We start from the raw sequence: 288,358 nt of genomic DNA, 5'->3' as shown, positions 1-288,358 counted from the left end.
AAGAAAAGCAACTGGGAGCATTGCACAAGGAAGGAGAGAGTGAGATAGAGATAGAGCTAGAAATGGAGATGGAGAGAGAGAGAGAGAGAGAGAGAGAGAGACTGACTCCCCTTGCCAGATACAAAATATATGCCTCAATGGCATGCCCCCAGTGACCTACCTCCTCCAGCCATAACCTACCTGCCTTCAGTTACCACTCAATTAATCCCGATCAGGGGATTAATTCATTGATTAGATTAAACCTCTTATAACCCAATCATTTCACCTGTAAACTTTCTTGCATTGTCTTACACATGAACTTTTGGAAATACAAACTATAACACACCTCTAAGGAGATTCGTTACATAATTATCTGTAATTTTATATCAATTTGAAACTTTTATGGTAAAATATTTTAAGAAAATGAGAAATCTATTTAAATACAAATGCCATTTTGAGATATTTGCAATGAATATGAAAATGCTGACGTTTCTTAATATATAAAGAGCTCTTACAAATTAATAAAAAAGGAATAAATGGTGGACAAAGGACTTAATAATGTGATTTACAAAAGAAATTTTAAAAACCTAAGTTGAGAAGGGATTACAAGCTGCAAATTAAAATGAATATGACTACTTATCAAACCTCAAAGATTGTTGTCAAGGGTATGGAGATTGAAGTCTAGTGATGGGAGGATTTTTGCCAGTTTTTAGCATTATATATCAGGATAAATCAGAATATAGGAACTGTGAGACTTTTTACTAGTAGTTTTAAGGAATGCATGCAAAGAAATAGCAGGCAACATAAGGAAATCTCTATGTATATATTTAATATTGTTCTTTAGAATGATGTTTCTAGAAAAAAAATGAAAAAAAAAATACAAGCCTAAATGTTCACCACAGATAGTATTTGTCATATTCATACAAATGTGTATTTTGAAGCTGCCAAGGTACATGATTAACGTGTATTTACCTAGATGAAAGGATATTCACTATATGCATAGTTGAGTGAAAATGCAAGTTGTTGGATAGTTTTAAATATTTCCCACATATTTTGTACATATATCTGAAGGTACATATGTCTGAAGGCCATTTACTGAAATGTTAATATCTTTGGTAAATTTTTCTTGAACAATTTGTACTTTCTTCTTGATTGTCTTCTATATTCCTTGACTGTACTACATTATCATTTATTAGTAATTTTATCTGAGCTCTCTAAAGAAACAGATCCAATAAGATGTATATATAGATACATAGAAAGAGACTTATAATGAGGCAGTTGACTCATGAGATTATAGAAGATGTAAAGTCCCACAATCCGTTGTGGGCAAACTGGAGACCCAGGAAAGTTGGTGGCATAGTTCCAGTCCAAGGCCAAAGGCCTCAAAAAACAGGAGCTGCAGTGTCAAATGGCAGGATAAAATGAATGCCCCAGCCCAAGGAGAGAAAGTACTCAAGTAAATTGTTCTCCTTGTTGATCTTTCAGTCCCTCAAAGGATTGGGCTGGATGATGCCTACCCACATTGGTGAGGGTGATCTTTATGTACTCTACTGATCCATATGCTAATCCCTTCCAGAAACATCTTTGCAGAAAAATCATGAATAATGATTTACCAAGATATCCTTTAACCCAGTTAAATAGACATAAAATTATTCATCACAGTAACACTATAATATTAACATTTTCAAAAAGCTAATTTTTAAAAAGGTAGTTGAGATAACTCACTTGATTTGGTTCAAAATCATATTGAAAACTATCCTATGATAATTGATTCATTTTTGAAAGAGAAAGAAAAGATATAATAAGCAAAGACTGTTTTGAAAAATATTTTAAGAGATAAATGAGTGCAAGATGGTTGGGTACAGTATTTTGAGAGTCTATTTGATAATTTTACCATTAAAGTGAAATATGAAGTTTATTGAAAAATGGTAGATACCACCCAGTCATCTACAAAGTTCAGGGGGTCATCCGCAATATTGTACAACTGTCATTACTACTTTCAGGAAAGTTTTTGTCGCCCAAATGAAAACCTAATACCTATGCAGCAGTCACTTCTATTTATCCCTGTACCTACCCCTGGAAATTACGAACCAATTTTCTTTATCCCTATTAATTTGCCTATCCTGCATATTTCAAACAAATGAAATGATACACTGTGTGGTCTTTTGTGTCTGACTTCCTTCACTTAGCATGTTTTTGAGGTTCATCCCTGTTGTAGCACGTATCGATATTCCTTTCCTTCTCATAGTTAAATAATTTCTACTCAAAGCATACATCACATTTTCTTTATCCATTCATCTAATGATGAACATTTGGATTGTTTCTGCCTTTTGACTACTGTGGATACAACTGTTATAAACATTTCTGTGCCAGTTTTTGTTGGAACACCCATTTAGGATTCTTTAAGGTATATCCCTAGGGGTAGAATTGTTCAGTCATAAGGTAGTTCCATGTTTAATTTTTAAGGAACTGTCAAACTTTTTCACAGTAGCCGTACCATTTTAAATTGTTACAGAATTTTTCCTTTTTTCTTTTCCTTCTCCATTCTCTTCCCCTTTCTTCTTTTTCCCCTCCTCTTTCTTTCCTCCTTCCTTCCATTCCTTTCGGTTGTAGTTTGGATATGAGGTGTTCCTCGGAGCTCCTGTTAACACAGGAATACTCAGGGGTGAAATGATTGGATTCTGAGCGCTGTAACCTGGTCACTCCATCCTAGTTTGAATGGAATAACTAGATGGTTACTCTAGGCAGATGGGGCATGATTGTAGAGGTGGGTCACTGGGGGCATACCCTGGAAGGGTACATTTTCCCTGCAGCCCAGCCCCTTCCCCGCGTCCCCACTCTACTTCCCAATTCTGCCATGAACTGAGCAGCTTTCCTCTTTGGGCTCTTTCTCCATGATGTTCTGCTTCACCTTGGGCCCAGAATAATGAAATCAGCTGCCTATGAACTGGACCTCTGACTCCATGAGCCACAAATTATCTTTTTCCTCCTCTAAGGAGTTCTTGTTGGGTATTTTGGTCACAGTGAAATAAAGGCTAACTAAAACACCTTTCTTCATAAATCCTCAGAAAAGGTCCAGATCACTGATACCAGAGAAGTGAAAGCCTGGTTAGTGAAATATTGAAATCAGATGTACACATAGATGACCAACTATCTCAGACATTCAACTACCCCATGCTTCCAAGTCTAAACAACAGTTAGAAAATTATACTTTCAAGAGCAGTCCTCCAGTACTGCTGTAACTTTAGAGAGTGTTTCTCCAATTTGAGCATGTATTCTGGTCAACTGCAGAACAAATTGCTAGTCCCTACACCATTTCAAATATAGGAAGTCTGTGGTGAGGGCTAACACTGCATGCCTAACTAGTTCCCAGGTACTGCTAATGCAGATGTTTAGGGGCTCCACCTTTGAGAACTGCTCTGAAGGGATTAAAGGAAAATCTTAAGCAAAGCATCTTCTGGTGTTGTATAAATAGGATTTTGGTGATTAGGAGAATCTGCCTTTCTAAACACATGGTAGAATAGCTGATATGCATAGCATCATTGGATTAATCCACTGATGGGTTCATAATTAAATGGACTATTTGGTAGTGGTAGAAACAGTAGCAGATGGGGCCAACTTGGAGGGAGTAGGTGACTATGAGTATGTCTTGGAAGATTATATCTTGTCCCCAGACCCCTTCTTCTTTCCCCTGCTCTGATTTCTGACCACAATGAAATGAACAGCTTTTTTTTTTGGCCACACCTTTACTGCCATGATGTTCTGCCTTATCACAATCCCATAGCAATGGAGACAGGTGACTATGGACTGAAATCTGTGAATCTATGAGTCAACATAAACCTTTCCTCTGTTAAGTTGTTTTTATCAGGTTTGTTGTAATAATAATGAAAAGTTGATTAATACAGCATGTGAAGACTACAACTACTTCAAATAATAGCCAAATAATTACAAACTATATAGTAACTACCATCTGAAAATTTCAATTAAATGCTGATGAAAATATATGAAGTTAGCAAACACACCAACTACATACCTTCTTTCCTAGCAGAGTCACATCACCAGATACACTGCAGGTGATCTCTTGACATCCTCTTTTTTCCTGGAAAATTCTAGGTATAGGTAGCTCCTGACTGTTTCCTGCTCATCTTTCTCAGGAGCCGGACACTGAATATAATTATTAAAACCCACCTCTACTGGTCATTGTATAAATCTCCTTTATATAAATCATCTGTTACTCAAAGTTCTGAGTGTCATCTGTCTTCGTCTTCATTTCCACAAAGTCAGATCCTTAAACAAGAATTTGATAGCAGGTAGTTTCTCTGGAGAGGATTCCAGGAAGCACTGGTGTGGAGGTGGATGGGGACATAGGGAAGGGAAGGAAGCTGATGCTGGGGTATAAATTTGCAGATAACCATTGTGGGCAACTCAGGTCCCAAGGACTGCTGGGAGACTGCATAACCCACATCTTTGTAGTGTGGACACCAAGAATCAAGGAAGCTAGGCAGCTCACCATTGACTCATGTCGACATTGATAGAGGGCAGCTTTTCCAGAGTGTTAATATTTCTGGACTTGCAAGTCTCGTTGTGTGTGAGTGGGTATGTATGCCCAAGATCAATGAGAGCTCAAGGGATGGTCCAGGAGCATCCAGTGGGGCATAATCCAAAAAAGGTAAGGAATGCAATGGAAGAATTCAGATGCTCCAATAATCTTTCATTTAAGGTCATACACATCAGGTAGACAAAGCTTATTAGTTAATGCACGAGTTTATGAAAGGATCAGCTATTCTCTGTCATTGTAGGTTTTGGGAATCTATACAAGTCCTACTAAAAAATGGGTGTGTATCTTTTGTTCAGTCTTCATCCCCTCCCCTTCTGGGCACTTCTTAATTGGACTAGGGGCTGTACCTAACTCAAAATGAGTCAGTTATATTTTTACTCCCCAGAATTTAAAATTGATACTTAACATGATGGGCAATATCCAAGAAGGTTGTGAAAACTATATTACAGAAATATTATATTTGGTCACATATATGGCACCACATAGAAATGACTTTTGCAGATTTATAAGAATGAGAAAGCCACTCAGCAAGGAAGAGATAAGGCACAGAAAAGTGGGGAGGAAAGAGTAGCTAAAGTGCCTGGTTGAGAAAACTTGAACTTTCTTGATATTAAGTCTAACATTTGTCTGCTCTTTGGTATCAAGGGGCATATCTTATTCCCTCTTAGTAAAGAAACAAATAAAGAAAACAAAACAAAACTCAGAATGTGATGTAAGTAGCTTGACTGGATCTCCCTCACTTACAACCTAAAAGAACTTGGCTTATTATTCAAAGATTGAATTTTTATCTATTTATCATCTATCTATCTATCTATTTTTGCAATATGGGAATTCAGTTCAGGAGCTGAGTTACATTCTTGTGATCCACAGTGCACACTGGACATGCATGTAGTATTGAAGGCAAACCTGAGAAGGGACCATGTGATGATTAGTGGGTCTACTAGTGGTCTAATTCATGATCTCTGAACAGACAGATCAGCTCACTGACAGGAAGTGCTTGCCACTGACAATACCAGGAAAGGGTCCAGGAGCATCCAGTGGGGCATATGGTTTTTTTTTTTTTTTTGGGGGGGGGGAGACAGGGTATTGCCAAGTCACCAAGACAGGCCTGAAACTTATGATCCTCATGCCTCAGCCTTGCAAGTAGCCAAGATTATAGTCATGCACTACCGTGCTTAGCACAAAGATAGAATTTTGAAAGTGTGGTTTATTCTCACTACGCTGACCTTCATGGCTGAATTTCTTTAGGCCATTCTTTAAAGGAAAATTATTATGACCCTGATGGCAGACAAATGTAATCTTCAAGTCTATCTATTTGGCTTTCTGACCCTAGAATATAATAGGACCATCTGGAGAAAATGAGGAGCTGGATGAAAACAGGGCAGTGTTACCCCCAAGAAAATCAAAGCAAGTGTTCAAAACAACTGCCCAATTCCTGTCAGAGGACTATCCCCATTGTGAACATTTTCAGTAATAAGATACTCATTCGCCTGTCTGGGATAGCTGGAAGCATTCTGAAAACGAGGTGAACTTTGGTTGCTCCTCTTCATTGGGGCTCCTCATGTGGACTTCACAGCCATATTTTGAGTGGAGGGGGTGGGTTCCTGCATCACAAGAATTCGTCTGGCCAGCTTTGTGGGCCTATTGACCATCTGGGGTCTATTTTTATGACACATTTTTATAATCAGACCTTTAAAAAGTCCCCAGGCCATAATCTCTTGGTTTCTGGTACTCCATGAGCTCATATGAAGTGTTATGGGAGAAACAAATGATTCAGAGTAAAAGAGTGAAACCAAATAGGAAGTCAAAAAAAGTGAAATTTTACAATGCATTTTCCTGTCCTTTGCTTGTCTCTATTTTCCTGGCCAGGATTCATCCTGAGAGACTATTTTTACCCTGTTCCTGACCCAGCGAAACCTTGAGGTTCTGCAAATTTTACCAGATTTAGATTCCATTTGTGTTTTCTCTATAAGCACTTATTTCTGGGAAAGAGAGGCCATCAGGAAGAACTGTGGCTTGTACTTATTTCTCTTTTATCATAAAGAGTGGGTCTTAGTCTCATTTAGGGGGACCATGTTTAGAGCAGCCCCACTGGGGAGAAATTTCACAAACTGAAGAAATTAAAGGAAGATAAATCTCCTCACTTAAGGGCTCTGGGCACAGAGAATTCCATGCTTTCTCTGTTCTCTGAGGCCCTAACCTTGGGGATTTCGGGGCTGAGTGAGAACTGAGTTCAAAGTCAATTATACCTCCTCACTGCAGTTTCCAGAATTGATTTTGAAACTGTCTGACTTGTCCCCCATGCAGATGTCTATAGGGCTGTCCTAGGGGGAAGAGGCTCATCAAGACAAACTCCCAAAGTACTGAAGAACAGACATCTCCCACAGAGAATTTTCCCACACTCAGCACTCAGGGCAAGGAGAAACCAAGAGCCAGAACCAAGTATAGCGGAAATCACAAGACGGGGGCTGCAGCTGTGGGGAGGGCAGCTGCAGCTCTTGCCAGTCTGGGTTGCTTCTACGTGGAATATTCCAAGTCTTTGAACAGATAGCAGAGGAATCTGAGTGAAAGAGAAGGAGAAAGAACTGTTCTTAGGGAAATAATTTTCCTGAATCCATCATAAAAATATGGTGTCTGTTGAATCTCATATTCATATTCTTTCTCTCTCTCTCTCTCTCTCTCTCTCTCTCTCTCTCTCCATCAAAGCAGAACATGCTGCCTTGTCTGAACTGAGAGTGAGACCTGGGGTCTATTTCTGGTTCTGCCAACTGACTCCTGGGTGACCTCAGTCACTTCCTCTCTCAGATACTCAGAGTTCCCCTCTCTGAAAAGAACTTCAGAATATTCTTACAATCAGAAATTAAATCTAAGAACCTAGAATCTATTAGGCACGGTTCTTGATTATTACACCCCGAGCCTTCATAGAATCAAATTGGTCAGGGGTAGATAGGTTACAAAGATAATGTTTCCTGGTCAATTTTATCCTGGTAAAGATGTGCCCAAGTGAAATAGCTCCCCAATGTCAGTTTCTCTGATTTCACAAGTCTATGGATGAACTTCTGGTTCTATCCACAGTTGATGATAGAAGCTCCTAAGAGAACAGAATTTGGACTGTACTGATTCTGGAAATAAATTTCGGCATCAGGAAAAATACTATCCATACAAATCTAAGGCTGTTTATTAACTTTATGAATGTTAAAACTCTTATGGTGACCCATAAAACTGCAAGACTAAGACATATACTTCCAAATTGTGAATAATAAACACTGAATCTAAAAGGAAGCAAGAACAGTGTAAGAGTAGAAGGCAGGAAAAATAGAAAATACAAAAAAAGGTGATACAAATAAATTGAAAAATATCATTACTTCAAATAAATTTCAATAGACTAAATTCTCTCAATAGTTAAGATTGAACCAAATTTTAAGCATGGATTTTAAAGATCATTTAAGCTATGTGCTATATAAAATAGATGTAAAACATATAAGTTTTCTGAAGTATAAAAGGCAAAACTGAGGGAAAAGATAAAATAGTCAAATAGAGATTAAAGCAAGCAAACAAATGAAAAAACAGGTGCATTTAAATTCCTATCAAATAAATGAGTTTTAAGGTAAAGGGGATTATGAGAGAATATGAAGTTTATTATTTTCTGAAACTAAACCTTTAAACTAAGAAATAGCTTTATAATAAAGAAACATAAAAGTATAGGTCTAGAAGGAAAATACATATACCATCATAAATCTAAATAAAGAGAAATATACCATATTCATGGATAGATACCTTGATGTTTGAAAGATGTTAATTTTCCAAATTGATTTAGGAATGCAATTCAATCTTAATTGAAATTTCACCTTCTTACAGATATTGACAAGATGATTTTATTACTATGTTAAACAGCTTTGAGAGTTAAGATTAGCTAAGCAAAGCCATAGAAAAGATGTAGAACCACTTGCCTTACCAGATAATGAGAAATATAAAAACATAGTGATTAAAATGGTTTGGTCTTGGTTTATGAATAGACAAATTGATGAGTGAAACAGAAGAGACCAAACCAAAACAGATGTGTGTGTGTGTGTGTGTGTGTGTGTGTGTGTGAGAAAGCTTAATTCATAATATAGCTAGGATTGTGAGTGAACAGAAAGAACAGATTTTTCATCAAGTCATAGGTGAAGACTAATTTGCTATCCACATAAGGAAAAAATGAAAATTAAATCTTTCCTTAATCCTTTCCTCTAAAATCCTTAAAGGTGAAATTGTGAACTACTAAATTATTTTTTAAATATGCCTTATAAGCCAGATTTTTAAAATTGATAATAAAGTCATAACAAAATAGGCAAAAGATTTGAATACATATGAAAGAGAAACATAAATGACTTATAAACATGAAATAATGCTCAATCTCATTCATAATTAGGGAAATGCAAAATGCAAATTAAAACCATATTATTTATTATTTTATTAAAACCATATTTTACCTATCACCAGATTGGTAAAAATTAAAATATTCAAAAATTTTGTAGAAGTAATCTTTGTAATAATCAAAGTTTTAAGAAACCAGAAGATCCAGTGGGTGGTGAATATTTAAAATAGTGTGATGTATGTTACAATGGGTTGCCATATAGCAGGTGGAATGAGCTAACTATTTACTGTATACAGTGTGAATGAATGCCATGAATTTATTCTTGAGTGGAAGAACCAAATTACAAAAGAATAAAAAAGTTACAATTCAGTCAGGTGGAATTCAAATATAGAAAAGCTCTCAAAATTTAATGGGTGTTGGAAAAAGGAAAAATAGCAATATTTTTCTAAAGAACATAGGGAAATAAGCCCTAAATTCAAGGTAGCAATTTACTCTTTGCAGGGACAGGAGAGAGTGAAATGAGAAATACCCAGAAGGTTTCAAAGTGATGATTAAAGTGCTAAACAAGTTCATGGCTGGGGGATGACTAATCAATACATTTTATGCATTTTTTAATATTGTATATTCTAGTTTTTAAGAAAAAAATTATAATGTCTTGGACAGGTTTTTAATTTAAATATATAATTCAACATCATTTTTTAAATGCATAATAATATTTCATGGCATGGCTACATCATTTTGAAACCTTAATCATTTTTCTATTGATGTAAATTAAGAGTTTTGTTTCCCAACTTGTGGCTATTCTCATGTCACAAAAATTTAAAAGACATCTTATTAAGTTCATTATTATTACGAATATTAAGTCATTAACTGAACTTTTTATAAAAGATTATTTTAAAATAAAGGGATTCTGCTTAGCAAAATAAACAAACCCATGCTTTGTACCTGTTTCATGTAGAGATTTGATGCCAAGGACTTTGTTGGGTCAAAGGCAGGCCCAGAGAATGGTCATATAACCTAAGATTTGCAAGAATAGGAGAGGGATTTCTTTTCCTTTGGAGAGGGTGGAAGGTGAAACAAAAAGAAACAGATGAGACAGGAGTGAGTCACTCTGTGAGGCTGACCCGTATTCTGGAAGACTGTCATATTCCAAGACACCAAAAGACTTTCTGTCTGCCTTTAACTGCATGGTAGTGGAAACTTCAATTTTGCTCAGACTTCTCTTACTACCTATTTACTACCCACATGCAAATTTCTCTTGCATGGAATTCTCCTCTATACAAACTTTGTGTGCTTTGTTTTTCTCTGTAAATTTAAGGAATTGCATTTTCAGAATGATGAGTGAGAATAAGCAGAAAATGCAGGAATGAGGGATTGATATACAAGGGGATGAGAAGGAAAAGAAAGAGAAGGAATAAGGTTCCTTTTCAATCCATCTTTGCCAGGACGCCCAGTGTGAGGCACTGGTGAGCCTCAGTCATATAGTTCCTCCCACCCTTGTGAGGCTTAATGAATGTTTATTGATTATTTAATTTACAGACTATCTAATAACAAAAGAAATTTTTTTTCAATTTAGAATTGTTAATAAATGAGTTATTTTAATAAGGATAACTGTATTTTTAAAATATGTTGTTGAAAAGATAATCCAAGCTGCCATTTAAATAAAGATGTTGTAGTAATGGGTCACAGAAACCAAGAGCACAATATCCAAGTATTTTAATAACAGTTTAAGAATACGATTTCCATTAGACATGCCTGGAATTGGAGTGTAGTACTTTACTGCTTTCCATCAAGAAGAACTCTAAATTCCCAATTTAAAACTGATACATTTCAAGTGCATGAATTAGTTAGAGTGGGTATCTAAGTAAGAGAATAAATTGGGCCAGAGACTTAGCCATTGTAGTAGTGGTGTGCAAACCTGATTGCTCCTGCAAGGTTATTAAAAATTCTGGGCTAATGTTCTGGAAAGAATGAATTTGCTACTATAGAAATCTTCCTGCATCATGGTACCTGTGCAGTTGAAGCACCACCTCTAAATTTAGCATATGCTCTAAGAACGAGACTAATTGAATTAAGAAGTATTTATTATAGAAGAAATAAATAGCTTTTACCAATTAATGAGATCAATCAGCTCGACCACTAAAGAGGATGAGGGAGCTCTGCCAGAGGTGTGGGGTTTTAAGATATGAAGCCTGATAGGCATTATTCCAGGGCATGTGGGACTCATTCACGAGCTGTATAAATTTAGAGGCACAGAGTAAATGAAGTGTAAAAGAGAGTAATTGAGCCATTGTACAATCAGATTAGAAAAACGTATCACCTTTAGGCTTACCTTTCCTTTCTCTCCCTCATTTCCCAGTCGTTTCACTTATGTAATCTTCTATATTGACTATTAAAACAGTTTATATATATATATATATATATATATATATATATATATATATCATTCCTCTATATATGGGATGATATATATCTGATGCGTATTAACATTTGCCACCATTTGTCACTCTCTGGACAGCAGCAATGTATGGACAATTACTTTCTGACTTTCTGTCTAAAATAATTGTGTCCCATTTAGACATTCTGAAAATGTGCCAAATCCTTCATTTTATGAAAATTTCAAACTGACAAAATGATGTTCAACAAATAGGATCTTCTTTATCTCCAATATCACTATTACTCTGTTCAAGCATTGTTATTTCTAGAACTTACTGGAATGGGGGAATAACTCATTAGCACTTGTATTTAAACAAGTATGGTACATTCAATTTATTAGTTTACGGCTAATCTGTTCCATAGAAAGCAAAGAGAGTTTAATTCTCCAATGCAAATGTATTTCCATTCAACCAATATTGATTGACTTGTTTGCCAATGACGATGATTAAGGTAAATCCATTGCTGGAACATAGACTGGAAGGAGCCTCAGGTGTAACCTCATCACATCACTGGGGTGTGGAGGCTTCTGTGTCTGTGTCTTCATCAGAACTGGAGTCAGCATCTTTCCAGGTGCCATGGAGGTGGTGGGAGGGCTTGAGGAGCATTGCTTGATCCTGCCCCACAGTAAATTCTCCATCTGGTGAGAGCTGAGCCATACAATTGGTCAGGATTTTCTGGTTCCCAACCTGTGTGCTAGTCACTATGTGAGAAATTATGCATGCCTCATTGAAAGTTCAAAACACCCCTCCCTACAAAACTGACAGTATCATTCCCACTTTGTACACAGGTTAAAACTGAGGCCCAGCAAACGGCTCATTTGTAAAGCTCAGACTTTAAGCTTAACTTTCCTTTCTTCCATGACCTGCTTGCCCCTTGTCTTCACAGCAGAAGGCAAGGAAACTCTCTCCCCCTGGTTGAATATCTGGTGGTGGGGATGCTTTAATCAGACCCTTCCTACTTTTGCTTTAGTGACTGACACTTGCTGCCTCTCCACTTAGGATAAAGCACCAGGGTTAGGAGTATGGAGTTTGCTATGAAAAATGCCTGAAATTCTGACTCTTCCTCTTACTTACTGTTTGTTTATGGAGAGGTTATTTAGCCTCTCTGTGTCATAGTTTTCTCGTCCGTAAAATGGGAACAATGGGTAGTATCTCCCCACAGGGTGGCTTAATGGACTTAACGAATTAGTATTTGTAGAACACTCAAAGGCATGCTTGGCCCACAGTCAGGCCTAGGTCTGGGTAATTGTGATGGTTAAATAGAAATGTAAAGTGCTTAGAAGGGTACCTGGCTACCTGGCGTGTGTCAAACACTTAATTGAATGTGTTATTCTGGAAGAACAGCATAGGTGTTCTTTGTTTTTCTCCATCTTCAGTGATAAGTATCTGCACTTTGCTCAGCATGACAAGAAGTTTCCGAAAGTCCCTTAGTGTTGACAGGGTCCTTCCAGGATGGAGCTGTTTGGATTGCCATGCCCACTATGCCCTAGCTTTAGGATCCCAAGATTTTGGTCTCTTTGATGTTATGAGTTCTCAAGGACAGGATTCTAAACTTTTTTTTTCTTTCTTTTTCTGTATTTATATTTCATGACAGGTGTTCAATAAATGTTTATGGGATGAATAAGTAAAGACTGGGTTTTTACTCCAAAATGGTGGCTAATCCTGACCAGGAGACTCAGAGGCTGCCAACAGAGCTCCTCTGTGGGCAGGAGGGACCCACAGGACCCTGTCTTCATGGCTCAATACCATTGGAAGGCTGCCATTCGTCAATGTCCAGTAGGGTTTGTAGCTGGACAAGAACTCCCGCTCAGTGGTTGAGGGGATGGCTGGAGGGTGATTGACTAATCTTCCCATCCACTTACTCCTGAGCATATCCCAGAGCATGGCATGAAATGAAATGCTTCATTCCTACTTTACTGGACAGAAAAGAGGGCTGGGTGTAATGACCCTTTCATTCCTACCTAAGGGGAAGGGGCTATAGGGAACACAATGAAATCACAGATGTATGTTGAAGTAGCAGCAAATTTAAACCCAGTCATTTCTATTCCTTCACCCACTTAAAGATCTGGAAATCCTGTCATTATACAGTAGTATCAACAGACAGTGACCTTCAGGTAAAGATTTTTAAAGAATGCTGCTTTCCTTGTCTCCTGTTAAAATAATAGAGAAAACCTTGATCCAAAGGTATGAATCTAAAGAGATGTCATTATGTATTACAATGTGCAGTTCACACAGCCTGAATTTCTGGTTGTGGGCTGCCCAATTTGGATTGCTCTGTATGACAAGAAAGAGAAGAGTTCCTCTGATTATATGTATGAAAATGACTAGTGGATTTGTCCAGGGTGTCTTGACACTACCCATCACACTGTCATGGTTGGAACGTTGGTAAAGCTCTCAGTTGTGTGCAATTGAAGGCATGATTTGGGTCCCATTGTTTGCCAACATCTTCAATCATTAGATTCTTGTTATTCATGAGTTGCTTTGGCGAGTACCTCCTCCTGTCACATTCTCCTGCTTTATAAGGGGCTCTTCCTTTTGAGGAGATTTCTGTCCCAACTGAAAAGGATTCTCTGTCCCTCTGTTTGCAACTGATCCATAATCACATTTAAAAGATAGTCACTCACTCCTGTATTTAAATAGATTTGGTTGCTGCTGATTCTAAGACAGCTGTCTTTCCTCCAGGGTTGTCTTTCTAGAATGTTCCAATGATTTTTTTTTGTGTGTGTGTGTGTGACTTGAGCATGAGCTTTCTCTCTTCTGTCTGAAAATATATAGACCCCACTGGGTTTAGTCCAAGGGGAAACAGGTTTCTCACGACAGCAAATTCTCCCCCATTGTGAATGTGGTTCTCTCTCCCACATTGACTGTGTCCACCCCCACCCCAACAGCTGCAGACCTTTGAGGTTTTACTGTTTAACCATTTCACACTCTTGAGCTGTGCTAGAACAGTTTAGACCATGCACACCTTTGCTAAATGAATGAAATGAGATTTTGAGTAACATCAGAAGACCTGTTAGATTGCACAGGATTTGGATCTAAGGGTCTCTCCTAATTAAAGTAATTTATTTCAGAAACTTTAAAAATAAATCAGGGTTTACAGGTGAGGAGATGGGTTGTTCATACACACTGCACCCACTCTAAGGAGTAGATTCTATAGCTTCTGTCTGTTCTCAGATAGGGCTTCCTAATAGCAGAGGCAGCACAATGGAAATGGTCCTCTTACTTAATTCAGAGTTTATTTTTAGCATGCCCACAGACAGCCCAGCTCGTTATACATTTATTACTCTGTAATGCACTTGGCAACATATGCAAGATGCCCATAGCGTCCACAACAGGGAGCTCACACCGCTTGAACCAGACCTGTCTCATCCCCTCTACAGCCCCATTAAGTTGAAGAGTAAATTATTAATAGTGCTGACTAAAATCAAAACTCCGATAATGCAAATAAAATTAACCAACGTGCACCAGAGAAAACAGAAGTATTTAAGATAGCAAAGAAAAAAGTTTGTTCCCCCAAATAACATGTCTTGAAAGTTATCATAACATATTGCAATGGGACATGGCTATGAGGAGTGTTACTACCAAGTTGACTTATTGAGGAAAGAAACCTAGAGGCATCTCTAAATTTGCTATGTAGTAAGTTGTGTAAGCAAACAGTGATATTTGGGCGAAGTCCTACAAGAACACTCCTTTCTTAGTCTCCCTATTCGAAGATTTTGGATTTGGTCTCCTAGAACAAAGGGGTCCAGATTCAGTGAACAAAATACCTTTCCAAAGAAAAGAAGCAGATATGAGGTTCTTTGGAAGACTGAGGCCCTCTCAGAGACCTATAGCAGTCTGGGAAATACAAGTTCTCTAGCTGCAACAGGTGACCATGGTCATTCCTGGGAGGAGAAACAGCATGGCAGGGGTTCACCATAATGCATCCCAGCAGAGCTCAGTTAGGAAACCTCTGTATGAGGTTTGTAGGTGGGTCTGTAACCTGGTTCAGACTGAAGGGGGTTTCTGATCTCTAAGCCAGAGTTAAAAGGCTAATAATGTTCAACCAGATATTATCTCCCTGGTTTAACTTAAATTCAACTGATTATTAACCTTGCTTCCATTTGCAAAACTCCATTTGTGATAAAACAAGGCATAAGTACAGGCATGGATATCTCAACTTATCTAGCAGGTTCTGCATACACCTAAGGGGAAGAAATGATATAAGAGTATGGGTCATTGGGATTATCTCAGTATTCAGACTACCACACTCCCCACTTCCCACTAAGCTTCCCTGTTCAGATCAACTGTGTAGGATGTGTAGGATGCAAGCCCCAGGTTAACATTCTCTCAGGTGGACAACCACATCAAGGGGCTCTTCTCTTCCTCGAGGACCATGGGATAAGAGGTATGTCAATCACCCTGTCCTCAGCATTATCTCACTAAGGCTTTGAAATGTTTTCATGGGTCGTATGGTCAAAAAAGTTGAAATTAATAGTTAATTTCATTACTTTATGAAAATGCAAACTGAACATCTAGATCTAATTTTAAATCTATCGAATAGGCACTATTTTAAAACAAACAAAAAATAACAACAGATACTTATTTAAACAATATAAAAATGTATCATCTCAAATGTAAAGGTCACCACCCCAGCTGCAGGAGGAGCTGGATCCAGCAGATGGTCAGTGAAATGATAACTCCATTTCCATGGTCTGCCTTCTGCAATGTCAGTTTTATCCTTGGACTCCATATGACAACTCTCAGATAAACCTGACTGCCAACACCAGACCTGAGGTTTTCCTGCCTTACCATTCAGAGAAAGGGAGAATGTTTGCTTGACATTGTCACCTAAGACAAAGCCTGTCTTTCCTAGAGGCCCCAGGAAATATCCTTGTTTCTGACAATGTACTTTAACCTATTGGGGTATTCAGGGTGGTATGACCATGATGGGTGTCAGCCCTCAGACCATTCCTACGACTGGCTGTGGAGGCAGTAACAATTTCACCTCTCAGCTCAGAGGAGTTTTAGGGAAAAAATTCCAACAGAGTTGGAGGCTGAACAATAAATAAGGAATGCCTAGAATAGGAAACTGAGTACATCAAGGACAGACAGGAGCTATACTCAGTTTACTTAGAACCTAACAAAGCTCTGAGATACATAGAAATGATTCCCTAAGGGGAGGACTGCAAGCATCCTAGCAAGGCAGTGAGAATCCTGGGATGGGACAAAGCAATGCTACTGTCACCACACGGGCACTCATCTCACAGAGCAAGTCCTGTTCTGGGAATTTCTCCTTCAAACTTTGCCACCACCCTGTGAAGTTTGCTCTCCTATTCTTTCATGCATGTTAGATGAGGAATGAAGGCTGATCCCTATCTTGACCTGAGCAGCCGTGCTTAGCCAGCTGCCTGCTCAAGGCCCCTGAGTCTCCCCCTGCACGTGCAATGCAGTTTGCACAGTGCTAAGCCACACTTGCCTTGCAGAACAGCCCTGGTAACTGTCTTTCCAGTAGGTGGGAATTTCACTTCCTTATTTCCAGGCATAAATAATTGCAGATGCAAAGTTGGGGCCTTATTTTAGACACAAGCGTTGAGAATGTAGCTCTTAAATACGATATCTCTTATCCTGTTTTTTTGAGTAGGAGGTGGCCTGAACCACCTTGTTGATCAACAAGGCTCTTGATTTCAGCAATCACAAGTTTTCGAGAGAGGTGACAAGGGAATTGGTCTTCTCACCACCTCATGTGTCTAGCATTTTACTACTTCTTCTCATATTCTGCTCCTTACAAAAAGGTATAACCTAACATACCAAGCCATGCAGGTGACTCTAAGAGCCAATGCTCCATCAATAATTTGTGCCATGGGGTCATTGGGTTATGTGGTTCACATCTTCTAGGCAGAGCTGGCTACATAACTTGCAGGACCTCATGCAAACTGAAATATGTGGCCTATCCTTCAAAAAGCAAAAAGCAGGAAACACATTTCTCCCTTTCTTCTTTCGTCATGGTGTTTTTTATTGGATGGGGGATCCTCACAGGAGATTGCAGACACTCACAGTCACCCAGACTCTGCCTAACCATCCTCACGCCCAAGCCAGGTCCCCTTAGTGAAACCATTGCTGGGTGGAGTGCTAAGAAACTGGCTGAGAACCCAACCCAGGGAGGGGAAGGCAGCTGGTAAATGAGAGCCAAGGCTCCAAGTCCCTGTGCATGCTTCATCAGATTTCACTGACAAAACACAAATTCAAGATGAAACTAACAATTTCAGATCATAACCACAGATTTTACTAATTGTGTGTCCCTGAGGGGCTATGCTGGTGCAGGCCCAGGAAGCCAGCCCTGTTGCCAGGAGAGAAGAAAATAATGCAGTGGATTTACCAAAATGGATAGCTTTATAAATATGATCTTTATGAGTTATAGGATTTGGAGCTTCCGTTTCCTCATCTGTAGTCCCCACAGGGTGCTGTGTGATGGAAAAATCATGGAGTGCACAGGCCTTGTAAAATGCAGGATGCTGCCTTAGGGGATTGCTCCCTGGATAACTGCTTGACTTTGGAGTTGCAGCTGCCAAGGTGGCTGGCCTCTGGGGGTCTGTGGTTGGGCTGGATGGGTGTGGACAGGGGAGGTGCATTTGGGGCTGGTCTCAAGCAGGCTGGAAGTGGTGGCTACACAGCCCACCTCTGGGTCCAGCTGTCTGCTTCTGAGCTGGGACATTCCTGCTACAACTGTTCTGCAACTAGGTGACTGAGGTAGACCAGGGCTCAGTCCATAGGCTATAGCAGCAGTGGCAGTGCCAGGGGCCTTGGAGACCAGAGGAGAGGTAGGAGGTGACTCTGCTGGGTCTTAAATGAAATGTAGCAGGTAGGCAGGTGAAACGGGGAAAGGAGCACTCTAGGCAGAAGAAAAACAGGCACAGAGAGGGGGAGAAACAGTTCTCAGCTCTGGGCTCAAAACCTGGGATCTTTTCTTCTTTATTCTGTGGGGGTGGCATCCTGGCTCCTGGCAGGACAAAGGGCACCCTTTTCTGCTCAGAGCCCACTGCTGGGTAGTGGAGACTTCTCCATGAGAAGAAAATGGACTACTGCTTTATGCACACCAGATGGGGTCGAATTCTATCACATAGCCATGGTATATTTCAACACAAATGATTACTAGTAGCGGAATCAGAACAGTGAAGACCAAACCACACGTGGTTCAGGGGTAAGTAGTGCTCTTTCCAAGTTCCAGTTAAGTCACGTAGAAGGTGCTAACAAGACATTAAATGGTGTGCATATTTTAAGGACACATGCAACAGGGACTCTCAGAACCCACAGGAGTCTGTGGTTTCTGAAATAGGGGTGGGTGGCTTCCTGCAGCTGCAAGGCCTGCCGGGAGATGAGATAGCCAGCCCCACCTCGATCCTTCCCTGCCCCCTCTCCTCAGCTTGGCTCCTGCAGCCCAGCCTGCTGCTTGGCGCCCACAACCCACAGTTAGAGCAAGGGACAGACCCGTTACCAGGAAAACAAATAATGGACAGATCAAGTTAGTCCGCATGGCTAAAGGAGTAAAAGCGTGGCAGAAACCTATCTCAGGCCATCCCTGCAGGAGAACTGGGAAGCGATTCACTTTTTTTTTTTTTTTTTTTGCACAGGTAGACAGTGATTTTAATGTCATGTAAATGCAGGCCAGAACTCCTAATCCTCCTGAAATGCACTGTCAGGGCTCTCTGGCAGCACAAGTTGCAAATAATCGAATGATAGAAACAAGCTGCTTTTCGTTTAACAAGGAAGGCTTGTGATTACCAGTTTTTGATTTTTTTTTCCCCATTAGAATTTTGAAATAGGACAAGCAAAGGCAATAAGAACAAGGGCGCAACAGTGAGTGTCTGAAAGAAGCAACCTGAGGGCCCACAGTATAGAGAGGATGGAAGCAGGTGGCCTCCACCCTGGGCTGCTGGAGAGGCCTTGGGAAGGAACTGACATTCCTGGTTTCAAGGTATAAAGTGACATACACTCACTCTGAAGCATTATGCAAACAGACATGCTAGGAGATCAGGATGAGAAGTAAATGTCTGTTTTTCTCTAGAAAGATTGGTGCAATGAACTTTCCCAGTGGTAACAGGACTCTCAACCCAGAGGGAACCATGCTTAGGAAGCAAAGGATCACCAGAAATTCATAAGCGTGAGTTGTTCCGTGTAGATCACAGCAACAGGGGCCAGTGGGATCCTCACACCAGGTGGTCTTGATAGGAGCCACAAAGCAGTGTGGCCTTCAGTTATCTGCCATACTGGTCTGGGCAAAGCCCCATGCTGCAGCAGGAATTCAGCTCTGAGGTTGTGAAAGCTAAACATCCTCTCTGGCCCCCTTGAATTTGGTAGCCTGAACATCAGTCTGTCTGTCCTGTATTCTGTTCTGCCATGGATGGGGAACCCGTGGGGGAGGCGGTGGTGAGACTGCCACCCTCAGAGGTGCCCTTCATCCAGGAAGGGAGGCTGGAGTGTCTAGCTGCCTCTTCTTCTCGATTACCCAGTTGTTATCCCAGAACTAAGCCAGACAGCCAGAAATGCACGTGTATGTATCCACCTCTTTGCCCCTCTGGGATCCTGTAATGCTTTTAAAAAGTTTTATTTTATTTTTGATTGACACATAATAATGACATATATTTATGGGGCATGATGTGACGTTTTGATATGTGTGTGTTGTGTAATGATCAAGTCAGATTAGTTAGAATATCCATCATCACAAACACATATCATTTCTTTCCCACAAAACTACTGAGACTCCGATTGGGCTGGTTGATCTCTTTTTCTCCCAAGGAGTGATGAAAGAAATAGCCACATGGAGCAATTGTCTTTTTGTCTCCATTTTTTAAATCGGGTACTTTACTAATAATGATGTTCTTTATACAGATATATCTTTTTAAAACCCAGGGCCAGGGAGGGCTATTTTATCCAGTATCCTGCAAGATCCAGTGTGACCAGATCTTGCAAATGGGGAAGCCAGGAGCTTTCCTGTTTGTACTGACTTAAACAATTAAGAAAACTTACAGCCTTAATCAATTTCTATGTTCCTGTCATGTCGTCTTCCATCCAACTATTTTCAACAAGGATTTTTCCCCACATCCTCTACCATCCTTATTGCTTTGTTTCAACGTTCACTGATTTCATTCTTAATATACCTGGGTGTTTTTGTTTTGTTGTGATCCAACTTGAGAACAATTTTTGGAATAAGGAGAGCTATTCATAACTAAATATAAAAGCTGGAGAAGTTGTGTTTTGATGGGATGATGCTTAGAGTTGTGTCACGTAGGCAGTTTTGCCAATTTCCCATTTACACATTGTAGGTGGAGGTGAATATGACTATCTTTTCCAAGACACACAGAGATTCATTCTTAGCTCCGCCAAGAATGTGGTATAGTCAGCCATTCCAACTATGGAAATTCCACAAGGGTATAAAAGAAAATAGTTTTGCTCTTAAAATAAATAGGTTTCAAGCCACCAATGAGTCATGAGTTACCTCTATGTCCTCGTATTCATCTTAATTAAACCTAAATGTTCCCTCCCCCTACACCAAGGCACCTGCCTCTCCTTGATAAAGGCAAATCTGAATCAATTTGGACCTCTTCTTTACCACCCACCCCCATATTCTACAACAGAACCCATTTTTAGAGTGTCTTTCTCATTCATGTTTTCCTTCCCACACTCATTTTGAATCCTGTATGACCCTCTTTCTAGCCTCTCACTGAGCCATGCCCCCTGCCCCTGCTCAGCAGCTGGGCCCTTCTGGTCCTGGGGCCATTGCTCTGCCTCCATCCATAGGCACCCATAACCACTGCTTATCATCCACCCAGGAAGAATGTCTCCAAAGAGACATCTTCCCTGTCTACCCAACCCACATTTGTCACTAACCCATTCACCTAACTCTTGATACCCCATTAGTCTGAGGATTCTTTAGGATGCTTATCACTCTCTGATATTATTTCTTTCCGTCCATTTCCTCCACTGGACTGCACATGCCATTAGAAAAATCACCATCGTCGTCTTTTTTTTTTTTTTTTGTATTTCATAAGCATTATTTGAGAATACTTAAGGAGGGAGTAAGTGAATGAGTGAGTGAGTGATTGGCTCACTTTAGCCAAGGCTCCTGGCATCAATGGCTCTCTTTCCCTGCCCTGGGCTCTCCTTCCCACTGAACTTATCTGAGATGAGAGTCTGCTTACTATTCTTAGAACACCAATTCCCTCTTGACATCTCTTTAAAGTTCCCCTTATGAAGCACAGAATAAAGTCCCAACTGCAGAACTTCATTGGAAGATAACCTTCATCTGGCATTTATCTGTATTTCCAGCATTGCCTTCTGAAAAACAAACTACTCTGTCTTAGAATTTCAAATTTTTTTTTTTCAATCAGCCATGCATGATAATTCTCGACCCTTCTTCATGAGAGTCTCACTTAACTCTTTTTATTTCTGTCGGAGGCATTCCTAGGCAGAATTAAAAAAAAAAAAATCGGATTTGGATTCAAATCCTGACTTCACTATTTACAATGTATGGTATCCTCCCCTATTTTTCCTCTTTAAATACTACTGGAAAAGATAAAATAAGAACACATGCAACAGGCACAGGACAACATGTTAGTTTCCTTGCATACATCTTCCATTTTCTAAAACCCTTCCTGTGAGGACTAACTCATCTTTAAACTCCCCCAAAAGACTTCCCTTCTCCTCTGTGATCATTTGATTAGTGACTTTTCATCAGCATTTGGTATATGCACAGTTCATATACACCTTAACACTCTTATCTAGTGCTCTGTATCTACATCATCTCTACTCACCTAAATGCTATCCTCAAAAAAACTATCTTTTTTTGAGGGAACTTGATTCTTCTTTTCCGCTTGATCTCCATGAGCTACTCAATAAATGTTTAATGCTCTCATCAATTCATTCACTCAGTTTTGTTTTTTTTTTTTTTGTTTTTTTTTTTTTTTTTTTTGCTATGAGGAAGGTAAGATGGTAAACTCTATAGAGAGGGTACATATGAAGAAAATGATAGAGATTTGTTCTTGGGACACTTATAACCCATGGGACTTTAATCAGCAGTAAGATCACATTTTATAATGATTTTATTCCTTTAGTACTAAGAGATGAACAGGAATATATACAATCTGTGTCTCAACTTTCTATCTTCTTTCCACATTGCTGGAACCCGGAGCCTTGTGAATGCAACTAAGAAAGCAAGAAATCACCCTATTGCTGAACTAAATTCCCAGGCCAATCTGTGTTTTATATCCTCATAGACTCAATTTTAAGAGAGAAAGTGTATCCAAAGGAAGATTTTATATGCTAATTTTATAGACATTTAGAATAAGGAGAGATGAGAAGGGTGAAGATGTGATAGAATAAAAACAAGTTCCTTATTAGCTTTTCAGAATGAAAAAGATCAGGTGTGCTATTCTGAAATTTCCTGGATTGGCAATTATCTGGTAAACTTCACAGTTTAACCTCCAGTTCATCTGGGTGGAGAGCACCCTGCCATGTCATTTTGGCCTCTGTAGGCCTTCTTGCTCAGTTCATTTCCTGTTTGTCCAAAATTGGGTGGGTTTGAAGCTATTAAATGAGAACTGAATCTAAAGATGACTCATTGGTTCACTCACTTAATCTAGGGAAAGCAAGAGACAGAAGGACCCCATTTCCCCCTCCTCCCAGTCTGCTTTTGAATCATTGCATTGCAGCCAGGGAAGATCAAAATGATTCTTAGAAATGCCTAGAAGAAAAAAGTCAATTGACTGAAAAGCATAGTTGATCCAGCAGGATCTACTACTCTTTTGAGACCCTGGAGATCTATTTCACAGTGAAGCATATCCTCTCTTCTGCATGCTCATCCCTTACCCCTCAATATCATCCTGGGCTGCTTTTGAACCATGGCCCTGAACAGAAACTCACTGAACAGACACTTAGTTCTTCACCACATGGTGCACTACTGCACAGGTGGATTCCATGACCAATCTTATTTCAGGGAATCCCATCACCAGATAGGTCCTCCTAGAGGAAAGTAGAAGAGAAAGGGTAGGAGATGAATATTTCCACTTCCTACGGTGCCAGGGGCCTTGCACTGGTTTATGTATCTTCTTGAAAACATCAGGAAAGGCAATCCCTATTCATGCTTTCCAATGAGAAATTTGAGACTCTGAGAGCAGAAGATCTGAGCCATCTGCTGAACTATGCTGCCTCCAAAGAAGGATAAAGCCATCAAGTATCATGAGGACTAGAGTCTCACACAGCCCTCCTCGGGCTGCTGGGGATCTGAGGGATATCTAGAAGGCAGGTTCTAGGAGGGGGTAGAAATACACGTTTTTTCCCTGAGCACTTCTGTCTGGCTGTTGTCTTCATTCACCATTAGAAACAACCCAGGCACTATGACTTTTCTTTTTTTCTGTTTTTAAAGAATTTCTGACCCCTTTAAAATAGGACATTTTGAAAATCAGGCAACAAAATTTAATCATGATGTTTCCTACCCAAATAGGCACCAAAAGTTCAATGTTTCCAGATAAGCCTTCGGCTTGTTGATACTTATCTAACCTAAAAGTTGAAGCATCTGAGGTTCATTAGATTTCAAATCAGAGAAAGTCAGATACCTCTTTTTACTATCATTATTTATTTATTACTACCAATGCTGCTATGATTTAGGAGGAGCATGCTTACTAATCTAACTTCATATTTACTTGTTCCAAGAACAAATAATTTCCACAAAAAGCTCCTGGGAGTGGGAGTGCAAAATCCAATCAGTAAAAGATTGACTTATACATAGAACAGAGTGTCCTAGTTATCTGAATACCCACAGATACAGATCTCTCCCACACTTAGGCTACACATCAATAAGGGCTTCAACCAGGCACGCATCACATGTCAATAAAACTTATGCACGTTTATAAAGCAAAGCAATGGGCTCAAAGAGATGTGTTCATTTCTGGAAGAGAAAAACAATAAGACCAGAGGCGATTAAGAATGCATAAAATTTCAGCATCAGGGCTGTGGATATTGTCAGTTATAGAGTATCTTCCTAGCATGCCCAAGACCCTGGGTTCAATTTCCAGCAAAACACACACACACAAACACACACACACACACACACACACACACACACACACACACAAATCCACCACCAATTTTTAGAATGGTTTATACTCTTCAAAATAACCTAATGCTCATTATCTTACTTGATTTTACTAATCATCAAATGTAATAGATGGAGGTGTCATCATCACCACTACCTAGAGATCTTTGAGGCTCAATCATGTTGAGTGACAGCTATAAGGTTCTGCAGGAAGTGAATCAAGGCTCAGAATCAAGGCTCAGACCTCCCTAAGGGGAGGGTATGATCTGTATGGCTAATACTGAAAGAAAGTTCTAAGAGGAGCAGCAGTGGGAACAGCAAAAAAAAAAAAAAAAAAAAAAAAAAAAAAAGAGAGATCAAGACCTTGAAGACAGTAAGCTTGGCTTTGTAAAAAATATTTGAGCTTTAAGCTGCAAACTTCACCCCTTCCTATTTTGGCCATTTAGTATTATGGAGTCTTGGGAAGGTTACTTAACTTCTCCAAACTTCAGCTTAAATATTGATAAAATGTAGGGCTTTGTGAGAATTCAACAAAATAAAGTATATTAGATACTTTATTATGGTGAGATTCTATCTTTAGTTCTCTCCCTCCAGAATTTACCCAAAATCAAGTATTCACATTTCTACAAATTGCTACTCTTGATAAGCCAGATGCTTGTCATCTCATATCCTAAGATTCTACAGGATGTTTGCACTCTTCTTAAATTCTGTTATCTCACAAATAAAGAACTGTGGGGATATAGAACTAAAAAGATAACGTTCTTCCTCAGTGGAGCTCAACCCTGGCAATTTTTTTCCCTGTTGGATGCTATGTATCATCTACACAGAGATGAACAAAATATAGACCATGGACAAAACTTAGTCCACTGCTTTATATTTAATGGGTAAGCTAAGAATTTTTTTTTTGTTTTTAAATAGTGGAAAAAAACTCAAAAGAAGAATAATATTTTTGTGATACATAGAGGTTAAAGGAAATTCAGTTATCAGGGCCCACCAATAAAGTATGCAAAAAAACTTTATTTATTTTCTGTCCGTGCTTTTCTTTTTTAATGCTACTACTACAGAGTTGAGTAGTAAAGTCTAAATGATTTAATTACCTGATCCTTTTGAAAAGAATGTTTCCTGATCTCTTATCCCCAATTTATATTTCATTCTAAATTGTGCTACAAGAGTGCCTGGTGCCTAGTACAATCTTTGCACATAGTATACTTCCTTTAGGTGACGTTAGGTTTAGCTTGCTTGTCGTTGTCTAATTTCTGATAAAGATGATCACATGTAAACTTCCCTGCAAGCTCTGTTTGAACTGCATCCCATTAATTTTGATATGTTGTATTTTCATTTTAATTCAATTTAAAACATTTTTAAAATTTCCCTTATGATTTTTTTTCCTCTCTGACCCAGTGTAATTTAGAAGTGTGTTATTTGATTTCCAAATATTTGGGCCTTTACCAGATTTCTTAGTATTGTCGATCTCTCATTTTAATTCCATTGTGGTCAGACAATATATTTTTATGTGAATTCAATCTTCTAAATTTATTGAGACTACCTTGTGGTCTCCAAATATTTTTTTTTATGAAGAATATTCCATGAGCAATTGAAAAGAATATATTTTTTAGTCAGTGGGTGGAGTGTTCTACAAAAGTCAGTCAGTGGAGAATGTTCATTTTGTAGGTTTTTCCTAAATTTTCCTAATTTATACTAGTTGTTCTACAAATTATTGAGAAAAGAGTATCAAAATTTCCAACTATTATTGATGAATTATATACTTCTCTTTTCAATTCAGCCAATATTTTTTTTTCAGTCTTAAGTGCATACACATTTGGCTCTATTTTAAAGTGTTTATCTTCCTGATGTGTTGACTTTTTTTTTTATCATTAGAAAGTATCTCTTCTAGTCTTAACACAATCTCTTTTTTTTTTGTTTTGTTTTCAAGTATATTTTATCTGTTATAGCCATTCCAGTTCTTTTGTGGTTATTATTTTGCATTATATATATTTATCATCATTTTTATTTCAAGTATTGTGTCTTTAAGGTATATTTCCTGGAGACTACATGTTGTTTTTTTTATTCAGTCAGATACTCAATATCTTCTGAATGAGGTATTTAATCCATTTATATTTAATGTAATTATTGAAATGGATGGATTATGGCTATCAAATATGTTTTCTATTTGTCCCATGTCTTTTATTTTTTTGTGCACATGTGTGTGTGTGTGTGTGTGTGTGTGTGTGTGTGTGTGGTGCTGGGGATTGAAAACAGGGCCTTGTGCATATGAGGCAAGCACTCTACCAAATGAGCTATATCTCCAGCCCTTCATGTCTTTTTTGATCTTCCATTCCTCCTTTACCACATTCTTTAGTGTGAGATAAATGCTATATGTTTACTATTTTAAATCTTCTTAGTTTTAAAACTATATAATTTTTTTCTTAATAGTTGTGCCAGAGGTTTCAATATAGATCTCATTACCATCTACTTTAGAGAGAAACCTAGCTTCAAGATGTCCCCTTTACCTCACCTCTTATTGAAGCTGAAATTGTCATATATATTATGCCTATATTGGTTATTAATCTAAACATATAGTATTTTAATTATTGTTTATACAATCTTATGTTTTTTAAAAGTTAATAAAAGAAACGAGAAAATACATTTATTTAGTGTATTATATTTAGCTACACATTGACTATTTCCATTGCTCATTATTTTATCTTGTGGATTTCAATTATTGTTGATGCTATTTCCTTTCATTCTGAAGGAGTTCATGTAAGTAGATATCTAGATATCTAGATATTCTCTAGATATCTAGATATCTACATATTCTCTCAGTCTTGTTTATTTAGAAATGTTTTTATTTTTTTTTCCACTTGTGAAAGATAGTTTTGTTGGATGCATACTTCTTTTTTGACAGTTTTTTTTTAATGTGTTGTTCTTTTTTTGTTTGTGTGGTACTAGGGATTGAACCCAGGATTGTTCTACCACTGAGCTCTATCTCCAACCACTTTTAATTTTTATTTTGAGGCAGGGCCTTGCTAAATTGCCCAGATTGAACATGAAATGCCATCCTCCTGCCTCAATGTTCCAACTACTGGGATTACCAACATGGACCACAACACCCAGCTCTTTTAGCACTTGATTATGTCATCCCATTGATTGGGGGCCTCCTTTGTTTCTCATTAGAAGTCAGGCTTTGTTGTATTAATTTCATAATAAATAATTTTCTTTTGATGTTTTTATGATGTTATCTTTGTTAAAAATGTAATAAAGATGTTTTAGGTGTGACTCTCTTAGTGTTTGTTGAACTTAGAGTTATTAAACTTCTTGCATTTATAAATTATTACTTTTGTTTCAAATTTGGGAACTTTTATTTTCTATGTCTTCAAATAATTTTTATTCCCTCTCTCTCTCTCTCTTATTCTTGTGGAGCTCTCTTTACTCATATACTGATATGCCTGATGAGTTATCATAGGTATTTGAGGTTTTGTTTCATGCTCATTCAATATTTTCTCTTTGTTTTTCATGATACATATTTTCTATTAAAACATTTTCAATGTTACTGAATCTTCCTTTTGTCATCTCAGATATTCTGGTGAAACCTTTAGGGGATTTTCCATTTCAATTATTATTTTCAATTCCAGATTTAGTTATTTTAAAAATAATTTAAATCTCGTTATTGAGCTTCTCAATTTGTTAAATCTTTTGATTGAGATGTGTATGTATTTTTTAACAACATCTCAAAAGCAGCTTTTAGGTCTAGTTGAATTTTGTATCGTATTAAATTCACATAAATTGTTTATATCAGTAAACAAAGGTCTCATGTGGTTGAAAATTAGATCAGTGATTTGGAGTGAGTGTTATGCTTGAATTCGGGACCCCCAAAAGACCACCAGAGACCAAGATCGATGAAAACAGCAAAGAGGTGTTTATTGCGCGCACACACAGCAACTGGTGACACTGAGAGGCCTTGAGCCCAGGGTTTGCAGCAATTTTATACATTCTTTGGAGAAGGCAGGGACCCCCACATACATCTTAGCATCTTTTAGCAAATCATCACACACCGTGGGAAAATCAAATAACAATTCTAAAACATGATTAGCACATTCACTGGCGGGAACAAGTTGGGCAAGGGTGATTGGTCAGTACAAAAGGGGTATTCATTTGAACTGATTGGTTTAAGCCAAGAGGGGTGTTCATGCTGAACTACATGGTTTCCCAACACGTTATCAACCACCATAAACTACTGGGAGGGTCATCTGGCATCCCAGGTACTTCCCTGTCTCATGCTGATTGGTGGCTGCTAGGGGGTTGCTATGGATCCCCACCTAGCCTGACTGAGTCAGGGACACCTGGCGCAGCAGATCTCTCCTGTTATTTGTAGATAAACAACTATCTACTGTTTTTTCAGTGAGAAACTACTATCTTTCTAATGACAGAGAAATAAGGGTGAAAAAGATGAAAGACAATATGGTAATTACAGAGGACAAAGAATATAGACTAACCAAGTGTTAGTGTTCCAAAAGAAGTAAACCAATTGATTAGAATAGAAACAATAAATAAAATCAAAATTGATTAAAACATTCGTGAGGTTTGCTACATTTTAGATACAATTTGAGTGTGCCTCCAAGTGTTCATGAGTTGGAGGCTTGATCCTTGTTGTGGCAATGCTAAAGGATAGTAGAACCTTTAAGAGGTAGGACCTAGTGAGAGGTCCTTAGGTCACTGGGAATGAAAAACCAGCCTCTATCTCAGAGCAAAGCCTGTCCAAGGAAGGGACATGACCTTTGTCCTTGGAAAGACCCACAGAGCACTCCTAGGCACATTCCCACCCTGCTAGGTTGTTTATCTACAAATAACAGGAGAGATCTGCTGCACCAGGTGTCTCTGACTCAGGCTAGGTGGGGATCCATAGCAACCCCCTAGCAGCCACCAATCAGCATGAGGCAGGGAAGTACCTGGGATGCCAGATGACCCTCCCAGTAGTTTATGGTGGTTGATAACGTGTTGGGAAACCATGTAGTTCAGCACGAACACCCCTTTTGGCTTAAACCAATCAGTTCAAACAAATCCCCCTCTTGTAGTAACCAATCACCGCTACCCAACTTGTTCCCGCCAGTGAATGTGCTAATCATGTTTTAGAGTTGTTATTTGATTTTCCCGCGATGTGTGATGATTTGCTAAAAGAGGCTATGATGTATGTGAAGTCCCTGCCTTCTCCAAAGAATGTATAAACAGCTGCAAACCCTGGGCTCGGGGCTGCTCAGCATCACCAGTTGCTCTGTGTGAGCGCAGAGGACCAAGCTAGCTCTCAATAAACACCTCTTTGCTGTTTTCATCGATCTTGGTCTCTGGTGGTCTTTTGGGGGTCCCGAATTCGAGCTTAACAGGAACATGATTTTGGAAGGGATTAATATAGTTCTTAGAGGACCCCAGTTATTCCCTAGTCTCTATGGTTTACTGTCTTCTCATCATGTTATCTCTCCATCTCACATGCTCTTGCCATTATGATGACATCATCCATGAGATTTTCAGAACTGAATTGAAGCTTGCACCATGTCCTTGAGCCCTCAGAACTGCAAGTTAAATAAACTTGTTTTGTTTGTATAGCATCAAGCTTCAGGCATTTTGTTATGATAATAGAAGACAGACCAGTACAGCTAGTAAAGGTGTGCACTTGATCCGGGCAAAATTGAGCTGAAGGGTTCCACCAGAACTATTTTGGCAATATTTTTAAAAATTTTGTTTATAACGACAACAACAAAAACCCTTGTAAGTCTCAAAGAAATACAGAGAAGATGAAGAAATTGGTTACCCCTAAATGTTTATTAACTATCATTGCCTCATAGCTTTTCTCTGTAATAGCATTTTCATGAACAAAAACCAGAAGCAGCATCGATAGAAATTTCAGTGCAAAAGATATGTCTGCAGAATGTGATATACCACAAATTTTTATTCTAGCAAGAAGGCTACAAAAAGACATTTCCAGATATTTATAGAAGATGTACCATTTTTTATGACCTTTTAAAAGTGATACACGAATTTTGCTGAGAGCCATAGCCAAGTAGGAATGACACATGGCATTTTTGGTTGAAAGGTGAAGCCAGCAAGCCATTGAGATGAAAATGATTATGTTAAGATGTGCATTCAATTGGAGATTAGACCCCTGCTGTCTGCCTTGGCCTGCTACTTTGGAGCTCTCACGGGACTCCAGGAGAGTTCCCATTGGTTGGGTAAGTGCGGTAGGAGGGAATTCCAGAGGAGGGATTTCCTGTTGGTGTAGTGTGTCCCGGGAGAAGGCCGCGTGCGTGGCATTCACGGGAGTTTTGGAAATAAAGTTTGTTCCTGCTTGAGTGACTTGTGATTTTGTGCCCAGCCAGACTGCGGCATTTGGTGGCCTGTATCAGGGAGCCCTGGGACACTCGGGGGTAAGTGGAAAAAAAAAAAAAAAAGCTGCCCGTCCCTAGAAAGATAGGACGGGAGCAAATCTGCTCGTCTCTAAGCAGATAGGGTGAGAGAAAGAATGACCATTTTAAGAAGATGGAGAAGATTGATGCAGTATGTTTGTGTCTTGTTTTGTCTCAGTGTATTGTATTGTCTTTGTGACGAAAATATGGAAGGGGTGTTAAGTAAATTACTAAGGGAAGAAGGCACCCCAGTGGAACCAAAAATAGTTAGGGCATGTGTTGATGGAAGCCCAGGAACTCTAGTCAGAAAGAAAAAGAAAGTTCAGAAGAAGAAGGATTATCAGGAAAACAGTTGCAGCAAAAGGCTATTACTGAATACTTTTCGTTACTGGAGGGTGCATGAATCAGCGTGGCGGCTGCCACGTGTGCAAGCCAGTCATGGCGCATGAAGGATTTTCCAAGCAGCGGCAGCCGGCTCTTCCCTGCCCCCGGGCCTGGGGAGCAGGACGCCACTGCGAGAGCCCAAATCCAAACCTGACCCAGAGGCACAGTCTCGCAGGCTCTTGCTCCCTGTGCCCAGTAGCAGTTTGAGTCCAGAACACTCCCTGGACTCTCCCCGGGGCCATCTGGGGCTGTCCAGGACGCTGCAGGCAGAAGATGGCTGTGTCCCTGAAGTTTGATCATTTCCAAAGCCAGTAACTACAATGGTTCTCCCACACCTGGAAGTTAATGAGTAATGAGCACTATTAAGGCTTATTTCAAATGTAAAAAAACCTTGAGATAATGAACTAAATTGTTCAGAAAGTTGTTTTCTTAGCGCCTGCTGGAATACTATAGGATTTTCTTTAGCATCATTGCCGCCGGAGTTCCTACCTTCATCCCAGTGCAGGTAAAGACGAAGGTGGAAGAATTTCCAGTGTTGCTGAGAACCGGAAGAGACTTGGGATCAAGCTAGCTGCCTGCAGAAGTTACCTGGACTGCTTTACCTGGACTGAGACAACAAACTGTAATCTACAACAAATTGTAACTCGGTATCTTTGCTAATGGTGTCATTGCTGGTATAATTTTTCCAAGGGCTTCTTGCATGGAGCCATTAATTGGCTTGGTATTGTGGCATTTTGTGTCCTCCCCTTCTGCTTGTAGCAGATTATTTATGGTGTTTGTGTAAAAACCACTATGGTCATTTTTTAAATTAAACAAAAGGGGGAAATGTTAGGGTCTGTAAACAAGTCAAGATGGTGCCTGGCATTTTGCCAGAGGGAGTGGTTTGTGAAGTAACGCCAGCGAGCCATTAATTGTGGAGATTCCTTATTGGTTGACTGCTGTATCTAGTTTATGTTGATTAAGATAAGCTGTGTGGAATGTATATATACCCCTCCTGTCCTACAATAAACGGCTCCCATTCCTGCTGTATCAATGTACACCAAGTTGTTTGTCACTCCCTGGTTATTTTGCTACAGCCGGACTGCGGCAGAATTTCTTTCAGTTGGCCAAGAAATGCATCAAAAGTAATGAATTAAAAATAGAAAAGTTGGGGGTGGAGTTGTGGCTTAGTGGTAGAGCACTTGTCTGCCATGTGTAAGGTGCTGGGTTCGATCCTCAGTACCATGTAACAATAAATAAATAATTAGAACAAAGGTATTGTGTCCATCTAAAACTTAAAAATATTTTTTCAAAAAGAATAGAGAAGGTATCAAAGGAATAGAAGTGAAAATAAATGTATTTAAGATTGATTTAGAATCAAATAAAAATATTATTTTACATCTGAAATAGGAAAGTAATTTAATAACAGTCATTAAAGTGATAAGTATTGCAAAGAAAGTGCAATTTTTATCTTCCATTTGAATTTTGATCTGTTTGTATGTCTGCTTAAAGACAGTTTTGTGAAGGAATCTGAGACTACATGTGACTCAAAGGGAAAGAATGCTGTGATTGATAAGTGGTATTTCCTGTGATTGATCTGTGATGCCTGTCTAGAGTGCACAAGTAGGTGTGAAGATTCATGTGTCTCTTTCATGACACACTTACATTTCCATAGCTAAGAAATAGTAAACATAAAGATAGTTCATAATCTAGTCAAAAACTAATATAAAACTTTATAGGGTTATAATATGAAGGAGCAGGGTGAATAAATAAAAGCATATATATATATATATATTTGCTGTTAGAAACAAGGATATATATCTTTTTCAATAAAAAGATATGTTAGAACATTTTCTGAATAGTGTTCACAGAATACAAGTTCCATGAGACATTAATTATTATGTTACAAATAAAAAATTTCCCAAACAAATAACCTTGGGAAATGCTGCCTATTAAGTCACCATCATGGGTATTGACAGAAAATATTACAATATCAATATCTGTAGGAAAATTCATGCTGAAGACAATTCATAACAGGTTACTGTAACCCTTAGCCTGGATTACCAAATATAAAACTGATAATAGGTTTGAATGCCAATATACTATGATATTACCGAATGGATTGTAATACCCAGAGTCATCACTAAGAAAATGATATATAGAAATACACTATAAACCCTTCAAATAAATGACAAAATTAAATAATGGGAGATTAGTGTTGCCACTGATTAAGAATGGGTTGTTGGTGGGTAACAGGACAGGGGAGAAGGTATTAAGAAAGTATAAATGAAGGGTCCTCCTCGTGGATCTGGTCCGTGTGGTGGATGCTTAATCGTATGCATATCATAAGATTAATAGACCTAAATGCACATACACACTGTATAAGTAAAACTGGGAACTATGATTAAGATAAATGGAATATATCAATGTCAATACCATGATTATGATACTAGTATTATAGTTTTGCAAGATGTTATCAGAAGAGGAAACTAGGTATAGGAACATGAGGTATTTATTATTTTTCATAACTACATGTGAATATACAGTTATCTCAAAATTTTAGAATTTTAGTTGTAAAACAAACATGCAAACAAATTCCATGTAATCAATAGACAAAAAGGCAGGATAGAAACTCTAACATGCTCAGAAATGACAGGGTACTAATTAATAAATAAAGGAAGAATGCTATCATAGATAAGGTGACTTAGTCAAAGAACCATGAAAGATTTTATAACTATCAAGTAGATAGTGAAGCTGGATTTAAAATTAGGCAGTCAGTGCAGTTAGGTAAATCGGGTCTAATATTGAGTGAAATCTAAAATGGAGGCCATGTTGAGAATGAATTTCCAGAAAAGTTGAGCAACTCTTGAAATGTTAATGAAGTCCCCAGAAAAGCCCTAGGCCCAAAGTCCATCCCAAAGAAATGTTAATGAACAGCCCCAGCAGATTTAAAAATAGCCCATCCCAAAGAAGTGTTAATGAAGTCCTTGCTGCCCAGATTACTTCTTTGGCCTACCTGTGTTCCAACCCTTTGGGCCTTCCCACCTACATTCCATCACCATAAACTATAAAATGGAGAGACAACCACACTTCCACAGATGCCATCTCTTGGGTCCCCTTCTTCCTCTGGGAGAAGTCTTTTCTGCTGTCCTTTAATAAACTTTTATTTTCCACTCTAAACTTGCCTCGGCGTGCTTCTCTGGTGTTATACTTCAACATTGGGGAAGCAAGGGCTTGTCACCAGTCAACAGTGGTAACAATAGGATGGAATGGGAAAGCAAGAGTCTTTACTCATGACATAAATAATAAATTAACAAATAAATTATAACTTTAACCAGGCATCAGGATATTTACATTGTTTCACAGTAGCTACTCATAAAAATGCTAAAAATGTGAAAAATAATTTAACAGTGAAGAAATCCAACACAAGTCAAATCAAATTCAATATCAGCAGTAATAGGACAATTCAAAATTCTATTCCACCTGATAGAATTTACTAGGGACACAGCAAAGAACAAATTGCTCTGAAAAGATGTGAGGCAAATCCAAATTGTGAGGAATTCCTAAAACAACTCATCTGTACTCTTCAAACATGTCTAGAACATGAAAGTCAAGGAAATACCGAGTGACTTTTTGAGATCAAAAACACTGAAGATAAATTATAAATAAAGTCAATGTGTGATTCTAAACTTGATCCTTTTGCTATAAAAGATATTTTGGACCCACCAGCAATATTTGAATAGGGTTTATGGATTGAATGATAGTAATATAACAATGCTAATTTTCCTTTTTTTTTTTTTGGACTTGGGAAGTTTTTTAGGATAATTTCTTTGTAAAACATATACTTTAATTTGGGGTTGATGAGTCATCATGTTAACAACATCCTATCAAATGATTTGAGCAGAGGACTTCGTAGTAGTGTTCTTGAGAATATTCTCTAAATTTAAGTCATCTTGGAAAACACTATAAAGAAACAATATTGTTGCATTCAAACAGTTTTGCATTACAGTAACAAAAGACTTGAGGCAGACTCCTTTTGAATAAAAGGGGTATATTTAGCTCACAGCTGGAGATTAGAGGACAAGATACCAGCTTTGGCTTGGCTCTGGTGAGAACCTCATGGCAAATGGCATCACAATGACAGGAGTATATATGGGAAGAAAAGATCACATCTTAAAACCGGAAGTCAAAGAGAGGAAGGGAGGGAGGGAGGGAGAGAGAGAGAGAAAGAGAGAGAGAGAGAGAGAGAGAGAGAGAGACAGGGAGAGAAGAACAGAGGCGGAGTGGGAGTGAGGGGAGAGAGAGAGAGATTGAGTTTTAACAATCCTTTCCAAAGGCACATCTTTGATCCACTGAAGGACCTCCCAGAAGACCTTACTTCATAAAAGTCTTGCCATTTTCCACTTCCTCATGCTAGGGACAAAATGCCAGTACATAAACTGCTAGAGGAGAAACTTAAGCCATAATCCAAATCATAGCCAATTTCTAAAATTGCTTGTGGGTTAGTATGTTCGGAGTATGAAGTAATGAAGAAAGAAAGATAGCGTACTTATAAATATTTGAAGAAATAGGGCTGGGGATGTGGCTCAAGCGGTAGCGCGCTCACCTGGCATGCGTGCGGCCCGGGTTCGATCCTCAGCACCACATACAAACAAAGATGTTGTGTCTGCCGATAAGTAAATAATAAAATTCTCTCTCTCTCTCTTTCTCTCTCTCTCTCTCTTTAAAAAAAAAAAAAAAAAGAAATAGTGGGAAGTGAAGTTAGAGCTAATTATGAAGAACCATATGATCCATAGGTTTGATGTTTTAGGATCTTATGGAAAGGGGCATCATTATCCATATTATATTATAGAAAATGTGATTTATGTAGTTTAGTAGAATCTATAATGAAGATGATGAACACACATAAAGGAAACAGTGTTTATAAAGCAAATTAGATACTATTGGATGAGAACTCAGGAAGTTCCCTATCGTGCATCCATTGGCTGGGGCAATTCAAACAGCAAGAGAAGTTAGGGGGAAATGGTTACCTGGAAACTGAATTGCAATGGAATAAGGAACAAATGGGAAACAAAGAAGTGGAAGCTTTGGCAATCAGATATAATGGAAAGCATTTTGGATTTTTTCATATGTTCATATTCCTGGATCATGACTAAATCAACCACAGAAGCAAAGCTCAGTTGCACAAACACAAATTCATTCTAATGCCTCAGGCCAGCATAACCACTGTGCAGACAGAAGGGAAGCTGAGAGCCTGTGTTTGGGACCTTCTGAATGGAAGAAAGTTGGGGAAAGGATGTTTTCAGTGTCTGGCTGTGCTCATGGCATTGGTGAGAGGTTTTGGGGCCACGCCAGCAAGTGCCAGGATGACAAATGCCTAATAGCATTCCATGCAGGCAGGTGCCTGAGGACAAGAGATAAGCATCAGAGTCCCGGGAACATAGCTAAGGTTGGATGAAAATAGCAAACCAGCTGCAGGGCCTGAGCAGGAAAAACAAAGGAGAGTAAGCAAAGGCCAATTGCAAAGTGGCCAGAGGTGGGATGATGTGCGAATGGGTCCAATGGCAGACTCCTTGAACCTGTTCTGCGGATGCCTCTCTGGTTCTCTGTGGTCTCCTGAGCTTATCAGGCAGGAATGGAGACAGGCTGAGCAGGAACTTACTGAGAGCTTTTCTGTTCCAAGAACAGCCTGGGCATTTTAGAGACATTATCTATCAAGCTTGATACTTACAACTGGACTACCAGATCAATATTATTGAAACTTAGTTTGTAGATAGTAAACCTAGGGCTAAGAGAAATGCAGAAACTTACTTCATTTAAAGAGCAATTGCTGTCTGGCTCTAAAACCTAAGAACTTGTGTTACTTGTAGCCCTAGTGCTCCACTCAAATCTACTGCAAAGCGAGAAAGCTTGCAGAATGATGCTGGGAGAAAAATGGCAGGGCAACTTCCTTTTAGTATGTAGTCAGATACGTAAGATTCAGTAGGTGACCATAAGACCTTGCAATCTCACAACTAAGCAATGGTGTAGCCTAGAATTTTTAAATTTCAGGGCTGGTTTAACTTAGTTGCCAGTTTATCAGTTTTCTCTTTTAAAATTTCAAAAATTGGGGCAACTTTTAAAATACCTACAGAATTGAGGTAACTTTGCAAAAAGCTATTAGAGCTCACTGAGGGCCCATTGAAATGCATTGAACAAACAACAAAGTTTCAATTACCTCTTCAATGCAGTTGTCTCTCCTTTATAATATCACTGCTTCACAGAAAATGTAAAAAAAAAAAAAAAAAAAGACACAAATTGAAACAAAACCCCTTTTGGAATCTGCTTTAAATTAGTCACCATAATAATGATATTTGTTGGAAAACTTATGATTTGCCAATCACAATAAAGCATTTTCCAGGTCTTGGTGAGATTGATAATCTTTAGCTTAATGACTTCAAAAAAACATACTAGTGACTATATTTATTTCATGATTATCTAAAGTATCTCTTTCCCACTGCAAAAACAGGTGGCAGCTGATTTGTGCATTACTATGATTTTGTGACATTTGGCTTAATTTGGTCATTATGATTTCAGATATTGCATGAATTTCAGGTCCACTGAGTGAATAAATTGAAATATATAGTATGACTAGTTTTTGCCTTGTCTTCTGGGACTTCGACTAGAGCTTGGAACCACTTGGTTTTTCATGTCATTGCTGAACTTATCTCTAATGGTCCAAGTATGCTCCATTAAGCCCCAGGTAGTTACACAAAAACCCACCTGTGCTACACAAAACCCACCATGACCTTGACACTTGATATTGTCAGTCTTCAAACTTGTTGCAACTCTAGTGGTAAAACTATAATGTTATTGTGGTTTTGATTAGAATTCATCTGATTATTATTTTTTCATATTTTTTTTCTTGTTTTCATACTTTTTTGCTTGTAGCAGGGGCCAACTGAAATAATCTTGTCACTTTTCTCTTGGGGTTTACATGGGAGCATTTTACATCTTTTAGGAAAGATACTTAGTGATGGGTATTTCACTGATCTTATCTTAATGTGTATTGTCTTTTCACATCTTCATGGCACTTCAATTTGAAGATCAATTGGTCAGGGGCTGGGCTTGTAGCTCAGTGGCAGAGCACTCACCTTGCATGTGTGAGGCACTGGGTTCAATCCTAAGTACCACATAATAAATAAGTAAATAAAATAAAGGCATTAAGAAAAAAGATCAATTGGTCAATCACTTTCTTGATGGAATGTGTTTCTTGCATCTTTACAAAAGTATTCCTCATCCTTGTTTATCATCCCCTGCATTAAGTTTTATATTTTTTCTTTTAACATTTATATGATAAATTTATCTTGAAATGATTTTGTTATTTTATGTATGTGTTTGCTTTTTGTCACTGTGACCAAATGATGTTCCTATGCTTATTTTGTATCTAGCTTTCTTTGAAAGTTTATTAATTCTAATAATTCATTAGTAGATTATTTTGTGTTTGCTATGGACCATTATATTATCTGTTAATAGTAATCTTTTCATTCCATTAACATTTTCTACATTTATTTCCTTTTCTTGTTTTCTTTTCTTTCTTTTTTTTTTTTTTAATAGTTGGCTACAGGTTCAAGTAAGTGTTAAAGGGAATTGTGATAATAGAAGTCATTATCTTGTAACTCATTTTAAGGGGAAAACTTTTAATAGTCCACTGTTAAACATGAAGTTTTCTCTACATTTTGTAATAGTCAACCCTTATCAGTTTATGTAAGTTTTCTTAATTTTTTTACTATACTAAGCAACATTTTTCCCATGTACCTATGAATGTTTTTTTTATCTATCAGACGGTTTTCCAATGCTAAGCCATATATTCGTAAGATTAAACCTTACTTATCCATAACACAACATTTTATACACATTATATTTGCTATTTTCTTCCTTTTTCCTCTTTCCTCTCACTTTCTATGAATCGAATGAGGTTGTCTTAGACTTTTCTTTAGCCTTTTTATTCTTGTCTGTTTTGGTTTCTCTAGGGGAAATTTGCTTTATAAACTGAGTTGATGAGTATTAACTTTTCTATACTCTAAAAAGTGTAAGGTTAGGCTTAATAAATTGTTCTTGGATTCACTTGAAGAATTATCTGGCATAATATTTTCTTTTGAAAAAATATTTAAGCAATTAACTTGGTTAATATAAGGCATGTTGGTTTCATTTTTTAAAAACTCTTTTTGAGTCACTTTGTTATGTTTTTCTAGAAAGTTTGTTTTTCTATAATTTAATATGTAAACATTTTGGTTTACATATTAAATTATAACCACATTGTACTTGGTATCCTCATATTTTTAGTGATCAAAGCATCTATATCTTAGATTTTTCTTCCGTTTCAAAAGTGACTTCTGTGTAATCCTCCTTTTAAAATGAAGAATTTCAGTAGATATTTCCTAATTTTATGAGATTCTGATTTAGAATAAATCTCATAAATCTGTTGTTTTCTCTCCAACTGTAATAGAATGATTCTCTTTTTATTTCTTGTGTTTTTCTCTTTTTCTTTACATAGAGTTTCATTAATTTGCCAGGCTGGCCTTAAACTCGCAACCCTCCTGCCTCAGCCTCTTGAGTAACTTAAACTACAAAGTATAGGCATGTGCCACCAGTCCCAGCTTTTATTTCTTTCAATTTTTAAGTCTATAACTATCCTAGTAACTACTAGTTCATGATGCAGGGTCCATCCACCCCAGTTTAAAAAAAAAAAAAAACAGGGTAAAATCCACATAACATCAAATTTACTATTGTAACCATTTAGGGCATCAAAGACATTAATATTGCTATGAAACCATAACCCCTCTCCACCTTCAGCACTCTTTTCATCTTGGAAAAGTGAATTTACCCATTAAACAATAAATCCCCATTTCCCCTTCCCCCTAGCCCACGATAACCACAATTCTTCTTTCTGTCTGTATGATTTTGACTACTCTTAGTATCTTACATATCATATAGTGTACATGTATATAGGGATGTCTTTTAGGGATTGGCTTATTTCACTTAGCATAATGTCCACAATGTTCATTTATGTTTTAGTATGTGTCAAAATCTTCTTCCTTTCTAAGGTTGAATGATATCCCATTGCATGTAAAGATCACATTTTGGTTATCTATTCAATTAATGATAGACACTCAGGTTACTTCCATGTTTTAGCTATTAATATGGGTATGCATATATCCAATCACTCTGCTTTCAGTTATTTCAAAAGCATATCTAGAAGTAAGATTGCTACATAACATGGAAATTCAATTTTTTTTTTTTTTTGAAGAATAACTCTGTTGTTTTCATAGTGGCCACCATTTTGCATTCCCACCAACTGTACAGAAGGGTAACACTTTCCAATTTCTTCACACCATTATCAACATGTTATTTTCTTAATGATAGTAGACTTTTTTTGGGGGGGGGATATAATGGAGGGTGAACCCATGCTAGGATAGGCAAGTGCTCTTCCACTGAGCTACACTCTTAACCATTTATTTAAAATTTTATTTTGAGACAGTCTTATTAATTTGCCCAGGTTGACCTCAAACTCACAATTACCCTACCTCAGACTTCAGAGTAGCAAGAATTATAGGTATGAACCATCAGCTGACAGTAGCCATCTTCATGGGTGTGAAGTGCCCATTTGTCTTGATATGTAGTATTTTCAATAGTGTTTAGTTAAAAACTATAATAGTGTTCCAAAAATTATGTATTCTTAAAAAGAACAGTTATTTGGAAGTGTGATTTAAATATCACAATATTTATTCTTTTGCTATACATTGCATTCATGTTAGCATTTATTAAGATTTGTTTAATGTCCTTTGTATTTAGGTACTTTTTATGAAGTTTTCCTGTGGTGGAAAAGAATATGTATTGTCTACTTTGTAGGCACACTATTTCACATATGTAGACCAAGTCATTATGTCATTAAAATATTCTAAACTTTCATGAATATCTTGAAATTTTCTAAATTTTCATGAATATAATCTAATTTTTCAAGAATATCTTGGTCTAAATAACTTATTATTGTTTTATAGAGTTATATTTAAAAGCTCCCACTATCATGGTGATTAATTTTTTATTTTTTCCTTGCATTTCTGGCAGGTTTAATTTTATATATTTTATATCTAGAAAATTATATTATATAGGTTTAGAGCTGTAATATCTTTTGCGTAAATTGACACTTTTATCATTATATATTGATCTTCTCTCCTTTACTAATACTTTTATTTATTTATTTATTTATTTTTGCATTACAGTTCTTAATATACCATTATACAATAATTTATCATATCTCTGATTATACACAAGGTATGCTGACACCAAATTCACATCTTTGTACATGTATTTTGTATAATGATGATGGTCTCCTTTACTGATACTTTTTAACTTAATTTCTATTTTTGTCTATTATTAATATGATTAGATCAATTTTCTTTTTTAAAAACATGGCTACCACCCTTTTTATACTTATATTCATCAGCTTTACATTGCTATAGCAAAATACCTGAGATAATTAACTTATAAACAAAAGGATTAATTCTGGATGTCAGGTTTTGGAGTTTCCAGCCCAGTGAGTTAGGTAGAACATTGCTTTGGCTGTCTGGTACATGTTCCAAATGGCAATTGTGGGGGAACATGTGACAGAGCATGAGCTTCATGAGCCAGGAAGCAAAGAGACTGAGCTAGGAGTTGGGATCTCACAGTTCCCTTCAAAGTTAGGCCCCAATGACTTTAAAGTTTCCACATAGTAGGTTACACCTCCTAAATGTTTCATTACCCCCCAATAGAACCACCTGGAGACTGAGCTTGTAACACATGGACTTCTAAGGACATATATCCAAATTATACCAGTGTTGTTCTGTATTCTTGCATTTTTTAAACTTTTGACGTTGTTATATTTTAGGTAAATCCCTTAAACAACATGTTTATATATGAAATATATATGAATCAATAACCAGTGTAACTCTGTATAATGTTCAACCATAGAATGGGATCCTAATTAGAATAAGTTATACTCCACGAATGTATAATATGTCAAAATACATTCTGCTGTCATGTGTATCTAAAAAGAACAAATTAAAAAAAAGAAAAAAACTTAGCAACAAAAAAATGGGAAAATGATCTGAATAGACACTTCTCAAAGGAAGAAGTACAAAAGGCCAATAAATATATGAAAAATGCTCAATATCTTTACTCATCAGGGAAACATAAATCAAAACTACATTGTGATCATGTCTTACCCCAGTCAGAATAGCTATTATCAAAACAAAACAAAATGCTGGTGAAGATGTAAAGAAAAAAGAACACTTGTGCACTATTGGTGGGAATGCAAATTAGTGCAGCCAGTATTGAAAACAGTATGGAGCTTCCCCCAAAAAATCTCAAAATAGAACTACTATCAATGACCCAGCTATACCACTTTGGGGTATATATACAAAAGAAATGAAGCCAGTGTACAAGAGAGACACCTCCAAACCTGTATTCATTGCAGCAGTATTTACAATTATCAAAATATGGAATCAAGCTGGGTGCCCACTAACAATGAATGAATAAAGATATGGTACGTGTATACACACGCATGCACACACACACACACACACACACACACACACAGAAATATTATACAGATACAAAGAGAAATGAAATCTGTCATTTAGTGGAAAATGGATGGAACTAGAGGATATGTTAATTGAAATAAGCATAAAGATAAATATTAAATGTTTTTTTTTTTTTTCTGATATGTGTAAACTAAAAATGATGACCTGCAAGAAGAAGAGGGATGATCAGGGAATGAGAAACAGGCCAGGGGAAGGAAGAAAAGAAAAAGGTAGAATGAACATGATAAATGTGTGACGTATGCGTGAAAGGAGAGGTCACACTGAAACCCATTAATTTGTACAACTAACATTAATATGTGTTAATAATAAAAATAATAACTAAGAAATTGAAAAGCCCAAAACAAAACAAAACGCTGTCAGGATCACAAGATCCAACACTATTGTCAGCTGGTGGTGAATTACTGTAATCACAGGTTCCATTCTTTTCTTGAGATGGCTATCTTCAGGGTAAATTTGGTTCCTAAATTTTTTGTTTCAATCACATGTCATGGTCAGTGGCACATGTCACCCCCATGGGTATGTTATCTCTTTAGTAGAGGAGTACTGTGTTTGGGTTCTAATGATTACCCTGGTCTCTACAACATTTGAGCATCCAGTTTTAGTAGGATAAGATGAAGAGGGTTTGGAAAAAGGAAAGCATATTAGAAAATTATCAAAGTAGCCCTGATAACTACCAAGGGCCTGAACTAAGACTTCCTACCAGGGGATTGCAATACAGAGACAGTGATATGTCTGTAGGTTGGTGCTAGATTAGCAGTGTTTACTAACTGACTATACATGGCAGCAGTCATGCAGAGGAGACAATGAGCATGTTTCTGATAGGAGCAGGCGAAGGAAATGCACAATGGCTAAGGGCTGAAAGGATGCGGTTAATGAAATATTCCGCCAGCAGTATTACATATAACATAGTCTCAGTGGATTATTTGACATGCACAAATAATTAATTGAGTAGAGCCTTGCTCAAATTAGTTCAATGATTTTCAGTTGCTTCTGGATATCCCTGCATAAGAAGTTGATTTCTTTCTCCTCTGGGTCCTTTATTGGACAAGGTAAACACAGATACTGAGTTTCCTCAAAGCTACGATGCATATTTTATCATGTTTTCAGTATTAACACTGTCTAGATTGCATTATCTATGTATGATTAATATATATGTTTTGATCATACAATGCATCCCAATAACAGAAAAATTATCAATGTAGGAATTTGTTATTATTTCCCCAGCATGGATGCTTACAAACATTATTAAAGCTATGGTGGTTCGATAATCAGTGGCATCCATGGTGGTTCAATAATCAATGAAGACAATAGAATACATTTCCCTTTTGAGAACCCTGTCTTGATTCTGAACAGGAATGATTGAATTTTAACATAGTAGTTTAAGAACTTGAGTAAAGCAGAATGGCCTTCCCATTCTTGATCATCTGTGGAAATTCAGCCACAAAGCCAAGACACATCTGGAGCCAATGGGGGAGCTGCATTTACATTTAAGGATGAGACTTGCTTCCTTTAAACCCTGAAATACAATGCATATCTATGGAAAAGGGGAACACATCTAACTAGAAGACCTTTGTTTTGCTTTTCTCATTTAGTCAGAACAACAAATTTTAGTGGAAATTTTAAATGAATGATTTAATGAAACCAATAAAAATGAAATTCCCTATACCTATAAACAGATTAAAACAAAGTTCTAGATCCTTCCTTGGAAGGACATTGGATGAGGAAGAGACGAGACATTCAAAGAGGCTGGTGTGTGTGTGTGTGTGTAATGTAGTGTAACATTATTTTCTTCTTTGAAATAAAGTTATCAACAATCTGCCTGTGGCAAAGAGAATTGCTGTGTTGGCTCTTGAACAGGCTGATGTGCTTCTCAGGCACTGAAGTGGGTACATCATGGAGAACTCTGAACCCTCCATAAAAGTTAAAGTGTTTGCAGAGAGACTCCAGAACACCAACAGCATTCAGGACCCTCACATTTATTAGCAGAACAAAGAAGCAAGGTGCTGTGCTCCAAGATAGATATTCTTCTGGATTTGAATGGTAATGAGATTATTTCTGACAAGCAGCAAGACAGGAAATAGATGTTGATTTCAATGCTAACTGTGGCAGTTAAACCACATTTATCCCTGCACAATAGTGCTCAGTGCTGCTTACCTACTTAAATATGTGGATTTCCCCCCACCCCACTCCATTTGTAAAAGGAGCAAGACAAGAAGTGTTACCATCTATGATAGAAAGCACAAAATGGGGAAGGTGACCTTTGGTTGAAAATAGGAAATTAATTCTGAGAATCTCCAGCTTGAAACCCAAATCCTGATTCCCTCCCCTAGATAATGACGCAAGGAGTTCCTCTCTATTAATAGCAGCTCAGATAAGTTAGCTGTTTTGTAAGATTCCCCAGGAATTGGAAACCTTGTTCCAAACAGAAAATGTTTGGTACTTACCACCCACTCAAGCAAAGAATGAGAATCCCTGCCCCTCCCCTCCAGCTTCCAAGGAACCCAGCATTCGCTCTACCAGGATTCAAGGAACATGAAACCTAGTGGCCTGTGCTTATTTTGCTTTAGATCTGATGACTTATTTCTGGGAATTTTTACTTTCAGTTGTAGGAGGTAGCAGTGTGCAGTGGAAAGAGTTCTGATTTTGGAATCGCAAGCCTTTGCTAAGAATCTCATCTGTGCCATTTATTTACCATTCTTGGGTTAAGCCACCCCTGGTTTTCTGAAAGAATGGTATGGTGACCAATGATAGCTATATAGCTCAGAAGATTATTCTATTATTACAAGTATCCCGGGAGTTATAATATGAAGGGTATTATTATTATTATTAGACCATTTTAATGACTTATTTAGATTGCTCCAATTTTTAAAATATCTTATTAGTTGGCTTTCTGTCACTGTAACAAAATATTTGAGAAAATCAACTTAAAGGAAAAATGGTTTATTTTGGCTCACAGTTTCAGAGATTTTTTTGTCCATGGTCACTCATCCCAGTTGCTTTGGGCCTGCAGTGTCACAGTCTATGATGGCCATGGGAGCATGTGGAGGTGACTGGGAGGTAAAAAGAGAAGACAAGAGACAGAAGTCCCCACTTCCCCTTCAAGGGCACAGCCCCAATGATCTAACCCCAGAAATCTACCTGCTGAAGATTCCATCACTTCCCAACAGCACCATGGCTTGATGATCAAGTATTTTGTATATAGGTCCAAACCATAGCAAATATTAAAATCCTATTTGTATAAAATCAGGACTCGTTTTTTTTTTTTTTTTAAATACTTTCTCATTTACAGTTGTCTGCAAATCTAATCAGATAAATAAAAGCCAGCAAATATTTCAAGCTGTGGTAAGTCTATATTTTATCTAATATCACTACTGTGATCATGTGGACAAATTAGGTTTAGGTTAAACCACATTAAATTGCTAATTTTGGAGGTTAAAAAAAAAGGCCCAGGATTGGCTATTATGTACATTTGAACTTAATAGTATCATTCTTATCATCTGTATAAACAGGTCGGGGCTTGGAGAGATGAAAAGATTAGCCCACTGTGACACAGAGCATGGTGGAACAGGAGGTGGGTCTCAGGGTCCCTCTGTATCAAAAGCCACCGTATCACTATTGACAAAAAGTGGGGACAGTCTATTTGCAAGTCTTCTCTATTGCCTGGGATGTAATTTTATTGGACCTGAGATAGTTCAGCATAGCCTGGTGATCTCTTCTCCTGGCTCATGCTGGGCTTCATTTTTCTTTTCTTAGGGATCCCCCACACTTTCTGCCACCAGCTCTGTGCCTCGGTAACCTGTTCTTTTCTTCTTTTGAGGAGTGCTTGAGGGAGCTTCTTGGCTGTGTTCAGTTTCCAAGTAAAGATGATGACAAGCCTCATCTTTACTTCAATGGACAAGCAATGGATCATTTTTTCTCTCCTTGATTACGTGTTCTTTTCATCTGTGCCTATACTTGGAAAATTCAAGTCCAAGTTGGATTTTGATCACATCAAATGTTTTGGGGCACTTTTTTTTTTTTAGAATCTTGGGTTATACAGAACCCTCTCTTTTTTTGTTTTGATACTGATAAGACTGTGCCTAGAAACCTGTGTTTTATAGAGAAATTCTTTGTAAATTGGTGCACCCCAACTTTGTTTCTTTCACTATTTTCTTTTTTTTTAATGGTTCTTCTTTTTTTTTTTTTAATATTTATTTATTTATTTTTTTAGTTTTCGGCGGACACAACATCTTTGTTTGTATGTGGTGCTGAGGATCGAACCTGGGCCGCACGCATGCGCTACTGCTTGAGCCACATCCCCAGCCCCAATGGTTCTTATTTTTTGTGCATTATAATGATACATAATAGTAGGATTCATTGTAACATATTTGTACATGCACATGATATAGTTTGATCAATCTCATTTCCCAGAATCTTCCCTTTCCCTTTCCTCCTCCCTCCTTTGGATCCCCTTCTTCTCCTCTACTAGTGTCCCTTCTATTGTGTTTTTTTTTTTAATTAGTGCATTACAATTATACATAAAATGGGATTCATTGTGGTATATTCCTCAGTGTCTCTCCTTGCCCTCCCTCCTCCCTCCCTCTCGTTCCCCTTCTTCTACAAGGAAGATACTATAGTGATACATGAAAATAAAGTTTATAACAGTGTGATTTATAGTAGTTAAGTTATAGAATCAGCCTAGGTGTTCTTCAACAGATGGATGGATAAGGAAAATGGGGCATATGTGCCGCAGTCTGGCTCCCAACACATATGTACCCAATGAAGTTTTACTCATCCAAAAAACAATGAATGAAATTGTGTCATTTGCTGGTAAACAGATGGGATTGGAGAACATAATGATAAATGAATTACAAAACATTCAGAAAGTCAAGGGTCGAATGTTTTATATGTGGAAGTTAGGGGAAAAACAGGAATAAAAAAGGGATTTTGACTATTTTCTTAATGTGACTTGATTCTAATGTACACCAACCCATGTGCTATTTTTTTTTTTAGTTTAGTTTTGTTTTGTTTTGTTTCAATAACGGCTTCTATGTTTGAGTGACTGCTATCTGAAGGCACTACGCCAAGTGTATTTTAATCATTGCCCTGGTGTCTGAGATAGGTATTATCATTAACCCATTTGGCAGATAAAATGAAGCACAGGTAGGTGAAGCATCTGCCTCAAGATTATGTAGCTAGGAAAAGCTGATGCTGGGATTCATAGACCTTAGATTTCAGATCTTGAACTCTGACTGCAGCACTCTACTGCTTTCTTAGTGTTGAATCCTGAATTATTCCTTTCCTTATCTAAATATTTAATGACAAGTCTTGGGATGTAAATATGCACACCTGTGATTCAATATCCAGATTAAACAAGTTTTTAAATCCAAGTCGTCATAAATATATTCATATTTTGTGTCAAGCAAACACAAATCTTTTGACAATTAGATAACATCTTTATTTTTTTAAGCAGATGTTTGAGTCCTTGTGCAAATGGTCCTTAGCTCACATTAAATATTATAAGGCATGAGCCAGTGGCAAGCAACTAAGCCTCTTATTTTAGCTATTTCTGCTGAATTGTGTGGGATTACAGAAAGACAAGAGAGGGCACTTCATGCCCAGGAGCATTATCAATGAGTCCAAGGATGTCACAGAACTTGACAATAATAGGCAGATGGTATGGAATTGTGCACAAGGTGAGGTTCTAAGGACCTTCCCTTCTGAGAGTTTATCAGAACTCCATTTAGGAATACCTTGTCTTTTAACTTTGTGAAAACCCTGATGTTTTTTCTTGATTTTGTTTGGTTTGGTTTTATGTTGTCTGAACTAATGGAGAATGATGGATGTGCACCACTTATTTTTCTAAATTATTAACCAATCCTTGAAGTATAGAAAAAACTGCAGGGAATATATATTTCTGGCAGACGGCATAATAAAGTGACATAGATGTGAGAGTCAGAGACTATAGATAATAGCTTGAATTTTGGCTCAACTACCTACCAATTATGGAAATGTGAGAATCAATTAAGCCTTCTGAATAGCAGTTTATTTGTTTATTCATTCATTCATTCATATTTTAAGTTTCTACTAAGTTTCAGGAACAGACTTATGCCATAAATGAGACACCACACTTGTGTCTTCTTTTTCTTCCATAAATTGACAATGACAATACTTCCTTGACTTCTGAAATATTTGTTGTGAAATGCAATTTTCAGACATGTGTGAACATCTTGTTACCTTTATCTAAAGTATGGCACAAGTGTTTTAAAAACGTAATAAAATAGACTCAACAAAAGTTTACCATTTTAATAATTCCCAAGTATACTATTCAGTGACATTCAGTATATTTACAACACTTTTCTTTCATCACCACCATCTAGTTTTAGAACTATTATTTCTTCAAGTATAAATCTGTACCCATTAAACAATCTCTCCTCATTAACCCCATTATCACCATGGCAACACAAAACTGCTTTCTATATCTATGGATTTTCCCATTCTGGATATTTAATATAAAAGGAATCAAAGAATTATGCAATATGTAACCTTATGTGTCTGCTTCATTCACTTAGCATAATGGTTTTGTAGCATGAAATGTCATTTATTTTGTAACTGAGTTTGTAACTTGAATGGATATACCACAGTCTGCTTATCCATTCCTTCATCGATGGACATTTGGGTTGTGGCAACTATGAATATTTTTGTATGTTTCTGTTGGCTACTTACTGAGAATTCTTATGTGTAAAATACATGTGTGTCATAACGCAATTATCTGCTTAAATTGTTGAAGAACAGCCAAACCATTTTACCCAGCTGCTACATCAGTTTACAGTTTCACCAACAGTGTATGGGGATTACAATTTCTTCACATCCTCACCAATGATTGTTTTTATTTTTTATTTTTTTACTTTTTTTTTGCTCTAGTGGGAATGAAGTGGTACCTCACTGCAGTTTTCATTTGAATTTACCTAATAATTAACCATGCTGAGCATCTTTTCATGTGCTTGTTGGCCATTCATATGTCATCTTTTGAAAAATGTCTACTCAACTGCTTTGTATATTTTTAAATTGGGTTGTTTTATTTATTGTTGCTATAGAGGGTTAGTAGTTCCTTATACATTCTAGATACTAAACCTGTTTTATATATACACTTTGCAAACATTCTTCCTAGTCTGTGATTTGTTGCACACCCTTATAAATGTATTCTTGATGAACAAAGTTTATAATTTATTGAAGTCCAATTTTTTTTCTGCTTTTGATATCACAGCTAAGAAAACTTTGCCAAAAAGAGTTTTCTTCTAGGAGTTTTATTGTTTTAGATCTTATATTTAGGTTGTTGATCCATTTTGAGTTAACATTTGTGCATATTTTGAGGGTAGGGCCCAATATCATTCTTCTGCATGTGAATATCTAGTTGTCCCAGCACCACTCTTTGAAGAGACTATTCTCTACTCACTGATAGTCTTGATACCTCATAAAAAATCATTGACCATATATGCATGAGTTTACTTTTGGGGAGTCTCAGTTCTGTTACTTGGATCTGTATACCTCTCTTTATGCCAGAACCATAATGTAGCTTTGCAGTAAGATATGAACATGTTTTGTAAGTGTAGTGTTATAACATTATTTTTCCTTTTCCAGATTGTTTTGACTACTCAAGGTCTTTTTCATTCCATATTGATTTCATTCCATATAGATTGATTGTATATATTTTATCAAATCAAACTATTGTTATATTGATAAATATTACATTAAGTATATAGCTAGATCATCTTGGGGGACATATTCCCAGCTTAGTAATATTAAATTTTGTAATCCAAGAATATGATCTACTTTTCCATTTGTAACTTTTAAATTGATTTCAACAACATCCCTTTAGATATCAGTGTAAAAATCTTGTACCTCTTTACTTAGATTTATTTTTTAGTCTTCTTTTGGATGTTATTTTAATTTCATTTTCAGACTGTTCATTTTTTGTTTATAGATTTGCAGCTAAATTTTGCATATTGATGCTCTTTCTTAGAGTCTTATTGAACTTAGTAATTCTGTTTTTTGTTTTTATTGTTGTTGCTTTTTGGTACTGAGGATTGGCCATGGAGCTACTTTACCACCAAGTCAAATTCCCAACTCTTATTTGAGTTTAGACTTTAATTTTTATTCGAGAAAGGGTTTCACTAAATTTCCCAGGCTAGCCTTGAATGTGCAATCTTTCTGCCTCATCCTCTCAATTACAGGTGTGCCCCACCACAAATCCTGTTGTTTTTTGTGTTATTCTTTAAGATATTTCATATACAAGATTATAACATCTACAAGTAGACATAGTTCATCCTTCCAATTGGAAAGCCATTTATTTATTTATTTGCCTAATTGCTCTAGCTAGAACTGCCAGTATGATGTGAAATAGAAATGATAAGAGTGAATATTATTGTTTTATTGTTGATCACAGGGGAAAGCATTTAACCCTTTCTATTAAGTTAGCTGTAGGATTTTTATAGCGATCTTTTTTAGGGTCAAGAAGTTTCAATTTATTCATAATTTTTAAAATGTTTTTAACATGAAGTGGTTTGAATTTTTGTTAGATGATTTTTCTATACTAATTTATGTTTTATGTTCTTTATTTTGTTAATGTGTACTGTATTAATTGATTTTCAGAAAACAAGCCAACCTTGAATTCCTGGTGTAAGTCTCACTCTTTGACACATGTTGTGGCCTTCCTTAGTCAATTTTATCTCATTTATGATCTTATTTTTTTAATTGGCTGAAGAGGTAAGGACTAAGTTAGTAATGGCAATACCTGCATAATCCTGGCATCAATTGTGGAACGCACTTTTGAATGGACTTGACTTTTCCCTCCCTCTTTCTTCCTTTTTATTTAAGGAATAATCTCTGAAAGTCCTATTAAAAAAGCAAGATCTGTCTCACTAGATTTGAATTGAAGTTTGATTCTGGTAAAAGTAGGATTCCTTTTCTAATTACTACATTAACTGGAATTAATGACTAAAAAGCAAAATGTTAGTACTCTCAACATTTTTTGAGGATGTGACTACATGGCATTATTTATTTAATTTTCCTCAAGCAAATACTATGTTCGTTCTCTCTCTCTCTCTCTCTCTCTCTCTCACACACACACACACACACACACACACACACGTATGTGTGTACATGTGATTAAACATGTCATTTTCAAAACATGTCATATATAGTTGTATATATTATTAAACATAATTCTACATTTGATTCTTTAGTGAGAATTATGAGATGATTCATATAGGTGATCTGAGAGGGCTTTAACCTACAGTTGAAATTGTTGCCCTGGGTTAAAAAGTGGTATAATCACATGCAAATTAATTTCTCATCTAGATTGTTTATTTCCAATTTTCTTAGTAGCTTTGGTAGATTTGAGGTCTGACATCTCAACCTTAGCTGTTCAATTCTCTTCTGAAAAACTACACATGAATGTCCATGGCTGAATCTCCAGAGCAAGTGGAGGAATGGTGCCTCAGACTTACCCTTCCCCACTTCCCATCTGGTTTCTCCCCACATGCTAATCTCTTTTCCATTTCCTGCTGGGCTTGGTGATTGCCTAGCCCCTGCCAGTGTTACCTCACTTCCTCTATCGAGAGGTCTTCTTCCAACACTTGCCTAACTCATCCTCATGACGTGTGTCAAGCCTCCTTGCATGAAGTTACCACTAATTCCCTTTATATACTCTGGTTGCTCCTTTGAGCTCCCCTCTCTTGAAAGAGTGTAGAAGTCATTTACAGAAGGAACACCATTTCCAGTCATGGAACAAGAAGAAGAGGTAGATCTAAATGGTACTTGATCTGTTCTTCAGGGTAAAAAAAGAGTCCACAGAATTGAGGAAAAGTCCACAGAATTGAGGATGCTGTCAGGGGCAGGGGAGGTTGCTAGAGTATCCAAGGACACAGAAACTTTAGTTGGCATTCACAAAAGCTGTCAGCTCTGGAAATAGGAGTAAGAGAAGAGGAGGCAGAAGGTGAAGGGACCCTGGTGGTAGATGAAGCATAGATCATGAGTATATCAGGTAAATGATGCCCTGTGGGACGGAACCATCTAGAAGACAGATTCTTGGCAACTAGGTCCTGGCCACTTGGTGTAACTCTCAAAGTCTGGCTTTCAAAGTTCAGAGGCCCAATCCCTTATCTAAGTAAGGAGCTTGGATGACTGGCTGGAAACTGAGAAGAAAACTGAAAGTCATTATCCACAGAGAGGTATGTGCACAGCACAGGGATAGTGGGTGCCTGGGGATAAGAACAGGTGCTCACACTAAGCCCGTGGGAAAGTGATGGTATTAAATTCTACCTGTTGGGCAGGAAGAGGAAATGGGCATAGAAGTTTAAGTACTTTTTACCTCAGTCAAAACTGATTCAAGGAGCTCAGCATGCATCTGGTTACAGGGCATTATTTAAGTAACTTGCAAGAAAGTAGTGGAAAAGATAAAAAAAAAAAAAAAAGCTGTGAGATTACAGTGACATGTCTGGTGAGGAGACCAGCTGATAACCCCTTGGAGAAGTTTCTAGATTGAGGCCTCAGAATTTTCGGGGTGGAGAGGATCGATTTTGTTAAGCCTTCATGAAGTGAACCTACCTCAGACTCATAATATTCAAACTCACAAATGACCAAACTATAATCTCAAAATAGTCCTGTTGTTAATGTGCAACAAGAAGTCTTCCTTTTTAGTGATATCTGTGTGTTACCTAGGGTGCCTCTTTCAAATCCATAGCCATACAGCTATGGTTAGGGCATAGGATGGTGGATACTACTTGAGGACCCTGCAAAATCTCCCAGAACAATTCCTGGCATAGTCAAGTCTCTTAAATGCTGTAATCTGTCCATTCCAGCATCCTACTTTGGGTCACTAACAAGCACCTGCTCATGTATCATACTCCCTCCTTTCCTTTTTCTGAACCATCTCCCTTTGACTGGTGCTTCATCTCCAGGTATGAGATTTCTACCATTGATAGTACTACTGACCCTACATTTGATGTCTGCATGACATCATGCTCTCTCTTGTTGTGAGAAACTCCATCACTTTAATATTACCAGATTGTCCATCTTTTCCATTCCTGGGGACTTCAAGCTGATTTTAGAAGGTCTTGTTAGGTCTAAGGACATGCTATTTTAACCCCTCTATGTTGACCAAACAGGCAACGGGAGACAACAGTCTGATATAATCTGTATCTTTCTAAGAATTTATATATATATGATAATTTTGATGAAGGATTGGATAGAGAAGTAGGCCAAGAGTCCATAAACTCCCAAACAATTAGACATTCAATTTATATAGTCTTTTTGTCTTTAAGAAATATCACTTATCATCATTTTACTTTTGTGTTTTATCATTGCAGTAGAGCACTGTTGCTTATTATATCACTTAGAGTTTCCACTCTAGCCTCTTCCTGGCCTGAGGAAATACCACCATGTGCTCAGGTACTGAGTATTGAACCCATAGTGCCCAAGGACCTTTCACAAGGAGGTAGGATGTGCACCTAGAATCTGGAAATCTTGATAAACACAGATTCTGAATCTGCAGAGCTTACACGGGACTCAAGGGTTTGCATTACTAGCAAGTTTCCAGGTGGATCTAAAGTGACAAAGCTCTGTCTGTAAGTGATAGGCTTAGAGTCTAACTCTCCTAACCTGGAATTTTAGTTTCCATTACTTTCAACTTTATGACCTCTTTGAGCCTCAGTTTTGTGTCTGTAGAGATGATTAGAGTAGATTACTTCTTTGCTGCTGGTGAGGATGGAGCTTGTGTATGCTTAGACTTGGGCAGTGTCTGCCACCTGCAGTTCTTAGCAAACCTTTCCCTCAAGTTCCATCTGAGTCCTTACTCAGTCAGTCTCTGGCCTCTGTCTTGAGAATCCCCACACAGGACCTGGCACAGTTTATCTCAGAGCCTTTTCTAGAGCTCTCAGTCCTGTGGTTTGGCTACAGCTCATCCTCTGTAGGAGTCAGCCTTTCTCAGATATCTTGGTCACAGATCCCAACCCCTGTGTTCTTTGTGAACCTTGGAGGTCTGACACCTGGTCTGGACTCTCACCACCTACTGGCACTGTAGAAAGGTGCCTTAACTTTGTGACCTCATTTAGGGAGGGTAAATAGTCAGCACCTTTGTTCCCCCTTGACAAGGCTACTATCTGGAGAGGGTAAACAGTTCTGTATATGAAAGGGGGTTCGTGTTTATCTTGTGAACACATCTCTTTCTCATGGTGATCTGTCCCTCTTAGGGATTAACTACTGACCTTATTTCCCCAAAGACCTGGCAGCCTGATGGTATCCTGGGAAGAGGCTCCTCCCTGACATCTTAAAATAACTGCAGTTTCTGTTGTCATGTGAGATGTGCAATCCTGGATTGCTGAGCAGGACTTTGACCACAGGCTTCCTGCCTGCAAAAGAGAGGACAGACAGCCTGGCATTTCTACTCAAAAAAGAGCAGGACATTCTCACATAGAGAACAAGGGGAATTCATTAAGTTGTTCATGATTACCAAAGGATATGTAAGAAATATGTTCTCTAAAGTGGAAATTGCTGCCCTTGGGTAACAGGAAAGGTTGACCATTACATTATAAGTAGGAAATGGGAGATCGTGAAATAGATGCCAAGCACACAATGCAACCTCGATAAGGGAGTTTGCATCAGAGCCTTCTCAATTCGTTTTCACAGATCATTCTCCTCTTGGGCATTTAAACTCTGTCTCTAGCATCAATAGTTGAAGTGAAAGAAAAAAAAAAAGATTTGTCCAGTTGTGGTTATTGATATTGGAGACTAATACCAATTAAGTGGTAGTTAAATATCTCCATGATGTCATCAAAGATTGGAAAGAAACTTAAGGGATCAAAGCAGTCTTGTGGATTCCCCAAATCTGAAAACTTGCTGGTTCTGACATCTTATGGAAGTCAGAGAGATGTCATTTCATTTGAGTTTTCATAGACAGCTTTCATGACCTCAATGTATAAGGACACGCAATTGTAAAACTCTTTGTGTAAAAAAAAAAAAAATTGGCACACTGATTTTCCTAGCATTATCAGGTAACTTTAGTATAACACCCCTTAGAATATTCTGCTACATTCACACCCGATCTTGATTTTCAGCACAGTGTTACAGATTCACAGTGCTAGCAAGTGTCACAGAGACCACCACTTCATATCACAGCATTAGAGTATGTGGCTCAGCCAGGGTAAGTCCATGACTGAAAAAATTAGGAGCCGAACTGGGACAAAGACTTGATTCTTAGGACAGTGGGCATGCTGCACAGACCCAGATCTCACCTCTACTGACCCATCCTCTCCCTTCCTGGTTGTTATATTCTGAGACACAGAGTGGGGACAGGGAAGTGAGGCCTCAGGGTGTGCAGTCCTGGGGACGCCTTTCACCATTCACAGAGTGATCTACAGAATTGGTGACTTCTAGAATTTTGCAATATGCAGCCCTTGGGGCAGCTACACTGCCTGTGCTTGGAAACAATTATAAACAGCCCCATTGTACACACACAGAACTCAAAGGGTCCCCCAAACATGATAAAAGAATGGATGGAGTGAGGCCCCAAGTCAGCAACATAACCTAAGGCAATGTTCATCCCTGCACTTAAAACAGACAGACGTAACAGCCTAAGTCCTAGGTCAAGCTGAGGTATAAATTGAACCAGCCCTCATGTCAGGAAAGAAGTTGGGCCCAAGTGGTAAGTGGTCCACTATCTCTGAGGCAAGGTGAAATTCCAGTTAGGGCTGCACATTGTCTCTGTGGTGATGAAGGGGTAGTGAGAGCACTGCTCTGGACTGGGAAGGTATTGCTGCTTCTGGTGATTTGTGTCCTTCACCACACCCAGGGAAGACTCACCAGATCTCAACTTAACAATCCTTCATTTTTGTCCTAGCCAGTCAATGACAGGAACAGGATCCTGGAAGCAGGGTCCTCAGGCAACATTGCTCTCTCATTCTCTTTCCTCACTCTGGGGTCAGGTCCAGCCTTTGAGGAAAGATTCTAGGATGTCTGCTTGTTCAGGTCCAGCCTTTGAGGAAAGATTCTAGGCTGTCTGCTTCCTATGCACCAATAACCATAAAGTTCCCTTCTTTCTATCAGGGACACTTGAGTAGACCAACGTAGGGCATGTGGGTATTGCAGATAAGGAAAGAGGTATTGTTTTTTTCCAGAAGCTTTTTTGTGTCAAGAGCTTGTTTTGTGTCAAAACAACCTCAACATCCTCTGAACATAGGGTTGGAAGCTCTTGATCTCTGAAGCAGATGGGAACAACCCCAGTGAACTGGGAACCTGGGTAACATCTTTTCTGAGTATTGGAAAACAACTCCACCCCCAACTCTCCTCCCTGCCACATGCACTGAGCTGTCTCTTCCACTAGAATTGCCCCTAACTGGTTGGTATAGTTTGGATCTTGAATGTCCCACAAAGGTGTGTGTTAGAGGATTGGTCCTTAGGATGGCACTACTGGGAGGTGATGGATCTTTAAGATGTGGGACTAGTGGGAGATTCTTATGTAGCTGAGGGAATGCACCTAAAGAGAGTTGTGGGACCTCAGCTATTTCTTCTCTTTTTATGCTTCCTGGCCATAAAGTGGTTTTTCTCTGCCACATGCTCCTACCATGTAATGGTGCATCGCCACAGGCCCAAAACAATGTGGTCAATCAATTATAAATAGAAACCTCCAAAATTTTGACACCAAATAAATCTTTTCTGTTTAATATCTCAGGTATTTGGAAGCAAATCTGACTGAAACACTGGTCCACTGGTCCAACTTACTGATACCCTCTTCTCCAATCTATTCTCCACAATCGAGTCAAATGAACTTTCTAAAGTATAAAGCAAACTCTGTTCTCCCTTGCTTTAACCCTGCTATGACTCCTGAGAGCCTGCAAGCTTGAGTCTAAATCCTGAAGCAGAGATATACAGCCCTGCAAAACCTGTAGCATTTCTCCTCTAGTCCTCTGCAACCACTCTCCAGCCTGAACTACCAGAAGTGCTTCACCCAGTAGCAAGGAGCAAACTGTACATGTAGACTACACATGCATGGTATAGCACCGCATACCTGCTATTCCAGAAGTCAATGTAATTCCCTAATGAGTCTCCAGTGCCTTTGCTATGATAGTTCCAGCATCTAGATTAAAACAGAAATTTCAGTCCTCTATCTATTTTGATATCTGAGTCCATCAATTAATGTGATGCTCTGGAGTGATGTGGAACATTAACTTATCAATCCTCTCCTGCACTTGTAAAAAAATCTGATGAGTAAATTTTTCACTTTTAGTCCCACAGAACTTAATTGTAATTTTAGAAAATTTAGTGGTGTCCATTGGTGACTTTTCCTAAGAACTGATGTTTCTCAGACTCCAGGAAGTCTGCATCAGGGTCTAAACTTGTAAGTCACGGTGTCTGAGGATTGCAGGCTTGTGGCAGGACCCTAGGACTCATAGAATTGGTGGCAATTGAAATCCTATTGATTCCAGGCTTTGTGCTAGGTCACTTAACATGTTATCTCAGAGGAACAGATGGGAAAACTGGGTCCCACAGGGAAAGATAAGGGGAATTTTATGACTCCGACTATACAATGAAGAGCTGCTCTGATAGGAAAAGACCTGGAGGAAGAGAGGCCCATTCAGAGGAGCCCAGGAAAACTTTAGTAGATGCTGCTCTTGTCTCTACCTCAGTCTTGCTGACAGATGCCTCTTCTGTGGAAACCATGCTAGCCAAAGCCAAGACAGATGACATGTGGCAGTTTTCTGTGAGATGGAGCCCCTGTGTTCTCAGGGAAACTAGAGATTCACGTGTTCCCCCAGCTTCTTGCCTAGGGCACTACAAAAATCATTATCTCCAAGCCAGGAGTGGAGAAGCAATGTGAGATAATTCTTAGCTGCACAGTCCCATCTCCTGAGTTCATTTATGTGCTAAGAAAGACTTGAGGACCTCAGAGAACACAGCTGTGGCTACGACTCTCAGACATCTCAGGCAGTTGGTTGACCAGACTTCTTTCAGGGAGACATGACCCTGAAGCTACAGGGTTCTCTGGAAAAACATTCAACCAGATCACCAGCTTTTTGTTATAGAGCTCTTTCCATAAATCAAAGTTTTCCTTTTCCAACTCAATTTCAGTAGCAGAGTATCTGCCAACCTATGCTTCACGTCTGTCACACTCATTTCTACACACTGTCCGATGCAATTTTGCTTTCCAGATGCTCATCAGGCTTCACTGGGTTTGAACATAAAGGCTGGACCTGCCCTGGGTTTTCTGTAGAGGTCAGATACTGCTCATATGTCCAGTCATTGTGGCCCAGCACTAAGTGAAGTAACTAATGTGTACAGTTGGGTGGTCATGAGCCAGGCAACACCATCACTTAATTGTTTCATCTGCTAAGCCTGGTGCTGCCCCCTGTTTTACAGAAAGGGAAACTGAGGCCACATAGAGGAATTGGTCTGCTAGGCTTCTCTCCCTGTCCACTGGGAGGGAGGCTGTGTTATCTCCTCTAAGGCCCTTTCTGGGCATGATGCTGGGAAAACTGAAGGTAGCTTATATAAGGAGATCCACGGAGGTAGTGCTGGAGGGAAGGAAGAAAGCATAGTACAGATAGACTAGACATGTCAACTATGTATCCAGAATGGGTCAGGCCTCTCCCCACCTGGTTCAGGGCTAAGGCCTGTTTTGTGTGCTGCCCATGGTGCACACAGGAAGCACTGGGTGATGCAGTTGCAGCTATGTCCATGGCACTGTGGGTGGGGCTGAATTTGTGTAGACTCTGAAATGCAGAGAAGGGAGGATGAAGTGGGATGAACCATGCACATGTGGAAAAGCCAAGAATAGTAGATGGGCCTGTGCTCTCCAGCCAGAGAGGAGAAAAGCAGATCCCACAGTGTGAAGCAGAGGCTGTTGGGAGGAAGTGGAGGCAGCTGGTAGAGACCAGGCGCTCTCCATCTCCGGGCAGTTCCTCTCATGTGGAAGCCAAGGTGCGGATGTGGTTTCCAACTCTCTGGAGGCCCCAAAAGATATGTATCCTGGCCTCATGCATGCTTGATTTAGAGATAAGCACTTGCCTGGAACTGAGAGGAGCCAGGGGTAGGGGTGCTTGATACAAATCCTTATCTTTCCCCATTGCCCAGGCTGGTCCCTTCTTTTGGGCTCCCCTGGCCTTCCCTGCCCCCTACTTCACCAGTCCCAGCTCTGGTGACCTCTGTCTGACCAATGGCCATAGACAATGTCCAGTTGCTCTCATTTCTATTATGAACACACTTGTTCTGCATGTATAGAAAAGAGTTACTGTGTTAGTAATAAAATAATTTAGCAAAGTCCATACCCATAGTGTAGGCTTGCCCTTCCTTCTTACCCCATCCCTTGCCCTGATTTGTCTTTACCATTGTCCCCAGTATTTTTCATCACTTGTCCTCAGTGCTCATTCCTGCTTTGCAGGACACAGGGCTTCTACTTGCTCTATCATCTGAACTGTGCTCTACCCTAAGCCTCACTCTGACCTCTTTTCATGGGCTGCTCCATCCAACCCCAGAGTCCAAGAGCACTTGTAAGGTAGAACCAATAGCACACTCCAAGGCCCCTGGACTGGGTGCACACTCAGGAGCTGGAGGCCCTTCCTTCCAGTGGGTTCTGGAATGTGGTCCACTGTGAGTGAATCTCTGGTGGTCTTTGGGTAGTTCATCGCCATCATGGATATATCCTAACCAGGACTGGACACATGAACTGCAGCCCACAGGGTTTTGCTGTGAAGGCATGATGACATGTGACAGAAACCTGAGCAGGGCTATGTCAGAGAAGAAAAGGAAAGGGAAAGAGACATGGGAAGAGAAGGGCAGAATCTGCTCAGGCCGCTGAAGCCAAAGGAACCTAAACTGATGCCATCCAGTTGCCCTCACTGGCCCTGATCTCAACTCCTTTCAGCCTGGGAAGCAAACCCCATCCATGGAGGGTGGTCAAAGCAGGTGCAGTCACTGAATTCCAGAGACTGTCTGTTGAGGTGGATACCACCTGATGCTGGCCATCTTGTACATGAGCCTGCAGGTGGCGCCAGGTGGTACCTCCTTCTCTCTGTAGAAGGGATTTTTGGCAGATGAACATCCTAAAAAATCTTTGATGATCTCACAGACTTCCTGAAGTTGGCTGAATTCAGCTGAGTCCTTCCCAGTAGAGGATCGGAAAGGAATTCAGACACGGAACAACCGTGGGAAGGCTATTCTGGCCACTTTTGGATTCCATGGCATTTGTCACCCACAATCCCAGCCACTGTCATGTGCATTAATATTGTTTTTATAGTAGTCTTCTGATCTTATCTGTCCATATCATATAGGCTTTTAGTGCAATAAATTTATCTTAATCATTATTAAAGAAATCTTTAGCATCAAACATTGAGTTTGTCACATGGTGGGCATTTAAAGATGCTTATTATAAGAAAGAAGGCAAGGAAAACAGAGATTGGAAGGAAGGAAGAAAGGAAGGAGTTTTAGGTTGACTATCACAGTGTTCTTGATATGTGAACTAGGAATACATATAATCAAATAAAGGAGCTGGGGAAACGTGCAATGTGGTGGGAATGAGCAGAGTGTATTGCATTTTTATCCAAAATATCTGTTTTGGCCTTTCAGATGTTATTTATGATCACAAACAGAAACTTCATAATATTAATTTTACTGATTCTATTTACCCTTAATCAGATTTCATATTTTTAAATTTTCTTTTATAAATATTAGTACAAGTCACATTTTTAATGTTGTAAAATAGAGATATTTAACACTATAAAGTACTAAAGCATTTTAACAACAAAAGTCATTAAAGACATAAAAATCAGGTGGGTCAATTTTTGAAAACTGCCTTTTGTGATTAAATACAATTCATTATATTCATGTAATACCTTATAGGGTGATGTTTTCAAATCTACAGTCTCACCTGATCTTCATAACAGCTCTGTGATGTGGGCCTTGTTCATCTCACTTTACAAAAGGAACACTGCAAATAATAAGTCAAGGACTGGGTAACAATTAGATGTTTATTATGATGAAAACAAACTCTAAGTATACAAAATGTGAGATTACAAGCAATCTCCAGGGGCGGAGGTGTGTGTGAAGAGAATAGGTACAAAATCTAAACTTGGAAGATGTCAGTATGTAACAATGACCACCTGTGGGAAGCAAACATTTCACACTCATTAGAGGACTGTGTTGTCCCAAGATGTTGTAGTTGTCACCAAGAAAGGAGATAAACCAATGATATGAAGATGAATAAAATTCCTACACATTGCCTTTCTTGAATAACTTCAGATACTAATGTATGCAGAAGGATTGTGAGGTACTTTATTGTGGTTAGAGCCCCTGCCACCTTAGGCTGGACATTCTTTCTTCCAGTATTCAAGAATAGCAAGGCTGAAAGAGATCTTGAGTAAGAGATTTCTGGATATGGCAGGCCATTGCACAAGTTCGCTTGGTCAAGCCATTGAGTGTTCTCTCTGGCTTGTGCTGGGGACACAGCTATTGCAAAGGTGACACCCGCACAGATAAGGAGAAATTTGCGTAGTTCCTTGGTCAGTTTGCACCCATTCCCATTTGACCCAACGCTCAGGTCATGAAACCGTTCCCTGGTGGGAGAATACAGTAGAAAGCGACCATTCCTTCCACCTCCCTTAAATCCCATGACTGCACTTCACTTCAAGTACAGAAACTAGAAAGCAGATCAATGTTTCACCTGGATCAGCAGAATAGACAGTGGTTCAGAATATAAGTTGGGGGCGGGGGCGGCACAAAGACCTCAATGCCAACTCCGCCATGTTCTGTGTGACTTCAAGCAAATAACTTCACCTCTCTTGAGTGCTGGCTTCCACCATCTGGAAAATTATGGCCTGGCAATAGTTATTTTAAAAGGCTTCTGTAAAAATGAAATAAGGTCACACTTGCCCAAATGAAAGACCTCTTACACATGAGGTGTGGACACCTGTGTCTCAGCCATTTCAACTTAGGGTGTTATGTGGGAGAACCCCTTGGGGCTTCCACGTTGCTATGAACCGAGGTCTGTTCCATTTTCTTGAGAACCATTTTATTGGCCACTCCCATGTGATGTGTGACTATCACAGTTATTTTGGTCTGAATCGTCATTAGTGAAAAGATGGCATGAATCAAGCCAGGCAGCCTTTCATTTCAGTTCTCTGGCCTCATTTCTCTATCTGAGAAAGGATAGAGTTGGGCTGGGAGTGTTCTCCATTTCTTCCACCTCCAGCTTTTCAAAAGGGTCGGCCTACAGCTGGTATGAGTAGGAGAAGAAAGTGTGGAAACATGTGAGATATGCTCAAAGGAACCACAGAAGGAAAATGTCTAACCAACAGAGTCTCAGCAGGGAGACAGAGCAATGAGTCAACGGAAGTGACAAGGGGACGCTGTGGAGGGGCAGCAGGTTCCGTAAGCTGTGAACACCTGCCGTGGTGCTGGAGCACTGGGCATGTGATGCTAACCCGGCTGGCAGAGAGCGCCTGAAAGTTGAGAGGAGGGACCTCCTCACCTCTGCTGTGTGAGTCATAAGGTCCCTGGGCCCCCATGACCTGCCATTCTCACTGAAAAATATGCTGAATTAAAACTGTTATCTCTTTGTCAATAATATTTTCAAAACTTGAAGTGCAATCAAAAATCAATGTCCCAGAAGTGGAGGGGATGAGAGATCTTTCTAGAAGGTTTTTATGTATGTGATTACTCCACTGGATCCTCCTTGAAGGTCTGAGGTCCCATGCTGGTTGCTAAACCTCTCAGGTTGGCAAATGACCCCAGCACAAGCCGAGCTTGCCTTTTGTAAGCTATGAATTCTCAAACACTCAATTGTCCTTCTTTATAAAACACCTGCTAGTAGTTTATAATAATGAAATAAAGTGTGATTATCTAAAATACAACAATCTACAAAGCATTTTTTTTTAAAAAAAAGACATGATTGTGACCAAAATAAAGGTCTTCTTTATTTGCGTCTCCCTTGGTGGGAAACCACCTTGAATTTCTGTCCAAAAGCCTTTCTAAGATTCTGCTAAAATGTTTTAAAATATTTAGTTCCTGAAAATTAGATACTAGTACTCTTAGAGGACAATATCGCCACAGAAATGTAAAGTAAGTCAAGTTACGATAATATGTATCAATAAGAAACACTCAGCTATGGTTAGACTACTATGAGTAAAGCGTGGAATCCCTTAACAGAATAAGAGGATGACTGTTGTAGTTCATACTGTAGTTTTTTTTTTTTCTTTGCAAGGAGAAAAGAAGACATTTCTGATCAAAAAAGAAAGTTCTGTTTTTTCAGTGTTGGTCCCAGTTCATCTGCTGTTGTTAGGGCTCAAAAATAAGTTGATACCTTTCTTATTAATAAAACAGGTAGACAGCTCCACCTTCATTAGAAAGGGCTAGTAACATAAAAAGAGAAAAGAACTATATCACCGAGGTGGAGAAATGCCAGTGACAACCTGGAAAGGAGAAGGTCAACTGACTAGACTGAGAGACATAGAAGTATGAGAAGTTCAAGTCTGCGAGAAGAATCCTGGGCAAGTTAGAAACACCCAGGCAATGAGGGATTGTTACATGAGTCGGTAAGAGAGGTCCCATTTTGTACCCAAGTGCACATCCACATTTTCCATTCATTCTCTACTGGAATCTACCTTTTGCTAGAAACCTCAGCTTCAGCTGCCCAAAGTCTCTGATGACATCATTCCCATCTTCAATGTCATGTGATTGATCGCTCAGTGACATTTCCTTCCAGTTGCCATTTCACTCCCCTCCTTTCCCTGATGCCATCACATCTGATTCACCAGTTTGTTCTGCAGGTATTACCTTCACTTTAAACATTATCAAACTTTACCATAAGCCTTTACCTTGTCCCACCTGCTAGTTCAAACTCCAGTCATCTCTCTGGACCATGACTGTGGCTTTTCTCCATATTCCCTGGCTTTATCATTTTTACCCCGACGGTGTCATTCTCACATAGAGGGTTAGCTTTACAATCCCTCTTGATGAGGTCAGGCCTCGCTGAAAAAGTGTTCCGGGCCTCCCTCATTCTTAGAGTGAGATCTCAGTTTTTCTGGGGTCTGGAGACTCACTCAGCATGGACTCTCCTGGTTTCCACAACCTGCCCTTCCATCCTTTTCCACTGCAGACCCTGCCTCTTGACCTCCCCACTAGCTGTTCCCTCTGCCTGGGATGGCTGCTTTTTGTGTTTAGGTCTTGCTTAAGTATAACTACCTCAAAAACGGGTACACACCCCATGGGCTTCACTCAACTCTTTGCTGCTATTCTGTTCTTGGTCAACCTTTTCTCCTTGGGACCCAAGTTCCCTGTGAGAGATTTGGTAAGGGCTCCAAACCATGGTGGCCCAAGAGAGGCAGGTGAATAGGGAGTGAACAACCTTACCCCTCCCGTTTCTGATTCTTTCCTCTTTGAGCTGCTGAGTGGATCTCCTTGCTGACTGACTCTCTTCCCTGATCATTCATCTCAGTCCACCTCAGCATCTCCCTCTTCTTCCACACAACTTGTCTGGCTGGAGCATCAGCTTTCACCCAACACTGAACTCCCTGGGCTTTTGCCTGGGCTGGCTTCCAGCTCCAACCCCAGAGAGGCACAGCAAAGCTTTGCATGGGGTCAGGAGAATCTGGGTCCTTGCTCAGGAGCCCTCATCATCCCTCTTTCCTCCATAAATGTGTCTTTCACTCAGTGGTTCACCAAGTCCCCTGAATAGAGTAGGCACGGGGGTAGATCCAGATGACACAGACAAATAAAAACAACAACGCATCTCCAGTCCTGTCCCAGGGCCCATTGCATAATACAGGAGACAGACAAGTTAACAGAGGTGCTGGAGTGGGTGAAACTGTGACAGAGGGTGTTGTGCGGAAGTCACAGGGGACCCCTGACTCAGCCTTGGGGAAAGGGCTGGCAACCATCTAGGACCATCTAGGTCCAGTTGCCATCCACAGGAAGCGAGCCCTGGGTTTCTGTCTCTTAATCCACCATCCTCCCTGCCTAGCCCAGAATGATCCCTGTATAAATCAGGTGGATTTGTGCTCAGGACTACAGTCCTGGCACGCCTTACAAGCTGCCCCACGTTGGCTTCTAACTTCTCTTCCCAACCCCCACTTCAACACTCCACGACTCTGCGACCTTAGCCGACTTCCGTGACAGGCCATGCCGGCGCTGGTTGGCCAGGCAGCTCCACTGCCTGGAATAACCTCACCTTCCTCCCTGGCAGGCAAATGTGAGTCACACAGGGCTTCAAAACACGACTCAAATGTCACCTCCTCTTTGAACTCACCTGCCCCTCTTCCTGACTTGCCCTCCCCCATCCATAGCAGACACAGTCTCCCTTTGAGCTCCTGTCAACTGGGTGAGAACTTAGGGTTGGCAGTGTTGAGTACATGGTAATAAGCAGGTATGCCCTGAGCTCCCAGGGAGCAGCGTGTGACATTGTTCCACAAAGATCCCCAAGCCTGGTTCAGTGGGTGTCCACATGCCTTGAATGCTCAAAACCTAGAGGCCCAACTGGACAACGGAATTTGCTTCCATCATGGAGGAACTGTGAATTCCTTTAAGTCAGCCATGTAATAATGGCCTTGACTGGTGGGAGATGCTGAATAGTTATCTGAGAATGGTGACTATCTATCTGAGCTAATTGTATAATATCTGGAGAGTCCTCAAGATCAGTCCAGTTTCCTACAGCAGGATTTAGCTTCTGTTGATGGGTGCAAACACCCTGTCGCTACTGCCACCTGGTGGCCATTTACCCCATTTGTGAGTTGAGTTCTTAGTTACTTTCACTGTAATCTGCTAATTTATTATTAAAAAATTTCTAGTGCAATCTTCAGTTTCTCTCCACGCACAGAGAAAAACAGTTCGGTGTGAGAGGAAAGGGATTTCCGCGTCATGATTTTCTCTCCCAAGTTCGCATCTCAATCCAGACATGCACAGTCCACGCTGGTAGCTTGTGGCTGAGGAGAAGCCTGGTTTTGTGACCACTTACAGGAGCTATCTGGTTGTCTGCACGTAGGGTTCTCTGAGTAAAGCAGATAAGCAGATTCTCAGGCCACCCACAGCTCCACAAGTCTCACCTCCAAGTTCAGAAGCAGCTCAGAATGGCCTAGCAGGACCCACCCTATTCTCAGCTCCAGGACTATAATACAGCACTTGATTTCACCTCTGCCAAAATAAAAACAGGTTAAAGTGTAAATTAGAAACAAGCCCAACCAACCAGGGATACTTCTTTTGTTTTAGCTTTCCATAACAGGGAATGAGATAATGAGATCATACCCATTTTTAGGACTCTGGTCAGCATCTTCTCATTCTTATTATTACTCTAGAAAATAATGACTGCTAACACTTGCTTTTTCATCATTATGACAATGATCTAGACCCTTCCATGCAGGGATTAAGTTCCCCTCCAAAGCCAGGGGCCTGTCAGCAGCCTGGTCAGACTGTCTGGAAGATCAGCCAACAGGAAGTTGTATGTCGTCTGTGCTTCTGGGCTTCATGTGTCTTTACCAGAAAACTATCCCGCCTATGATGCCCGTTATTCTCTCTCTTGTCCTTCTCAGCAGACCACAACCAGGTGGCATTTGAGGATGTCTGATAAGCCCAACATGAATTGCTGCATTTATGCAAAGTCCTTTAAATTTTCTCTGTTCCTGAATTATAACAAGGCATGAGTGGGAACTGAGGCTGGGACTTGGCTGAATCTATTTACACCCGTATTTCCTCATCTACTTGGGAGGAACAGCAAGAAACTGTTGGGACAAAGGGCAAGGTCACTGGGGCTCTCCGTTGAAGATTTGTAAGAAGGGAGACAAAGGAGTATCAGCACCTTCTCAGGAAGTGCCTTACTGTGAGGTAAAGTTGTCCAGGGACCCTACTATCCTATCTGCAGACTCAAGGGATACACACAGAGATCCTTCCTTCCTTCCTTCTTTTCCTTCCTTTCTTCCTACCTTCTTTCCCTTAAGCTCCAGACAGTCATGACAAGTCTACTGCCAAGGAATATGTTGGGCTAGGAATAGGTTGTTCAGAGAAACCACTATGACTCCAGTTCTCAGAAAACAGAGCCTTGGGGGAGATGGACATTAATCAAAATATCACAGAAATGATAGCATAATTACCACCAAGAATCCTACAAAGGAGAACGACATGTTTCATAAGAGCATACTGCAGAGGAGCTTTACCTAGCCCAAGGGTCAGTGAAGCTTCTCCCATGAAGAAACTTGGTATAGAGAAATGAGGGGTGAATAGGAATTTATCTCACAAAAGGAACAGAGCTCCAAAGTGGGGAGAAAGGGACCTGAGAGACTGTGTGCTAGAAACCCCAGGCTCCTGCAGGAGAAGGCACAGTTTGCTCTTGGTGGTGGCTGTCCAGGGGGCAGTGGCTTGCAGATGGCATCATGCACTGCAAGGCCAGTGTGCAAACTGGGAGAATATGCTAGTAGAGAAATGTCGTACCAACACACAGGGTTTCTGCACGCACTCCAGCCATGCCCGTATAGGATTGGTGCTAAATATGTGGTTGTTGGATGAGTGAATGAAATGTTCCTCAGCAAGAGAGGAGACCTCTAGTATAAGGAACCTCTGAGCTCCTGACTAATCTCCCTTCCCCTTGGCTTATCTTCAAGAGACAGGACTGCCTTTGGATCCATCACATACAGGGATATTTACTGGGCTTAGTTTTCTGGTAAGCGCTAGAAAGAGGGACACAACATTAGGAGGCATGGGGCAAACACTCTCCCATTCTTTTGCTCTGGATTTTATGTTTTACACTTGCTTCTCCTTGCTGAATACTACCCTCTTACAATCAAAGGGGCAAGAATAATGATTTAGCACTAAGTTGAGGAAAATAAAAAATTCTACCTGTTCTCTTTGGGATAGGTTGATGTCCAGGTGCAAATGTGGCTCCAAGGCCAGTGGTGACTCTCAGAAGCTTTTCATGGAGGCTTAGCTTCCTGGAGGGAGCTTACAGAGGTAGGTTGCTGACTCACGCTGGGTTCAAAACTCAGACATCCTTGGATGTCAGTCACCAATCTCCATCACGTCTATCTTCATGTTTAAAGACTACATGTGACAGTAGATAGCATCATAGGAGAGAAAAAGTGCTAAAGACAGTAGCCTTGTACCACATAGATGCATTTCTAAGGTAAAATTTGTAAAGGTGAAATAAGTCTCTTGGGATCACTGTATAACATTTCAAAGCTGAGAATCACACTCATTATTTGGGTTTCATTGTTTTATTCTAAAAGGCTACTTTAGTAACGAAAAGGGAAAATAGTTACAAAGAAATTGTTTCTTGCATGTTTGTGGTAGGTTGTAAAATATGGGCACAGATTCCTTCTAGAGGGGTATATGCATCCCCCAGCAATGTGACTCTGTGGCCTTCTATGAGGAAGTGGGGTCTCTTTTCCCATCCTCAGAATCTAAAATGGCCTGAGACTTGCTTGGTAGTAATTAACAATGAAATGGATGGAAGTGGAGTTGTGCACATCCTAGAATCCAAGCCACAGGACAGGGGGAGAAGGGGTGTGGGGGCTTGCAAATTTTGCTTTTGACCTCTTTAAATTCTGCCCTGAGCCCACTGAGAAGGAACACCTGTACAGTCTTCTGGTCAAAAAGGATCATGTGGAGAACCCAGATAGGCGCTAACTGCCAGCCTGGTGACCTTCCAGCTCTGCTGACTCTGCAGCTGAATGGAGCTGTTGGCTGAGCTCAGGCTATAGGGAGGACACTTCCTTTGACATTGCACACAATCATGAGGAATAGTAGTTCACTGCCATTCTTTGTCCACTAGATTTTGGGGTGCTCCATTGCCTCTTTCACATCATGCATTGTGTTCAATCTCCAGCAACTCTACAAGACTCTCATTAATTTACTATTTTACAGATTAGGAAATTGAGCCTCACAGACATGGTAAATAACCATGAAATGGCAGGGCTAGAATTTGCACTCACATTGATGTGGCTCCACAGTCTATTTCACTAGTCCATTGCAAGCAGTAAAAGAGGATGTCATAGAGCTTTGCAGCAGAGGTTGGAGCCCCCAAACTACAACATGTTCTGGTTTCAGAGCAAGGGCCATCAGGTGACCAGAGAAGACAAAAGAGTCTCAAAGATACCAAAGAAAAAGTATGGGCTTGAGCTTGTTTCTGTTGGCTTTGCTGAGTGGAAACCTGGAATTACTCTGATTGGGATCCACATCCCTGGCTATTCGGCAAAATTCTTCAGAAAACCACAAGTGGTGTGAGTTTCAGTTGTGAGTTGTCCCCAAATATGACAGCTGAGAGGACTCTGAGGCAGGCTGTTGAGGATGCTAAGCTGTTGGTGGGGCTGAAGGCACGGGAAGAGGTTGCAGCCTTCACTTCCAAGTGTGTTATGATTGGCAGAGGATTTGGTCTGTGGGAAACTCACAGAATAGCAGTTTGTTCCCCTGGGAGGGAGGGAGACAGAGACAGAGGTAGAGAGAAAAGAAGGAGGAGGAGGAGGAGAGGAAAGAAGTGAAAAGGGGAAGATGGAGGGCAGCAGGGAAAAACAGGAGTGAGGGAGATAAGGTAGAATAGAGAGAGGAGGAGGAATAGAGGGAGGGAAAAGCAGACACACACACATAGCAGGGAGAGGAGAGGAAGGGAAGGGAAAGGAAGAGAAGAGAGGAGAGAGGAGAGGAAAGAAGAGGAGAAAGGGTCGGAAAAAGAGAAAAGAGGGAGAAAGAATAAGAAAGACACACACAAAAAAAAAAAAAGAAAAAAAAAAACTAAGGAAAGTACAATTGCTATAACTTAATCTTGTAATCACCATACCATCACCTTTTGCTACTGATTACATATGTCACCCCTCAGAGAGGCAGACATGAAGGTCGGGGTCCTTTGCAGATGCCTGGCCCAGGGGTTCCATAGCCCACCATGCACCAGCAACCTTGCCATCCTTGTCCCTTCACAAGAGGAAGATGCCTGTGATCCTAACTCAGCAAGGATGGTCATCTGTGCCCCCAGTAATTGGCATAAGAGTACCATAAATTACACATGACCTGTTTAGTGGTGATTCAAAAACTTCTTAGAATACACCCCTCTGGGTAGAAAATGAACACAAGTAAGGGAATCATCTGATAATTCAAAGAAAAAAAATAGTCACTTGATTTTATCCCTCTATTCCTCCAAACGACATAACAGAAAAATTCCACTTTTTCAGAGATCTACGACTGTGGTAGCCTCAGGAGATTACACATTTTCTAAAGGAAGGGGAGACAGACATTGATTTAATAGCAGTGATATGGCACTTCAATAATCTCAAATCTTTATTCAAAAAGGCATTCCCTCCACCTGGACTGCTCTGTCCCTTCCCGCACACCAGCCACCAACCTCCCCTCAAGGAGCTGGATCCCCCATCTTCTGCCGATCACACACACTAGATCACACACACTGTTGCCCCTACTTTAGTGACACTGCAAGTAAATCTACTTGATAAGGGTGGAAATGCTGTCCAATTTACTCATTGATCTTTGGTCAAAGCAACAGAGGAGGATAATCATTCAAATAAAGCCAAGAAAAGCAGGGAAAGAAATAACAACAGTAAAAGAAACCAGAGGAAGAAAACCAGTGCAGCAAACCTACACCTGGCATCCTGGTCTGTCAGATGGATGCTCAAAACAAGGCTGTGGGTTCACTCTTAGAGGAGGGGCTGGTTCTGAGCTTGAGTATCAGTTACAAAGAAGCTGGGGAACTCCAATGCACCCAGATGTTCAGAGTTAGTTAGGAGCAAACATCTGGGGACTGGATCCCTGTAGCGGAACACCTTCCACAGAAGGTTTGCTACCCTAGAGCCAAGGTCAGACCAGCAAGGTGAGAGGTCCAGCGGCCACTGAGTTTGGCTTTCTTCTTGCTTTGAATTATAATAGAATTTCAAGTATAGAAGAATTGCAATGATTAAACACTACTTTTGAAAATTAAAAACTGTTTTGAGTAAAAAAATTTGATTGTGGTAAAATATATACAGCCTAAAATATACTCTTATCTAATTTTTAAATGTAGTTCTGTGGCATTAAGTACATTCACATCATTGTGCAATAATCTCCATCAACCATCTCCACAACTTAAACTGAAACTATTTACTCATTAAACATGAACTCCTTATTTCCCTCCCCCAGCCTCTGGCAACCCCCATTCTGCTTTCTGCCTCTATGAATTTGACTACTATATGGACATAACATAAAGGAATTCATATAGTATTTGTCCTTTGGTGACTGACTAATTTCACTTGGCATATGCTTTCAAGGTTTACCCATGTTATAACATGTGTCAGAATTTCTTTCCTTTTGAAAGGCTGAATAATAATATTCCATCATATGAATATGCCACATGTTGTCTATCCATTCACCTGGTGGCGGACACTTGAGAAGCTTCTACCTTTTGGCTATCATGAAGAGTATTGCTATGAACACGGGTGTAGACATATTGCTTCCTGAATGTTTTTAGTTCTTTTGGGCATATATCCAGATGTGGAGTTGCTGGATTATATAATAATCCTTTGTTTAATACATTTGATGAGCCACCATACTACTTTTACAGAAGCTGCATTTTTTTTTACATTTCCGTCAACATAAAAGTTCCAATTCCTCCAAATCCTCACCAACACTTGCTATTTTCTGGTGTTTTTTTTTTATTTTATAGTGGGTTTGGAGCTTCTTCATTTTATGGGAGTATCAACAGCTTGCTAATAAATGGTAGAGCTGGGAATTGCATTCAGGTGATCTGAATCCAAGGAGCAGGACTTGGAAATTTTTATTCCAGAATAATGGCGCATGTCCTCAGGCTCCTGGGGTTTTCTGCTAATTGCACAAAACTGTTCATCATGGGGAGGCATACTCAGCCTAAGGCGTGATAAGGTAGAAGGTATAAAATATTTCCATTAGCAAATGGTTTGGTCAAAAAACAAGTCAATAACCTGAATAAATGTATAAAATCAGAATAAGTCCTGACCTTTGGTGCAAATGCCAAGGGACCTGAATGTGGATAATTTTGGAAGCCAACTGAAGAGTTGAATTATTACTTGTCTCAATGCTTCCTGCTTTCGGTTGGGACTGGAAATGGAAGTGCCAAGCTCTGCCAGGAAGTCTTCTCTCGTGGTTTTACTGGTCAAGGCTAATTTAGGAAGTGCTGGAAATCTTGTAGAAACCCCTCGGGAAATTTTTACCTTGTTTTCCTACATGAAAAGTTCCACTCAGTTACAAACCTCAGAAATGACATCTGTACTCCCTACTGGCTTATCTGGGCTCAACCTTGCATCTGTTCCCAGTGCAACTCTCTATCAGTCAGTCCAGCTGGGGGAGCCTGGGCCACTCAGAGAATGGTGAGAGATGAATTGCCAGGGATTCTGCTGGTTCTTTCATGTGCCCACTGACTTCACGCACTTACTGCCCTAAGAAGTGGGTGTTAATATTTTCATCCCCATTCAGAAGACCTTGCCGTTCAAAGAAGATGGGTTCATTTACCCAACATCACCCATCTGGTAAGTGGGAAAGTTAGCACACAAATCCAAGTGCATCTACTTCCCCAAACTCCACTTTTCTCATTACCCTCCTGTTTTAGAAATATCAGAAATAATTCCTATCTTGGTTTGGAATGCAGCTCAGTGGTAGAGGGCTTGTCTAGACGGTGAGAGCTCCTGGATTTGATCCCAGCACCACACACACAAATGGGGAAGGATAATTCCTTTATCAAAGAATATTTGAGCTCTTACTGTAAGTCATAAGAACTGAAGGACTTCCACTAAGCTGAAAGCCTATGTGCAGCTTGATGTCCCCACTGAGGCCACCATGTATAGCCTATGCCCTTTTTTGACTCCCTCCTCTCCTCACATCTCCATCTGCAGATAGCTGCTCCTCTCAGCTCCAGAACAGACCTTCACATCCTTCCCTCCCTACCTGTCTTATGCTGGACCCTCTCTAGATTGCGTGTGCCACTCTTCCTTCCTCACATGACCAGGTCCTGCTAACCTTCCAAATCCTGCTAACCATCCAAGTCCCTCTCCAAAGGATCCTCTAAGAAACTTCTCTCTGTCCTTCTTAGGTTCCTTTTTTCTTATGCATCATATCTCCCTGCCACCTCCAGGAAGTCATGTACATGAAATGCCTAGCAAGATAAGGATACACATGGGAGTTGAGCAGAGGGTGATAGGAACCAGGAAACACACAATGGAAAGAACATGTCTGTGCAAATCAAAGTGGAAAGCACTTTGCAAGTGAACTTGCATTAGAAAATGAGTCAGATCTAGAAATTAAGATTTGGATGGTGGAGATTTGAGGCTGGTGAACAGGTATGATAAACATGATGGTATAGAGGAGAGGTGGGCAGTTCAGAGAGAAGAGCGGGCCTGGCAGAGGGGAAGTTTCTAAGTAAGGGTGATGCAAAGGTACCAATGGATATGCACTTTGGATCAAACCAGAGAGCTTCACTGTCCTCAAAAGACACGATTTTAAGTTTCTTGATGGAGCAAGAACAACAAAAGTGTATGCCATATTGTGCAAGTTTAAAACCAACTATTATTTATTCACTTATCTGACAATGATTTCTAGGTATTTACCAGGTTAGTGAATCAGATTGTGCCCCTTGTTCTTATATAACAGAGTTAGAAGAAAAAAATCAGAATCATGTTCATTGTTTTTCTCTTTTATTTTGCAAAGATGCCTAGTAATTAGCAGACTTCAAAAAGTGGATTAATCCTTTTACCCTGAAATATTAAGTTCTACAGATATAGTTTTTACTGGTGGCAATATTCCATTCACATTTGCTCAAGGATATACTTTAAGGCTACAAGATGAAGAAAGGAAAATTCTAGTTCACTTTTTCTTCCTTAAAATAAATTTTAATGATGAATTGCTATCATGAAAGGTTCATCTGATTCAATTCCTTTGAAAAATCAGAAAAGGAAACTCTTTTAATTACTCATGATATTATTTGTCCTGGCACACACCATGTAGGTGGGAGCAAAGCATAGCATCTTTTTAAAAAATTCTGTACTTCAAATATGTTTTCAGCAGTTTGGAAATTATATGTAATGTTTTCAAACTCAATTTACATATCCAGCAGCATTTGTGGCTAAGAAAAGATGGTTTAGAATCAAAACATCACTTTTCTCTGGAAAACTAGGTTTTAGGCTTGTCGATGGCTTTGAAGGCCATTTCCATACTCCCACCTAACATCATGTAATGTGCCAGGTGCTGGAGGGGAGCAGGTCGCTGAGTCAGAGTGTGGCCCTGATCCTATCACCCATCTGTGCTCTGGCGGGTGACATGACTCACCCCCGAGGCCCAGCCCCCGTCAGCCTCCCAGATCTTCCCCCATCGGATGGGAGCTTCCTATCATCCAGTTCCCAGGCTGCCAGCACAACCCCACTGGTCAGGATGTTTTTGACTAGAAATCATTTTCTGGAGTTCTAAATCATTTGTAGAGGTAGGTTCTTCCTCTTTTCTTGGAGACAAAACAGTTCAATGTGCTTTTAGTTGTTGCATCAGACTGAGATTAACCTGTGCTTGTTAATAGCAAGAGAACTCTAGTTTCTTTGAAGCAGCATTTATTTCTGCCCAAGCGACAGAACGGTGTCAAGAAGTCATTTGTTTCCCATTTTATAGCTATGAAGGGCAAATACAGGGATGGGCTTGGGGTAGGTCCTGAAGAGGAAAGAGTGGGCCTTCTGCAACCTGGTAGCCATGTTGGAACCAAGGTGGGAGCGAATGCTAAGCAGTAAAGCAGAGGATGCCAGTTTCAGGCATAGGTGACATCAGCTCTAAGTTTTTCCCTCCTCACAGTAATCCTCTTATGCTAGCCTCCCACCCGAGGTGAGTCTGTAAGTGTCAGTCTAGGGTTGAGCTTTGTTTTGAGGCTAAGAGGGATAAGCTCTGACAGTGATCCCACTGAGAAATAGCTTGACGATTTCCAGAAAGCTGGAGGGGTGACAAGAGCTGATGTCCCTTGTCAGGGTGGATCTGAGGAAAGCAGAGGTCTCCAGGGAGCTGCTTCCATCAGGAGGATGGGCCTTGCCTAGTGCTTGTTCAGAAGACAGTGGAAAAGGTGGGGGGAGTTGGGGATGGTTGTATTGCACACACTCTTGTCATTTCAGTACATTTCTAGAGGAAACTGGGATCATCATAGATAAAATGTCAAGGTGTCCTAATCCTAAGGTTGATTCGTATATAATGCTGGTGAAGGAATATGTCCTGTGAGGATCATTGTGAACTGTAGAAACAGAGACTCTGAGAGCAGAGGGGCAGGGAGTGTGATAACACCAGGGAATGAAAGGGGACCAGTTTGGAAAGCTGGAGACAGTCAAGGTGAGAATTTCTCACATGTTTGAATATTAACTATATGGTTTGTGCAAACTGACATTTCCACCCAAATTAGTCACTCAGGCCTGCTTCAGAATTGGGTGTCCACATCTTTACTCAGTGTAATGACAAATTTTAAGTGTCAACTTGGCTCAGCTGTCATGGCCAAGTTTTGGTCAAATACCCATCTGTGAAGGTAGTTTTTAGATGAGATTAACATTTTTGCTCTGTAGATTTTGAGTAAAGCTGGTGGGTGTCCCTAGTGAGGTGGCCTCATCCAATCAGTCAAAGGCCTTAAGAGAAAATAGTGAGGTTCCCAGGAGAGGAAAGAGTTAGTCCATCAAGCCAACTTTAGACTCAAGTTGTAACATCACCTTGTTCCAGGGTCTCAAGCTTGCCAGCCTGGCCTACAGATTTCTAACTTGCCAACCTCCACATACTCATGAGCTGATTCCTTAAAATCAATCTCTGTCTATACTCATCCATTCTGTTCCTTGAAGAACCCTGAATAACACTTTGGTCTATTGTTGGTGCACTTGGCTGCACATTCCTTTCCTTTTGTCTCCTGCTCCTCCTCTACTTTTGCCATGCAAAGCTTCCACGTCCCCTCTCATCTGATGTGTGTTAGGAAGAGAGATCTATGTGGTATAAGCAAGGCCCCAGGTCAAAAGTTGGGGCATCATGGCTCTAACTCTAAGCCGGCCACAGGTTATCATGAGGCCTCAAGCACATGAGCATTCCAATTTTACTTGCACGGGAAATAAGACTATATCAGAGGTGGTCAACCTCAGATCATCAGTATTAGACATATTAGACATTGTGGAGATAATTTTGTAATTTCTGTTCTGTTCTGGAAAGAATACTCAATGTTTTCATCATATTGGAAAATTAGTCTGAGGACATAGGAATCATCATTTACCATAATTGTTGGATCCACTCATAATCATCAAACCTGTGTGTGTGTGTGTGTGTGTGTGTGTGTGTGTGTGTGGAGTTGATTTAGCTAGTTTGAAAATTTCATATTGAAAATGATGATTGAATAAAAATTTAAATTGATGACAAGTACTGTTAGGAGTCAATAGTTTAAAAGCCATGATTATAATTCTATCATTCTAAGAATGAGAAGCAACACACACACACACACACACACACACACACACAGACATTCTCTCTCTCTCTCTCTCTCTCTCTCTCTCTCTCTCTCTCTCTCATAGGTAGAAGAGTCCCTGCAAATGTTATGTTCTAATATCTTGGAAACCTGTCATTTACTACATAATAAAAGGAGCATCCGAGATATAATTGTGGGTACCACCCAGTGACCTTAAGTGTGAGATTGGTCTTGGATTTTCTAGATGGGTCTGATTAATCAAGTAAACCCTCAAAACAGAGAACTTTCTCTGGCTGGCGACAGGACGCAGGAGACAGAAGGGGTCATTGGAGGGATGTGAAGTGTGAGGGAATTGGCTCACGATTGATAGGGAGGAATCAGGGATCTCTGGGGGCTAAGATGAGCCCTGACTGACAGCCAGGAAATCAGGATCCCAATCCTACAGCCCCAGGGACTGAGCTCTGCCAACCAACTCAATGAGTTCAAAACACATTCATCGTTCTTCTCAGATCCTCCAGAGGGGAGCCTGGCCCCATCGTCACCTTGCTCTTAACTTTGTGAGCACCACCTGAGCCTGTTTGGAATTCTGATCTAGAGACCTGTGAGACAGTATTGCCTTAAGCTACTAAATCTGTTATGGCAGAGGTACAGTCCGAATTGTGTTACCTCCCCCAAATTCATTTGTTGAAGTCTTACTCCCCAGCACCTCAGAATATGGCAGGTAAGGTCTGTCAAGGAGTGATGGAGGTAAAATGAGTACTTTAGTGTGGACCCCAACCCAATAGGACTGGGGTTCTCATGAAGAGATCAAGACGCAGATATACAGAGAAGATGACCACATGAAGACACAGAGAGATGATGCCACCACGTGCCAAGGAGTGAGACCTCTGAGGGGACCTATCCTGCCAGCACCCTGGTCTTGGATTTCCAGGCTCTGGGACTATGAGAAAGTAAATATCTTTTGTTTAAATACCCCTGTCCATGGCACCCTGTTCCTGTAGGCCCAGTAAATGAATGCTGATAGCAACAGAAAACTAGCACATCCCCCTCACACAACTGTTTTTCCAGTTTCTGCTTTTTTATGAGGACGTGGACATCAGCATACAATCATGTTTTAGTATTTCACATCTTAAAAGAAAAATCCCTCCCAGAGTCCCATGTTTTTCTTCACTTGTGACCCATTTTACTTGTGGTGGGCAGCTCCTGATCATGCCTCAGTGCTGGCTCTTGTCTTTGCTCAAGCTGTTCCAGTGGCTGATTGGCCCCTTTACAAGTTGGTCCTTGTCAGGACGATGAGGATTCCCTAACCACAGTTCAAAAGTGGCCCTTTGTTCTGCTCTTATTCTGTATCTTACCAGCATTCTGCACGATTTTGTTTTCAAAACTGCTCTTCTCCAGGCTTCTGTGAACTCCTCCACTGTGGTTTCCCTCCTACCTCAGTTTCTTTCCCCTTTGTCTTCACTGTGATGTCAATTTTGCATGACTCTGAGGCTCTCATCTGACTCTCTCTCTTTCTTACCTCCAATTTCCTGAACCTCATCTAGCTCCATGGATCCAAACACCATATTTGAGCTAATGACCTCAATTTTGTCCTGGCCTTTTCCTGAAAATCCAGACTCACTGCCAACCACACACCTGGCAACTCTGCATGGATGTCTCGTGGGCTTTTCCATCACATGATGGTAAAACAGAGCTCACCTCTCTCAACATCAGTGACTATAAATTCTAGTCTTAGGACATAGATCTACCATGTGGCTCAAGCCACTAATAGGCATGATTCTCCCTTGAAACCCCCATATTTTAGCTTTTTAATGTTTTCATCAGTGCATTATAGCTATGCATGATATGGGGGTTCACTTTGATTTACATTCATGGTTCATTCTCAACAGAGCTTATTGTTCTGCTTTATATAACAGGGTGATAGGAATTAAACAATGTCTGGCCATTTTACTTACTTATTTTTACCATGGCTTGTAGACTAAAATTCACCTTGGAAAAGGCCTTCTATATTAAATCATTTAGTCATTTTAGCAAAACTTTTTATAATGCAGAGGATGTGCAGTATTTCCCCTTATCCATGGTTTCACTTTCCAAAGTCTCAGTTACACTCAGTTAACTGCAGTCCAAAAATATTAAGGGAAAATTTAAAAAATAAATTATTCATAAGTTTTAAATTGCCTACTGTTCCAAGCAGCATGATGAAATCTCATACTGTCCCACTTTGTACAGGATGTTAGTCATCTCTTTCTCCAGTGCATCCACAGTGTATTTGCTACCTGCCTATTAGTCCGATGTTAAATGATCACATCAGTGGTTGTGGGATCACAGTGCTTGTATTCATGTAGCTCTTATTTTACTTAATAGCCCCAAAGAACAGGAGTAATGATGCCAAAGAGAAGACATAAAGTGTTTCCTTTAATAAAAAGGTGAAAATTCTTGGCTTATAAAGAAAGAAATTTGTATGCTAAGGTCACTAAGATCTAGAGTTAGAAAAAAAAATCTACTTATCAAATTGTGAAGTAGGTCAGAACCTGTCATATGAAGACCAGCCCCATGGCTAGTGCCTCGAGGCTGAAGCTTTGGGTGTGAGCCCCTGAAAGTGACAGGCAGATTACAGTAGATGAGCCATGGAGGTTAGAGACCACTCTTGTGGCCCCTGTGGTACTGGGAACCAGCCCACAATTTCAGCAGAATGAATGGGCATTCCTATGGCAGGATAGAACCCAAGTTCAACAGCAGCAACTGCAGCAGAATGAGTGAAAATCATGGTGGACTACACGTATACACTTCCCTGCCCCTCTCCCTGAAACAGGGAGGCAAGACAGACTGAGTGAACCAGGTAAACTCAGCACATAAATGCAGACCTTTTTTCTTTAAGGAAAAGATGGGTGCTCAAGCAATTAAAAAAGGAAAAATGTACTTGGTACTCCAGGTTATTTTGTCAGCTAAGTACTCCAGGTTAATTTATCAGCTAAGCTGATAAATCAAAAAAATTAAAAGATGCAGATAGTAAATAAAAACATGAAGATATTTTTAAAATGTTTTATAATCCAATAAGTAAAAACAACCTTGCTTCTTGACACATGGTTAATGGGCTATAGTCACTCACAATCCACAGAAAGACAATGGATAGTCAGAATTCTTAAGTTTTCTGTGACAGGTTAATGAATTATTTGTGTGTATTCTAAAAATGTTAAGCCACGGTTAAATAGATAAATAATGGGCTTGCTCCAGCCTTGTGTCCCTTTTCTAAAATTCAATGAGATGGGGTGGTACCCAGAAACCAAGTCCCTCCTCTTCTATAAGTCTCCTTAGCTCTGTGGTCTGAGACAACCCAGCACATGGCTATAGGAATCAGGCGTGGGATCCGGGAGGCTTTGTCCTGTGCCTGCATTATCCTTCTTGTCATGGCTGTGACCTTTTTCTCTACCAGCAAAGAGAAGGGGCAAGTCTGAAATTCAGTCCCCAGGATGACGATCACAGTTTTTATTGTCTGAAATCTAAGCAAAATAATATGGCTGTTTTGCTCAGCTTGGCCATTCACGTTGAAAAGATGTGTGAGGTTCAATGAGACGCGAAGCAAGACTCACCTCCCTTCTCACATTACTGACTGCTTGGAAATAGTTTGTCAAATTGTATTTATGGTGAGACAGGTTCAAACAGCAGCTTAGAGTTACCCGCGTGGAACCATATTGGAAATGGGAAATGACAGGAGCAAGAGAATAATAAAGGGTCAATTAAGGCTCCAGGGAAGATAGGAGAAAAGACAAAATCGGAAAGAATGTATGAAGGACCAGAATTTTTTTTATTACTACTTTAAAATATCAAGGGAAAAATAATGCATAGAAAGAAAGTGACTCTCTCAGTGTAAGGAGAATTTAAACTCAGAAGGCATAAAGTAACACATTAATAATACCCATCATCATCTTCATCATTGCAGCCACCATTTGTTGAGTAATAAAAAGTTAGTCATATTAAGCATCATCATCTTTTTGCTAAGTGGCTCCTCTGTGTCAATGATGGAGCTGTTTTTTGTATCTGCTGTTTCTAACTCCTAAGCTCTGCTGTTTCTACTATACCACTGCTTCTGAATGCAGAAACAAGGATGGAGATTCTTTGGCCAAATTCAGGTGCTTTCTGAGCCTCATTAGGGAGCATTTGGGAACTCTAGCAAGTCATGCTTCCGTCGAAACCAGGGAAGCTAGGAGTGCCATGGAGAGGAGGTGCCACATCATCTCTGGAGACAGCCTACTGCTTCAAGGAGCCAAACTGGGTTCTTGGCAGCAAGCAGAAAGAGACCAGGCTTGACCAGTGCAGCAAGTAAATCCCCTCAATTGGCAACTCCAGATGGAGAGGAGGCAAACAGGGAAGAGGAAAAGTCACTGCTGGGGCACTGGGCTTCATCCACTGGGGTCCTCTGAGAGTGATGGACTGCCTCAGAAGACCCCACTGTAGCTACAGATGGGGGGGAGATTTGCACCCTGGCTTGCATCCTCTGTTGCTCACTGGACTTCCTCATATTCACTAGTTGACTCAGATAGGTTCCATCTGCATCTGAGAAAGGATAGGGCTTGAAAATAGGGACTCCCCATGCAGTGGAGTCTGATCCTGTTGGCAACATCTACAGGAAGCTGGATGCCAGGCAGTGTTTGGAGCCAGAGGCAGCAGAGGGTGGGAGCTGGGACACAACAGGTGTTAGACATGCCTGCTACTGGGCAAGGGGAGTCAGTGCCTATACATCATTTATCAATAGGACCCATACACAGTCAGTGTAGGGGAGAAGAGTCTTTCCTTCTGCTCTGAGGGCCCCATAATACCTGAGTCTCTGAAATATACTAACAGAGGTAAACTAACAGGAGAAATATTATACACATTGATTATGAGCATGAGGGCATCTTAGGAAAGAAAAATACAACCCCTCAAATACAGTGAGATTTAAGAATTTATACACTCTCTTGCAGAGAAACGGGGAGAGAGATGTAGGCAACTTAGAGGAGAGTAAATGATTTTCTGGGCAGGCGTGGGGAGCAGGAATGAATGGGCCCTGGAGGAATAGATGATAGTCTGTGACATTTTGTCTGGGTATGGAGTTCTCTTCTGACTTCTAGCGTCCTCTCTTGTTGACAAAGCTCTCAGAGTAGGAGCTGATAAGAGCAATCTTCCTTATGGAGGTTCTGTTTTGGGGCAGATAAGGGAAGTTCAGAGAAAGTCTCTGTTTGCAGTTGTTGGTTTCAAGTGCCTTCAGCTCAAAGTGATCAACATATCGCACCAGCAAATTTTGAGGTGGCATTTCCTAAGCTCCATCATTAGGAATTCTCTTTTCCAAGATGGCGATTTCCTCCAGGCTCTAGGTACACCAAATGCAAATGACATCACTGGAGAAAACCCCAGGAGTCTTTCTCAGGTCAGGCCAGACCACATCAGGTTTGTTTAGGACATCCCAGCTTCTAACACTTTATCACGTTTGTATAGGGCTTCTCAGCTTACAACACTTATCAGGTTTCTATAGGGCTTCACAGTTTACAAAGTGCTTTCATACATATCATTCCATTTCATCTTCACAGAATTCCCTGGCTGAATCATTACCACAAGCCCCAGGATACCAAGGAGACAACGGAGGCACCAAAGATTATGCAACTTTTAAGTGAAGGAGTATGAATCTGCAGCTCTTCTTTACTAATTTCTTCTTTCACTTTTTATGTTAACAGTAAAATGTGAATGCTTATACATGTGTATTTCAAGACTTTAGTGAGAATACTTTGCAGATAAAATCTACTCAAATTCCCTGGCACATGGTCTATTTAGTTAATATCTTGCTATAAAATAGGGGATGAGGGGTTGTGGGGGAAGGACAGCAAGTGGTGTAGGTCTTCCCCATAAAAAGGCACTTATAGGTTTTTTTGGTTTTTATTCTGCTTCTTGACCAGATGATTCTATATTTGTGCCATCACAAAATGAAGAGAACTGTAAAGATGTTTTGTAGATGTCATGGATGATTTTAGATTTGACCATGTTTTATGTCTCAGGTATTGGTCTCTACCTGAGTGCTGCTACATGTCAGACACACATATAGCTTTCAATCAGCCCTTCTAAACTTAAGAACAATTATCCCTACTTTATAAATAAGCCTGACCTCTGAAAGGCTTGACATCTTATCCAGCAGCATACAGCAAAAGGCCAATCAGCCCAGCATCAGAACAAGAATCAATTCCATACTACCTTTGGATAGAGAGGGTAATGGAAAACACTTGGAGGAAATTAACCCTCATTTCCCTTTTTTATTTTTTTTGGTACCAGGAATTGAACCCAGGGGTGCTCAACCACTGAGCCACATACCCAGCCCTTTTTTATTTTTATGAGACAGTGTCTTGTTAAGTTGTTCAGAGCCTCGCTAAGTTGCTAAGGCTGGCTTTGAACTTGCAATCCTCCTGCCTCAGCTTTCTGAGTTGCTGGAACCCTCATTTTCAAGGGGAAATTATTTGCTCAAGTGCACCCCTGTGCTGGGACAGAGTTCTCTGGTTCTAAATCCCTGGTGAGGGCCCTATACCCAATTGCCGAGTACCCACTTTTGGCTGTGTACTCATGTGGCAGAATGTGGAGTAGAGAGACAAAGCAAGCTATCTCATGTCTCTTTAGAAGGGCAGTAATCCTGCCTAATGACTCGCAAAGGCTCCACCTCCTAATTCCATCACACTAGGATACGTTTCAACCCTGAGTTTCAGGAGGACACGGACATACATCCATTGCACTGAATGTGTGTCCATTTGGAAACTTCAATGAGCTGGAACGTTATCTAACAGTATCAAATATTTATTTATATATAGTCAGTATAAACCAGTTTTCTAGATAATGGGAGATCGAGGAAATTGGAGAGATTAATAAATCTAGTTTGCAGCCTTCATTTGTGCTTACAATTAAGTCAAGGACATGGGCACAAATAGCAGGGGAAGTGAAGCTGGGTAGAAATGGGCCAAATAGGAACTGAGAACAGGAATCCCACCTAGTTTCCAGACTGATGGCTGAGGGTACAGGGCCCTCTAAAGACAATAGCTAAGGAGGTAAGGAGTCCTTTTTTTCTTTCGTTTGTTTATGTTTTTTCAGTGCTGGGGATTGAACCAGGGCCTCCCACATTATAGGCAGCCCATGAGGTTTTGCAAGTCTTTGATTATTATAGACCCATTAAACAGCTATATGCCATTCTTCCCAGGATCATAAAATTTGTCTTCCTTCACAGCAACCTGAAGGGGCCTCATTCCTCTGTGTTTATTTCCCCCTCTGGGAAATAATCATTCTGAAAATTGCTGTAAACTCATAATCAGGTGGTGATGATTTAGCAACTGACGGTCCCTGTTACACTTCTCTCTTAAGATGAGAGATTATAAAAGCAGATATGATTATTATTATGAATCGTTAGAAGAGAATATAATTTTTTTAAAAAAACCTCTTATTCAAAATCATGGCATCTGAATAATTTTAAAGCTAGCACTTGGAATTTATTTAGGCTAGTTTAAAGGCTAATTGATACAATTTCAATTTCAAATTGAAACACTACTTATAATGCATTGTCATTCATCTTAATGGGTGTTAATGTTGAAACATAATTGCGACTCTTTGAATAAGAGCATCATTAACCCTGTTATTGCTGATCAAAGTGCAAAGATATTCTAATAAAAACGCTTGTCCGGTAGGATTGGGTGCACAATTTGGTATCTCCAATCACAAGGGTTTCCGGAAGGAAAAGGGGCTGTCCTAATACTTTGGTGTTTACCCTTTGGATATTGAGGAAATAAACAAGATAACATATGAGGTACTTGCACTGTGTAGGGGAAACAGTAAGTACTCAATAAACACTTCAATAGATAGTAGTTGTGATTTTTTTTTTTTTTTTTTTTTTTTTGCAGCTGCTCCCAATAGCGATTATCTTTATTTTCTTTTCCTAAGCTTCTTGGAGGTTCTCACTGGACCTAGGATATGCACCAAGTTACAGGAATTGTCTAAGAAAACATTGATTTTGATAGTCACAAGCTGCTGCATTTTCTGTAGATGGCAGTCACTCTACACAATCTTTGTTACACAGTGAATACCTGAAAAGTAGTTTTAGATATGAGGACACTAAGGTTCAGAGATGTTAAGCCAAAAGTCCCCAGATTTATTCTTAACATGTCCATTGAGTGACAGAGTTGAAATTTCATGCAACAGTGTGGTCCATGCTCTTAACAATAGTGCTAATAGCCAGGGACGGTCATTTCTGACACTGGAGCATAGTTCATGGAACACCTTGGGTTTCCAGAAAAGAAAATAAATTGAGCCAGTTTGCTGTGTCATACAACCACTGCCCTTTTCAGTTCCCTTTGCCTCAGGCACCCATCACCCAAGGAGCCCAAAGCCCACCACTGTGACCATTTCCCTGAACAGATTCTCCCCAGAGCTTCCTCATCACTGTCAGACAACTTGATTAATTCTGCTGCTGCCAACTCTCATGGGCAAAAGTTCTACAGCAGTGCAGAAAGCTAACATTTTGGCCATTATTTTTCCTAGGTAGAGTTTTTTGAAGATGTCTAATGGAGCCAAAGATCTACAATGACTGAAGACCTAACGCTCTCCCCTTGGGGTAGCCCCATTTCAGTTCACCCATTTGTGAAGCGCATTCAAAGTCGACAAGTTTCAGGGAGTTAACTACATTGGTCATTTTTTTTTTTTTTTTAGTGTACAGATTGGTGATTTTTATTTTTAAAATTATTATTTTTTTATTTTTTTATTGGTTATTCAAAACATTACAAAGATTGCAGAATCACATCGGTTACACATCCACATTTTTACATAATGCCATAATAGTAACTGTTGTATTCTGCTACCTTTCCTATTTCACCAACACTCATGGAGAGAGTGTTTAGAGCCATGCCTCTGAGCTCTGGGCAGACACCTATGGAATAGTCCAACCTGTGTTTATCTAGAAACTACCTGAGGTTATTACAGATTCGGGCATAACCAATACTACGAATTAATTGCTGCAAGTGTTTTTATTATTTGTATTAGACATTGCGCTAAATATTTGACATACACAATCTTAATAAATCTTCATAGAAAATCCTAAAAAAATTGGTACTAATATTATCCCATTTTACATGTGGGGAAACAGACATTGAGAGAGGTAAAAAATCACTCCCTCAATATAACTTGGCTGTCTGGAGATAGGGTCAGGATGCATATCTTATCAAACCATCTACATTACACAGACTTTCACAGGGCTCCATGCTGGATGGATGACAGATTTAAAAGTGTCGCATCTGATTGGCAAAGCCAGAAAGAGCCAAAACAGCAGGCAGTATTTGACTGGAATCTTGGAAGCCTGAGTAAAAAATTGCCAAGAGAAGAAGAAATGAAAATTGTAGCTGAAGAAATACTAGGCACCCACGCCTGGAGGAGGTCAAGGTCATCTCATGCTGTGGGAACCACCTGTGGTTTTTACTCAAGTGAAGTTCCTGGTGAGGGTGGGGGCAGTGAGGCATCAGAGAAGGGAAGTGGCAAAGCTGAGGCTGGTGTATGTCAGAGAGGGCCTTGGGAGCTAAGCAAAAGCTGGAGATCTGTTGATGACAGGGAGCCCCTGAGGAAGGTGGAGACCCCAGGTTAGGAAGCTATGCATGCTTCAGAGGATGGGGTAGGCTGTGGAGAAGAGACCTGGGTAGGAGACCAACCACATAACTATTGCAATAGTTCAGCTACCATGAGGACTTGAAGGTAGTGGCAACAGGAAAGAGAAGGTTTATATGTTTAATGAGTAAAATTATCAGGACTTGATGAATAAGTGGACTTGTATGTGTAGTAGCAGGCATGGGTAGTTAAGGTGCTCTGCGTGACAAGCAGCAGGAACTGAGGAATTTAAGTTAAAAAGGGTCTATATCTGAAGTAGGCTAGTTAGCCCAGCTCACAGATGTGAAGAGTTGATATTCCTGCCTCAGGAAGAACATAGTCCAGAGCAGCCACCCCCACCCCCAGAATTTTGAGGCTCAGTATCAACTTTACAGTCTCACTAATAATGAGACTTGGGTGTCAGATATCATTTTGACTTGAAATATGGCCAAATGCTTGCAATGCCATCTGCTGATAGAACCCACATACATCTACATCTTTAGAAAGCCAGGAGGGGCAGGCACCAAGTCTGACTTTGTGGAGGGTGAGGTGGACCCAGACAAAGTTTCCTTCAAGGATGCTCTCTAGCCCACCACTCTAGAAAAGACTGAGCTGAGCTTTGTGCTTTTAAAGGAAGTTTATTTTTCCTAAGTGAAAAATTATAAGATTTATGAGGCACATAAAAATTATCTGTGATTGTAAAACTAACTGAATTCAAGAATTAACCCTCCTTGATTTAAAAGGAAGTTCATCTACAGCGGGTAGTTCTCCCTGAGGGCACTGGGGTGGAGTCAGCTTTCTGTGGACTGTGGTCCCAGGTGTCCCATCCAGCATATACCAACTGTCAGGGTTTAAAGACTGAGAGATTGAGGAGTGAATGATACTGGAGCACCAGGGATAGGGGATCTGGTAGAATAAGTATATGTTTAGGAAGTCAAAAAAACTGGGACTTGAGCCCTGGCAATTACTAGCTGTGTAATTTGGAGCAAAACTACTTAATTCTGTGAATCTCCATTTCCTTAGAAGTTTTTGGAAATACATCTGTTTCGGGCCCTACGTCCTCAGATTCTGATTCAGTAAATCTGAGCTCTGAAAAAGCTCTACAGGCCATAGGGTGAGCAACCACGGTTGAAAACTGATCTGCAGTCATTCATTGAAGAGGCATGTATTCATCCAGCCACTCATTTATTCACCTGGTTTCCGAGCACCCGGTCTGTGCCAGGGTCTCTGCCTGGCACTAGGACCTGTGCAGTCGGCCAGATAGATGGGATGTGGACTTTATGACTGATACTTTGTGGACCTTATGCTCTTATCAATAAATGAGTTTTATTAGAGGAAGAAATGTCACATGGATTGCAGGGATGGCCCCTGCTTGTCACCTGCTAGGAGATTCTTGGAATCACCTTAGCTCCTGAATTCTAAAATAAAATAAAATAAAGTAATTGGCCATTCTGGACTTGTCAAAGGGGATTTCTACTCCACACATCCCAGGACACTCCTGTTGCAAATGAATACTCAACAAGCTCACTTTATATTTCCAGGGATAGTGTGGGGAGAGGGAGGCAAGCTTGGACCTTAACTCATAATCCTTTCTCCAGCCCACCATTTCTTCTGGTGAGTTATTAAGTCACAGTGATAACTTTGGCACTCCTTTGGGGTGCCTTCTGTGTTTAAATGTCTTCAGTGTCAAGTGATTGCCACGTAAAGTGTCTAATTCCTCCTCTCTCCACTCCATCAGAGTGGATCCCAACCAGAGAAGAAGCATCTCCACCATCATGCCTCTCTCCAGTCAGCTGTGGGAATGAGATTTGTAGAGATGAATGGATGCAGGTCAGAAACTGCAGTCTCCCTCTCTCTGAAAACTATGCAGATTTAGAATGAGTAATTGGGCTTTTCAGGCAAATAGGCAATTTCATTATTACAAATTTGACTTAGGAGTAAATCCAGCAATGTGATGGTTAACTTGAACTGCATGAGCCATATGCATTTCCTTGGGAGCAGAAGTGAGGAGCCCACACTGGGAAGAGCCTGGCGGGTGGAAAGAGGAAGCACAGGTTTGTGCTTTGTGCGGTCTGGGGTGGGGGAGGCCTGCAACATGGAGGCTGGGAAAGAAACATCCAGGACGTGAAGGATTCCACAATATTGTGTTTACAATAAAGATTAAAGTGATTTGAGAGTCTGGATGTTTTCATGTATGTTTACAGATATCTACATTTTTTATAGATATGGATGAGGGCACATTATCATAGATGATGATTTTTATCTAGTATCCCTAATGCTTCTAGCATCTTTAGTGCTTAGTGCAGCATGAGGCAGGTATCATGTTTGTGTATAAGTGACTGGATGACAGATGGAATGATTAACTCCATTGTGGAATTTTGATTATAATAGTAACTAAACGGAACAATATCAATGGCTAAAAGTGAACTTTGGTAAAGTGGAGATCTAACCTTGGAAAAGGGCATGATTTCCATAAACACAGATCAGCAAACAATAATAATGATGTTGGTGTCAATTGTCTTGGGTTCAAATCCTAGCTCAACCCATTGTTAACTGTAAGACTCTGAGTATGTTACTTAATTTCACCAAATGATAAATGAAATGGAACTAGAACTCTATGTATTTGTGTGTGTGTTGAGTCCATATACGTGAGATGCTTAGAACTGCACCTAGCCCACAATGAGGTCCCTGAAATTATAACTCATATCTCATAATGGTAGCTGTATCTGTTTGGACACTTAAATAAAGTAAGTCTCAATTTCCTCATCAGTAAAGTCTGAACAGGAATCTTCTATTTCACAGAATGGCTGTAAAAGATAAATAGAATCATGTGGGCAACCGTATCTGATACAACATCTCTGTTCAATACATATCACTTGGCTTTTTCATATCTACACCATGTAGTTACACTTTTATATTGCCTGCATCCTCACTTCCTTTTTCTTCTTTGCAGCTTAAAAATAAAGACCCTAACTGTGAGTATGTTCCCAGATTGAATCATATTTAAGATTTCAAACAATTGAGCCAAGTAACAGAGAGAGGGGGTATTTCAGGAAGGGCGAGAATGCTTTATTTTGTTTTTTATGTTGGTACTTATTCTCCCTGTGTGTGGAATGGACTTCTGTCCAGGGACTTAAACAGTCCTGATCAAACACCCTCATTTTGCCAGGATTAGATGCATCTGAATCAGAAATGGCCACCCTCACAGACACTTTGAAGGTGAAGCTGACAAGCAAGCCCATGGCGTGGTATTCCAGAAGCCAAAGCAGACCAGGACCACCACAGCCCCCAGCTTCCGCACAGAGGGGACAGGGGAATTTTAAATGGGGACCCTTGGGCAATCCCCCAGCTCTTACCCAAACGGTCACAGGGTCTTCAGAGGGCACAGGACAGTGATAGCTTCTCCTGAGAGGAAATGTGACTGGGGAGAGGCACTGGATAAAGGGAACTTCTGGGCTGGCTGTGTCCAGAAATTTCCTGTTGAGTGTTTCACTTCACGTTTAGGAAAGGATTGAGGAACTCTTGGGAATCCAGTTAACAAAGGTCTAGAACACAGTGAAAAGTAAATGCTGCATCCGTGACTGGCTCTCAGGGCTTCCAGGACCCGCTGCTGACTTCGAAGGTCAAGGAGACCCAGGCTTTCTGCTAAGTTCCACGTTTTCTTCATCTTGTCTTTGTTTCCCAACTTTGTCTTTTTTGTCTTTGTTTCTACTTTCTAGTAGTCCCAAGTATATACTTGGCAATTTTTGCTTTTCCTTTCAAGTTAAATAAAGCAAAACAGGAAACACGGGAAGTGGTTCATCTTTGCACACCCTTACAGCCATGCTTTTGCAAAGTGCAACAGAACAAGTGCTCCCCAGACTCCTTCCCAAAATGCTTTCTGTTTTTTTTTTTTTTCTAACCCTTTATAATAAGAACCTTGCCCCAGGCCCAACCATTTGAAATTAAAAAATAAAACAGGCCAGACCAGTTAATAGGATACTTATATTAAAGTATGCATTAAAACATCATGCAGAAGAGAATATATAGCTTTCAAAGAGGGCATCATCTGAGCACTGCTCTGTAGGTTTTAAAGAGCAGTTTTTGGAAGACTGGAGAAGAAAAAAAAAGAGTGCAGTTCTTTCTTTTCATTTCATGGATCCTTAACCCATATTTAATGCAGAGTCTGGATTTTAGACACAGCAAGTATGCTTGTAATTATTTCAAACAGTTAAAAAAGCTAGTTAATGATGTTCAACATAAGTAATCATGTTAAATAGTAAAATTTAATTTCTTAAAAACTTAAATCCTCATATCTTCTGGAATGCATTGTACTGGAGGATGTCTGAGTAAATTAAATTCTCTCCCGCACACTAAAGCATCAATTTCCTTATGGTAATTATCTGCTAGATTGGATCTGTCAGAGGCCGGGAAGCAAGCCTGACATTATACCCTCTTTACAAAAAATGATTACAAAAAATTAAGACGAATGAGTAAAATTAAGGCTGTGGCTGCTAAGCCTCTATAAAGCTCTCATGGATCCTTCTACATAAGATACCATTGTACCGGGGACTAAGCTTTTAATGACTAGCGTATAATCAGGTGAAGTCCATTAAAGAGCCGCAGAAGTAACCGATCGCAGAGATAACAGCGAGAAATGATTTTCCGCCAAGCAGAAGCAATTTATTATACACAAAAACGCATTTCTAACGGAAGTGTTAGGATGGATGAGGAACTTGGTGAAGGTGACAGGATTTCTTTCCTGGAAAGTTTATACAAAAAAAAAAAAAAAAAAAAGATAACACAAGAGAGCAGATATGGGTTTTTCTTTGCCATTTGGGGTCCATGGAGAGGAGTCAGGACAGACTAGTTGTGGCTCTACCAAGGACAGGGGTGCCTCCTGGGTCACACTGCCATCCGTAGTCCATCCCTTTAGTTTGGATTCCTGAGGCGCAAATTTGGACAGATATATCCTTCAATTCTGTGCTGGACTTTGGCTGATGGCAGTGTGGATAGTGGGATTGTTAATCTGCTGCTGTTCGACTCAGCTGTGTGTGAAAGCACTTAGGGAATATAATTGCACGGCTATCAGGGCCAGCACATTAGTTTAATTAACTCTAAGGCAAAGAAAAAGCAAAATCCCCAAGGAATTGCGAGAAAAGCTGCCACAACCCTGGATATAAATTAGTAATGAAAAACGCATGACTTGGCATTCAAGGCCCTGAGCAGCTAAACAGGGTCATCTCCTACACTCCGCTCTCTGCTGCCCCAGAAGTTCTTACTTTGCTAAACCCAATCATGCTTTTTGCCTGGAGTATTCATTTCCAAGGACTCTTTCTCCTCTTCATAGTGACTCAGACTGCTGGGTCAATTCCTGCCCTGCCATAGTATTTTGTTTCTCTGGGTCTCTGTTTCCTGATCTGTAGAATGGGATAAATAATGACATGGGTTTACTGTGAGCATGATTTTGGTTATGCCACCACATACACAGCAACCTCCATCGCAAGGTGGCAGCTTCACCTGGCTTCACCATCATGTCTGTGCCTCTCTTTCCCCTACTGTATGAGCTGTGTTTCTGAAAGCAAGGAATGTTTTTGGATTTCCACTGAATCCTCAGCATCTCATATAAATGCTGGTAGATAATAGGTCCTTTCAAATTATCACTGAGTAAAAAGCATGAAGAAAGGACTAGCATATTTCTAGTGTGGAGTAAAAACTAGAAGCAATGAGTTCTCATTTTTTAAACCTCAGTTTACCTCCATACAAATGAGGCAGGTAATCTGATTCATGCCCTTCTTGATTCTCTGGCACTAAGCAAACAGGGTATGGATGAGCATGAGTTGTACACACTTAGACCACTAGCTTGGGGACATAAAAGTTGTCATCTTAGCTCATGCCTTGTAATGAAATATATTTGCTCCGGAACAAGAAAAATTGGGATTTTTAAGAGTTAACTGGGAATGACTTTGGGAATGCAAAGGTGTTTCATTATTTAGTAATAAGCATTGTGACCCCTGCAGCAAAAGCTTCCTTCCCCAGATGGTCATAGTAGGTAATGATACAGAGGCAAGTGTAGATGGATATTGAAGCTGACTTAGACTCCTCTTCATGTTATTCAAAGCTCTTCACTGGCTGGTCTGCATGTCCTGTTTGAGTTTCAGCTGTCATGGTCTGATCTGTTCATGTGGAGCTGTGTGCCCTTATCTCCATAGAACACCCAGTTCAACACATATGTGCTATTGCTAAAACACACATGTGGTCTCTGACATGGCACTCTTATCCTTCATCTTTACCTGAAAGTTCCTTCCTCACTTTTTTTTTAAGTTTCACTTTATTTTTTAATTGATGAATAATAATTGTATGTATATATGCAATCATCCCTTTATGTCTGTGAGTTCTGCATCCCTGGATTCAACCAACTGCAGATTGAAAATATTTTTAAAAAATATTTTTAAAATATGGCAACTGTATTGAATATGTTGATTTTTTTTCTTATCATTAGTCCCTAAACAATACAGTACAATAATTTACATAGTATTTACACTGTAATATTTATCATAAGCAATGTAGATATGACTTAAAGCGTATGGGAGAATGTGCATAGGTTATATGCAAATGTTATGTCATTTTATTTAAGAGACTTGAGCATCCATGAATTTTGGTGTCTGCTGGGTGTCCTGAAATAATCCCTCGTGGACACTGAGTGATAACCATATTTATGGTACAAGATGATGTTATGAAGCATGTATAGGTTGCAGAATGATTAAATCAGACTAATTAACACATCCATCTCATTCTTAAGGTAAAGCTCTCTGGCAATTCTCTGATGTGCAGAGGGAAAATGAGCTTCTTTCATTAAACTTTGTTTATATTTCCATAAAAATACGGATGAAATTATGCTGTCAGCTAATTGGATGCATGTCTGTTGCCCCATGGAGTTAGCTATTTGAAGGCACAAAGCATATTTTCTTTGATCTATTTATGCCTTCCATGGTTTGAGAAGCTGACCTGGTATGACTGGTACCCAAGAGAAAATATCTTTCTTTAGGTAACTATAAATATAAAACATGTCCAAAAGATGATGCAAAATATCTATTTACCTATTTGATAGAACAAATTTTCTTTTCCCTAAATCTTGGAACCTTAAATAGGCTGCTAATTCCTTCCAAGCTTCTCTCTTCTTTCTTCCCACTGCCAATATTGATCACTGCTCACAGAATAACTTTGGTTTTTCATTCTGGTAAAATACATATAACGTAAAATTTATCATCTTCACCATTTCAAAGTGTTAAGTACAATCACATTTTTTGTGCAACCATTACCACCATCCATCTCCAGAACTTTTTCATCTTATTAAACTGGGACTCTGTACTTATTAAACACTAACTTCCCATCCCTCTCTGCCACCAAAGAGTTAACATTCTACTTTCATTCTCTATGAATTTGATTGCTCTAGATTCCTCATGTAAGGGGAATCATTCAGCAATTCTCCTTTCAAAAATGGATCATCTCACTTGGCACAATGTCCACAAGTTTCTTCCATGTTGAAATATGTGTCAGAACTTCCATTTTTAGCACTGAAAAACATTGCCCTATATGTATATACCACACCTACTTACTCATTCCCCCATCAATATACACCTGGCTTGCTTTTACCAATTAGCAATTATGCAAAAGGCTGCTACGAATATGGCTGTAAAATATCTCTTCAAGGCTCTGCTTTTATAATTTTTTTGGATACATACCCAGAAATGGGATTACTGGTTTCTGCATTTCATTTTTTTTTTTGAAGAACCACCTCACTTTTTCCACAGTCACTAAAACCATTTTACACTCTCACCATCTCTGTATGAGGGTGCTGATTGTTCTACATCCTCAACAACACTTGCTATTTTTTGCTTTTTATTATTGTAGGCATCCCGATGGGTATGTGGTGATATCACATTGTGTTTTTGACTTATTTTCCCCTAATTATTAGTGAAGCTTGTTTTCACGTACTTGTTGGACTCTCCTGTATCTTCTTTGGAGTAATATCTAAGTAAATTATTTGTCTGATTTTTAATTGAGTTTTGGTGTTGTTGATGTTAAGGAAGTATCTATATATGTAGGATATTAACTCTTTATCAGACACGATTTGTAAATATTCTCTTCTATTCCATAGGTTAACTCTTCACTCTGTTGATCATGTCCTTTGATATACAAAGAAGTTTATAATGTCAACATATTGCAACGTAACTATTTTTACCTTTGTTTTACATGCTTGCAGGTTATACCCAAGAAATTAATGCAAAATCCAATATATAGTTTTCCCTGAAGATTTTTCTAGTTTTAGGTTTCAGACTTAAGTTTTGGTCCATTTCAGTGTAATTTTTTTCTATATGGTATAAGGTAAGGGTCCACATTCCTTTTTTGTATAAATGTTATGCTCTCAAGTTTTAGTCTGTATTTTGTTGTTGCTGTTGCTGTTTATGAAACACATCTTCCCCATAAAGAATCAAGGAAGGGTAAAGATGTGCTTCTCAGGGACAAAGACAATCTCTTTCTACCATATTTATATCTAACAACTAAAAATAGTTTTGCAAATTGCACACACATCTATACAGAGTCAAGAGAAATGCAAACACTGGGTTTTCCCCACGGCCAACTCCACTTGAATACTTCACATTTAGCTCAAAATCTTGCTCCTTCAATGGCATTTCTGCAGTGACAGAGACAGTGATGATAGTGGGAGATATCTTTGTGTGAGATTGTTGCTTCAGTGAGCATTCTGGTGAAGCCACTTGTTTTCTGGGTTGAATATTCCCATCACCAGTGTGGAGTTGGCACCTGAGAGAAGAAAGCATCTCCCAAGATATCTGAAACAATCCAATAAATCTACACCAACATCTTCAAAATTATCACTAAGCAAATTGCTAGTCCAAAGCATAGGAGTGGGACCACAGACAGGAAGAAGGCAGAGAGGACTGGAGGGACAAAGGAAGGCATTAGAAAAGAGGACTTGTGAAGTGGTCATGTAACCCCTGCACTAATTGTGGCAGGCCTCCAGCAGGCCAATGTGCATGAAGGCTTACAGTTCCTGAGAAATATGCTAAAGGCAGCACTAAAGACACAGTTTGAGCCTTGCTTTACAGGAAGGTTGACCTGGAGTAAGGCAATGGGTCCACCAGACCTCCGAACTCTGGCTGGGCTATCCCAGCCATCATGGGCTCCAGGTCTGGACCATGATTGCTGAGAATGACTTGAGTGAAACATAGGCTCAAAGTTACCGAATGCCCTTGGTTGACACCTCTATTTCCCTCCTAGTGAAGCCATGGGTGCAGGAATGAGGCATCTAAGATCCTGACTGTGATCTATAACCTGAGAACGTGTGAGCAGAAGTCCAAGGTGAACAAAGTCTCATGGTCCCACTTTGTACCCTGTGCATGCACTGGTGTGAGCTCCTCCTCCATGGCTCTGTAAATGGGTAGCCAGAAGGACATATGAAGATACTCCTCAGCTTACAACAGGTTATGTCCTGATAAACCCAAGGTAGTTTGAAAATATGGTAAGTTGAAATGCATGTAATACACCTAACCTACCAAGCCTCATGCTTAGCAACACAGTGCACGTCTCTTCATGATTCCCCAGCTGACCGGAAGCTTTGACTGCCACTGCTACCCAGCATCACATCAGAGGATCCTTGTGCATATTGCTAGCCTTAGGAAAAAATAAAATTGAAAATTCAATGTGTGTTTCTCACTGACTGTATATGACTTTTGTACCATCTTAAAGTCAAACCATCATTGAATTAGGGAACATCTGTACTTTGAAGTAATTGTGATCATTTATATCTATTGCTATACACTGAATGCTATGTTACATTCCCAAATTCATATTTTAATATCTTAACACCCAATATGATGATATTAAGAGATGGTGGCTTTGGGAGGTGAATGGGATTAGCATTCTTCACAAGAAATTCCTAGAGAATGCATTTGCTTCTCCTACCAGAAGGGGCCATCCATGGACCAGGCAGCGGGGTCTCACCAACACCTGTTCTGTTGACAACTTGACTTTGGACTTCCCTGCCTCTAGAAATATGGGGGATAAATTTCTGTCATTTATGAATATCCAGCTTGTGGTATTTTGTTATAGCAGTATAAATAATCTCAGACATCTAAAACCCAACAAACACTTGAAGGAGTTTGTAAAATTCTTCTAGATTCTGCGCATTTGGCTGATGTGGTCAGGAATGTTCTCATTACCAACAGTTACCTAAAGGTGGAGATGGAAAATAAAAATCCTTGAAGTCAACAATTTTAAAATACAAAGACCCAGAGGTCCAGAGATGCCACGTGACTTGCTGCAGATCCTGAGGCTGGCTGAAGGCAGAACTTGCTGTCCCAGGTCAGCTTTTTATGTCATCTCTACTCCTACAATTCCTGATAGGCTCTTGGCAAGATTTATTAATTTCTGAGACCACCATGAAAGATAAATGTATGCTATCATATCGAACTTTTTTGCCTAAAAAATTAGACTATTTACCTAAGTTTTAATTGTTTAATTGGCTGAAAAATGTTTTTTTCATTATTCCATAAGAAAAGCTAATATCACAAAAGCATTAAATATGTCCAGGAATAACATGGGCAGTTTTAAAAAGGCCTTGCCTGTGAAATCAAATCCAAGGAGCAGGTTTTCAGCTAATGAACAGATGGAAACACTTCTTTTAAGGTAAAGTTCCAGAAAACCAGCTTTATACTGAAGGGATGTGAAATGTCATAGTACATTCTCCTTTCTGAACCAATAGATGATATGAATGTCAGAAAGAAAAGCTTGATGATAGAAGATGGTCTCTAGGACTGGAGCTGAAATCAAATTGGACTTCACTATCTGTGGATGGCATCAGCAGCCACATTGCTTCTTTCTCAGTTTACCCTCTGACCTGACCAGACTCAGAAAAGGAAATTCCTCTATTTTGTTTGAAAATAAGGCTCAACAGCAGTGCCTGCCTAAGGGCTTACTCATCTTCCCTCCCTGGGACTCTGTCCTGGAAGCACATCTCCTACTTCTTCTACCCGCATAAGTTCCATCAATGTGCACACTTGTCTATAAATCAACATGCAATTGTTTCCCATCCCACAAAAAAATCTCCTCCAAATGTCTACACATGTGATCATTGTGCAGAATCCTTTTTAACCATGCTTTGTCCTCAGGGCTCACGTTTCTCTGGATGCAGAATATAGTGTACATTTTCCTGGCACATAGGAGTAATTCAAAAAAGGTTTGCTAAAGTAGTGAAAGATTAAAGTGAATGAGTTTACAATTTTCCCCTCATCCCTGCCATCTTAGGAATCATATTAGATAAGGTATAAGTGGATATCACTTTCTATTTCTCATATATGTGAACGTCAGTTTCTTTCTTCAAACATTGGTTGAGTCCCCAATATATTCTGGACCATTTTTCTCCCCTCTGGGACACAATTTCCAGCTTTATAGGACAAACAGGGCATACAGATGGAAATTACAAAACAATGTATAAAGTACAAAGAAAACGATGAAGAAAGAATCATCACTTTCCCCGTTAGGAGCTCTTCACAAGGCGCAGGGTATTACCATGGGGATTTGAGGGTGTGGAAGTTAGTGGGGAAAGACAAATGCTCCAGACAAAGGCAAGAGAACCTGTAGAAAGGTATGAATCAAATACTGGCAGTCTGTGTGGCACCCGGGATAGATGGTGGCATTCAGAAGTTATGCCTAAAAGGAACAGAGGTCGGGTCCATGAGATTGTGTTCTGAAAGACCTGGTGTGTCCTGCTAAGGGCTGGGAATTTGTTGTCAAGGAAAATGGGAGCTAAAGTATTGTTAGCAAATAGATGCTGCATAGTTGGCTGATATTATCAGGAATACTCTCATAATTGACAATTCCGAAAGGGGGAGATGGAAAATAAATCCACCTAAATGAACATATTTGGGTTTTAGGGCCATCATATAACAACATTGAAAAAGACAGCTTTCACAAAATAAAACATGAGGAGAGATACTCAGCAGAATGAGGGGTTTTCTGTCCTTAAGAGGGTACAGATGCTCAGTGGAATAGAGGGAAGAATTAAGAATTTAGGATTGATCTGAGACCAGAATAGTGATTTCTAGAGGCTGGGAAGAGTGTATGAGAGGGTAGAAAAAGGAGATTGGATTTCATCTGTGCACTCTGAAGGCATGTATGTAAATATCATACTGAATCCCATTAATATATATATGATTGATACATATAAGCAGGAAAATGTTAACACACACACACACACACACACACACACACACACACACACACACAATGTATGGAGCTGAGCCATGTGGGTGAGGGCCAAGTGGAGTGGTCTAGTTAAGTTCAGGAGAGAGACACAGAGTCCCAAATAGCAGGCTTGAAACTTGAACTAAGTTGGTTTCAAGATCCATCCATTTGTGAGTCCCTAATCATTAGAAGGCAGCTGAGAGCTCTATAGAGGGCAAGTTTTACCCAAATGTTATATGTTTTGTCTCTTTTCTATTCAAACTTCCTGTGCTCAATTCAAAGTCATCTTAAAGCACTCATAAAGCTTTATAAATCTTCATTCCATCCTATTTATAGGGAGAATTCCGAAGTTCCTCTATTAGCATCCAAGGACCCTTTAAAATGTGTCCCTAGGCTGCTTCCTATTATTCCTTACAGGTACCCAGAACCAGCAATTCTCAAAGAGCAGTCTGAAAATGCTTGGGGATTTTTGTCTCTCTTTCATTTGTCTATGAGGGAAAATAATGGTGGGGGCGAAACATCAATTTGAGGTTTCTATTTGGTTAGAGGGTTCAACAATACACTCAAAACCAGTAACATGTGTATACGTGTGTGTATTTGCATGTACACACATACATACATATAATTTTTTAAGATAAATTTAGTACAGGGTGGCCTCACTAACCTGCCCACACTGGTTTGTAACCTTCTGCTGCTGGAACACAATGCCCATCAGCAAAGGCAGCTGCATGAGTCATAATCCCAGTAATTTCTCATGAGCACTGGGAGCAGAGAAGAGTGGAAGGTCAGGAGGAGAGGGCTAGTGGTGATAGAACACAGGGGCTGGGCAGAGTGGGGGAAGGGCTGTTTTTTTTTTTGACATGAACAATATGTACGGACCATGAGAGGAGCTATAGTGTTTTAGGGGAGTACTCTTTTAAATAATAATTGTTATTTTTACTGAACATTTCCACTGTACCAGGGACTTATGCATGTTCTCTTATTCAACATCCCCACAGCCTTATGTTTTCCCAGGGAAAACTTGTGGCTTTGAGAACACAAACCCCTTCAGTGTGTTGAAATATGTTCTCACCCCAGGTGTGGTCTGCTGGACTAGCCACCTTGCTGCAAGTCAGGGGAATTTACTTCCAGGACAGGGTCCAGGCAACTCATAGCCACACTCCCAGGGAATAGATTTTGATGATGCATATCCATGTGAATTTTCAAATTCTTAGAATGTTAGAAATTTAGGAAAATAGCAATAAGGGATTAGCAGGAAACTTTGACCAAAGATTAAGCAAAAGCTTTTGTCCCAAGTGCAGGGGCTACAGGAGTGTTCCAGGGTCTATCGACATACTGAATGGTTCTCCCCTGTGAAGGCCCCTCCCCTGCCTCTCCCTGTCACCTTCACCTCAGAACTATCTGCTCCCCACAGGCAGGAAGTGAACTTGAGCTCTTTGCTCAGGAGAGGTCCTTCTGGTGGAAAGGGTTACCTCTCTGCAGGGCCTACAAGAAAGGAAGGGGTGTTACCAACCTGATGTAAGAGGGCTGAAGCTATCTGAACAAAAACACCCTTCTCTCAGGAGAATTGAGACTCCAGACACCGTGAAAGACAAGCCATAACGAATTCAAAGGAACTATGATCAAACCACAACCAACACAAACAGTATCCCCACCCTCGCTAACCCAGCCCTGGAAGCAGAAGAAGAGTTTGTAAAGGTCTCAGTGCTTTGGAGAAATACAATGTGAGTTTCCACTTCCACATGTTACGAAGTCCACACCTGAGCTCTGGAGCAGCACGGCATCCAGCATGAGAGTTTGGTTGTCAGGCCACTGTGGGAGGATGAGCTATGCCACTCACAGGCATGGCAGAACCTCTAAGTCCCCAGCCTTCACAGATCCCATGATTTCAATTCAGAAGGGGAACACCTTCCTTGGCACTGTGGTTCTTTGGGGCCAAGAACTGACTTCACCACACAAAAATAGTCAGAATAACTCCAAAAGAGCAATCTGACTTTCTTGGGCTGGGAAGAACCATTTGTGTGTGAATGAAAGGAAAGGGTATGTGTTCAATGTGTACCTCACATGGGATATTTTACTCAAGATGGTCCCCTCAGCAATGTAAAGAGAAGGACACTGACTTCCTGGGTCTGAAAACCTCTACTCAAGGCTCCCTTCCCAACACTCACCATCCTGCTATGCATTTGCTGTGCTGGCTCCTCTTCTGCACATTCCCTAGGCTTCTTCTTCACAGAAGCTAACATCATTTCAGATGGGTCCGTATCATAGGAAGGCCATGTTTGGAGCTTCAGGGGCATGAAAACACTACATGGCTGTCCCTCGCCATTCTCAGAGGCTGTCTTTGAGAATCTGAGTGGCCCTGACTCTCCCTGTGCGTATTTCAGTTGTTTGTATGTACAGCTTATTCAAGAGAAGTCCTTGTATTTTTTCTCCTGGTAAATTCATTATTAAATAATTCTTGGAGAGATACAGGCCACTGATTTTCTGCAATTTGCATCACCACACTTTAACTTGTGTTGAAAGCTGAGCCTTTGGGTCCTCTTGTTTTAGAAGCATATTAATATTTCTGTGACCTTTACTAGAAGGCAGTTGAGATATATTCTTTTAAATAGCAAAAGTAAGAAAACCAATAACCTAAAATGCATATTTATGACCCTAGTTTGATGAGCAAGTTAGGGAAGATAAGTCTTTTCCCAAAGAACAAATGCAATCAAGGGAACCTGTAAAGTTCAAGTACAATAGAGAATTGTACTTGAATACTCCCGCCCCCGTTCATATGGTATCTCACATAATTCCTATGGATTTTTACAGGACTATATATTCAGTCAGTATTTGGAAGTCAAAGTGCAAGGAGAGAGAAAAAAGCTGCCTGTCCAAAGTATACAACCCCTGAACCACACAGAGCTACAGCAAGTGTTCAGCATCTTTCCTCATCTTTATGCTCAGTTTCCCTGGTGTTGAGCCAGAATTTATAGGAACCAACTGCCCAGGAGACCTGGATTTGATTTTGCTGCCGTGAACCTCCTCATTGAGTATCCCGATGACTGAAGGGCATAGAGATGCAGTGCTTTCTCTCTATGTACCTACTTTGCTAAGCAGAGCTCCAAATCAAGCAGACTTAATGCTTGAAAGCTGACCACCTTAGTTGGGGCCGAAGCTGGGATGGAGACCATGGCACCATAGGAGCTAAGAATCAACTTGAAGGCCAAGGTTTTCCTTAGTTTTGGTCCTCCCAATAACATCTGAAATTCTGTTGTTATTGGAATTTTCTTGGACTAGCTTTTCTGCAATAATTCGTATTAGTTATGGAACTAACAATAATGAAGGACCCTCAATAGACCTTGATGAAATAAGCCAGTTCCCCAAAACCAAAGGCATATGTTCTGTCTGATGTGTGGATGATAACTGATAACAATAAAAAGGAAGATTAGTTTATTAATTCATTGAACTAGACAAGGGGAATGAAGGGAAGAGGGGATGGGAATAGAAAAGACAGAATGAATCAGATGTATCTTTCCTATTCTTTCATATGTATCTTTCATATGAATACACGACCAACGTAACTCCACATCATATACAACTACAATAATGGGATCCTAATTGGAACAAGTTATACTTATGTATGTATAATACGTCAAAATATACTCTACTGTCATGTCTGTCTAGAAAGAACAAATTAAAAAAACTTAAAAATAAAATTTAAAATTTAAAAAAAGTAAAGACCTTGAAACACTATCACTTTCTAGTGAACACCTCAGGGAGGGCTTTGGTTATATTTGCCCTCTTAGGTAACTGAGTATAGGAGCATAGTACTATAACACCGAATGTTGGGTGACACAGTTGGCCATCTGTTTTCACTTGTTCCTCATCTATGGACTCAATTAACTGAGAATGGAAGATATTCAGGAAAAACAAACGTGTCTGTACTGAGTATATACACACTTTTTTCTTGTCCTTATTTTCTAAATGTATAGTATAGCAACTATGTTTATAGCTTTTACATTTTATTCAGTATTATAAGTAATCTAGAGATAATTTAAAGTATAGGGAGAATGTACATAGGTTATATGTAAATACTATACTATGTTGTGTGTGAAATACTATACTATGTTGTGTGTGTGTGGTGGTGCTGGGGATTGAACTCATGGCTTTGTGCAATCAAGCTTATATAATAGACTTAAGCATCTGCAGATTTTTATCATCCACAGGGGATACCTATAACAAATCCCTCATGGATACCAAGACACAACAGGATCTACCTAATATACTTACTTGGGTTTGGAATTGCTGCCCTGCAGTCATTCTTTCTAGCAAGAAATGGATAACACAGAAGTCTGATACTCCACTCATCTCCTTCTCTACTCTCAACTATTTGTCAGGACATTTCTCTTCGATATCTGCTTTGCCTAGTACATTTTTCACCTCCCCCAGAACTTCCCTGAAGTTTAGCAATCCTCCAGGGAAACCTGAGGCTGCACTTGGCCTTGGGTAAGTGCCACCTGTGTTCCTCTAGAGCAGTCAGCCTTCATCTAGAACAATCTGTGGTGTTGACCTTACAGGCAGACCCTTCCCCCACACCCTACAGCCCCAGGCACCACACCCTGGAGGGCCTCTTCCCTCCTCTCCTCTGCTCTGATGCCTCTTCCTGCCAGTCCCCACAGGCTGCACACCAAGTCTCTCTTTATCTTCTATCTTGTGGCTCTACCCACAGAAGACACAATAAAAACGGTCTCCCGGCACTAGAAAAATAGATTTACACCCTACGCGTTTTAGGGCTTTATTTTCAAAGTGTGAATGTAAGGAAGTAAAGCTATTTCCATTTACAGTTTGCAAACTAGAAGTAGTGGAGTTTGCCCTGGAAACCCACCCAGGGTAAATAAACAACAATGTCGGATTCTCCCTTGCCAGCCCTCTTCCTGTATACCTGTGATCAGCAGGGAGGATGAAGCCACTCTTTACTGTCAGTTTTCACCAATACCCAAGGAACACACATTTATGAGGGGCAAAATGGGAATTGCTTTGACAACAGTAATCGGGAGCATATTTAAAACCAACCATAAAGAAAAGGAATACAAGTTCATTAAATAAAATCATACTACTGTTTCTGAATACAATTTGAGTAGAATCATAAGAATTTATTATGACACAATGTCACAGAAAAAAAAATAATGAAAACTATTGCACCTGGACTAGAATATTTGCATTTGCATTGTTTCTGGCAGTTTATAAAGATCTTACTGGTGTCTAGTATAGATGCCTGTGTCCTATGGATTAATAATTACTCTCCCAAACCCAATGCAGTTTGTGAATTCTCATCTTCAGAAAAAGTATTAATTTAGATAAACTAAAATCTTTTATGGTAAAGATATATAACTCGTTTCTATTGAATTACCTCTTGAGTATATTTGTGTATAAGTGTATGGAGAAGCATACCTACATTATGAAAAATATAATAATACTTTTTAAACATGCAGTCTAGTTTTTTGAGAAAAATTGCTCAATTTGCTCCACTCAAGATTTAATTTTGTACTTGTCGAGTTGAGAAATTATGGCATATTGATGTTCTTTGAGGCCTCCTGAGCACACACATTGTTTAATGACTCTTTGCCACTCCTATTTGCTTGCTGACTTGACTATTGTGTGTGGACTCCATAGGTCACATCTTCATCATTGTGTTCCAGAGGGTCTGTTGAAAGAATGAACATGCATGTGAAAAGAGTAAGCCACCCTTCCTGTGTTATCTCAGGGAATAAGATTCCCTGTCTACCATTATAAACCATGTTTATATGTGAAATCATATCACTGTGTATGTTTTATTAGGTGACTGTTATTTCACTTTCAAGAAGTTGTAGGTCCAAGTAAGTCAGGTCCATTAAGATTTCCAGGAAAGACTGGGCACAAGGCACACACCTGAAATCCCAGCAGCTAGGGAGGCTTAGGAGGAAGGATCATAAGTTCAAAGCCAGCCTCAACAAAAGGCACTGAGCAACTCAGTGAGACCCTGTTTCTAAATAAAATACAAAATAGGGCTGGGAATGTGGCTCAGTGGTCAAATACCCCTGAGTTCAATATACTGTACCAAAAAAAAAGAAAAAGAAAAAAAAAAGGAAGAAAAAGAAAAAAAAAAAAAGATTTTCAGGAAAGGCAGATCAACTGGAGAACTTGGAGGTAGGCCTCTGACCTGGTTTAGCCTGATTCTGAAACCCAAGCTGGTGACATGAATGCCTCAGGGTGGATGATAAAGACTAGTGATGATCAAGTAACCACTTTTGAAGGAGGTATTTTAAAATATCAATTCTGAAAATATTTCTTTCAGAGAAACATCTAGTCATTATTTAATTACAACTCTTTAAATTTGCACTTTCCTCCTTTGTCTTTTACATTTAGCAGTTTATGTCTCCAGATGTCTACCCTGGGCTAAATGGAGAAAATAAATTTATTTTAGAATATTCTCACTAATAATAAAATAACTCTGAATTGTAAGGTTGTTCCTACCACCGGGTAATTGCCATTTCTAACTGCAAAGGAAATTTGAACAGTTTTTAAGGGAGGAATCCGATTTTCTTTTTTCTTCTCCAGCCTCTACTCCATAGAGGGCGTGAAACACTAATTTTAATATAATCTGTGTATTATTGATTTTCTTAAGCATCTAAGTATCTCCTGATACTGTAAGAATCTTTAAGCAGACACTGACAAATGTAAAACTATGTAGGAAGCAGGGATGGGGTGGGGGAGCATATCCACAAACCACCAGAATCTGCGGTATACACCAAAATGACTCAAAAGTCTTCTTAAAATAGCAGTTTTGAATGTGAAACTCTGGCTTACTTATATTTGTAAGCCTCTTAGTTAATTAATATACTATTTAATCAGCTTTGAGCTTCCTGGCAGGCAGGGGAAAATAGAAGCACTTTACCCTTTATAATTTTTAGTCATCTATATACTATAAACCTCAAACTTTAGAAATGATTGAGTTGGGTAATAAGATTCTCAGACTCAGAACTATTTCTTCAGGAAGAACATATGTTTTCTTAAAAGGGATTTGTAATAGTTTGTTATATTAGGGGCTTTGAAGAGTTTTAGGGATGTTGTTTTTTTTATCACTTTTATATGTTCCAATTTTAAAGAAATACATGTTTACTGAGTACCAGCATAAAAATGCCATCACCTATTATTGTGGAATGAATTATTAGTCCCTTTTTAAACATCTCCCTGTATTATTCTGTATATACATGCAAACTAAATTTAAATAGGATAATTACATACATGCTATTGTAAAATGTACATGTACCCCTTTTCTATGATAATAAATATTGAGCTTTATTATGTTTCTAATGCATTTCAATATATAGTCATTTCTCTGTATCCATGGGTTACTGAGTCCCAAACTACCCTCTTCCCATACCAAAATCTATGGGTGCTTGAATGTCTTATATGAAATATTGTAGTATTTGCATATAACCTATGCAATCCTCTCCTATACTTTAAATCATCTCTAGATTATCTATAATATCCAGTACAAAGTAAATACTATGTGAATAGCTATTATACTTTATTGTTTAAGCAACAACAGGAGTCTGTACTTATTCAGAAAAGATACAATTAACAAAAAGATTTTCAATCTGCAGTTGTTTGAATTTAGGAATGTGGGACCAATGGATATGGAGGAAAACCTATGTAATCTTGTGCAAAAATTTATCAAATTTCTTCTTTATGGGCATTAAGTTGCCTCTGTTTTCTCTTTTTTAAAAAAATATTTTATTTTATTTTTTTACAATGCCTTTATTTTTATGTGGTGCTGAGGATCAGATAGAACCCGGGTCCCGCCCATGCTAGGGGAGCGCTCTACCAGCTGAGCCACAATTCCAGCCCTGTTTTCTTTTAATTAAATAAATGGCTGCATGTTTTTATGCAGATGCATTTGCTCAATTGTATAATTACTTGCTTGACAAAATCCTTAAAGTGAAATTACTAAGTTGAAATATATGCCACTTGAAAAGGTGTTTGAAACATTTTGCAAATGTCCTAGAAGGGTGTTACCAATGTAAACTCTTAACAGCAGTACTGAATAATGTCTCTTCTCTCCAGCATCAATTCATGGGTGAAACATGACATATATAGTCACTTCTCCAATACTACTGAGGTATATTCTATTTATTGACTACTCATATTTCTTAGTTTTTGAATTTTTAAAAATATTTTTGCCTTGATTCTTAGTCTAACATTTTTTAAAATCATAGACTGCTTTTATAAATAAAATATGAATCCTTTAATATATTTTACCAACAGATTCATCTTAAAAATTTCGGTGGCATTTTCTATATTAAAAATCTTCTTTTCCCTTTCATGATTTTTTGCTTCAGTGTCCTCTTCAGACAAAATTTTCCACACATGTATCCCCACCTCGCAGTTTAAATGAATTCCCCTGAACTTCCAGGTAATCTAAGACTCCACAGTGTCTATTTAAATCTTTATTCTGTGAATAGTTTAATGGATCTACTCGACTTTTTTTTTTTTATTTCCAAGTAGTTGCCTCAATAGCTTCTATTGAAAAAAATCTATCCTCTACTCATGGGTTCAGAATGATTTCATCTGTTCATTTCTAATTTTCTATTCTGCTCTATCATATGGATCATGTTTTTTCATATTACTGTACTTTTGTAGTATTTCTACATCACATTGACTAGAATTATTATTAGTGTGAATTTTTTTCCTTGTATTTATGTAATCCCTGGGGATAAATAAAAGCTGAGAGGTGACATTGTAGGGGAGACTGGGCTTTGAGGACAGTGAGTAAGGGACAAGTTGCTGACCTAATAAGAAGTCCATGTGCTAACTCCCAATTCTCAGAAATAACCCTTCAGAATTAGAAAAGCAGATGCTATCCCTGTGACTATCTTCCTTAATTTTATAACTTTCAGATTCTGGCCACAGAAGCCCAAATACACCACTCACACTCACAGGTTAAGGACCTAGCGTACTGGCATTTCTGTATTGTCTTTTGTTGTGTCTGGTCTCAATTAGAGGTCTGTGGTGAGCATGATTTGCATTTTATCTTCACAGGTGAGAAATATGAATGAGTTATGGAGCAAAAGGAGAGTCACCTTCTCTCATCTCCTGGTTGAGGTCCAAGGAGAATACCGCTAAAGCCAACATCCTTCTAGAAGCAGCTTTTGGAGGCACACAAGATTGCACAAGGACCCTGATGGTTGTGCAGACACTTGCACTGTGGAAAATAGATAAATGCTCTTAGGTCTTCAAAATGTTTAGGTAGGTGTCCGTGCTGCCCTGCCATGGAAAGACCCAGAATGATGAATAGGTACCTCAGATGTTGAACAGCAACACCTCTGATGAAGCGGCTTGCCAAGGATGTTTACCAAAAAATGTAATCTCAGATATCCACATCAATCTACAGATGGGACAGGGCTAATGCTGCTCCATTTATGTTTTGCTGAGAATCTTCCAGAGTTGAAGATTTTTTTTTATCTGATTATTATTTTTTTCAGAGACTTGCTCTTTCTGAAAATAATTAAGGCTACAAAATTGGGTTCAGATGAAGTCATTCCTTTTCGAAGGCGAGTCAAGTCCTCAGGATGGATGGCTGCTCATCTTCCTGTTTGTCCTGGTTAAAGAGTCAACTTCAAAGTCTGTTTAGTTGTTTACTGAGGAAATAAATGACTCCACAAGAAAAATAGTTGATTTTCCCTTTCAGTTGGAAAAGAAAGGCCAAGCTGCACCTTAAAGAATTTGCAGATTGGGCTGGGGATGTGGCTCAAGCGGTAGCACACTCGCCTGGCATGCATGCAGCCCGGGTTCGATCCTAAGCACCACATACAAACAAAGATGTTGTGTCTGCTGAAAACTAAAAAATAAATATTAAAAATCTCCCTATCTCTCTCACTCTCTCTTAAAAAAAAAAGAATTTGCAGTTACTTAGACTTCTGTGGGACAACTATTTGTTCTGAATTTTAGGGGAAGAAGGGGATCGTCAGGTAGAAGCCCTGAGATACACTTCAGAAAACCCGAGAAATGCAGTGAGCTTTTTGTTTCTCTTTGTTTTGTCTTGTTTGTTTGTTTTAATATTTCAATGGAGGTTATCAAATTTGCAGAGAAATGGAGGGGGGTTGGGTGGTAAGATATCTGAACTCAGGAAACCTGAGTTCCAGATAAATACTTCTCCTAGGCTCAGTACATTTTATTCAAGTGAGATTGATAAAATTGTTTTGTGCATGTACAAATACAGCCTAATAAATCTCTCTATTATGTACAACTATAATGCACCAATAAAAACATTTTAAATAGCAACATACATGTAAAATGCCTGCTATAAGAATTTATGATAGGGTTGCAAGGTCAATGAGCTAAGGTTTATGAAAGTATTTTGTGAACTTTAATGGATTCTACAGATATGTACACACACATATAAATATGCTGAAGGGCCAAAAGGACCCCCACAGCCTGCACACAAAATTGGACTGATTGTGCACTTACGTTCTCTTTGGTCGAGGCCATTCCAACCTGAATCTCAGCACGAGTGATCCTTTCTGCCTAAGGACCCTCATGGAACCCAGGATGTGTCTATTTGAGAAACACCAGAGTAAATCAAGAGTGTATTTTTCCCCTCTACATATAGTTGTTGTCCCCATGTGGTGATGTCCCCCATGTGAAAAGGAAGAATGTGACTAGTTCTCTCCATGGTCCAACTTTCCCATTGATAATGTGTCGGTTTTTGACAAGTTCATCTCTGATCCTCAAATTTATGATCTAGGCTGTGCAGTTATAACCCTGCTGGTTGTGTCACATTACCAGGATGGGAAACCTCTAGAGAGACCCAGTATTCCAAGCCTGAAGAGGAGTCTCCTGCAGCAAGACCTGGTGGGGTGGTTTTCAGGGTCTCAGCTGCTGTTGTGGATTGGTTCATGCCAGGCTGAGGCAGGGCAAGATTGCACTGCCTTTTACACCACAACTCATTCACACACACTCAGACCGTGGCTGGCTCTTGTATTTTCCCATCATGTAATACACAATGCCTTTCCAGGATGAGTGGCTTAGAAATCTCTCTCGGGGTGTGGCTTCTTTCAGAAGTCTATCGGTTTTTTTTCTATTCTGTTGAAGGGGTTGTAAGGTTTCACAGTTGTGACCATTCGTGAAAGCGGTGCCTGATGACAGAATTGGTCAACTTTCATTTCTTTCCGTAAGACGCTAGGATAGAATAAAGGAAGAAAAAGAAAAAAAATTAACATACAAAGTCAACATAAAGACAGATAACTTCAGGGTCTAGGATTGTGGCTCAGTGGTAGAGCACTTGCCTAGCACACATGAGGCATTGGGTTCAATCCTCAGCACTACATACAAAAATAAATAAAATGAAGTTATTATGTCCATTTACAACTAAGAATATTAAAAAAAACCCTTCATATCTTTCCCAACTCATGGTACACATAAATGGGATGGTGGTGTGGGGGATAGGGGAGGACTGAAGAAAAGGAGACTGTGTATGATTAATTCTATCTGCCTTCAGTTTCATTTCATGAAAATCTATGTGCTGAGAATTACTGTAGTCCTTCCAAAGGGGGTGATTCTGCCAAGAGGCAGCCAAGTGACACAACAGTTACTGCAGAAAGCTTCTATGGGGTGATCCAGAGCACTGAGGGGACAAAAGAGATATGTTCATCTTGGTGAATGGGCATTCTTATGGAGTCCACATCAAGAAGCATGAGGGAGCTCATGAAGATGGCAAAGTGAGGCGGGCAAGAGGGCTGGGCCTGGGGGAGGGCTGGTGGTGACAATGAGAGACTGGGGTGGAACACCCCAGTAGCCACCAAGGTGAGGAGCAAGGTGAAGAGTTTGCATTTTCCTTCTTCTGCCGGTGGGTTGAGGTTGTGAGCTCACAAAACCATCTGCTCACCCCTCTTTGTGTCTTAGTTTGCTAGTCAACACAGTAGGAACAAATTTGTTCTACCACATTTCTTGTGAGAATGAAAGAAAGCAAATAGAGGAGTGACAGTGTCAAGTACCATGCACATGATGCTTTATCCTTTGGTCACAGCATTCCTGAACTCCCTTTTGTACCAGAGGTGAAAGTCCCAGCACTAACATGCATTCTGCCAAATATTGTGAACAAGCCCAAGCCCATGGCCTGTAGTGATTCTTCTGCAAATGTGTTGCTCTTTCAATCACATGTGACACTCATGTGCAGCAGCAAGTGACAGCTCTGGTGTGGGAAACTGACTCCCCCCATGTGCCATTCAATCCAAAGTGGCTTTGTTTTTATGCTGTGATTACCAAAATGTTTTTTTTTGTGTGTGTGTATGTGTGTGTGTGTGTGGACATGTGTGTGTATATATATATACACACACACATAATATATAAAGGTGTGTGTATATATATGCAAACATGTGTATAGGTGTGTATATATTTGTATATATAACACATATATGTTATATATACAAATATAAGCAACTGTGTACTGGGGAGAAGCCAGCTATCAAGGGGAAAGGTGGGAGGAGGCAGGGATGAACAGTATCAAGAACTCAAAGGGAAGGTTGAGCCTTTAGAAAAGTCAGATTGTTAGAAAAGTTAGTCTTTAGAAAAGTCGGAGCTCTATATTTGTATATATACACACATATATACATGTATACACACATTTATATGTGTGTGTGTATGTTTATCTATGGCTGTTTTTATTATCATTATGGCTGCTGAAGTGAGAACACCAGCATCGGGGCAAGGTTCACTCTGGTATGAGGGAACACATTAAAAAAAAAAAAAGAGTTGGGAGAAGCTCTTAGGTCCCTATTCCCTTACTCATGAATATGAAGATCTACAACATGCCTTCTTACCCACCTTTAGTACATCCTCATCTCATTTCCTCACTTCAAATCTCTTTCAGGCATCTCTTGTGTCTATTCTGTGTCTCCTCCCAGTATAAATCCTAAGGCACTTGAGTGAATGTACACCTCACGCAATGTTTGGCATGGAGACCCCTCTGTATTGACATTCAAAAAAGCCTAAGCGACTTCAAAACTCCAAGCCACCACTGTAGTCTTATCATCCACAGAGATCCATGATATAGGCACTGTCCATGTCCTCTGCATGAAGAGGTGTCCACAGTCCCTCTCCTCCCCTATCAGTCCATGATGTGGCAGGCAGGGCAGTTGGCCTCATTGGTGATGTCTGCATCCAGATGACTAGAAGTGAAGGAGAGGAGACTGGGAGGAAGTAGAAGCAGGCAGCAGGGGAGTGACTATTGGCTTCTTAAAGAAGTTTAGAAGTAAAAGGAAAAAGAGGATCTCAGAGGGGCACAGTGGGAAGACTCCGCTGCCCACTGGGTATTTTCATAAGCAACTGTCTACTGTGGAGAAGCCAGCCATCAAGAGGAAAGCAGGGAAGAGGCAGGGATGAACAGTATCAAGAACTCAAAAGGTTGAGGCTTAGAAGAGTCAAAGCCTGTCTTCTTGGGAGGGAAGGGGAAAAGTACTGATGAAATAGAGATTCAAGTCCTTGGCCCATTTATTGATTGGGTTATTTGGTTTTTTTTTTTTTTTTTTTTTTTTGGTGCTTAGCTTTTTGAGGTCTTTATATACCCTAGAGATTAGTGCTCTATCTGATGTGTGAGGGGTAACAACAACAAGTGTTGGTGAGGATGTGGGGAAAAGGCACACTCCTACATTGCTGGTGGGACTGCAAATTGGTGCAGCCAATATGGAAAGCAGTATGGAGATTCCTTGGAAAATTGGGAATGGAACCTCCATTTGACCCAGCTATCCCTTTCCTTGGTCTATACCCAAAGGACTTAAAAACAGCATACTACAGGGACACAGCCACATCAATGTTTACAGCAGCACAATTCACAATAGCTAAACTGTGGAACCAACCTAGATGCCCTTCAATATAGATGGATGGATTAAAAAAAATGTGGCATATATACATGATGGAATATTACTCAGCAATAAAAGAGAACAAAATCATGGTATTTGCAGATAAATGGATGGAGTTAGAGAAGATAATGCTAAGTGAAGTCAGCCAATCCCCCCAAAATCAAATGCCAAATGTTTTCTTTGATATAAGGAGGCTGATTCATAGTGGGATAGGGAGAGGAAACATGGGAGGAATAGACAAACTCTAGATAGGGCAGAGGGGTTGGAGGGGAAGGGAGGGGGCATGAGGTTATAAATAATGGTGGAATATGATGATCATTATTATTCAAAATACATGTATAAAGACACAAATTGGTGTGAATATACTTTATATACAACCAGAGATATGAAAAATTGTGCTTTATATGTATAATAAAAAATGTAATGCATTCCGCTGTCATGTATGAATTTTAAAAAAAGACAAAAGTCTCTATTTCAGAGATTCATATTCAAATGAATGGCAGGGGAAATGAGGGGTCACCTTGGACAGCCCAGGTCTCTTGACAGGGGTGTTGGGAAGGGACTAGAAGCTTAGGTAGACTAAACAGTTTGAAGATAGCACCACGAGGATTAGTCTAATAGTCTCTTAAAAGAAAACCAGATTATAGAGAAAAAGTAAGCGTACAGCAAAGGCTAAGATTCAGGAATTTCCAGGGGATGCCCATGTGTAGAAATAATAGGAAAAAATGCATCAGCTCAAGTAGACATAAACAGAAGGAAGTTACCTCACTATGTTCCCATGATACTCTGCAGAGAGACACCTGGGCTCACACTCTCTGGAAATTTTTTAAAAATTAAATATAGTGTTACAAAAACTCAGAGGTGACTCTTTTTGGTGGATAGTCTCAAGGGACCAATTTTCTAATCACAAGAGCAAACCTAAATGCAGATGGCAGGTCCATATAGGGATATTTTTAATTTAAACTCTCCTTATCCCTTCCCCACTGTACTTCCTTGTGCCCCAGGGAGTTATTGTGAAGGGTGAATGAGAAATTTGTAGATTGGGGTAGTGTAGATCCAATACAAGCCATCTCCTAGTCAGGGGTGACACTAGCTGATGTCATTTTCTCCAGAATCTTATCTGGAATGAGAACACTAGAGAAACCACTTCAGAGGGTTCTGGGCTCTCACTCCAGGGCAGTAGACGACAGCTGTGTATGCAGTATGTGTGGATGGGGGGAGGGTTATGGGAACCCCCACTAGGGAGTATTCATGAACCTGAAACTAGACCTAGCATCCCCATGAAAGACTCAAATTCTTCTCTCTAATTATAACAGTAGGGAATAGTTTTCCACTTAAAGGTAGATATTTATCTTAAAGATAAAATGATATTTTTTCCACACATTGGATAATTGACTTATGTGATTATGGAAATTTTTTAGAGCAATAGGATGTTGGGATGGAAATCTCAGATATTTGAGGTGAGAAAATAGACTATATAGGAAAAGATGAGGGATTACCAATGTAAAGCACTTGCTTTGTCTGAACCGCTTTGATTTGGCTCCCTCAATGGTGAACCATCCAGCCACAGGGTTTTTAATCTGAGTTCTTTGTGGGGGACAAATCTAAATGGTAGATATAAGAACATATTTAACTTTGACATTGTTTCTTAATGTCCTTACATGTAGTGAAACTGTCTAAATGTTTATCACTCTGCCTTTGAAATTTGCTTTGTAACATTTCAAAATGTGTTTGGACATTGACCATGGATATGATTATTTAGATATCACACCAAAGCTCAGGATACAAAATTAAAGACAAGTAAATGGAACTACAATAAACTGAACAGCATGGTTAGAGCAAAGGAAACAATTAAAAAAATAAAAGGGTCACCTATGGATGGACAAAAAATATTTTCAAACTATATGTATAATAAGGAGTTAAGAGCCAAAATTTTTAAAGAATTCATAAAATCAATAGCAACAAACAAACAAGCAAAAACCACATAGTCTAGTTAAAATATGGGTAAAGGACCAGAAGAGGCATTTTATCAAAGAAGGTATAACAATGGCCAATAAGCATGTGAAAAATGCTCAATATCACTAATCATCACAGAAATGGAAATCAAAACCATATGAGATATCACCTCACAATCATAAATAGGAAATTTACTTCCTCACAAGATAAATAGGAAAGCTATTATCAAAAAGACAAAAGATAACAAGTGTTGGCGAGTGTGGGGAGAAAAGGGAAGCCTTGCATACTGGTGGTGAGAGTGTACATTGGTGAAACCATGAGGAAAATAGATGGAGGTTCCTCAAAAAATTATAAATAGAACTACCATATGATCCAGAAATTCCTATTGGGGGTACAGTATCTATCCAAAAGAGGTGAAGTCACCACCTCCTAAAGACAGCTCCACCCCAAATTCAAGGCAATATTATTCATACTAGCCAACATATGGAATATATTTAGGTATCCATTGATGAATAAAGAAAATGTAAGATAGCTGAGCATGGCAGCACACTCCTGTTATACCAGAGGTTCAGGTAGCTGAGGCAGGAGGATTGCAAGTTCAAAGCCCCAGCAACTTCATGAGGCCCTAAGCAACTACTGAGATCCCATCTCAAAAAAAAAAATATATATATATATATGTGTGTGTGTGTGTGTGAGTGTGTGTGTGCGTGCGCGCGCACGTGTGTGTGTGTGTGTGTGTGTGTGTGTGTGTCTGGAATGTGGCTCAGTAGTTAAGTGCCCCTGGGTTCAATTCTTGGTACAAAACACAAAAGTAAGATAGACTAGACACACAGACATAGATATAGCTAACAGAATATTATTGAGACTTTAAAAAGTAGGAGATCCTGACATTTACTACAACCTGGGAGAACCTAAAGGACATTATGCTAAGTGACATAAATCAGACATGGAAAGAGTGTCTCACTTATATGTCAAATATTTTTAAAAAGTCAAAGTCAAATATAGAAAGAGAACGGAGTAGTGGTTATGAAGGGGAGGCTGTGGGGAGGAAATGGGGAGCCATAGGTCAAAGGATAAAAAGTAGCAGACATGTAGGATGAACAAGTCTAGAAATCTAAGGTATAACATGAGGACGGTAGCAGTAAAAATAGTGTACTCTATTCAGAATTCTTTTACATAATTATTTTTAATGTTTTCATTAGTGCATCATAGTTATACATAATACTGGGGTTCATTTTGACATAATTATACATGTATGGAATATAATTTACTCTACTTCAGTCCCTAGGATTTCCTCTTTCCCTCCCCAACTCTCTCCACTTGGTCCCCTTTCCTCTACTCCACTGGTCTTCCTTGTATCTAGTAAATTTTTTTTTAAATTAGTGCTTTAGAGATACACATAAAGGGGAAATTTACTGTGGTATATTCATATGTGTACAAAGCAAATTTTGGTCAATTTCATTCCATCATTCCTTTTTTTTCCTGTCCCTACTTCCTTCCCCTCAATCCCCTTCCTCTACTCCACTGATCTCCCTTTTATTTTCGTGGAATCCTTCCCACCCCCCCCCACACACACACATACACACACCTTTGAGTCCTTATTTTGTTCTAGCTTCCAGACGTGAGAGAAAACATTTGACCCTTGACATTCTGAGTCTGGCTTATTTCAATTAGCATGATGTTATTTAGTTGCATCCATTTATTTACAAGCAAATGGCATATATTCCTTATTTTTTATGGCTGAGTAAAACTCTACTGTGTATCTATACTACATTTTCTTTATCCATTCATCTCTTGACAGGCACATGGGATGTTGCCATATCTTGGCTATTATAATTTGCACTGTTGTAAACATTGATGTGCTTGTATTACTATATTATGCTTATTTTAGTTCTTTAGGATAAATACCAAGTAATGGAATAGCTGGGTCACAGGTAGTTTTGTTCCTAGTTTTTGGTGGAATCTTCATACAGCTTTCCAAAATGACTGTACTAAATTTGCAGTTTCATCAACAATATAGGAGTGTACTTTCCCCCATTTCCTCACCAGTGTTTTTATTTGGATTCTTGATGATTGCCATTCTAACTGAAATGAGATTAAATCTCAATGTAGCTTTGATTTGCATTTCCCTGATTGCTAGGGATATTGAACATTTGCTACATGAGTAGATTTTAGTTCCTCTTCCATGGGGGAAGAAAGGAATGGGTAACTGTGTGAGATTATATATATATATATATATATATATATATATATATATATATATATATATAAAATATATAATATTATATAATATTAATTTGTTGTACTATGTAACCATTTGGTTATAAGTGTCCTAAAAATTATGTCTTAGATATACATAATGAAATTTATTTTAAAAAATCATATAAGTAGTTATGGAGAATGGAAAATATATTGAAAGAAAGTTGAATGCACAATATTTGCCTAGAAAGTCAATGGCCTACTTTTTAAAATGTGAATCAGGTGGCTAGAAATTCTGCATAAATGTCAATCAAAACTTGAGTTGTGTTGAGGAAGCCCTCGGCCAGCAGGCACCTTTCCTTTCCTTGTCCTTAATACATAAGGTTCCATGGGGTGTACAGGACCGTCTATATACAGTGGTACACGGAGGGGGCAACTCTCCTCTGATTCCTTTCCTGCCTCCTGTAGGGGTGGCTTGCTGTGGGTTCCCTACAACATGCCAAGCTCTACCCACTTGCAGCCCCTGCCCTAAATATTTGTAAGACCAAATCACAATCCTCCAAGAGTCAGCCATGATCCACCTCCTCTGTGAGGTCTTCTTCAGCACTTCCAATCTCCCTTGTGGCTTGTGTGTGCCTCCGTTTCCTTATGTATAAAATAGAAATGGTAATAGCCCCTTCCTCGCCAGGATGCCTGGGTGGTGAAATGAGTTAGTGCCCACGACACCCAGAGGGCAGTGCCTGGTATCTAGGAAGCACTCAGTTAGCAAGTTATTATAGTATTTGATGCTGGTCATCATTCTCTGCTATTATTCATTGGTTTTTTATCTACCAGGAAATCCTGAGCTACTTGCAAACAGATTTAGTTCCTGTGAATTTACTGGAATACAGTCAATATCTGTTGACTTAATCAAAGAACTATGAATTGACCAAAAAATGGACAAATGTATAAGAATGAACAGCTAGATAAACTGGGAACCATGGTCCAAGAAGTTGTTCATGACAGCTGCTTCCATTCCAGCTGCTGCTTTATAGAAAATCCAACTTCTTTGAGGCAGGAGCTCCTTCTGAAGGTCATCTCTTCAGAAAACGCTCCCCAGCTGCTAAGCTCAACAAGCCCTTCCCAGGCATTCAAAGACTTTGGCCTGTTGTCTTCACAGCATATGTCATTATTCAAAATCATTTTGTTTCTTTGGTTACTTGTGTGCTTCTTTACTTCCTTTCACCCACAAACAAAAGCTCCCGAGGAACAGGATCTTTTCTGTTCAACCTGTATTTTCAGTGCCTTGAATAGTACCTGATCCAGAGTGGGTGCTCAATAAATGGGTGATAAATGAATGATCTAGGAGAAATGTTACCTGTTTAGGGGAGAATGTTGCTACCCTCTACCCATCCTCCCCTACTGTCCTACCACCACAGCTTCTTCATTAGCACTGGGCCAGCCTCTGGGTTCAGAGCATTTGCATTTTCAAAACTGTGTCATCTTTTTTGCAAGACTAGGATTTCCATCAAATGCTTTCAAATTTGAGTTCTAATGAGAAATAATGTGTTGCTTCTATGAGTAGCTTCCAACAAAATAATCAGCCATTACCTTCTGTAGATTGTCTTGTTTTCAATTTGCAAAAATGAGGTTTGAAATACATGTGATTTTCAAAAGAATTTTGTCTTAAAAAAAGAAGATGGTTATTCACAAGAACTAACTATGTGTTTCATGTATGTTCCATGTATCCAGGTACCATGTGTCTTGTGATGATTGGAAAAGAATGATGTGTGTGTAAAACTGTGAGTCCAAGAGGAAAAGTCACTGTCCTCTGTCCCCTGGATGTGCCTTAAGTGTCTTAAGATTTTTTTTTTTTTTGCAACAGAATATGAACATTAATCTGCAGTTGCTTTTCAATGTAATTTTGAGTAAAATTCAAAAAGAAAACATTCAAGAAGCCCTGATAAACTGTAACTTTGTAAGAAAATTAACTCCTCTCTTTTTTGAAATTGACGGCCCATTTTTTAAAACAGTGTAAATTTACTCTTAGTGTTTAATTATTCTTTAATGGAGTAACCATAATTAGGATTTCCCCTTCTAATGTATCTGGGCAAATTGAGTAATAGGATTCACACTTACCCTTGCAGTTCTGAATCTGGCGATGGGGTTGTTGATGAAATATTAGAATTTGCTGGGTGGGTGGCTGTGAAATGAACCTTGCCAGTATATCCTGGGATATTTGGAGCACTAAAGTGGAGAGTTAAAAGAGGGGGATGAGAGGAAATTAAAATAATGATTTATGAAATAGTCATGGTAACTAGAACACAAATATGAAAAATATAAAGAAGGATACAGTCTTTTCTTTTTTCCTTGTATAAGATCTGGAATGTGTGCTTTCCAGAGAAGACTGAAGTCTCAGGCACAGGGTATGCTGACACATAGATATTTAGATAACAGCTGTGCTCTGAGTTTGAAAAAATAAACTTATTTCAAGTGCATGTTTTGCTATTATTTTAAATTTGCATATCTTTTACATACATGACTCACTGCTGAGCTCCATTTCATAACTAAGGAAGACACTGTTCTTGACAAAACTACAGACCCATATTCCACACATCACTCTGTAATGCAACTCTGATATAAATAAACACACACATTTATATCTATGATATTATTTAACAAATATCTTTCTTATCAGCAAATATGCCATATATATATCACTAATTTCAGATGATTTCCTAAAATTGCACATTGAAAAGAAACATAAACCAGCACATAAATTCCACATTGGTTTATTTATTTCAATTTCATCTACTATTCTGTTTTCCTATCCTTCTCCCTACCAGGGGAGAAAGGAGAAAGAAAGAGAAAAGGAAGAAAAAAGGAAAACACATGAATACAGAGAAAGGTTCTATAATGAGTATATAAATAAACTCTAGAAAAGGCAAACAAGCTTCCGTAAGAACAACTTAAATCAGTAGTTCAGAGAAATATGAAAAATAACTAATATGCTTGCCATGATAACATTTAAAGTGGTTACACAGATTCTTTCCTAGGAGATGGGAAAAGCAGAATTACTGGCTGAGACCTTGAGTAAGGCTAGCCATGAATACTGCTTATGATGTCACCTTAATGAAAAGAGCAACACAGGGTTGGGGTTGTGCGTCAGTGGTAGAATGCTTGTCTACCACTTGTGAAGCACTGCATTTGATCCTCAGCACCACAAAGTGATAAATAAAATAAAGGTATTCTGTCCATCTATAACTAAAAAAAAAAAGAGAGAGAGAGAGCAACAGAAAATACAACTTATATTGTATACCAAGGGGCATAGGCACACTATTTGCAGATCAAGAGGTCCATGTTTATGGAATTCTATCAGTGCTAAGGACTCTGTTTTCTGTGCTGGCTTCACAGAGAGAAACAGAAAGGCCACCATCAAGAATGTGCTTTGGGTTTGCAGCTTCTGCTCAACTCAGTGGTTTGTATTTCCTTTCCCTGAGTCTTTGAGAGCATGACTTCCCTGAGGTGGGTTCCTTATTAAAAAATGACACTCAGACAAAAATTAAATGCAGTAGCAACTACCAAACTTCTGTTGAAAGTGGAGGAGTGGTTGTCCTTTCCACCCATCCAATAAGCCAAATAAAACTTTTCTCCGGGAACTATTTATCTTTGGAGTAATTTTCAAAAATAGAACTTAAGGAAGGTTACTCTTTGTGTGGCTTGGATTGCAAATGTCCTCCATGTGCTAAAAGGATTGGACACCAGTTTGTGGCACTAATGGGGAGGTAGTGGAACCTTCAGAAGGCAGGATCCCAAAGGAGAAAGTTAGGATATTGGGGCATGCCCTTAAAAGAGATATTGGGATCCTGATCTCTCCTTCTCTTTCCCTCTGTTTTCTGGCCATCATGATGTGAACAGATGTCCTTTGTCCTGTGATCCTCACTATAATGTACCATGCCACTATAGCCCAAAGCAACTATGGACTAAAACCTCTGAAACTGCAGACCAAACTAAACCTTGCCCCCTTATAAGTTCATTATCACAAGTATTTTGTCACAGTGATATAGAGCTGACTAACACAAAACAGGTGATGAGACAGACAAAAGAGTTAAGTTAGTGAAATGTGTGTGCTCAAGGGTTAGGAGGCACACTTCTTGCAGATCAAGAGGTCCATGTTTATGGAATTCTATCAGACACAAGACTCCCCTCATCAGCCCTTGGATTCTGACTTTGGGTGAAATTCGTTGGAGGCTTATTGCCTTAGCCATGACATGGGGTTATAATACCAATCTAAAGAACCTGGATGAGAATAGAGTGGAAAAAATGCTGTGATTCATACTATAATTTCTTGGTGTTCTTCTCGTGTTATGCACGAGCGTCTGAATATTAGGGGAAAATAATTCATTATTCATCAGGCAGGGAATTGCACTAATAAGTTTCATATTTCTCTTCCAAGTGTGTAATTCTATGACTGTTTTGGTGATGGCTTATTGTCTTGCAGCCAATGAAATCAGAGACACCTTGACACTAACAAAGTGAAGGGAAATTATATCAAGAGCAACACCAGGATAAATGGCACAAACAATAGATTTTGTGAGGCTTAGAACATGAGGCAGCTAAAGGGCAGGGGAGGCCCCATATTGAGAGGGAGGCTTCCTATCCAAACCTAATGTTACCCCAGTGGAGAAAAGTGTCTGGGCCTCAGCTCAGACAACTGCAGCACAGAGACATTAACACTACCCTCTTAGGGGCCTTATGGGCACTAAGGGAATTAAAAGGACATGAAAACAGTTATCATATCCTAAGTGCTTAGTAGGCGCTCAACTAATTGTGGTTGAAATAAAAGCCTTTAAAGAAATAAAGCATTCACAAAATAGACGCCTGGTATGCAGAGAACACAAAGTTTATCCATTACACTCAACTGCAAAGACGCAAAGATAAAAGAGGTTTCCAAATGGTGCTACCCACTGTAATCTCACAGGCACCTTTAAAAGATACGAGTGACTGGCTCTCACCCCGAACACTCTGAATAAATTAGTAAGGGAATGGCCTGGGCATTGGGACTTTTAATAATTCCCCAATGATTTCAGAGTGGGGAGTTTAAGAACCTGTTTCAGAGCAGAGTTGTAAGGTTTCTTGAGAGGATAAATGAATGAAAACTGCCCAATTCTAGGAAATACCCTTTAGGATTTCTTGGAATTTTCTTGAAGAAATGTAGCTATAAGTTAGAGAGGTAACCAAAATGAGGGAAAATTATTCATGTGTGTGCCTCTTCCCCCAAACTTTTATTAAAGCTTCCATGCATGTTACAAAGGAAATCCCCTCCATCTGTATGACAGGTTTTTTCCACTCTCTCTGAAACACCTGCAAGTAAAATACCTCCAACATCAGAGCCTTCCAACAGAGCAGACAAGAAGTCAGAGAGATGGACTCAATTTGTCCGTAGCATGAAGGGCTTGACATAAAACAAACAGTTGTATGTGCCTGAGTGGAATGCAACTTATTGATGCTAAATGGTAACATACATTATATAAATGCTATCATATGATAGGATATCATATCTAACAACAACATAACCATGAAACAGTAGACTGATTATACTGGAGAATGAATGTAGTTGCATAATAGACTGCCAAATATTTAAAAATGAAAGTTCTCACTCATGCTGCTACTAAATTTATTCCACTTAACCCTTGCATGCAAGGACATCACAGGGGGAATTTTTGCCATCAATTTTTGCAGCATATTGACCTAACATCAAGAAAAGTGTATTCTTTGGGGACACCACTGCCAGGCTATAGTTTTCAGCTGGAGCAAACAAAGTTTCATGATACTGAAATGTACAGGCTGTGAAGTGGATTCCAAATTTATTATGTTGGATGAACCTCATCTCTCCATTGAGGACAACAGGGAAAAGTAGAAGCCCATTAAAAAATGTGAAGTCTTCTTTTTGTCTTTGCTCCATAGCTCCTTGTCTTTGGAACTCCTTCTTTTGTACCCTTATTCTCTCATAAACCAGATTTTGTTCCTATATGGATAAATATGAATATTTTGCTTCTTAAGCTTACAGCTAATTGATTTCTCTCAACAACACACAATAAAAAAGAAATTAAATAATTTCAGAAAACAAGGAAGTTTAGTAAATTGGAAAAAAGGGAGCACAAATGCTTTAAAATTAAAAACTATATAGAAAATAAAGAAAATGTGATAAATCATGTTATATATAAAATACAGATATTGCACAAGTGGATAAAAATTTAAGCATGCACATAACTTCTATGTATTAGAGACATAACTAATAATCATTGTGTACTAAATTCTCTTTTAAAAATGTTTTATATAAATTGATTATTTAATTCTCACAATAAACCTGTATCATAGGTCTTATTATTAGCACATTTTTTTTTTACATGTAAGTCTGAGACAAAGAAAGTCTAAGTAACCAAACTGGCAAGTGGCAGAATGGACCCCAACCCAAAATGCCTGGGCTTTAGAAATGATGCAATTGGACTACATGGGAAGGACTTTTGGCATTCTCCCAGCCTAGCCAAGGAAATCTTTGTTAGGTCAAAATAGACCATGTTATTCAGCCTGTGGGTGTAAATGCAAGTTCAAGAATATGTGACAACCTCTTATTTGAAACTATTCTCTATCAGGCACAGTTCCAGGTAGAAGTCAAGCAGATATGGCTCCTGATAACTTCCACAAGTTCATGTGTACATTTTATAACTTGTTTTTCTTACAGTACTGGAGATTGAACCTAGGACCTTGTGCATGCTAGCCAAGTACTCTACTGCTGAGATACATTCCCAATCCTCATAAGTACTTTTTTTTTTAAGTACACATCTAGAGGTTTAAAGAACCCAAGCAGGTCATAGATGCAAAGTATGAGGGGGGTGCATGAGACAGACCCATTTAACTTCAGGGCTACCCTTGACTAGCTGACTGAACTTTCTGAAGTTTTCTGAGCTATCTTCATCTATAACCCACCAATAATTTTAGTACCTATACTTCCTGTGAAGGTATTCTGGGGTCAGTGTGATGCAGGTAAGGTCCACAGTGTTGCAGATTCAATGCAAAAGGAGCTGCAAATGTGGAGGGAATGAAGCAAGGCCGTAAAGATGAGAGGTGAAGGGAGAAAGAGAAAGGGTCCAGGGGTCCAGAGGACTGAAAGGAGGAGGAGGCTACAGAGAACACTGAGAGTTGTGTAGCTGGAGAAGAAAAGACAGGAGGTCTATTGTGAGTTGTGATTTGTCTGATGTTATTGATCAATGAGAAATGTAAATAAAACTAGAATCACTTTGATGACTTTTGCTCATGAGACTATTTCCCTGAATGTCCTGAGACATTATGGCCCCAGGTTATAGTTCAGAAGTTACAATTTAATTGTTATTATTATCATCTAGTGGTTATATTTTTCCCCTGGGTCTTAGACTCTTCACATCTCGAATTTAGAACGGGATGTAGAAATAATATAGCACAAAGCTTTTATGTTTTAGTTAAGAAGCCAGTTCCTTGCCAGAGGCAAAAGGCTTGCTTGATGTAGGTTAAGAGCAAGTGTTTGCCCTGGGGATTAGAAGGCCTGTTTTCTGGACTTCTCTTTACTGCTTATGAAATGAGTGACTTGGGGCTCCTTATATTATTTGCTCTGACCTCAGCCTCCTCATCTGCAAAATGGGGATAGAATTGGTTCCTAAAACTCTGGTCTCATCATACTATTTTGAAAAACAAATGAGAGTAGATGTGAAAGTACTCTGAAAAGGCAGAAGTGTCAGGCTAAGGCAAGGAACTATTCATAGTTATTCTTTAATCTGGGTTGTGGTGTGTTTCTTTTTTTAACACTACAATACAGCCCAGTGACTGGCAGGGAAGCCTCTCATTTTGCCTCTTAGACTTAGCCACGGGCTTGTTGGGAATCCATTTTGGTCAACTCCTCTCTTTTCAAATGATTCCTTACAGAAAGCACACTGAATAGGAAATGGAGTGATGTTCTGAGATAAAGGATGACAATTTAGTGGAGGAAGATACAGTGGAGGCCACTGCCTAGTTCGAAAAAATGAAGGAATGGTGACTGCATGCTCTGATTTGGGATTAGAAGGCCAGTGACCCTCCCTCCTCACCCCTGGCTCTCTTCAATTGTCTCTGTCACCTGGGCCTGGGCCTTGCCTATGCCAAACCTCTCTTCACTGGAAAAACAAGGTGAGCTGTCTCTATGCAAGATCCCATGTGGTTGCAGTATTTAGAGTCCATTACAAAAGAAAGGGCACTTTCAGATGATCTTTCCATTTTCCTAGGAAAAAGCAAGAACAAAATGCTTCTGGATCCTGACTGTGGACAGACCTGTACCACATCATTTAGGTATTATGTGCCTTGTACTGAGAAATGCTGATTTCAAAGCACAGAAACTACAGGAAACTAAAATAATCACTAAAAGGTACTGAACTTTTCTTAAACCTGATTTATTGAGCTCTTACAGACTACGGCTCTTGAATTAAAGATAAAGAGAAAAAAAAACAGATTTAAAAATCAAGACAATCCTTACCTCAACTTTTCTGCTTAACATATAGATGAAAAATGGGGGTGAATTTACATCAATAAAAAAATTTCTGAACATTATTCAAATCCAGTAAACAATATTTACTACTTGAAGAAATGGAAAAACTATTTAGTATCCTGAGTTTTAATAATTCTTCTTGAACCCAGTGGATATTTTGGATTATCTTAGTTCCTCAACTAGACTCAAATTATAAGAGAAACTGCAGGGCTAGGGTTGTAGCTCAGCAGTAGTATACTTGGCCTAGCATGCACCAAACCCTGGGTTTAATCCCCAGAAAAGAAAAGAAAGAAAAAGAGAGAGAAAAAAAAAAAAAAGCAAGAGGAACTGCACGGGAAACTGTATTAATGTTTTGAGTTTTCTAATTCTAAATGATTTTTAGTAAGAAGCATGTCTACCAAATTAGAAAATTTTAAAATTTTAATGAGAAAATCCATGTAGTAATTCCATTTTTAGGGATGTGATCTACAGGAATGCATGCATTTTTTAATGAAAAGATATATGAAGAAGTAATTTTGCTGTATTGTATTGTTTACAACAAAAAATACTGTAGTCAGAATTTGGCCTATGTAAAATTGATATGGTCTTGTAGTGGAACACCATGCAGCCATTAAGATGATTTAAACATGTGGAAAGTATCCAGTGTGTATTTCAACCTTACACATATAAACACCCCAAAATGCACACACACATAATGCACATGTAAATATATGCTGCAGACATTTGTAGGGATTTCAAAAAACAAAAAACAAAAAATAAAACATTTAATATTGGGATTGTAAGTAGAAAAGGTATTTTACTTTTAACACTTCAAAAATACTTGAATTATTTTTAACATGAACACATTGGGAAGATAAAAAGATGTTTGATGAGTATCCATGTTAATATTAAAAATGAGGATAAATATTGAGTGTTAAATGTGATTCCACTGTAAATATATATGATACCTCCAGAAAATGATTTAGCAATAAGCTTGTTTGTTTATTTGGATCCCAGAATCTACTTCAAGAGTCTCCCTAAGTAAATAATTTCGAAGTACAAAAGATTTATGTAGAAAGGGGCTGAAAGAATAATTTATCATAGCCAAAAAGGAAGACAATTTACATATGTAACCTAAATGAACTAGTCAATTTTAGTAAATTTACACAAATAGAAATTATGGTGAATTCATGAAAGGGTTTGCCTATTGATCATGTTGCAGTGATAAGGTGTCAAAAATGTTATGATCATAGCAATATAAATATACAAAAACAAGGCAAAAATTGCATGTGATAGATGTCAAAATGTTAACAATTGTTATTTTATTGTGTAAGCTTGTTTATATTGTAATTGTCATTTAAATTATATATCTTTTTTCTATAATGATCAGATTCAATTCTACAATAAAAACAAACTATTTTAAAAATTTTAGTATCATTCAAACAACACCAAAAAATGCTGGACATGTCAGATAATTCAGTGACCAAAAAAGAAAATCAACTAATGAGAGAAATTTGAAAAACTTTCATCCTGTAGGGAAATCAGTGATTCCAAGGATGGACGCACTCAGTCAAGTCAGGTGGCCTTAATCCTTGCCTGAAATATTGCTTTCATCTAAGGTGTGAGAACATTCTCAGTATGGCTTACCAGCCATGATTAAGTACCATTGATTATGCAGAAGACCCTAAAGAATAACATAAAGATATTTCTCTGCAACAAACTATAGATGAGAAAATTCAGGAAGACTCATATTTGCATTTTAATAGGATTTTTTCCATTCCCTATTTAGCACAAAGTAAGTTTATGTGCTTCTGGGTTTGGGACATTATGTAAATCCCATCATATTTAATATGTTCCTCATTTTGTTTCATAGTTCAAGGAGATATTGTGGAAGCAATATAATACTTTGCTTAAAGATTCAAATACAGGTAGTAAAACTATATAGCAAAGAAAGACAAGAATGAGCACAAAGTCTAACAGGGTTGACCTCTGAGGTAGGGAAGGGGAAATGGGATGATGAGGCTGGAAGGGGCACGTGGTAGTTTAAAAGATTTCAACAAAAATCTATTAAGTTACATGAAGAATATACAGGCATTTTTATGTTATTTTATAAGTTACACATAATACTATCATTTTGTATATATAAATATTTTATAATAAAATAGAAGGCATTTCTTTGTGTCAAAATGTTAAGAGAATCTTAAAAATTGAAAACTAATCAAAGGAAGAAACTTTGCAACCTTGGAGGCCATCTAGTGCCCAAATCTGAGAATTACAGTTAATGCCCAATTTACATGATCTACTTATAATTTCACTGCCTAAAAAAAAAAAGAAAAAGAAAAAATAAATTTACAGCAAAACAAAGTAGAATAGCATAATCCCAAATTTTTAAGTAAAATTGTATGTTTTTACATTGAATATTTAAAATTCACCCTCTCTTGGAAGGATTACCCCCAAAGAATACGATTCTAAAGTTTAATTTTTGTGAGATTTATTTTATTCTGCTTTATAATTATTTGTGTATACAGATTATCTATCCCACAATATGTTCAGCTCCTTATGAGTAAATCCTTTGCCTTTTTATCTTTATATATCATAACCCTTGGCATTGTACTTGAAATACTTTAGAAACTCATTTTTGATGTTATTACTAGTAATTTAGGTAGACACTATTATTATCATTATTATTGTTAGGTTTTGCAGTGAGGGGGATGGAACCCAGGGTTTTTCACATGATAAACAAACACTCTATCCCTGGGCTATACCCCCAGTGTTAGGTAGACATTATTAAATTCTTTGATGAGATATTTTACGTAGCTATATTTGAAAGCCAAAGAGAGTTTTGAGCCACATTTCATAGTTTAATGTAGTAGTCAAAGAAGTAGATAAAAGAGATTACATAAAAATTCAAAATTATAATAGAGCACATTACATTTAAAAAACAGCAGAATATGTCTGAAGGCTAGAAAATGTGAAATTTAACTAGGTTGTCTTATGGGTACGACTGATGTTTTAAAGAAACAAACATTTATTATCATTTAAAATACTAGGACTTGGGATGTAGTTCAATGGTAGAGCACTTGCATAGCATGCACAAAGCCCTGGGTTCAATTCCCAGAACTGGGAAAAAGCCAAAACAAAGCCCAAAGCAAACCATTGTAATTCATGCTATGGCCTTTCGTGAAATCTTCAATAAGATTTGCCAACCATTATAGAAACTGATGGTAGAGTGTCTCTGATATTTGGCAATGCTGTGGCATAACAAAAAGAGAATAGGATTTAAATTTTGAACCATTCTTATGAATCCCAGAGAACAATACATCTTCGATATCCACAAGTTCTGTATCGTGGATTCAATCAACCACAGATCAAAAGTGTTTTAAAAAACTGTACCTGTCTGTAACATGTATAAGCTTCTTTTTTCTTATCATTATAATTAAAAAATAAAATATAACACCATTTACATATCAAGTACATTATATTAGATGCTATAAGAAAGTAATCTTGAGGTGATTTAAGTATATGGGAGAATGTATGCAGGTTCGAATATAAGCCATTGTGTAAAAGGGACTTGAGCAATAATACTCAAGTTTGGATATCTTTTGGGGTCATGGAACCAATTCCTCTGCTCCCATACCTAAGGGTAACTATAATTAATTTAAGCTCTCTGAACTCCAGTATTCCCATTGGTAAACCATATATTCGTGTGTCTAAATAATAGATATAAACAAAACCTATTTGTAACACATACAGATAATCCTCAATTTTTTAAAAAATGATCTGTTTTATTTTTTTACTTTACAATGTGCAAAAGTGATACATATTTTGAGAACATACTTTGAATTTCAATTTGGATCCATTCTTTGGCTATTGCTATGTGGTTCAGTTCTCTTTTGAGATGGTGCGCAGTGAGCCCAGTCAGCTCCTTGATTATCAAGGTTGAACAGGGGTCTCTCTACATTGTGTCATATTGCAAAGCTAACATGTTCAAAATATGTTAGACACATTCAGTGAGTTTTTGACTTATTCAAATAACCCCACATTATGATGGGGTTATTTGGATATCAAGGAGTATCTCACTAAGTGTATATATAAAGATTGTGGTGAAAAGTCCCCAATATCAGACTTTGGTTTGATGGTGTCTGGCTTTCTTCAAACCTTTTACTGAGGCATGTCCCATTTCATTGTCATCTTTCTTCTTACTTCTGGCATCAAAGGCACTTTCAGGGTTGCTGGATTGCACGACCACTCTCAGACCAATGTTCTATGAAGTAGTTTACTAGAACTGAAAAACTCAGGTGTGTTGTTTTTGAAAAAGAACCCAGTTTTACCAACTTTTACACTGGTCTGTTATTCATTAGCATGTCTCTGGTGCTTTTATAAACATTATCAATCCTCCTACAATCAGCCTGCTTGGTGGCATTTTGTGTCCCAGATGTCAGACAAAGACACTGAAGTTACAGAGATGGCTTGTTCAGAACTCTAATCTCCTTTGTGATAAACTACATTTCTTTCAGGAAGCAGTATCTTTCTTTTTAAGGTGCTACGGTTTGGCTCTTAAATGTCACACAAAGGCCATATGTTAAAGGCTTCATCACCAGCCTGTGATGCCACTGGGAGGTGCTAGAACCTTTTTAAGGTGGGGCCTAGTGGGAGGAAGTTAGGTTATTTGGGGCGTGCACTTGAAGGGGATATTAGACCCCTGGTCCCTTTGTCTGTCTCTCTGTCTCTCTGTCTCTCTCTCTCTCTCTCTCTCTCTCTCTCTCTCTCTCTCTCTCCTTATTTCTCAGCCATCATGAGGTGAGTAACTCTATTTCATCACTTGCTTCCACCATGAGTTCTGACTCACCACAGGCTCAAAGCAAAAGAGCTAAGTGACTGTGGAGGGAAACCTCTAAATCCATGAACAAAATAAATCTTTCCTCCTTGTGAGTTGATTTTCTCAGGTATTTTGTTACAGCAATGGAAAACTGATGAATACATTATGTTCATTAACAGGCTAGTCCATTTTCTAGTCCTTCACTTGTAAAGCCCATCATTGTCTCAAATTTAATAATAAAATAAGTGAAATAATTCTGAATGGCACTTACTGACTTGTGGTTGAATAAAGGATTCTAGAGCACCGAGGCTTGGCTAAAGATCTGGTGTCTCCAAAAGGGTTGTCCACATCATCAGCATTTGTAGTCTGCACATGACCACTGTTAAAGTGAAAAGAGAAGAAAATCCATGTGTCTTCATATGAAACCTAGGAGGAATAGTTGGACAGGGTTCTAACTTCTAAAAGAAATCTGTTTTTGCCAAAATCAATCCAAAGCTCAGAATGTTAAAAATGAATACATAATGATGGAACAATTTCTTAAAAAAAACAAATGATCAAATCAACCAATGGTGATTTTTTTTTTCTTCAGAGATGCCATGCTGTTTGATCTTAAGTTTGAGGCTGACGGACAATAACAACAACTTTATGTTTCTGAATAAAGAACTGACGGTTTTGGTTTCTGCAGTCCCAGGACAAACCTTTCTGTGGACACTGGGTGGGTACGGAGGCATGATGGAAGTTGGTATCTACCATAGGCAATAAGTTTCCTGCAGAATGGGAGTCTGGGTAGATGGTTGGAAACTGTCAATGGTGATGAGCCCCTGGGAGCTGAAAGAAGGTCAGGAGGTGAGTCCTGTCAGTTGGAGAGTGTTTCAAGGAGATCTGGGGCCATCTATAGAGACACTAATTAACTCTATCATAGGCAAGAAGAGGAGACAGTGATGAGTAGGGGGAGTAAAGACTAAAAGTTTAGATCCTCTTCCATGATCTTGAATCTACTCCATTCCTGGGTTATTCTTCAAATTAAAAAAAAATAAAAGAAGATCTCCAAATGGCACATAATGTATTTCTTTGCCATTCCCAGAAAGCCAGATTTAAATGCATAAGAATAAGAGGTGGCATTTCCTGCACTTAGGTGTCAATGAGCACCTCTGCTTTTTCCGTGAATTATATGACTCTTTCTTTTTGAGAATAATACTAGTAACACCCATGATATTGATTTTATAAAATACTCTATTTGTAAAAACAGAAAAAATATTGCTCTTTTTATTTTTAACTTAATCAAAATCTTTAACAAACTTTTAATGACACTCCTGACACTGATCAGTCACCATGCCAGGAAAACATTATAAATCTGTTAGAACACATAGTTGTTCTAAAAAGTGAAGTACAAACATAAGTGAGTTACAAGCAACTACTATTCAGATATAAATTTCATGTTCTTTAAAACAGAGAGAGGCGTTACTTACGTATAGAGAGGAATGTATTGACTTCTAGAACTTGGACTCACACTTAGAAAAAGAAAATATAAGCAGTTTTATTATTGAAATTGTTAATGAATGATCATAGTATTTCTCTTTTTAATATTAAAAAAATTCAGATATCTCTCATAGGAATTGATCTCTAAAAGTTTATAATCTTAGAAATAATCTAAAGATATAATTTTATCTTTTCAGAATGTCATAGAAATTGAACCATATGATAAATAACTCTGCGTATGACTGTTTTAATTGACCAAAATATATTTAATATTTGTCTCTATTGTGTGCTGTATGCACATGCTTTTTTCATTGCTGAGTAGTACTCCACAGTATGGAAATATTCTAGTGTGCTTATCTATTCATCTGCTTAAAGACATCAAGGTTGTTTCCAGGTTCTGGATATTATGAATAGACACTCACAGATAGGTTTATGTGTAGACTTTTGGGAGCAAATTTTCATAGAGGAGGGCTTAAGGCTGCACAATACTCTGAGGAGTTCTGAGACGTGCCATTACTGACTGAGAAAAAGTTTTCATTTGCTAGCTGATATATCACCAAAATGAAAATAAAAATGCAGTACATTCATATAAACTGAAATAGTATTCCCCAATATGGGTGGGTTATTTGAACACATGATATGGAAATAAAAAGATGCAAGTAAAAATATTTAATTAACATTCACATATTAAGAATTAGTACTAAAAATTCATGTGTTTTGTATTAAAGATATTTGAATGTTCAACATTTCCATCTTGCTGTATATATGAGTGTTTCAATTTTTATATACAGTATCATTATCATTCAATTTGTATCCTGGAGTAATTGTTACGGTTTGGATATGAGTTGTTCTCTGAAAGCTCATGTGTGAGACAACACAGAAATATTCTGAGATGAAATGATTAGATTATGAGAGTTATAACATGGTGGATTAATCCTTTTGATAGATTAATAATTTGAAAGGACTACTGTATTGGGTGGTAACTGTAGGCAGTTGAGATGTGGCTGGAGGGAGTTGATTACTGGGGGCATGTCTGAGTTTATAGTTGATCCCTTGTGCATTGACATCTCTCTCTCTCTCCACCCCCATCTCTGCTTCCCTCCCTTCCTCCCTCTCTCTCTTTTCTGGCTGCCATGGCTGAGCAGCTTTTCTCTGCCATATCCCTCCACCTTAATGTTTGGCCTCACCTCAGACCCACAGCAATGGAGATGGCCAATCATGGACTGAACATCGGAAACCATGAGCACCAAACTTTTCCTCCTCTAAGTTGTTCTGGTCAAGTGTTTTGGTCATAGCAACACAAAGCTGACTAACATAGTGATTTACATACTTGGCAAAATGACATTGTAAATAATCTCTATAAAAAATCTTGCACATTAGATATGGATCAATAAGATATAAGTTATTTTGTGAGAATCAATATTCTTTTCAAAAATTGTCCCTACTTGCATTTGTGGATCTTGTAGTGGTGCTTGGTTATGATTTTAAATATTTTCATTTCATTATTCCTTTCTTTCTAATGATAAGAAATCCCTTTTAAAGTTACTTTATAGTAGATTTTTAAAAAGGGCAATATTCAAAGATGTAAAAAATGTGATTCTTGATATTATTTTTTTAATAACTGAAATTTATGAAAACTCTCATTAATTTTTCTAACTGTGGACAAAGTCTCCTGCATTTCACTTTGGAATCAATTGTGAATCAGTAAATGTATGATTAAATGTGGAAGAGGAACCCTCCTATTGAGGTGATGATCTAATTGATTATCATAAAAGCAGAAAATCATATGAAACTCCAGAGAGCAAAAGATGGGATGACATCTTCCTGGAAAGCACATCTTTTCTTTTTGTGATGACTGTCTCAGGCTACTCTTTGTAACTGACTACATTATTTGTTGAAAAGCACATAGTTCTGTTTTAAAATTCATGTTTTCTACTCTATTTAACTTGATGGCATGTGATTCACCATCAACAGTTGGAAACATCAGGCTACAAATCATCCATTAAACTATTTAACAATGTCTACTCAGTAAACCAAACTGGGATAATTGCTTATTCATGTTGAGAGAATGGATCCCTAACTCATATCATAGATAAGAGCAGATATCAATTGTTTTAAACAGATAATTGTGAAAAAAAAAAAAACTTCAAATATTTTAGAAAAAAAACTAAGACAAGAAAGACTATCTTTTATTGTTCCAGAGCAGGAAAAGTTTATTTAACACTCCACCATAGCAATGAAACCTGAAGGAAAACATTGATGGAATAACTTAAAATTTAAAATTTCAGACACCTTAATACAGAAAAGTCACAGAGTAGAAGGTTATTTTGTGACTACTAATAATAAACAATATTAATACAGAATATTAAACATAAAGGTTTCTATAATCAGTAAGTAAAAGACAAGGACACCAACAGCAAAAGGGGCAAAATAAGATAAGTTCAAAATGAGAAAATTCAACTAATTCATAAACATACAAAAATGATTATTAGTAATCAGGTAGGTATAGGATGATACTGTAATGAGGTACAATTTCATTCTTCCAAGACTGAATGATTTTTAATTTGAAAATTCTAAAAACTTTTCACAATGTGCAGTAATGGGAACTTAAGCACTATCAGCGAGAGAATCCATTGGTAAAATTCATTTGAAGAATATGAAATATCATTGGGTGCAGTGGCCCATGCCTCTAATCCCAGTAGCTTGGGAGGCTGAGGCAGGAGGATCAAGAGATCAAAGCTAACCTCAGCAAAAGCGAGGTGCTAAGCTACTCAGTAATACCCTGTCTCTAAATAAAATACAAAATATAGCTAGGGATGTGGCTCAGTGGTCCAGTGCCCCTGATTTCAATTCCTGGTATACCCTCCCCCACAAAAAAAAGAAGAATATGGAAAATCTAGAAGGTTCAGAAGAAGTATACACTGCTTGAGCAAGCAATTATGACCTAATTTCCATATATAAAAACTAGAAATACTTTTTATATTTTTTATATATTTTTTATATAAATATATTTATATATTTCCATATATAAAAACTAGAAATACATATATTTGTATATATAAAATATGTAAATGCTGTTCCAACTCTGATAAAAATTAGAATTAAAATTACATTATAAGGATAGGTGAATAAATTGTGGTAAATCTATTTAGGGAAAGACTACACTGTAGAGAAAACAAAAATCTAGAGACAGTCAATACCTATGTGTCTTGCAAGCACAATACAGGACAGAATGTTAAATGGCATAAATATGCATGATAATATTTATGTTGAGTTTATAAACAAGAAACCCAATATCATATTGTCTCACAGATGCTGGACTGAGGATTGCTGGAACACTCTTTTATCAAAGAATAGGCCCCTCTTCTGTCCCTCTAATCCTTGAGTTAGGGCATCAGATAATTCATGATAAATGTGTGATGGTTATAAATTTGAAATGAGGACCTTAGGAGATCAAACTTACAAACTGACTGGTTTGACTGGTGCTAAGAATAATCTTGTCTGAAATCTGTCCCAGAGTCCACCGACCATCTAAAATCATAACCAAATAAGAATCAGTTAATGAACAAATCACTGTCCCGTCAAAGATACAGACAGGCTCCAGCATCCTTTCTAGCACTCTCACATCAGGATGGAGCACAGGCTCTCTGTGAAGGCACTCTCTAGGCATTTCTGCAACTCAGGGCTTGATTCCTGAGTCACTCTGGGTCTGTCTCCACTCTACACTTTGACTCCCTTTTCTAACTTGTTTTCTCCCAGCTGGAATCTGCCTCAGATCCACTTCCTTCAGCCCCCAAGCCTCTGTGAAAAGTCTGGTTTCAGTTTCACCCAGTTACTGCCCTCAGGTTCACCTTAGTGCCCCTTTCCAACCCAGCCTAGCTCCTAAGTTCTGAACCTCATCTTTCCTGGGGAGGATTTTGGATGCTAATATAATTTGGCACTTAGGAAAAATATAATGATGAAACCAATTTTTGCATGATATAAAAATATTTTGAAGTAGTTGAGAGATCCTTACAAATAGATGGAACCATACAAATTTTTGTTTGTCCTTTAATTGATCTTAATTTCTATGTGAAAATCCCAAGTTTGATTTTTTATATTGAAGCTATGTTTTTCTGTCTTATTATCATTTTTCTCCATAAAAACTGAAGAAAATTTACCAGATAATGTGTGCTTTTTAATTTGTGGTTCACCAACCTCTTAAGGATCCACATTTCTTACTGTATTTCAATACAACTGACGTCTTTTTCAATCCTATGTATTTTGTATATTCAAAAACTTTATTATGAGAAATAATCAACTGCTTAACTAAACTTTGTGTAGTGAGGTATGTCAGCAAAGGATGAAGAATCAATGGAATTAGAAAGTGTGTTTCTACTTCCAATCAATGGAAGTAGAAAGTAGAAGAACAAAGCAGAGATATCTAATGCAGAGTTGGGAGGTCAAAAGTGAGGGCTGAGATCTCAAGGATGCTTTGAGTTTAGTCTGGAACAAAGAAAGGGGACCAAGGCAAAATAACACTGCAAAACACAAGATCTGAGAGGGAGCATGGCAGACTTGGGGACTAGGAAGAAGTTCAACAGAGAGAATTTGGAATGTGTTATGGATTGGTGCTTGGGTGATAGAAGGGAAAGCCAGAGGAAAAGAACACTATGGAAGGGAGAAAAGGGGGCTATGGCTAAATATGGAATATTGGGCATGTGTCATGTCTAGAAGCATGGATTTGATAGTTTTAAAAAGATGTGTTTAATCAGAGGAGGAAGATGAACAGATTCACATTTTGGAAGAATACTCTGTGGAATGAATATAATCTATGTTTCGAATTCTCTTAATATTCACAAATTCAAAAAGAGGATATCTCTTCTCACAGTTTGGTATGCTTTATCATTATCACATAATCAGAGAAAGGATATAGCAATTCTATAGCTCATAGATCTTCCCCTTCTGCCTTGAAGAGCACAGAGAGAAGTTCTAGAACCTATTTTCAGAACTATTCTCAGCATATATTATCTGTTGGAATCTTTTGTTTCTGTCTCCTTCATTCTTTTACTTATTCTATAGTGATTTAAAAAAATAAAGTTATCGCTAATGAGTTTTGAGAAATAATCCCATAATAAAAATTTTCAGAGTTGATAATATTCAAATATTTGCAGTTAGTAATGGCATTCATGATTAAGGAACTTTCAACTTCATATGTAATTCTTAACCAAAATACTATTGTGAATCAAAGTTTTGGAGTCCAGTTCATCAACAGTAACAAACTCAAGGATGCTCAAGCAGTGTTCACAGACCTGGGTTATTGCTGGTACTCTTTCATATCTTTTCAGTGTAAAACACTGTGAGATGAGGTCAGCCGCTTTCTCTACTGTTGTTATTTCTGGATCTAGTTTTGGTGGTAGCATTTTGTCCCAAGGAACAGCTTCATAAGCTCTGGGAAATTATTAAATAAGAACAGTTTATGCAAAGCACATAGTCAATTGATGTAGTTCATAACACCATCACATTCTGTGACATTCTTTATGACCACCCCCTGACCCGATTCCTGCTACTTGGGGTACACCCCAGATGGAATCCCCCATGCCCTTTCAGTGTGGCAGCAAGTAAACACAATGGGAGAGTATGCCTATGATATGTCACTTTATGTGGCAAAGGGGATTGAGCACATGTAACTAAGATCCCTAATCAGCTGAATTTGAATTACTCAAAAGGTAGATGACATGAATGGGACTGCCTAGACAAATGAACCCTAAAAAGTGACAAAACAGTAGCAGATGTTCTTTGTTGTTGAAAAAACAAAGATTGTGAGCTGCAACAAACTGAATTCCACCAGCAGCCCAAATGGTCTTAGAAGATGAGGACACTTTCATTCCCACTTGGAGCGGCCAGGACAGTGAACCCCATTGGGACATGTCTGGACTTTTGATCAACAGAACTCTCAGACAGTAAAAACTGCTGACCTATTCTTTTGCTACCACTACCCCCACCCCCAAATCCGCCCTGCACTTGACCCTGGCTCCAGGCATGCTGGCCTAGTGCCCTTCCACAACACCTTAAACACTTCCAACGGGGGCTTTTGTGCTATGCTCCCTCTGCCTACAGTTTAGTTGCTCTCTCCCAACATCCTTACAACTTTTTGTCTCCTCTCCACACCTTCTGCAGATGCCTGAAGTCCGCTATCCCATACCTGGGCATTCTACTTTTCCTTTCTTTTTTTAATATCACTTTCTAAAGCAATAACTACTTACTTTCTATCTATGCGTTTCCCTCCCTTTAGAATGAGAGCCTTTGAGAACAGAGACCTCACTTTGCTTTGTTCATGGACATATTTCATAGCCTAGCACATGGGCTCCTGAGTCACTGCATTCTCCTGTAAGCTTTCTGTGGTGTGTGCCATTATTCTCTATGACACTGTGCTCTCCTCTAGTGTGTTTATCTGTCTGTCTGTCTCTCTCCATTTCCTTTGTTTTGATTTTCTTAACTATCGAATGTAGATGTTCTTTATGACCTTGAAATATTTATTATTTAGCCAACATGAGTAAGTAAATGTCTGTGTTTGATGTTTTCTGAATTACTCATAGGATCCAGGATATTATCAACCCATTACATGTATCATTAAGGATAAAGAAATATATTTTAAAATGAAAATTCTACTGGGGAAAAGAAACTTACTTCTGTGTAGAGGACTTGTAAAATGAGTTCTTGACATTATATTTCTTTTTTGGTTTAGCAAGTGCCTCACCATCCTCCTGGAAGACATGAATAGTATGTTAAAAGAGATCAAGTGTAAAGAGAATTGCTATTTTTTTTCTTTTCACCATGTTTTCTTTTATTCTTTATTCCTCTTTTTCTTTCAAGACCATCTTGGATTGATAAGTTTTTTTTTTCTTAGTAAAGATATTTTATTTTGGTATTCTTATTTTCTTTTAACAAATACAAGTTATTGTCAAAGGGAATAAATGGGTTTTTAAAATTAATTTTTATTGTAGGTTGTTCAAAACATTACATAGTTCTTGATATATTATATTTCACACTTTGATTCAAGTGGGATATGAACTCCCATTTTTACCCCATATACAGATTGCAGAATCACATCAGTTGCACAACCATTGATTTACACAAGTTTTAATATATCTTTTTCCTCTTTCATTTACAAAAGCATATTGAATTTAGTTAAAAGTAAGATTTTTATAAGAAAGCATTTGACTTTTAAATTGGCAAACATTTAGTTTTGGCACAATGTAATTTAAACATTTAGAAACATTCATTGGTCTGGGAGATTTGTTCTGGGATACCTCCATCTCTTTGTCTTTCTTCCTAGTTTGCCAAAATTATATAGCTATTTATTATTATAATCATTATTATAATCTTTACTGGTTACTATTTTTTATTTGTTTTGATCTATTATACATACATGGAGTATTATCTTCCATTTTTGAAGTTGTACATATTATGGAGTTACACTTGTCATGTATTCATTTATGAATGCAGGAAATTTATGTCCAATTCATTTTACTATCTTTCCTATTCCATACCCCCTCTCTTCCATTCATTCCCCTTTGTCTAATACAATGAACTTCTATGCTCCTCCCACTCCCCCCTTATTGTGTGTTAGCTTCTGCATATCAGAGAGAACATTTGACTTTTGGTTTTTTGGTGATGGCTTATTTCACTTAGCATGATAGTCTCCAATTTCATCCCTTTACTGGCAAAAGGCATATCATCATTCTTCTTTATGTCTGAGTAATATTCTTGTGTGTGTGTGTGTGTGTGTGTGTGTATCACACTTTCTTTACCTGTTCATCTATGAAGTATTCCATAGTACAGCTATTGTAAATTGAGCTGTTATAAACCTTGATGTAGCCACATCACTGTAGTATGCTGATTTTAAGTCCTCTGGGTGTATACCAAGAAATGAGATAACTAAGTCAAATGGTGGTATCATTCCACCTTTTCTGAGGAATCTCCAGAGTGGTTACACCAATTTGAAGTTAGTCTCACTGGCAATGTATGAGTGTACCTTTCCCCCCACATCCTCACCAACATTGTTATTTGTATTCTTGTTGATTGGAGTGAGATGACATCTCAGTGTAGTTTTAATTTGCTTTTCTGTAATTGCTAGAGATGTTGCACATTTTTCCGTATACTTGTTGACCATTTGTATTTCTTGTTCTATGAAGTGTCTGTTCATTTTCTTTTATTGATTGGGTTATTTGTTTCCTTGGTGTTAATTTTTTTAAGTTCTTTGTTTATACTGGAGATTAAGCTTTATCTGAGGTGTAGGTGGCAAAGGCTTTCTCCCATTCTGGAGGCTCTCACTTCATGTTCCTGATTATTTCCTTTACTCTGAAGATGCTTTTTAGTTTGGATCCATTCCATTTATTGATTCTTGATTTTATTTCTTGCTCAGTAGAAGTCTTATTATAGGAAATCGACTCCTAGGCTGGCATGATGAAAAGTTGGGCCTACTTTTTCTCTTTGTAGGCACAGAGTTTCTGGTCCCTGGTCCAATTTGAGTTGAGTTTTGTGCAGCGTGAGAGGTGTTCAATTTCATTGTGCTATACATGGTTTTTCAAGCACCATTTGTAGAAGAGACTATCTTTTCTCCGATGTATGTTTTTGTCACCTTTGTCTAGTATGAGATAACTGTATTTATGCGGGTTTGTATATGTGTCTTCTGTTCTGAACCATTAGTCTTCATGTCTGTGTTGGTGCCAATATCTTGCTGTTTTTGTTATTATAGCTCTGTAGTATAATTTAAGGTCTAGTATTGTGATGCCTCCTGCTTTATAAATTTTTCACTAAGGATTGTTTTGGCTATTGGACCTCTTATTTTTCAAAATGAATTTCATGACTGCTTTTTCTATTTTTATGAAAAATATCACTGAAATTTTAATAGGAATTGCATTAAATCTGCAGAGCGCCTTTTGGTAGTGTGGCCATTTTGACTATTAATTCTGCCTATTAAAGAACATGGGAGATCTTTCCATCTTCTAAGGTCTTCTTTAATTTCTATCTTTAATGTTCTGTATTTTTCAACGTAGAGGTTTTCACCTCTTTTGTTAGATTGATTCCTAAATGTTTTTTTGAGGCTACTATGAATGGGATAGTTTTCCTAATTTCTCTTTCAGTTGATTTATCACTGATATATAGGAATGCAATTGATTTGTGGGTGTTAATTTAATATCCTGCTACTTTGTTGAATTTATTTATGAGTTCTAGAAGTTTTCTGGTGGAGGTTTTTGGTCTTATAAATAAATATAGAATCATATCATTGGCAAATAGGGATAGTTTGAGTCTTTCTTTTCCTATTCATATCCCTTTAAGTTTTTTTCTTCTGCATAACTGCTGTGGCTAGAGTTTCAAGCACTATGTTGAATAGAAGTGGTAAAAGAGGGCATCCTTGTCTTGTTTCAGTATTTAGTGAGAATGCCTTCAATTTTTCTCCATTTAGAATGATGTTGGCCTTGGGTTTAGAATATGCAGCTTTTATAATGTTGAGGTATGTTCCTACTATTCCTAGTTTTTCTAGTGTTTTGGACGTGAATAGATGCTGTATATTGTCAAATTATTTTTTTCACATTTATTGAGATAATCATGGGATTCTTGCTTTAAATCTATTGATGTGATGAATTACATTTATTGATTTCCATATGTTGAACCAATCTTGCATCCTTGGGATGAACCTCACTTGATCATGGTATACCATCTTTTAAATATGTTTTTGTATGTAATTTGGCAGTATTTTATTAAATTTTTTTCATCAATGTTCATCAGGGATATTGATCTGAAGTTTTCATTCTTTGATGTGTCTTTGTCTGATTTTGGTATCAGGGTGATACTAGCATCATATACGAGTTTAGAAGGATTCCCTTCTTTTCTATGTCATGGAATAATTTGAACCTGATTAACAATATGTCTGGTCCTGGGCTTTTCTCTTTTGGTAGGCTTTTTATTTTTAAATTTAGCATATAGAATTTTATTTTAACATAACACAGTAAGAAATATTGCTATGATAAATTTTCTTCTATAAAAGCATGCTGAATGGTTGTGAATTATCATAACTTAAATAGTCCCTTATCCTTAAGTTCAGTAGTTGTTTCTAGTTTTTGTTATAATATGCTATTTGTAATTAATCTTTTGGATATGCATGTTGTACACATGTACAACTATTAGGATAAATTCTTAGAAGAAAAGCTGTCTGTTCTGGGCAGACAGGCTTTTGCTTCATTCTGCTAAACCAATCTTCAGAAAACTTAAGCAACATAGCAGCATAAATCAGAATATACAGATCCAACATAAAGGAGAATTGTTTTACCCATATTCCTAACAATTTCAGGAAAAAAAATTCCATTTTTGTTGATGTTTAAATTTCTTATTAGTGAGCATATTTTTCTTTGATATAAGGAGGCTGATTCATAGTGGAAGAGGGAGCCGGAGCATGGGAGGAATAGACAAACTCTAGACAGGGCAGAGGGGTTAAAGGGGAAGGGAGGATGCATGGGATTATTAATGATGGTGAAATGTGATGATCATTATTACCCAAGCTACAGGTATGAAGACACAAATTGGTGTGAATATACTGTGTATATATACAACCAGAGATATGAAAAATTGTGCTCTATATGTGTAATAAAAATTGTAATGTATTCTGCTGTCATATATAAATAAAAATAAAAATAAAAAAATAGAAAAAATGCCAACAAGGGAAATTATTTTAGAAAAATGTGGGTGGATGCAGTTATGTAAAATAAGATAATCACTGAAGAGGAAATTAAAGTTTTAACCAACAGCATTTAAATATGTTTGCATTATATGCCACATGAAAGCCAATGTCCTTAATAAAGCATTTCTGCAATCAAGATGTAACTTAAAAACTAAGATTAAAATATGAAAATCTGCTAATTCATAAAAATGTAATATATAGGAATAATAAATGTTGGTAGGATTTGATGGTGTCTTCAATTTCATTGCTTGAAATTGATCTGTAACTTCCTCTGTCCTCTGTGTGCAGTCGGGAGAGATGAGGCTTCTTTCCCATACAAGATATTGTGCAACACACCTTTCAGTTTAGTTGGGCAGTGTCTTTGTTCTCTAAACTCTCTGTACCCAGACATACCTCAAGTCTCTTAAAAGTGCAGGTTCCTTTATCCCTTTTCCCTTCACTTTGCTCACAGAGGGACTGCTCTGGCTGGTGCCTCTGCCTGGGGCAGTGACTGTTGTGCTGGGGATTTCTTCCCTATTCTATTATACCCAACCTCCTATGTCCCCAATCTGCTTTGAATGTCCAGTATTAAATCCCGTAAAGCCTTTCTCCCCCTGCCCCTTTTATTTTCGTCCACCTTGCTGAGAAGCTGCTAATCTGTTTATTTGGTTTCATGCTGTGGATCAGCCAGGAAAGCAACCTTCTCTGTTCCACCATCTTGAAACCCTCTACTGCTTACTATTTAGATTTTCTATGACATTTTCCAATTCTTGTCTACTTTTGCTTCTTTTATTCTACTTGTTTTTACACCATGGATTCTTGACTGCATTTTCTTTGTTGCTAAAATTCAGTTTTCAGTAATTCAAGAATGTGAATTTTGGGAGGCTGCATTCTGTGTTGCTCCAGGACCTGTGATGCAAGTAATGGGATATTGTTTCTCTGCAAGTGATTAGAGGACCTCTGACAGCTACTCCTGCACAGAAATCACATCTGCCATGCTGTGCAGGTCTCCAGGCCTCAGTATCAGCACTGGAGTCCAGGCCACTTGACCATGCAAGTCCTCCAGGTACCCGACTAGGACCACCAGAATTAGCTCCTCCACAGGACCTTGGCTGCCCACCTATGAAGGAATCCCAGCTGCTGCTCCCAAACAAGACACCCAGCCTCAGTCCATGTGCAGGAACTCCAGCCACCATTCCTGTGGGGCTCCTCTGGTCGCTTCCAGCTTGGAGCACTGCAACCACTGCCACAGTCCCCTACACACTGTAGCCTGCACTGAACACTGATCACTGCACTGGGTCTGGTGACAGTTGCCAGCCACAATACTGCATGCACAGAGCTGTATCTCTGAACCACTCAAAGCCACCACCTGGCCCCACACAACCTGACACCCCATCACTGAAAACAGTCCCCATCTTTAATTGGGGCAACTCCCAGCTTGGAACACTGGCTGGGGATTAGAAACAATATCAAGGTACTCTGAAAGTCCCCAACTCTCCTCTCTCCTGGGCAGCTACAAACCCGGCACAGTGCCTGCGGCTACTCTGCTGATGCATAGCTCAAAAAACCAGGTTGTAAAACTGGGTCCTGAACTGCCCAATATAAGACCACTATCTGGGTGCACAGCTCCCAGAGTGCAGCCCACAAGTCCTTTGGGAAGTTAAAAAGGGAGAGGGGAAGTGAGGTACAGTTTAGAGACAAAATTAGAGACCAGGAATTGTGAGGTCTAGAGGCAATACAAGGAGATAAAACCAGGCACCCACATCACCTGAGTGGGCCCCAAAGAAGATTCTTGGAGTACAGTTTCCCATATGGACTGGTAAGTACTATCTCCTACCTCAAGGAGTCATGCCCTTGAGATCAACCCTCCCATCCTAATAACCTTCATCATCCTGAGGGTGGATCCCAGCAAACAACAGAAAACTCCACTTATTGAATAAGAATGGAAGCTGGAAAGATACTGATCTCCAACAAAAATTATCCTTGTATCTTCCTTTGAGACTTCTCTCTCTCTCTCTCTCTTTCTCTCTCTCTCTATCTCTCTCTCTCTCTCTCTCTCCTTCCACCCTCACATCCCCAACATTTGTGAAACCAAATACTTTTCATGAATTAGGATACTAGGTCTGGGATGTCTGAATAGTATATCGCAGTGATGTTGTGTATTCTTTTAGCTCCTGTTTTTACCTTTCTTAATATTTATGTTTGTTTGTTTGTTTTGTACTCTACTGTCTTCCCATTTACTTTCCTCCCCCAAATCACTCTCTCTTTTCTCCTGCTACTAACCAACTTCTTTAGATTCCTCTTTCACGCTAAGATCTAATTAGAAATCAATGATAGGGAAGTATCATTAAAGGAAATACTAATCAAAGGAAAAACCAAGTCAAGTTAAATACCAAAAATAAACAATATGAATGGGAATACAAGTCATGTTTCAATAATACCCTGAATGCTAATAGCCTAAACTCACCAATCAAAAGACATAGACTGGCAGATTGGTTTTTAAAAAAGACCCAATGATATGCTGCCTTCAAGAGATCTCATAGGAAAGACATCCACAGATTGAAGGTGAAAGCTTGGGAAAAAAACATTCCACTCACGTGGACTGTGGAAACAAGCAGGAGTTTTCATATCAAATAAAGTAGACTTCAAGCCAAAGTTAATCAAAAGGGATAGAGAAGAGCATTTCACACTGCTTAAGGGAACCATACATCAACAAGACATAACAATAATAAATATATATGTCCCAAACAATGGAACATCTACATTCATTAAACAAACTCTTCTCAAGCTCAAGAGTCAAAAATAGACCACAACACAATAATTCTGGATGACTTTAACACACCTCTTTCACCACTGGGTAGATCTTCCAAACAAAAGCTAAATAAAGAAACCATAGAACTCAATAATACAATCAATAACTTAAACTTAACAGACATATATAGAGTATTTCATCCATCAATGAATGAGTATACTTTCTTTTTCAGCAGCACATGGATCCTTCTCTAAAATGCACCATATATTATAGCACAAAGCAACTCTTAGCAAAAACTAAAAAACAGAGATACTACCCTGCATTATATCAGACTATAATGTAATGAAATTAGAAATCAATGGTAAAATAAAAAATAGAAAGTACTCCAACACCTGGAGAATAAATAATATGCTATTAAATGAACAATGGGTTGCAAAAGAAATCAAAGAGGAGATTTAAAAATTCTTAGAGGTAAATGAGAACACTGATACAACATATTGAACTCTCTAACACTATGAAGGCAGTACTAAGAGGAAAGTTCATTGCATGGAATTCATTCTTTAAAAGAAGAAAATGTCAGTAAATAAATGACCTAACATTACATCTCCAAGCCCTATAAAAAGAACAAATCAACACCAAAAGCAGTAGAAGAGAGGAAATAATTAAAATCAGAGCTGAAATAAATGAAATTTAAACAAAAGAAACAATTTAAAAATTGACAAAACAAAAAGTTGGTTCTTTTAAAAAATAAATAAAATTGATAAACCCTTAGCCATGCTAACAAAGAGAAGAAGAGAGAAAACAAATTACTAACATTGGTGATGATAAATGAAATATCATGACGGATACTACAGAGCTACAGAATATAATTAGAAATTATTTTGAAAATTTGTACTCCAATAAAATAGAAAATATCAAAGGCACTGACAAATTTCTAGGGTAATATAATTTTCCCAAACTAAATCAGGATGATATACACAAGTTAAACAGATCAATTTTAAGCAACGAAATAGAAGACGCTATCAGAAGCCTGCCAACCAAGAAAAGCCCAGGACCAGATGGATACACAGCTGAGTTCTACAAGACTTTCAAAGAAAAACTAATACCAATACTCCTCAAATTATTTTGTGAAATAGAAAAAGAGGAAATACCTCCAAACTCATTCTATGAGGCCAATATCACCCTGATTCCAAAACCAGACAAAGACACATCAAAGAAAGAAAACTTCAGACAAATATATCTAATGAACATAGATGAAAAAATTCTCAATAAGATTCTGGCAAATTGAATAAAAAACATATCAAAAAGATAGTACACCACAATCAAGTAGGGTTCATCCAGGGATGCAAGGTTGTTAGTTCAACATATGGAAATCAATAAATGTAATTCATCACATCAATATACTTAAAGATAAGAATCATGTCATAATTTCAATAGATAAAAGGCATTTGACAAAATATAGCACAGCTTCATGTTAAAAACACTAGAAAAACTAGGGCTATCAGAAACATATCTCGACATTGTAAAAGCTATCTATGCTAAGTCCCAGGCCAACATCATTCTAAATGGAGTAAAATTGAAAGCATTCCCTCTAAAAACTGGTACAAGACAGGGATGCCCACTTTCACCACTGCTATTTAACATAGTTATTGAAACTCAAGCCAGAGCAATTAGACAGACAAAAGAAATTAAAGGGACACAGATAGGAAAAGAAGAACTCAAACTCTCACTATTTACCAATGATAGGATTCTATATCTAAAAGATCCAAAAAAAAATTCACCAGAAAACTTCTATAACTAATAAATGAATTCAACAAAGTAGCAAGATATAAAATCAACATCCATAAATCAAAAGCATTTCTGTACATCAGTGACAAATCCTCTGAAAGAGAAACTAGGAAAACTACCTCATTTAAAATAGTCTCAATAAATAAATAAATAAAACACTTGGGAATCAACATAATAAAAGAGGTGAAAGACCTCTACAATGGAAATTAAAGAATGTAAAGAAATTTAAAAAGACCTTAGAAGATGAAAGATCTCCCTTGTTCTTGGATAGGCAGAATTAATATTGTCAAAATGACCAAATTACCAAAATGTTATACAGATTTAATGCAATTCCAATCAAAATCCCAATGACTTTCCTTATAAAAATAGAAAAGGCAGTCATGAAATTCATCTGAAAAAATAAGAGACCCAGAATAGATAAAGTAATCATTAAGAAGGAGAGTGAAGCAGGTGGCATCACTATACCAGACTTTAAACTATACTACAGAGTAATAGTAACAAAAACGGCATCGTATTGGCACCAAAACAGACTTGTAGACCAATGGTACAGTATAGAGGACACAGAGCCAAATGCACATAAATACAGTTTTCTCATATCATACAAATGTGCCAAAAACGTATATTGGAGAAATATAGGATAGCCTCGTCAATAAATGGTGCTGGGAAAACTGGAAATCCATATGCAACAAAATGAAATTAAGCCCCCATCTCTCACCATGAAGAAAACTCAAAGTAGATCAAGAACTTAGGAATTAAACCAGAGACCCTGCACCTAATAGAACACAAAGTAGGCCAAAATCTTCATCATGTAGATTTGACCCTAATTTCCTTAATAAGACTTCTATAGCACAAGAAATAAAATCAAGAATCAATAAATGGGATGGATTTAAACTAAAAAGCTTCTTCTCAGCAAAAGAAATAATCAGTGAGGTGAATAGAAAGCCTACAGAATGGGAGCAAAGTTTTACCATACATACATCAGATAGAGCACTATTCTCTAGGATATATGAAGAACACAAAAATCTTAACACCAAAAAAACCAAATAACCTAATCAATAAATGGGCCAATGAACTGAATAGACACTTCTCAGAAGAGGATATACTATCAGTCAACAAATATATAAAAAATGTTCAATATCTTTAGTAATTAGAGAAATTCAAATCAAAACTACTCTAAGCTTTCATCTCACTCCAGCCAGAATGGCAGCTATTATAAATACAAACAACAATAAGTTCTGGCAAGGATAAGGGGAGAAAGGCACATTCCTGGTGGGACTACAAATTGGTACAACCAATATGGAAAACAGTATGGAGATTCCTTGGAAAACTTGAAATGGAACCATCATTTGACCCAACTATCCTATTCCTCTGGTTATACCCAAAGGACTTAAAAACAGCATACCTACAGTAACACAGCCACATCAATGTTTATAGCAGCACAATTCACAATAGCTAAATTGTGGAAACAACCTAGGTGCCTAGGTGCCCTTCAGTAGATGAATGGATAAAGAAACTGTGATATATGTATGTATATATATTTATATATATAAATTCATGGCATTTACAGGTAAATGGATGGAATTGAAGAATATCATGTTATGTAAAGTAAGCCAATCTCCCCAAAAAACAAATACCAAATGTTTTTTCTGATATGTGGATGCTGATCCAAAATGGGGATGGGGCAGGGGGAGCAGGGGCAGAATGGAGAAACTTTAGGTAGGGCAAAGGGGTAGGATGGGGAGGGGGCATGGGGGTAGAAAGGACAGTGGAATGAGATGGGCATCATTACCCCAAGTATATGTATGAAGATATGAATGGTGTGACTCTACTTTGTGTACAATCAGAGACATAAAAAATTATTCTCTATATGTGTAATACGAATTGAATTGCATTCTGCTGTTATATATAACAAACTAGAATAAATTTTTTAAAGTTTTTTTTAGAGAGAGAGAATATTTTTTAATATTTATTTTTCAGTTTTCAGTGGACACAACATCTTTATTTTATTTTATGTGGTGCTGAGGATCAAACCCAGTGCCCCACGCATGCCAGGCAAGAGCGTTACCGCTTGAGCCACATCCCCAGCCCTTTTAGAAGTTTTTTAAAAAGGAATGTGAACTTCTAGTTTTTAAATATTCCTCACTTTTGAATTATCTTCTGAATTTAGAATTATAGTTCCATAGTTATGATTCTTTAGTAACAAACATGTCTCACCAACTTCTAAGACTGTTGGTGCTTTTAAAATTATATTGTGTTAAACTAGATATAGTGGGGCACACCTGTAAAACCTGTGGCTTGGGAGCCTGAGGCAGGAGTATCTCAAGTTTATGACCAACCTCAGCAACATAAGACCAGCCTCAGCTAAGCAACTCACAAAAACCCTATTTCAAAATGAAAAATAAAAAAAGGCTGAGGATATGGCTCAGTGATTAAGTGCCCCTGGGTTCAATCCCTGGTACCAAGGAATAATCAATAAATATAAATAAAAATAAAACTATATTGAGTTGTTTGCAGGTATTCTCATTCCCCTCCCCATTTGATTCAATATAGGATTATACCTTTGTCTTGGTTTTTCTAAAGTTGCAAAATAATTTATTTAATAGAGAATTTTGGGGGCTGGGGTAATGGCTCAGCTATAGAGCACTTGCCTAGCATGCATAAAGCACTGGGTTCGATCCCCAGCACCATATAAAAATAAACAAATAAAATAAAGATATTGTGTCCATTTACAACTAATTTTTTTTAAAAAGAGAATATTTTCTAGTTTTTCTTGTGATTTTTTCTTTGATTCATAGATTGCCTAGAAGTATGCATATAAATATTTTAAAATACTTGCTTTTTTCCTTATTAAGGTAACTGATTTTGGCAGGGTGGTGGGGTAGAACCAGGGATTGAATTCAGGGGTGCTCAACCACTGAGCCACATCCCCAGCCATATTTTACATTTTAAATTTAGAGACAGGGTCTCATTGAGTTGCATAGCACCTCATTTTTGCTGAGATTGGCTCTGAACTCACAATCCTCCTGCCTCAGCCTCCTGAGCCACTGGGATTATAGGTGTGCACCACCTAGTCCAGCAAGGTAACTGATTTTTTTTTAACATTTATATATTTTTTTTATTGGTTGAACTCACGATCCTCCTGCCTCAGCCTCCTGAGCCACTGGGATTATAAGTGTGCACCACCTAGTCCAGCAAGGTAACTGATTTTTTTTTAACATTTATACATTTTTTATTGGTTGTTCAAAATATTACAAATCTCTTGACATATCATATTTCATACATTAGATTCAAGTGGATTATGAACTCCCATTTTTACCCCAAATACAGATTGCAGAATGGAGGACATACAATCAATCAACAAGTACATGAAAAAATGCTCACCATCTCTAGCAGTCAGAGAAATGCAAATCAAAACCACTCTAAGATACCATCTCACTCCAGTAAGATTGGCAGCCATTCTGAAGTCAAACAACAACAAGTGCTGGCGAGGATGTGGGGAAAAGGGTACTCTTGTACATTGCTGGTGGGACTGCAAATTGATGCGGCCAATTTGGAAAGCAGTATGGAGATTCCTGGGAAAGCTGGGAATGGAACCACCATTTGACCCAGCCATTGCCCTTCTCGGACTATTCCCTGAAGACCTTAAAAGAGCGTACTACAGAGATACTGCCACATTGATGTTCATAGCAGCACAATTCACAATTGCTAGACTGTGGAACCAATCCAGATGCCCTTCAATAGATGAATGGATAAAAAAAATGTGGGATTTATACACTATGGAGTATTACGCAGCACTAAAAAATGACAAAATCATGGAATTTGCAGGGAAATGGATGGCACTAGAGCAGATTATGCTTAGTGAAGCTAGCCAATCCCTAAAAAACAAATACCAAATGTCTTCTTTGATATAATGAGAGCAACTAAGAACAGAGCAGGGAGAAAGAGCAGGAAGAAACGATTAACATTAAACAGAGACATGAGGTGGGAGGGAAAGGGAGAGAAAAGGGAAATTGCATGGAAATGGAGGGAGACCCTCAATGTTATACAAAATTACATATAAGAGGTTGTGAGGGGAAGGGGAAAATAAACAAGGAGGGAAATGAATTACAGTAGATGGGGTAGAGAGAGAAGATGGGAGGGGAGGGGAGGGGGGATAGTAGAGGATAGGAAAGGTAGCAGAATACAACAGTTACTAATAGGGCATTATGTAAAAATGTGAAGGTAACTGATTTTTAAGTAAAATTTGTTGTGGTTTGAGAACACATGTGTAATTATCTCAATACTTTTAAATGTATTATAAGATGGTTTTATTCTCCCACATATTATCTATAGTAGTGAACATGTCATGTGCATTTGAAAACAATATTTATTGAATATATTTGGGTAAAGTATTCTAAAAGTATCATTTGAAGGTGATTAATGTGTTGTTTAGATTTATGTCTAGTTTGATCAACCAGAAACAGATGCTAAAAAACTGAAATATCTTTTTCTCCTCTTTGGATCAATTAGTTTTTGCATCACATATTTTTAACTTTGCTAATATGTGCACATATATTTATAATTATTAGGCTTTATTGAGAAGATGATGCTTTACAATTTATATAATTCATATCTTATAATACTCTGTGTTGAAATTTATTTGATCCTAAAATAAATACTATAGCCTATTTATGCTATGTTTACATTGTCAATATTTTGCACTAGTTCATTTTAAATGTATTTATGTCTTTATATATATTTGAAGTGTGCCTCTTGAACATACCATAAAGTTGTCTCTTGCTTTATTATTCTTTCTGGCACCCTCTGTCTTTCAGTTGGGATATTTAGTGTTTTACCATTTATTTTAACTATTCTTATATTTGGATTAAGTTAGCACTTTATTACTGGCTTTCTGTTTGTTCCCTATATTTCTATTCCTCTATTCCCTGTTGGCTGCCTTCTTTTGCAATATATATTTGTCTTTAAAAAGTGAATTCCATTTTATATTTTCAGTTGGCTCTTATTGTGTCTCTTTATATGACATTTTAACAGCTGTTCTAGAGGTAACAATATATATTCTTTAACCAGAATCCACAATCTACTTATAGTTAATACTGTATCACTTCACATATTATGAACAAATATTGCAACTATAGTTCATTTACCACAGGCTATCTCTCCTTACTCTACACCTGTCATATGTACTGTATCTATAAAACTTGCAGATGCCAATGTTATACTTTGTTTTAAATAGCAATGTATACTTTATTTAAAGGCATTAAAAGGAAAAGATTGTCTTTCTTTTGCTCACAAATTTCTTATAGGACACATCTGTTGACAATCATTTTCCCCCATTTCTTTACTTAAAAATTTCTTTAGTAAGCATTTTAATATACTAAGTATATTTAGGTCCCCAAATATATCTGTGTCATAATCCCTAGAAACTGTGAATATGCTGTCACATGGTAAAGGGGAATTAATTTCAGATAGAATTAAATTTGCTATTCAAGTGACCTTCAAATGGGAAAATTGTCCTAGGCATTCCTTTGGGCATATGGGCAAAATTTAATCATAAGACTCATAAAAGTAGAAGACTGGGGCAGAACAACAGGTCACAGTCATGTTACATGATAAGAGGATCCCACCTACCATTGCTAGCTTTGAAGATGAACACAGGGCCATGAACTAAAGAATGTAGGCAGAAAATGGATTCTCCTCTGGAGCTTCTAGGAGGAACACAACCCTCCCACTTTGTTTTCCTTTAAGGTTAAGTGCATGGAGTCTGTTCTGACAAAGATCTTTCAGGAGACCATCAGAGACTGGGGCAAAGTTCACACACAGATGTATAGTTCCCTCTTACTCCTGCCTCACTCTCATTTGTCCCTTGTGGCCATGTAGTTATTTAATGCTCTGTTAGTTTCTTTTTAGACCAGAAAGATAGGACTTTCCTCAGAAATTTGACTACTTCTGTTTTCTGAAAGCAAAAAGCTCCCCAAATGGGAAACTTATTGTGTTCTTGACCTTTTCTCACATTTTCAACTCCTTTCTCAAATCCGACAAATTTGGTTCTACCACCAGAGGCTTTTGGCAGATGAATTTGTATTCCATTAGAGTTTGTGGCTGTGGGAGAGTTTTTCTCTTAGGTGCTCACTCTGCCACATAGGAAGCTTTCATTTATAGAATTACAACTGGTTCCCTTTCATATCTGCCTGTTCTTCTCTTGCGTCTTGCTCTTTCCTTAGAAATTCGGTTTCTTACTTCACCATTTTGAACAAATGTGTATTTCAGATTATGCTTTTAATGAAGATTACTAATGAGTGGTATCCCCCATTTATTATATCTGCAAATATTCTTTCATATTTGATAGTTTTGCCTGCATTATAATTTTGATTATGACCAAGTTAATAATATTTTTCATATATTTTATATCCCAATTTTTTTCTTTGTACCTTTTCTATCAACTACCAAGAATGGTGTTTTGAAATTTCCATGATAACTATGGATTTGACTTTCAGTTCTGTTGCACATATTTTGGACTCCATTATTAGGTATATATCTACTTTATGAATTGACCTCTTTATTGTTGTGAAATATCTTTCTGAGTCACCAGTAAAAATTCCTTGTTCTAAATTTACTTTGATATTATTATAGTTACTTCTTCTTTCTTTTGACTAGTATTTGCATGATATATATTTTCACATTTTAATTTTAGCTTTTATTTACATTTCAGGTGGTTTTCTTATAGTCAGGATATAGATGGGTCTTGAGTGTTTTTATTCAACATAATTTCTTATTTTTAATTTAATTATCTTAAATTATGTTTAATAAAACAACTGACACAATTTGGTTTGAGTCTGCTTTTGTTCTCTGTTTCATCTGCTTTTTTTTTTCTTTTGGGTCAAGTTTGGGTTAGTTAGGGATGATTTTTCTTTTTAAATTCCATTTTACCTCCTATACTTCCTATATATACCTCCTATAGTTCTTTGTTTTTCTTTGCTGCTATTGGTGCCACTGTAGGATTTACAATATTCCTATTTTGCAATGCATACCTTTAATTCTAGTGTTTACCGTATAATATCATACCATTTCACAAGTAGTATAACAAATTATAACAGCAAATCCCCTTTTTTATCTCAATGTCCCTTGTGTTATTACTATACAGTTGAGTTCTATATATGGTGTAGCCCCCAAATAGATTGCTATTCTTATTGCTTTAAACAGTGATACTGTAAGGAACTTTAAAGTGAAAAATATCCTCCTGTCTCTCTCAATTCTGATAACATCAATTGCAATCCATTTTGTAGCTAAAATTTCAATTGTGTATTATTATTTTTTATCTAAAGACCTCTCTCAGGTCTCCTGGCAATATTTTCTTTCAGCTTTGTTTTTTTTAAAAATGATGATGTCTAAGTTGGCTTCAATTTTGAACTTTTTTGTTGCTGGTTAAAGTGTTCTTAGTTGATTTCTTTTGGGTGAGTTACTTGTAGGAGTTACTTATAGAAGTATAGGAGGTATATATAGGTCTTCATTTTTGTCTGATAGGCACAGATTCTGATAAGTAGCTTATGTCACCCTTTTACATGTTTTATGTGTTCTTTTGTACATTTTTAAAAGCTTTTTAAAAGATTTTCAATCTTCAACTGTTTTTCAACAATGTGATTGATGTGCTTTGATTGATGTGATTAATTATTTTATTTATACAGATTGGCATTTGTGGAACTCTTTGTGCCAGTAGGTTTAAAAATTCCATCAATTAGGAACAATTGGGGCAATTATTTTAACAAATACTTTTTCTATCTTCCTTTATTCTTGGACTCCAACACACGTGTGTTAAGAGTACTGTTTTGCAAATAACTGATGCTTCATTTATTTAAGTTACATTTTCTCTCTGTATTTCAGCTCAGGTATATTCAGTTGGTGTGTCTCATATGTACAGTTTCTGATTTTTCTTTCCTTTTAGATACAGCTTTTCATTTCTCTAAGTTCTTTTGAAGACTCCGCTATATCATCTGTTTTTCTCACCTTGGTTATTATTTTCTTTACCATCCTCAGTGTGGGGAACCTGTTTGTAATAGCTGTTTGAATGCATCATTATCTGCTTAAGCTTATTTCTGGGGCTTCCAGTTTTGATTGATTTTTCTCCTGAATGGCTAATATTTTCCTGTTTATTTTTGTGAAAAGTAATTTTTTTCTGAAAACCTATCTTAGACTTCAGGATTTTGATTGCTAGGGACTGTTTTAGTATTTAAATAGTGTTGGATTTTTCTTTCACACATGTATTTAAGAATTGGAATCAATCAGAGGCTTTTTAGGCTTACTTTTAACTTTGTAGAACAAGTTCAGAGCAATATTTAAAGTAGGGCTAGTTAAGCCCAGCAACAAGGTGATATCCTTTGGAGATTCTATTGGATGTTTTCATATCTTACAAAGATTTTTCAACTCTAGTTTGTGAAACTTCTTTTCTTGCCTTGCTTTCAGGGAGTGATAGTGATTTTTTTTTCCACAATTTTTGAGTTTCCTCTTCTTTATGCAGAGATGGGTGCTTAGTGAAAGGTGTGAGCAATCTCCTCTGCAGATCTCCAAAGATGCCCATTCACCATTAACCTACTTCTCTCTGTAACTTCCTCTTTCCTGGCATAATACCTTGCAATTTCTGGATGCCATGACCTTCTAGAACTCTGATCTTTGTCTATTCAACTCAGCAAGAATGTAAAGCTATGCTTAGATTTTTCCTTTCCTGGACTGTGGCTTAGATATTGCCTTCAGATGTTGAGCAGGTATGATTTTAGGGCTCACATTGTTATTTTCCTTTTCTTAGAGATACCAGTCCTTCACTGCCTTTTGTTTAGTTTCTGGAATCCATTATTTCTTAAAATGTGTCCAATTTTCTACTTGTTTAATACAGAAAAAAATACTGTATTACTCCATCTCCTCAACTGTATTACTTGTCTTATTTTTTATTTCTTTCTTTATAATTTCCTTTTGTTTGTTAGTCATTTCCTAGATCTTTGAGTAGGAAATTTCATTCACTTCAAATGTGCTACAAGTATCTAGTGGACAGAGGTCAGGAATGCTGTAAATCCTCCTAGGTTACACAGGGCCATTCTCCATAACAGAGAATTTTGCAGCCCCAAATATTGATCATGCTAAGTTTGAGAAAATAACATTAGTACTAATTTTGAAATATTAATCACATTCCATCAGTTATTTTTTGTTCTTCTCAAGAGGCTCTGATTATAAATGTACACTGTTTCTTCTGTGCCTGTTTTCTGCTTCGACCATTTCCTGACACATTTAACTAATTCTTTATTTCATTTTCATCCTGTTGGATCCTTTCTTATCTTTCTTCGACTTCTGTTTTTTTTTTTTTTTGAGAGAGAGAGAGAGAGAGAGAGAGAGAGAGAGAGAGAGAGAATTTTAATATTTATTTTTTAGTTTTCGGCGGACACAACATCTTTGTGAGTGTGATACCGCTTGAGCCATATCCCCAGCCCCATGTTGCTAAATTTTTAATCTAAACGCTTTTCTCTTGTATCATGTAATAATTATTTTCTAAGATGACTTTTTTTCCTTATATTTTTTACTGACCATTTTATTTTTATTCAATTTTTGAGTTTCTCTATGAAGGCAGACTTTTATAGCCTCAAATGTTTGTTTGAAAATATGTGATTCAATTTGTAGTATTGTATTATAATACTGCCTTTGTTTTATAGGTGGTCTGGGGAGTAATTTTCTTCACCAAAATCTTTTAATTCTTGATTTTTTTGTTGTTGTTTCTTTGTATTTGCTTTGAATAGATTTATTTCATTTTCTTCTATTTGCTTTATAGAGATGGTATAGTTTACAGTATTCTTAATGCAATGGTGCCCTCTTCTGTCAGTGTAGCAAAAACAGAATTTCTTTAATAAACTTTTTTTTTTTCTTTGTTGGTATTTACTGGAGGGTTTGCATAACCTCAAGTTATTTTGTTTTCTCTTTCAGGATAGTTAATATTGTGTTTTTCCATCACAACCCAATCTCCAAAGAGTCACAGTCTTTGCTGTTGTCCTTATCTTCCTTGTGTATAGTCAATTCCTTTCAATGCCTTTCACCTCAGATCATGCACTTTTAACCTCTTCCTGCAGACTTAGTCGATGTATCTTTCTCTCAGTGGGTTTTAAGTCTATCCTAGACTGAAAGTTCTCCTTTATCTTCCATTTAATTTTTCCAAAACTGTTCTTGTTTTCCACAAAAGGTTCCTGTTGAGAGCTTAAGACCTGATTCGTTAGGATTTTGTGTTTTTTTTTTTTTTAACTTGTGGTAAATTTGAAGTTTAGAATTTTCTTTCTTCTATTTATGATAAAGATTTTTTTGTCTTGTATTGTTTTGTTATGCCTTGCTTTCAAGGCTATTTAAGGGGCCCAGTTCTGTGCAGACAAAATTATACTTGTATCCCTCAAAGGTATATTTTTTTTATTTTTCTTAATCGGTCATGGCAAATATTTATTGAATTATTTTTTCAAAAAAACAACTATGACATTGGTGATATATATGTTTGTCATTCCTTTATTTTTTCTTCCATCTATTTTTTAAATTGATTTTTCCAAGTTCTCCTAACATCTAGATATGAATTCTTGTTTAGTTCTTGAGTTGTTAGGTTTTCTTCTGATATATACATTTAATATATTTGAATTCTAAATTTTATTATAGTTGCATTTCAAACATTTTACTATAACATTTTTATTATCATTCTGATGAAAATATTTTTTTCCTTTATGTTTTTTGGCTCATAACCCATTCATAAATATATTTTAGCATTTTCAGATATAAATATGCAAGGGTCTTTTGTTCAGCCGTAATTGTCTTATGATCTAAGAGCATACTCTATATAATTTAAAATATGTGCAATTTGTGGTGACTTGTTTTATGACACAGTACATGGTACTTTTTAATGTATATTTCCTGCAAAAATGGTATGTTTATATGCCTTTTCCCATAATTTTTGCAGGTTTTATTTGCCACCTTTATGTGAGCTTTAGTTTCTAGTAAACAGTACATATGTGTGTTTTTTCAATTCGTATTACAATTTGTCTTCTAACTAGAACATTTAAAAACTTACACTTAAAATTGTTTTTTAAACATGTTTTTAGTTGTAGATGGAAACAATACCTTTATTTTATTTGTTTTTATTTTTACGTGGTGCAGGGATTCAAACCCAGTGCCTCATGCATGCTAGGCAAGCGCTCTACCACTGAGCCACAACCCAGGCCCCTTAAAATTATTTTTTAATTAATTTTATTTTTAAATACATGATAGCAGAATGCATTACAATTCCTATTACTCATATAGAGCACAATTTTTCATATCTCTGTTTGTTTATAAAGTATGTTCACACCAATTCATGTCTTCATACATGTACTTTGCATAATGATGTCCATCACATTCCACCATCCTGCTAACCCCCTGCACCCTACCTTTACCTCCCACCCCTCTGCCCTATCTAGTGTTTGTTTATTCCTCACATGCTCCCCCTACATACCCCACTATGAGGCAGACTCCTTATATCAGAGAAAACATTCAGCATTTTTTTGGGAGGGGGTGGATTGGATAACTTCACTCCAACTCCATCCACTTACCTGAAAATGCCATGATTTTATTCTCTTTTAACGATGAGTAATATTCTATTATGTATATATGCCACATTTTCTTTATCCATTCCTCTACTGAAGGGCATCTAGATTGGTTCCACAACTTAAAATTATTTTGCTGATTAGCCTGAGTTTAAAACCACTACTTGATATTTTTTACCATGTCTACCTCTTTTTTCTTTAGATCAATTTTCCATTAATTTTGTTAGTGTTGTATATCGTTTTTCTACTAATTTGGTTTTTATCTTACAAATAATAATACAAATATTTATATTTTCAATGACTAACAATATTAATACTTTTACCCTCGACCCCCAAAATGTGAAGAATCTTTTACATTGAATGTCACTGATCTTTCCCTAAACACATACCAAATTATTCTCATATTTTAATTCTAGCTATGCATGTAATTAAACCCTATAAGGCTTTACTCTTCTTTGATATAGTCTTTAATGTTAACCATACACTTGGTCCTTTTTTTACATTCCATTCCTCCCTATGTGTCTGACAACTGTGTCTTTTTTCTGTTGATGGATGAATAGCTCAACATTTTCTTTAGTTTTTGCCTACTTTTGAGTAAACTCTGATTTTATTTATCTAAAGTTTCTCCTTTATAAAAATAATTTTAAAAAATGTTTCCTTTAATCTTCATTTTTGAAATATATTTCAGTGGGAATAGAATTCCAAATGACAGAATATATTAGAGTTCTTTTGGTATGTTACTCCTAAGTTTTTTCTAAAAATATTGCTTTATAAAAGTAATAGTATTCTGGAATCCACAACATGAATTATTCTTATTCAAATAAATATTAGTGTTGTATCAACAAAATCATTGCTGTATTTTAATGATTCAAAATATCACAACTTTCTTACCAGCTTATTTGGGGGGGGTTACCTAATATATAGAGTCACATGCACAAATTATTGAAATGCTATGTTTGAAGTATACATGGTAAAATATAAAGTCTGTTTGATTTTGATCCTAATAAAAATAATCAACCTTTATTAATACAATATTATAATGACTGAATGCTATCCCTGACACAAAGGAAAACATTTATTGCTATTTAGTGATAGTGACATGACATTGTACCTACTTTATTTTTTTTAAATAAATGTTTCTAAAAAAACTATTTGTTAGCCATAAATAGACAAATCATATAAAAAACCTTCATCATAAAAGTTAAAATAGTTCACACTTCATTTATAGGAAGACCAGGGTAATTTTTATACATTGATAATCAATACCAATGGAGAGAGCCTTAATGGCTATTTCATAAAAACAATTTAATACTAAAATTATTGATGAAATGTTGCATAATCAGCAAAGGGCAAATATACTCAAACACCAGTAATTATGTATGTTTTCTAAGTTTAAACAAATGCCTAATGACTGTAGCTATGATATTACCAATATGACATGCAAGGTATCATTTTGCACTATAGTAGCCCATGTAGTTTGCTTATGTCCTAAAAGGTATTTTACACACTACCCCTTTATTTTGAAATGTAATTTAAGTATAGTCATTTCCAAATTCCCTCGAAATATTTGTGATTTTTTTCTGAATTTTTTCCTGATTAGGTAGATAAATGTTACAAACATCTTAAGCTTTATGTTTTTAAGCAGTATATTTGAAACTAATTTAGTAATTGATGGCAAAAAATACCAGCGAAGATACAATCAATGCAAAATATCACTGTTGAGATTATTTTACTCTGTAATCTATCCAATTTGTTCTTCTTTATCCTGGAGGCAATTACTTCAGAAATTGTGCTTAATTCTTCTCTAGTGGTAGCAGAAATTTATGCATTGTGGGTCATATTCTTTTTTATTATAATGTTGGTATATTATATGATTGACATTATGGTATAATTTTCATTGGGATATGAATTTTTCTAATATACTATCTCTTCCACTTAGAGTCCTATAAGCTTCCAAATTTTATGCATCTTCAGCTTTTTTTTGGAGTGTTTTGGATTTTAGGTCCACAGAATAACAATCTATATAATTTTCTGAAATGATATTCTTTTTTCTAGTATCTATTATCTTGCTTCTATTATTATCCTCTATTTGTTCTTAGAATCTGATGCAATGGAATTCTTTCTTCTAATTGAGATGTTTTTAAGTACTTCTGACAGGACTAATGACATTGAAGAACAACTATATTTATGCCCTAATAAAATGCTAGTAAAACCTAGTATAAGATTTTTCAATACCAATAGTATAATGTAAGTCTCAATTTCCTAAATTTCTTCATATTCAACTGAACAAAAGATACTACTGATGTCCAGATTTCAATTAAAGCAATTACTAAAAAAATATGCAAAAAGGCAAACTTTCTGAAATTTTCTATTTCTTTCCATTCTCATGTTCTCCATGACTTGTGTCTGTTTTAAAACTTTTTCTGCCAATACCATTGGTGTTGGTTCTGCCACTGTCACAAATGTTATCATCACTGTTATCTTTGGCTTACTTGTGTGAAACCACACTCTGACCTCAATATACAGCAGAGAATGTGAAAGTGTGCTTCTGAGAGCCCCAGAAATAAATATAGATATAACAACTGTACCTTCACATGCCTCTTTTGCCCTATTCTATCTCACTTTTTTTTGAGCTTCCCAATAAGCCCATCTATTTTTTCTCATTCTATTGTTTATGTTTCTGACTTTTACTTCTCTATTTTCTACATTTTTGTATATTGTATAATGACATTGTATAGTTTCTTCTGACTTATCTATCAGTTCTCTACTTTTCCTACTATGTTTCATTTATTATTGTACCCATCAACCAAGTTCTTCATTTATTGTGTTTTTCAGTTCTGGGACTATTCTCCCTACCTACCACTTTGCTAATTTCATATTTGATAATTTACAGTTTCTTTGTGAAAATTGTGAGCTCAACTTTTTCTCCATGAGTATCATGTGATATTTACATTTTTTGTAATCAATGTGTTATCCCTTTCTGTTTTCTCTAATTTCCATTGATTCTCACTTGTGATGAACTTATCCTTATTTGTTTAGATACTATTAATTGCATGTCAAACATTATATTTTAAAAGTCATTCATAGAAATACTTTGAGATTTATTAAGATATTATCTTCTTCCAAAGAAGAATTTTATTTGCCTCTGCCTAGTTCCTGGGAATAATAGAAATCTGGGATCACCTTCATTTTAGTTCAAGACTTAAGTTTTCTCATTTACCTTGACTTAGCCATGGTACAATATTCAAGGGATTTATACTATTGATCTTTCCTTATTTCTACACCACAGAATTACAAGTAATCAGCCAAAAGTAATGGGTGATCTATATAGATTAGCTTCAACTTATGATCCTATGATATTAACAAAAATTTGAATCAAAATTTCAGTTACTTATTTGGGAACAATATATTCCTGCAAGGCCAAAGTGACCTTAAGCGCCAGGCTTAAATTTTAGAATTTTATGCTCTTGTTGGGAAATTGAAATTTCCCTCCAACAATAACAATTTTATCTCTACCTTACGACCTCTTACTTTAAAAAACTAAATATTAATTGTTTGTTTTTGTCACTGGAGATTTTGACCCATGTTACTAAATTTCCACTACTGGAATAAAATATCTAGATTCATTTGTCATTAATAAAAACAAATTTATATAAATATTCTAGTAAAGATTCCCATTAGAAGCACTAGTTTAGAATTCTAATCCTAAAATAACTAGACAGGGCTTGGAACTTTGCCATGAATTTGTAGCTTAAATGAAAAAAAAGGGCACCAATATCTTCACTTTTTTATATTCACTTTTATTTCTCTCATAGAAATTATCTATAGAAGTAATGAATCCTTTGATGAGTTTAAAGATGGAATAAGTAAAACTAACAAATACAAAATTTAATTTTCTTTCCAATCACATTCTGTATTTTTTCTGAATTCATAACATTCCCAAACAGGCTGAATTACCCTGATTTCTGATTTCATGATTTTTTTAATAAAAGAAAATTGCACAGGATGAGGAAAAACAAAGACTTTCCATGGGTGCATGGTATCTTGAGTAGAGGAAACATTTATGGCACATACTTTAAATGTCTTTGTTTTCCATTCTCTCACAATACTACCTTATTTAGAAGCATGAATCGAGTCAGGGTTGGTGTTCAAATGATATACTGTGGGAGGGTACAGTCTATCAGATAGTGCTTGTTAGCCTTTTAATAGTCATCACTCACTGCTACTTTGGTTATGTACACTCTTCAGTAGAGGGAGTTTGGGTTGGGAACAACCAGCATCTACTCCCTCATCCCTTCCCTATAATATTGTAGGTATGTCAGAATATAAGCAAAAAAAAAAAAATGCAAGAACTAAGCAGGTCTAAACAGTGTCAGGCATATAAGAAGTATTTTATAAATAGTAGTCATTTTCTGAGAAATAAAATACCAAGTACACATAATAAAATATACTAATAAGAAATATTGTATTATCCCACATAGTAAGACAGTCTTACTGTACATGTTGCATCCTCATCAAATGTGTAGGTGTGATTTATTGAGCATCCTTCATGAAGAGGTTGTAAAGGAGTAACTTTTAGTGGGCTTGTCCAACCTGAAAACCAAAATTCCTGTACTTTGGTTAAAAGCATAATGAAGAAATTTCTTTTCTAACAGCACTACTTCCTATTAGAGACCTAAGTTTTATGGTGATAATTGATTTGTAATGGATTATATAATATCTTTTCTGGATCTCTCAGGAGTAAAGGCAGAATAATTCTGGAACTTGTAAGTTAGTATAATTATAACATTGGAGACTTATTTAGTATTTTTTATTTATTATTGGAAGAGATCTGTTGGGTACCTCAAATCTGTACATGTGTATATGTAGACATTCTGGGGATGATTATAACATAAAATGAGTGTGATGACTAAGCACCTAATTTAGCTAATTCTAGATTATCAAAGTCCCAAGAGACTACCAATATAAAATATTTCATCAAAATATAAAATCAGTCTTCAAAAAGTACTTATTGTACCCAAAGTGGAAGGTCATGGATATATAAAGATGAAAAAAAAAGTTTCTGACTTTGAGGTACCCAAGAGCAAATGAAATATTCAGACATGGTAGTAGAGACTTTCTTGAAGATAACACCTGGTCTTATCTTGAAAATTAAGTAGGACCTAATTTGAAAAATCCATATGACATATTATATAGGCAGGCAAATAACATTTGCAACGATAGGTCTATCCTGTGATAGTATCACAGCATTAAGGAATTACAAAATGCTTCATGAAGTGGTATACAGGGAATGGTGGAAGGTAATCAATAGAAATAAGACAGAAATCAGCAGAGGAAAGCTTTGAACTTAACCCGTAGATGAAGTGCCCTTGGAGGTTGTTAGAGAGTTTGATAACTCTGGGAAATTACTGTGGTTTGCATAGGAGACTATTCTAGGCAAAAAATAATGGTAGTATTTCTAGTATTTCCATAGCAATTATTTCTCCAACCCCATGGGATAAAAGACGCTTCTGACTTTGTCCTCTACTTTAGAGATTTGCTGCATGAATTTGGGAGCTAGTTGGACAGTACAAAGATGGGAAAGAATGGGAGAGAGAAATAGCAAGAGATGGCTGTGACAGCACAGAAGCTCAGTGTCCAGTTGTGGATCCCTACTCTGGTGGAGCTCAATAACAGACTAATTTATCATGGGTCCAAATAATGGATGTTCTTTCTTGCCTACGTGCCAGAGTAGTCTATATGAGTTAATGAAGGAAAATAAAATTCACCTTAAAATTACATACAGCAAGCAAAATAAATACACATCTCTCAGCTTCCCTTCAGAGGGAAAGAATTGATAAAATTTCTGACCAGGATGATAAGTATAGGTTTTCATTTTTAAAAGGCCAGTTATTAAGGAACCAAAGAGGTGCCTGCCTTGTCTAATACACAAACAGCTACAAAGAGAGCTAAGGAAAATGAAGAATCAGGCAAGATCCTCTAGGTTAGTAACTCTTTTGAGCTTCATTTTCCTCACCTCTAATGACTACCATCACAGATGAAAACTACAATTAAAGAATATAATGGAATGGGCAAAATTTCTAGTTCTTTGGGTATCTCCAGAAAAGTCAAGTGTTGAATCAACTCTTTCTATAATATATGACTCTGGATCATATATCATTTTAATAATAATTATGACCTGGTCAATATTTGACTAGGATATCAAGATAGAATATGCACAGGAGATTGGCAAGGAAAAGTGTATGATGATGAATGGTTTGTGGATTTGGAAGGGCCAATAAGAGAGATTAGAATGTCATAAGGGCCTGACTTTGAAGGCTACATAAGGAGGATGTGGGTGACCTCCAGAGGCTAAGAGAGTACCCTGGCTGACACTGAACAAGGAAGAAGACCCTTCAGATACAAGGAACTGTAGGCTAAAATGATCTGAATGAGATTGAAAGCAGATTTTAGGTAAGAGTCAAGATAATACCTTGAATGGTTAGATCCTAAACAGAAGACTCAATTGAGATTACACACATTTCTGTTCCACAATATTTTCATATAATTAATGGGTATTGTTTTAAGCAGCTAATTTGTTTGCAACAATATGTTAGAGCAGCAAGAGGAAACTAATACAGATGCAGTGGTGAGTGGCCAAGGCAAAGGGAAAAAGGTAGTGATGAATCACATAATCATTTTGATTTTGAGAACCATATGCATAATTTAATCTATAACATATATAGGCAAATGAAACACTCTGCCAGAAGATGCAGGATAGCTCTTAGTCATTCACCTTATTTGGAGTCATTTGAGCAACTGCTTTGAAAAATGCGGAAAGTAGGAAAATAAAACAAAAAATGTAATTTTTGTACAGAGGTGTATGAGGAATTATAGCTACCACTTCAGGATAATCATATTTAGGTCAAAGTCCTTTTCTGATGCTATCCTTTCTTCCATAGTGATTTAGCATCTACTGCTGAAAAATGAACCACCCAAAACCTACTAGCTTAAAGAAATCATTTATTATCTTTGAGTATAGTGTCATACAAGAGACCCTTAACTTGTTTTACTCTGGGAAAAAGGAAATTGGTTCCCATTTCCAGCACTCAAATCTTTTCCAAGGGTGCTCCCCAGAAAACTGACTTCTTTTGCATCAATCTGGGAGTCCTAAAAGAATTGGCACAATGAGAGACCCAAGAGAGTAAAAAAATGGCAGTTTGGGCTAGTAAATCCTAGATTCTTTGCATAATTAGTACAAAGTGAGCAGATGAAAAATCCCCGCGAAGAGAGTCAATTTATCCAGGTGTCCAGTGTTCCACCTTTTTTAGAGTTGTCCAAAGAAATACCATCTATCTTACCAATCTGGAGCTATGTGGTGCTGGCATAGTCTAGACACTTGGAGAACACAAAGACAATGAATTAGGCTGGTAGCTTATCATAGATCTACATCTAGAGGTAGTACCATAGATCCAGAGTCATAAATTATAGAAAGAGTTGATTCAACACTTGACTTCTCTGGAGATACCTAAAGAACCAGAATATCTCTGAAGCTCTAATGGGTTTGGTAAAGTCCAGCTGCCTGTGGGATAATAAGATGGAATTCTGAGTGTTAGAAACCATAGCTCACCCCATGTTTGGCATAGAGCAAGCATCATAAATTATCATCTTTCAGTTTCCCTTGAAAGGGAAAAAACTGGTAGAAACTCTGATCAGGATGATGAGTGGAGGTCTTTGTTAACAAAGCCAGTTCTCAAAGACTAGAAGAGGTGCCTGATTTGTCTTAGCTACAAAGAGACTCAAGGAACATGAAGAATCAGGCAAAGATCCTCCACACAAAGGAAGAAGTTAAATCTTCAGAGATTAATACTAACAAAGTGGAGTTATGTGTTTATCTAACAAAAATTCAAAATAACTATCATAAAGTTTCTCAGCACACCAAGACAGACTGGTAGACCAATAGTGCAGAATAGAGGACACAGAGACTAACCCACAAAATTACAATTATCTTATATTAGACAAAGGTGCCAAAAACATACATTGGAGAAAAGAGAGCACCTTCAACAAATGATGCAGGGAAAACTGGAAATCCACATGCAATAAAATAAAATTAAACCCCTATCTCTCACCATGCACAAAACTCAACTAAAAGTGGATCAAGGACCTAGGAATTAAACCAGAGACTCTGCATTTTACAGAAGAAAAAGTAGGCCCTAAACTTCATCATGTCAGATTAGGCCCCAACTTCCTTAGTAAGACCCCTATAGTGTAAGAATTAAAATCAAGAATCAAGAAATGGGATGGATTCAAATAAAAAATTTTCTTCTCAGCCAAAAAAAAAATCTATGAGGTGAATAGAGAGCCTACATTTTGGGAGCAAATTTTTACCCCTCACACATTAAATAGAGCATAATCTCTACGGTATATAAGAACACCAAAAAACCAAATAACTCAATCAATAAATGGACCAAGGACCTGAACAGACACTTCTCAGAAAAGTATATACAATCAATCAACAAATATATGAAAAAATGTTCATCATCTCTAGCAATTAGAGAAATGCAAATCAAAACTACTATAAGATTTCATCTCACTCCTGCCAGAATGGTAGCTATTACGAATACAAACAACAATAAATGTTGATGAGGATGTGGAGGAAAAGGTACACTCATACATTGCTGGTGGGATTGCAAATTGGTGTGGCCAATATGGAAAGCAGTATGGAGATTCATTTGAAAACTGGGAATGGAACCACCATTTGACTCAGCTATCTCTCTTCTCTATATCCAAAGGACTTAAAAACAGCATACTATAGGGACACAGCCACATCAACGTTTATAGCAGCACAATTCACAATACCTAAACTGTGGAACCAACCTAGATGCCCTTCAGCAGATGAATGGATAAAAAATGTGACAAATATACACAATGGAATATTACTTAGCAATAAAAAAGAATAAAATCATGGCATTTGTAGGTAAATGGATGGAGTTGGAGAAGATAATGCTAAGTGAAGTAAGTCAATCCCCCCCAAAACAAATACTGAATGTTTTCTCTGATATAAGAATACTGATTCATAGTGGGTTAGGGAGAGGGAGCATGGGAAGAATAGATGAACTCTAGATAGGGAAGAGGGGTGGGAGGGGAAGGGAGGAGGCAGGGAGTTAGAAATGATTCTGGAATGTGATGGATATCATTATCCAAAGTACATGTATTAAGATACAAATTGGTGTGAATATACTTTTTATAGGAGAGATATGAAGAGTTGTGCTCTATATGTGTAATATGAATTATAATACATTCTGCTGTCATTTATATATATATAACAAAGTGCTCAGCAGGATAAAGAGAATCAGAACTAAAAGAAAAATATATAGCATTACAGTATTAGTAGGATATATCAATATACCACTTACAACAATTGATGTAACCTCCAAACAGAAGATCAATAAAGAAGCAGAGGATTTAAGTAACACATAGAACAGATGTGCCTAAGAGACATATAAAAACATTCCACACAACAGCAGCAGAAAATACATCCTTACTAAAGAAAAAAAATCATTTTCCAGGATATTTCATGTTAGTTCACAAAATCAGTGTTAACAAATTTAAGACTTAAATGATGTCAAAATCCTTTACTGACCACAGTGGAAATAAACTAGGAATCAATAATAAATAAAACGGGAAAATTCAGAAACGTGGAAATTATACAATACACTATTAAACAAGAGTCTTCTTTGGATCAAAGAGGAAATTAGAAAGAAAATCAGGAAATACATGAAGACAAATGAAAATGAAAACACAACACATCCAAATTTATGGAATGCAGCTAAATCAGAAGGGGGAAGTTCATAGTAATAAATACCTACATTAATATAGAAGGAAAATCTTTTAAAAGAAACTGAAATTTATACCTCAAAAGGAGTGAGATAAAGAGGAGCAAAATGATCCCATAGAAAAAGAAAATAACAAAAATTAGAGCATGTATTAAAAAAATAAAAATGGAAACACAACAGAGAAAAATCAATGAAACCAAAATTTTGTTCTTTGAAAAAAAAGTCATCAAAGTTGACAAACATTTAGCAAGATTGACAAAGTAAAAATGAAAAGAATCCAAAAACTAAACCCAGAAATGAAGGAGTCATTACAATTGGTTTTACTGAAACAAAAATGATTGTAAAAGAGTTCTGTGAATAATTGTGCACTAAGAAACTGGGTTACCTAGATGAAATGGATGAAGGTCTAGAGACACACATGACTCACCCAAACTGAATCATGAAGAAACAGAAACTATGAACTACGAACTATGTAAAAAGACAGAATCAGCACTAAACAAAAAATAAATGAAAGCCTAGGAATAGATGGCTTCATTGGTGAATCCTACCAAACATTTAAAGAATTAGCACAAATCTTCCTTGTAACCTTTCAAAGAAATTGAAAAGGAATACATTTTAAATTCATTATGTAAGACCAACATTATATTAATATAAAAATCAGACAAAGACACTACAGGTAAAGAAAATTCCAAATATCTTTGATAAATGTTGATGCAAAAATCCTTCATGGAATACTATCAAACAATAGTTAACATCACATTAAAAGGATTATGCACCATGGTCAAGTAGGATTTAGTCCATAAATTCAAGGAACTGGAATTGTGCATTTTTAGTAGTAAAAAAAAATAATACAGCCCAACAGAAAATGGTATGGTAGTTTCTAATAAGTTAAAAATAGAATGCCATATGATTCAGCATTTCTATTTCTGGGTTTTAAAGAGGACTGCCTCCCCCCACTTAAAACCAGGTGTCAAAAAGAAATTTGCAAAATCATAATCATAGCAGTATCATTTATTATAACCAAAAGGTAAAGCATTCCATTTATACATTGATGGGTGAATCGGTAAATAAAATGTAGTACATAGATAAAATAGAATATTATGCAGCTTTGAGAAGGAAGGAATTTCTGACACATGCTACATCATGGATGAAACTTGAGGATGTTATACTAAACTAAATAAGTCAGTCACAAAAGATAAATACTGTATGATTTTACTTACACAATGAAACTAAAGTAGTCAAATCAACAATGCCAGAAAATATAATGGTGGCTGGCAGTGTTCATGGTTACAGGGAATTACACAGTCATTCCTGAATGGATATAGAGTTTCAATTTTGCAAGATGAAGCACGTTCTTGAGATCGATGGTAGTGATGTTTGCACATTGTGAATATACTTAATACCAATGAACTATATACTTCAAAATGGTAAGATGGTTGTTATGGAGCAATTTTTTGTGTCCCTTCAAATTCACATGTTGAAATTGTAACCCCCAGGGTGATATTATTTGGAGTTGGGGCCTTTGGGAAGTAATTAGATTAAGATGAGGTAAAGAGGGTCAGACTACCACAGTATAATTGGTTTCCTTTTAAGGATAAAAAACTAGATCTTTCTCTCTGCTATCTGAGGACACAGGATAAAAGCAGCCTCTGTAAACCAGGTAGAGGACCTTCACCAAGAACTGAATCTATCTATTCCTTTAACTTTGATATCCCAGTCTCCTGAATTTTGAGAAATAAATGTCTGTTGATTTATCCACCCAATCTTTGGTATTTTGTTATAATATCTTGAGCTAAGATAATGGCTAAAAAAAGAAAAAAGGCACATTTAAAGGTACAAATATTGCTATCAGGAGGCAAATGGGAGGAAAATCAAGGAGGTGATAATAGATTACCTCTATTTTCTCTGTGGTAGTAAAGACTGAGCTATCTGCTACAATGATAGGCAACGTCTAAAACAGCCTTTGAATACAATTAGAATTAAGTTTAGAACAGTTGATTAGAGTGAATAAGAGTCAAACCAGAACAGAAAGGATGTACTGAACCCAGTTAAAGGTTTAGACAGGGTTGGCATAGGACAAGAAGTCAGAAATAAAAGTTTTTATGATCTTATTTTGATATTTGTGAAAGTTAACTGAAAAGCATACTGGTATGTGATGTGATTAATTGTGAGATATTGCTTATCAGAAATTTAAATGTACCATTTAAAATTAATAATTACTTCTAGGATCTACAAAGTCATTTAAACTCTAAAACAAATATTGTAATCAATCCCCAAGTATTATTCTTTGAAACTGTTTATGGTTAATAATAATAATATTTACTATGGACTGAGTCCTTTACCAGGTTCTAGGAATTTTACTTGTCCTAATTCATTTAATTCTTACACTTTTATAAGTACTATTATCCTCAGTTTTTGTAAGAAGTGAATAAAAATTGTACTATCTGACCTTATGTTTCCTTTCTTACTTCAGATATTTTACATGAATTATATCAAATACTTATACTATGAAGTATTATTATGTGAATTTTAATAAGAATATATGGGTATAAAGAGAATTGCAGGTGTAAAGAGTAGATAGCCATAATCCTAGAGCCTATTCTCTGAATTCCTATGGTACTGATTCAAACAGTAAAACACACAGACCAGATGAGCCAAAGACTTTTTAACAACACTTCAGTAATTTGGTAGCTTACCAAACTACTTCTTACACTTAAACTTCTTGGAGTAATGTTTTAAGAGTCCACTCTGAGAAGAACATACACAAATTGACAATATTGCCTTTAAAATTATACTAAACTGGAGTTTTCAGCTTACAAGGTAAATGCCATTCTTGAATTAAATGAGAAGAATGACTTTAGTTACCTTAGAATAAATATAGTATTATGCATTGAAATGTTAGCAAAGGTTGAGTTCAAGCTCCTTTCTTGATAGACTAGAAAAGAATCTATAGTTCATAATCAGTAAGAATGTATTGGGTTGGTGAGATGAACTATCGGTATTTCCCTCATTCCCAATACGTAAACATTTTTAGCACTTAAGACAGTATTTGTCATTTGTAGATATAAGTACATTTGATTCTCAGTAATACAATATTTCCATAGATGGAATATAGAATTATTCTTAAGATAGGTTGTTGCAATTTCTATACTTTTTATAGAAAAATTCTATAACTCAGAAATTTCTGTGAGTCTAAATGCTAAAACCACAATGAGTATAAATTAAAATCAACTCTCATGCTTAAATCTCTTAAAATTCTTCCTTCTGGTCTAACAGTCTCTGGATGGTAGGGCTGAGGAGTTATCTTGTGGGGATTTTCATTTTGATTACTTTTTCCTTTATTCCTATCCTCTCCTGGTTTCTTGTATGGCCTTTCTCCAGGAAGAAAGGGCAGAAACCATGAATCCCTACCATACTAATACATGGCTAACTTCCAGTCTGGTTGGGTGCTGAAACAAAGCCATGGCAAGGTATTGCCATCTTTGACATTGGAGCAATTCAAGCACTTCCTGCTATGTCATTTGGCCTTTTCCTTTTCACATACTCAAAGCCTTTTTTTTCCCTCCCTGTCTATCAGACATATTTTAATACAGGAAAAAGTCCCTGAGGGTTTCCTTTGGAGCTAATTCTCGCCAAACTTCTGGGCCCAGGCCTGTGGTTATATAGTGGAACTCTTACAGAAAAACCATGTGGCACATGTCAGTAAGAGGTCATGAATCCTGGTTGTAGTCCTGTAAAGCTATTTATGCAGGGGATGCTTCTCTTCATCTCTGTTCTTACTGTACCCCCAAATTAACTTTCACATTTGTTCCCACTTAATTTGAGCTCCTGTGACCTGTTTAACAACCATCAGTAAATTATTGTTTTCAAGTGAGAGACTTATATAAGGAGGCTTGCTACACAATTACCAATGTAGTACACAAATTCCTTTGTGGTAAAATAATATCTATATATCTAAAATAAATGATCGTTATATCTTTTTTCCTGACTTAAACATAATAAATGTTTTTTCTTTTTAAACTAAATTTTATTTTGCAAATAGATTTATATTTATCATTCTATAATTTTAAAAAAATACATAATTTGGGCTGGATCTGTAGCTCAACGGTAGAGTGCCCGCCTCACATGTGTGAGGCACTGGGTTCCATCCTCAGTACCACATAAAAATAAAGATATTGTGTCCAACTACAATTTATATATATAATTTAAAAATGCCCTATTCAGGTATCATTTTGTCAATTTGACTGCTAAAATCCTATATCTTATATCCATGTTTTTCTTTCTCACTGGAGAATTTAATAAGAGTTACAAAGTCCATATTACTTTATTTACCTCCAAGTTTTGCTCTGATGGAAATGTCTGGTACTTGCCTGGAATTCCACCTCCTACTCTGTTGCAGTTCTTCGAACAGAATTGTTTGCCTTTTTATTGTTGTTGGAAATTCAGGGTCTGGTCTAGGAATTCGATGTTGAGGTTTCACATCACTGAAATCTGCCAGGTTTGGTATAGTTCTGCCAATGCCAGGCTTTAAATCAGCATCACCACCAGGACTCACAAATCCTGAACAGGGATCAACTAAAGGCACATCATCCCGAAGTGGAAATAATGGGTATTCTGGCCCATAAGGTGGAGGATAAGGATAGTGTACGTGATAGTTTGGCAGAACAGAAGGGGGGTAAAGATGAAATTTAAGAAAGGCAGGATTACATTTCTTTTCAAATCTGCCATAGTCATGTCTGTCTTCAAATCCTTTCACAAAGGGCATATTCATTTTTCTTAAGAGATCAGAGTAGTGTGGGTAATCTTCATTCTCAACAGTTTTTCTTCCTGAAGAGATAGAACTTTTAGGAATACTTATCTTTCCAGGTTTGCACCGAACCTCCATATCTATAGCCTTTCTTCTTTTATAAGGACAGAAAATTAAAGTCAAAATTCTTATATTTCCAGTAACTGAAGATTAGTGTTTATCTAGCATAAAACTTTTGATTCATCTTTCTAAATGTTGATAGAATAAGGCTTTATTTTTTGTAGAAAATTTTCTTTTTCCATAAAAAGGAGGATAGGGAAGCAAAGCAGTAAAAGAACAAGACAGAAAAAAAGCAGAGCCCTTGGTGCTGGGCAACAGCTAGAACTCTAATACACTGAACTATTATGCACATCATAATGTAATTCTTAGGAAAACCTTGGTAGTAATGTGTCCATGATGCATTTTTCTCCGATACTCAGGACAACTATGTTCATTTATCTAAAAATTTGCATAAGTTGATATTGTATGGTTAAGTTAAGGAGTATAAAGCAGTTGGTGTAGTGACAATGTATTTTTTAAGAATAGATGTGAATAAAATGAAAGCATTTTCCTGATACAAATATCTTTATATTTGTGGTCTAAATAGGTGTTAAATTTAAATTTACTGCAAAGTAAACATGTATTATATTAAAGATAATTTAGTATGCCTAATTTTTAAGGAAGTAATCCCAAATTATACTCAAAGTAAGTCTCATCCTTTACATTTTAGATAATCCTTACTTCTCTAATGCTACCATGGTGTTCAAGAACAGCAATGAGGGTTTTAACACTAATTCTAGGAAATTACAACAAGGTATCAGTTTATTCATCCACATGAACAATAAAATCTTATTTAAATTCGAAATATAGCGGTTCACTTAAAATCGCTTTAAATCACACAATTTAGTCTTGCAGGAAAACTGCTTCTAAGGGAATTCCAAACATTATAACATGAGATAAAAGCTCATACCACACTTAGTAAAGCCAAAATTCAACCCAGGCAAAATTGTATAAGTCAGATGACTTGTGTATCAGGTCAGTTTTAAGACAGCAAAAGGTTAAGGTATCTGTGGTGTAATAAAAAACCATAAAAAATTTAAGATATATTTCTCAACAGTAAAGGAGATTGAAATAACTGGTAAGGCTGCCAGGTTTGAAATCTATGAGTATATTCAAACTATGTCTAGTATGTCTAGTGAGTTGTTAGTCCACTCATATCACTCATTCCTTCTTATTACATCAAGGTGACAATACAATTGTTGTTAGGCAGTCTTTAGTTGCTCTTCATTCTTCAAGGTATTTGCAGCAACTGCATGAGACTTATTTTTATCATAGGTCTGCTACTAAGAGGTAAATCCTTCCAAAAGCAAAAAAGTAGAGGCATAATTCCATTTCAATTGTTCTAAAAATATATTTTTTTTTTAAAGAGAGAGTGAGAGAGGGAGAGAGAGAGAGAGAGAATTTTAATATTTATTTTTTTTAGTTATCGGCTTACACAACATCTTTGTTTGTATGTGGTGCTTAGGATCGAACCCAGGCTGCACGCTATATTCTTGTTATAAACAGACTCTTAGGCAGATAGGTGTTTTAGTAGGTTTTTCTAAATTTAGGTGATGAAAGATGATTTTCCAGGCTGAGTCCGAAATTCAATTCCATCTATGGTTCTTTCTTCCATTTTTCCATCGAGCTGCTACTTGGCGTTAAAAGCATTACCTTTAGCTCCCAAAATTCACTACATTTTTCTTCCAGTATATTCCATATGTCAGTAACGTACGTGTTGCCAACAATGAGATCCAGGCAATCTCTGAGCACTGTAGGTGTGTTTTGTGTGTTGATCAGAGTTGAACCCCAAACACTAAGACATTGCCTATATCCCATCTTGCAAAAAGGGAGTTCCCTCTGTCCATAACTGCTACTAAAAGGCCAAGACGCCGGGCTTGGGGGCTCCCGGATTCCTTGCCTAGATACAGAATCTTCGACAAGTCGCTTAAGCGCTGGAGGATTCCGTCAGCAGCGGTGCTGTCTGGAAGATTCAGTGGACGCTCAGCGCGGGGCAGCGGCGAGTGTTCCTTCCTCCCCTAGTGTCAAAAGTCAAGCGGACATGCCAACACAACTCTAGCCTACCGCTCCGGCGGAAGTGGCGGCGAGTCCGTCCGGTCCGCCTTCCGGTCCACCGCCCGCCAATTTCCGGCGGCGGGTGAGCGCGCGTCGCGTAACGACCTTCTGCGTGGAGTGTAGGCAGGCGGCGGCGGCGTATGGATGGAGGCCTCGGCCTCTGGCCGGGCGTGGCGGACCTGGCGGCGGGCCCGGGCCTCGGGCTTCCCGCTCTCCCGAGCCGCCATCCTCCTCTTCTCCGCCTTTCTTGTGCGGGCGCCCCCGTCAGGTGAGGGTCGGCGGCGCCCGGTGGTCTAGCTCTGCTGGGCAACCGTGACTCCACCCTTGATTACGTTTTTCCTGTGTCACGTGCACCCGGTTTATATAAACACGGTACTTAATTAATACCTGACCGAAAAAGTGTATTTTATGTAGAGGTCGTACAAAGTCCCTGTATTTGCAAAGAGGAGCGAATGACTGGGAGAATTAATCTTTCGAAGATAGAAGAACAAACACCTGGAGTTAAAAGTTTGAAATTTAAACTGAATTAATAAACTCCTAAATTAAACCTTTTGTTCATTTACTGGCTTTATATTTCTTTGTGAGTTCCATAATGTATTGTCCTGAGCCAATGTATTCCATAATATGTGTGCTGTGATTTTAAAATATCCGTGATACTGGAGCTCCCTCTATTGGCTGGAGATATAAAATGCAGAATATGCTGAGTTTTTTTTTAAGTTTTGATATCTGAAGAGCTGACATGCTTTTCCATATTCTTACAAAATACATTTATGGTATTTCAAAATAATATGATAGAAACAAATGCTGAAAAAAGTTAAGAGTATAATCGAACTGTTATTTAACTGGGAAGATTTGGCTACTTTATTTTTGTTTATATATTCTAGACTTTCTTAAAAATAAAATCCAAGAATTGATGAATGAAAAGCACAAAAGAGGCTTTGTAAAATGCTAACACTTGTTCGAATAAAGGAAAATGAAAAAATAAGGTCTCCAAGAAAAATGTAGAAGGAATGTGGAAGTAATCATGGGATAGATGAGGTGGAGAAAAGAAAGAGTGAGTGAGTGGAGATTTACAGGATATGCTAAACTCCAGTCATCTGGAATCCAAAAATTGATCTATGAGAATATCCAGTGTCCTTTATTTGCAGGATTAAGAAATTTTTGAAAGTGGTTCATGGTTTTGTACCTAATATGAAAGGAAGTGTTTTCATTTAAATATCTTCCTTGTCTTTTTTTTTTTTGACCCACTAATCAGACCAGACCAATGAGGGTATAAGAAGCAGAATAAGGAGTCAATATCTTTATATGTGAACCACGAATACTAAAGACCATGTATTTATATGGCATTTTATAATTTATACAAATTCCACTTAGTCCTACAGTAACTCTGTAAGGTGGAATTATTGTCCCAGTTCCAGATGAGAAAAGTTAGGCTCCTAAGCTTTAAAGTGGCTTTCTTAAAACCAGTATGTGGTGGGATTTGAACTCAGATCTTCTGGCTTTTAATACCATTTTCTTTTATTTGTGCTTTACTTCTTTGTTGTTAGAGAGTACTTGGGTACAATGCTTTGTAATACTGTATTTTTACATTGATTTTCTCACTTGTTCTGTTCTCACCATTATCCCTTTCAAACGTGTTCATTCAAAAATGAGGGATATCAATATATTTCACAATTATTTAATAGTTGCCATGTACATGGTATAATGCTTTGTTTTATTTTTTGATAAGTTTATATAAACACTGATACTTCCATCAATTGAATGTATAATAAATAAAATTATATTTGTCCATAAACAACTATAATAAAATGTGGAATGAATAACATAATTGAGGTGGTAGTGATATCCTGATATCCTGACACATACGAACAAACAGGAGTTTTGAAAGAGGTAGTATTTGTGATTTGGGTCTTGAGGGATAGGAGATTTGGAATTTAGAAAGTAAAACATAGTGTTATAGGTGAATGTGAAAAAAGCCAGAAATGAGATGTAATAGGGAGAAGGCAGTAGGTAGATTAAACTCATTAGGGCACATGAAGGTGAGTAGAGTTGGAAAAGAGATATGAGATACAAGAGGAACTGGATTTATGAGCTTCACCTTTGTGTAAGATCAAGTGTACTTTAAAGTTTTGGAGTTTCCAGTGAGGAAATTTGTTAACCCTTTGCTTTCTTTTTGTCTTTCATAGTTGAATATTTGGTTCGATTTCCAAGAACTTTCCGCTTGACCCAAGAGTCAGTGAAAATAGTGGGATCATCAAATTTTCCAGGTATTCATATATAGACTCACAATAATTTTAAAAAGTTAACATTTGTTTACATTTTTTCTTTTTAGTTATACATGACATTAAGAATTTATTTTTGACATATCATACATACATGGAATATAACTTGCCATTTTTGTGATTTAAATTTTATTAGTGTTTTCCAAAAGGCTAATGTTTCCTAGTTCTCCTGTCTTCTAAAGTTCATGTCCTTCTACAGAAATGGATTAAAGTTCTTTCCATATAGTTAGATTCTTCAAAGTTTAATTTTTATGCTATAATGACATAAGTATGCAAAGGATAATTCTAAAATTTAGCTAAAGTTGCCAATATTGTTTTTGGTTATTGTATAATACTAGCTATAATATTAAATATGGACAATTTAAATATGCTAAAACTTTTTTTCTTTTCTTTATTAATTTTTATTGTTGGTTGTTCAAAACATAGTTCTTGATATATCATATTTCACACTTTGATTCAAGTGGGATAAAATATGCTAAAACATTTTAAATGAGATTTTGGATTTACAAAATCTTATAAAAGTCACATGAGACACAGAAGCCACAACTTTGTTTTTGCATTTTTATCAGGGTATAAATTCATTTTCCATAAAATTGGTGTGTTGGCAATGTTAGATAACATCCCCACTATCTTACATCGCATTTTCATCACTCTCAATAAAAACATCATACTCATTAGGTCATCACTTTCCAGCCCCTGGAAACAACAAATTGGCTTCCTGTTTGTGTAGATTTGCAAATTATTAGTGGAATTATAATTGTAATTGTAGTAGCCTTTTGTGTCTGGGTTCATTCACTTAGTTTCAGGTCTTTGATGCTTATGTTATACAATATGTAAGTACTTCCTTTTTGCAGTTGAATAATATTTTATTTCATATAAATGTTTGTTTTCCTTTCTCTTAGGCATTTTCCTAGGGAATTTGCTAGAAAACAGATGATCCTATTTTTAACATTTTGAAAAACTGCCAAACTAATTTTCAAAGAGCCTGAACTAGCTTAATTTCACACTAGTAATGTTAGAGGGTTCAAACTTTCCAGCATCCTCACCAATACTTGATACTATCCATCTTTTTTTGTTTACAGCTATCCTAATGTGTATAAAGTGGAATCTTGTGATTTTGATTTGTATTTCTCTACTAGCTAATAATTTTATGTTTATGGCCATGTGAATACCGTTTTGCAAAAATGGCTATTTAGATCTTTTTCCTGTTTTTAAAATATTTTTGGTTGTTGTTGAGTTATAGTGTTCTTTATACATTCTGAGTGTTGGACACATACCATACAAATGATTTACAAATATTTTCTCCAATTACGTGGATTATATTTTAACTTTATTAATGTATCTTTTGAAATTCACATTTTAAAGTTTGATAAAGTCTAATTTCTATTTTTTTTCTGGTACTTCTGGTGTCATATTTAAGAAATTATCACCTAACCAGTTGTGATCATTAATGGAGCAATAATTTCCTTATATGTTTCTTCATATGAGTTTCATTGTTTTAGCTCTTTTATTTAGGTCTTTGATCCATTTTGAGTTAATTTTTATGATGCAAGAGAGAGATCAAATTCCTTCTTTAGCATGTGGTTGTTACCTAATTGTTCTAGTACCATTTGTTGAAGATACTATTTTCTCTGTATTTAATTGTCTTGGCACCCTTCTTAAAAAATGATTAGCCATAGTTTATGAGTTTTATTTATGAACGCCATTGATATATATATATTAATTTTTGTTCTGAATGTTTTGTAGTTTTCAGTGCACAAGTCTTACATTTCTTTTGCTAGCCTTATTTCTAAATATTTTATTATTTTGATGCTGTTATAAATGGAAGAAATTTATTTAGTTCATGTATTGTTCACTACTAGAAATACAATTGATATTTTCATTCATATATATGTTTCCTCATGTCAATACCTTGTTGTCTTGGCTATTGTTGCTTTATAATAAATTTTTGAGCTATGAAGTGTAAATCTTTAATAAATTTTTTTCTTTTACAGAATGTTATGGTTATTCTTGCATTTCCATATCAACTCTTGATTTAGTGTGTCAGTTTCTGCAAGAAGTTCCTTGGTCTTAAAGTAGGAATTGCATTGACTCTGCAGATCTATTTTTGTCATCTTAACAATTTTAAGTATTTTCAATCCAGGAATATGGACTATCTTTCTATTTCAGTTTTCTTTAATTTCACTTTATGATGTTTTGTAGTGTTCAGTGTGCAAGTTTTAACTTTTCTTTTGTTCAGTTTTTTTACTAAATATTTTACTACTTTTGATGCTGTTGTAAATAGAAGGATTTTATTTAGTTTGTGGATTGTTCATTGACAAATTGTAGAAATACAGATGATATTTTGGTCATATCCTGCTATCTTGCTTCATTCATTATTTAGCTCTATTTTTAGAGTGGTTCATTAAAATTTTTTTGACATCTGCAAATGAAGATAGTTCTATTTCCTTCCTTTCCAATCTGAATTCCTTTTATATTTTCATGCCAGCTTCTTAGGTAGAACCTCCAGTTCAATATTGATGATAACAGATATCTTTGTCTTGCTCCTGATCTTAGGGAAGGAAAAGTTTTCAGTTGTTTTCATTAAGTTGGATGGTAGGTATGAGTTTTTTTAAAAATAGATGTCCTTAATTAGGTTGAGTAAGTTCACTCTGTTCAGTTTTACTCTGTGTGTGTGTGTGTATGTGTGTGTGTGCGCGCGAGAGAGAGTATGTGTGTGTGTGTAAGGGAAGGAGTGAGAGAGTGTTAGATTTTGTCAAATTTTTCACATCTATGGAAATGATCATTTGTTTTTTAATCCTTTCTTCTATTAACATGTTGCATTATATTGACAAATTTTAGTATTCCGAATCAGCATTGAACTCCTGGAATAAATCTTAGTTGACTGTGATATATAGTCCTTTTTTTATTAATACTGCCAGATTTGGTTGCCAGTATTTTGATGATTTTTATACCTCTAGATTCATAAGGAAATTTGATCTGTAGTTTTCTTGTGATATCTTCATTTGATTTTGGTTTTAGAATAATATTGGATTTGTAGAACAAGTTGGAATGTTTTCCCTCCTCTTCTATTTTTTTGAAAAAATTTATGAAGGATTATTGTTAATTGTGCTTTAGTCTTTTGGTAGAATTTACCAGTGAATCCATCTGGTACTGTGTTTTTCTTTGTGGAAGTTTTTTGAATACTAATTTAATCACTGTGGTTGTTTTAGGTCTGTTCAGATTTTCTGTTTCATTGTCTTCAAATGAGAAATAAGCTAGTAATTGAAGACCACTTGTATGTTGTTAGTTCCTTTCTTTGTTGCTACCAGTATTATATTTTTGTTTATGGACTTAATTATGTACCTGTGTATAAATTTCTTTGGGTTTATTTTAATTAGAGTTCATTGAACTTCTTGGATTTGTAGATTCATACTATTCATCCTTTTGGGGACATGTGTATCATTGTTTCTTTAAATATTTTTTGTGTTTCTCCCCGCTCTTCATGGAACACTCATTATTATGCATGTACTCGTGACTTGATGATTTCTCTCATGTCTCTAAGTCTTTATTCATTTATCTTTATTTCTTTTTTTCTTCAGACTGGATAACCCCAAATTGTTTATCTTAAAATTCACTGATTCTTCTGACTGATCAAGCTGTTGATTCCTTTTAGATAATTTTTTAAATTTCAATTATTATATTTTTAAAAATATTTATTTTTTTAGTTGTAGCTGGACACAATACCTTTATTTTATTTATTTTTATGTGGTGCTGAGGATCGAACCCAGGGCCTCACACTTGTTAGGCAAGTGCTCTACTGCTGAGCCACAACCCTGGCCCTCAATTATATTTTTTTTTAAAGAGAGAGAGAGAGAGAGAGAGAGAGAGAGAGAGAGAGAGAACTTTTAATATTTATTTTTTAGTTTTCAGTGAACACAACATCTTTATTTTTTTATTTTTATGTGGTGCTGAGGATCGAACCCAGTGCCCTGCACATGCCAGGCAAGCACGCTACCGCTTGAGTCACATCCCCAGCCCCAATTATTATATTTTAATTGTTCTTTTATAATTTATCACTTTGTTGATATTCTCTGTTTAGGGAGATGATCATCTCATACTTTTTTTATTTCTTTAGACATTGTTTTCTTGTACTATATTTAAAATAGCTAATTTAATATGTATTTATGCAGTAAGCCCAATATTTGATCTTAATTTTAGGGTAAGTTTCAATTGGCTGCTCTTTTTCTATGTATGTAATTGAACTTTTTTCTCTTTTTTTTGCATGTTTATGTTTTTAGTTGAAAACTGGAAATATTAATAATATAGCAAAACAACTCTCTAAGATTCTTCTTTCCTCCCAGAATATGATGTTGTTTGTCTATCTTTTTTGTTTGTTTAGTGACTTTTTTGAACTAATTGTGTAAATTATTTATTCTTTACATGCATAACCACTGAACTTTCTGAACAGTTGTCTTTGGCTAATGATTATATAGAACTCTAATTAAACAGCTTAGTCTTTGCTGAGGTCTATGTGTATATATTGTGGATTGTATCTTTAATTTTTTAGTGTCTTTTATTTTTAGCTATGTATTTGACAGTTCTACCTTAACCTTGACTTTATGCTATGTAGAATCTCAATTTCAGTTAGAGGTGAGAACATGAGGCTTCTTGGTATTTACTGAGAGGGCACACGTCCTGGACATACATACACCCTGGAATATACAGGCTTCTATTTTGTTAGGAATGTGTCAGTTTTCTTACTTCCTGTGGAAATGTTTCTCACCAGATTTTTATCTTAAGCTTTTGGTTAACTTACTAGTTTCCCCAACTATCCCCTACTGTATCAGGCAGTCACAAAATCAAGGGAAGATAGCCTTGTGAGTGGGGTCTTTCAAGAGATTGCTAGACAAGTCTAATAATGACAGTTCTCTGGGAAGGAAGTTTTGGAGTTATTTTGATCTTGTCTGCCCCTTCCAGTGGTTGTGAGGCTGATGGTTCTCACTATAATTTAAGACTTTACTTTCAAGGATACTACAGAGATTGTGAGGACAGCAAAAGAGCAAGTTAAAATGCTTTAAGAGCACTATTTTTTCACAAGTATGTTGTTTCGCTAGAGCTTTTATAACAAAACACTACAGACTGAATAGCTTATACAGCAGAAATAATCTCACAGTTTTGGAGGATAGAAGTCCAAAATCAATTGCTGTAAGGGTTGATTCCTCTGAGTGCTCTGAAAGAAAGATCTGTTCCTTCTTCCTATGTCTCTTCACATTGCCTTTCCGCTATACTTATGTGCCCAAATCTTTCCTTTTATAAGGGCATCATTCATACATCATTAATAGATTTGGACCCAGCCTAAAGATTTAATTTTGATTTCCTTTGTAGAATTCTATTTACAAATAAATTCACTTTCTCAGGGAGTGGGGATTAAGACTTCAACATATGAATGTGGGGGTGATGAGAGGAGAACAGTTCATCCCACAACACTGAAATTCAGTTGTCTTGTGTAAATTTTTCTTACCTTGCTTAAAGTCCTTGATGAATTTCAGAGTTCTGAAAATTCTTATTATTATTTATGAAAAAATTTGGAACTCCTTACTCTGACACGTTTATTGATTTTACTAGCTATAACTTTTAAATCTAGACCATAAATAGTTATTTATATCTGATTTCCTTATTATTTCATGTTATTGAATAATATTAAATTTGTTCTTTAAATGAATTAACATTACAATTCAGCAGATAGTGTTTTTATCAGAAGTAGAGTATTTTAAATTTCTTTTAGACTGACATTTTTCTAGATGTGTATGCTGACTGCCTGCTTTTTTATGCCTGGAGTTTCTTCTGTTGTGCAAGGTTTCAGCATCTATCTCTATTGGCCATTTTTCTGTTCTGTGATCTTTTTTTAACTTGTTCTCATTTTACTAGCTCTATTAATGTCAGTTAGTTTTCTGTTTTTATTCACTCATGTATCCATTTGGTCAGTGAGCATTTGTTTACATTTTTTGTGGCATTTTTCACTTAATTTCATTTCTTGGTGCATATGATAACACACACACGTGTGTGTGTGTGTGTGTGTGTGTGTATATATATATATATATATATATATATATATATATATATATATATATACATATATTACTTGTATAAAATGTTTCTGGGCCTATTATATCCAGGAGTAGTTGATAAGTATCATATGACCTTACCATTCTCCAGCTCACTAAGATATAGGTCTTCAAAGTGTCTGTACCAGTTCATATCTCCTCCAGAAGGGTTCAAGGGATACAATTTTCCCACATACTCACCAGCATAAAATATTATCCAATTTTTCCATTGTTTGCTAAGAAAAAAAAGTTAGGCTGCCTCTGTTCATTTTTTTCTGCCTGTTTTCAAAGGAGTTATTTCATATCATTTATATTCCATTATAAATCCATCATTGATTTTCTTTGTTGGAATATCTTCTTCCCAAGTTCAAATCTGTTAAGTTTGTTCATGTTGTATAGGATTGAACAGAAATTGTTAATACTTAATCATCTGAGTTTAGTATTTTTGTGTTTATACCTTTGCCATGAAAATAGTTTCTCACTATAGAACTTAATAACATGATTAATAACTTAGACTTAATTAACATATATAGAATATATCAACCAACATCAAGCAGATACACTTTTTTTCTCAGCAGCACATGGATCCTTCTCAAAAATAGACCATATAGTATACCACAGGGCAACTCTTAGCAAATACAAAGGAGTAGAGATACTACCATGCATTTTATCCGATCATAATGGAATGAAATTGGAAATCAATGATAAAATAAGGGAGAAAAATTCCTACATCACATGGAGAATGAACAGTATGCTACTGAATGAACAATGGGTTACAGAAGACATCAAGGAGAAATTAAAAAATTCTTAAGAGGTAAATGAAAACATAGACACAACATATAGAAATCTCTGGGACACTATGAAAGCAGTACTAAGAGGAAAATTTATTGCATGGAGTTCATTCCTTAAAAGAAGAAAAATCCAACAAATAAATGACCTCACACTAAATCTCAAAGCCCTAGGAAAAGAAGAACAAATCAGCAGCAAATGCAGTAGAAGGCAAGAAATAATTAAAATCAGAGCTGAAATCAATGAAATTGAAACAAAATAAACAATTGAAAAAATTGACAAAACTAAAAGTTGGTTCTTTGAAAAAATAAATAAGATTGACAGAACCTTAGCCATGATAACAAAGAGAAGAAGAGAGAGAACCCAAATTACTAGCAAAGAAAAAGGAAATATCACAACAGACACTACAGAAATACAGAAGATAGAAATTATTTTGAAACCTTATACTTGAATAAAATAGATGATAGTGAAGTCATCGATAAATTCCTTAAGTCATATGATCTGCCCAGATTGAGTCAGGAAGATATACACAACTTAAACAGACCAATATGAAGTGAGGAAATAGAAGAAGCCATCAAAAGATTACCAACCAAGAAAAGCCCAGGACCGGACAGATATACAGCCAAGGTTTACAAGATCTTTAAAGAAGAACTATTACCAATACTCTTCAGTCTATTTCAGGAAACAGAAAAAGAGGGAGTACTTTCAAATTAATTCTACGAGGCCAATATCACCCTGATTCCAAAGCCAGACAAAGACACCTCAAAGAAAGAAAACTTCAGACCAATATCTCTAATGAATATAGATGCAAAAATCCTCAATAAAATTCTGGCAAATCGGATACAAAAACATAAAAAAAGATCGTGCACCATGATCAAGTGGGATTCATCCCTGAGATGCAAGGTTGGTTCAACATACGGAAATCAATAAATGTAATATATCACATCAATAGAATAAAAATAAGAACCATATGATCATCTTGATAGAAACAGAAAAAGCATTTGACAAAATACAGCACCCCTTTATGTTCAAAGCACTAGAACAGCTAGGGATAACAGGAACTTAAACCAACATGTAAAAGCTATCTACGCTAAGCCTCAGGTCAACATCATTCTAAACAGAGAAAAACTGAAGGCATTCCCTCTAAAATCTGGAACAAGACAGGGATGCCCTCCCTCACCACTTCTATTCAATATAGTTGAAACGCTGGCCAGAGAAATTAGACAGATGAAAGAAATTAAAGGGATACACATAAAAAAAAGAAGAACTCAAATTGGCATTATTTGCTGATGATATGATTCTGTACCTAGAAGACCCAAAAAACTCTACCAAGAAACTTCTAGAACTAGTAAATGAATTTAGCAAAGTGGTAGGATATAAAATCAACATCCATAAATCAAAGGCATTCCTGTATATTAGTGACAAATCCTCTTGAAAAGGAAATGAGGAAAATTACCCCATTCACAATATCCTCAAAAAAAAAAAAAAGCAAACTTGGGAATCAACTTAACAAAAGAGGTGAAAGATCTATACAATGAAAACTGTATAACCCTAAAGAGAGAAATAGAAGAAGACCTTAGAAGATGGAAAGATCTACCTTGCTCATGGATAGGCAGAATTAATATTATTAAAATGACCATATTACCAAAAGCAGTATACAGGTTCAATGCAATTCCGATCAAAATCCCAATGGCATTCCTCATAGAAATAGAAAAAGCAATTATGCAATTCATCTGGAAAAATAAGAGACCCAGAATAGCTAAAACAATTCTAAGCAGGAAGAGAGAAACAGGTGATATCACTATACCAGACCTTAAACTATACTACAGTGCAATAGTAACAAAAACAGCATGGTACTGGAACCAAAACAGGCTGGTAGACCAATGGTACAGAATAGAGGACACATAGACTAACCCTTATATTAGACAAAGGTGCCAAAAGTATGCATTGGAGAAAGGATAGCATCTTCAACAAATGGTGCTGGGAAAACTGGAAATCCATATGCAACAAAATGAAATTGAATCCCTATCTCTCACCATGCACAAAAGTTAACTCAAAATGGATCAAGGATCTAGGAATTAAACCAGAGACTCTGCATCTAATAGAAGAAAAAGTAGGCCCTATACTCCATCACATGGGACTAGGCCCCAACTTCCTTAATAAGATGCCTATAGCATAAGAATTAAAACCAAGAATCAACAAATGGGATGGATTCAAACTAAAAAGTTTTTTCTTAGCAAAAGAAATAATATTTGAGGTGAATAGGTAGCTTACATCCTGGGAACAAATTTTTATCCCTCAAACATCAGATTGAGCTCTAATCTCTAGGGTATATAAAGGGCTCAACAAGATAAGCACCAAAAAAACAAATAATCCAATCAATAAATGGGCCAAGGACCTGAACAGACACTTCTCAGAAGAGGATATTCAATTAATCAACAAATATATGAAAAAATGCTCATCATCTCTAGCAGTCAGATAAATGCAAATTAAAACTACTCTAAGATACCATCTCACTCTAGTAATAATGGCAGCCATTATGAAGACAAACAACAACAAGTGCTGGCGAGGATGCAGGGGAAAAGGTACACTCATAAACTGCTGGTGGGACTGGAAATTGGTGCAGCCAATTTGGAAAGCAGTATGGAGATTCCTTGGAAAGCTGGGAATGGAACCACCATTTGACCCAGCTATTCCTCTTCTTGAACTATACCCAGAGGACCTAAAAACAGCATACTACAGGGACACAGCCACATCAATGTTTATAGCAGCACAATTCACAATAGCTAAACTGTGGAGCCAACCTAGATGTCCTTCAATGGATGAATGGATTAAAAAAATGTGGCATTTATACACAATGGAATATTACTTAGCACTAAAAAACAATAAGATTATGGCATTTGCAGGGAAATGGATGGCATTAGAGCAGATTATGCTAAGTGAAGGTAGCCAATCCCCAAAAAACAAATGCCTAATGTATTTTCTAATATAAGGGGGTGACTCAAAATGGGGTAGGGAGGCAGAGCATGGGAGGAAGATTACCTCTAGATAGGGAAGAGGGGTAGGAGGGAAAGGGAGGGAGAAGGGGAATTGCATGGATGGTGGAAGGAGACCCTCATCATTATACAAAATATTGTATGAAGATGTGAATTTGGTGTCAACATATCTTATATACACAGATATGATAAATTGTGGTATAAAGGTGTATTAAGAATTATAATGCAAACAACAACAACAACTATAATAATAATAATGAAGCTCATGTAAAAAATAAATAAAAATTTTAAAAAATAAAATAAATTAAAAGTATGTGTTTATCTACAACTAAAAAAAGAAAGATTGTATTCTACAGTCTTTATAGAATACAATTCTAAAATAGTATTCTATAATTCATTGTCTTAGTAACAAACTTCTGCAATTTACATGATAATAAATCTCAATGGTTATTGGCAGAATAGGTAGGGGTAAGTGCAGGCTCATTACCAATGATGCCTTAAAAGCAAAAGCACAGATGATGGTCCAATGCCAAAGAAAGATCTTTGGGGCATACAATATGCTTTTATTTTCATAGTTGAAATATGGATTGTAATTTGGTCATTGAGTAAATCTGACATCTTATTAAAGCATTGCACAATTAAATATTTTAATTTGCTTGCTAAAAAAGAAAATAGTTTCTCTATAATGCAAAGTATTATAATACCTTTATAGGTATTATTTTAACAATCTACTTAAATAATAATTTGTGTTCAGGTTTTTAGTCAATCCAGAGTTTATTTGTATTTGGTATGAGGTATAAATCTAAATTCAACTTTATATATATATATATATATGTGTGTGTGTGTGTGTGTGTGTGTGTGTGTGTGTATGAATTTTTTCCATCATTTATTAACCTGTACTATTTCCAGTGATGAGATACTTCTATCAGATATCAGTTTTTTATACTTCTCTTTTTTCCCTTAGAAACACTACTGTTTGTTCTTAAACCATACTATGATTTTATTTAGTGTAACTTCATAATATTTCTTAATAATTTTTATTGTTAGTGTCTCCTCGTCCCTTTTATAGAAGTTTTAGACATTCATAAAACTTTAATTTTCCAAATACTGTGTTTGTGTGTGTTTTTGTGTGCACACTTGTGCATGTATGGTGTGGATTGAACCCAGATTCTTGAACATGCTCAGCCAGTGCTCTATCACTAAGTTACAACCTCAGCTCCAAAATACATCTTAGAGTCAGTATTCAAGATTTGAATTTCTGGAAACTGATTATATAAATAAATAAATATATGTATGCTTATATACATATCCATAACTTGGCAATTAAAAATTATGTGTATTCTCCCATGATTTCTTTGTAACTTTGTCTTTTTTTAGAATCTAAAAATCTTCCTTGCAAAGGTCTTATCTGACTACAGAATAATTTCAGTGTATCATGCTCTGTTATCTCCCTTCTTGTAATATGGTTTAATGTATTATTGTTGATTTTCAGCAATATTATTTATTTTTGTATGTTGACATTGCATTGGGAACTTCTTTTGGTTTCACCTGTTGTTGTTGTGATTGAAATGTGTACAGGAGTTTTAGTGGAAATTAGTGCCATTACACTAATGGCATGGATACTATCAAACAGCCAAAGTAAAATTGTGCATATTTGTGTTGATTTTCGAAAAATGAGATACTAGGTACTTTCATGAATAAATTCACAAAGGAGTGATAATCAGTACTGCTTTGGCTTGGTTAAGGAAGAGAATGTGAAAGGAGGTGTGGTGAGATACATTGAAAAGAGTGGCAAAAATTCCAAAAAATTGGAACTTAGATTTATGCTTCATGCCAAATACAAATAAATTCTGGGTTGAAAAAATAGGTATTGGAGAAGAGAGAAGCCAGTATGTGATGTTGAGGAGGGAAAATTTATGGGGTAAGTGCTTATTCAAGAAGTTAGAAAAGAGGAAAAAAAGTTTCAGTTGAGAAATATAGGACAGAAAAAGAAGAACAGAAATTCATGAGACCACAATAAAGTAGTAGAGTTTAATGGAATCAAAAACTTTTTTTGGAAATGTTAATAGATACATTTTTGGTAAATTTTTATGAGAAAATAAAGTACAAAAAAGTGTTGCAAATGAAGATAGGGAAATTAAAAAAATCATTATAATCTGAAAAAAAATATCGTAATAACTTTAATAACTAGTTTAAATATAAATTTCTAAAATAGCTTCCAGTAAATTACTTAGTAGACCTATAACCAAGTAAATTCAGCCTTGTTAATGCAAAAAATTTTTTCCTATTCTCTTTAAAAAAAAAAAAAATGTACCAGGAAAATAAATTACATATTCCTTCAGAAAAAATTTACAGATAGGAGTGTTCCCAGTTCATTTCAAGTGGCCATTATAATCTTAGATCTGATATTCATCTTAATTGTAATAAATATTGAAAATGAATATGAAATATATCATAATAAATGCTTAAAATGATAAAAGAACCAAGAAAGAAAGAAATTACACACATTTCCAATTTTGAACATAGTTGCAAGGAGCCTAAGAAAATGTTTGTAAATTATATTTAACAATAATTAAGTAAAATAGCATGACCAATTTCATTTATTTCAGGAAAGTAAACTTTTAATATCAAGGATTCATTTAAATTTGTTCAAGAAGGAACAAGCTATATGATGACCTCAAACATATAGAAAAAGTTTAAAATTCAATACCAATTTATGATAAAAACAAATCACTTAGGAGTTTTCAGAACCTGTAAAGGGATAAACATATGTGAAAGTACTTTCAAGAAACATCATTTTTTAATTTTTATTTTTTATTTATATATGACGGCAGAATGCATTGCAATTTTTATTACACATATAGAGCACAATTTTTCATATCTCTGGTTGTATACATAGTATATTCATATCAATTCGTGTCTTCATATCTGTTCTTTGGATAATAATGATCATCACATTCTACCATCATTAATTACCCTATGTCCTCTCCCTTCCCTTCCAACCCTTCTCCCCTATGTAGAGTTCATCTATTCCTCCCATGCTCCCTCTCCCTAAAGAAACATCATGTTTTATGGCAAAACTTTAAAGGCAGTCTCTTTAAAGTTAAGAAAAATTTTCATTTTCAGAAACAATTTTAATTTTATTTATTTATTTATTTTAAATTTTATTTAGAGACAGAGTCTTGCTGAGTTGCTTAAAGTCTCGCTAAATGGCTGAGGATGGCTTTGAACTCACAATTCTCCTGCCTCAGCTTCCAGAGCTGCTGGTATAATAAGCATGCACTACGTGCTTGGCTAACAATTTTTATTTTAATGAATCACAAAAATCTTTGCATATGGTGAATCAGTGAAGAGTTAGCATTTTCTAAAAGCTTACTTATGAGTGAATGCAAAACAGTTGAATCTTTACAGTGTTCCTTTTTTATCTTCTGAAGAGTATTATTTTTACTCATCATAATTCTTTAAATTTTAAAGCAGGATGGGACATAGTGCTTAATATTTAAACTTAAAGCATGTTTTTGTTTACTTTTATGGGTTAGAGATAGTGTTTGTGGATTATTTTATCCAGTAGTTTGTGTTATATCATTGTGAATAATGTATTATTCCTCCAATTTAAACTATTTATAACCTCTGCTCATGTTTAATGTCTTTATAATACACATCAAGTCTAGATAAAGAATCATATTAATTTTGTGTAATTTAAGTTATACTCTGAGGGATATCGTCAATATATGTGAGCTCTGAATAAAAAGTACCCATGCATTATGTTCACGTTGAGGACATAAGCTTGCGTGCAAACACAAATATATTTACTAACAGATGCTCACACAAATACACAAGATACATTGTGTTGTTTTAATGTTAGTTACATAGTTGCAGTGAAATTTAGCTCATATCATCAAGTAATAGAAAAAAATAATCCAAAGAAATATTGCAAGAGATTGTTACCCAGTCTATAAAAATATAAGGCACATACAGAAAGAAAGAACATAAAATATTATTGGAACATTTTAATATTTTATTTTCAGTGAAAGTATATGTCATGCTCCATCAAAAGAGTCCACATGTGCTATGTGTAACCCAACGACTGCGAAATTCCGAACTGATAGATCCATCATTCCAATGGCATGGGCCGAAAGGAAAAATTGTTTCAGGTAGGATTTTATTTCAACTATCATAATTAAAAAGATGAATCTGAAATGTACTCAGAGCTAAAAAACAATACTTATATCTCACCTATTTATCTATTTCTTCAATTATTTTTCTTCTAATTTCTTTCTGGATAGGTCTACCATTAGATTGTGTTACTATATTTTACTTTTCTTTATTCCACATAGACATACCAGAAGATTGAGGTATTTGGAGAGTTCTCTAAGCATCTCTGTTCCAAAAAAACATTGTTTCTTCATATACAAATTGATTTATATATCTGACTTCCTTGCCATTTTATCTATTCACCTTCATATTTTAGTTTAAATGCATATTTTAATTTTATTCTAAATTTCTAATTTGATAAAAGCTTATATTTTATATATATAAATTTTATATATATATATATATATATATATATATATGAATTACAGTAGATTTTCTTAAAGAGAGAGAGAATTTTTTAATATTTATTTATTTAGTTTTTTCGGTGGACACAACATCTTTATTTTATTTTTATGTGGTGCTGAGGATCCAACTCAGCACGCCATGCATGCCAGGCAAGCATACTACCGCTTGAGCCACATCCCCAGCCCTAGATGGTTTTATTTATTCTCTTGCTGGTAGTATGGACTAATGAATTTCATACTAAAGATGTGTTTGATGAATTACCTAATCATTTTTACATATCCTCAGAGGAAAGGTGTTTTTTTTAATTAGTTTTCTTTTTTTTCCTTTAAAAAACCATTTATAGATTAGAGATAATACCTGTGGATTAAAATCTGCAAGATTATATTACTTATCATAGATGAAGGAAAGTATAATTATTCACAGTCTTCCTAAAGAAGCTTTTGTAGGAAATATTTATTTTGTAACATGTTTTAATTTATATTTTTATTTAATTGAGGGATGTTCATTTTCACAATACTAATGTTCATCCTAAATATTTCAAACTTTAAAGAATTAATCTCTTTAGGGGAGGTGTTTTTGGTTCTTTGAAAATGAGTTATCTACTATCCTGTAGTCAGTGACTATGCGGTAGATGCCAAAATTGTGCTGGGTTTTGTTGGAGATAAAAATATCAGACATAACTTCTGCCTCATTACAGTAACACAGAAGGAACAGTTCTACCATGTATTCACGGAATCGGAAGAAGTCGGTAAAAGAAATTCTAAGAGTTTTGGTAGCAGTACTTATTTAAATCAGTGAAATGGTTCAAGTGTAAAACCACTTGATACTGAAAATATAATCACATTTTGTTTTTGTTGTTCCCTAATATAAAATTATAATTTAAATACATTTTTTGTTGTTCCCTAATATGAAATTATAATTTAAATACATTCTATATTTGGTATTGAAATTGTTAAGTTGAAAAGTAGAAGCATTTAAATGTTGAATTTTTCTGTTGTGTTTGTTGGTTCTTTGATTTGGAAATTGAAATTTGAAACATTTTCTTCTCTAAGTTGGCCAGGTTTTGTTTACAGTTTATACCACAAAGTACAGTATGTAATTCAATTTATCCTTTAGGAGTAAGCAGTATTTTATTTTACTTTGTGGTTATTTCCAGGTAAGGATAAAATCACATCAATACAGTGTTTTTTTATGTATATAAAAACTATTGTCATGGAATTCTAATATTTTAACTTGGTGATTGTGACATCTTATAGTTCATTGTCTACCGGGTTTTAAAGTTTATTAATCATACGGTCACTTTTATTTCAGAAAGAACAGCTAAAGCTTTAATTTTCTTACAGTTTGTAAAGGAGAAAAGCACCTTTGGACTGTAGCTTAAAGTATATTGCACTTTAGTTATTTACTCAATATTCTAAAGATAGACTAAAATTGAACCAGAGAAATTATATGATTATGTAATTAGTTGTATATTCCTTTGGGAAAAATATTCAATTGTTTAGATATGTTGTGAAATATGGGGGATGATTCTTAGATTTGGTCAGTCTGTCTCTTATTCAAGTATTCATTTACAAAATAATGCATATCTTGTGAAAAGGTCTGTTCTTCTCACTCTAATCCTGATAGTCCTCTGATGAATTATCTCTTTTTGATGTGTCAGCTTTCCCACTTTTCTAAATGCTTACACAAATGTATATAAGCACACACATACATTCATATGTTTGGTTTCCCCTATAACCTACCTTTACCATGTTTAAGAATAATATAGATTATACTTATTATATTTTAATTTTATATTTTGAAATATCTTACATATACAAATGTTTATAAGATATATGGAAGTTTTGAAGCACAGTAACACAAACATCCTTTAACCTGCTGTTAAAATTTAAGATAGACTATTAGCAAGACTGTTGGACTTCCCAGTAAGTTGCTTTAAAATCTCTTTCCTGAATCTTCAAACCCCACCTCCTCCAGGCAAACATTTTCCTGAATACTTAACAGATTTTTTTCTTTTCCTTTTCTTTGTACATTTACCATGTGAGTTTATATATATGTACATTCTTTTATGTATATTTTCTAAAAGTGTATATTTTGGCTTAGTTTGTGAATTTTTTTCACATTTTTCTTTTCCCTTCTCTGATAGTGTTCTTATGAATGATGAATAAAAAATTTATATATTTAAGATGTACATGTGACATATTGATACAGGTAGACATAAATAATTGCTACATTTGTGTTACTAACGTATAGATTATTTCACGATTGCCTTTTTCTCATGAGAACACTTAAGAATTATACTTTATTAGCAGAATTCAAGTATACAGTACATTACATTATTGTGAACTATCAGTACATTATTGTGAACTATAGTCATGATGATATATGTCATTTCCAAAAATTATTTATCTTCTAATTGGTAATTCATGCCCTTGCACCAACAGCTGGCAGTTTACCCCATCTCTATCCCATAATAATAACTCTTCTCTGTTTATATAGTTTGGCTTTTTTAGATTCCATGTATAAGTAACATCATGCATGTATGTCTTTCAGTGTCTGGCTTATTCACTTAATGGTGAATTTTATAAATATAATAATATGTATATAAGAGTTACTATGTATGAGATAGTATTCTAAACAGTTTACAAATTCTTTATTTAATTTTCACAATAACCTTTTTCAGTAAGTACAACATTTTTTTCTCCATTTATATATTGGAAAGAAAAGGCATTGGTTGAATAAGGTATATTTCTGAAGTCAAAAGTGTTTGCAGTCTGACTTATAGAGTTTATAGATACAGTCTCAATGAGGAATAAATAGGATTATCACCAGTGTATGAATTTTGGTAGTTTGCAACTTTCAAGGAATTTGTCCAGCTTGTTGGATTTTTCAGCTTGTCAATTTTATGTGTACAAAATTGTAGTAAAAAAGTAGTTGTAATATATTCCTATCTTTTAAATATTTTCAGGTTCTATGGCAGTGTGACCCTATTCCCTCCTGATTGATTGTTGATTCTGTCCTCTTTGTTTTTGTTCTTTTTGGCTACATGTTCAAAAATGTATCATCTTTTTGAAGGATTGGCTTTGTGTTTCATTGACTTTCTCTTATTATTTTTCTGTTTTCAAACTATTGATTTGTTTTACCCATATTATTTCCTTTGTGTCTAATTTGCATGTCTTTTTCTTTTGCTGGTGGTAGAATTCTGGATTGGCAGTTTTTTTTTTCTTTCAACATTCTAAAGATGACACTTATTTTTACTAGCATAATTTCTAATAAGAAATCTGCTGTGTTTCTTTGTCTTTCTGTGATTGATGTATCATATTTTTTTCTAATACCATTGGCTTTTCATTTTTGGCAATTTGATTCTATTTTTTTTCTTTGTGGTATTGGTGATTAAACCTAATCATCACTGAGCTACATCCCAGCTCTTTTTATTATTTTATTTTTATTTTTATCTTTTTCTTTTTGGATTTTTTTCAAACTTTAAGCCTTTATTTAGTAATTCAATGTCAAAATACAAACAACAACAACAACAACAAAAAACCCCACAGAATTCTTTATTTTGGCTGTTTCTAAATTCTCATCTCTTACACTATTGCTTCTGCCATTATTTTTCTCTTCTCCTTCTGAGATTTCACTCATGCCTTTTTTTAAAAAACAGAATTTATTTGTTTTTAGTTTACATGACAATAGAATGCATTTATGCACTTTGATATATCATATTGTTTTATTTTGAGACAGTGTCTTGTTATGTGGCTTATGGCATTACTGAGTTGTTGTGGCTGGCCTCAAACTTGAAATCCTCCTTTCTCAGCTTTCTGAGTTACTGGTATTATAGGCATGCACCACCATGCCCAGTTATTTGATTATTTTGTGTATATTTTTGTTTGGTTGTTATATTTTTCTGCATGTGTTTTCTAAGCTTTTTGGATCTGTAGTTTGACATCATTAGTTTTTTACAATTCTCAACTGTTGTGCCTTCAAATACCTTTGGCCCCATTCTGTGGCACCACATTTTCTATAATTCCCTGATATTCTATCACACTTACACAACCCTTTCTAATATAGTACTGTAGATTTCATATTTTCTTTTTTTCTTCTCCTTGTGTTTCAATAAACACTTTGAATAAGTGTATAGTTTTAGTATTTCAATTAATCATTTCTGTACTTTGAATTTCTCTTCTAAAATTACTTAACTGATATTACATATTGTCTCTGTTTTCCAGTATATCTTTTGTCACATTAATTATTTTAAATTAATCATCAATAATTTTTATACCTATGCCATGAAAGAGTCTTGTCCTTAGCATTGCTTGTTATATTGTGAATGTGCCAATTTTTTTGCCTTTTCATATGACAATTTTTATTGAAGTTGGACATTTTGACTAGGAAAGTAGATTTTTTCTGCTTTGAGATAATCATCCTTTAATGTTAGGGATGTGTTAATTTAGAAAAAAGTTTTCGGACTTTGATATTGATTGTTGCCATGACTATATTCAGTGCATTGAAATCTTCAAATACCCTTAAAATGTTTAAGGTATAGTTGGATTCATTAGAATTTTTTTCCAGTGTGTAATCTTTCCTTGGATTTCTTATTTTGGACAGATTCCCAGAAAGTCCTTCTTGCAGCCCTGCCAGCATTATTCCACTGCTTTCTTTTTTTAAAAAAAAATTTAATGTTTATTAGTGATTGATAATTCAGAAAGAGGGACATTCTCTGAATTGATTCAGTTTTAATCTTTGACAAGCATAAGATCTCAGTTTCTTGGGAATTTAGCCTTCATGATTGCTCTGGGTCCTCCTCCAGCTGTAATTCTGACCTAGCACTTCTTCCTGACTTTTTGCCAACGCTGAAACATTTTTTCCTGCTTCCTGTTTCTTGAGCTGCAACAAGTTTCTCTAGTACTGTAGGTAACAGTTCTGTTTCTCTCTGTATTTAAAAGCTTTATTCCATTAGTAGGTGTGGGGAAAAGTGTGTGTGGGTAGAGTTTTGGCAAAACCTACATTCTTCTAGCCAGCTCCTATAGAAAACTTGTTTCCTTTGATCTTTCTGTTTGCATGGGAGGAGTTTGTGAATGAAAAACTTATAACATTGAGCAATTTTCTAGTGTGTGATCCCTTGAGGGTTCATTTTCTTACATTGGTCTTCACTTGACTTTTAACAACTCATCAAAAAATTTTGGCTGAATCTTCTTACCATGTTAGTCAAATTTCTGTGGCTATGACAAAATGCCTGACACAGACACTTAAAAGGAGGAAGGACTTATTTTGACTCACAGTGTTGGAGGTTTCAATTCATAATCAGTATGCCTGTTTGTAGGCCTTTGGTGAGGTAGGGCATCATGGCCAGGACATGTGGTGAAACAAAGCTGTACATCTCACGGCAGCTATGAAGCTGAGTGTCACTTTAATAACCAAAGTTAGCCCTTTCACCCCCAAATCCATTAAGCTGTGAATCAAAAATGAATTAATTCATTGAGGTCAAAGTTATAATGATCTAGTCATCTTCCCAAGACCCCATTTCTGAACCCTGCTGCATTGGGGAACAACTCCTCAATGCATGAGCTTTGTGGGGTCATTTTGGATCTAAACCCATAACCACAATTTATGTAGCAGCTGAAAAAAAATGCTCAGATCTTTGTTCTGCTTTTAAGCCCTATCTATTCTCAGATATGCCCTACCACCTCAATTTCTTTATAAATCAAGAAAAACTGTTAATTGGCAGCTTTTCCTTGGTCTTTCCTTATTGTAACGATGGGTTTGTACTATTACATTCATTTTCCTTTTCTGAGATGAAATGAGAAGTATAAACCTATTTCAAAAATAATTATTTATAATTAAGTTAGCTTAAATTTTTTAATTTTAGAGCTTTAAGGCATGGACTTCTAGAGATCTAGTTCAACTCTGAGTTTTTATATAAGCTAGAAAGGAAGAATTACTAACTAATGAAACATTAATATTGAATATCTGTTGCTGCATGTTCTTAAACTATCTTATCAATGTCAAGTACATAGCACTTGGGTTCATGAATTTCCATTTAGACTTAGTCACTTAAGGGTCTATGAAATGATCACTAACAAGCAATATTATAGAATGAGTTCTTCTATAGAATATGACATTCTCTGGATATCTTTTGAAAGAGTAATTTTTAATTTTTTTAATAGTCAGATGGCATTTTATTATAGTTTTAATGCTACTTAGTTTTCTGTAACTCATAATATTTAACATATGTAGTAGATATTTAAATGGATATTTTGATACATTTGTTGATACTTTTTGTGTGGCAAACTTTCATTTCAAATTATTGCCAAGAAATATATGACCTCATTGATGATTTCTTTAAAATTTACAGGCACTTTCTGTTGTATTAATGTGAAGTGATTGGCCTGTTGAAATAGATATCAAACACTTGCAAGCTCTGTAATCTATTTTAGAAGAGTTAACATGTTAACATTAATATGTAATTTTTATTAAAAGATATTCATGAAAAAAGGCATTACAACAGAAATGTATTCTAAATTTATATCACGTTTTTCAGCTTCATCCAGAATATAGAAATGGGAGTTCTCAAGGCATATTGCTCTATGTAAATTGCTTGAGGGTGGGTATATCCATCATTTCTCCTTCAATATCTGAAGCAAGGCTTAGCATGTACTAAAAACTCAATCAGTATTTATAAAATTAATTAATAATGAAAATTTCAGCATTAAGAATACTCATCTTTGTCTTAATTTGAAGAATTTTTAACTTTAAATTTACAAGTATTTAATCATTTACTTAAAATAGGAAAAGGTAGACATCCATTTCCTCAGATAATTCTAATAAATGGAATATTAAATTATTAGGTAAATTTTAATACCTAGAATGTTTCTGATACAAAAGAGTAGTTATAAACTTTCAGAATAAAATATTACTTGAATGATAATGTGTAGACTTTGCAGATACCTTCATATTTATTATAATTGTTACATATAACAATTCTATGTAGACTGTCAAATATCATGATTCTTCATTGTACAGATGAAAGAGTTGTACTTCATAAAGATTAAGTAGTTAACAAGATTAAGTAGTTAACAATATTAACAAGTAGACTTCAAAGCCAGGGCTTAATACCTCAAAGTCTCATTTATTTATTTTCTGTTTTACAATAATAGCTTTTTTCTTATGTGATACTTCATAAGATATGTTGAAACAAAATGGGAGTTTATGTCCTATTCTAACTCCCAATAGTGCACCTCTGTTGTTCTGTGACCTTGGGCAAGTCAGATGATCTAATATTCTATGTTTCTTTTTCATCCTTCAAGGTTATAACCCAATTTTTGCTTTACACTCTGTGTAGTGACAGAAATATTTATTAATGATAATATTTTGTTAGCTTTTCTTCTATTGTTTTATCGATTTCATACACAGTTTGTAAGCTTATTGAAGTCAGAAATAATTCATCATTTAAAATATGTAGTATTTTATAGTATATATAAATATATACTATATAAAATAACATCATTATGTATTTATTCTGTATATAATATATATAATTCATGTATATGTATATACATTTAATGTATATGTGTATCTATATATACTATATTTCTGATAGTGCTCTGCTCAATGTAAGGGGTGAATTATGAACTCATTATGTTCATTACATTGTTAGTGTCTTAATCACAGAGTTGATGAACTTTGATTAGTGAAAATCTGAAACTAAGAAGGTCAGCCTGGCACCCACTGTAAACAAGTACCTGAAGCAATGTTTAGCTCTGCTCCCAACTCCTTTTAATGACTGTGTAGATAAATTTTGGTGGTTTGACTCTGCTTAATAACTGTTTTGTATTTTTCCTGTATTATGTAATTTAAGCAACTATATCTTATTGCTTTATTAGAAAACAGCACTGCACAAGTAACATCCACAGGAAGCCTTATATTCCAGAACTTCGAGGAGGCTATGAGTGGAGTTTACACATGTTTTCTTGAGTATAAACCTACTGTGGAAGAAATTGTTAAAAATCTTCAACTAAAATATCTTGTATATGGTAAGAAATGAATTTAATTGTATATCATTTATTTATTTTTTCTTTTTGGTACTGAGAGTTGAACCTAGAGTCAGTCTACCATTAAGGTACATTCCAGGCCTTTTATTTATTTATTTTTAATTTTGAGACAAGGTTTCACTAAGTGACTCAGGGCCTCACTGAGTTGCTGAGGCTTACCTGGAATTTGTGATCCTCTTGCCTCAGCCTCCTGAGCTGGTGGATTATAGGCATGCACCACCAACCTGGCTTAATATTCCTTAATGTTTTAAAATACTTAAATATTTTAACAGTATTGTTTTAAAGGGAAATTGCTATTTTGGTCTTTTTTAATTAAAATGAATCTGCCATGCTTATTTTACTTTGTGTAGTTTGATGTGGTTGGGGCACAGAATAGTTAATGGGGCTTAGTTTTTTTTTTAAAGGAGAATGTCATGATGTATATACATTTAAGTTTTTTAATGAAAGTAGGGGCTGTATAAATCATGTTTTCTGATGATGATGTTGATTTATTGTGTACCACTCTTAAATTCTAAGTATCATGATTACTAGTACACTGCCATTTCCTACATCAGTATTAGGTAGCACATTGTATATTCCTTTCCTAAAAGTTTTATTGTTAATGCACAAAATTAAGAAAGAAGGAATGCACTTGATTTTAGCTTAGAAAGACGAGTTTGGATTTCTGCTTTATAGAACTATAAGATAATAAGTGTGCTATGTAAGCAATTACATTTGTGGTTATGTGTTATGGTAGTGTTATGTTTTGGATATAAAGTGTTCCCCAAAAGCTTATACATGCAACAACACAAGATGGTTTAGAGGAGAAATGATTGGGCTGCTAGAGCCTTAATCTAATCAGTGGATTAATCTCCTGATGGGGATTAACTGATTGGTAAATGAAGGAGGGTAGTGTGTGGCTGGAGGAGGTGGGCAGTGGGGGTGTAGCTTTTGGGTATATATTTTGTACCTGAATAGTGGAGTCTTTTTCCTCTCTCCTTCCTGATCATCATGTGAGCTGTTTCTCTCTGCCACACTCTTCCACTATGATATTGTGCCTCACCTTGAGCCCTGAAAAATGGAGCCAGCTTCTGCCTTTCATGGAGATAACCCTCCAACTGGGAGCTAGGGTCAGAGAGAGTCCTGTGTTCTCCTCTATACCAGTTGGCATGGAATCATCATCTCTTCTGCTGTGTTGAGGGGCAGAAAGGGAATAGTTCTTGGCCCAGATACTTGCTTCATATGATTATTGTTTTGACTTTACATTTTCTTGAATAAATGTTTCTTCACTTTTTCTATGTATATCTTAATACTATAGTTTGATGTTCTCTTAAGAAAAACTCCTATGTAATTATAAGAGATACACATCACTTTTTTCATGTAGAACCATTTTTAGTGTAACAACAACAGATATCTTGGTCCTCATTGTTAATAGTGATAACAGTTAACTTTTTAAGAATTTTAGAAACCATGTCCCTACCATCATGAGCTTGACAGCTTCCTCATATGTAAAGACAGCTGAGTTTTACTTCTTTTGACTTCGTTTAATGGAATTGGTCCGTATTTGAAAGCTTTGTATATAGTGAACCAATAGTGTTTGAATTGCTTGAACATGATGTTACAAAGCCCTGCATGGGCAGAAAATACTCATTCAAAGTACTAGAAATTAATGGATGGATACTTCATTAATATGGTTTTAGATTATACCATCCAACAAATTTTTAAGAAATCCCCCACTTGGTGAGTGTGTGTGATGTCAAAAAAAGAACCTTCATGGTTACCTGAAAAGATTGCTTTTTTCCAATTATATACCTGTATAAGAAAATATTTTTATGTTCATATATCAACTTGAATGCAGAAATAAATTTAAGAATATAGTGGAATTTTATGAAACCAGGCCTTTAAAAATGGCAAAACATAAAACAATACTATTTTCTCTCTGTTTTTGAAAAGATATTGTCCTAAAATGTTTTTATGTTATCTAGTGGATTTATTTTCACTTTTAATGAGTATATATTTTTAAAGTTTCTATTTTAATTTCTAGTACTGTATATATTGATACATATAACCCCAATGAAAGTTTTTTTGTGATCCTCAGTACTTTTTAAAAATGTGAAGAGGGAACATAGGACAAAAAGTTTTGAAGATACCTGCTATAGATTTTAATCATTGTCATCTATTTTAGATACTGTTTCTCCTAATTATAATATACAATTTCTGTATTGAGTTTTATGTCATTTTATCATTTTAATTTTTTCTAGACTTGTTTCCTTTTTTCTAAACTTTCTGATTTTAACTGGAGAATTTTAGTTTACAAGCTGTTGGGGGAGTCTCTGCACGTTAGTTGATTCCTTACAATGATGTAAGGGACACAGCATATAGTTGTGTCATAGGTGAGGTGAAAGATAAACAATAGGATCATCAAGGGTAAAGAGGCATAGGAAGGTGATAGGAGTAATCTTTGTAAAAGATCCCTACACTCTCCTTCACTGAGGGGTTGCATGGAACCTTCTCCTTTCTTCAGTAGTGAAAGTCTAGTAACATGTGCCATGTTTCTGCCCAGAGATGCAGTAGAATCTCAGTAGCCAGTGTTAATTTGGAACTAATCAGGTGCTTAGGCATTCTGTGCCTACCAACTATAAAAAAAATCAAGCCTCTGAGAAGACGGACAGGTGTTCAGAGCCTCAACTGGGAAACAGTTTTATGATGGTGTGTTTGTGGGGGGAGATCCATCTGTGTAGGGAAATGTTTACTAGCCAAAAGCCAACCCTACAAACAGCCTCTACTTTCTTAGTTTCCTTTTTTAATCCTGCTATGTTAACTCTTATATACATGAGATAATCCTGTATTATTGTGTCTATGTAGACTTCCACTAGGCATTCAGAAGAAAGTACTTTTGAGATAGTGAGAATGTTTTGACAGTATGTTGTTTTATATTCAGATTTCTGCCTGAGGCAATAGCTTGATATGTTGCAAATTTCTGGAAAGCAAAAGTTGCTCTTAAAATCCACAGGTAGAGAGGCACTTGCTCTGTCTGCATGTGTTATCATGAGACTTGCTCTAGTTTACAGCTCTGACTTCATGTGTTCAATTATTTCATGTGACATTTGTATGCATTATATATATTTGATATTATAAATCATGATGTATGTTTATGTATATACATGATAAATGTGTGCATTATTTATTTTATGCTATAGTTGAATCAGTGTGTGGCAGATTTATAAGATTTGTATCTAGGCATATTCTTTGTTTTCAGTGTTCTTGTTTATTCTTTGATGACCTCTTTCTCCTGGTAACATCTTTATTTTTAGTTTATAGGATATTTTTCCTGTTTGTCCTTCATTACTTCACTGTTTTGTCTCTACTTCTGGAACTCATTTTGTTTGACATTAGTTATCTTGGATCTCTCTTCCTTATTTTATGTTGCTCTCATAATTTTGTTTCTTTATTACTATATGCTGTTTGAGACCATTGTGTGGTTCTCATTCCTGGTCATAGATGAAACCAGTAGATGTTTCTTTAGCAATTAGAAGTTGTCTAGTGTTTATATAAAAAACAGAAGTAACTAAGAAAATAGATAGAATCCTAGTTTCGATAGTGTAACTTAAAAGAGTAGGTAGGAGCTTGGTGCACATGCATGTAATCCCAGAGGCTCAGGCTGAGGCAGGAGTATCTTGAGTTTAAAACCAGCCTCAGTAATTTAGCAAGTCCCTGAGCAACTCAGTGAGACCCTTTGTCTAAATAAAATATAAAAAAAAACCCTGGGGATGTGCCTCAGTGGTTGTGTCCCTGATTTCAATCCCTGGTAACAATAACAACAACAAAAATCAGATAGTGGAAAAATGGCAGCATTCACTTCATTGTAAGTGGAGAATTCTTCTTCAGCAGTGTAAGCCAGGAGCAGGCAAGGACACCCCTTTGGTTGACTGAAGAACATTGGAGCTCTGTATATTTGAGGTGAACTTTCTGATCTTTGGTATTGTTATGGATTACTTGTCATTTTTATATTTCTTGTATCTCTTCAGTGAGACTTGGGGATGGGCTTGAAAAAAAAGTGTTGGCAATTGTATAACTGTAAGATGAAGAAACGTTAAGTCTGAGAATCACATTATAGTGGTTCAGAGCACAAACTCTGGGGCAAGACTCCCTAGGTTATATTCTTAATGTTTTTATTGGTTCTTGTTAGATATACATGATAGTAGAATATTTTTCCAAATGAATTTCATGACTGATTTTTCTATTTTTGTGAAGAACATCATTGAAATTTTGATAGGAATTGCATTAAATCTGTATAGAACTTTTGATAGTATGACCATTTTGACAATATTAATTCTGCGTATTTATAAACATGGGAGATCTTTCCATCTTCAAACATCATCTTCAGTTTCTGCCCTTAGTGCTCTTTAGTATTTGTTGTGGAAATCTTTCACCTCTTTTGTTAGATTGATTGCAAAATATTTCATTGTTTTTGAGGCTATTGTGTATGGGATTGTTTTCCTAATTTCTCTTTCAGTTGGTTCATCATTGTTGTGAAGGAACGCAATTGATTTAATGATGTTAAGTTTATATGCTACTGATTTGCTTTTATCTGTTTATGAGTTGTGGGAGTTTTCTCATGGAATGTTTTTGGTCTTCTGAGTATATGTTATTGGCAACTAGGGATAATTTGAGTTCTTTGTGTATTTGTATCACTTTCTTTCTTTTGTCTAATTGCTTTGGCTAGAGTTTCAAGTAATATATTGAGTAAAAGTGGTGAAAGAGGGCATCTTTGTATTATTCTGGATTTTAGAGAGAATGATTTGCATTTTTCTCTTTTTACAATGATCTTGCCCTTTGTTATAATATATATAGCTTTTACAATGTTGAGATATGTTCCTACTATTCCTAATTTTTCTAGTGAATGGATACTGTATTTTGTCAAATACTTTTTTACTGTCTATTGAGATAATCATGTGATTATTGTTTTTAAGTCTGTTAATACATTTATTAATATTTGTATGTTGAATCAACCTTGTATCCCTGGAATGAACCCCACTTGAGCATGGTTCACTATCTTTTAAATATGTTTTTGTATGTAATTTCAAAGTATTTTATTAAGAAGTTTTTCATCTATGTTCATCAGGGATATTGGTCTGAAGTTTTCTTTCACTGATGTGTCTTTGTCTGTTTTAGATATCAGGGTGATAATAGCTTCATAGAATGAGTTTGTAAGGGTTCCTGCCTTTTCTATGTCATGGAATAATTTGAGGAAGGTTGGTGTTAATTCTTCTGTGAAGGGCTTGTTGAACTCGGCTGAGACTCTGTATGATCCTGGGCTTTTCTTTGTTGCTAGGCTTTTGATGATGTCCTAAATTTCATTGTTGAAATGTTATCTGTTCAAATTTTCTGTGTTCTCCTGATTCAATTTACATACGTCATATATGTTTCTGGAAATAAATTGATGTCTCAAGGTTTTTCATTTTATTAGAGTATAAATTATCAAACTATTGTCTGATTATCATCTTTATTTTGGTAGTGTTCATGTTTATATTTCCTTTTTCATCAAGAATTTTAATCATTTGTTATATCCCTCTTACACTTGGTTAACATGGGTGTTTATCAATATTATTTATTTTTTCAAAGAACTAACTTTTTGTTTCTTTGGTACTTTTTAATTGTTATTTGCTGTTGTAGTTGGTTCAGTTTCATTGATTTCAGCTGATTTTATTATCTGTCTTCTAATTTTGTTGTGGATTTGTTCTTTGTTCTAGGCCTTTGAGATGTAAAGTTAAATTATTTATCTGGATACTTTATATTCTTTTAATGAACAAGTTAAATGCAGTGAACATTCCTCTTAGAATTGCCTTAATAGTGTCAATAGATTTTCATTTTTTGCTGCTATTCTCATTTCCCTCTAAGTGTTTTGTTAATTTCATTCCTGTTTTCTCTGCTCTCCATTGATCATTGAATAGTGTATTAGTCTTCAGATTTTAGAGTTGTTTCCATTTTGTATTTTATTGTTGATTTCTAATTTCATTCCATTATGATATGATAGAATACAAGGTATTTCTTTATTTTTTTGTATTTTGTAAAAGTTGCATTTTGGCCTAAGATACGGTTATTTTACAAAATTTTATATATATATATATATATATATATATATATATATATTGCCAGTAAGAGTATCTTTAGTCATTCTATATATTATATATATAATATATCATAATGATAATATATAATAAGATATATATTATAAGATACATATTTTATGTAATATCTATATATGTTATGTGTACATTATTAATTATATTTTTATTTCTATAGCTCCTTTCTTTAGTTTTTGTGTAGTGATGAGAGAGATGTGTTAAACTTATCAAGTATTCTTGTATCTGGTTTATTTGATTCTTGAACTTGAAAGGATTTGTTTGATGAATGTAGATGTTTCATCATTTGGGGCATAAATATTTACAATTGTTATATCTTGTTGATTTAAAATTCATTTAAGCAGTATGGAATATCCTTCTTTGTCCCTTCTGATTAACTTTGGCTTGAAATCTTCTTTTTCTGATATGAGGATAGAAACCTTTGCTTGTTCTTGAGATCCATGTGAATGATATACCTTTATTCCCCATCCTTTTACCTTCAGTTTGTGGATGTCTTTGCCTGTGAGGTTAGTCTCTTGGAGACAGAATATTGTTGGGTCTTGCTTTTAAATCCAGTATGCCAATCTATGTCGTTTTATTGATGAGTTTAGGCCATTTACATTCAGTGGTATTATTGAGAAATAATTTTTATTTCCTGTCATTTTTATTTATTTCTGGCTTTTGAGTTATTGTCTCCTTTGGCTATGCTTTCAGTATAATTCCCTTCTCTGCTGGTTTTCACTTTTACTTTTCATTTCTTTTTGAAATATTTTATTGAGTATGTTTTTTAGTGCACATTTTCTAGTTGTGAATTCTTAACTTTTACTTATCATGGAAGTTTTTTATTTCATCATCAGTTCTGAAGCTTAATTTTGCTAGTATAGTAGTCTGGCTGCCATCCATTTTCTTTCAGAGCTTGGTATATATTATTACAAGACATTCTAATTTTTTGGGTCTGATTTGAGAAATCAGCTGAGATCCAGATTGGTTTCCCTCTAAATGTGATCTGTCATTTTTCTCTAGCAACTTTTAAAGTTCTATTCTTATTCTTTATGTTAGGCATTTTCATAGTAATGTGCCTTTGTGTGGGTCTGTTGGAATTTTGTATATTTGGAGTCCTGTAACCCTCCTGTATTTGATTTCCATTTCATTCTTAAGGTTATGGAAATTTTCTGATATTTAATTGAAAAGATTGAACATTGCTTTGGTTTGTATTTCAGCCTTCATTTAGCTTGATAAATCTTGAATTTAGTCTTTTCATATAATCCCATATTTCTTGGATATTTTTTTCATGGTTCCTTAACATCTTTTCTCCATGGCCAACTTTACTTTCAAGATTTTATATTTTGTCTTTATTGCCTAAAACTCTGTCTTCCAAGTGGTTTGATCTGCTGGTGATAATATTCATTGAATTTTTTATTTGGTTTATTGATTCCTTCATTTTGAGGATTTCTGCTTGGTTTTCCCCCCAAATCTGTATCTCTTTATTTTAGTGATCTTTCACTTTCTGTATTTTCTCTCTGACTTCATTCCTTACATTGTCCTTCCCTTACATGTCAGTTTTTAACTTTGAACATTCTAAACTCCTTCTCTGACATATTTTCCACTGTGTTGTCTATGGATTCTGTTACTGAGGTATTTTGGTTTGTTTGGGGTGATTTGTTACTTTGCTTTTTCATGCTGTATCAACCCATGTAAAAGTATGGATCTGAGGCAGTACAGTTTTGACCCTATGAACTGAAGACTTCACAGTTTTGACCCTATGGACTGAAGACTTCACAGTTTATGTCCCTGAAGACTTCACAGTTTAGGAGCCAATGAATAATAATAATAACAACCAACATAAACAATATACATCATTAAACCAAATAGTTCCTGCTATGACCTATACATTGTTGATTGGCACAATAAACAGAAATGATGTGATCATTTATTGCCCACAGTAAAAACGGAAAGTTTGCAAAAAGGTTTACAATTTCAAATGGTGAACAGGAAGAGAATAGAATCAATGTAGGATATGTAGATTATGAGTAGGAAGAGAGAAAATTGAAGTTAAAACTTAAAGGGGACTGAAAGAGAGAACAGTAGAGATTGACTGTTAGCAGAAGAGAGAAAGAGAAGGGAAACAGATAAGTGTGATAGAAAAGTATGTAAAATAAAATAAATAAATATAAAAATAGAATAGTACATAACAAAACTGAAGTATACTATTCAGAATCCTAGTCCTCAAAATACTGACCCATGAAAAATAACTTCTTTCCAAAATATTAGAAATGATAAAAAAGAAACAAATATGTATATATTTCCATGAACCATTCAGTTCACAAATAAAGAGATGAAAGGAAAAAGGGGGGAAAAAGATGAAAACTTTCAGAATTGTTTCATTGGAATTCAGAAAATTCTCAGTTTCCCTTTTCAGCAGTGTTAGGTGGGGTGGGCTGGAGTGTGATGACTCCTTCACCCTCAAGGTGGGGTTGCTGGAGTGTGAGAGAGAAGATCCCATTGGTGGAGCTCCTGGAGGTGGGGTTTAAGCTTGGTCAGTTTCCAGGTTCTTCCTTGAATGTCAATTGGTCCAAAGATTTTAAATCAGCTCAACTCCAGTTCCCAGCAGTTACTTGTTCACACTGGGAGACTCCACCCCAGAAATCTATCCTGGGTTCCACTTGTGCAGTGTAGGAGTCAGTCCTTAGTTCCCTCTGTCATGCTTGGATTCAAAAATTACTGGTCTCTCAGGTTTAATCTCTAAACTCAATCATTCCCACCCCCATCCTTTTGAATTCCTTGCTAGGCGCAGCTCTCCCAGCTGGCTTTTTAAACCACCAGAGTCAAGTTGGATGGGTTTCTATGACCTGTATTCTCCTGTGTAAATTTTTTCCACGTTTGATTTTCTCCTCGTCACTTAGCCACTCTCTATGTCATGCGGTATTGGTTTGCCAGTCCTGTAGTTAGGGATTAGCTACTCATGCTGTCAGCTTCTGTACTGCACCTGCAGAATGGCTCCATCCTGTTTTCTATAGGCAACTTGGAGAGATGTGGCTTCTTTTCTTTACTAGGATATTGTGCAGAATGCTTTTTTGAGTTAGTGTGCAGTGTCTTTGAACTTTGATATCTCTATACCCAGACACACCAGTGGTCTCCTAAAAATGTGGGTTCCTTTACTTAATTCTCTTATCTTTCCACTTTGCTTGTCTGGGAAGCACTCTGAGTGCACCACCAGTGGCAGCAATGGTGCTGGGGATTACTTGCTTTCTTTTATTTTTTTTAATACTGGGGATTGAACTCAAGGGCACTCAACCACTGAGCCACAACCCCAATCCTATTTTGAATTTTATTTTGAGACAGGGTCTTGCTGATTTGCTAATAAGTCCTTGCTATTGCTGAGGCTGACTTTGAACTCAGGATCCTCCTGACTTAGCCTCCCCAAGTGCTGGGATTATAGGCGTGTGTCACTGCACCTGGCATTTCCTTATTTTATTATAGCCAACCTCCTGAGTTCCCTTTCTGTTTCGAATGTTCAATATTAGTTCCTGGTAAAGTCCATTTTTAAAATTTTTTTACCTACCTTTCTAAGAATCTGCTGAGTTGCTTTCTTGGTTTCATGCCACTGAGCAGCCAGGGGGGGGGGGGGACCTCCTGTTCCACCATCTTGAAAATCTTCGCTTTTCTTTCTTTTGATAGCATAGGCATTAGTTATGTGACATAATCTCTGTGTACCTCATTTTCTTCATGAAGAGTATTATAACAATGTCAATTTTAAATGATGTTAAGAGATTTAAATGGGTCACTATTTTTAAATTTCCTGTAATGGTGTTTGACATTTAATAACTGCTAGGTAAACATTTGTTAAGTAAAAATGAATGTAGCTACATATATGAATTTACCCCAAATTATGATTGGTTGCAATATGTATTTGAATTATTTAAATAATCAAGATTGTATCTTTCTCTGTTTAATTTTCTACAGCATATCGTGAACCTCATTATTATTATCAGTTCACAGCTCGGTATCATGCAGCTCCCTGCAATAGTATCTATAATATTTCCTTTGAGAAGAAACTTCTTCAGATTTTAAGCAAATTGGTTCTTGACCTTTCATGTGAAATTTCCTTACTTAAATCTGAATGCCATCGTGTTAAAATGCAAAGAGCTGGTTTGCAAAATGAATTGTTCTTTACATTTTCAGGTAAGTGTAAAAACTTTCTTAAAAAATATTAAATCACATAACCAATTTTGAATACTTTATGAATTACCAGCAGTATTTTTGGAATATACATTATATAAATTAAGTATATTTTCTGTTCTGTGTTTTGATTTTAGGGCTAATAACTCCCAAATAAAGTCCCAATTTATGTACTCAATGAGGAGTTTGCTCTTTCAAATAACTTAAACCTTCCTTTGATAATTTACTATAGGATGGAATTTAGCATAGGATATATTGTGATATTTAGTTACAATGGTTTAATATGTGAAAACATCTATTTAGGAGGTTGGTTAACATTGTAGACCAGAAGAACCATTTAGCTTCCTGTACTTTTCTTGATCTAAAGGGAAGCCTAAAGACAAAGAATTCAACTTGAGTTGCAAGGATTTTAGATTTATAAATGGTCTGTTTAAGAATGTTCTTTCAGGGATCCTACAGAATGGGAGCAACTTTTTACCACATGTGCATAACATCGAGTGCTAAATCTAGGAAAGATAAAGAACTCAAAAATCTTACTTCAAAAAAACAAATAACCCAATCAATAAATGGGCCAAAGAACTGAACAGAGACTTCTCAGAAGCTGATGTAAAGTTAATCAACAAATATATGAAAAAAATGTTCATCATCTCTAGTAATTAGAGAAATGCAAATCAAAACTACTCTAAAATTTCATCTTCCTCCAGTTATGGTAGCTATTAAAAATACTGTGTGTTGGCGATAAGTGTTGGCAAGTATTTGGGGAAAAGGGCACTCTCATACGTTGCTGGTGGGACTACAAATTGCTACAGCCATATGGAAAGAAGTATGGAAAACTGGGAATGGAACTACCATTTGACCCATCTATCCCACTCCTGGTTTATATCCAAAGGACTTAAAAACAGGATACTACAGGGACACAGCCACACCAATTTTATAGCAGCACAGTTCACAACAAATAAATTGTGGAACCAACCTAATTGCCCTTCAGTAGATGAATGGATAAAGAAAATGTGGTGTATATACACAGTGGATTATTACTCAGCATTAAGAGAATAAAATCATGGTATTTGCAGGTAAATGGATAGAGTTGAAGAATATAATGCTAAGTGAAGTAAGCCAATCTCTAAAAATCAAATATCAAATGATTTCTCTTACACAAGAATGCTTATTTATAAAGGGGATGCCGGGGGAGCATGGAAGCAATAGACAAACTTTAGATAGGGAAAAGGGGAGGAAGGGGAAGGGAAAGGGGAGGAAGGTAAGAAAGACCGTGGAATGAGATGGACGTCATTACCCTAACTACATCTATGAAGACACAAATGGTGTAACTCTACTTTGTGTACTACCAGAGACATGAAAAATTGTGCTCTATATGTGTAATATGAATTGAATCGCATTCTGCTGTCATATATAACAAATTAGAATAAATAAAATATAAAAAAATAGAAAAAAGGAATGCTGTCTCAGGAGTAGCCATCCGTGTGTGTGTGTGTGTGTGTGTGTTTTAATTTTCTGTCTTTAAAAAAAATGATGTTTTTCTATAGTGGGGATTGAACCTACATGTATATTACCACTGAACTACATTATTTTTTTTTTATTTTGAGACTTGTTCTTATTAAGTTGTTTCAGGCAGGCCTTGAAATTATGATCCTCCTGCTTTAGCCACTATGTTACAGGCATGCATCACAGCATTCCACTGAGCTCATTCATGTGTTTTATAGCATGCTTCCCCTCCCATTTCATCTCAAAAGCTTGCTATATTCCTTTTTTCTTCCATATTTTCCTTTGATTTCTCTGTAATCAGTGTTTGATGATACTTACCTATTTCCCTAACTTTTTCATCTCTTTTCTCTCTCATTCATATTCTGATCATTTAGTATTGAATTTTGAAAGACACAATTGTATGACATTTAGATTTAAAGGCAAGGACATAAGCAGTTCAACCTAATTTCCAGTCTTGATCTTCCTTGCCCAGTTTTTTCTCAAAAAAAAAAAAAAACCCAAAAAACAAAAACCCTGAAATTTGTCTCCAATCCCTAAAACAAATAACCAGAGGCAGACTGTTTGTTTAGTTTTTAGTTTTTCAAAAATCCAAAGACTTTGTAACTTTTGTAACTTTTCAGTGTTTCTATGACAGCTTGATGTTGATTGCAATTACATAGTTTACTATCTGCTACTCTATTTTTGCCACACACAAAAAAAGCCATTGGAATTTTGCTAGGGATTCTATTAAAATCTGTATATGGGTTTGGGTATTATTGCCAGCTTAACAGTATTGTATGTTAGTTTACAAACATAGAATATCTATCCATTAATTTAAGAACTTTGCTTCATTTCAGAGTGTTTTATAGTTATCAGTATAGGAAACTTAGTGACAAATTTAGTTTTTATTGATATAATTATACAAAATAATGGATTCATTGTGGCATATTTTATATGTACATAACATAATTTGGTCAGTTTCATTTCTCAGTATCTTTACTTTCTATCCTATCCTCCCTCTCTCCAATCTTCAACCTCTGGTGTACTGTCTTCCTTCTTTTTTCAGGACTATCCTCTTTGTGCATTTTTCCTTCTAACTCCCACATATACGAGAAAAACATATGGCCCTTGATATTTCTTAGTCTGTTTTATTTCATTTAACATGATGTTCTATGCTTCCATTCATTTACTTGCAAGTCCTATAATTTTGCTCTTTATGCCTTTATAAAATTTCATTGTGTATATATACCACATTTTGCCTATCCATTGGTTGATGGACACCAGCTGGTTCCATAACTTGGTCATTGTAAATTGTGCTACTGTACCATGCATACACATGTATAACCACAGTATGATGCCTTTAGTTCTTCTGGAAAACACTGAGATCATATATTGGTTCTATTCCTACTCTTTTGAGAAACTCCATACTTAATGTTTTTAATGGTTTCACTAATTCACAACGCTACCAACAGTGTATAAGTGTTCCCCCCATCTTCACCAGCATTTATTATTATTATTTGTATTCTTGATGATTGCTGTTTTAATTGAGTAAGATGTAAGTTCAGTGTTGTTTTGATTTGTACTTTCTTGATTGCTAACACTTTTTTCACATATTTTTGGTCATTTCTATTTTTTCTTTTGAGAAATGTCTGTTTAGATCCTTTGCCCATTTATTAAATTGGTTGTTTTTTTTCAGTGCTAAGTTTTTTTATATATTTTAGATATTAATGCTGTGTCTTAAGAGTAACTGACAAAGATTTTCTTATGTTCTATTTGCTCTCTCTTTATAGTCTTGATTCTTTTGCTCTATAGAAGTTTTTCAATCTAATATCATTCCACTTATTAATTGTTGATGTTACTTTCTGAACTTTAGGGGTCATATTGAGGAAGTTACTGCCTGCTCCTACATGTTAGACCCTGTGTTTTCTTCTAGAAGATGCAAAATTTCTCTTCATTACTAGGTCTTTCATTTTCTTTAAGTTAATGATTATGAAGGGTACGAAATTGGGCCCTAGGTTCACTAGGTTTGCGTTTTACGTATGGATATCCAGTTTTCTTCAGTGCCATTTGTTTAAAAGGCTGTCCTTTCTCCATTGAATGCTTTTGGCACATGTGTTAAGAATCAGATGACTTATGTATGTGGGTTTGTTCCTGTGTCTTCTGTTCTATTCCATTGATCTTCATGTCTATTTCACTACCACTGCTATGCTATGTGGACTTATCTCTGTTTTGTATTCTGCTCTGCTGGTCTGCATGTTTGATTTTGTGTGGTATTGTGCTGTTTTAGTTACTATGGCTCTGTAGTATAATTTGCAATCAGGTATTGTAATGCCTCTAACATTACTCTTTTATTAGAATCGCTTTGACTATTCTGGATTTTTTACCTTTCATAAAATTGTAGGAGTATGTTGTGAAGAATGTCATTGACATTTTGATGGGGATCATGTTTTTATTGTTGAGATTGTTCACTTCCTTGGTTATATTTAGTCTTATTTTTTTTATTCTATTGTGAATCAATTTGGTTCATTCATTATTCAGCAGATTCCTTATTGACATATAGAAAAGCTATTAATTTTTTGATTTTTGTTTTCTGCTACTTTGCTGAATTTATTTATCAACTTTGAAAGTCTTGTGGTGGGGTTTTTGAATCTTTTAAGTGTAGGATTATATCATCTAGAAACACTGATAATTTGACTTCTTCTTGTAAAACTTGTATCCTTTTATTTCCTTCTCTTGACTAACTGCTCTGGCTAAAATTTCAAGTACTATATTGTGTAGGAGAGGTCAGAATGAAGATTTTAGTCTTGCTCCTAATTTTAGAGAAGATGATTTCAATTTTTCCCTATTCAATATGATGCTGGCTTTGGGATTTTCATATATAGCATTGATGAGGTTCATTCTGTCCATTGAATGATGAGGTTCCTTGATGAGTTCATTCTGTCCCTAGTTTCTTCAGTGTTTTTATCATAAATGGGTATTGAATTTTGTAAAAGGCTTTTTTTCTGCATCTTTTGAGGTAGTCATATGATTTTCCCTTAATTTTGCATATGTGATGAATAATATTTTTTGGTTTTCATATGTCCAGTCAACCTTGTATCCTTGGGGTAAAAGCAACTTGATCCTAGTGTAAAATCTTCTTAATGCATTTGAATACAAATTGCTAATATTTTAAGGATTTTTCTATCTATGTGTATCAGGCACATTGGTCTGTAGTTTTCTTTTCTTGGTGTATTCTTATCTGGTTTTGGTATCAGGATAAGACTGGCTTTATAAAATGAATACAGGTGTTTACAGGTGTTCTTTCCACCTTCAACTTCATGGAATAATTTGACGATCATTGATTATAGTACTTCTTTAAAGGTCTGGTAAAATGCATCTGGGGAAAGATTTGGTCCTGGAATTTTCATCGTTGGAGAGGTTTATTTTGTTGCTGTTGTTTTGTATTTTTTTAATTATAGCCTCAATCTCACTGCTTATTATCAATTTGTTTAGATATTATCTTCTTTTTGTTTCAATTTTGTTTGGGTCATACATGTCTAGAAATCTGTCTATTTCTTCTAGATTTTCCAATTTATTGGAATATAAGTTTTTAAACTAGTCACTAATTAATCTCTTAATTTCAGAAATGTCTTTGGCAATATCTTCTTCTTCATCTCTATTTTTATTAATTTGAGTCTTTGGTTAATTTGTTAAAGGTTTATCAATATTGTTTATCCTTCAAAAGAACCAACTCCTCTTTCATTGATCTTTTGTATTGTTCTTTTATTGTATATTTAATAATTTCAGCTGTGATCTTCCCTTCTACTATTTTGGAATTGTTTTATTCTTATTTTTCTAGGTACTTGAGATACATACTAGGTTGTTTATGTGGAATTTTTATGATGTATGCACATAAGCATGCATAGCTATAAACTTTCCTCTTTGAAACCACTTCATAGTGTCCCAGAGATTCTGGTGTGTTGTATTTGCTATTCTCCTTTATTTCTAGGAATTTTCAAATTTCTCCCCGATTTCATCTCTGATCTGTTCATCATTCAAAAGTGTATTGTTCACTGGGCACGGTGGCACAGGCTTGAAATCCCAGCTGTTTGGGAGGCTTAAGACAGGAGGATCACGAGTTCAAAGCTAGCCTAAGCAATGGTGAGGCAGTAAGCAACTCAGTGAGACCCTGTCTCCAAATAAAATACAAAATGGGGCTAGGGATATGGCTCAGTGGTCAAGTGCCCCTGAATTCAATCCCCAGTAACAAAAAACAATGGTGTATTGTTCAATCTCCATGTATTTATGTAATTTCTATTGTTTGTTTTTCTTGCCAATGATTTCTAATTTCATTTTCTTGTCATCTGTTAAGTGCAAGAAGTTAAATTGATTTTTTAAAAATCTTGTAAGACTTGCTTCATGATCTAAGATGCTGTCTATTTTAAAGAAGGTTCTATGAGAGTCTGAGAAGAGACTGAATTCAGCTGTTGTTAGATGAACTATTCTATAGATGTCTTTTAGGTCCATTTCATATGTATTATTTTTTAGGTTTGTCCAAAGAATTTTTTATTAGTTTTATATTTGGACAGTCTGTCTCTTCATGAAAGAAGTATATTGAAATCATCTAGTATTATTGTATTGGCATCAGAATCTTTATGTTGAATAGTGTGTATTTTATGTAATTAAATAATTTGGGGCACAAATATTTACTATCATTTTGTTTTCCTTTTGGATTCTTCCCAGTATGAAGTGACCCTCTTTGTCTCTTCTTAATTTTGTCTTGAAGTCTGCCTTATCCAAAATGAGAATAGTTATTCCTTCTTGCTTTAGACCTTCATTTGCATGGAATATCATTTTCTATTCTTTCCCTTCAGCTTATGAATGTCTTTTCCTGTAAGTAAGCAACATATTATTAGGTCTTGTTTTTTAATCCAGTCTGCTAGTTTGTTTTTTTTTTTTAATTTAAATGTGGAGACCATTTATATTGTATTATTACAGGTATTTATTTCCTCCCATTTTTGATTCATTTCTAATGTTTAATTCAGTCCTAATACTCATTTGCTCAGCTATTTTTCTAATGAAATTCATCTATTCACAAGCTCAGAGATTTTTTTCTTTCTTCTTCTTCTTCTTCTTCTTCAAAACAAAACAAAACTTTTATGTGTAGTATTTCTTTAAGTATTTTTGTAGTGCTGCCTTAGTACTCCTGAATTCTTTTAGTTGTTGTTTTTCTTGGAAGATTTTTATTTCTTCACTGATTCTGAAGGATAGCTTTGCTTTTATTTATTTTCCTTAATGGAAGCTTTGATTATTGAATTTTTATCTTCTCTAATATGTATTCACTTTGTTATAAATTTCTCTGTAAGCACTGTATGCCACAAATTTTAATAAGTTGTTTTTTCACGTTTATGTAGTTTAAAATATATAATTTTTCTTGACAAATCATAAGTTATATATTAATGTTTTAAATGTCAAGGTTCTTGGGATTTTCCAGATATTTTCTGTTATGGATTTGTAGTTTGATGCTTTTGTGGACTGAATGTATACATTGTATTGTTTATATATTTTTAAAAATGTTAATATCTCACATTAGGGTTTAATGTGAGCTTGAAAATAATGTTTATTTACTGTTGTTGTATGAAATATTTTCTGAATGTCAGTTTAGTACAATTGAAGGGTGGTATTTCTCAGGTCAACTGTATTCTTTTCCACTTTTTTTCTTTTTAGATTTTTTAGTTACTAATAGAGAGGTGTTGATATCTCCACATATAATAGTTGTTTCTTGTATTTTTCCTTACAGTTTTAATAATATTTTGTCTTAGGTAGCTGTGTTCTCTATTGTTAGGTACATACACATTAGAGATTCAGGTGTCTTTGTGGATAATTGATTTATTCCTGACAGTTATGTTTGCCTTCATCTACTTTCTCTGAAATTATTATTGATACTCCAGCTTTTTTATTTTGATTCATATAAGCATGGCATATTTTTCTCCATCTCTTTGCTTTTTATCTGTCCATATCTTTATATTTTAAAAAGGTTCAGTATGAACAATATATACTACCCTCCAGGGTTTTTAATAAGAAATCTGATGTTGATTTTATTATAAGACTCATTATATGTGATAAATTACTTCTTTCTTGTAGCTTTCAAGATTCTGTCTTTCTCTTTCACACTTGACAGTTTGATTATAATATGACACAATGTGGAATTCCTTGCATTTTCCCTGGGATTTATGTGGATTTCTCTGATCATCTTATTCATATAAATTTATACCTTTTTCAAATTTGGGAAATTTTAAATGTTTGTTATTTAAATATTTATTCTGTTTCCTTTTTCTTTTCTCTTATTTTAACTCCTATTTTATGTGTATGTGATACATTTGGTGTTATCCTACAGTCCTAACTTCATTTTTTTATGTTCTTCACTGACTAAATACTTTTAATGACTGTCTTCAAGTTGATTGATTCTTTTTTCTGACTGCTCAATCCATTTAAAAATCTTTATGAATTCCTTTCATTTGTTGTAATTTTATGTTCTAGAATTTTTATTAGATTCCTTTGTATTATTTAACTTTTTTTATATTCTGTATTTGTCAAGACAGGATTTTCCTGATTTTTTTTTTTTAGTTTTTTTGTCCATAATTTTTTCCAGCTCCTTGAACATATGGGAGATAGTTGATTCAAAGATTTTATCTAGTAAATACACATTAAAGTTTTTTAGACGCTCTGTGGGCTTTAATGTAGGGGAGATATTAATAAGGAGATGGATGATTGAGATCTTCCATAGTAAATAGTTGATTTTTAGAAAGAATTGTATAGAAAACAAACAATATCATGTATACACTTTTGGAGCACTCTATAATAGCTAATGAGATATATGGGTAGGAGTATAGGGAAAATCAAGTTGTCATGATTGCTAATGGCTAAATTATTAGTAGCTTTGTTGGTCTGAAATATTTATGATTTTAATCATATTCACACAGATGTTAAAGAATGGGGAAAATTCACATTATTCAGCCTATTCTTTTATAGAATGTGAAAATCTTGAGAGTAAATAATGTCTGTTTATCTGTTTATTAGTGATAGATCTAGGACTCAAAATAAGATTTCTTTCTATATATTTTGATGAATAGTTGAGAGAAACTAAAGGTTTTAGAGCTTTAATGAGGCAGTGAGATTGATGCTATGATTCAGAAAGATTATTAATAGAAATCCTTTGTTTCCTAATTCTTCTTTCAGTTTTAAGTCTTGGTAGTATAGTAGGAATTTTTTCAGTATTGAATTTGTTTACTTATATATTCCAAATACCTAGAACAATACTGTCTGGCACATAGTTGGCTCCTGGTAGTTATTTGATAAATAATGAGACATACGTGTATAAATATGTTTTATCATTTCAGCTACGATGGCCACTACCATAATCCAGTCTCATTCTCTTTCCAGTATTATTAGCAGAGTACATCTTGCATTTATCACTTTATCGGAAAACATTAAGAATTGATTTGAGCTAGTGACACACATTATAATATAGTCAGAGTTAAGTATATGATTGAATGAATGCACACACACTTATGCGTACATATGCTATACAAGTTGAAATAAACCTATCATTAAACTTTTATAAAATAAAAATAACCAAGCATTATCAAGAAATTTAAGTAAGTTTATTATAGAAGAGAGGTTTTCTTGATTTACATAAAACAAATATTTGGCTTAGGTTCATTCTGAAGAGTTACGTAATATTAGAAAAAATTGCTTAAATTTTTAATAGAAGAGGAATATTAGACAAATGATCTTCAAAATCCAATTTAAATATTGTGATGCAGTACATTAGAACCTTGATAAAATATAATATATTTTCTCAGTTTCATCTCTAGACACTGAAAAAGGACCCAAGCCATGTACAGATCATAATTGTGAATCTTCTAAAAGACTATCTAAGGTATGTTATGTGACGCTGGAAAAGAAAAAAAAAGTTGAATGAACATGCTCAGTGTGTAAGTAAGCATCTTAGCTTTTTATAAAATTATCTGACCCCCACAGTTAGGAATTTCAACAATAAAAATAAAATTTCATTCAGTAATAAAAGTAATATAATTGATATTTTATAGAATATTTTCAAATTTAATATTTTGTAACTGATTATATAAAAAGAATGCTTTTCCATTTATTTGGCCTTATTTGCCATTGCTAGTCAATATATAATTATTATTTATAACGTCACATCTACTAAGGAGACTCAGTAAGGAGGATCACAAGTTTGAGGTCAGTTGGGGCAACTAAGTGAGATTCTTGTCTCAAAATAAAATTTAAAAGGCTGGGAATGTAGCTCAGTGCTTGCTCAGCATGTGGTAGGCCCTCCTGGGTTCAATCCTCAGTACTGGGGAAAAAATGGACAAATCATTGTTGCAATTGTCCCAAATTGTTTCAGTTTCCAGTAGATATTTGCATACTAACCTTATATCATGCCACTTTCTAAATTCACTTGTTAGTTCCAGTGTTTTATAGATTAATTAGGATTTTTTTCATAATACATCATGTAATCTACAAATGGACACATTTTTACTACATTCTAATTTTTATGCTTTTTATTTCTTTGTCTGATCTTGTTTGAATGCTAGAATCTGCAGTATAACAGTGAATAGATGTGGTGAGCATGGACCTTTTTTCTTGTTTCTAGTCCTAGGGGAAAAGCATTTAATCTTTCTCCATCGAGTGTGATGTTCACTCTAGTTTTCATAAGTGCCTTTTATCAGAATGAGGAAATTCTTTTCTATTCCCATTTACTGGAGTATATTATAAATGGATATTAAATTTTATCAATATTTTTTTCTGATTTTATTGAAAAATGCCCTCCAAATCTGCATTATATTTATCAGTATTTTATTCTAGTTTTGTCCTAATATTCCATTATGGTTTTAATTTGCATTTCTCTAATGGTTTATTATGTTAATCCTCTTTTCATGTTTATTTGCCACCTACAAAATCTTAGGTAAAATGTCTGTTAAATATTTTTGCTCATCTTTTCATTGTATTGTTTTTTAAAATTGATGATTTAGAGGGTTCTTCATATCTTCTTGGTAATGGTCCTCTTTGAAATGTTTTATTTGTAATTTTTTTTACATTGTAAGCTGTGTAATCCTCATATTCACATGAATTCTTACCAAGAAGTTTTTAATTTTTATGAGATCAGTTTTTATTATTGTTTGCATATATTGAACCAACCTTGTATCCCTGAAATGAAACCTACTTGATCATGGTGTATTATCTTATTCATAGGTTTTTTAAATGCAGTTTTCTAATATCTTGTTGAGGATTTTTGCATGTATGTTTATCAGGAGCATTGGTGTTTGGTTTCCTAGATGTGTCCTATATGTGTCTTTGTCTGATTTGGGTAGCAGGGTTATACTAGATTCTTAGAATTAATTTCAGGGGAAATTTCAATTTTATGGAATAATTTGAGGGAGACTGGTGTGTTAGTTCTTCTTTAATGTCTGATAGAACTCAGCTAAGAATCCATCTTGTCCTGGGCTTTTTGTTGTTGGTAGGCTTTTAATTGCTGTTTCAATTTCATTTCTGGATATTGGTTTGTTTAGGTTTTCTGAATCTTTTTGGTTCAATTGGGGTAGGTCATTTGTGTCCAGAAATTTGTCATTGTTTTTAAAAATAAACAGAATTAGAGATAAGAAATGAGATGTTACCACAGACACTTCTGAAATACAGAAGATCATGAGAAACCATTTTGAAAATTTATATTCCTATAAACTATTTTCTTTCTAGTTGTATACTAAGTGTTAATAACAGGTAGTTACTCATTCCACTGTATAAGTGTTTTGTCAACACTGTTCTAGTTAGCTATTCAGGGTCAATACCTCTTTATAATACATTTTGAATATGGTTGTATTTCCCTGAAAGATATTTTCTGGGATTTCAGTAGGAATTACATTAAACCTATTTTGGCTTATTGCATATGCATATTGATTTTTTTCATCCTACAAACATGATATGACTCTTATGTCTTCTAATACATCTTGTATTAGCATTTTGCATTTTGCATTTTCAGCATACAGATCAGGAACATGTTTTAGGAAGTTTGTAGTATGTATTTCCCTTTGTGTGATATTGTCTTTGGGTTTGTCATGTGTTGCCTTTATAATGCTGAAATAAGTTCCTTCTATCCCTAGTTTCTCCAGTGTTTTTTTTTTTAACATGAATGGTTGCTGTATTTTATCAAAGGCCTTTCCTTCATCTATTGAGATGATCGTATGATTCTTGTTCTTATTTCTGTTTAAGTGATTAATTATATTGTAGATTTGGGTCTTTTCTCTCTTTCTTTGGTTAGTTTGGCTAAGGATTTATCAATATAACTTGTCTTTTGGAAGAACCAACTCTTTGTTGTGTTGATCTTGTGTTGTTTAAATTCTCAATTTCATTAATTTTAACTCCGATTTTTATTATTTCCTGGTCTTCCATTGATTTTGGAATTTGTTTGTTCTTCTTTTCTAAGACTTTGAGGTGCAAGATGTTTAATTTTTGGAATCTAATTTTCTTTTAGTGTAGGCACTCAATGCAATCAGTTTTCCTCTTAGTATTTCTTTCACACAGTCCCAGGAATTTTGATATGTTGTATCTCTGTCTTCATTTGTTTCTAATAATTTCTTGATTTCTTCCTATTTTTTCTTTGAATCATTCTTAATTTAAAATATTGTTTAATCCCCATGAATTTGTGTGATTTCTGTTATTTTTCTTGGTGTTCTAGTTTCTTTCCAATGTGATACATGGAATTATATAAGTTTTCTTTTTTGTATTTGCTAAAACTTAACATTGTAACCTAGAATATGGTTTGTTTTATAGATGCTTCAATAAGCTGCTGAGAACAGAATAAATTCTGCTGTTTTGGGTGGAATATTTTATAGATATCTCTTTGGTTCATTTGATTTATAGTATTATTTAAGTTGGATTCATTTTTATTGATTTTTATGTCTTGGTGATCTGCCTGTTGGTGATGTTTGTTGTAATTTCCCACTATTACTGTATTGTGGTCTATCTAGGATTTAATGTCAAGAAGTATTTTTTAATGTAATTAGGTGCATTGACATTTGTTGCATATACATTGTCATTATTTCTTCTCTTTGTATTCCCTTTACCATAATAAAATGGCCCTCTTTGTCTTAGCTTTTATGACATCTTATTATGATTAATTTTTGCTTAGAATCAGCTTTTTCAGATAGGAGAATGGATATTCTGGCTTGTTTTGAGATTCTGTTAGTGTGTGGCTTTTCCCCGCTCCCATCCTTATATATTCGGCCTGTGAGTGTTCCTACCTATGAGATCTTGCAAAGAGCATATGATTGGATCTTTTCTTTTTAAATCAGTTATGGGTTTTTAAAGAAATATATATTTTTGGTTATTCTTTTTAGATACACATGACAGTAGAATGTATTTTGATATATTATACATACATAGAATATAATTTATTCTAATTAGGATCTCATTCTTGTAGTTGTACATGATATGGAGTTTCCCTGATCATGTATTTATATATGAACATAGGAAAATTATGTCTGATTTATTCTATTGTCTTTTGTATTCCCATCTCCTTCCCTTCCTTTCATTTCCCTTTATCTAATCCAGTGAACTTTTGTTTTTCCTTCCTCCCCACCCTCTTATTGCATTAGTGTCTACCTATCAGAGAGAACATTCAGCCTTTGGTTTTTTAGATTTGGCTTATTTCACTTAGCAGGATAGTCTCAAGGTCCATCCATTTACCATCAAATGCCATAATTTCATTCTTCTTTAAGGCCGAGTAATATTCCAATGCTGATCCATTATATTAATCTCTGTCTTTTGGTCGATAGGGGGATTGTGGTTGAACTCAGAGGCACTTGACCACTGAGCCATATCCCTATCCCTATTTTGTACGTTTTAAATTTAGAAACAGGGTCTCACTTAATTGCTCAGCACCTCACTTTTGCTGAGTTGGACTTTGAACTTGCAATCCTCCTGCCTCAGCCTCCTAAACCACTAGGATTACAGGTGTGCATCACTGTACCCGCCTAATCTCTGTCTTTTAACTGGGAAATTGATACCATTCATATTTAGTATTATTATGGATGGTGTTTGAGAATTACAGGCTAGCTGCTCTAATTTCACTGTTCAAGCATGAAAATGAGTGACATTAGCACTGTGTGGGCAAGGAGCCTGGGAGATTTACTCCAGAAATCCCCAGCAACAAATTTTGTATTTAAAAATTTCAATTTTATCAGCTTGTGAATGGGCCACTTTCTTCTTTGCATAAGTTTATGCACTGCTGGTCTCAGTCTTTGTTGATTATCTGTTGTTCACTTGATTTGTAAATATTTTGATACCAGGTTTTGAGACAATTGCTGTGTAAAATAGGAAGAAACAATTGTAATGGTGCTCTGTGTGAAAAGAACTTGCTGAGTGCCTTTACCAAAGCTGCAGAGTGTGCAGTTGAATTATTCTCACTGGTGAATAACAACAATTTTGCCCTGCAAAGATGTTATGATAGTTGTCTATGATTATAGTTAAGTGATTCTGCAAACATATCATTGAATTCTAGAATGAATTATGACTCTACTTGGGTTTAATGAAATTTCTGATATTGCTGAAATTTGCATATGTACATGTTTTTCAAAGCAAGATCTGCTGGTGAGAGGAAATGATTGGATTTATTATGGTTTATAAATTAATTAGTGGTATATTTAATTCTGTACATAAATTTATAGCAAGTACATACTTGTCAGATCAAACTACAAAAACAGACTTTCAAGTCTTGATGATTCCTTGTAGACACTGGGTCTTTTGAGGCCATTACTCTTGCCTACTACTGCTTAATCACATTAGTAGCTCTGTTCCCCTCTCACCCTCCTCACTGTTGAGGTTATACTATATATAACCTCACTCCTTTATACTCCTTATACTATAACTTCAGTCCTTCATGATAAGGTCTGGCCTGTGGCACTAACACTTATCCAACTCCTTCATCTTACAGAAGGAGAAACTGAGGATTAGAAGGCATTTTTGAATAGTGTTTGTTAACTATTATGACTTGGTATGGAATTTTTAAGTACCTTATTTTAAATCATTCATTTTAGAGGAAGTCAGATCCTTATGACAAAGGAGATAAGACAGATAACATTCAAATGAGGAACTACTTAATAGTTTCTGAATTTTGCTAGGTAGCAGTCTACACCATGCATTAGACCTTTTATTACCTCTGGGACATAACCAGATCTGAATACCTTAAAGTCTTATAACCTAAGCAATCCATAACATTAATTTATTAAAGACCTGAAAAATTCTTAGGGGGAAAAAAGATTTTCTTCCATGTTAGTTCCAAGTAAAGCTTTTGTATTTAGTTCTGTGAGCCATAGACCAGTCAGTGTTTGTGTATGATGTAAAGAAGGGTTGAAGTTAATTTTTCTCCTGTGAATTTTGGATTCCTTTAGTACCATTAGTTGAAAAATTGTTCTTTTCTCATTGACTTAACCTTCACAACTTTGTCACAATAAACTGAGCATATGTAATATTTCTGGACTGTCTTCTGTTTCTTGACCAATATATCATCTTTGCTCTAGTACTAAACTTTAGATTACTATAGTATTAAACCAAGTTAATCTTTAGCTTGGGGTCCTCCTAGAGGTGCTGGCACAGGAGCTTCATCACTGGTTGCTATGGATTTCTCACCACCCGGTTCTTGTACATCAACCCAGGGGCCTGAGACTGCATGCTCAGAGGGTGCTGGGGTGCTGTATTGCGTCTGCTGGCTCCTTCTGTTGGGTGTAGGAGCACAGGATGCTGGGCTCAGGGCCATCTCTCTGACTGCTATAGAATGCTGTGCACTTGTTTTCCTCTATAGTGTTTTCTTTAAAGGAATATAGAGCCTGGTGGCTGTTTGCTAAGCTTGGAACTTGTGATTGTGACCTCTCTGTAGGTAACCTGTGCTGCAGAAGCATCACCTCCTGCCCTGCAGCCAAGGAAGGTTGTTAAGGTACTATTACTGTGACTCTCTTGGTCAGCTGTTCTTTCACTACTTCCTTAATGGACTATGGAGGGATTGGACGTTCCTGCTTATGTCTCCTCTGCCATCTTCAGGCTCCACTTGCTTGCTTCCTTTCTTTCTTTTTTTATTATTATTTTTGTACTGGGGATTGAACCCTGGGGTGCTTAACCACTGAGCCTTTCATTTTATTTTTTATTTAGAGACAAGGTCTCAATAAGTCATACTTATTGCTCCATGTGGACTGATTTTTACCATTCTATCACATATCATTTACTGTGGTTTTCTGTTCTTTGTGTTAACTATTTTTGTTTGTATGGATCTAAAATAAAATTTTCCCTTATTTTTCTGTGCTTTACAGGGTTTTCTTTTCTTTTTTACTCTTTAAATGGTTTGGCTTTGTTTTAACAAATATACTTGACAGTAGTACTGTTAGTTTATTTTATCCTCCTAAAAAATGCAAGGAATTTAAATGCCTTTTTTAACTCGTGATCTGATTTCTTCTTTAATTGTTGTTTTCTAGTATTTTAGTTCTGTTTTATTGATTTTTTCTATTTGATATCAAAGTTATTTCAGTAGGTCATTGACTTCTTATATTAAACCATAATTTTATGTGTTTATTTGCTTTTCTTTCCTTCTTGCATTCAGGTCCTTTGTTTTCTAGTCATTATCTTTTAGAATTTATCATGCTTCCTATTTCTGCAGAAAAATTGCTCTCCTCAATTCAAGAAGAATTTCAGCCAGAGTCCTTTTTAAATTGCCTTTTCACCATTTGCATTTCTGGAATTTCTAATCATTTTATTTTGAATTGTCTATTGATTTCTCCATCTCTCTCATACTATTCTATGGTTTTTTCCTAGTTATGTTTTGCGTTCTGAAAAAAAAATTCACATACTTCTTGCATTTTATTATTTTAGCTCATTTGGACCTACTTTTGTTTAGTCTGTCCATTGAATTTTTTGAAGAATTTTCTTCAGGTAAATTTATTATTTTAGAATTTTTATTTTTTGTTCACTATTAAGATCATTTTGATGCATTATAATTTTATATATAGTGCCATTTGTTGTTACATATTCATTATTCATGTATATAACATAATTTGTTCAGTTTTATTTCCTAGTACTTCCCTTTTCTTTTCACTTTGCCCTGTGATGAAAGTAAAAGGGAGATCATTAGAGCTGGAATTACAAGTGTATACCACTGTACCCAGTTAGTCCATTGAATTTTTAAGCAGGTTTTTTTTTTTTTGTTGTTGTTGTTCATATATACTTTTTTCTCTTTTATGATATAATTTTACTTTTTCATGTTTTTATTCCATTTTTATGTCTATATTTAAAACATGCTTTACATCATTTTTATAAAACTTACATTTCATTATCTTGTATTAATCTGGCTGTTTGTTGTCTCTGGTTATTTCTTCATTTTATCATGTTCTTCATAATTCAGTTGGATGAAGTTATGAGTATTAGACTTTTATTGCTAGATAGCTGGTTTGGTCTAGGCATGTGTATATTTCTGTACAGTTTCATCAAGTGTCCATGTTCCTATTTCCCTAGTGCTCCAGGGTTGTTCTCAAGCAAAGGCAATTTTTATGTAAATTTTTTGGCCTAGAATTTCTGTTAGAAAAACTTCAAATCTACTTGAAAGCAGACAATTATGTAGGAATTTACAGAGGTGTTTTTGGTTCCCTTATCCCTCTATTTTTCACCTTTCCCCCACCTCCTCCTTCACCATCCTACACCCCAGCTGACACCGAGAGCTTTCCTTTTTTTCCCCCCCAATTTTGTAACTGAAAAAATTTTCATGTCCACTGTTTTACTTAGAGTCTTACTCTCTTTTTACAGGCTTAAGGCTTTTCTCCGTTTTTCTTTAGGCTGATAAAATTGTAACACCTTGGAATACTGAGATTGACATCAAATGAATTAGGGACACAGCTACTATTAGGTTTGTAGTTTTCTTCTCATTTATAGCTCTTAAGTCTTTTTCTTCCTCTTTATCTTGCTTTCTACTTCTTTTTCCCTACCTCCCTCCCTTTCTTTTTCCCTTCCTGCCTTCTTATCTTCTATCTTTCCTCTTTCTATTTCTTTGTAAAAATATGTCTACACAAGATTGTTCTGTTGTGTTCAAATAGGTCATTTTTAGCACAAAGATTTCTCAAAATACATGGTATACCACCTAGTTAGAAATGGAAGTACCTTCCTGTATTTTAAAATATTTTTCTCCATGTTCACTCCTTATCTATTTTGATGAGCTATATATTACTAAGAAATGTTAATACATCAGCTTAGATATCTAATCATTACAAAATATAAATAATAAATTTTCTTTAATTTTTCTTCTTAAGTGCCTTTTTTTAAAATGCAAGTTTCAGTTCATGTGCAACAACCACCACTTCAGTGGCATCCATTGGTAAAGACTGGATTCTGTTTTTTGCTTCAGGATTTTGTAGTCCCCACATTACAATGTGGAAGTTTTCTTTCCTCAAATCCTGTAGTACTTATACTTGATAGGAGTATATTCTAACTTTCATAAAATTAAAGTTGTTTTTTAACCCTTTATTTTCTTCATCAAATCTTTGGTTCGGCTTTTAAACTTACCTCTGTCTCAGAGATCTCTGCCTGATCCACTCATAATTGAGCATATTATCCCTGTTCTGATGTTTCTAACATTAAAGAGACAATTTTGAGTTTTTATAATTGTTTTCTGCAGTTCTCCATTGAGACATTTTATATCTGGACATATTACCTCTCATTCATTTCCTGAGAATCAAGATCATTTGTTTTATTTTATGAAAATTTACATGTCTTTTTTATTCTTACAAGATACCTTTAAGCTTCCACTTCTTTTTACTTTTTAGTATTAATTCTAATCACACTTGGAGATATATAATCATTTTTCCCCAGGAATTCCCAAATACAGGAATTACGCAAAGGTGTCCAAAGGACTCTTATATAGGTTTAATATTTGTAAATCTTGTGTATATTAGTTCTCACTCAGTGGAATTATAACTCAAGTTAGACTCTGATCTTGTATAATGTATAATTTGTTCCCTACCCAGAACTAGGTAGTTGTCTTCTAAGTTGGTTTGACAAAACTAGAGTAAATACTGAAACCTTTCTAGTTAATTTTATTTACTGTCTATACTTGGCATGGCCAGTGGAAGATTATGGTATTTAATATTATTTGTTCAACTTCTCCATACAAAAGCACATGTTTTAACTACTACTCACTTTTGAAATAGCAGCAGTTGCTTTTTCAGTCCTGTGATCAGTGACCAGTTGTTGTAGAACATATTCTTTTTATATATGTTTCTATAAAGTTTCTTGGGGGTAGCAAGAGGAATAGAGTGGACTGGTAAATCTCTTGTTTATTTAGTCATATTCATTATCACTTAAACAAGATTACTAGTTTATTGAGATTGTTTTTATAATTATGTTCTTAAATCATCCAGATTGGTTTAGTAAGTTTACTTTTGCATTTGGAATCCTTATCCAACTCATAGACTTCTTCAGCTGTACTGCTTGCTAACCCTATGTCCTAATAATTTCAGGTCCTAATTATTAACCCTACTCAATATAAAAATGTTAAGTTAGTGATTTACAAAATTTATGACCTTCTTTTCATTTATATTGGGAGATCTATCCTCCTCTTCCTTTTAGAGGGAAAATAGGGAACAATACTTTTATTTTTATCTACCAGATTTTCTCAATTCTAAGATCATTGCTTTATTTTGCTTTTGGTACTGGGACTTGAATCTAGGAGTGCTTTATCACTGAACTACATCCCTAGTCCTTCTTATTTTAAAATTTTTTGATAGGTCCTTTTTAAGTTTCTGAGGGTCTTGCTAAGTTGCAGAGGCTGGCCTTGAACTTGTGATCTTTCTGCCTCAGCCTCCTGAGTTGCACCTAGCAGTTCATTGATGTTTCTTTTTTCTTTAATTTTTTTTCTTTTTCTTTTTTGTATAGGATTTTAGGAAGCTGAATGATTTATGAATGTGTCTCTATGAAACTTACAAATTGTATTTTCACATTTAAATATAATTAGTTAAATAAGCATTCACATCTATTCTTAAGTATGTATTTAAATAAAATTTGTGTTTGATCAAGTAAAAATCAATGGATTTCCCCCATATTATCAGAATAACAAAAATAACATTTAAACAGTGAAAAGCTATGAAGTAATTGAATAATAGAAAAGACTTGTATATTTACAATCAGTTTAGTGTGTTGAAAAACTATTTGTTATTATAGAAGTTTTCATGGAAGTATGTACTTTACAAAATATTTAAAGAACTCAGAAAAGTTGAAGTGTACCACTAGTGGTTATAGATGAACCTGTTCTCTGTGCTTCTGACTGGACTGTGGGTGAAAGTTAGTGTGGCAGAATGGAGGAGAACTAACTATAGAGGGTTTGAATCATAACCATGCTTCATGTTTTTTTTGTACAGATCTTATCACTTATAGAAAAGTATAATCTTGTTTTTGATTCATGAGTTAAGCTAGAATATATTACAAACATAAAGGTAATTATAGAACAGAATGATCTCCTAAATATTTTATAAACTTATTTTTTAGATGCAGACCTAAAGATTGTAATAGGTGTTGAATTTTCTCTTGTTCTTAAACCTAATTTTCTTTTTGAAAAGAGTGAAGGGGGTGCCAGAGAATATACTTCTTAATGATTCTTAAAATATATTCCTTTATGTTTAATTTCATAGAATACATTCAATTTCAAGCCACTATCTTGATTTTTCTCTGATGTTTTTTCTATGTGCTACTAAAAATTCAAAGAGAACAAAATGTTTGATTATATATTCAAATGGTCTCTTTGTGTTATTTAAGAAAGTACCTTTGGAGGTATATAGGTGACATCTTTTTAGTTTTACATGTGTTATTATTGTATTCATATCCTATGAGTGCAAGATAAAATAAACACCTGAGGCTGTTTTATCCTGCCTCTGTCTTCTCTGTTCTAAAATTATATTTATTTTTGGCTAATATTTTTTCATATTTTATTTTTATTTTAGGCTAAAAATCTCATAGAGAGATTTTTTAATCAACAAGTAGAAGTTCTAGGCAGACGTTCAGATCCATTGCCTGAAATATACTACATTGAAGGTACTCTCCAAATGGTTTGGATCAATCGCTGCTTTCCAGGGTATGGAATGAATACCCTGAAGCATCCAAAATGTCCTGAATGCTGTGGTATGTAATGAACTATGATTTCATGTTGTATATTGATAAAAATTCACTTATTTCATTATGCCTAAGTGAATGTCTATCAGTTTTTTTTTTATTGTCAGCTGTATGTTTTTTTAAATTTTCAAGGTAGTATGTTTGAGGAGGGTGTGTGAATCTAAGATGTAAAGGAAAAAAGCTGGCTTAATTTTGACCTTGGTATTACTATGACAGCAAAGGTTCAATGGCTTTAGGCAGTTATCTGGGAAGAAACAAAGATAATAGTCATAAGTTACTTTAGAGTTATTTACCCTAGATATAACCAAATGATATATGTTAGAAACTGTTATCAGTGAGTTTAATTTTGTGTAGTCTAGAGTAGGTAGGGAATTTTGTGGGTTTTTTTCCTTTTAGAAATAAGTATTTGAATTATTTTATTATAATTTTTTTCTGACTTTTGATACTAGCACTAAAGGTTCTTAGTCACTCTCTGACATTCATCTGTCTTCATCTTTATTATAGAGGAATTCTATAAAAGTGGTTGCCTTTGTATTAAAAGAATTTGCATTTTTGTTATCAAGAATTGAATGGGTCAGTTAATTTCTAGTCTTAAAATCTTCCTATTATTAATATTGCTAAGTCAGTACCTTTTTTTCATCTTTTTAAATTTGTTCTCCTGTTTATCCAAGTTAGATTAAAAATCTTTTCATATAATTGAGCACCAAGTGTTCTTTTTACTTTTGTTTGGTTAGATTTTGCTTTATTACTTTTTTCTTCTATTGTTTTTGTTTAACTATATGGAATTTGACAAAATGTATTAAAATTGTCTTAGAAAATACAACACAAATTTAATAAATAAATTACTTCCAGATGGAAACTTTGTAACTATTTTGACAATAGTGATATTGTGTATCAGTGTAGCACAGATAAGGATAAAGAAAAGGCTAGAAATAACAAGGAATGAAAGTGGAACATAGTAGTTTATCTCTCTATTTATATGCAATTCTATTTGTTTTCAGTAAAGACTTTAATGCTAAATTAAAATTATTAAAATATTTACATCTCGAGGAATTTTGATTTTTTTTAAATTTTATTTTATTTCTACATTATTTTGTTGGTACATTACAGCTTTACATCATGATGTGACTTGTTGTTATGTATTGATACATACACACAGTATAATAATATAGTTTGGCCAGTATCACTCCTGAGCACTTCCTCACTTCCTCTTCTCCTCCCTTACCCCCTTTCCTCTATTATACTATCATGTATAACTAATATTTAAAAATCTATAAAATATTAAGAAATTACTAAAACATATGGAAAAAAGATAATCCCAGAGAATGGTAAAAAAATCATAATTGATTTGTCTCCCCCCAAATTAGTACCCATAACATATTAAGAATATTTTTAAAAACACAAAACCAAAATAAAGGGCAAATGATTTGAATAAGTACTTTACAAAAGACTAATTCCAAATGACCAAAGAATATCTGAAAATAAGAATTTATGTTTAACTTTATTTTAAGCAGGTACAATGGAAGAGGGCAAATAAGGGTGAAAAATGGATCATGCTAGGAGTTCAAATGGGGAAAAACCACTCTGGAGAGTAACTAGGTTGAGGTTAGTGCTTCATTAATTAGATTGTCAAGAAAGGCTTCTCTCAAAAATTAAAGGAGCAGGAGATTATGCTGTATTTCTATTTTGTGTCCTATATGTGGTGTGTGTGTGTGTGTGTGTGTGTGTGTGTGTATCTGTATGTATGTGTTTATACATTTTCATTTAAACTTACCACAATTAAGATACTATATTTATAGAGATCTTATAGATATTTTACTTAGCTTTATATTTAGGCACCTGATATTCTTACTTTCTATTTTTAAATCATTTTTAAATTAAGAAAAATTGCAAAAATTTTAAAGAGAATTCCTATATACCCTTCATTACACGTATCTTGATTTTAACACCTTAATAACATTATTATTATTATTATTATTAAATTAGGGTATTAACATTAATATAGTACAACTGATTAGACTATAAAAATTATTCATATTTTGCCAGTATTCCTAATAATGTCCTTTGAGGACCAAGATTCAATATAAGATATGATATTTACATTGCTTGCATCTCTATAATCAATTGGAGTTTCTGCTTTTCATGACCTTGACACAAGGAGATTTATTTTGTAAGATGTATCTCAATTTGAATCTAGTTTTCTCATGATTAGGTTCAAATTTATGCATTTTGGGCAATAATACTTCACATGATATGTCCCTTTCCAAATGTCATTTCAAGAGATATGTGTTATTTAAACATCTTATTACTTATGATGTTCACTTTGATGAGTTAAAGTCATATCTTCCAATTTTTTTCATTTTTATCCCTTTTTTAAAATTAATTTCTCATTGGGAAACTCTTTGAGATATAAAAACATATGCATATTCATCACACTTTGCCCACGAATTTTAGCATCCAGTGACATTTCCTTCTTATGATAATTCTTTGTTTTATTTTGCCCTAGTGGTAATTATTCATCCATTTTCCATCACTGTCACAAAATACCTGAGATAATCAACTGATAAAGAGGAAAGGTTTATTCTGGCTCACAGTTTTGGAGGTGTCACTCCATAGTTGGTTGGCTTTAGTGATGTGTAGTACATTGTGTCAAGAGCTCAGGGCAGAAGAGGCCTATTCACTTCAATAGATATTACAAAGCCTGAGAGACGGGAAGGGGCCAGTATCCAAATGTATCCCGAAAGGACATACTTCAAATGACCTAAATATCTCTCACTAGCCCTACTTCTCAAAAGTTCCACCATCTCCCAGCAGCACCACAGACTGGGGACCAGTCTTTGAGCACATGAACCTTTGAGAAGTACTGCTGATCCAAGTATAGCAACCAATTTTTATGTTCATCATTACATGTTTTTGAATGTAATTCTCTAAAGGACAGCTATCTTCTCTCTAGTTTATTTTTATTTATCAATATAAGCTTATGAATGTATTCTTTTGTTGTAATCCATTGCTATAATTATTTATTATATTATTCAAATTATCCAAGTTTTGCCACTGCACATTCCCCGAAGTGAGATTGTATATTTACTCAGTGTGCTTTTATTTCTTGATCACTTTCTTATTTTATGGCACTGTATGATGTTCCAGGTCTGTATTCTAATTATCCTGCCCAAACCCTTTCCTCAGCTGTATCTCAAGGAACACTGCTCCTTTTTTACTCTTGGGAAGGAAAACATTAAATATACATTTTTTAGTATGTTTTTTAAATTAGAGCTTTGCAGTTATGCATAGAGGTTGAGGTCATACCAACGAAAGATACCATTTTAATCAAGTGTAAAATTCAGAGGTATAAAGTACATTCATAAAATTGTGCACCCATCATCACCATCAATTTAAGAATGTTCTCACATCCCAGAAACAAACTCTTCTTGAGTTAAATAGTAACTAGATTCACTCTTTTCTCACCTACTGCTAATAGTTATTCTACTTTCTGTCTCTTTCAATTTTTTACTCTAGGTAACTGATAAATGGAATCTTGTAGTCCTATGAATCTGGCTTATTTCAGTTAAAATACTTTCAGGGTTCATCCATGTGGTAGAATGCATTTGAAATGAATTCCTTTTAAGATTGAACATGTATATGCCACAGTTTGTTTATCCATTCATCTGTTGATGATGGATATTTGAGTCATATCCATCTTTTGGCTCTTGTGAATAATGCTGTGATGAAATATGGTATACAGTTTTCTGTCCCAGTACCTACTTGTACACATCTTTGCCTTGATATCTAAAAGTGAAGTTACTGGATCCAATGGTAGTTTTAGGAGAAGCCAGATTCTTCACAGTGGCTGCACCATTTTATATTATCATGAGTAATGCACAACAGTTTCAATTTTTTCCATCTCCTTCCCAACACTTTGTTATTGTTTGTTTTTAAAATTATTCTAATGAATGGGATGTGTTATCCATTGTGGTATTTATTTATATTCCCATAATGATTGATAAATACTGAGCAATCTTATATGTTCTTATTTTACATTTCTATATATTTTTTAGAGAAATTTCTATTGAAATCTTTTTTCTGGTTTTAAAATTAAGTGTCTTTACTTTTACTTTGAGTTCCATGAGTTTGACATAATGCCCTATCAAATATATCATTTGCAAATATTTTCTCTCATACTTTGTTTTTTCAACTCTCTTGATTATACCTTAAACACTGAAATTCACTAAGTTGTAAATATTGTTGAAGTCCAATGTATTTTTTCTTTTATTTCTTATTCTTTTGGTGTCACACCCAAGAAGTTAATGTCAAATCTAATGTCATGAAACTTTGTTCTTATGCCTAAAGTTTTAAAGCTTGAGCCTTAAAACTCTAGGTATGTTATTCATTTTGAGTTAATTTGTATGTCTGATACAGGTAAGGGTACAGTATAACTAATTTGCATATGTATATCCAATTTATTGCAGCACCATTTGTTGAAAAGGTTACATTTTACCCATAGCCTCTTTGTTAAAAATCAGTTGAAATTATTTGAATGGTTTGATTTGAGCTCTCTATTCTGTTACAGTGGTTTATATGTCCCCATCTTTACACTGTCTCAATCAATGTAGCATTGTAGTAAATTTTGAAACCAAGATGCGGGAGTCCTCTAACTTGTTCTTTGTTAAGATTATTCTGGCTATTTAGGGTCTCATGAGATTCCAAATGAATTTTTAATTGATTTTTTTAAATGCACGAAAGCAAATGCATTACAATTCTTATTACACATATACAGCACAATTTTTCATATCTTTGTATATAGAGTATGTTCATGCCTATTCCTGTCTTTATACATGTACTTATTTTTTGCATTATAATGCTTATTACACATATATATCACAATTGTTCATATTTCTGTTTGTATATAAAGTAAGTTCACACCCAATTCGTGTATTCATACATGTTCTTTGGATAATGATGTCCATCACCTTTCACCATCCTTGCTGATTCCCTGCCCTCTCCCTTTCCCTTCCACCCCTCTTCCCTATCTAGAATTCATCTATTCCTCCATTCCTCTCCCTCCCTACCCCACTATGAGTCAGTCATCTTATATCAGAGAAGACATTCAGCATTTGTTTTTTGGTGATTGGCTAACTTCATTTAGCATTATCTTCTCCAATGCCATCCATTTACCTGCAAATGCCATGATTTTATTCTCTTTTATTGTGGAGTAAAATTGTATATATGCCACATTTTTTATCCATTCATCCACTAAAGGGCATATAGGATGGCTCCACAGTTTAGCTATTGTGAATTGTGCTGCTATAAACATTGATGTGGCTGTGTCCCTGTAGTATGCTGTTTTTAAGTCCTTTGGGTATAGTCCGAGGAGAGAATTAGCTGGGTCAAATGATGGTTCCATTCCCAGTTTTCCAAGGAATCTTCATACTGCTTTCCATATTGGCTGCACCAACTTGCAGTCCCACCAGCAATGCATGAGTGTACCTTTTCCCCCACATCCTTGCCAACACTTACTGTTGTTTTGTCTTCATAATAGCTGCCATTCTGACCGGAGTGAGATGATATCTTAGAGTAGTTTTGATTTGCATTTCTCTAATTGCTAGAGATGATGAACATTTTTTCATATATTTGTTGATTGATTGTTGATTGACACTTCTGAGAAGTGTCTATTCAGGTCCTTGGCCCATTTATTGATTGAGTTATTTGTTTTTTTGGTGTTTAGATTTTTGAGTTTTTATATACCCTAGAGATTAGTGCTCTTTTTGATGTGTGAGGGGTAAAAATTTGCTCCCAAATTTTAGGATCTCTATTCACTTCATAGATTTTTTTTGGCTGAGAAGAAAATTTTTAGTTTGAGTCCATCCCATTTATTAATTCTTGGTTTTATTTCTTGTGCTATAGGAATGTTATTAAGGAACTTGGGACCTAATCCCACGTGATGACGATTAGGGCTTACTTTTTCTTCTATGCATAGTCTCTGGTTTAATTCCTAGGTCCTTGGTTCATATTGAGTTAGATTTTGTGCATAGTGAGAGATAGGATTTAATTTCATTTTGTTGCATATAAATTTCCAGTTTTCCCAGCACCATTTCTTGAAGATGCTATCTTTTCTCCAGTGCATGTTTTCGGCACCTTTGTCTATATATAAGATAATTGTAATTTTGTGGGTTAGTCTATGTGTCCTCTATTGTGTACTATTGGTCTACCAGTCTTTTTTGGTGCCAATACCAAGCTGTTTTTGTTACTATTGCTAGGTAGTATAGTTTAAGGTCTGGTATAGCGATGCCACCTACTTCACTCTTCCTGCTAGGGATTGCTTTAGCTATTTTGGGTCTCTTATTTTTCCAGATGAATTTCTTGATTGCTTTTACTATTTCTATGGGGAATGCCATTGGGATTTTGATCAGAATTGCATTAAGTCTGTATAGTGCTTTTGGCAGTGTGGTCATTTTGATAATATTTATTCTGCCTATCCAAGAGCAAGGTAGATCTTTTCATCTTCTAAGGTCGTCTTTGATTTCTCTCTTTAGGGTTCTGTAGTTTTCATTGTATAGATCTTTTACCTCTTTCATTAAGTTGATTCCCAAGTGTCTTTTTTTTTTGAGGTTATTGAGAATGGGGTAGTTTTCCTCATTTCCTTTTCGGAGGATTTGTCATTGATATACAGAAATGCCTTTGATTTATAGGTGTTGGTTTTATATCTTGCTGAATTCATTTACTAGTTCTGGAAGTTTTAAGGTAGAGTTTTTTGGGTCTTCTAGGTATAGAATCATATAGTCAGCAAACAGTGCTAACTTAAGTTCTTCTTTTCCTATACATAGCCCTTTGATTTCTTCTGGACTTATAATTGCTGTGGCCAGTGTTACAAGAACTATGTTGAATAGAAGTGATGAAAGAGGGCATCCCTGTCTTGTTCCAGTGTTTAGAGAGAATGCCTTCAATTTTTCTCCATTTAGAATGATGTTTGCCTGTGGCTTATTGTAGATAGCCTTTACAATTTTGAGATATGTTCCTGTTATCCCTAGTTTTTCTAGTGTTTTGAACATAAAGGGGTGCTGTATTTTGTCAAATGCTTTTTCTGCATCTATTGAGATGATCTTATGATTCTTTAAGTCTATTGATGTGATAAATTACACTTTTTGATTTCCGTATTTTGAACTAACCTTGCATCCCTGGGATAAATCCCACTTGATCATGGTGCACAATCTTTTTGATATGTTTTTGTATTCAATTTGCCAGAATTTTATTGAGAATTTTTGCATCTATGTTCATTGGAGATATTGATCTGAAGTTTTCTTTCTTTGATGTGTCTGCCTGGTTTTGGAATCAGGGTGATATTGGTCTCATAGAATGAGTTTGGAAATACTCCCTCTTTCTCTATTTCCTGAAATAAATTGTAGAGTATTGGTAGTAGTTCTTCTTTAAAGGTCTTGTAAAACTCGGCTGTATATCCGTCTGGTCCTGGGCTTTTCTTGGTTGGTAAGCTTCTGATGGCATCTTCTATTTCCTCACTTGATATTGGTCTGTTTAAATTGTGTATATCTTCATGACTCAATCTGGGCAAATCCTATGACTAAAGAAATTTGTCGATGCCTTCAATGTCTTCTCTTTTATTGGAGTATAAGATTTCAAAATAATTTCTAATTATCCTCTGTATTTCTGTAGTGTTTGTTGTGATATTACCTTTTTCATCATATATGCTGATAATTTGAGTTCTCTTTTGCCTTCTCTTTATTAGCCTAGCTAAGGGTAGGTCTACTTTGTTTATTTTTTCAAAGAACCAACTTTTTTTGTCAGTTTTTTTCAATTATTTCTTTTGTTTCTATTTCATTTCTGATTTTAATTGTTTCTTGCCTTTTACTGCTTTTGCTGCTGATTTGTTCTTCTTTTTCTAGGGCTTTGAGATGTACTGTGAGGTCATTTGTTCTTTGACCTTTTTTTTTTATTTTAAGGAATGAACTCCATGCAATGAATTTTCCTCTTAGTACTGCTTTCATAGTGTCCCAGAGATTTCGATATGTGTGTCTAGGTTCTCATTTACCTCCAAGAATTTTTTACTCTCCTCCTTGGTGTCTTCTGCAACCCATTGTTCATTGAGTAACATATTGTTTAGTCTACAGGTGATGGAGGAATTTTTATTTTTTATTTTGTCGATGATTTCCAAGTTCATTCCATTATGATCTGATAAAATGCATAGTAGTATCTATACTTTTTTGTATTTGCTAAGAGTTGTTTTATGGCATAATATATGATCTATTGTGAGAAGGATCCATGTGCTGCTGAGAAGAAAGTGTATCTGCTTGATGCAGGTTGAAATATTCTGTATATCTCAGTTAAGTCTAAGTTTATTGAGGTGTATAGATTCTTTATTCAACTTTTATTTGGAAGATCTATCCAATGGTGAGAGAAGTGTGTTACAGTCACCCAAGAGTATTGTGTTGTGGTCAATTTGACTCTTGAACTTGAGAAGAGTTTGTTTGATAAACATAGCTGCACCATTGTTTGGGTCATATATATTTAGGATTATATGTCTTGTTGGTGTATGGTTCCCTTGAGCTGTATATAATGTCCATTTTTATCCCTTTTGATTAATTTTGGCTTGAAGTCTACTTTATTTGATATGAGGATGGAAACCCCTGCTTGTTTCCACAGTCCATGTGAGTGGTATGATTTTTCCCAACTTTTCACCTTAATTCTGTGTATATCTTTTCCTATTAGATGAGTCTCCTGGAGGCAGCATATTGTTGGGTCTTTTTTAATCCAATCTGCTATACTATCTTTTGATTGGTGAGTTTAAGCCATTAACATTTAGGATTATTATTGAGACATGGTTTGTAATTCCAGCCATATTTGTTTATTTTTTTATTTAACTTGACTTGGTTTTCCTCTTTGATTAGTTTTTCCTTTCGTGTAGTACCTCCCTCTGCTGATTTTCATTGTTGTTTTTTTATTTCCTCTTCATAGAATATTTTTCAAAGAATGTTTTATAGTGCCGGTTTTCTAAGTATAAATTCTTTTAACTTTTGTTTATAATGGAAAATTTTTATTTCATCTTCAAATCTAAAGCTTAATTTTGCTGTGTATAAGCTTCTTGGTTGGCACCCATTCTCTTTCAGAACTTGATATATGTTGTTCCAGGATCTTCTAGCTTTCAGAAAACTCTGCCATTGTCCGATTTGGTTTTCCCCTACATCTAATCTGATTCCTTTCTCTTGTGGCTTTTAAAATTCTCTCCTTATTCTGTATGTTGGGTATTTTCATTATAATGTTTCTTGGTGTGGATCTGTTGTGATTTTGTACATTTGGCATCATGTACGCTTCTTGAATTTGGATTTCCAATTCATTCTTCATGTTTGGAAAGTTTTCTGATATTATTTCTTTGAATAGATTGTTCATTCCTTTGGTTTGGACCTCTATGCCTTCCTCTATTCCAATAACTCTTAAATTTGATCTTTTTTGCTCATAGTTTCTTACCATTTTCACTGTGTGGTCTATGTTCTTTTCAAGATGATATATTTTATCTTCAGTGTCTGATGCCGTATCTTCCAAGTGATGTTTTCATTTGAGCTTTTAATTTGCTTTTTTATTTCTTTCCATTTCAAGGATTTCTGTTTTGTTTTGTTTTTTTTTTAGAACCTCTGTCTCCCTGTTGGGGTGTGATCTTTTGCTTCTTGGATTTGTTTATGTAGCTCATTGTCAAAGTGATCTTTCACTGCTTGTATTTGTTCTCTTATGTCTTCTTTGAGTTCACAGAACATTTTAACCATGTAAATTCTGAAATCTTTTCCTGTAATTTTTTCTGCTGTAGCTGCCAATGATTCTAATGATGTGTTATATTGATTTGTTTGTGGTACTTTCTTCCCTTGTCTTTTCATGTTGCTCGTGTGTCTTCCTTTCTAGCTCCGTAGGTCTGGTGTGTTATTGTTTTTACCCTATAGATTTGTAGTACTCTTGTAGGGTTCCAAGATCTCTCCTTTGTGGAGAAGGACAATGTTAATAGATCCCAATATCAACAATACATCACCTAAGAACAATTTGTTGTTATGAAGACATTTACAGTTTAGTCTCAATGTCCGGGAATGTTGGATTCATTATTATTTATTTAAAATATAAACAGTAGTTTCATAAAAAGGTTTACAGTTTTTGGCAGTGGACAATGAACTGGGGGTCAGGCATAGGACGATATGTGGAGAGGGAAATATGTGAGGGTATATAGTTAATATATCTTAGGAAATGTGAAAGAGAAATCTAATGAAGAGAGTTAGTCGCAAGGGAATAGACACGAAGTACTTTAGGGTAGGCAAGTACATGGGCCGATAGTAGAGTACATAAAACACACACACATATGCATTTAGAAAAATACAAGATGTGAAAATAGTAAAATATGGGGGGGGTGAATGGAGAAGAAAGAAAAAAGGGAAAAAAAGAAAGAAAAAAGAAGAAAAAGAGGAAAAAGGGGGGGCTTATGCAACTCCTCTATAGTATATTATTCAGGTGACTCAGTCCTCAAAGTCCTATTTCATGCAAAGTTCTTGGTTTTACATATGTTGGGGATGTGAGGGCCAGAGGACAGAAGGGTAGAAGAGAAAGAAGAAGAAGAAGAAAACAAAAACCCGAAAGAAGAAACCAGGGTTGTTGCTAGTTTAGAGATCCGTTTCTTTCCTGCTTCTCTTCTCATCCAGTAGGTGGGGTTATCTGTTTTAAGCTGCTGTCTCTGCCCTCAGGATAGTATAGGTAACCAGGGTGAGAATACTGCACCTGCTCAGATGGAGATCTAATCTGAGAGTCACGCCCCCAAATATGGCGAGAAAGATTTTCCAAGATGGAGTCGGTCTGCTTCCAGCGCCAGGGTGTCTGGTGAGGTTGGGGGAGCTGGGCGATCGCCTTGTGTTTTGGATAGATAGCAGCCAACTGTCCTGTGTGGGAACAGATCACAGTCTGGAGTTCTGCAGAGGTGCTGATAGGTGATTCTGCTAAGCCACTTGAGAGCCATGTGTGAGCTAGAACTCTGCAGACTTTGGATCCAGAGTCCAGAGTCCTACTTGAATGCAGAGGCTCTGATTTCTGCATGGGGACGGGGGTCAGAGTGTTATTGATTTCTGTGAAAATCCACTAGATAGGGGTCCTCTCATACTCTCTGAGATGTTATATTCTGACTAGGAGAGATCTGGGTCACATATCAAAACAGGATGCTTCCTCTTTTGGCCCCACATCTTGAAGTCCTTTATATGAATTTTTGAATGGACTTTGCTGTTTCTGCAAAATCCTGATGGCATAGGAAAGTTAGGTCAGATTCATTCCATTTCTTAAACGACTCATGTAAAATTTAAATAACTCTCCTCTCATATATTTAATACTTTCATTGTTTTCCCTGTCTTGGTATTTTTTAATCCTATTTTGCACACTTAAAATTTTTTAACAGGTAAATAGTAATATGTTTGCATGATAATCTGTCAATAAATAAAATTTTACCTGAAGTGACTCCTATAGCTTTCTTTGTCGCACAGCATTGACATACAGTTAATTACATATTGAACTTCTACAGTTTAATTGCTTTGAGGTATATATACTGATGAAACAATCACTTTGGCCAAGATATGTGTTATGCACTGAGCTTTGCTTATGCTCTTTTTTCATGAACTTCCTCAATATTCAGTCCCATACAAATATTCATATACTTTGTATCACTTTAGATTTGCATACATTCTTAAATTTTTCTATAAGTGGAGTCATGTAATATATACTCTTTGTCTGAATTTGTTCACTCAGCCTGATTGTGAAATTCATCCATATTGTTACATGTGTTAATAGTTCCTCTCTTTATTGCTGAGTAGTATCTCATTGTATGGCTATACCACATTTTATTTATTTATCCATTCACCTGATGATAGACATTTGGGTTGTTTCCAGTTTTAGGCCATTACAAATAAAGCTGCTATGAACATTCCTGTACCAGTCTTTGTGTGGACATATGTTTTCAGTTCTCCTGGGAAAATACCTATGACTGTGATTGCTGGGTCATATGGTAAGTGTATGTTTAACTTCATAAAAAACAAAACCAAATCATTTTTAATGTGGCAATATATTTCATATTAAGTCATCTCAAACATGAGCTAGAAGTTCTGGTTGCTCAAAATCTTTTCCAGTTCATTAGGTATTGTCAGTCTTCTTAATTTTGGCAATTCTGGTGTATGTTTGTTATGGTACTTTTTTGTGGTTTTAATTTTTATTTTCCTGACTATAAGATATTTTGAGCACCTTCTCAAGTTTATCAGGACTCTTGGTACTTCTTTTGCACTATCTCTAATCAAATAGCTTTCTCATTTTTTAAAAAAGTTGATTATCATAAAATTATTAGCTTGTAAGAAGTCTTTTTTTTCATACCAGAGTTGCAGGCATGTTTGGCTTCTTATTTTCTTTTTTCTTTTTTTTTTAATTAATTTTTATTGTAGGTTGTTCAAAACATTACATAGTTCTTGATATATCATATTTCACACTTTGATTGTAAGAAGTCTTAATATGAGAAAATTCTTTTCTGATATACTATAAATATTTTCCCCAGATTATTGCTTGCATTTTTGTTTTCAAAGGAAAAAGTTGGAGAAGTCCATTTTATTAATTCCTTATTCTGTAATGATGTATTTGTGTTCTAATAAATCTTTTCCCACTCTAAATTCAGAAGGGCTTTCTCCAGTATTTTTGAATAGTAGTTTTGGATTGTACATTTTGGTCTATGACCAGCTTTGATTTAATTTTTCTATTTGTTGTAAGAGTTGATGGTAATTTTTTTTTACCATAAATGTCATCATATCCTAATTATCTGGCACCATTTATTGAGTATAGATTTTTCTTTCTCCATTAAAATGCTGTATTACTTCTGTCAGAAATGTAGCTAAACATATTTGTATGTGTTTACTTCCGCTGTATTCATCTATACGTCTATCATTTCACAAATGCCTAAGTGTTTTGATTACTATGGCTTTATATAGCATCTGTTAAAATCATATAGGTTAATCTTCCAACTTTGCTTTTATTTTAAAAATTGCTTTGTTTACTCTCTGTACTTTGAATTACTGTATACGTTTTAGCATTAGCATATCAATTTCTAATTTGATTTTATTGACTCTGGATACAAAATTAATGGTAATTGTCATCTCAACACATTTAGTCTTCTAACACTGAACATGGTGATCCTCCAGTTTTGGAAATTATTTTTAATTTATTTCAAGGACATTCTAAGTTTTCAGCGTGCAATTTTAACAAATCCATTTCCTAGGGTTACTCATAAGGATGTTACATTTTATTTTCTGTATTTTAGATAGAATTGTTTTAATGATTTAACTTTCCAGCTAGTTTATAAGAATAAAGTTGAGTTTTAAACAACCTGGATACTATGATACTGTTTTTCAATGATTAGAATTCATAGTTATTTTTTACCTAAATAAACCTATCATCTGATTAACAGTCTTACTTCATTTTTATTATCCATGCCTTTTATTTCTTTTACTTGCTTTATTTTAATTACTAATTCTCTAGTATAGTGTTATGAAGAAGTGGGAAAAAAAGCCATTCTTGCCCTGTTCCAGTACTAGAGATAAAACAAATAAATCTTTAATTTTTAATTATGTTAGCTGTAAGATTTTCTTAGATGTTCTTTGTCAGTTTGAAGCAGTTTCCTAGTTTTCTTAAATATTTATCATGAATAGTGAATTTTCTCAGTGACTTTTCTGTATCTAGTGAAATACTTTCATGATTTTTCTTCTTTATTATTAGTATTATTTGCTTTTATTGATTTTCTAATGTTGAATCAATGTTTCTTTCCTGATATAAACCCTACATGCTATTATTTTATTTATTTTTATTTATTAATATTTATACCTTTATAAAATAGAATATTTAAGTTTTTAGTATGTCTTTGTAATGTTTTTGGATTAAGGTTATGTTGGTCTTATAAATGAGTTGGGCTTTGTTTTCCTCCTACTGTACTATCTCAAAGTGTTTCTGTAGCATTGGTGTTATTTTATCCTTCCATACTGGCTGTAATTAACCAGTTTAGAAGTCTGTACCATTGATCTATGTGTAATCCCTTTATTAATAACACAGTCTTTATTATTATTCCTATTAAATCTTTAAGACCAGTGGACTGATCTCTTCCAATCATTTTTTTCCTCTTATGATGCTGTTTCCTGTTCCAGCTTCTAATCCCTTTGCTTTCCTTAGGAAATTTAAAATAAGTATATCTGTATTTTTTTTGAGAGAGAAAGAGAATTTTTTAATATTTATTTTTTAGTTTTTGGTGGACACAACATCTTTTTATTTTATTTTTATGTGGTGCTGAGGATCGAACCCAGCGCCCCGTGCATGCCAGGCGAGCGCGTTACCGCTTGAGCCACATCCCCAGCCCAATATATCTGTATTTTTTAAAAAAGATCTTTCTGAAATTATGATAGCATGTATGTTAATTGATCAATTTAGGATTTATGAAATTTGATTATTTTACTATCTTAAGTCTTCTAATCCATGAACATAGTGTCTGTCCATTTATTTAAGTGTTCTTTCATTAGCAGTTTACAGTTATCATCATATATGTCTTATAGATTCTTATCTAGTTAATTTTACTTTGTAGATAGCTACTTTAAGTAGTGGTTTTAATTTTGGTTTGCAATTGATCAAACTGTTATTTAGAAATATTATTGCTTTAGTTCATTGGCCTTGCCTCTTGCTATTTTGCAAAATTCATGGAAATTTTTGTATATTTCTTTGAATTTCTTTATGGGTAATGACTTCTAAAGCATCCCTTTTTAAAATATCAACATGCATAATCATTAAATTTATTTTAAATGGTGCTTTATATTCATCCCATTAATTTCAATGAGTTATGTTCATTGTAGTAAAATTAAAAATATTTTCAGAGATTAAAAGTTATCTAAAGGGGCTGGGGAATGTGGCTCAAGCGGTAGCACGTTCGCCTGGAATGCGTGCGGCCCAGGTTCGATCCTCAGCACCACATACAAACAAAGATGTTGTGCCCGCTGATAACTAAAAAATAAATATTAAAATTCTCTCTCTCTCTACCTCTCTCTACCTCTCTCTCTCTTTAAAAAAAAAGTTATCTAAAATGCTTGAAAACAGAAGTATTTCAGACTTCGGAATTTTTGGGGAGTGTGTGTGTGGAATTGTTACATACTAAATGAGATGTCTTTGGGAACTCTGGTCCCAAGTCTAAACACAAAATATATTTATGCTTCATATGTACTTCGCATACAAGGCCTCAAGTTGATTTTTTGCAGTGTTTTTAGTATATTTGAGTTTTAACTGCAACTTGTCACACAAGGTCAAGTGTGGATTTTCCACTGTGGCATCACATACATACATCACATACATGCTCAAAAAGATTCAGATTTTTGATTTTCAGATTAGAGATGTTCAACCTGTGTCTCATTGTTCTCTATGTTTATATTCATAAGACATTTAATTGGATTGGTTTTATAACTCATGGCATATGAGCTATGTTGGTGAAGATACCATAACTGATCCCCAAAAAAGGGTGTTTTGCAGTTACTGAAGGTAGTGTTTTATAAATATAAGCAGATGAAAGTAATTACTAGTTTAAAATCTATTTACTGATAGTGTACTTATTTATTTAAAACTTTTATTCTGTTAGTTTTTGCTTCTTCCATTTTAAAACTGTTATTAGGTGCATAGAGATTTAAAACTATTTAAATTCTCCTGAATAATTGGTCATTTTGTCAATATGACAAATTGCTCTTTTGCTTGATTTTTTTTCTTTTTACTATTAGTATAGTGGTTCCCAAATTCTTATTCCGACTATTTTCATGATAAGGCTTTTCCTAACTTCATTTACTTTTAGCTTATCTGTATATATTGTAGGAAGATTATACTTGAGTCTTGCTTTTTTAAAATTGAATTTTAAAATGTTTATTTTTGTTTTCTATTTGTTTCCTTTGTTCTTTGGTTCTCTTTTGCTGCTTTTTAATAGTTTCTGAATATTTTTAATATATGATAGCTTTTCAGTTTTTTTAAATCTATTTAATTTTCCTTTATATTTTTGTATGTTGTGATATAAATTATACATACTATAATTTTATTGTCTACTTAGACTTAATATTGCACAACTTCACATAAAATGTAGAAAACATACTCATTGATGTATCACTGCCCTTGCACTATTTGTTTAGTTATATGTATTTCATATAATATTTAAAAATCCTCCAAACAGTATTGTATTTTGAACTAAAGGAATCTCACCTATTTTAAAGGACTAGAGAAGGAAAACAAATAGTCTTCTTTAACTATTCAGAAGTTTACTGGTGCTTACACTCTTCTTTTTTTCCCAGAAGATTTTCCCTCTTTTTTGTTTCATCTAAAAGAATTTTCATGAGCAGTTACTGTGGAGAAAGTATGCTGCTGGCAAATTGTTTTATTTTTCTGGTATCTCAAGAAGACTTCTATTTTCTTTTTATTTATTCATTTATTTATTTATTCTTATTGGTTGCTCAAAACATTACAATGATCTTGACATATCATATATCATACATTTGATTCAAAAGGGATATGAATTCTTATTTTTACCATGTGTACAGATTATAGGATCACATTGGTTAAACAGCCACGTTTATACATACTGCCATACTAGTGTTTGTTGTATTCTGCTGCCTTTCCTATCCCCTTCCTATCCCTCCTCCCCTCCCGTCCCCTCCCATTATCTCTCTCTACCCCATCTACTGTAACTTATTTCTCTCTCTCTCTTTTTCCCCTTTCCCCTCACATCCTCTTATATGTAATTTTATAGAAAAATGAGGGTCTTCTTCCATCTTCTGTGCGGTTCCCCTTCTTTCTCCATTCCCTCCCACCTCTCGTCCCTGCTTAGTGGTAATCTTCTTCTCATGCTCTTTCTCCCTGCTCTGTTTTGAGTTGCCCTCCTTATATCAAAGAAGACATTCGCCATTTGTTTTTTAGGGATTGGCTAGCTTCACTTAGCATAATCTTCTCTAATGCCATCCATTTCCCTGAAAATGCCATGATTTTGTTATTTTTTAGTGCTGAGTAATATTCCATTGTGTATAAATGCCACATTTTTTATCCATACATCTATTGAAGGGCATCTGGGTTGGTTCCACAGTCTAGCTATTGTGAATTGTGCTGCTATGAACATTGATGTAGCTGTATCCCTGTAGAATGCTCTTTTTAGGTCTTTTGGGAATAGTCCAAGAAGGGGAATAGCTGGGTCGAATGGTGGTTCCATTCCCAGCTTTCCAAGGAATCTTCATACTGCTTTCCAAATTGGCCGCACCAATTTGCAGTCCCACCAGCAATGTACAAGTGTACCCTTTTCCCCACATCCTTGCCAGCACTTGTTGTTGTTTGACTTCATAATGGCTGCCATTCTTACTGGAATGAGATGGTATCTTAGAGTGGTTATAATTTGCATTTCTCCAATTGCTAGAGATGGTGAGCACTTTTTTGTGTATTTGTTGATTGATTGTATATCCTTCTCTGAGAAGTGTCTATTCAGATCCTTGACTCATTTGTTGATTGGATTATTTGTTTTCTTACTGTTTAATTTTTTGAGTTCTTTGTATACTCTGGATATTAAGGCTCTATCTGAAGTGTGAGGGGTAAAAATTTGTTCCCAGGATGTAGGCTCCCTATTTACCTCTCTTATTGTTTCTCTTGCTGAGAAAAAACTTTTTAGTTTGAGTATGTCCTATTTGTTGATTCCTCATTTTAACTCTTGTGCTATAGGTGTCCTATTAAGGAATTTGGAGCCCAACCCCATGAGATGGAGATTAGAGCCAACTTTTTCTTCTATTAGACGCAGAATTTCTGGTTTGATTCCTAGCTCCTTGATCCATTTTGAGTTAACTTTTGTGCATGGTGAGAGAAAGGGATTCAATTTCATTTTGTTGCATATAGATTTCCAGTTCTCCCAGCACCATTTGTTGAAGATGGTATCCTTTCTCCATTGCATGCTTTTAGCACCTTTGTCTAATATAAGGTAGTTGTAATTTTGTGGATTGGTCTCTGTGTCCTCTATTCTATACCATTGGTCTACCCTCCTGTTTTGGTACCAGTACCATGCTGTTTTTGTTACTATTGCTCTGTAGTATAGTTTAAAATCTGGTATTGCTATACTGCCTGTTTCACTCTTACTGCTTAGAATTGCTTTTGCTATTCTGGGTCTTTTATCTTTCCGGAGGAATTTCATGATTTCTTTTTCTATTTCTGTGAGAAATGTCATTGGGATTTTGATTGGCATTGCATTAAACCTATAGAGTAGTTTTGGTAATATCGCCATTTTAATATTAGTTCTGCCTATCCATGAACAGGGTATATCTTTCCATCTTCTAAGGTCTTCTTCTATTTCTCTCTTTAGGGTTCTGTAGTTTTCATTGTATAGGTCTTTCACCTCTTTTGTTAGGTTGATTCACAAATATTTTATTTTGTTGAGGATATTGTGAAATGGGATGGTTATCCTCATTTTCATTTCAAAGGATTTGTCACTGATATACAGGAATGCCTTTGATTTATGCGTGTTGATTTTATATCCTGCCACTTTGCTGAATTCATTTACTAGCTCTAGAAGTTTCTTAGTACAACCTTTTGTGTCTGCTAGGTTTAGGATCATGTCATCCACAAATAGTGCTAATTTAAGTTCTTCTTTTCCTATATTTATGCCTTTAATTTCTTTTGTCTGTCTAATTGCTCTGGCCAGTGTTTTGAGAACTATGTTGAATAGAAGTGGTGAGAGAGGGCATCCTGTCTTGTTCCAGATTTTAGAGGGAATGCCTTTAATTTTTCTCCGTTTAGAATGATGCTAACCTGAGGCTTAGCATAGATAGCTTTTACAATGTTGAGGTAACTTCCTATTATCCCTAGTTTTTCTAGTGTTTTGAACATAAAGGGATGCTGTACTTGGTCGAATGCTTTTTCTGCGTTTATCGAGATGATCATATGGTTCTTATCTTTAAGTCTGTTGATGTGGTGAAGAACATTTATTGATTTCCATATATTGAACCAGCCTTTCATCCCAGGGATGAATCCTACTTGATCATGGGGCACAATCTTTTTGATATGTTTTTGTATCCGATTTGCCAGAATTTTATTGAGGATTTTTGCATCTAAGTTCATTAGAGATATTGATCTGTAGTTTTCTTTATTTGAAGTGTCTTTGTCTGGTTTCAGAATCAGGGTGATATTGGACTCTTAGAATGAATTTGGAAGAGCTCCCTCTTTTTCTGTTTCCTGAAATAGCTTGAAAAGTATTGGTATTAGTTCTTCTTTAAAGGTTTTGTAAAACTCTGCTCTATACCCATCCGGTCCTTGGATTTTCTTAGTCTGGAGTGTTTTGATGTCTTCTTCTATATCCTCCATTGATATTGGTCTGTTTAAGTTGTGTGTATCCTCCTGACTCAATCTGGGCAAATCATATGACTTAAGAAATTTATCGATGTCTTCACTATCTTCTATTTCATTTGAATATAAGGTTTCAAAATAATTTCTAATTATCTTTTATATTTCTGTAGTGTCTGTTGTGATATTGCCTTTTTCATCCCGCATGCTAGTAATTGGAGTTCTCTCTTCTCTTCATTAGCATGCCTAAGGGTCTGTCGATCTTATTAATTTTTTCAAAGAACCAACTTTTAGTTTTGTCAATTTTTTAATTGTTTCTTTTGTTTCAATTTCATTGATTTCAGCTCTGATTTTAATTATGATTCTACTTCATTTGCTGTTGTTTTTGTCTTCTTTTTCTAGGGTTTTGAGATGGAGTGTAAGATCATTTATTTGTTGGTTTTTTCTTTTTTTGAGGAATGCACTCCAAGCAATGAATTTTCCTCTTAGAACTGTTTTCATTGTGTCCCGTAGATTGCGATATGTTGTGTCTGTGATTTCATTTATCTCTAAGAATTTTTTGATTTCCTCCTTTATGTCTTCTGTAACCCGTTGATCATTCAGTAACATATTGTTCATTCTCCAAGTGATGTAGGATTTTTCACCTATATGCATTTAGTAAATTACACATAATAGAAGTTGTCATGCTTGGGAGGAAAGGTAGGGGAAGGGGAAGGAAGAAGTCACTAAAGAGAAAGAGAGAAAGAAAAATAGGTAGAATAAAAGAAAAGGGAAAAAAATGAACAGAGAAAAAAAAGATAAATGCAGTCTTAGAGTTCTATTTTCTTCTCTTCCAGTAAGTGGATCTGTGCCATCTGGGCCGAGCTTCTGCCTTCAATACACTGGAAACAATCCCTGTGAGGCGGCTCCTCTTCCCCAACTGGGTGGCTCACCAATCCTGGTTGCCAGGGCCATTCCTGGTCTCTAGCCCCCCTGCTTCTCCTGACAGCCAGGCCCCACTTACTGGTGCCATTCTCCACAGATCTAGCTACACTCAGGGCCTGCAGCCCCCTGGTGCCCTGTTCTCTTGAATGACTGGGCACTCTCTCTGTTTGCCATTCACCCAGACCCCAAGGTTGTGGAGCGCGGGGGGCTGGGGGCCGTCAGCTTGTTTTGCCTGATTCGCTGGGGTAGACACGCCCCTGGGAGCTGGCGAAAAAGGCCTGGCTGTCAGCGCTGGTGGGAGGGGGAGTTGGAGGTCAGGTGCCCCTGCTGATTCCCTGGGCTCCGATAGTCACACTCAAGGAGAGCTGGGTAGAGATTTTTGAGATTTCCCAGCTGTATGAAGAGGGAGGGCTGAGGGTCACACACTTGTGGTCGCAGATTTCGCTCTGAAGCAATCCCATCCTACGAACTCTGATGACGTCAGGTCTCTGCCATGGTGGTCGCTGGTCTCCCTGCCGGGGTGTCCAGTGGGAAAGGTGGGTCTGGTCTGTCTCTCCTAAATCCCCACCTCAGATCTCATTCCGCTGGCCCATGGAGGCTTGGTTGGCACCTCCTCAAAAGATCTGTAGTTTTGTTTCTCTATGCTGCTCGAGGGTCTCTGTAGCACTGAGTTGCGGAGGGTCAGCATGTCCCCAATCAATCAGCCAGTGCCTCCTTGCGCCGGGGTTGCCTGGATTCACCCGTGCCCAAGCACGCTGCGGCCTCTAAGAAGCTCGAACTCCTCGCTTAGGTTTCATCTCAGCCCAACTTTGCTGGACGTTCCTGAGCAGACAGCATCCAGTCGTTCTAAAGTCTCTCTCTGCCAGCACAGCTGAGGAGGTCACGGGAGTGCTCCCTACACACCTGCCACCATGTTCTCTCTCCCTGAATCCGGATGATGGCAGGGCGCTCGCAACGCTCCCTCCAGTGAGTCTCAGCCTCGCCCCTTGAGCCAGGGAGGCAACCCTATTTTATTTTTTAAAAAAATACTTTTTAGATGTTGATAGGCCTTTATTATTTTTTTCAATTATTTGTATGCAATGCTGAGAATCAAACCCAGTGCCTCTCACATGCTAGGCAAGCTATCTACCACTGAGCCACAACCTCAGCTCCATGAATTCTATTTTCTATGTGTTCTTCATTTCTTGAAATATAGTTTTACAGAGTATGCTAATCAGGGTTTGATTTTGCTTTTGTTTTTCTCATCCCTTCAACATTCTATTTTGTCTTCTGACTAACATAGATTTGGGTAAAATATTCCCAGATTTGAATTGTTCTTTCCTTGTACATAATTTCTCATTTTTTTTGTATCAAATTTCCAGGTTTTTCTTGTATTCCCATTTTGATTATTATGTTTTTAAACATGTTTTTCTTTATATTTATCTTTCTGGGGGCTCCCTGAGATCCTTCAATCTTTAAATTTATGTTCATCACCAAGTGATATGTATTGCTACCTTTTCTATTGCCCCTCTCCCTTCTTTTCAAACTCCTCTTCTGTAATGACCATTTTACCCATCGGTTATATCTGTTAATACTATCCTTTTCTCCCCCCATCATTCTTTCAATTATTTACTCTTCAGTTGGATAAATTAATCTGTCTTAAAGTGTTCTATTTTCTCTGCTTCATCTCCATTCTTCTGTTAAGTTTATCACTAAATTTTTATTGCAGATATTCTGTATTTAAATATTGAATTTTTCATTTTTTATTGCTTCTGTTTATCTGCTAAGATTTACTATCTTTTCATTTATTTCAAGTATGCTTTTGACTTTTTCTTGGAACTTATTTATTATAGCTGTTTCAAAGTTATTGTCTGATATTTCAAACATCTGTCCTTGAGGTTACTATTTGTCTTCTCTCTTGTAATAGATATCATTGTCTTTTATTTTTCTGTGATTTAGTTTGCATTACATCTTAGAGTGATGAATGTTACATTATGTATCACCTGAGTTCTGCTCAAATTATTTAGAGAAAGTTAACATTTTTATTTAAGCAGGAAATATATCCATCTAAATTTAGATCATGAATTCCTTTTTTCTGTTTACTATAATTTAAATATGTTCAAAGACTTTATATGTTGGCCTTTCTCTTATACTTGTGTTCAGGGGTTAGTATGAGATTGTTATGGTTTCAAATTTCAGTTCGGTTTTCTAATCTTTTAATGCTGGCTTAGATGTATCTTATGTATGGGGCTGGGGATGTGGCTCAAGTGGTAGTGCGCTTTCCTGGCATGCGTGCGGTCCGGATTCAATCCTCAGCACCACATACAAACAAAGATGTCGTGTCCGCAGAAAACTAAAAAATAAAGAAAGAAAGAAAGAAAAAAGAAAAAAAAAGATGTATCTTATGTATGTGTGGTTCAGGAAGTTTATTAAGCCTAATCCAGAGCCATACATAGAATAAATTGAACTCTTTCTCAATTGTTCTTTGTCCAAGATTTTGCCTTCATCTGGTCATGTCTTCAGGCTTCATTCCTTGGTTCCATTGTCCAGAAAGATGGTCAGTCTGCTCTCATAGTTTCATGTACTGGCATATGCTACTCTGAAACTCAATCCACCCTCACGGTTTCCCTCTGAGAGAAAAAAAATAGAACAAATAGCAAACTCTTACCTTTGTTAGTTGCTTATTTCAACTACCCTTTTAAATTCCCTTAATTTCCTTTGTTTTTTTCCCATATTTTTTAGTGATGCATTGTAGTTGTACATAATGATGGGATTCATTTTTACCTATTTGTGCATACCCACAAATGTAAGAATAAAATTTGGTCAATATCATTCCCCAGTTTTTCCCCTTTCCCAACCCTCCTTTTTTTGTGTAGATATTTCATTTTAGTCTGATTTTATAATTGTTATCAGTGGGATGAAAGGGCATTAGGAGACTAGACCACAATAGCAAAATTGTAACTCCCGTTGGGAATAACTTTAATGACAATTCAATAACTAATCACAATAGAACTTTTCAGGTTTTCTGTGCCTGTTTTGATAATTTGTGTCCATTTTATATTGATATTCAAATTTATTCCACAAATTGAACAACATATTTTTTCTTTAATGGGTCACAAGATCTATAGTGATATTTTCTTATTCCTAATATTACTCATTTTTTTCCTGAAATATTTTATTAATCTTTTCACAGAACCCGCATTTAGTTTTTCTCGTATTTGTCTGTTTTCTGTTTCATTAATTTTGTCTCATACCTTTAACATTTTCTAAACTATTTTCTTTCATTTGCATCTGGAAATTAATGTGCTGCAGTGTAGCCTAGACATTTGATTTGATACTTTTTTTCCTTTTATAAGTATCTGAAGCTACATATTTTCTCTAACATTGATTTAACTGTATCACACTATTTGTATTTTTTGTAGATATTTCAAGTTTTCAATCAGTTCAAATATTTTTTGTAATTTTCTTTGACCCAGGTCATATTCAGTAGTTTTTTTTAATTCCCATATAACTGAAAATTTCCAACATATACATATTTATTTACACCTAAATTTCTTCTTTTTAAAAAATTTATTCTGTATTACTTTAATTCTTTTAAGTGGTTTTGAATCGTTTTGTGGTTCAGAACATATCTTGATGGATGTTCATGTTTACAGAAGTTAAATTTTCTGTATTACTCTTTTTTTTTTTTGGTTTAGTTTTTGTGATTTAGGAGATTGAGCTCAAGGCCTTGCACATGCTAGGCAAGTTAGACAAGTGCTCTTTTACTGAGCCGTACTCTCAGAATTTCAAAATTTTATTTTGAAGGAAGGTCTCATGAAGTTGCTCAGGTTGGCCTCTGATTTGAAAGTCTCCTATGTGAGCCTTCAAGTAGCTGGGATTACAGGAGTGTGCCTATACCCAGCTTCCCTGTTGTTTATGTTTTCAATTTATTATATCAGTTTGTGAGAGTTGAATGCTTGAAGCTCCTGACTATAGTTGTGAATTTGTCCATTTCTACTAAACTACTTTTAGTAGTTCTGCTATATATTTTTAAATTCAGTAGTTAGATAAATAGACATTTAGGATTGATTTCTGTGCATGTGATTTGCCACTCTGTTACCAAAAGCTCAGTTTTTGTCCCTAATGCCAATTCATGCCAATTTAATAAGAATGGTTTTGAGAAAATGGAAAAAGAAGATTTATTGCTTTGCTAGTAAAGGAGAAGCCAAGGGACTCCTGTCCCTGAGGTTGTGGTTCTGCCCATCAGGAAAAACAGAGGGCTTATTTTAAAGAAGCTTTTCAAAGGCACCATTCCAGGTGTTCTCTGATTGAGGATTGTGATACACTTGTTAATTTGGGAAATAGCGATTCCTTAGATCTTCTAATCCATCCCCCAAGTGTGAATTACATGGTTCCTGTGGTAGCTGTAAACTCAAAGACAGATAACTCAACCTAGGATGAGCAAAATTAATTTGGTTTCCTGGCCCCCCTTTAGGGAGGGGAAAGTGGAGATGAGGAAATGAAAAGATAAAATGTATTCCTTTTCAAATAAGACTGACAACAGAAAGGACTGTCATAAGAAAACTGAAGTGGTTATATTAATAGCTAACAAAGTAAATTTTAGAATGTGAAGTGAAACACTTTTTATACCTTCATTATTATATAATATGCCTATATGTACCTGGTAATATTCCTTGCATGAAATCTACTTTATTAGATATTAATATAAGCAGTCCGATTTTCTTATGATTAGGGCTTACATATTTTGGTAGTTAGACATAGACTCTGTAAACATTTCTACTTTTCCAGTTGTACTTTGATATACAAATGTTTTTAATTTTAATTAACTCCAAATTATCTTATTCTTTTGTTCCTTAATGCTTTTTGGTCGTATCAAATAATCTGTTGCCTTATCCGAAGTTATCAAGTCTTAGCCCTGTGTTTCTTTTTCCCCTAGGAATTTTTAAAATTTTTGCTCTTATATTTATGTCTTAGATTGAATTAGAGTTAATAAGTGTATATGGTGTGAGATGTGGGATCCATTTTTTTCTTCCACACATGGAACACTAATTGTCCCTGCATCATTTGTTGACAACATGATTATTTACATAACTAGAGTACTTGGAACCCTTATCAGTAATCAGTTAATCATAAATGAGTTAATTTCTATTTCACTGGTTTATATGACTGTCCTGATGACATAATTAAACTGTTTTTATTGTGTAGCTTTATAGTAATTTTTGAAATTGGAAGAGTTATATACTATGACTTTATTCTACTACATGATTGTTTTGTCTATTCCGATATGAATTTGAGGATTGCTATTTCCATTTCTTAAAAAACGGATATTAACATTCTGATAGGAATTGCATTGAATTTGATAATTTGCTTTAGGTAATACTGATAGCTTAATAATAATGTCTTCCTATTCATGAATACAGAAAGTTTATTTATTTAGATGGTTTTTAGTTTCTTTTACTAATGCTTGTGTAGTTTTCAGTGCACAATTATTTGATTGCCTTGGTTCTAGTTTAATTCTGATTATTTGATTATCCTCTTTATTGTGGCTTATATTTTCCTGCCTGTGTTAGTCAGCTTTGTGTTGCTGTGACCAAAATAAGTCATAAAAACAATTTAAATGAAGAAGAATTTATTTTGGCTCATGGTTTCAGAAGTATAGTCCATGGTTTGCCGAGTCAGTTACTGTGGGCCCAGGGTGAGACAGAACATTTTGGTGGAAGGGAGTTGTGAAGGAGTGTAACTTATCTCATGGAAACCAAGAAGGAGAGAGAAAAAGGGGAAAGGGTCACAGGGAAGGTGAACACTTCCAGGGCATGCTCCCAGTGTCTACCTCTTTCAGCCATGCTCCAGCTGCCTTCAGTTACTATCTAGTAAGTCCATTCAAACTAGGATGGAATAATTATGTTACAGTTCTCACAATTTAGTAATTTCATCTCTAAACATCCCTGCTTTGGAGGTAATGCCTCATAAAAACCATAACATTTTTCCCCTCATCCCCAACTCAGATTCATCATCCAAAGCAAAATGTTTTTAATTCATCTCCAGGTCTCCATAGTCTCAACAGTTCCAGAATTGTCCAAAGGTCTAAGTTCCAATCTCATCTGAGAGTCAAGGCAAAGCCTTGGCTGTGAGTCCTTGTGAAGATCAAATGCAAGTTACATATGTTTAATATATAATGACACAGAGTAAGCATTCCCATTCCAAAAGGGAGGAATAGGGGCATAGCAAGAAGGAATGGGACCAAAACAATATCAAAACTCAGCTGGGCTAACAAGTCCTATAGCCACATTTGGCACCTAGGGTACATTGTCATGAGATGTTCTCTCCAACAAGGTTGGATAGCCCACCCCTTTGGACTTCATTCTCAAGCTTTCCTTAGCAGACAACATTTATGGATCCTCTTAATTCCTGGAGTCTCCATTTCAACTTCAGCTTTACCTTTACAACTTTACACATCACCCTTTCAGAGGCTGCTCACAGGAATTACAACCCTGCCACACTTTGACTGACTCCCAAACCTTCCTTAGTAACCTCAGGGGAAGCCTCCATGACCCCCTTACTCTAGCATCCTGTATTCCTGCAAAACCAGCACCATGTAGATGACTCCAGGGTCTTCTGCTAGCCCTGAGGATGATGACTGCAGTAGCCTCTGAGTGTGGAGGTGGCTGAGCACAGGGAAAAAATATCCTAGACTCCCCTATGCAAGGGAATTTCCCCTTCTAAACCTTTGAGCTAGCAAGGGATGTAGTCTTGCAAATTTCTGAGATGCCCTCAGACATCTTTCCTATTGTCTGTACACAGTTCTTAGTATCTCTTTAGTGGCTAGAATCTCTTCAACAAGCATACCTTTCTTGGCTCCTGTTTTATATGCACTTTTCTGGCCATACTGCAAGTTTTAAAAATCTGCTTTTTCTGAATTATGTTCCCTGTTCTTACAGTGAACCTGGCTAAAAGTTGCCAGGAAAATCCATCCCACCACCTGAAATGCTTTGCTGCCTTGAAATTTCCTCTACCAGATTAATTAGTTTATCACCTTTAAATCCAACCTTAGGACATGGATAAAAAATTTTTTCCAGAATATAGCATAAGTTACATCTAGTCCAATTCCCAATATAATTTTCATTCCCCCTGGAACCTCATGAGAAGTCTTTACTGTTTGCCTGTTGGTCTTCTGAATTCCCACCAGAATCACCAGTGAAGCTCCACTTGCAATATTCTTAAAATTTCTCCCATCTGCATCTTCAAAGTCTTCCTTGCTTCTTCTACAAACCTTCCTTCTCCAAAAGCTTCTGAACCATACCATTAAGTTACTCATGGTAAAAACCCCACTTCTTGGTACCAATTTCTATTTTGTCAGCTTTGCATTGCTGGGACAAAAAATATATAACAAGAACAACTTAGAGAAAGATAAGTTTATTTTGGCTGATGGTTTCAGAAGTGTAGCCTATCGTGGGCTATGTCCGTTGCTCTGGACCCAAAGTGAGGCAGAATATCATGGTGGAAGAGGTGGTAGAGTAGTACTACTCGCCTCCTGGTAGTCAGGAAGCAGAGAGAAAAAAAAAAAAAAACAGGAAGGAGCTACAGGGAAAAAGAACCCTTCTAGGGTATGTCTCCAGGGATATACCACCTCCAGCTATACTCCTTACAGTATAGCTTAATCATCCTCTTAGTCCATACCATGATGTACTGATTAGATTATAGCTCTCACAATCCAGTCATTTCATCTCTGCACATTCCTACATAAACAGTGTCTGTTATGGGATACCTCAAATCCAAACCATAAAACTGTCTCTTTTCATACTAGTCATCTTTGTTTAGATTATAGATTTTTTTTGAATTTTATGTTATTTGGTGCTGGCTGTTTTTGTGCTCCTACAGACATTATTTTTTATCATTTTATGTCTTACTATTATAATTTGGTAGGAAATCCCAGTTCAGTGTTCTGTCTAGAGGTAATTATTTCCTCTATCTTCCTAAATCCTCTTCCTAGTGGCCTGTGAATTATGAGTTTTCCTTTCTGGCTGTTGGGAACACGCACTGTTAATCAGCCTGAATGATTACTAGGCACCATTCCTTCTAATGCTGTCAAAATAGATGGTTCTTTCCCTAGCCTGAGGTTAACTTCCTCCTCACACTGTGCTGATTTGTTTTTTATATTTGGGAAAGATATACTGATCATCTCCAAAGTTCTGTCTTTATGCAGCTACCTTATCTGTGGTACACAGTCTTAATAACTCTAGTTTTTTTTTGTTTTTTTTTTTTTGCTTCTCCAACTCTTAGCTTGGTTATTCTCTTCAATTCAGAGAGTTTTTTGGGCTTATCTTAGTGTCCTGTGCCATAATTTGGGAACTTTTGGCAGTAAGAAATGGCAACTGCTTATTAATTTTAGGCTTACTCTTGTAGGACTCATATTTTTTGTTTCCTATCTCTAACGGATCACTGTCCCTTATGATTCAATATCCAGTGTCTTGGAAAACATTATTTCCATGTGTTTTGCATAGTTGCCATTATTTTTGGTTATTTCAAGCAAGATACTAAATTGATTCTGGTAATAGTAGCTTATACTTTACTTCTAAGTTCAGGCTAAGGAACTTCCTTTAGCCTACCTTTTGTTGCAACATTATAATCCTCAATATTCTACTTTTTATTACAAAGCATCTTTTTTAACCTTTAGTGTTGAACAATATATTTTTTCTGATTAAAAGTGAGCTTCTATTCATATAGATCTCCCCAAACTCTGTCATATTTTGAGTATTTTTCTGCAAACTTTTCAGAGTTTCTCTTTATTCAGGGTTTACAACAGTTTGATTCTAGTGCCTGAGAATGGGAATCTTTGTCAATTTTATATTGAGTGTATCCTGAGTTTCTTTGTCTTATTCTTTGATGACTGTCATTAAATTAAGGGCATTGGGGCATTTATTTATTTATTTATTTGTTTGTTTGTTTTCTACATTTTTCAGTCTGTCCTCTCTTTTTGTTTATCAGTTATATCCATGTTACACAAATTTATACTGACCCATGCATCAAATGAAACTATTCATTCTTTTTACTGAGTTCAAATTATACAATATAAAATTGGACATTTTAATGTGAAATTTTGTAGCATTTAATATAATCACAGTGTTAGGAAACCACTATATCTTGTTCTAAAACAATTTAATTACTTCAGGAAGAAACCCTATATTTATTAAGCAGTTATTCCCATTCTCCTCTACCCTGAAACTCTGGCAGTAACCAGTTGACTTTCTGTCTCTGTAGATTTATCTATTCTGGATATTTCACATAAATGAAAACACAAAATATGTATCATTTTATATTTGGTTTATTTCACTTAGCATAATGTATTACTTAGCATGATGTAGTATATATCAGTACTGCATTTCTACTTGTGGCTAAATAATATTTCATACTTTGTATATGTATACAAATTATATATATATAGTCTCTCCATTCATAGCATTTGGAGTGTTTCCAAATTTTGAATATTGTGGTTTCTGCTGCTGTGAACATTTATGAAAATGTATTTGCTTAACTACCCATTTTCTGTTATTTTGGGTAAATAACAATAATGGAATTACTGGATCATATTCTGTTTTTAACTTTTTGAGTATGTGCCAAATTGTTTTTCACAGTGGCTACTACATTTTATTGTCCCACTAGTAACATCTGTGGTTACTTGTTTATTACACAATATCTTGGGTAACACTTATTATTTTCCTTTAACAACAAAACATACAACCCAACTTTTAACCATTTTAATGTGTATGAAGTAGTGTCTCATTTAGTGTTAATTTGCATTTCCCAAATGACCAATGTTATATTGAGCATCTTTTACTGGGCTTGTTGGCTATTGGTGTATCTTCTTGGGGGTTGCCTATGTAAGTTTGTTGCCCCTTTGTCCAATTGAGTTTTTGTCTTTTCGTTGTTGAGTAATAAAAGCTCCAGATATTCTGTATCTTAGACCTTTGCAGGTATATGTTTTGCAAATATTTTCATGTATCCTCTAATTTGTCTTTTATATTATTATTAATAATCTGGAAATTTATTATTAAAACAGATTTAGAGATTTGGTTTATATATCATTTTTCTTTTATTGCTCATTCTATTAGTGTTATATCTAAGACACTATTACAAAATCCAATATATAAAAGTTTCCTGTTTTCTTCAAATAAGTCATCAATGTATTTTGTGCTAATTTGTTCTATATATATTTTAGTTGTTGATAGACCTTTATTTTATTCACTTATTTTTATGCAGTGCTGACTATCAAACCCAGAGCCTCATAAATGCTAGGCAAGTACTCTACCACTGAGCCACAACCCCAACCCTTGTGCTAAGTGGCTTGAAATATGAGTCCAAATACATTCTTACTATACAGCTACCTAGTCATCCCAAAATTATGCTGAAGAAATGTCTATTTTCACATTTCATGCACTTTTCATCATTGATGGAAATCAGTTGTCTTAGATAGATAAGGTTATTTCTAGATTCTCAATTCTGTTCCATTATGTTTTTCCTTATGCTAGTATTATAGTTTATTATTATGCAGATTTTTAGTAAGTTCTTAAATTTTCATGTGCGATTTTGTCAGCTTTGTTTGTATTTTCAAGTTTTGGGTGCTTAAGACCACTTGAAATTCCATGTAAATTTGAGGATCATCTTTCCATTTCTTCAAAGAAAGCTGATAGAACTTTGATATGGATTATATTTAATATGTACATTGTTTTTGATAGTATTGCCAAAAATAAAAAGAAGCAAAACCATTTAAATGTAAATTGCACTTGGACACGTCCATCCCCCCGCCCCCCCGAAAACTGTTAGAGCTAATAAAGGAATTAAGTTGTAGGATACAAGGTCAACACACAAAAATCATTTCATTGGGTATACACACATGCAAGTTTGTGTGGGGAGTGAGAGAGTGAAGGAGAGATGGGGAGGAAGAAGGAGATTGATTTTTCCATTTAAGCAATGGGCAATCGGTTGCATCCACTTCTTGGCTATTATGACTAATGTTATAGAGAACACAGATGTGCAGATATCTCTTAAGTTCCTGTAGTTATTTCTTTTGGATCTATATTAGGATAAGTTGCCACAATAAAATTTCATAGATTGGGTGTCTTAACAGAAATTAAGTTTCTCACAGTTTTGAAGATCAGGGTTCTGTTCAGATAAGTTCCTGGTAAAGGTACTCTTCTTGGTTGCAGATAACCATCTCTGATTATGTCCTCACACGGCCTTTTCTTTGTGCATGTTCATGGAAAGAAAGAAAAAAAAAAAAAAGATAGTGCACATAATCTCTCTGGTGTCTCTTATTTGACACTAGTCCTATTGGATCATGGCCCAATTCTACTCATTTAAGTTTACTATCTTAAAGACACTGTCTCTAAATATATCCTCATCAGGGATTAAGTCTTTCCTGTCAATTTGGTGGTAGATACAGACATTGAGACTATAAAGTCTTCAAATATGTCTTTAAAACCCTGATTTCAAAAAAAAAAAAAAAACCCTGATTTCAGGTTTTTCAGCTAAATACCAGAATCAGAATTTCTGGATCATATGGTAATTCTATTCTTAATTTTTTGGGGAGCCATTATTACTATGTCCATAGCTGCTTAACCATTTTACATTCACATTAAGAAAGTACAAGGTTCACAATTTCTTCTTTCCTCACCAGCTCTTATTTTCTGTTATTGTGATACTTGCCATCTTTAATGTGTTTGAAATGGTGTCCCATTGTGGTTTAGATTTTTATTTCTAATGTTAGGGGTCTTTTCATGTATTATTGGCATTTTATAATTTTTTTGGGGAGTTAATATCTATTCAAGACTTCTAACTTTTTTTTTTTTTTTGGTACTGGGGATTGAACATAGGGACACTTAGCCAGTGAGTTATATCCCAGCCCTTTTATTTTTTATTTAGAGACAGGATCTCATTAAGTTGCTGAGTTTTGAACTTGTAATCCTCCTGCTTCTGCCTCCCAAATCACTAGGATTTAAGGCACATACCCCACACTTAGCCACATCCATTTTTAACTAGGTTGTTTTTGTGTTATTGTTGAGTTGTAGGAGTTTTTAAGTATATTTTGATATTAACTCCTTACATCATTTGCAAATATTCTTTCCTTTTTGTTATATTCATAAGGTCTTTTGATGAATAAAGGTTTTAAATTTTAATGAAGTTCAATGCATTTATTTTCATTCCTTGTGTGAGAGAAATCATTACAAAATCCAGGGTCATGAAACTTTTCCCCAATATTTTCTTCTAAATATTTTACAGTTTTAGCTCTTAAGTTTATGTCTTGGATCCATTATATGATATAAGTTAAGAGTCCATGTTCAGTTTATGTGGATATCTATTCTTCTCAATATCATTTATTGAAAAAACAATTGCCCTCTCCTCACTGAATAATCTTAGTAGTATTATCAAAATCATTTGACCCAATGAGTTTATTACTGGATCTTCAGTTCTGTTTCATTGTTCTATATGGCTTTCTTTATGGTAGCACTGCTTTGTTTTGATTACTAGTTTAATGTTTTACAATTAGGAAGCATGAGATCCTAACTCTGCCCTTCTTTCTCAGGGTGTTTTAGCTATTTGATTTATCTTGAGATTCCAAATGAATTTTAGGATGCAGATTTCTATACCTGGGGAAAATAAAAGCCATTTAAATTTTGATAGGAATTGCATCGAATCCATAAATAGCTTTGGGTGGAGCTACATTTTAATGGTATTGTCTTCTAACCCATGGTGATGTGGTGTATTTTCTTTTACTTGTGTCTTTTAGTTTATTTCACTGATCTGTGTTAGTATTTTGCCAACTTGATTAAATTTATCCCAAAATATTATATACTAATACATTGTAAATAAATATTTTTGTAATTGCCGGATAGGATTGTTTTATCATTGGTGTATTTAAACAGAACTCGTAACAGAAAATTTTTATCCACTGGACAACAATTTCCGATTACCCACCCCTAATCCCCTAGTAACTACTGTTTTTATTTCTGTTTCTATAAGTTTGACTACTTCAGATAACATCTTTTAAGGGGACTCATGCAGTGTCTTTTTTTTTGTGATTGATTTATTTTACTTAGCACAGGCTTATTTGTGTTGTAGCACATGACAGGATTTCCTTCTTGTTTGAGGGTGAATTTTATTATGCGTTTTCCATTTTATGTATGTTTGTCCTCCCATCTACCAGTGGACAACTTCATTGCTTCACCCTCTTAACTACCATGAATAATGCTTCATTGAACATGGGTGTGTAAATATCTCTTTCAGATCTTGCTTTTAGTTTTTTTGGATATACATTCAGAGGTGGGTTTGCTGGATCATATGGCAATTCTATATTTAATTTTTTTGAGGAACCTCCATTATGTTTGTGTTTTTCATAGAAGTTTTGTATTCCCACTAACAAGGCAAAAAGTTTCCAAATTTTCCACATCCTCACCAACATTCATTTATTTTTCCTCATACTAATCTATATAAGGTGATACCTCATTATAGATTTTATTTGCCTTTCTCTTACAATTACTGATGTTGAGCATCTTTATATGCTTTGTCCATAGGTGTTTCTTTTTTATGATTCCTCCATATACATGGCTGATATTAAATGTCTTAATTCTCTGAGAATTTCCTTGGTTCTTTTATAGACTTAGGTATTGTGTTCATGCATAATCTCTTGCCCATGCATGTATGGATTTGTAGTTATGGTTTTTAGGAACCATACCTATGGCCTGAGATATGACTTGTGCCATCATCAAGTTCAATGACAGGCATCCCTCATGCATTTAAGAGTGCCAATTCTGTGTGCTCTGTTCTCTCAAGTATGTGGAGTGGAATTTCCCAGAACTGTATTGAGGAGGATGTTAGGCATGAGTGAGTAAAAATGCCATAAAATTTCCCACTATTTTTCCCACTATTTTCTTTTGCGGGTATTTTGTTTTGTTTTGTTTTGTTTTGTCTGTGTGTTCACTGGATTGCTATAGATATTTGACTTGTTTTTAGAGCTCTTATGAAGTTACTTTGCCCTGTACCCTGTAGTTTACTTAATATTTTCATGGGAGAACTGGGGTCCAGAGCTTCCTATTTCAGCATCTTGTTGAACCTTCTCTGAGTATATATTTTGATGTTTATTTGCATTGTTTAGATTCTGGTTTATTTTAATACTTTTTTTGGTATAGTAAAAAGCTCATAAGTTAACCAATTGTATTTTTCTCTTTTGGTGTCTATTTTTAAAGTAGTTTTTCTATTCTTTCTCATTGATTTATGTGGGTAATTTATATATTCTGAATCATATTCTTTTGTTGATTACATAGCTGCAATTATTATCCTAATGTGCTCCTTGATTACTACTTTAAAATTTTATTAAGTCCTTAATTTATTATCAAGTACTTTTACTAGGTTCGTGTATGTATCTTTTAAAGAAATTCCTTATCTAAAATTTGAGAAGGGTTTTTCCAGTACTTTCTTGTCATTTGTTTATAAGTCAATACTAAGTCATCAGTGCATCCTTCTTTTTTTTAATAAATGTAGTCCACTTATCTTGTTCTATATGTTTAAATTCCATTTTAACATTTTCCCTCAAATATGCTTTACAGAGAAAAATATTTTAGTATTACAATACTAAGAAAGAATACTACAGATAAGGATTCTCTAGCATTAGACATATTATATCATGAAAGTTTGTTATTTCTAATAGCTATTGCAAGATCATATATATATATATAACCCATGAACTCAAAATTATGCCAATATTGGTTCTTTTTGTGACAGTCAGTATAAACTATGTATGTAAAAATAGCATGTAGATTTCTCTTCAGCTTGTGCCGTGATTTAACACTTCCAATAAATTTGCTTAGCATTACCACATTTGTGTTTTCAGGAAATATTAATGTGTGATTTGAGAGAAAAGGCATTATGATCACATATGTTTGAGAAAACATACTGTATTAACATCATTGGGACTTTAGTATGTACATTATCAGTTTAAAATTTCTTGTTATTTGTAAAGCAAAACACATCTATTTAACATTGGTGAATTCGTATTTTTTTTCCATCTGAAACATTACATTCCAAATAAAACATTTACTAATATTTGAAAAAGTCTGTGGAATATAGTATTGAAAATATTTCCTCTGAATAAATACTTAAAATATTTCCTAATTTTAAAAACTACTTCTTAAAACTTAAAACAATATGAAATTAAATAGTAATAGTATAATAATCCAAACATTAACACATATTATTATAATGCTGGAAGAATTTATTTGATGTCCTATAACATCCATACCTTATATGTATGACTGAGATCCTTGTCCAACTACTCTTTCAATAGGAAAAGGAGAAACAGGTTAGATACTCAACCTAGTTAGAATTCTGCATGACAGAATGTGAAATGCATGCTTCTACTTGCAGTGGATGAGATGGTAGTCCCAGAGTGCATTCTGGTTAGGCATTTATTGATTGCATATACACTGAGTGCTTTTTCATAGAAGTCATCTCATTTTAATCCTTATGTTAACATTATGAATTTGGCCATTATTTTACCTGCTTTACAAATGAGGAGAGTCAAATTTAGAGACTTGAATGCTTTACCTGGGATTCCAGAGTAAATCTCATTAACAAATGGTATTTGAACTCTGTTTCTTTCTGCACTTCTTTAACTTTCTGTCATGAAGATATAAGATATGATAATATATTCATGGCATTATCCTTATATTAGGGATTATCAAATTAATTTAAATTAGCATTTTTTCAAATTTTATATTTAGTAAGTAGTAAAAATAGGACTTGAAATCACAAGATTATTAAAAATAAGCTGTAGTCACTTTGCAGATTGGAGCTACCTTTACAAATCTAAGGCACAGTTTATGATGGGCCATCTGATAAGCACAATTGGTTGTACCTGTGATGTTGACATCTAGTGGCTTCTGCTATACCTGAAAGAATGATCTATTCAATCTTTGAACTCAACATTGTATTACCAGTAAAAATTATTTTAGATTATAGTCTTTGTCTGAACCAAGATCAGAGTGAAAAGCTTTTATTATATCATTTTACCTAAATGAAGAATATAGAATATTAAGTTGCCAGTGGCAGGAGGGAAGAAAAACAGGAGTTTTTAATAGGCATAGAGTTGCAGTTTTGCAGGATGAAAATATTCTGGAAATTGGTTATACATGTGAGTATACTTAACAATACTGAAGTTACAATTAAAAGGGGTTAAAGACATTAAATTATATTATATGTATTTTACCTCAATTAAAATAACACTTAAGAGAATCTTTGACAATTTATGCTACATACAAAATTAGTTTATGTGACATTTTGGGGACTTATTACTTACTAATTTATTGTTTATTCACAGTGATCTGCAGCCCTGGATCTTATAATCCCCGTGATGGAATTCACTGCCTTCAGTGCAACAGCAGTCTGGTGTATGGAGCAAAAGCATGCGTATAGGACATTATCTTGAATTATTTGGTGGTTTATTAAACATAAAAGTATATTTTTGAAGTATTAATATATAATAAATCACTATTATGCTAAAATTAAATAATAAGATTTTACAAAAAAGGTCTCATTGTTTTAATCATAGTATGTCCACATACTTTTAAGTGTGAACATCCTGTTATCTTTATCCATGAATGCTAAACCTACATATGACTTCAGAATATCTCTTGTATCACTGTTTAAAAAATAGTTTTAAATATACTGTATTAGATTAGCCCAGAAAATTTTGCAGGTTTTAAAAATATGTATCCTATTTTCTTTACTATATATTCACTGGACTCAGGTCACCACGTTGTTTTATAACTTTGATTTTAGCTTATTTCAATCCTTTGATTTAATTTTATGGAAATTTAACTATTCTAGTTCACCCTTTCACAGTTCAAAGCCAGTTTTAAAGCCTACATCTTATTACTGCAATTGTTAGTCTTTTTAGTATCATAAAGTAACCCCAACCACATTGTGGGTTTTTAAAACAGTTCAATGTAGCTATCTTAAACTTCCATTTTAAAGTCTCTTTAATTACCCTGACATTTCAGAATGAAATGGAGAAATCATTATATTTCCCTAGATCAACATTTGAACTTTCTCAGTAGGGAGACTAAGATATTTCTTTTTTTTTTTTTTTTTTTTTTGATAATACCTCTAGAAAAAGAATCACTCATTAGAACTTTAATTTTATTTACTTCACTATTAAAAATGAGTATTATGTGTTAGTTATTACTGATACCATGACTAATATTTATCTTCTCTCACACAAGGATGTTATATTTGAATTTCAAAACTTATCAAAGGTTTAAGTACCAGGAAAATACATAAATAACTTACAAAATGAACAGTTTCTCAATTTCCTAAATATTGTTTGATTTATATTTGTATCATCTTTGCTATGGGACATTCATAGCAAATGTTTTGCTCTTCATATTTCCTTTCTTAAAAGGACACAGATATTTGTACTTACCAAATTACACAAATTGGATGTAGGTAAAAGTGGGCAACACATTAACAGAAAAAGTATTAATTATATGCTGGGAACTATTATCCTTGATAAAATAAGTGTATGGTCCAGTAATTAAGTGTATGGCCCAGCCATCCCATGGACAAATATAACCCTGGAATTCTCACACAAATAAAAATGGAAGATAAATTAACTGTGGCTGTATTTTGTTGTTAGCCCTGGTAGTGCTTTTTTTTTTTTTTTAAATCTCTTTCATCATGATGATGTGATTGTTTTCATATAGTTTCATAGAAGTTTTTCAAATGCCTTCTTTCCTCTGGTAAGTAACATATTAAGAATTATTACACTACTGGAGTGAGTTATCATAACTAGTACATATTGAGTGTATAAAATGATGAATTAGATATAATTCTTTCCTTAATTTTTACTCCTTAACACTGGCTAACTTTATTCTGTTATTTAAAATTTTACTAACATAACTTATGATATGTTTTTCTAACACATGAATAGCATCACATAAATAGTAGGTCAGCCTGGTAATGCAGAGATAGAGTTGGGATGGTAGTAGTAAGTCCTAGAGGTCAAAATCTATACTGAAGACATAGGTGATCTGGGTAAGAGTAGACAAAAAAAAAAAAAAGAGGGTGATAGGAGTAAGTTCAGGATTTTTAGCTTGGATAGGCAGACTGGAAATGAACTTTCACAAATACCAAAATTTAGAACAACATAAGATGAAAGCGTGAGTCCAGGCAAAGAGAACAATTGGCAGAAATTGAAGCAAAGGAAAAACATAGAAGAAAGCAAGACATTAATTATTTCATGTTCCTGTTTCCCATGGTGAAATGTTTTTTGCTTTATGTATTATTTATCATTTATTTTAGTTGGTTGTATATTTGTTTTTCACATTCAGTTATAGGATATTCCTATGTTTTAACCTTCTTCACAGGATATAGTTAAGTGCATAATAATTAATTGACATTTAAAATCATTTGAGTAAAAATACTTCAATAGCTAAGACAAAAGTACCTTCTGTTATAATGCCAGATAGGCTATTGAAAGGTTGTTTAAATTTATGACAATATGTATGATAAAAATCATAAAATAACCCAAGAGAAATTATCATAAATCAGCTTCTGTTGAATATTTTTGCTTGCATCAAAATATTTGACATTAAAAAATAATAATAGCTTACATTTATATAATGCCATAATTTTCACAATATTTTTGAAAATTATATGTTCTGATATTTTTACCAACCTCTGAAGTTAGAACAGCAAATATTATTCTCATTTTGTATTTATTAGATTTTTTTCTCACAATATGTAGTATGTGCTCATGTGGCAGTATGTAAAAAGATCCTTAAAAAATTAGATCCAATAATCTTACCTTTTGAAAACTATCCTAAGGCAGTGTATCAGAGATCAGGTAAAATATTACATCCAATGATATTAATTGACATATTTTATACACTAATAAAAAGGAAATTAATACAAGTGACCTACAAGAGAGAAATGGTTGAATAAATTATGCTGTTTCCATATGAAAAACTGTTATTAAAATCATATTTCCAAATTAAAGGAATTAATTAGGATTATATATAATTTATTAGTTTATCTGCACTGTTATTATTTGTTTCAATTTTTTAAATGCACCATAATGTTAACAATGAATGTCTCATTGTAATAGGATCATGTGTGAGTTTTTGACACTTTCTGTTCTCCAAATTTTCTTCAATTAAATAAATGACTTTCAAAATCTTGGAAGCAATAAATGTAATTTGAAAAATTAAAGTAGTAGAATTTTAGAGAAACATTACTGCTTATCTCTTTAGTATCAACTCACTCTTTCCCTTTTTTCTAACACAGCACCAGTTTTGCTTACTCTAGGCAGTTTTTTTTTTAAGCCAGTCAGCACATGGTTCCCCTGATTATTGCTTTGTTGCAGCCTTGAGGTGAATGCACTTGAGGAGGAAGCCTACACTCAGACTCTTGAGTAGCTGAGGTATTGCCATGGTGCCCAAAGAATTTCCTCCTTTTGTGTGAACTTTTTATTTATCTTATATGTACCACTAGGGAGCCAGAATTTCCTTAATATTATGATATATGTCTTTCCATAGAATTTTATTCATTTCATTTATGTAATTTCAATGAATTTAGAATTTTATTTCTTTAGCAAAAATAGTATAACATTGTTAAGTATTTCTAGATATCAGACAGTTGCTAACATCTAGATTATGTTGCTTACAAAGTTTCTCTGTTATATGTAGTATTCTGATTGACATCTTTATGAAAATCCTATGGCATTTTAAAAATCATCTTCATGATGACTACCCAAAAGTAGAATTGCTAGACTTAGATATTTCTAATCCTTTGGATAATTTGAGACATCATTTACTAAATAATTATTCTAATTTATAGTATCAGCAGTGATATGTCAGAGCTCATATTTCACTGTTCCCTCTCGGATGTCATTTTAAAGATTATTATTTGATAGATGGAAAGTTTCCCATATTTTCATATTTTTAGTATTAGTGAAGTTCAAAGTTTTCTTATATAATAATTCTGCTGTTGCTAATGATAATATTTATTGAGTACTTATTATTTTGTTAGAAACTCTTCACATAGATTTTCATAGTTTGCCAAACTGATTTTTAATGTTCTCATTTCATATATGAAATATGAGTCATAATTATTAAATGATTTTCTCTCATTTACACATCTGCTGAAGTTGATTTCAGCTTCAATTTGGTTCTGCTGCACATTACCAAGAGCCCTGGCTCCCTGGTCTCTGTTAGCTGGTGCAGAGGCTCTATGGTGTCCTGACCTCTGGCCATTTGGGCTCTTCTCCTTCATTCCTAGCACAACTTCTGTCCTCATGGTTGCAAGTGCTATTAGGTCTCCAGGCACTTCATTTGCCTTCCATTCAGATAAAAAAAAAATTGAATATACAAACCCATTATAAGACATTATCTCTAACAGAAGAGTGTCACAGGCCATTTGACACTATAAAGGAGACTGGAAATTAATTTTGATCTCTTTAATACAGAAAAAAGGAGTAAAAAGGGGGAACTCCCTTTAACTAACCTGCATTTATGCATACCTTCACATTAATAAATTCTGTATGTAGTATGCTCATTCTGTCCCCCATGTAATACAACTTCAAACTCTTACTCAGTTACTTCATCCAAGTTGAATGTCAGAATCATGGGTAATATGTAGAAGTTTCCTCAAGGTCCAGGGTCTCTGTGGTCTAGACAGTTTGCCTCCAACCAACCTAATAGAAAATGGATAAAAAGTAACTAATTGAAAACTCCCATGCAGGAAAAGGAGGGAAAAGAAACACTTCTTAGTCACCAGCCAAGTAGACAAAAAATGGTGAGATTTTTCTCAAACTTCATCACCTCTTCCACTTCTTTGCTATGAACAAGATTTATTGGTGTCTTAGGCATAACTACTACTTCTGCAGCAACTGTTCCTTCAACAGCAGAATCTTTGTTAAAGGCTTTGAATATGTTCACATGTGCCTCCAAAATCTTATTATGAAAGTTGTTCTTGCATTGCTCTATGACTTTTCCCATGCTGCAACAATGTTTCTGATGGCATTTAGAATGTTGAAACCTTTCCAAAACTTTTGAAGCATTTGGTCAGATTCATTCTCTTCAATAGCCTGTGCAAATGTTCAGCATAAATAACATCCTCTGAACACAGCTATTGCATCTTTGTGCAGCGTGATTGTGTTATAAATTTCACATTAAGATATGCATCACAGATATGCTATAGATGCCCTGATCAGAAAGAGCATGAGTGAGATGTTTTACATACAATATTCTCTTGTTTATGTAATAAAATGGTTCAAAAAACATTCTTCAGACAATATTGATGTCATCCAGGATTTGTTGGCAATTATAAATGGAAGCATATGCTTGCTCACATTCTTGAGTGCTCTAAGGTTCTCTGTTTGCTGCAGTATTTCCCTCCCCAAAGCAGTGTAACATCATCTTTTAATGTCTTGAATCCTAGAATTTTCTTGACTCCTAATGAATGCATGTACACTCCAGCATATATTTCCAGAACAACAAGCTAGCTCATCTAGATCCAATTATGTATTCTGGCAAATAATTCTCATCTGCAATAATCCCATGCAGCTTTTCCTGAAAAGCTTGATACTTTCAATATTGTTTCTTATGGCCTTACCATTGACTTTCATATTATGAAAATCATGACATCTTTGCAACATGGAACAACCCAGGCCCTGCTATAAGCATGTACACACATGTATCATTTGTCCACTCTTAGAGTATCAAAAACTTCTTGCCTTTGCCTGCCGTTAGATCATCCTTTTCCTGTTATCTGGCTGTTCTTAGAGCTTTCTTTTATCTGAGCCTGTTGACTAAACTGGGATCTATGAGAAGCAAAAAGAAAACAGGAAACTCTGTAATGTACTTCCTCAAATTCCAGGGTCCTAAGATGATAGTTGCTTTCTTTACAACTCTTGAATCTTCTTATGCTGCTGCTTATGCTATGTGCATTATTTTAGTAATCAAAGGGAGGACCTGGGAAGAATAGTGCAACTCTATCTTGACAGAACCAGGAGTCTCACATTATATAATTCTAGTACCTTATTAACATCTATGAAAGTCTCTAGTGATAGCCCCTTTTCTATGCCTGATACTGGCTATTTGTGCCTTCTCTTCCTTTTTGTTCTTGACAGGCAGATCATTTGGAATTGTTTCTTACTTTGCAACATAAGGTGACTTTTTGTTTAGTTGGTTTTTTTGTACTGAGTTATATCAATATAATTGTTATCAGAATCAATAATCCATATGCTTTTAGCTCTTTATAATGAGGCTTTCTTTATAACTCAAGGTAAAGTTTTTGTTTATATATTTTTACATATGCTAATGAAGTATATACATTCTGTAATTTTTTCATGAAGAAGTATGTACACATCCATTAAGCCAAATTTGTTAATTATGTTGTTGACTTCTGTATTGTTTTTATGATTTTTTTTCTCCTATACATTCCATCAGTTACATTTTAAAATCTACATAAATTATAGTATGCACACTTGCCTTATCAAGACCCAATACTTATTTATGCTTTTATCATTTTTTATCCTTATCCTTTAAAAACTGCAGTTGAGATAAAGATGTTGAAATAAAATGAAAACTGAAAAAACCTCACTATCAATAGATAATCCCTAGAAGAAATACAAAGGAGAATTCCTTAGGGGGGGAATTCCCAATGAAAAGTAAAAGAAGGACTAAAACCCAACAAAATGGCAAGTGTGTGGAATATAATAATAGTAATAATCTTTTCAGAATTAGAATGAATGTACATCAAACCAAGACATGTAATTAAGGAAAAGATAAATGGAGATAAACTGTACTATGACTTTTGCATCCTCTGCAAAAAAATGAGAAAACACAAAAGTTAACTCAAAATGGATAAAAGACCTATGAATTAGAACAGAAAATTTGCAAGTGGTAGATGAAAACATAGACACACTACAACATATTGGCACAAGCATTTACTTCCTTAAACCCTAAAGCTCAAGAAATAAAACCCAGAATCAATTAAATGAGAGAGCTTGAAATTAAAAGGTTTGTACAGCACTGGAAATGAGCATAAAGATAGAGCCTACAGAATGGGAGAATATCTTTGCGAGGTACTACTCAGACAGGATTAATATACAAAATATATAAAGAACTCAGAAAACTTAACACAAACCCCTACCCCCCAAAAAATAAAAAAAAAAACAATAAATGGGCAAAATACAAAACATTTCTCAGAAGAAAAACAAATGGCCAATCTTACCACATCCTGCTCGAGGAGGAAATAAGTAACCCGTGTGGGCTGGCCAAAAGTAAAAGGCTAAAAAAGTAGTATTAAGAAATAAAAACAGGGCTGGGATTGTGGCTCTGTAGTAGAGCACTTACCTAGCATGTGTGAGGCACTGGGTTCAATTCTCAGCACCACATATAAAGGCCCATTAACAACTAAAAAATATATACTTAAAAAAAAGAAAAACAAAGGACACAAGAAATGTAGTAGTGGCTTGATGGGTGGAAAAGACTTGATGGGTCTGATCTAAACAAAGGGAAAAAGCCCTGGAATACTTTATTTATAGTGAAACACATCAAAGGAATTTATTGTAAAGGAAGGATTTCTCAAGGTAAACAAGAAGGGAGAGGCTATGAGGAACTTGGCTTGATTGGAGACTTATCAGTTGTGTAGTAATTCTTCTTCCCCAGGCAGCTGGGTCCTCAAGACTAGTTGGGCGCACTGGTATCTCTTTCCATTTCCAGGGAGTTGCATTTGAACCTAGGGCAGTATGAACCAATAAATTCCACAGTATCATAGAATTCTCTTTGAACAGGACAACGGAGCAATCTCAGGTTGGTAAAATAGCACTGAGAGTTCTCAGACAGGCACACCTCCGCTTAGCAAAGTTTCCAGCTCACAATTCATTTTCGGCTCCCAACAGGTCAACAAATACATGAGAAAATGTTCAATATTCCTTATCACACAGGGAAATGCAAATCAAAACTACATTGGGATTTCATCTCATTTCAGTTTAAATGGCAATCATCAAGAATACAAATAATAAATGCTGGCAAGGATGTGGAGGGAAATGTTCACTTTTACATTGTTGGTGGGATTATAATTAGTACAAACACTTTGGAAAGAAGTATGGAGATTCCTTAAAAAACTAGGAATGAAACACCACATGACCCAGCTATTCCACTCCTCAGTATTTACTGAAAAGAACTCAAATCAGCATACTGTACTGACACAAGCACATCATTTATAGCAGCACAATTCAATACATAGCCAAGTAATGGAACCAGCCCAGGTTTCTATTGACAGATGAATGGATAAAGAAAATGTGGTATATATACATGATGGAAGGTTATTCAGCCATAAAGAAGAATGCACTTACTTATGGCATTTGTTGATATATGGATGGTGTTTTAATCAGCTTTCCCCCTGCTATGACCAGAAGATCTGACAAAAACAAATTAGAAGGAAAAGTTTAGTTTAGCTCACAGTTTCAGAGGTTTAGCCCTTGGTTGGCTGACTCCATAGCTCTGGGTCCTAGGAGAGGCAGAACATCATAGCAGAAGGTTGTGGCATAGAAAAGCAGCTCAGAACATGATGCAAGGAAGCAGAGAGCTCCACTCATCAGGGTCAAAATTTAAACCCCACAGCACACCACCAGTGATCTATCTCTTTTAGCCCCACATTACCTGTTTACAGTAGTCACCCAGTTAATCCATATCAGTGGATTAATCCACCAATTATGCTATAACTTTTATAATCTGATCACTTCATCCCTGAACCTTCTTGCATTGTCCCACATGTGAGCTTTTAGGGGACACCTTATATCTAAACTGTAACAAATAGAACCAGAGAGCATCATGCTAAGTGAAATAAGTCAGACTTAGATAGTCAAGGATCCAAGGTTTTATTTCATATGCAGAAGCTAGACCAAAAAAAAAAAAAAAAAAACGTGTGGGGGAATTCCATGACAATAGAAGTGGAGTAGGAGATTGAGGGAGAGGGAGGAGGGATGGGAAAAGAGAGGAGCTACTGACTAAATTATACAATGTACATATGTGAATATACCACAGTGAAATTCACCTTTATGTATATCTATAAAGCACCAATTTTAAAAGCAATAAATAAATAGAAGGTAGATAAGAGTAGTAAAGGAAGAGGACCAGAAGGAAGGAGGAGAGCAGGGAAAAGAAGTATTAAGGACTGAAATGGAGTGAATTTTATCCTATGCATGTATGACTGTGTCAAAATGAACACCACATAATAGTTTTATTATGTAAAACTATAATGTGCTAATAACATTTTAAAAAGCATCAGTAAATACTAATCTTGATAAGTTAAAAATGTATACTATAACCTTTAGGGTACTCATCCTGTATATGGAATTCTAGGTTGGTAGTTCTTTTCCTTCGGTATATTGGAAATCTTCAACTGCTCTAGATATCCATGGTTTCCTTTGATATTAGTTAGTATAATTGTTTTGCCTGGAATCTGTGTCCTGCAGCTGCTTTTGGGATTTACATTTTTTGTTAGATTCACTGTAGTTGGTCACTTATGAATTCTTCATTGGATTATTATCTTTCATTAACTTAAAGTATTATTGCCATTATCTTTTCAACTATCACTTTTCTGCTCCATCCTGCTCTTTCTTGCCTCTGGAACTTCAACTTTGCACTACATTCTTTACTGTCATCATTTTCTCTCTGTGCTTCTTTTGATTTGTTTTCCAATTCATTATTCTCTCTGAAGCTGTGTCTATTTTTGAGGTTAAACCTATTCAACTGAGTCTTTAATTTCAGATATTTTTATTTATACAATTCTTATTTTGTTCTTCTCAGTTTTGCTATGGCAGTTTAGATTTCTAGTCCTCTGCTGAAATTTCCATTTTTTCCCCCTGTAGTCTCATTCATTTATATACTGGTTATCATTATCCCCTCATTGGGAGATCCTATGTTTCTGTTCCTATTGTTCTATTGTTCTTTAATTTTGCTCCTTTATGGCCTTGCCGAAGTCCGGCTGCAGCAGAATAAGGGGGGGGGGGAGTGACGAACAACTTGTGTCGATTGATACAGCAGGAGTGGGAGCCCTTTATTGTAGGACAGGAGCAGTATTTATACATTCCACACAGCTTATCTTAATTAGCATAAACTAGATACAGCAGTCAACCAATAAGGAATCTCCACACTTAATGGTTTGCTTTTGTTACTTCACAAACCACTCCCTCTGCCATTTTGCCAGGCGCCATCCAGACTTGTTTACACACTCTAACATTTCTCTGGCAAAATGCCAGGCGCCATCCAGACTTGTTTACAGACCTTAACATTTCCCCGTTTTGTTTAATTTAAATAACCACCATAGTGGTTTTCACATAAACACCACAAACAATCTGCTACAAGTAGAAGGGGAGGATACAAAATGCCACAATACCAAGCCAATTGATGGCTCCATGCAAGAAGCCCTTGAAAAAATTATACCAGCAATGACACCATTAGCAAAGATACTGAGTTACAATTTGTTGTAGATTACAGTTTGTTGTTTCAGTCCAGGTAAAGCAGTGTCTCAATAGATTAACTCACAGTCCAGGTAAATCACAGTCCATGTAAGTTCTGCAGGCAGCTAGCTTAAATCACAGTCCAGGTAAGTTCTGCAGACAGCTAGCCTAAGCTGTAGCAGCAGAAACAGCAACAGCTCCGAAGTCTCGTCCGTTTCTCAGCCGAAGTTTCCTCGGTTTTCAGCAACACTGGAAATTCTTCCACCTTTGTCTTTACCGGCACTAGGATGAAGGCAGGAACTCCGGATGGCTAAAGAAAATCCTGTAGCATTCCACTAAGAAAACAACCTTCTGAACAATTTAGTACATTCTCTCAAGGTTTTTTTACATTTGAAATAAGCCTTAATAGTGCTCATTACTCATTAGCTTCCAGGTGTGGGAGAACCATTGTAGTTATTGGCCTTGGAAACATTAAACTTCAGGGATGTGGGCCATTTTCCGCCTGCAGTGTCCTGGGCAGCCCCAGATGGCCCTGGGGAGAGTCCCAGACTCAAATTGCTTCCAGGCACAGGGAGCAAGAGCCTGCGAGACTGTGCCTCCAGGTCAGGTCTAGATTTGGGCTCTTGCAGTGGCATCCCGCTCCCCCCGGGCAGGGGGGCGGGGAAGAGCTGGCAACTGCCGCTTGGAAAATCCTTGCTGCGCCTTGACCAGCTCGCGCACATGGCAGCCGCGGCTCCGATTCACGCACCCTCCGGTAACAAAAAGTATTCAGTAATAGCCTTTTGCTGCAACTTTTTTCCTGATAATCCTTCTTCTTCTGAACTTTCTTCTTTCTGACTAGAGTTCCTGGGATCTTATCAACACATGCCCTAACTATTCTTGGTTCCACTGGGGTGTCTCTTTCCCTTATCAATTTACTTAACATCCCTTCCATATTTTCATCACAAAGACAATACAATACACTGAGACAAAACAAGACACAAACATACTGTATCAATCTCCATTTTCTCGAAATGGCCATTTTTCCTCTCGCCCTATCTGCCTAGGGACGAGCAGATTGCTCCTGTCCTATCTATGGACGGGCAGCTTTTTTTCGTCACTTACCCCCAAGTGTCCCGGGGCTCCCGGTAATGGGCCACCATCTGCCGCAGTCTGGCTGCAGCAGAATAACGGGGGGTGGGGGGGTGGGGGGGTGGGGGGGGGTGGGGGGGGTGGGGGGGTTGGGTTGGTGAACAACTTGCGTAGATTGATACAGCAGGAGTGGGAACCATATTGTAGGACAGGAGGGGTATATTTTCATTCCACACAGCTTATCTTAATTAGCATAAACTAGATACAGCAGTCAACCAATAAGGAATCTCCACACTTAATGGTTTGCTTTTGTTACTTCACAAATCACTCCCTCTGCCATTTTGCCAGGTGCCATCCAGACTTGTTTACAGACCTTAACAGCCGTGTTGCTTTATGCCCTGTGTGCCTCTTTAATTTTGATAGTATGTAAGATATTGTACTTGAAAATGTTTAGAATTAATTTAGGACCAAAGACTTTGTTATCTTCTTCCAGAGTGGAATCTGAAGGCACCCACAAATTGGGGTAATTGTGACCTAGTTTCAGTAGTTGAGATTTTCTGGGGCAATCCACTGATTTAGTTCAGAGGAGCCCTGAGTCACCCTCAGATCACCTGTGTAGCTCATAAATGGCCCATGGGGGCCACAAACTGAAATATGGGAAGGTTACTCATCCTTGGAGTACCTCAAGTCCAAATTTAGTCACCATTAACTTTTGAAATATAAAAAAAAGTCCACTTTATTTCTTCAGTATCTTATTCCAAGTAAGAGATATATTCCAGGAAAAAATGCTCAGAATGTTAGGCTGAACTTGCATTTGGGCTTTTCCAGGTTCTTGGTCTGATAGTTTTTGTTTTCTCCCCTAAGTTTTGAGTCCTCAAGTAGCTTGAAGAAGGAATGTATATTACTTTTCAGTTTTAGCAGTTGCCCTTGTTAGAAGGATTCTTCTAACTTACCTCAAAAGAAAATTTTTTGGTTTTCATATTTTTTAAGAATTTCTCCAAGCTACAGAGAAATTCCATAAAAATAATCCAAATTTAAGATATTTATTTACCATTAGTCCATATTTCTAGAAATGTAGTTTAATAATCTTTACATTTACTTTTTGAAATGGCATTAAAAATGTATTATAACAGTATCATTATTATATTATAGCTATGACTCCACTGTAAAGCCCTGTCTATCTTTCATTTAAATAACAGAAACAAAAGGTATATATCTGAGTAATTCTCAAGAATTCTATTTATATATAATATATTCAGATATATTCAAAATATTTGAAGCATTGTCAGTATTTTTAAGACATTTTATTGATCTTGTTTAAAGTACTTAAAAAGGCTAAAATAGATCAAAAACTTCAATGTGATTCTACCTGGAAATGCAAAAATTCAATTGAATAAATATTTTATTTTGTAAATTAGTTCAACATACATACCCATTCAACAACACATACAAATTAGGCCTAATTATATAAATTCAGCTCCACATAAAATTAAGGTGTTACAAACACAGTTTCTCTGGCATATGTACCATATAAATGGGGTAAAATTAAGATGTTATATAAATCATAAATCTTAAATTTAAACATGAGAATAAAGTATAAAAATGAGCTATAATTTATTTGATTAGAATTTTTAAAATATTTTAATTTCAACCTTCTTATATTTCCAGTAAAAACTTATATAGACCTTGGGCTTTATAAATATTATCTGTCCTAGTCTGTGTTTTCAAACAGTCGCTCATTTAATCCTCCTAGGAAGTGGTTGATGCTCCTGTTCCTGTTTTACTAATGAGCAATCTTGAACTACAGAGAGAGAGGTAGTAAGGTGTATTAGATAAGCAACCAATAAGTGGCATTCGAACTGGGGATAGAGCCAGACCACCAAAGGCCAATATCATTGCCAGGAATGGCAATGTCTATCCTTTAAGCTCCTAATATCTCTACTCAGACCCAGACCCATCTATCTAACCAAGAGATCCCACCATTGTTTCCTGAAAGTATTATGAGCATTCACTTTTTATCAACTTCCTCTCCTCTTTTCTCCTAACCTGAATTTCCTTTGCTATCTTGAACATGAGCCCAATATTCTCCATTGAACAGGAAAACTGGTGATTGGCAGTTTATTGTTATCCTTGGTAGATAATACTGATGTTATCTGATCAACTTGTATAGAACGTGAATACTTTCACCACTGAACTTATAAAAGTATATATTTTTTCAGTTTATGGGAAACTGTAATTCATAAATGCAATAAATGCATTCTTTTAGTAAAATTTTCCTACAACCTTTAAAAAATAAAAACAGTAAACTATGATATCTGCTACATGATACAACATCACACATCTGGTAAATCATGCCATTTAAAATGGCTTATGAATTTTCAAATACTATATCTATGGAATAAGAATTTAAAATGTTTTAATAAGTCATAAATAATACACAAATACGTACACATCTTTATACACATGCTTATGACTATGTGCAAATAGTGATATAGATTTATGTAGCCTTATTTACATAGACAGAATGACAAGGTCCAGAGAGCATGATCTCCCTCATCTCCCATGCACTTTTCACTGCTTAATGTCCAACTTACTTTAATTTCTGACCTAAAAGGAATTCCTAGCCAGTGATCATCACTTCATTTGTCTTTTGTTTTGATTACATGCCACTGTTTCTATCTACTTTTCAATTTCAGTGAATTCAAAGGATACTTGGTTAGCCATTTGTATAAATACATGTATGTATAGAAAAAAAAACTTCCAGTTGGAAAAATTCGGTAATTCTTTATTACTCAAAAAGCAATTTTCAAAATTATTTTTTTTTTATTTTTAAGAAGGGGATTCATAATGTATTAAATTTGGAGGGTTTATAAATCATACTTATTATAGTTTAAATGTTTCTATCACACCTCATAATTACCTTCATTACTCTAAGTTTCAATATTTCCATATCCAAAATTAATTATCCCATTAACTTTCTCTGTTGATTACTATATAACTTTGTTACTCCTTTCAATAACACTTTTGCTTTCTATTGTATGAAATTAGCCTATTATGTATCTTTTTTAATACCTTCATTTTATTTATTTATTTTTATATGGTGCTGAGGATTGAACCCTACCACTGAGCCACAAGCCCAGCCCTGCATTATGTATCTTTTAAAGACAAGGTTCTTGACTTAGAAGACCCATTTTGATTCTCACTTAAAGGCTGTTATTTTTAACACATGTGTATTTATGTATACATTTAAGGTATACATAATTAATCTATAACCCACAAAAAGATATACAGGGAATAATATTTTTAGTGTCAAGTACCTTACTGCAATGATGCCTTTTTTAAAATAGAAAAGTACTCTTTAAGAGAAAATAGAAAGGACCAAGTGGATGATGCTACACAGGTCTGGACACTGATTTTGGAGGGAACCTCCCTGTCCTCCAGCCATCTCCACCATCACTGTCACCTTTTTGATTGGGGACAGTTTTTGTTTTGAGAAATAACAGATACTTTGAAATCACAAACTTATCATTATGTAACATGGCCAGATTGCTTTTATAATTAATTTGTATTAATTAAAATAAAATATATACATTTTAAATGAAGAAACTCTATATAGGGTCTATAAAGTAGGCACTTAATTTTTTTTTTGGTGAGGGAGGGGAAGGAGTTCAATTCCAGGATTGAACCCAGGGTGCTTAAAACTGAGCCACATCCCCAGCCCTGTTTAGTTTGAAACAGAGTCTCCCTAAGTTGCTTAGGGCCTTGCTAAATTGTTGAGGCTGGCTTTAAGCTCATGATCCTCCTGCCTTAGCCTCCAGTGCTGCTGGGATTACAGGGGTGTGCCACTACACTTAGTTGTACTTAATTTTTTTTTAAGTCACTAATACCATCTAACATTAACTTCATAATTTTTCACTAACTGCTGTGTATCAGGAAATAGCAACATTTTGTTTACAATGATAAATGTAAATATTAATATTAACAATTTTAATGCAAAAAGTTCAAAATGACATGCAGTGCTATAACTTTCTTTTATTGGCTTAAGGACTTCACTGGGTATGTAGACTAAGAGTTCTAAGGGCTCTAAGATAGCACATTATTTAATCACCCAGACCTAAACTATATTGACTGACACACAGAACATACACAATAAATATTTATAGAATGGAATAAATGATTGGATAAGATTAGCAGCTGCTCACCTAGAAAAACAGTGCTATCCATATGAAACCTGAGTATGCCCCTTGAAAACAGTGGAATTTTCTGGGATTGGAAACCAGTGAAAATTAGCCTTGGCCCATCAATGAAATTTGGAAAATAGGGGCTGGGGATGTGGCTCAAGTGGTAGCGCGCTTGCCTGGCATGCGTGCGGCCCGGGTTCGATCCTCAGCACCATGTACAAACAAAGATGTTGTGTCCGCCAAGTACTAAAAAAAAATAAACGTTAAAAAAATTCTCTCTCTCTCTCCCTCTCTTTCTTTAAAAAAAAAAAAAAAAAAAAAAAGAAAGAAATTTGGAAAATAAACCCACCAGCTGCTAATTTTCTCATTGACATTGCAGAGTTGTCAAGAGGAAAAAATTAGATAAGAGAATTTAAAATCATAGTGTCATGAGTATTACCTAATAAATGGCAGTTTATTTACCTTCAGGAAGCTAATATGATTCATACCATCTTATTTTCTGTTTAAGTACAAGAAAAATGGCTAAACAAGAACATATAAAGCACTACTGATGGTTAAGAATGATTTTAACATGAGATCTAGATAGAGTTTAGTTAGGAATCAAAATTATGACAAACATTTAGAGTAGGGAGGTCCACAGGATTTTTGTGAGAAGCTACATTTTACTAGCAAGTATCAAGAGTGCCATGGTTGAATTAGGAAAATACGTTGCTGTTAACTCTCTATATTTCTGGGGAGTTATATGAAAGAGTAGTTTTGAAATTCTGTCTAATTTCTAACATCCCTGATCTGAAAGCAAATGAGCATACTTCAAATCACACTCTGGTGAAAAGCAAAGTCTAGTTGAAAGTCACTAGACTGAATCTTAGGCTGTTTTTGAACTTCCCTGAGCTTGCATTTACCTTGCAAAGAGAACAGTGTTACCCAGTATTTATGGAAATCCTGAAGTTAAAAGAGGTATTTCATAGCTATAGGTTCATATGAAGAGGTTGCTTACTGGAAAGTTTTCACTTTTCTTCCAGTTTAATTGTAAGAATTACCTGCTAAGGAAGCAAATAATCCCTGAGAACAAACAGAAATAAAAATATAATTGTATTTGTTTCAAAATAATGAAGAGAATTAGAAAATGAATATTCTCATAAATTAACTTGGAAACAATTCTGCCTAAAATTTAAATTCTGGGAATTGAGAAAATAAGAAAGATTAATCATTAAATATTATGAAAATTTAAATAAAATTGGGAAATATTTCTACTTACTGAAAATTGAATTAGAAATTAAGGTGGCAATATTTCTTTTAGTTATCAGATTGCATCATAACATACTCAAATGATATCAGGTATTTTCTTTGATTAATCTTGATAACTCTGTGCCTATATAATAGCTCAGCCATGAACTTTATGTACTTCTCTGAACATAACAGGTAGGGGTGAAAGGTATATATTTCTTGGATTACAAACAGCCCATGAGTCAAAAATTTGGAACACATTTTCATTTAATTTTTCATGTTTTTAAAACATTGGGTGAATACTCTCAGCCAGATTTTCAATGTCACTTACTACTCAATGGGATTTATTCACTTAAAAATTAGGCATTTGGACTTAGTTAATTTCTTCTGTTTTTTTGGTGCGTGTGCGTGTGCGTGTGCGTGTGTGTGTGTGTGTGTTTTAAGCTAAAATAATAGCCAATGCTTGGCAAAATTCATAGTTAAGTTTGACATTGTGGTGACAGCCATCACTTTTGAGTACCTTTCCAACAGGCTAAGAAACCTGCCATATTTCTTCATAGACAACTCATTTTATTGATTTATTTTATCAGTCCCCTATATCCCTAGTGTTTATGTTATATAGAAAATTACAATATGCAGAAATTTTCAAAATCATAAAAATTAAGATAAATCTGCATTTCAGAAACTGAAAATAAGCAAGTAAATTTCAAAACTGCAAACAGACTTCTTTTATCATTAATATGCATATCTATTCAATATAAAAATTTTCTTCAGCACCAGAACTTTTACTCCAAAACCAATAATTTTTTTCCTGACTTCATCAGAAATGGCCAGTGGCTACCAAAGTTCACTCTAAACTATTGCAATGCAACACTGGGGAATTTGTTATGCCCTGACTACTTGAGATCTGCAAGTTAAGTGAGAAACCAAAAAACAACAGGGAAGAAAAATAATACTGGGAAGTTATATCTGTCTTAAGCAAGTACCTATGTATCAACAGACTGAATTCAATTCACCAGGCCTTCAACATAAAGATACTAGGTAAAATTTAGGCAACTGAATATCTCATAATATAAATTAAATTTACAAATAATAGAGCAAACACATAACTATAATGCAAAGTATATATTATTTTTAAACCATATACTAAAACAAAATACCAAATTAGTGTTGACAGGAACATACAGTAATAATCCAGTTAAAGACTACAGAAGCTGTATTATAAACAGTGGCACTATTGTTGTACATTGAAAAAAATGGCTACTATCTTAACTTGTTGAGAAGGATCCATGGAGCAAAATCTGGGAAAGAAATAGACTGTTGTCAGAGGAGGGTCTGGATACTCAGGACCTTCAGCTAGTAGTGCATTGTTTCCTGGTGTAGACTTGAGCCTAATTTTGAAGATATTAGTTGGCCATACTGAGAAGGTTGGCTGTAAACTTCTGTGTGCAATCGGGATCCTCAAAGAATTCAATTAAAAATGAGATCTTTGCTTAGAATACTAAATTAGTAAAAAAGAAGTTGATTTTGAGTGAGGAATTGGTAGTAAATAGGCTATTTCATTTCCACTGTGGAAAAATGAGAACTACAGCTTTGGAAGTGCAACAGGAATGTAAAAAAGTTATGTGCTGTAAAAATGCATTTATACCAGAATTAAATGAATTGCGCTCTAAATATAATCATTCAGGATAACTATTTACAACATCAGCCATTGACAGATGCTGCTAGTGAGACAAAAAAATAAGGAGTGAGTAGGTACAGTAAGAAGTTAAGGTTACAAATTATATTGGCCAAAGAAAGCACAAAATATATCACCAATGGTGCTTGTTTGTATTTTTGATTCTTCCCAGTATTCAGATGGAATGAAATTTAGATTACTTTTCTTCATTGTGTGTGTTAGAGGAAAGTCTGATTTTAAACAAACCTAAGTAGACTTGATTTCTTGCCTATTGAAGAAAATGTGATAAATTATTAATATTGGTAGCCCATGCTTTATATCTATAATTTTGTTTTCCGTATGTTGAAAGAGTGTCCATTTAAATAATAGATTTAATTTTCAACAATGCTTGTTTGAAATACTGTATATATGTTTCAAGTGAATGTACATATTGAAGAAAGATTTCACTGCTTGAACCCAAAACCAAAATTAGAAAATATGTGCATTTTCTGAAAATATAAAGACTTTAAAACATTGTGTGTACATACAACATTATGCTGGGAAAGTCGATAGAAGCACTGCTCAAACATACTGTATTCACGATGCCACAAACTTAAAAATGGATGATAATTCATCCTTAACATGTTTTATTACACAAAAGATATATTATAAATATTAAAAGTATATGAATAAGCATATGAAAATTAGGTTCACAGAATATAAACTACTTGAAGTGAAAAATACTCCGGTCCTCCATCTGTACCAGCTGTACATCACTGGGGCCTCTGTGACTTGGCTCACGATTAATGTTTTTTGCACCCAAGAATGACATATATGTTTTTGAAAGTATTTTATCTAAGACTTCTGTGAAATGCAAATGAAAGCACTAAAAAATCTACCCCCAAAAGAAATATGTCCTGTGGCTGAAAGATACTTGAAAAATTCTAAAGTATCAGACAACATCCCAGAACTATTCTATGATTTACATAAGAAGCTTCATATAGACTTAAAAGTTTAAAATAAATTCATATAATACATTTGTAAGCACAATTTCCTTTTTTATTTGAATAAATCATCTAAGAGTTATTAGATACTTGTTGATCAAAACTATTGGAATTTGGAGAATTATGGCTTTCCAAAAACTTCTGTACTTGAATTGTGAGGCTTTTTTAGTTCTATGTCCAAACAATTATATTTTGGAATCAGATAACTTGGGGTCATACACTCCTCTTTTTATTATGTAGTTATTGAAGTTATCATGCTTATCAAGTAGAACAATTTAATTGGTGAAAATCTCAGCAAAGAATTCTGTGGGAACAGAGGGGATAAAAAGCAAATGTCTACCTGAGATAGCTATGTAAATGTGACAGCATGAATTATCTGCAAGGAGATGAGTAGCTTTTGTTCAACAACAATGCAGATCATTCCATTATTATTAAGTATGTGCAGTGTCATTCATCAAAATTCTGCCATGTTTGGTGTATGTATTGTTCCTTATGAGGAGAAACAAGTGAGGGGGTTGAAATGGACACAGGAAGAGAGATACTTAGGGCCATAGCAGCCACTGATCTCCAGCACCCAGGAGTAGTTGAGACAATTGTGTCCCGACCACTTTATACTGAGTGAAAATCAATTTCCCCATATGAAACTCTATTTACTCTCTGTGCAACAAAATTCTTGGTTTCCTGCAATTCTCCCAGCATTTAAGATTCTTACAGCTGTCATTGTTTCAGAGCTCACTGTCCATTCTGAGAGGGATTGTATTCTCAAGGGAAATAGGAAAACTTGGCTTTGTAGACTGAGGCTGTAACCACATTGTGTTTTGTGGGAAGAGAAAATGCTATGCACTTGCTGGAGGACATAGCTCAATAGCCCACCTACCCAACTGGTGTAGGGTCATTTGTTGGCAAAATGGTACCTTTATATAACCTAGTCTCAGAAAAACTACTGTTGAATAATGGAGGAATAGCTAATATCTAGCAGTCTTTAATACTAAAGGTTAAGTTTTAGAAAGCTGATCATACCTGAGAGTAATTAGCTAATAATTCCCCTGAGTATTTTCATGAAATTTATGTGCATGTTAATACACTTGACTCAAGATGTTCTTTATAAACAATATGAGCCTATGTAAATGTCCTGGTGATTCAGTTAGCGGTGGCTTCAATTTACTAAGGTCTACAATACTTCAACTTTTCACCAATGGCAGATGTAAAAGTTCATGTACCAATGAACTTTTAATATAG

At 35.9% G+C, this 288,358-nt stretch overlaps 2 protein-coding genes across 3 annotated transcripts; one reads left to right on the top strand and one right to left on the bottom strand.

Annotated features, from left to right (window-relative positions):
- Positions 1-110,142: 110,142 nt before the first annotated feature.
- Positions 110,143-174,098, bottom strand: Spmip7 (sperm microtubule inner protein 7). The gene is made up of 10 exons (XM_076854334.2): positions 174,082-174,098; positions 172,887-173,455; positions 163,235-163,332; positions 138,579-138,655; positions 137,201-137,339; positions 135,373-135,440; positions 131,900-131,941; positions 130,702-130,809; positions 119,218-119,325; positions 110,143-110,266 (listed from the first exon to the last, which is right to left on the bottom strand). Exons 1-10 carry the CDS (start codon positions 174,096-174,098, stop codon positions 110,143-110,145), a joined length of 1,350 nt encoding a protein of 449 aa, XP_076710449.1.
- Positions 174,099-175,584: 1,486 nt separating this feature from the next.
- Positions 175,585-267,922, top strand: Zpbp (zona pellucida binding protein). Of its 2 annotated transcripts, XM_076864559.1 has the most exons (9): positions 175,600-175,723; positions 177,642-177,722; positions 191,637-191,762; positions 192,914-192,916; positions 200,049-200,198; positions 210,284-210,502; positions 219,826-219,902; positions 231,010-231,187; positions 267,828-267,922. In XM_076864559.1, exons 1-9 carry the CDS (start codon positions 175,600-175,602, stop codon positions 267,920-267,922), a joined length of 1,053 nt encoding a protein of 350 aa, XP_076720674.1. The 2 variants fall into 2 exon arrangements, with proteins under 2 accessions (XP_076720682.1, XP_076720674.1); XM_076864567.1 differs by lacking the exon at positions 192,914-192,916 and having other exon boundaries at positions 175,585-175,723.
- The last annotated feature ends 20,436 nt before the right edge of the window (positions 267,923-288,358 follow it).

The sequence above is a fragment of the Callospermophilus lateralis genome, chromosome 1, assembly GCF_048772815.1.
Source record: "Callospermophilus lateralis isolate mCalLat2 chromosome 1, mCalLat2.hap1, whole genome shotgun sequence".
Lineage (NCBI taxonomy): Eukaryota > Metazoa > Chordata > Mammalia > Rodentia > Sciuridae > Callospermophilus > Callospermophilus lateralis.
Note: the sequence above shows the minus strand (reverse complement) of the source record. Positions and strands in the feature narration are given on the sequence as shown.

Excerpts from the sequence above, each read along its gene's own strand:
- Spmip7 (XM_076854334.2), bottom strand. Across the intron at positions 131,942-135,372 it reads CCAGTCAAACCAGTCAGTTT|TGTGAGTCCAAGTTCTAGAA; the intron begins GTAAGTTTGATC and ends TCTTTTTCTAAG. Across the intron at positions 119,326-130,701 it reads CTTTATTCAACCACAAGTCA|TGCTCCAAATATCCCAGGAT; the intron begins GTAAGTGCCATT and ends TCTCCACTTTAG.
- Zpbp (XM_076864559.1), top strand. The coding sequence starts at position 175,600 with ATGGAGGCCTCGGCCTCTGGCCGGGCGTGGCGGACCTGGCGGCGGGCC. Across the intron at positions 219,903-231,009 it reads CTTCTAAAAGACTATCTAAG|GCTAAAAATCTCATAGAGAG; the intron begins GTATGTTATGTG and ends TTTTTATTTTAG. Across the intron at positions 231,188-267,827 it reads AAAATGTCCTGAATGCTGTG|TGATCTGCAGCCCTGGATCT; the intron begins GTATGTAATGAA and ends GTTTATTCACAG.